Source organism: Sphaeramia orbicularis, chromosome 11, assembly GCF_902148855.1.
Source record: "Sphaeramia orbicularis chromosome 11, fSphaOr1.1, whole genome shotgun sequence".
Lineage (NCBI taxonomy): Eukaryota > Metazoa > Chordata > Actinopteri > Kurtiformes > Apogonidae > Sphaeramia > Sphaeramia orbicularis.
In genome coordinates, this window is record NC_043967.1 from 36331063 (window position 1) to 36619420 (window position 288358).

Below are 288358 nucleotides of genomic sequence, written 5' to 3' on the forward strand. Positions count from 1 at the left end.
GTTGGCTGATATGGAACTAAAACAACAAAACCCATGAATATACAAGGAAACAGCTATGAATATGTCCACTGTAGTGACCACTATGCATGAAAGGATTAAAAGCACTTAATATTTAATATATAAAACTGTAAAACACATCAGCATGTATCGATGACTTAGAACAAAGTTAAGGTAAAAGAGTCAAAGCTTTTGTGAATCTGTTGATTTGATGTGCAAAATAAAACTCTAAGACAGGGGTGTCAAACACACGGTCCACCAAAACTGGCCCTCCAAAGGGTCCAGTCTGTGAGCCTGGGGGATCAATTTACAAAGTGCAAAAATTACACTGAAAATATTAAGAATCAAGGATGTCAAACTCTATTATAAACTATATTTATTGCTTTTTATTGCTGCACTTTGGTAAGGGCATTCCTGAACCAAGTTTGTTGTAACATGGAGTACGATGACAATAAAGCCTGTTCTTCTAAACTCATTTTAGGATTTCAAATAAAATAATAGCATAATTACCTTTTAACAATAAAATGTGAACAACCTGAAACTTAAGTGCAATTTTAACAATATTCTGCCTGTTACTAAATGTTTTGTGTATTTAAAGATCCACTGTGATCTGTAGGTTGTGTTAATAATAATAATAATAATAATAATAATAATAATAATAATAATAATAATAATGAGCCGACACATAACATTGTACAAATTATTCTTATTTTACTTCCAAATTCCAAACTTCAAAACATTTTTCAATATTCTGCCTGTTAACAAATGTTTGTGTAACATTGTGTGTAATGCACATATATAAACAATAACTTCATAATATTGTTAAAATTGCAGGTTTTTTTCTTGTTATCCACAGCTTTTTTTGTGTGTAGATAGTTTGTAAATACAAATATTTTCATTTTATTTTCATTTAATGTTTTTTATTGCACTAAACAGAGAGGAAAAACTTGAGTTGTCATAATTTACAGATTATTATGTTATTATTTTAATGGTTTGTCGCATTTGAGATTAAAATCGGCTGAATGTGACCCCTGAACTAAAATGAGTTTGACACCCTTGCTCCAAAATATGCAGATTATCATAAAATTCTCATAATTTCTCACTTAATTGTATAAGTATAGCTGATTTAGACAAACTGTTAATGTAATCTGAGGTTTAAAGAGAAATGTGGTAAGCAGCGTGTCACTGTTTCCCTTTTTTTAATGTGTCATAACACTTATTAATCATTTATAAAGTATAATTAATGGCCTAATTGTAAACCATTTATAAATCCTTTATGAGGGAGGTCTTATTGTAAAGTGAGCCCCACATTCATATCTCTTTTTGTCATGTTTGTTCTGCCTGGAGGCTGTCCTACCTTTGTTTTCACGCCAGCTCTGTGTTTGCACCACCTGCATCATTGTTCACTGTGTCCCAACACTCTGCCAAAAGCTGTCACACTGAGAACGCAGGTCCATTTCAGCTGCTGTAAAACAACATTTGTAATCTTGTATATGTGATTATTGTTGTACCTGAAACTGCTGTTTAAATTATTTGTACAGATAAATAATAAACATGGATTGTTGTTGTTTGTATTTGTCCTTTTGGCTGATTTGGAGGTTAAACAGTGGAAGCAAAAAAGGAAAAAAATACTCAGACTCTATAAGTAAATGTGGATACAACACAACGACAAAGTAATAGTATGTTGGACCAATATGGAGGCTGTTCCCACAGTTTTTCAGCTTAAAAATGGCCATTATGTCGGCTAAAATTTACTTCAAATGAGTGGCCATTTTTGTAAAAAAAAAAAAAAAAAAAAAAGTTGTAAGAAATGCATAGAACTGTGTTGAAATAATGCTAATACATTTGTGCACAGACTACTGATATTATTTGACAGTGGAAGCTCTATTTTCAGAAATATTGGATTTTGAATAGCACGTGTATGTGAAAACTTTTGCTGGTGGACGGACGTGACATTACCCATGATGCTCTGGTCAGTACCAGTACTTTATTAGTAATAAACTTATATACTTACTATTGCTAATTCTCCCCTTATTCATAAATGTTAGTATTGTGGATCTAAAACAATAACAGCTGACACAAAAACACAAAATGTGGCAGTGGACGGATGTGACATGGTTGTTACAGATCCCATCATACTGATGCTCGGCAGCCATGTCACCGTTTACACTAATGATCCCTGTGCAAAAACTAGGATCAGAATTATTTATTGTATAGTTTATCATCATACTAAAGAGTAAATAACAATATAGAATTGTTATTTCTTTACAAAAATGCTTATTATTAGAAAACTGTTGATTTCAAAAGTGACATGTGACATTCTTAATGTATGTATTGGCGTAACGTAAGCAGGATGGATCAGCACCATACTCCATATTGAACCTGTAAAAATAAAACATGTGATATGTAGGATAGAATCTGGTAAGAAAAACTGGGGAATCTATAAGAATAGAATATTTGTTTTTCAGGTAAATTCAGTTCAAATATAACTTGGCCATTTGTGACATGAAAATATAGCATTAATTGTGATGAAATTGGACATTTTTGAGCTGAAAACATAGTTCATATGACCATCAACATGTTGAACAGAGCTGAAATCCTGTCAGTTTGCGTAACTTGCATTTACCAACACAAAGTTCCTTTGGGGATTCACTTATATTGATTTCTTATGCACAAAGACAGAAATAAGACCTCTCAGCAAATTTTAGCCGATGTCTGCATTTTGGACATTGTCTTGACCCTTCCGATGCTAAAGTAATGCTGAATTACACAGCAAGATAATGCAACACAGAGTACAACACAGTGACACCAACTAAGAACACAGAACATAACTGATTGAACCACTGATTGATTGATCGATCAGCCATACTGTTATGATCACTGACAGGCTGGGATATGATAGGCAGCAAGTGAACATTTAGTCCTTAAAGGTAATGTGTTACAAACAGAAAAATGGGCACGAGTAAGGATCTGAGCAACTCTGACAAAAGAGAAATTGTGATGGAAAATCACCAGTTTAGAGCATCTCCAGATCTAATTGTTCATTCCCAGAGTAAAGTGGTTAATACTAACCAAAAGTGGTTTAAAGAACAACAGTCGAGCATCTGTGGGAGTTTAACATTATCACCCCCTGTTTAGTATAGAGGGTATGGACGTACATCACTTCCCCCCTGGGCCACGCCCCTCTAAGTCAGACTGTGTGGCAAAAACCAACCTGTTCAACATGACGGCGTATAGCAGTAAACACAGCCAGACCAGAAAAATGTGAAATATGAAATTAAATGAAGGACAATTGGACTGGACATGGATCTGTACGAGCTACCAAAGAACAAGTGGTCCACGAACTTTGTCATGTGACCTGAAATCACGTATCCTGACATCCAGGGTGGAGGGGATCATCGCTATTTTGACCTGAAACAAATATACATGGTTTCATCATTACTGACAACCAGGGTCCAAAACTAGGGCCCAGAACCAGCTGATCCAAAGTGCATTTACAGTAGACCGTGTACTGACCCCAGTGAATATATGCATGATCTACTGGGACTGAGGAGATTTACTGAGTCTAGTTCAGATCAAGTACTTTATACAACACTTTAAATCCTAAAGTACTTTATATGTTTTGCTAGTGCATATATGTTAAATTTCGTTGCATGTTGGGAATAAATCACTAAATCACTAAGTCACAAAGGTCTCATTTGCAAAGCAGCTGAGAAAACAATGGAAAAAAGAACAAAATATTGGTTATGCAAACAAAAACATATACAAACAAATACTATCAGAAAGTTATTTCAGAAATAATCAGTAGTGTTTAAAGGAAAACAAACAAGAAAATGATTCAATATAACATTAAACCCAAGAAAAATATAAATAATCAAATTAGCTGAAACGAGAACAATTATTAGTTTTTGTAGAGTTACATTTTTTACATCTTCCTCTGTCTTTTACATCATATTCTTCTTGTTTTGTCTTGTCACATTCTATTTAACTGAAGGACAAGCATTGTCTCAAACCTCATCTGATTGCAAACATTTGAAACCATTTGGAGATTTTCATGGTTTTCATTAAAAAGGAAAGAGATAAAAAAAACTGTAGCTAAAGTGGTCAGACAAATGTTATGTAGTAAATAGAACAATATTTGCCCCTGAGATGTACTTGAGTATACATGGAAGTACCACAAATACAGTTATTGACAAAATACTAAGGAAAGAAAGGCCTGTAAAGATGGTGAAAAGGTATTAAATCAAATCACTGGCTTTAGTTTCTTGGCTCCAACATGGCTCAAATGTCAGCACAGCAGAGGAGGTGTATGTGCATGTATGTGTCCAGGCTTGTGTGTATGTGTGTGTGTGTGTGTGTGTGTGTGTGCGTGTGTGTGTGTGAGTGTGTGTGTAGGTGGGTCACTTATTGATGCATAAACTGCCCTTTTCCAAAAGAAGACTGTGTTTAATCTGAAGCCTTCTCATACATTACCAGCGATCATCCATCAGTCCTGATGCTGCAGTGGAGATGACAACGCAGCGAGGATCTGCAGGACGATGCAAACAGGCGCAGCGTGGCCGACCCGGGGGATGCTGGGATTGTGTGATGGAGGAGAGACACGTGCAGCGTGAGGCCAAGTAAAACGATCTCAGAGACGCTGGCTCTCATCGGGAGGCTAAATGGCCATCTGTGATCATGCACACACAGACTGGCTCAGCTCCCACTTTTATTTTCTCCCTCAAACCTCTTATCCATTGGCCTTAGTCTGTACTTCACCTTTTCACACATATAAATTCAAGGGTTTTATTTGATGTAAAAGGCGTAGGAGTTGCAAAAAGTAGGGGGGGGGAATATATATATATACATATATGTGAGAATAGAGACCTAAGAACATTTAACCCTTTCATGCATCAATTATAAGAACCTTAGTTGAGACTTTTTTCCTGAGTGTTTTTATTCCTGTTTAGGCATAAAAAAAATAATGCAATTGATTTTTTTTTTTTTTTAATGAACTGGTTTTTCATGGAGTTACAAAAACATCCACTCAGCTGGACACCACGCATTTCATTTTTGAAGCAAAGAAACATGTGTTTAAAACCCATTGTCAGAAAGTCATATACTGTGTGAAAACCATTCATTCATTCATTCATTGAATGAATTTGTCGTTGTTTTTATGACGGTTGTATTCTGTTGTTCTTAGCCTGCTTTACACCCTGTGTTATCACTAGTTTTACTTATTTACTTATTTAATCCATGGTTTTATGTTTGGTGTACAGCACTTTGGCCAGCTGTAAAGTTCTTAAAGTGCATTATAAATAAAGTTGGTATGGTTGGTATGGTAAAATTGTGCTTAATTTTCTTTAGACGTTTCAGGTTGTTCGTATTAGTTCAGGTTATTCACATTTTATTGTTACAGGATAGTTTGTAAACGTAATATATTTTCATAATTTAATGTTATTTTTTGCACTAAAACAAAGAAAAAAAATTGAAGTTGTCATTATTTATAGACATAATGTAATATTTTTTTCACATCAAACCAAGAAGAAAATATGGAGTCATTATTTTTTGTAGGTTATTATGTTGTTATTTTACGTGAGATCGTATTGGTTTGTATGTGGTTTTTCATGGAGTTACAAAAACATCCACTCAGCTGGACACCACACATTTCATTTTTGAAGCAAAGGAACATGTATTTAAAACCCATCATCAGAAAGTCATATACTGTGTGAAAACCATCCATTCATTCATTCATTCATTAATTTTTTGCTTATTTCGAGCATTTACAGAATACATGCAAATTCAAAGTTCCAAAATCATTCATCTACACTCAAAAAGGAGTTGGAAAAAGAAAAACTATGAAACAAAAACATTTTTCATGCAGATAATCTGATGTTTTCTCACATTTTAACATACCCTAATACTAGTTATTACTAACTTCATGGGGATAATATGCAAAACATAACCTATTTTGATTAACAAAACTGTTAATTACAGTCTAATAACAATTAGCAATGGATTTAAAACATACTAGTGCAGATCAGGTTTATCAAGAACAGCAAAATTACAGTAACAGTATGAATTGCAGTGGATGGGATGATGCATAAGTGTCCACTGTGTCGGCTGATATAATAATAATAATAACAATAATAATAATAATAATAATAAAGTTGCATTTATAAAGCACTTTTCATTCAGCAGAATCTCAAAGTGCTACAGAGAGAAGATACAGAACCAAAATAACAAAACCTATAAATATACAAGAGAACAGCTGTAGAATAACTGTCCACTGTAGTGACCACTATGCATGAAAGGGTTAAAGAAGTAAGTAAAAGTGACAAAAAAACAGGAAAGACATGGAACTGAAATGTTTTGCTTTAAAATGTCCAGTTCCGTGTACAGATATGCTGCGAGATGCTGAAATGTGGGTTTTGAAATCATGAACTGCCAAGATGAGAAGGAATATTTTTGTGATATAACTGCAGGGGAGGAAGTTAGACTGAGTCAGTGTCCTCTTTTAAGTCTCTCTTGAAGAAACATATCTTATCAGAAAACATATCCTGATAAAATATGAGCTGCCTGCTTATTTTAGTGGGTTTTACATTCTTGTAACTTTCATTTTTGGGTTTAATTCATCACTTTGTTTTGAAATGTGGTTTTGATGGTCAATAGTAATTTCACGAAAATGGAACAACTGGTTTTATTCACTTCCACCTCGATCAGAACTGCTGTCGAATTCTAAAGGTTCGATGTGTGAAATATAGTGTTATCTGTTGGTAAAGCTGCAGAATGAAACCCACTGATTACCCATCTCACTCTAACCTCCAGTGGTGACAAAAAACATCAAAGGCATTGATTAGAAACTCTACACACTGAGCCTTTAACAGCATTTTAATGAGTGAAACCAATGTTAGTTTAGAGCAGGGGTGTCAAACTCATTTTAGTTCAGGGGCCACATACAGCCTAATATAAAATAAAGTGGGCCGGACCAGTAAAATACTATAAATAATAGGGCAAGAAATGATAAATAATGTCAACTCCAAAGTTTTCTGTATGTTTTTGAGTGGAAAAAAAGGAAAATTCTGTAATGAAAATGTTTACATCTATGAACATAACATGAACAAATATGAACAACCTGAAAATTCTTTAGAAAATAAGTGCAATTTTAACAATATTACGCCTTAGTTTATCATTTATAGACGTGAGTTACAACTTACAGATCACAGTGGATCTACAAATACACATAACATTTAGGAACAGGCAGAATATTTATAAAATTCCACATACTTCTCTTACGACATTTCAGGTTGTTCATATTTGTTCAGGTAATTTCCATTTTTTGTAAAAGGCTAGTCTGTAAATTTTAACATTTTTGTGTAAGTTTCCTTTTTTTTCACTGATATTAAGAAAAAATTGCGATTTTCATTATTTATAGTTTATTATGATAATATTTTACTGGTCTGTTCCACTTTACATTGACTTGACCAAAATGATTTTAACAGCCTTGATTGTTAATATCTTAAGTGTAATTTTTGCATTTCACAAATTCATCCCAGGGGCCAGACTGAAAATATGGAGTCATTATTTTTTGTAGGTTATTATGCTGTTATTTTACTTGAGATCATATTGGTCTGTATGTGGAACCTGAACGAAAATGAATTCGACAGCCTTGACTGTGGAATTTTTAGGGCCTCCCTAATCCGAATGACAAAGGGCATGGAATAACGAATGACCTAACCCTAACCCTAACCCTAGTGGTCATTCGTTATTCCATGCCATTTGTCATTTGGATTAGGGAAGCCCGAATTTTTGCACCTTGCAAATTCATTCCACGGGCCACATTGGAACCTTTGGCGAGCCGCATTTGTCCCCCGGGCCACATGTTTGACACCCCTGATCAAGAGTGTTATCTTATGTAAAAGCCAACTTGGAAAAATAATATTTTTATTTTTTTTAGCAGTGCTGAACTGTCTTTTTTACAGGATTCCCCATCAAAAAGCTGCGGTCTTTCAGCATTCCCTTCATTCCTGTATTACAAATTGCTGCACATTATTGTAAATTGTGGGTGTCACATGATGAAGTTGTAATAGTTCATACATAAGGCAGTGTTTCTACGTCAGGGGTCTCAAACTCATCTTCGTTCAGGGGCCACATTCATATGTTCATCTGTATTAATCTCAAGTGGGCCGGACCAGTAAAATAATAGCATAATAACCTGTAAATAATGACAACTCCAAATTTTTGTCTTTGTTTTAGTGCAAAAAAACCCATTAAATTATGAAAATACTTACTTTTAGAAACTATCCAAACAAAAAAATAACCTGTGAATAACCTGAAAAAACTGAAATTTCTTGAGAAAAATAAGAGCAATTTTAACAATATTATTCCTCAACTTATCATTTTTACATGTGCATTATGGAACCAAACTACAAAGACATTAAACACTTAGTAACAGGCAGAAATTTTATTTTATTATTTTTTTTTATGCTGTTTTATCAGATTTTAATTTGTCGTTGTTTTTATGACGGTTGTATTTTGTTGTTCTTAGCCTGCTTTACACCCTGTGTTATCACTAGTTTTACTTATTTACTTATTTAATCCATGGTTTTATGTTTGGTGTGCAGCACTTTGGCCAGCTGTAAAGTTCTTAAAGTGCATTATAAATAAAGTTGGTATGGTTGGTATGGTAAAATTGTGCTTAATTTTCTTTAGACATTACAGGTTGTTCATATTAGTTGAGGTTATTTACATTTTATTGTTACAGGATTGTTTGTAAATGTTATATATTTTCATAATTTAATGTTATTTTTTGCACTAAAACAAAGGAAAAAAATTGAAGTTGTCATTATTTATAGACATAATGTAATATTTTTTTTCACATCAAACCAAGAAGAAAATATGGAGTCATTATTTTTTGTCGGTTATTATGTTGTTATTTTAAGTGAGATCATTTTGGTTTGTATGTGGAACCTGAATGGAAATGAATTCGACAGCCTTGACTGTGGAATTTTTGCACTTAGCAAATTCATCCCTTGGGCTGCTGAATTGTCTTTTTTTTTTACAGGATTCCCCATCAAAAAGCTGCAGTCCTTCAGAATTCCCTTCATTCCTGTATTACAAATTGCTGCACATTATTGTAAATTGTGGGTGTCACATGATGAAGTTGTAATAGTTCATACATAAGGCAGTGTTTCTACGTCAGGGGTCTCAAACTCATCTTCGTTCAGGGGCCACATTCATATGTTCATCTGTATTAATCTCAAGTGGGCCGGACCAGTAAAATAATAGCATAATAACCTGTAAATAATGACAACTCCAAATTTTTGTCTTTGTTTTAGTGCAAAAAAACCCATTAAATTATGAAAATACTTACTTTTAGAAACTATCCAAACAAAAAAATAACCTGTGAATAACCTGAAAAAACTGAAATTTCTTGAGAAAAATAAGAGCAATTTTAACAATATTATTCCTCAACTTATCATTTTTACATGTGCATTATGGAACCAAACTACAAAGACATTAAACACTTAGTAACAGGCAGAAATTTTATTTTATTATTTTTTTTTATGCTGTTTTATCAGATTTTAATTTGTCGTTGTTTTTATGACGGTTGTATTTTGTTGTTCTTAGCCTGCTTTACACCCTGTGTTATCACTAGTTTTACTTATTTACTTATTTAATCCATGGTTTTATGTTTGGTGTGCAGCACTTTGGCCAGCTGTAAAGTTCTTAAAGTGCATTATAAATAAAGTTGGTATGGTTGGTATGGTAAAATTGTGCTTAATTTTCTTTAGACATTACAGGTTGTTCATATTAGTTGAGGTTATTTACATTTTATTGTTACAGGATTGTTTGTAAATGTTATATATTTTCATAATTTAATGTTATTTTTTGCACTAAAACAAAGGAAAAAAATTGAAGTTGTCATTATTTATAGACATAATGTAATATTTTTTTTCACATCAAACCAAGAAGAAAATATGGAGTCATTATTTTTTGTCGGTTATTATGTTGTTATTTTAAGTGAGATCATTTTGGTTTGTATGTGGAACCTGAATGGAAATGAATTCGACAGCCTTGACTGTGGAATTTTTGCACTTAGCAAATTCATCCCTTGGGCTGCTGAATTGTCTTTTTTTTTTACAGGATTCCCCATCAAAAAGCTGCAGTCCTTCAGAATTCCCTTCATTCCTGTATTACAAATTGCTGCACATTATTGTAAATTGTGGGTGTCACATGATGAAGTTGTAATAGTTCATACATAAGGCAGTGTTTCTACATCAGAGCTCTCAAACTCATTTTCTTTCAGGGGCCACATTCAGCCCGATTTAATCTCAAGTGGGCCACACCAGTAAAATAAAAGCATAATAACCTGTAAATAATGACAACTCCAAATTTTTGTCTTTGTTTTAGCGCAAAAAAACCCATTCAATTATGAAAATACTTACTTTTATATACTATCCAAACAAAAAAATAACAATAAGAGCAATTTTAACAATATTATTCCTCAACTTATCATTTTTACATGTGCATTATGGAACCAAACTACAAAGACATTAAACACTTAGTAACAGGCAGAAATTTTATTTTTATTTTTATTTTTTTTACGCCATTTTTATCAGATTTTGATTTGTCGTTTTCATGATGGTTGTATTTTGTTGTTCTTAGCCTGCTTTACACCCTGTGTTATCACTAGTTTTACTTATTTACTTATTTAATCCATGGTTTTATGTTTGGTGTACAGCACTTTGGCCAGCTGTAAAGTTCTTAAAGTGCATTATAAATAAAGTTGGTATGATTGGTATGGTAAAATTGTGCTTAATTTTCTTTAGACATTTCAGGTTGTTCGTATTAGTTGAGGTTATTTACATTTTATTGTTACAGGATAGTTTGTAAACGTAATATATTTTCATAATTTAATGTTATTTTTTGCACTAAAACAAAGAAAAAAAATTGAAGTTGTCGTTATTTATAGACATAATGTAATATTTTTTTCACATCAAACCAAGAAGAAAATATGGAGTCATTATTTTTTGTAGGTTATTATGTTGTTATTTTAAGTGAGATCATTTTGGTTTGTATGTGGAACCTGAACGGAAATGAATTCGACAGCCTTGACTGTGGAATTTTTGCACTTAGCAAATTCATCCCTTGGGCTGCTGAATTGTCTTTGTTTTTTTTACAGGATTCCCCATCAAAAAGCTGCAGTCCTTCAGCATTCCCTTCATTCCTGTATTACAAATTGCTGCACATTATTGTAAATTGTGGGTGTCACATGATAAAGTCATAACAGTTCACACATAAGACAGTGTTTCTACATAATGCACAATGCAGAAAAATGATCAGCTGCAAAAACCCACCGTGCGATTAAACATAAGATTGTGAGAGATAGTGTTGTTCATGTTCTGACAGAGAGAGGAAACAGAGACGGAGAGGGAGAAAATCGGGGCAACTATAAATAGCAGCTCAGTGATGACGGGAGAGGAAAGGCCACAGAGAGACTGAGAGGAGAGGATGGAGGTGGAAAAAAAGAAAAAAATAAAAAAAAAACAGACCCGAATGAGAAGAACGAGACTTTGCCTCCATCAGTGTCATTCACAACCCAGTTTTTTTTTTTTTTGTTTTTTTTTTTCTTTTATTCAAACAACTGAAGTCAGAAACAACCAATGCATGTGCAACACATCCATGAACAGAATAGTAATAATATTAATAATAATCCCCAAGAGTACCACATGTACACAGGTAATTTTTGGCAGCCACCTCTTAGAACAAGCAACCCGCTGCATTTACAAGCTCAGAAAGCAAAACAAATAAATAGATAATTAAAAAATAAATAAATAAATAAAATAAATGAAAAAAAGAAGAAAAAAAAAAGAGGAACACATGTCCTAACTGTATAGTAAACAGCTACAGTCCATGTTGTGGAGCACAGGAGAGTCCTATCAGAAAGCACACAGGGAGATGCAGCCTAGCGTTAAAAGAAACTAGATATGCTAGGAGTGGCTGTATTCAGCAGCCTTCACAGAGCCTTCTGTACGACGACAAACAGCACTTCATTTACTCTTTAACACTACGAGAATACCGCGCCTTGGAGAGGACAGAAGTGTTCACCGTACTCGATACTCAAAATCAAATCAGTCGCCAATAATCAGAATAATTACATAAACTACAGAATAAACTGCAAGTATACTCTCTCTATTTGTGACATAAATTTCATATATATATATTTTTTTAATATCTCTGTATAATTCTTTTAAAAATAGCGATCCATCAGAGGAAAAGGAGAAGGAGAGATATGTTAATAGGTCCAATAACTCATGTGGTGTGAGGAGAAAAATACAGAGGGGGAACAGGAGAGGAAAGTGCTACACTACTATCAGGACAAGGATACTCAACTTGTTCTGCCTGGAGGTGAATTTGACCGAGTGACACACCAGAAGACTAGATTTATCAGGTAAAATATTGATATTAGTATATAACTAAAAAGTATAACAAGTCTCCATGGTTGTTACTGTTTATATTGTTGATACTTTCTTGTGAGGATCTTCGCCACCTTCTTCTCTCTTGTTCTCTCCCCTTCTTCTACCCCCCCACCCCCCCACCCCCTATGTCAGGTCCGGCATCGAAATGTGGTTCAACAAAACTCATAATAAACAGTAGAATTTCAAAGGGGGCTTCATATACTTTATGAAGTTACCCTTGGCAAAGCACATTTGTTCAGCACCAAAAGGAACCAGACTACCATTCTGCTGTTAGGACGCTGGACAAGACAAGTACTGTAGGAAAAAAAAAAAAAAAAAAGTAGTGTGAGATACTCCCTGGTAAAATGTCCAAATAAAAGAGGATACACAAGCAAAGGTGTTAGAAAAATGGGCAATGATGACTGGGAGTACAGTTGGTGTCGGCTGTTGCCTTATCGGTACAGACAGCTGAGCCCATGAAAAAAAAAAAAAAAAAAAAAAAAGAAGTATAACAAGGAAAACAACAAAATATTCAAATAAATTTGAAATAACCCAGGTTTCTTACATTAAATTTTTAGGTGTTATTGTAGATGAAAAATTGAGTTGGAAATCCCATATTGATGTTGTCCGTAAAAAAAATCATGAAGTCAATCTGCATTTTGAACATTGATAAATCATTCCTGTTTCTTGACTTTTTATTATTGCTTAATTTATCCTTATATTATTTACTGCAATACTGTCCCACGTATCTCAATAAGATTCTCCTAATTCAAAAGAAATTTTTAAGAATGATCAGCTTTTCTAAGAGACTCGACTCATCTGCTCTTCTTTTCAAAAAATTCAAACTTCTTTCAGTTTTTAATGTGAACGTTTACCAGACCTGTGTCTTCATGTACAAATATGGTCACTTAACTCATATTCTTCCCAAAGTTTTTCAGAATTTCTTTATGTTGTCTTCTGTTATTCACAATTATTCTACACGATATTCAAGCAAATTTTATCTTCCGTACTGCCGAACTTCTGTCAGTCAGTACTCTCTGAAATATCATGGACCAAATCTGTGGAATAATCTACGACCTGAACTTCAATCAACATCTACTTTATCATTGTTTAAAAAGCATCTGAAAAGGACTTTAATTCATGAAAAAATGTAAGGCTGTATATCATTTAATTTGTATTTGATGATTTGTACATTTCTATTGTTTTTACTTTAGTTTATTAATTCAGTTATATTGTATTTTTATTTCTTTTTTTTTTTCTTTTGTATTGTTCATTTCTGGCTTCTAACCTCTCCTGCACAATAATGTTACTTGTTTGAATGTTGTTTTTTTCTGTCTTGCTGTTTTATGATGTGCAAATAAATAGATTAAATAAATATTAACGGACCCATTACTCTTCTTTAGTTTCCAATTACCTGACTCAAGACCCATTCAGAAGATTTGGAAATTAAAACGCATATCTGTGTTTCATGTGTCGTATTCCTTTGGCATTAGTAAAGTGTGCTTTTTACTCGTAATTTAACATTATTCCCCAGTTCCACTTACAAATGACTGTAGAAAGATAGAAAAATGTTCATGCATGTCAGTTCGAGATATCACTTTTCTAACAAATTTAAGTTTGCTCTTTGACTTCATATCCAAGTTATCATGACATGACCTTCCTGAATTTGCACCTAAATCGCTTTGAAAACTTTCATCTATTACCAGGAAATACGCTGACTAAATGTTTTACCAATCACAGAAACGTCGATTCTGATTACAGTACTGAAAAAGGGGAGGTAATATGGGGTGAATTTATTACTTCACGAATAGCACATTTTATAGAGGATTAAAATCAGAGATGATCTTCACAGAGGTCACCAGGTTATATTAGTTAGGTGCGAATAATTGAGCTTTATTAGAAATTCAATGTGTAATATTTAGTGACATCTAGTGGTGACGTTGCAGATTGCACCCTGTTCTGGAAAACGCTGGATGTCACTTGGCATAAAATGGAAAATGACAAGAAGGAGGAGGAAGTCTGATCTGGGCAAATGTATAATTTAAGCCTGTGTCATTGTATTTTTGCCTCATGCGCCTGATGTGTTGATACTGTCTAAATTCTATTCTGTCTGTATTTATGGAATTACCTTAGGTTGTTTTAGAGCACAGGTGTCAAACATGAGGCCCGGGGGTCAAATCCGGCCTGCCAAAGGGTTCAATCCGGCCCCCAGGATGAATTTGTGAAATACAAAAATTACACTGAAGATATTAACAATCAATGATGTCAAAATCATTTTAGGTTATTTCAGTCTAAAGTGGATCAGACCAGTAAGATACTATCACAATAACCTATAAATAATGAAAACTGTAAATTTGTCTCTTTGTTTTAGTGTAAAAAAAGAAGTAAAATTACACAAAAATGTTGACATTTACAGACTAGCCTTTTACAAAAAACGTGAACATCTGAAATGTCTTAAGAGAAGTATGGGAAATTTTAATAATATTCTCCCTGTTATTTAATATTTTGTGTATTTGTAGATCCACTGTGATCTCTAAGTTGTGATTCACTTGTATAAATAATAAGCTAAAACGTAATATTGTTAACATTGTATTTATTGTACTAAAGAATTTCCAGGTTGTTCATATTTGTTCATGTTATGTTCGAGTACAATTCGTAGATGTAAACATTTTCATTACTGAATTTACTTTTTTCACTCAAACGTTCTCATCCTATTATTTATATTATTTATTACTATTTATGATTACTTTATATTGTATTAGGCTGTATGTGGCCCCTGAACTAAAATGAGTTTGACACCCCTGTTTTAGAGCAAGAGTTAGGTTTTATCTTAGGTAGAAATAGGGATTGTCTTCATAATCAATTGTACTGTTTGCTTAATGTCCTGGGCCCCCGTTTATAAGCTATGGATAGGTTCTGGGGTTACCCTTTTATCAGAATCATATCTTGCTGTAAATTATGAATACAAGTTGCATATGTATTTTTAAATGATTGGTAAATAAATGTGAATTGATGTGAAACAAGACCCATTCTGTCTTGATTGATCAGTTACTCGTCACAATTAAATTAATCACCAATTAACTGAGTTGACTATTTTTTAAGCATAAAATAAAAGCCAACTTGGAGACAGATTCATCGACAATGAAAATAATTGTTCATCGCAGCCAAAATTGATATAAATCGGCTTGAAATTGATGATTCAAGTGATTAGACATTTCATTTCAGCCCCCCGCCTCTGGGATGTCCTCCTGGAACACATAAAACCTCTGACTCTATTACCACCTTCAAATCTCAGTTTAAGACTTACTCATTCAGACAGGCCTACTCAATTCCATAATGTTCACTTTGATCTACTGCCATTTTATGTACCTATGTGTTTTATATATGTATATGTGTAATTTTAATTGTGTTTTATTTATTTTTAACAACTTTGTACGGTGACCTTGAGTGTCCTGAAAGGCGCCTGTATGTAAAATATATTATTATTACTATTTATATAAAATCCTGTATTGCCTTTATGTTATTTTGACCATTTAACCCAGTGTCCTACTTTTACTTGTTTATTCAAGGTTTTGTTTTCTGGGTTCATTCACCACTCTTTTCTGTGTTTTTTTAGCTTTCTGGCTGACAGGCCGTAAGCTATTGTCATCATGCGGCATCGTCATCTGTCGTCTGTCGTCGTCTGTCGTCCGTTAAAAAACTTTCAATCGTCTTCTTCTCCGAAACTACAATTCTGATTGACTTCAAACTTGGTATACAGCTTCTTTATGATGATGTCAAAAAAAGTTAGTGAAATTATTTGGATCCGGATCTGATTCTGGATTTGGTGCCACTTTGAAAAATTTCCCCATTATAAGAGATAGGAAGTGGATCGATGCAATAACTCAGTAAATATAAATGATATCCAGTATAAATTTCTACAGTCCAGCCCTGATGGGGAGTTGACCAGAACATAATGTCCACATGCTGATCAGGATCTTCTTCTGGATCTGGGAACTTACGGAAAATTTAACATGGGCTCTAATGGGGAAAAAATTTGAACCGTCTTTTTCTCCCAAACTACAGTTCTGATTGACTTCAAACTTGGTATACAGCTTCTGTATGATGATGTCAACACAAGGTATTGAAATTATTTCCATCTGGATATGATTCTGGATTTGGTGCGACTTTGAAAAATTTCCCCATTATAAGAGATAGGAAGTGGATTGATCCAATAAATCAGTATCAATGATATCAAGTTGGAATTTGAATTTTTTACAGATCTGATTGGAATATGACCAAAACATGGGCTATTTCTGTAATATAATAAATACACATACCTGGGTGATAATAAATGGCATCTGGATACATTTCCCAAAGCTTTTAATTTGGCCGGTAAGCTACAGGGCCATTGATCCTATTTTCTTTTATATATTCTGGGATTTAATAAAAGTTGAAAACGTGAACACTGAACCTTCCTAGTGTGAATCAAACCAACTCAGAGCAGCGAGTCCCTGGTGCATGTCATTCTCTTACTTCCTTTCCACACACATCCTGTCTCTCTCCACTTCTGTTATGTAATATAAAGATGTAGCGTGCAAAAAAAAAAAAAAAGTCTGAAAAAAAAAAAGATACCCTCTGGGCCAGCTGGCACCGTATCACAGGTCTGATTTAGCCTGCAGGCTTTAAGTTGAGTATCCCTGTTACAGGCATTAATATGTTCTCTCTCCTATTAAAGACATTCATTTTCAATTCTCCTGTAACCTCACATTTTTCTTTCATACTGTCACGTTACAGCCGTGTCGTCTCCTGCAAACAGCGGCACAGCTGCTGCTCGGTGCTACAAAACATCGGGGGGAAACCGAACGAGGAGGGACCCTGTGAAATAACGTTACAGCCGCACATGTAGCTTTAATATTTAAGACAAATGGAAACGAACTGAGGATGACATGCAGGGTTATGTTGCCTCGTAAGTCTAACTTTGCACTAAAGTAGTTATCTTTTACATACAGTGACTGAGAGGTTAAATAGCAAGAGATGTGCAACACAAAAATAGGCCGATACACTTCTAAAATACTTGAGAAAGCAATAGTTCCAAGTCGACCCTAGATTTGTTAATACTTATCGTCTAAATGTTCTCCTGTTGCTTTGACAGTAGCTTTGATCAACAATTGGAAAAAGATCACACACTTCTAGAAATATGAACATTTCAGATCCAGAAACACAGCTGGGAGACAAGCTTTTCTCTGCACTAAAGCCCATTAGCATCAAAAATGAATCGAATATTAACCATGCACTATAATATCTAGAAATGTAAGCAGCTGTGTTGTCTCATCTGATTACTACAAAGTGCAATATCATCACATAAGATATCAAATTTAAGCCAATTTTAAAGTGTCAGATAGATGTGATAAACTAGTGATGCTCAGCAGAAAAATCCAATGCATGAGTAGATATTTAATAAATAATAAATAATAGGTTTGCAATAAATAAAATTAAAAAAAAAAAAAAAAAGAGTAAAATCTCATCCAACAGTAACATAGAAACAACTGGTTTTTAAATAAATACTTCATGTTTGGTTATGTTAGACAGTCACTTTGTCAGTCCAGATTTCATTTGGTGTGTTGGATGTATATTGATCGACCCCTCCAACACTAAATCAGACAGTCTCTTATGCAAGTGTATCAGTGGGAATACTGCTCTGGAAAATCAATAGCAGCACACTGTTTCACATGGCATGGCACATTTGTTATTTTTTTTTGTTTTGTTTTTATAGCAAAGAAAACATGTACATTGTATGACTAAAAAGTGTGTTGAACTACTTTATATCTAACTATCTTTGAGGGTGATTTCACTATAATTTCATCTCCATTTAATCGATTTTACTGTTAAAACTGAAACACACAGTGACCTATGCTTTCATCTTCCAGTGAAGGCCTCTATGAATTATTCAAATTGATGCCAAATGAATTGTAGATACCTCTTGCAGTTCATGTGTGAGTGTAAATATTAAGCGGTTCTCCGTGTTAACAGACCTCATTTGACAGCTGCTTGTATTTGGGGGTTTGTGATTGGCTGTGTTTTGGTCGTTAGTGAGTGTTTGATTGTAGTGTTTTAGGTCAGAGCGGTGTTAACTGTACACAAAGTGCCTGCGTTTTAGACCCAGTGTGTAGCAGAGAGTTGTACCGGTTTGAGTGCTTCTATTTGCTCCACTTTGAGAGTAGTTAGCTAGCTAATATATGCCATAGTTTTCCATCTGCCTGACGCTGCGTGCGGTTACGGCTCCCAGTCGTCATCGTGGTGCTGCGAGGCGATGATGACTACGACGGTGAGGATGGTGCACAGCACAATGGAGGCGATGCCGACGGCCAGGCTGATGAAGGAGAAGTTGCGTGCTTCACGGGAGGCTATTTCTGCTGTAACCATGTCTCCTCGGGCTATCGCCGTCCGCACCTAAGACATGAAAAAGGATGGGATGTTAGAATCATGGACATGGATTGTATGCATTTGTCCCCTCAATTAACATGAAGAGGATGTTTTTCTGTAGCCCTGTTTATTTTATTGCTACAATAGCTCATACAAACACTTAACCAGTGATATCAAATATAATTGTCCATTAGAGTACTTGACAAGCTCTCATTCTCTAAACTCTATTTTTAGTTTTGAGTCAGCTTCAATATTCTCAAAATCATCCAATTTTTTTTTGGTCAAAAAGTGGATTTCCTGCTTTTTCCACAATAATACAGATTTTTTAAAATCTTTATTTAACCAGGTATGTACGGAAGCCCATTGAGGACATGCCTTCAAACATTTTTTTCTATCGTTTTCTTGAGATAACGAGATAATTTTTATGAGATCACAAGAAAACAACTATTGTTTTACTGAGATAACAAGATAATTTAATAAGCTCATGAGAAAACAACTATTGTTTTCTCAAGATAATGAGATAATCTTAATGAGATCTCAAGAAAACAACTATTGTTTTACTGCGATAACAAGATAATTTAATGAGATCACGAGAAAACAACTATTGTTTTACTGAGATAACAAGATAATTTAATGAGATCACGAGAAAACTACTATTGTTTTACTGCGATAACAAGATAATTTAATGAGATCACGAGAAAACTACTATTGTTTTACTGCGATAACAAGATAATTTAATGAGATCACGAGAAAACAACTATTGTTTTACTGAGATAACAAGATAATTTAATGAGATCCCAAGAAGACAACTATTGTTTTACTGCGATAACAAGATAATTTAATGAGATCACGAGAAAACTACTATTGTTTTACTGAGATAACAAGATAATTTAATGAGATCACGAGAAAACTACTATTGTTTTACTGAGATAACAAGATAATTTAATGAGATCACGAGAAAACAACTATTGTTTTACTGAGATAACAAGATAATTTAATGAGATCCCAAGAAGACAACTATTGTTTTACTGAGATAACAAGATAATTTTTATGAGATCACAAGAAAACAACTATTGTTTTACTGAGATAACAAGATAATTTAATGAGATCACGAGAAAACAGCTATTGTTTTCTCAAGATAACGAGATAATCTTAATGAGATCACAAGAAAACAACTATTGTTTTACTGAGGTAACGATATAATCTTAATGATCTCATTAACATTATCTCATTATCTCAAGAAAACAATAGAAAAAATGTTTGAAGGCATGTCCTCAATGGGCTTCCGTAGTTATGTCATTAAGAAAACATTCTTATTTACAATAATGACCTGGCAAAAGGTAAAGCCTCTTGAGGGGGAGGGGCGCCTGTCAATCAAAGCTTGCTGCGTTGTGCTTTGATTGACAGGTCTGTATAACAGGTTGCTCACCTGCCAGACTGGACTTTGGGAGTTTCAGTTTACTTAATTAAAGTCAGTTTCTTTTATACAAATCAAATGTAGCTGTGGTTCTTAGGTTCTAACAAGAATCTGAAATGACTTTGTTACACAAAGCTTGATGAAGTTTACCGTTTTACTGAATTAGTAAGCTCACTTTTAGCATGGACTCTCCACTGACCCCTCACACTGCCGCAGCCCTTCCCCTTTTGTCCAAATATGTTCATGTCTATCCTCATAAAGAAAATGTCCAAATTACTGGATACTTGCACTTGAAACACTGCTGATCAACTGGTCATCTTTGCCCTTTTTTTCAGGAGGGATAATCAGTTTATTTCACAGTAGTACATGAATTATATCATTAAAAAGGCAAAGTATATTTATAATCACCTTAATTTAAGACCAAAAAAAAGTTAAGATCAAAGATTAAAAGTCATTTAAATAGAAGGGATATATGGTGTCTGACTATTACATTTTCTGTAGCCCTGTTTATTTTATTGCTAAAATAGTTCATACAAACACTTCACCAGTTATGTAAAATATAATTGTCTACTAGAGTACTTGACAACCTCTCATTCTCTAAACTCTATTTTTAGTTTTGATTCAGCTTCAATATTCTCAAAATCCTCCAAAAACACTGGTAGTTGCAATACGCTTTGAACAGGAACAGAAAGTTTGCTCTGGATTTTTTCTGTTAAAAAGAGGATTTCCGGCTCCGTTCACAATAATACAGATTTTTTTAACCTTTATGTAACCATGTATGTCATTAAGAAAACATTCTTATATACAATAATGACCTGGCAAAAAGTAAAGCCTCTTGAGGGGGAGGGGGACCGATATAAGCACAGATATAATGGTTTTACTCATCATTAATAAGCTCATCTACATTGTGCTTAATGATTGTATTTTCATACTTTATAAATTACGGATTCAGCATTTAAAAATTTTGTATTGCATCACTTCCAAACCAGTTTTGATGTGCATTTATGCTCGCACATACACTATTCAGACATGTACTAATGGTTAGTGAATATGTTAGTGTGTATTTTAAACTAACTCACACATTTATTTTCTGATTGATGTCTTATAAACAGTTACTAATACAGGAATTCATTATTTCAGGTAGTTATAAAGCACTTACTACTCATTAATTAAGTCTATGGTGTGAGCTCATCTAAAGTGTGCACTATCTATGACATATAAAGCATTTACAAATGAGATTTAAATGGATTTATGGATTTTTGTTGGATTTAAATGTTTTTTTTGTTGGATTTAAAGGTTGGAAATGCCTAAAGACTCACAAAAGTTTCAGTTATTCTAACAAAGGAAAGACACAACATATGGGATTATTAAAACAAACTGCACGATTGAATGATTAATGATTATGAACGATTAGTAAAACATTTATAACTGTGCTTATAAACCATATATTAATGAGTATTCATGTCATAAATATGCTTTATAAATGATGAATTCAGTATTTATTAATGCTTAACTAATGCTTCATAGCATGTACTTATTATAAAGTGTTACCAATTTCAGTTTGTTCATGTTATTCACATTGTATTAAAGGATAGATGGCAGATGTGAACATTTTCATCGCATAATTTTACTTTTTTCGCTCTAAAACACAGAGGAAAGTTTGGAGTTGACTTTATTTATATATTACACTGGTCAACAACAAATTTATTGTTTAAGTTTTTTGAGCTGATTTAGGATAATTTTGGTGTGCTGAATCCAAAAATCACATTAATTTTGCTCAATCAGGTCAACTTTCTGAACTATGCTACATATTGGCTTTTGAACATTTTTGCTTACATTTATGGGCATTTTCACATCATATGATACAAAATTCTTTCATATTTCTGGCAATAAACCAGTTCTGAAGATTTTACTTTTGCCAATTCATGATTAATGTTTTTTTTAATATTACAGGTGAATGAAACAGCTTCAACTAGAAGATCTTGCAAAAATAAGCCTGACGTATTCTGCTACATCTGCGGTGAATACACCATTGTACCTAACAGGAATCAAGTCACAAGTTTCATAAAGTGTGCTTACCAATCTTATTTTGGTATTAACCCTTTCATGCACAGTGGTCACTCCAGTGGACAGCTCTTCTACAGCTGTTCTCTTGTATGTTCATGGGTTTTGTTGTTCTTTTCATTGTTTTGTTTTGTATTTTTTTTTACACATATCTTTGTTAAAGTTTTAAGACACTACATATCTTTTCTAACATGAATTGGTAACATTATGTAGATCTCTCCTGAGCAAAAATCCCCCAGAATCACAAGCCCTCTCCATAGTTTTCTCACAGTTTATCAGAAAATACATGTTTCTGTGCATCAAAAACGTGTGGTGTCCAGCTAAGTGGACATTTTTGCAACTTCATGAAAAATAAGTTCATAAGAATTTTTTTTTTTCATTATTGTTTTTTGTATGTATTTGTATGTATTTTTTTTTTAATTTTTCAAATAATTTTTATTTATTTATTAGTTATTTTTCAGAAGAAAATTTTCAATTGCATTGTTTTTTTTCATGCCTAAAGAGGAATAAAAACACTCAGGAAAAATTTTGATTAAAGTTCTCATAATTCGTGCATGAAAGGGTTAATTATTATATTTTGTGAGAAGATCAAATTTTTCAAAATCAAATTAGCAAAAAAAAAACCTGACCTGATTGAGAAAAACAGATGTCATTTTTGGATTTAACGGTGCAAAATGGTCCTAATTCAGTTGAAAAAACCTAGACAACTTGCAAAAAACATTTTTTTGTAACCCAGTGTTATTATGTTATTTTTTCACTGGTCCGGCCCACTTCAGATCAAATTTGGCTTAATGTGGCCCCTGAACTAAAATGAGTTTGACACCCCTGCACTAGAAGATGCCATCTTGTCTTGAAGTCTGAAAAAAACTGCATTTATAAATAGTAAAACCACTGATCTCAGAGCTGTATGTTTTATTATAACAAGATGCATGAGTGGGAACAGGAGAGAGTCTGGCTGAAAACTAAAACGCCATGAAGGGATCGATTTCACTGCAGCGCATCCTGAATGTGCAGAAAGAGGCCACTGCGCTCAACATTAACAGGCCATAACAACATATACAGCTCAGACCGGTGGCTCTATGCTATGTCAGCTCCACTCAACTCAAAGCCATCTGAGCTGGCCCAGAGGAAAAATCCATTCAATCCCATTCCACTGACAATGGTGCAGTTACATAATGTGGTCTGTTGTGCACATGTTGGTCAGCACCGTCTGCCATTACACAGGCAAGAACACAGCGGTGTGAGAACCACCAGACTGAGACTTCATATTTCTCACATCGCGCTTAAACGAAACTGTACATGAAATAGAATCAGTAAAAGACTTGTAAAGGAGCAAACATAGTAGAGATGATACTGAATATAGAGCACACTGCTCAGATGGGAGCGTGAGCCTCAAATGTAATGAGAGAGCAGCTGGACTATACACATCCTCTTCTTTTTTTCAGTTTTTTCATTGGTTAAATCTAACATTTTGGCTCTGGAGTGGATATATTTCATGTTTTTTTTTTTTTCAGTGCATTCTGTCTTGCACTTGACACACTGCTGATCAACTGGTCATCTTCGCCCTTTTTTCAGGAGTGATAATCAGCTTATGTCACAGTAGTACGTGAATTATATCATTAAAAAGGCAAATTATATATATAATCACCATGATTTAATACAAAAAAAAGTTAAGATTAAAGATTAAAAGTCATTTAAGTAGGAGGGATATATGGTGTCGGACTATTACATGTATATGAATTAGTACATGAATTATATCATTAAAAAAAGCAAAGCATATTCATAATCACTAGGGTGTTAGAAAATATCGGTTCTGCAATATATCACGATATTTCATTTCACAATACTGTATCGATATTAAAAAGTACTGTATCAATATTTTTAGGTATTTATTCAAATGCAGATATGGTGAAGGTTCATCTTTGTTTTTTATTTTTCTTTATTGTTTATATCTTATTTATTATTATTTAACCCTCTTTTATGAAGTAATGTTATTTCCTTTGTTGCGACTGCACAAAAATAATGTTCTGATGTTAGTTCTGAACTAATAGAATATGAACATCTGAACAGGATCTTAAACTATAATGTCTGTAAAACAGAATTTCAGTTTGAACACAGGAACATTTTGTGATATAGCATTAGATCCTATTGTGATCAAATAAAAATGTGTTTAGTATTTGAGCAGATTTCTGGTGTAAATCAGTTCTTTCAGGAAATAATAATTTTTAAAAAAGAAACAAACAAAAAATTGCCTTTTTAACAGTATTATGATATATCGTGATATATCGTATCGTGATCTCAGTATTGTGATTTGTATTGTATCGCCCGATTCTTGCCAATACACAGCCCTAATAATCACCAAAATTTAATAATAATAGAATTTAAGATTAAAGATTAAAAGTCATTTAAGTAGGAGGGATATACAGTGTCTGACTATTACATGTACATGAATTAGTACATGAATTATATCATTAAAAAAGCAAAGTATATTTATAATCACCATAATTTAATAAAAAAAGGGCTGGATCTATCAAAGGTTTGCATGTATTAAAACATGTACAAACTCATTGCACATGCAAAAAAATGTACAAACTGATTTACTAACAGTGCGCAATAAGGGTTGTGTCTTTCAAAGGTGCAAAATAGCACGTCTGCATCCAATTAGTACGTTTGGCACAATGAATATGCAATATGGGGCGTTTACATGCAGTTGTGCGTGTGCTGGGAGGAGAAAACGTAAATATATTAATTTAGCACACGCAAAGTGATTTATCAAACGTTTATCGATTTATCAAACATTTAACGATTTATCAAAGTAATTTTGCTGACAGAAACTGTGTCTGTATTTAACACGTCTCAAAAGGAGGCGCAAATGGTTTGGATGCGTAATTGCACACACATGGCTGTGGTTAGGAGACAAAGAAGTGATGAAACGAGATGCAGAGAATGCATTTTTCACCCTCGTGTGAACATTTTTGGAGTGAGGGAAGAAAAAACAAGAAAAGCACTCAGAGAGTGCAGACCTCCGCCAAGACAGATCTGCCCCCCGTGCCTGTTTGTTTGTTTGTTAGCAAGATAACTCAAACAGTTATGGAGGGATTTTCAGGAAATTTTCAGGAAATGTTGATACTGGCACAAGGAAGAAATGAGTACATTTTGGTAGTGATCGGGGCGCGGGGGGGGGGGGGGGGGGTTAACAGATCTGTCTTGGTGGAGGTCTGCGATCTCCAAGTGCTTTTCTTGTTACTTCTTGCATTTTTTTATTTATTTATTTTTTTTTGCCACTTACAGGTAAGGAACCACATATGGTAACGTCACTGACATTGATTTTCTGCATAACAATGAACAATTTTGAAAACATTCACAAAAGTAATAACGTCTTGTTATGTCTTCCAATAGCACATTCAGATTTAACCTTTTATCACCACTGAAATTTTATCATTTCTTCCTTGTGCCAGTATCAACATTTCCTGAAAATTTCATGAACCCACACACACACACACACACAGCTCCTGATGATCATGATTAAAAATACACACTGACATTCGGCTACAGTTCAATCCAACTACCCCCCCCCCCCACACACACACACACACACACACACACATACACCTTTAAAATGAAAAATAAATGAATGCATGAATGACTTATGCAATACCTTCTATGACAAAACTCCACCAACATTACATTTCCTTGTGTCTGGATCATTCAGTCACTGTTCCCATTAATGCTAGTTTATCCCAGAGCAGTTTATACAGTGTGTTTTCTCCAGTAGTGCATGCAAAACCCTCATTTAAATAGGGCGGTCTGCAAGACTTTGCACCTGTTGTAATTTGCACAAGCAATCTGGTAAATCACCCGCAAACCGTGGTCACACCCCACACGCAAAATTCTAGATCGCACAAGCAAATTACCACACACAAACTGGGATCTTAGTAGATCTGGGCCTAAAAGTCATTTAAATAGGAGGGATATATGGTGTCTGACTATTACATGTACATGAATTAGTACATGAATTATATCATTAAAAAAGTAAGGTATATTTATAATCCCCAAATTTAATTAAAAAAAGGTTAAGATTAAAGATGAAAAGTCATTTAAATAAGAGGGATATATGGTGTCTAACTATTACAACACTAAAAGGTTAGTTCTAAGCGTATTTTGCCAATAAACTGGTGGATAAAATGACTTCATGGTAGATTTATAGTCAACATCCACTGTAAGGGTAATAATGTTATGTTAATAAAATCCACACATCAAACAGACGGTAAGAAGTGGTATTAACCTGCACTGCTTTGATGATGGCGATGATGCCTGTGGGCCAGAAGCAGCAGACGGTGGTGAGAACGGCGATGGGCAGATAATCATGCGGCGGTCGGCGGTCCATTAGGGTGATGCTGGGTGGCATTTGCATGGGATGAATCTGTCCCGGTGGGATCCCTGGGTGGCCTGCACCGCCCGGCATATAGGGCTGACCCTGAACGGAAGGAGAAAGACAAGACAGAGATTAAGTCCATGTGGCTTTTAGGAGTAAAGATGTTTTAGAGCAGCTTACAAAGCACTTTCCACTCAAGAGACGCTGGAACAAGGGTGACATGAGCAGAGCAGAGGACGGCAGAGAAAGTAAGACAAAGAGGGATGAGTGGAGTCTGAGGCAGGGATCCAGATGTTCTCAGCCAAAACAGTGAGGAAACTGAACTTGACTATACAGCTGATCTGGAGAATTCACTGTTTCCTATTAGTCTAATGCCACCTTTATGCAGTACAGTTTATTACCCCCTGAAGGGAGGGCAGGGGCTATTGTTTATGGCAGTGGTTCCAACCTTTTTTTGGCTCATGACCCCATTTTAACATCACAAATTTCTGGAAACCCCAGACATTCAAAATGGAGATTTTTTTTTTTTTTGGCTAAAATTAATTTGTTTCTGATCATGTAATCGTTTGCTATACTATGTTGCAAATAAACGTTAATTTTAGATGACATTTATTCTATATAATGTATATAGGCAGAAAAAGCCAGGTGTAGATTACTGCACAAAGTGAGAATTTGATTTTCCTTGGTCAGGATATGTACAGTCAGTCCAGCTTGGATTTACAAGGCTGACAATTAATACTGAACAAACAAGAACTCAAACTATGAATTATGAAAGAGCTGCAGCATCTGAAACTGACCACAATGAACATTTGACAGATAAACAGAACCACAGTGCTGCAGTTTCAGCTTCACAGTTTGTTATGTTTGTTATGGATTGGGTTTGTCTGTCAACTCACCATATATTTTTTAATAGTAAGTTTTGTTTTGTTTTTTTTTTTTTTTTTTTTTTTTTTTAATCAATTACTAGAAATTTCAGGTGACCCCATTTGAATTCCAGGCCCCAAGGTTGAAAAATACTGGTTTATGGTTTGATTTGTTTCTTTGTTTGTTAACACATTAGCAGCAAAACTATTGGTTGAATTCATACCAAATGGATTTATATTTAATTAGAATGACACTTCATGCCTCTGCTGATAAATTCTCTTCTGTTTCAACCAGTTAAAAAAAAACTAAATTCCCCTTTGTTCCAGATTGACCTTTATGTAAATTTTTCCGACTGGTCCTCTTCTCTTTTCTGTTTGGCAATTTACCTTGTATAACATATAATGCATCATTATTCTAAATGTGAACCTTCCAAGCCATTTTTTGTGGTAATGGAGAAGGTTGCTATAGTTGTTTTAGGGTTTGTTTGTTTTGTTTTGTTTTTGTATACACGTAAAAAAAAAAAAAAGGAAATTGTGCAATAATTCATTTTCAATTGTTTTGTCCCATATGATACAGTGTTTGTATTGCCCAATTTCTGCACTACTCCAAATAAACAAAGGCTGGAAAAAAACAAACAAACAAACAAATTGGGTTTATAGGTTGCCACTGACCCAGAATATATGTGAATACATTTTGGGACAAGTAGGTCAAAGTTCAAATTTTTTATAAATTTTTTAAATCTTTTTTTTTTCCCCATTTACTTATAATGGCCAAAATGTGTCTATGCTGTCTATGTCTATGCTAACATCAGCACACACATAGACATAATGACATCAGCTGGATCAATGACCAAATAAGCTACAATATGTTTGAGGGGCAGGGTTTGTTGTGTCTGGCACCATTTGTTTTAGTTGAATCTGAGGTTGTTTTACTTTGATGCTTCTTCTCTCAGCCTAAAAAAACAACTCCTTGAACATGGAAGAGGAAGATTTTACTTAAGTCAAAGTAACAGTGCAGCAATGAAACAATACCCTGTTACATGTAGGGGTGTGAGAAAATATCATTTTTGCAATATATCATGATATTTCATTTCACAATACTGTATCGATATTAAAAAGTACTGTATCGATATTTTTAGGTTTTTATTCAAATGGAGATATTGAGGAAATTCATGTTTGTTTTTTTGTTCGTCTTTTTTGTTTATATTTCATTAATTTTTATTTAACACTCTTTTATTAAATAATGTTAGTTCCTTTGTTGGGACTGCACAAAAATAATGTTACGATGTTAGTTATGAACTAATAGAATATGAACATTTGAACAGGATCTTCAACTGTAATCCTACTACAATGGACGTTGCTGTGTCAGATGCATGTTTTTCTGACGCGTGTTTGTCCGACGCGTGTTTATCTGATGCGTATTTGTCCGACGCGTGTCCCGATGTTGCACCACGGGAGGGCGTACAGGTGCAATGCCACTGTTGCACCACGGGAGGGCGCTATCGTACAATGGCACCACGGGTACAATGCCACTAGTGTCTGTAAAACATAATTTAAGTTTTAAAACAGGAAAATCTAGCGTAATTCAATTCTTCAAGGAAATAATCATTGTTTAAAAAGAAACAATCAAAAAAATTGCATTTTTTAACAGTATCATGATATATCGTGATATATCGTATCGTGGTCCTAGTATTGTGATTTATATCGTATTGCCAGATTCTTGCCAATACACACCCTTAGTTACATGTAAAAGTGCTAGATATATACAACTTATTGATACTGAGTAGAAGTACTGGTTTGGTCTCAGTATCCAGAATGAAAGTAATTCAAGAACCAAAAAAAAATGTTTGTGTAGCAGGCCAGAGCTTCAAAATACAGAGAAAATACAGAGAAACACCTCCCTTTCTTTTTCTGAAGCCTGTATCTGCTATTTAGATGAAGATATCCTCTGAGAAACTGTTTATCTATTTTTATTCGACTCATAATTTAGAAGACTATGAGGGCTGAACTTCTATCAATGTGGAGCTTGAACTTTATTCTTCGCCTTTTGCCTCATGAATGCAAATTGATTAGTTCTACAATAAATTCTGTGCTGAAGTCTCTTAAAACAGAAATTTCTACAACAGCAGCAGTCTGTCAAATTGATTTACATGTCTGGTACCAAGTCAGGCGAGACTGAGGCGACTTAATCAGAGCCTAGGATGATGATTTTTTTTTTGTTGTTGTCAGGTTTTTCCTTTTACACAGCACCAGCAAAGTTTAAGGCCTGTCTTGGATTTGTATCAATTGTACACTCACATTTTTTTGTCTATAATTACATCATAGTGTGCATTAATAATCTTTTTTTTTCAGTTAGCTACAATAATTAATTTTGTTATAGAAAACTGATCCTGTCAGTTAGGGGTCTCAAACATGTGGCCCGGGGACCAAATGCGGCCCGCCAAAGGTTCCAATCTGGCCTGTGGGATGAATTTAAGTGCAAAAATTCCACAGTCTTGAATTGAATTAAGAAAAAAAAAAAATTAGCTTGAATTAAGGGAAAACATGGTGAATTAGGAAAAAAAAAAAAAAAATTCAATTAAGTAAAAAAAATCTTGAATTAAGCCAAAAAAAATTCTCAAATTTAGCAAAAAATCTTGAATTAACAACTTCAATTTTTTTCTGTAAGTGCAAAAAATAACATTAAATTATGAAAATATTTACATTTACAAACTATCCTGTATCAATAAACAAAACTGCTAATAAACATAAACTGAACAAATATGACAACGTGAAATATCTAAAGAAAATTAAGCACAATTTAAACAATTTTCTGCCTGTTCCTCAGTGTCTAGTGTCTTTGTAGATCTGATCCATAATGCACATGTAGAAATGATAAGTTGAGGCAGAATATTGTTCAAATTGTACTTATTTTTCTTAAGAAATTTCACTTTTTTCAGGTTATTCACATAGTTTATAAAAGTAAGTATTTTCATAATTTAATGGTGTGTTTTTTTGCACTAAAACAAAGACAAAAATTTGCAGTTGTCATTATTTATAGGTTATTATGTTATTATTTTACTGGTCCGGCCCACTGGAGATCAAATTGAGCTGAATGTGGCCCCCGAAAGAAAATGAGTTTGAGAGCCCTGCTATAAGTCCTTCTAGAGTCACAGTAAAAATATTGTGTGTTGATGAATGTATCACACCAAAGAAAATTAACAACCCAGCCAAATGTAAATGGCTAAAGCCGAGTATATTACAGAACTGTGATATAATAAGCAGCTGTTCTCTGTTCTAAAATGCTGGACCTGAGCCACTGAAGGAGCTAAAATCACATCCAATTTCAGGAAAAGTGCAGCCTCTCTAAATACATCCATAACCAGAAACACAGATGCTGCATCTTACAGCTCTGTTAGAACTGCAAAGCCATACATGTTTGAGAAACAAGGAACATATTTGCCAGAAAAAATGTAGACATTGTATGGTTCTGCAAATAGATTTCATGTCCATATTTATAGATATAGGACTTTTTTCACCAGCAGTATATTATGTAGGTTTAGGCGTTTATGGTTAGTGTTTGGATTAGATGTGAATGTTGTCAATGGCAAAATTTTATTTATTTATTTGGTAACACTTTACTTGAAGGTCTAGTTTATAATGCATTAAGTGCACATTCATGAGACATTATAATGCATTTATAATGCATTATAAAAGTCATTAGAACAGTTTATGATCATGTACAACAACTTATACCAAGGTTAATAAAGTATTATAAGTGTAGGCATACTGCATTATAAATTCTGCTTTCATTATGTTTTATACATCCATACCAAAGCAGTGTGAAGGAATTTATTTTTTTAGGTGGGGAACTTTTTTAAGGTTTTGTCACTGGTCTCTATACCCATCTATTTTAGGGATTTCATATTTATTAAAAAAAAAAAAAAAGTATGTGATTGAATTAACAAAGATTTGGAGCTGCCACATTATTTTTTTTATTTATGTACAAAGCAACATGTAACACTTCTATTTTTACTGTCTGTGTTCTTTTAATATTTTGTTTTTGCAAAATAAAGAGTTATTAAGACCATTTTGATGTATAATTTTTGACTTAGACTTTACCTAGAGCCAGCAGATACTGCTCGTAAGTCATCATACTTGTGTTATAATATCATCAGTCATCCTGTAACTTATTATTGATCTTTATAAGGCATTATTCAGTTTCAGAAACTACATGTCAGAGCAGTTCTCTGTGTCTTTATAACTGGCAGGCATTATGATGGTTAGAATGTGTTACGTAACCCAGGACTTGACATTCTTCCTATGAACACTTATCACTTTGGTATGGATGTCTAAAACATTATGAAAGCTGAATTTATAATACATTATGCCTACACTTATAATACTTTATTAACCTTGGTATAAGTTGTTGTACATGATCATAAACTGTTGTAATGACTTTTATAATGCATTATAAATGCATTATAATGTCTTATGAATGTGCGCTTAATGCATTATAAACTAGACCTTCAAGTAAAGTGTTACCCGTTATTTTTCTAATTACATTGAGATAAGGCATATTTGTAACTTGCAGAAGTGCTAAAAGAGCAAGACTTTTCTGTGGTGAATGGTTTGGAGCCAGATGACACTGACACACCTCAGATTCAACTTTAGTCTGCATTATAACGGTCACATTTTTTTCTCATTTTTTAGTTTCTCAAAGGCATCATTTGTTGTGCCTTATAGGTAGTATTAACCCTTTCATGCATAAATTATGAGAACCTTAAGCACAATTTTTTCTCCTTAGTGATTTTATTCCTCTTTAGGCATAAAAAAAAAACAATCTGACTGAATTTTTTTTTTTTTTTTTATGAACCTAACCCAAAAATGTCCACTCAGCTGGACACCATGTGTTTAACCCTTTCATGCATGAACTATGAGAACCTTAGTCAAGATATTTTTCCTGAGTGTTTTTATTCTTCTTTAGGCATGAATAAAAAAAACAATGTGATTGAGTTTTTTTTTTTTTGTTTGTTTTTTTTTTTCGTTTTTGTTTTTTAAGGAGTTACAAATATGTTGGCTTGGTTGGCGCCACTGTATCCCAAAAGGTCCTTGACCCACATTACTCACTACATGGTGTTATGTAGATTAGATTGTATGCAGAGCTCACAGCTTGTATGAACTTTATACTGAGTATAAGTGTGTCCAAAGGTCACATGTAATAATATGGCTAAATAATGACATAATAAAAGTATAGATCCACATTTACCCACATTTACATTTATATCTGTTTTTGCACTTTAGTTTTAATAACTGTTTTTTTTTTACTTGTTTTGGGAGACTGGCAAAGTAAGAATTTCAGTATATGGTGCAACCATTGCATTTTTACTGTGCATATAACAATAAGTATGTTGAATCTTGATGACAGAATAATAAGATGATCTTTTCGCTAAACAACTTAGCTATTATCACTCCTACTATACACTGACAGAAAGCTGTGCTGATGTCGTGCTACTGTACATTTATGCACAAGCATCAGATACACAGTTTTTGTCACAGTGTCGCATCTAAACACACATTTATAATGTACCTACACAAGCCTTTGTATTAACATGCTTCTTACATATACCAGTGTTTTTCAACCTTGGGGTCGGGACCCCACGTGGGGTCACCTGGAATTCAAATGGAGTCGCCTGAAATATGTAGTAATTGATAAAAATTTTTTTAAAAAATGTAAAAAGTACAAATACATAATATATGTTGAGTTGACAGAGAAAATTCCAGTCCATAACAGACATAACAAACTGTGAAGCTGAAACTGAAGCACTGTGGTTCTGTTTATCTGTCAAATGTTCATTGTGGTCAGTTTCAGATGCTGCAGCTCTTTCATAATTCATAGTTTGAGTTCTTGTTTGTTCAGTATTAATTGTCAGCCTTGTAAATCCAAGCTGGACTGACTGTACATATCCTGACCAAGGAAAATCAAATTCTCCCTTTGTGCAGTAATCTACACCTGGCTTTTCTGCCTCCGTCCATAATAATATACATTATATAGACTAAATGTCATCTAAAATTAATGTTTATTTGCAACATAGTAGAGCAAACTATTACATGATCAAAAACAAATTAATTTTAGCAAAAAAAAAAAAAAAAAATCGCAATTTTGAATGTCTAAGATCGCCAGAAATTTGTGATGTTAAAATGGGGTCACGAGCCAAAAAAGGTTAGGAACCACTGATATATACAGTCCCATGTGGATCGCTATAACTGTGTCTGTTCACACCTGACATTAAAAATGTATCTCCAAATGTGTCTTGAATGATTTAAGCTCAACAAGCACGTTTGTAGACTAAAAACATAGTGTAAGATTTCATTTCAAGATGAAGATACTGGCTTTGAAATGTTTGCTTGAAGGCTGAGCAACTTTTTATTGTTACTTACTCCATGATATAATGCTGTGGATTAATCAAAACATATTAAAAACCTATATGACAACTTTGTTCATTGTACTCTTTTACATGACGTATCCTTCAGTCATGACTGAATGTGTATATTTTTTACCTGATTTCTTAAGGACTGAGTGAAATGTAGATGTAATATTTTCTTATTTGGAAAAATGTGTTCGAGCATCATTCCAGATTACAATGTGACTTTCACTTATATATGTGAATATGCAGACCTTCATCACCTCTGAATGCCGTTTGCCTGGTTGGACCTCAACGTAAAAACCCAAATTTGTCAAGATGGATGTAAATAGCAGATCTAACCAGGCCAGACAGTCTAAGTTTTATACTGTCCTCAACTAATCCATACTAACTATTTATTGTATGTTATGTATGTAATATAAGTGCAAATATAATGTTAAATAATTTTATTCTGGAAATTATAAGGTTTATGTATAATTTAAGGGATGCTCACACAACAATGATGGGTAAAAACATTGTTCATTTTGTCAAAAGTTGAATATGAAAATCTATTTTGGAGCTAGAAGACATTGTGGTTCATTAAAAAGAGCTTCTTGGCTTTTCATGTTTTCAGTTACATGTATGATGTTCAAATCCATTAAATCCAGCATATTAAGAAACTATGAAACAGGAAATTAACTTGGTGGTTTGGAGACGCTGTTGAATATAATGATGTCTTGAATGATGTGAATTATAAATGATGAATTACAGCAGTAAGTGATGCTGTATTAAGAGATTATGTTTTCTGTTGGAAATTACTAATGGAAACACACAAGTATTTTGAGAGGCAGAAAATATACGATTGGTCTTTCTGCTCCATTTAGATTAGGTTAGATTGAATAGAACTTTATTGATCCCTGGGGCAGAGCCATCAGGAAATTAAACTTCCAGTAGCAGCACAACACCAAATGTACACATATAAAAAGAATTACAATAAAAAGATGAAAATAATTGTAAAAACAGCAATTAAACACAGGCAGTAGCACATTACAAGTACTAGTAGTAATAAATAATAATAATAATAATAATAATAATAATAATAATAATAATAATAATAATAATAATAATAATAATAATATGAACCATCCAGACCACTCAGGTGGTCTGGTGCAGGTCTGCTCTGTGTTCCAAAAGTCAGAACTAAATATGGAGAATCAGCGTTCAGTTTCTATGCTCCGTATATCTGGAACAAATTACCAGAAAATATCAGGTCTGCTGAGAGTCTGAGTTCTTTTAAGTCCAGGTTAAAGACTCACCTGTTCACTGCTGCCTTTGACTAAAAGGCTTTTGACTTTTTACATTCTATATTCTCTTTCGAAACTCTGCACTGCAACTCTTACTTTAATATGTGTGTGTTTTTATATTTTTGGGTTTTATGTGTTGTTTTCTTACTTGCTGTTTTTAATCACCTTTTACATCAGGGGTGTCAAACTCATTTTAGTTTAGTTCCACATTCAGCCAAATTTGATCTGAAGTAGGCCGGACCAGTGAAATAGTAACATAATAATATATAAATAATGTCAACTCCAAATTTTCTTCTATGTTTTAGAGCGAAAAAAGTAAAATTATGCAATGACAATGTTTGCATCTACCAACTATCCTTTAAAACAATGTGAATAACATGAACAAACTGAAATTCTTAAGAAAACTAAGTGCAATTTCAACAATATTATGTCTCAGTTTATCATTTACACATGTAAATTACAACTTACAGATCACAGTGGATGAACAAACACACAAAACATTTAATAAAGAGGCAGAACATTGGTAAACTTACACTTCAGATATTTCAGATATTTCAAATTTTTCATATTTGTTGAGGTTATTCCTGTTTTTTTTGTGAAATAATTGTTTGTTTTAGTGTAAATACAGTAAAATGACAAAAAAAATTTGTACATTTAGAAGAGAAACATTTGGAGTTGTGAGTATTTATAGGTTATTATGATAGTATTTTACTGATCCAACCCACTTGAAATTAAATTGGTCTGTATGTGGAACCTGAACTTAAATGATTAATGTCTTCAGTGCAATTTTTACATTTCACAAATTAATCCCACAGGCCAGACTGGACCCTTTGACGGGCTGCATGTTTGACACCTGTGCTTTACATGTTTCTTTTATAATGTTTTAAATGTGTTTCTTTTTCCCTTGTCGTTGTATTTCAATGTCCTGTGTGAAGCACCCTGAATTGCCTTATTGCTGAGATGTGCTATACAAATAAACTTGCCTTGCCTATAAAATGAATATATTTAAATTTTGTCATTTTTACCCAAAAAAATTCATTCATAATGTGGACATTTTTGTAAAAGCAGATTTTCTTTTTTCTGTGTCTTTCTTTGATTTCATGAATTCGATAAAATAAATATAATAAACTAAACTAAAACTATAATGTGTTCTTTAATAAATCTCTGAATTCCCCTTAAGTGTAATTGAGTATTTATTGCATTAACCCTTTCATGCATAGTGGTCATTACAGTGGACAGCTGTTCAAAGGGTCTTATGGGTTTGGTTGTTTTAGTTCCATATCAGCCAACACTGTGGACACTTATGCACCATCACATAATAATACACTGATGTTCAGACCATTACTGTAACTTTAGTGTTCTAGATAAACCTGATCTGCACTAACATGTTTGAGTTTAAAAAATTGGTAATTTTTATTAGATTCTAAAGGGTTTTTTTTTTTTGGATATTATCTCCATGCAGGTATGTTAAAATGTGAGAAAACATCAGATTAGCAGCATTAAACATGTTTTTATTTCCTAGTTTTGACGCAGTATGTCAGTAAATACATGTTTCTTTGCTTCTTGAATTAAACGCATGGTGTCTAGCTGTGTGGACATTTTTGGAACTCCATGAAAAATGGGTTCATAAAAATTTTTCAATTGTTTTCATGCCTAAAGAGGAATAGAAACACTCAGGAAAAAGAAACCCTCTTCATTAAGGTTCTCATAATTCATGCATGAACGAGTTAAAGAGGCTGAACATACCATTTGTGTCATGTTTTTAGTGCTATCCTTTAGTAACACAGGACTATTGTGGTGTAATGTGGTGTAACTCTGTCGCAGCCTGATGTCAGACGTGTGAAATCTCGTCTGTGACTCACCGACGCCATGGGGTAGACAGGTACGTAAGCTGTGCAGGGCTGCAGCTGGAGGGGGTAGCCCGGATGAAGGTATCCTACAGGGGGGTGCGGAATGGTGCCTCCGGGACCCTGGGTCTGGACTGTGTAGCCTTGTGGAGCCCCTGGGGGTCCCAGTGGGGTGCAGTGGAACTGTGTCTCTTGGAGATAGCCCTCTGATCCTGGAGGTGGAGGCGGAGGGGGGTAGTTGGGCTGGGTGCCGGGTGCAGGCGGGATGTTGGGGTGAGGGGGGGCGTTAGGGTCCTGCGGCCCAGGGAGGTAAGGAGGGGGCTGCATGGTCTGACGTCCAGAGTCGTCAAGACCTGAGAAGTGGAGGTGAGGTGGATGGAGAGACAAAGACAAAGAGAATGAACCCAATTATTAAATGAGAAATTCTCCTTTTAATGAACACTGTCCTGGCAGAGACAGGATGAATATCCTTGAATATTACAACATTATCAAAACAAGTTGTGCGTGTTACAAACAGGAGTTATTTAAGACAGACTTTCTATTCTTCTTCTTCTTTTTTTTTTTTTTTTACTTTATTTATAGAACTTTTCAACATTTATAGAACTTTTCATTTAACAAGTATAACATTTATAATTTCAAGCAATGTATTCATGATACAGAGATTGGCACAGGACATGATAAAGAAACAGAACCCAAGGGGGAAAAAAAGAAGGCAATACAAACAAGACACACAAAAACAGTCAAGACAGTGCATTCTGGTACCGTTAAAGGAAGAAAGAAAATAAATAAATTAAAAAGACAGGTCAATAACAATATAAACACCTAAAATGTATTTAAAGTTACAAGACTTTAGTGATTTATCACCATTTATTTATAATATTCTCCTCTGTATTTTGTATTTTATCAGTATAGATAGATAGATAGATAGATAGATAGATAGATAGATAGATAGATAGATAGATAGATAGATAGATAGATAGATAGATAGATAGATAGATAGATAGATAGATAGATAGATAGATAGATAGATACCCCAACAGACAACCAACATTGGAGACACAAGGTAAGAAGTAATAAAAAAAAAAAAAAAAAGAAGAAATAAGAAGAAATATATAGTATGTACAGTAAAATCCGTAACATCTCAGCTACATTTCTATTGTATATAAGCCAAGCACTGTCCTTTTTTGGCATACATTTGCTTCATATTTCTATGTTTTGATATATACAGTACACATACATACATTTTTTTCATCTCATTAATTTTCATTAGATTTGGAGACATTTTAAGAAAATTCAAGGAAACTTTTGCCAAGGGTGCATTGAACATTAACTGACAATAAATGAAAATAACGCACCACACAACTAAGATAGATAGATAGATAGATAGATAGATAGATAGATAGATAGATAGATAGATAGATAGATAGATAGATAGATAGATAGATAGATAGATAGATAGATAGATAGATAGATAGATAGATAGATAGATAGATAGGCTTTATTACAGACTCATGGTCCACATTAAAAAGCAAACAGATAAATACAAACACAATAAAAAAAAAAACATAAAAAACCTCCATACTTTCCAGAGGCAGTCATACCAGTGTTTCCAGAACAGAGCTGTGTAACATACAGCACTATATGCAGGATTTGTCAGCAATAAAATTACAGTATTTTCCGAGTGATTCAGGCGACACGTAAATTTAAACATCAGATTTCTGAGCACCGCACGCAATGAATGTACATGATTAGACATTAACAGTTCACTGGCACTGGTCCATCTGGGCTTTTTCAATAAAAGTCTTAGAGCATCACTGTATGCCAGTGTCAGTCTGTGGAAGCTGGCCTTTTTATAGTTCACCCACAGATGTGCTGTGTACAGAGGAGTGCAGTACGCTCTAAACAGAGTCAGTTTCACCTGGACAGAACAAGACGAGAATTTCCGTGACAGTACGTTTGCTTGTGAATACAACATCCGACACCGACGATATATGTCCTCATCATCTGACAGCTGATCTGTAATGATGTGACCCAGGTACTTGACAGCATAAATCACATATTTCCCTGTTTTTAATTTACTGAACATGAATATGTTCATAAAAGCTCAGATTAAAGTTGAAGCTTATTATATCAAAAACATAAAACTGCAGAAAAAAAAAATGTTTTTCAGTCAAATCTCTCAACAACTGAACATAAACCCAGTGTGTCCATCCACTGTCATCGATCCAACTCCATGGGTTTTACTGGTGAATCAATGTTGTAGAAGATGACAGTGTTTCCATGGTAACTACAGAGCCTCTGAATGTCCAAATGGGTCATATCTGATGACCATGAAAAGATGACAAACTGTATTTTACACCAATTATTTACATGTATTGATAGGATTAATGGATCAACAGTTATTGAACAGTTTAGATCAATAGATTTTGGTCAGTGATGGATGTTTGGATTTTTATGGTTAAAATAAGATCCTGCTGCAAAAATAAGGGAAAAAAATCTTGTTCCTCTGTTGCTATATTCCAAAAGTTATCGTTCTACTGGTTAAACCTAAACTCAGTAATAGCTACACTTTTATTTTACCAGAAATAAGACTTTATTTAACTTGTTAATATTTCTTTTTTCAGTGTATCTGGAACATTTGACTAATCAAGTCCAACAGGCTTCATTTATTTGTGGCCAAAGACTATGAATAGAAAACTGGCAGAGGGAAGTGTGTTTTTACTGTCAGAGACCCAAAACAGAGACGGATCTTGACCAAATACAGACTCAGTTCAGTTCACAGTCTATCCAAAGAGAAAGACGACACAAGTAGTCCTATCTACAGACACAGGGACTGGTCCGTTCACATATATGACAGCAGAGGAACAGACACACATGCATTTCCCCTTAAAATGTACAGAAATATGAAGCTAACAGAGCAGAATAGTGCATGTCATTAGTCAGAAAAGCCAACGACTGTAGCTGCACAATATGCAACAAACTGAGGAACACATACAGTGAATATGACAAATGTCTTCACTCATACATGTTTTGCGCTTTTTTTTTTTTTTTTTTTTGGCATTTTCTTGCTCCTTTAACAATGTTTCTATTTCATTTCATAGCTGAAGACATTATGGTTTTATAGCAAGTAAAACATACAATTTATAATTAAAATGAATGGTTGTTTGCATCAGCAGGGTTTGACATTAAATATAAATGGGTCCAATTAATCGAAAGTGAACATCAACATGAAAAGGTAAATTTGCACACATCATTTATCACCGGGGCTCATTTTTTAGTTAAAGATCTACATTTTATGGAAATGTCATCCTTTTTAAAATACCACTTTAAAAAAAAGTTACAACCAATTTTATTGATTGTACTTTTTACATCATAGCCATAGCTGAAATTTGATGCCAAAAATTATATCTAAATCATTTGATAATGTATTCAATCTGTTGATTATATAGATCAGGGGTGTCAAACATGCGGCCCGGGGGCCAAATGCGGTCCCCCCCCAAAGGGTCCAGTTTTGCCCCTGGGATGTTTTTGCAGAGTGCAAAAATTCCACAGTCTTGAATTGAATTTAAGCAAAAAAAAAAATATTTAGCTTGATTTAAGGAAAAAAATCTTGAATTAAGCCAAAACAAATCTTCAGTTAAGTAAAAAAAAATCTTCAATTAAGAAAAAAAAATCTTCAATTAAGTAAAAAAATCTAGAATTAACAACTTAATTTTTTTTTTTTTTGTTTTAGTGCAAAAAATAACATTAAATTATTAAAATATTTACATTTACAAACTATCCTGTAACAATAAAATGTGAATAACCTGAACAAATATGAACAACTTGAAATGTCTAAAGAAAATTAAGCACAATTTGAACAACTTTTCTGCCTGTTCCTCAGTGTTTAGTGTCTTTGTAGATCTGATCCATAATGCACATGGACAAATGATAAGTTGAGGAATAATATTGTTAAAATTGCACTAAATTTTCTTATGTTTTTTAATTTAAATTTCAGTTTTGTCAGGGTTTTTTTTTTTTCTTTGGATAGTTTATAAAAGTAAGTATTTTCATAATTTAATGGGGGTTTTTTACACTAAAACAAAGACAAAAATTTGGAGTTGTCATTATTTATAGGTTATTCTGTTATTATTTTTCTGGTCTGGCCCACTTCAGATCAAATTTAGCTGAATATGGCCCCTGAACTAGAATGAGTTTGAAACCCCTGATATAGATGATTAAGTTTCAAGTATTAGATTTTCATTATTTTGTGGATATTATTAATATTTATGAGTTTGAACATTTGTGAGTTGCTTAAAAGGCCCTGTCCACGTGTTCCCACAAAAATACCAATTTTTAATTTTCGAGTTACTTATAATTCAGTTATTTGAGTTAAACTTTCAGAAAGTAATGATCTTTTAATACATTTGAATGCGTTTCCCTTTAAAATGTGGAAAAATATTTAAAAAAAAAAACAAACATTTTTTTTGGAGCATTTTCTTGCTCCTTTAACAATGTGTCTATTTCATTTCATTTAACCCTTTCATGCATAGTGGTCACTACAGTGGACAGCTATTCTATAATGTAATTTAACCTGAACTTCTATAACAGTACCTGCATAATATCTGCATAAGTGAATATAAAGGCTAGGAAAAAAAAAAGTTATTAATATTTAACCCATAAAGACCCAGCGCTTCTTTGATGGCAGTTCCCAAATGATTTTTTCTCTCTATTTAACCTTTCTTAAGTGATTTATCACCATTTATTATTATATTATCCTCTGTATTTAGTGTTTTTTCAGTGTAAAGTAGGTATTTTATTATATTTAATCTGCTGATCATGTTGCTGTTCATTAAAACTCAAAGGTAAATTCAAAGGTTATTAAATCAGAAACAGGGAGAAAAGAAAAAAGTGACTTTTTCAGCAAATCTATCATTAATTAAGTGTGTCCATCCACTGTCATTGATCCAACTCCATGGGTTTTACTGGTGAATCAATGTTGTAGAACAGGGGTGTCAAACTCATTTAAGTTCAGGGGCCACATTAAGCCCAAATTGATCTTAAGTGGGCCAGACCAGGAAAACAATAGCATTATAACCTGGAAATAATGACGACTCCAAATTTTTCCTCTTTGTTTTAGAGCAATCAAAATTAAATTATATTAATTATTATATTAAAAAAAAATATGTACATTTACATCCAAACAAAAATGATGTGATTAACCTGAAAAAAACTGAAATTTCTTGAGAAAAATAAGTGCAATTTTAACAGTATTACATCTCAACTTAGCATTTATACATGCATATATATTATGGATTGGATCTACAAAGACACAAAATATTTAATAACAGGAAGAATAATGTTAAAATTTCACTTTCAAAATTTCAGGTTTTTCGCATTTTGTTGTTAAAGGATAGTTTGTAAATGTTAATATTTTCATCATTTAATGAAAGTTTTTACACTAAAACAAAGAGGAAAATTTTGAGTTGTAATTACTTATATATAGATGTAATGTAATATTCTGTTTTTCACATTAAACTAAGAAAATTTGGAGTCATTATTTTTCAGTTATTATGCTACTATTTTAGTTGAGATCACATTGGTTTGTATGTGGAACCTGAACTAAAACGTCTTTGACATCCTTGATTGATAATTTGTTACGTGTAATTTTTGCACTTTACAAATTCATTCCGCAGGCCAAACTGGAACCTTTGGCGGGCCGATTTTTGGCCCCCGGGCCACATGTTTGATACCTGAGTTGTAGATGATGACAGTGTTTCCATGGTAACTACGGAGCCTCTGAATGTCCAAATGGGTCATATCTGATGACCATGAAAAGATGATGAACTGTATTTTACACTAGTTATTTACATTTTCATGGCGTTAAAAAATGTCCAGCTGAGTGGACATTTTTTAACTCCATGAAAAATAGATTCATAAAATTTTTTTTAATTGCATTGTGTTTTTCATGCCTAAAGAGGAATAAAAACACTCCAGAAAAAAATATTGACTAAGGTTCTTACAATTCATGCATGAAAGGGTTAAACACACAGCATGCAATGTCTCCCATTAGTTGTCTCACAATCAAAACACTGGAAAAATATATTAGATGATGTCAGTGAACCTCAATGCTAGATACTACATGCCACAGAATGATGAAAAGAGATGAAAACGTTATTAATGTAGTCTAGTGAATGGACTCTCCAACTGTCGAAGCTTGATCTAGTGATTATAGATTAATGAAACATAACTATGAGCAGTATATTTAATTTTGGAAGTTACATCCCCTTAAATCTTGCACATACAGTTGTATAATCATCAACACTTGGGCTGTTTTTTTCTCTTAATATTCATGCCAATAAGGGCTGTTTGTTTATGGATAATGTTGAATTGATATATATGCTGTAATTATTGAAGAAAACTGTTGGATTGTTGAGTCTGTTTGTATGACTGTATTGCCATTAGGGGTGTGTATTGGCAAGAATCTGGTGATATGATACAAATCACAATACTAGGATCACGATACGATATATCACGATATATTGATATACAGTTAAACGACAGTTTTTTAATTGTTTTTTTTTATTTTTTAAAAGATTATTTCCTGGAAGAACTGAATTACACCAGAAATCTGCACAAAAACTAAACACATTTTTATTTGGCCACAACAGGATCTAATGCTATATCACAAAATTTTCCTCTGTTAAAACTTAAATTATGTTTTACAGACATTACAGTTTAAGATCCTGTTCAAATGTTCATATTCTATTTGTTCATAAGTAACATCCTAACATTATTTTTGTGCAATCTCAACAAAGGAACTACCATTATTTAATAAAAGAGTGTTAAATAATAATAAATAAAATATAAACAAAAAAGAAAAACAAAAAAAAAGTAAAATGAACCTCCACAATATCTGCATTTGAATAAATACCCAAAAAATATCGATACAGTACTTTTTAAAATCGATAACTATTGCGAAATGAAATATCGCAATATATTGCAGAACCGATATTTTCTTACACCCCTAACTGCCATGAACATATTGTTGTGTGTGGTTCAATTACTGCATTGTGTATTTGTTGTGGTTGAGTGTTAAAATTGGGAAAAATGTGTTGTTTGATTGTTGTACTAGGTTAGTGATGACGCTGTAAAAGCACTTGAGGGGTAGGATTAAATAAGTTTATACTTCTTCCTACTCCTTTTCGACCAAGCAAAATTCAGACTTGCACGTACTTGAAGATAGATTCTGTCCATTTAATTGTTATTTTGTTTTTGTTTTAGTTTGCTTCATTTTGCTTCATTTTGTTTCTTTGCATGTTTGAAATAAATAAGTAAATAAATAAAGCAAACCAAACTGATATACGGCTAAAATTTACTTAGGGGGTCAAATAAGTGGCCATTTTTGTCAAAAAAAAAAAAAAAGTTGTAAGAAATACATAGAACTGTGTTGAAATAATGCTAATACATTTGTGCACAGACTACTGATATTATTTGACAGTGGAAGCTATATTTTCAGAAATATTGGATTTGGAATAGTACATGTATGTGAAAACTTTTGCTGGTGGACAGACGTGACATTACCCACGATGCTCTGGTCAGTACCAGTACTTTATTACTAATAAACTTATAGACTTACTATTGCTAACTCTCCTCTTATTCATAAATGTTAGTATTGTGGATCTAAAACAATAACAGCTGACACAAAAACACAAAATGTGTCAGTGGACGGATGTGACATGGTTGTTACAGATCCCATCATACTGATGCTCGGCAGCCATGTCACCGTTTACACTAATGATCCCTGTGCAAAAACTAGGATCAGAATTATTTATTGTATAGTTTATCATCATACTAAAGAGGAAATAACAATATAGAATTGTTATTTCTTTATAAAAATGCTTATTATTAGAAAACTGTTGATTTCAAAAGTGACGTGGGACATTCTTCATGTATGTATTGGCGTAACATAAGCAGGATGGATCAGCACCATACTCCATATTGAACCTGTAAAAATAAAACGTGATATGTAGGAGAGAATCTTGTAAGAAAAACTGGGGAATCTAAAAGAATAGAATATTTGTTTTTCAGGTAAATTCAGTTCAAATATAACTTGGCCATTTGTGACATGAAAATCTAGCATTAATTGTGATGAAATTGGACATTTTTGAGCTGAAAACATAGTTCATATGACCATCAACATGTTGAACAGAACTGAAATCCTGTCAATTTGCAGAACTGTCATTTACCAACACAAAGTTCCTTTGGTGATTCACTTATATTGATTTCTTATGCACAAAGACATAAATAAGACCTCTAAGCAAATTTTAGCCGAAATAAATAAAGCAAACCAAACTGATATTGTGAAATAGACGGAGAAATGAACAAGAAGGAAAGAGAAAAAGGAGAAGTAGGTGGAACGGCATCACAAGTAGAAATAGAACAATAAAAGAAAGAGATATAAAGGCGAGGGCATGTTATCTAACTCTAGCACGGTCACACGTTTATCCGCATGTTGAATGCAGTATGTTTTATCTCAGCTCTTGAGAAGCGGAAGCAATTACACAGACCACAGCTCCTCAGCCAGACTTCACAGAGCGTTCACAAAGGAGAGGCCTGACTCTGACCTGTGTGGTCTGTGATAGAACGCCGACAGTGATCGACATTAATGCACTCAAAGAACAAAGACCTTTTTTTTCCCTTAATGAAATTATGTTCATTAGTGGCTGGAAATGTGTGGTTTGTGCCATGGAGAGCTCCATGTGATGCGTCAATCTGCTTTGGATTATCTGAATATTTCATCCCCACACCTCTGTTCCCTTTGTGTTTCTGTAACATTGAAAATGACTGATAGGGTGTCGTGTTTTCACAGCGGGGAGGCGGCTGCAGGAACAGTAATCCATTTAGACAGGGACATGAAGAGGAGAAAGAAAAATGGAGAGGAGAGGGAGGTCAGGATGACATGAGAGAGAAAGAGGAAGGAGGGAGGAGTGAAGGAAGAAGCAGATCAGGAGGCATTCACAGAGCGAGAGGAAGCTGAGTGATGAGGGCTGACGACTTGTGCTCGGGGACCGCCGGCTTTACATAACGTCCCCAACTCTGTCACAAGCAGGAAGTGGACCAGAAACTGACGGAGCACAAGGGAACGAGCACGAGGGAAGGGACACCTTTAAAAAGGTCAGGACGTGACAAGCAGCTTGGCAAACAAAAACACAATATACTGTACGTGTTGATATTTATTTGAGCTGGCCTGTAGAGTCTGTTGGAGATGATTTCCCATTTAAAGACCACATAAGACTGGAGACAAACCAAGGAGTGGTTCATTCTGAGCTCAACTTCAGTTCCAGACAGTAAAATATCCCAAAAATTGGCTTTATAGAATATGTTCTTTGCAACAGAGCTAACATTCCCTTAAAATATGGATAACAATCTGCAGAAAAGAGCCAAAAGTACAGGCTGTACTGCAACGATAGTGGAGTTAATACAAAATAATCTGCTTTTTGAAAATCATGACTTAAAACAAACATTCAGAGCAGAAGTTTCATGGTATTAACCCTTTCATGCATGAATTATGACAACCTTGGTCAATATTTTTTTCTTGAGTGTTTTTATTCCTCTTTAGGCATGAAAAAAACAAAGCAATTGAATTTTTTTTATAAACCTATTTTTCGTGGTGTTACAAAAATGTCCACTCAGCTGGATATCATGTGTTTAATTTTAGAAGCAAAGAAACATATATTTAAAAACTCATCATCAGAAAGTGATATACAATGTGAAAACTATGAAATAAAAACATTTTTAATGCAGTTAATCTGATGTTTTCTCACATTTTATCATACTCTAATATTAGTTATTACTCATTTCATGGAGATAATATCCTCCTGAGACCATGGAATTTGACAGTTTTAGCTTTTTTACATTAAAAATTGTCTTGATTGGAAACTGCATAATGCAACAGTTTTTTCACATGCATTTTAAAAATTATTTTTATTTATTGATTTATTTTTTAAATGAAATGTCCTTTGCAATGGACTATTTTTTTTAAGTAAAACTGTCAAACTTTAGTCCCCTTCAGAGGACAAAATGCATTGCTGGATCTCAGGAGGATATGCAAAAAAACAAAACAACTTTTTGTTTCAGAAAACTGTTAATTACAGTCTAATAAGAATTAGCAATTAATTTACACTAAACCATGTTACTACAGATCAGGCTTATCAAGAACAGCAAAGTTACAATAATTGTATGAATGTCAGTGTATTATGGGATGGTGCATAAGTGTCCACTGTATTGGCTGATATGGAACCAAAACAACAAAATCCATGAATATACAAGAGAACAGCTGGAGAAGAACTGTCCACTGGAGTGACCACTATGCATGAAAGGGTTAAAGACCACATAAGACTGGAGAAAAACCAAGGAGTGGTTCATTCTGAGTTCAACTTCAGTTCCAGAAAGTAAAATATCCCAAAAAATTGGCTTTATAAAATATGTTCTTTGCAACAGAGCTAACATTCCCTTAAAATATGGATAACAATCTGCAGAAAAGAGCCAAAAGTACAGGCTGTATTGCAACGATAGTGGAGTTAATACAAAATAATCTGTTTTTTGAAAATCCTAACTTAAAACAGACATTCAGAGCAGACATTTCATGCTATTAAATCATGAAAATATGAGTATAATTAAACAATGATACAGTATTTTATTTGGTGTATTAAATATCACCTCTCGTATTATTCTATATTCCATTTTTTTACTTTGTACAATGTAAAAGAAAGAAAAAAACTAAGATTAAAATAAGACAAACTGTATGACAAAAAACTCCTTAAAGCTTTGAAAATTATTTCATTTAAATAAGTATACTCAGTAAAATAAATAATCCCATAAAATATAAAATAAGCCTCAGTAATTTAACAACATAAAAGCCTGCAATAAGTGGAGTAAGTTTCTGTTATATACTGTGTGAATTTATGTACATGTGAAAAATGACTTTATGTTGGAATAATACGGTTGATATAAAATATCTCCTTAACGTTTAAGTACTTTATGGCGTCTGTTTTTGGTATGAAGTAATTAAAGAGACAACCACTGCACTTGTATGTTCACACTCATTTAGATATTACAAAGTCTGAAAATGTAAATTTTTGTCTAACACAGATTTTTATCTCCCATAATCCCACACTACTTCACAACATCATCAAATTACATCTTTTTATTGTTTTGACTCAAAGTCCCCTGACAGAAATGACATACAGCGCAATTAAATGTCGTTAATCCTTCAAATTTAAAATGATTTACGAATATAAGGTTAATTTGTGTAAGTAAAATGGTCATATTTTACACCGTGCATGTGGATGGATCATATCTAAAGTTATGATTGAATTAGAGGAAAGGTCCTATAAGAGATCTGTGCATGTCTTTGATACCAAACAGAAAATGCTGACCGTTATCAAAGGGTAAAACTAACATTTATGCTGTTCAGTATCAAAAATTAACCTTTAGTTGAAGACATTATGGTGTTAGAGCAAGTAAAATACATACAATTTATAATTAAAATGAATGGCTGTTTGCATCAGCAGGGTTTGACATCAAATATAAATGGGTCCGATTAAGTGAAAGTGAACATCAACATGAAAAGGTAAATTTGCACACATCATTTATCAACGGGGCTCATTTTTTAGCAAAAGAGTTCTAATTTATGGAACTGTCATCCTTTTTAAAATACCACTTTAAAAAAAAGTTACAACTGATTTTATTGACTGTACTTTTTACACCATAGCCACTACTGAAATTTGACGCCAAAAATTATATGTGAAAAATTTGCAAATGTATTCAATTTGTTGATTATATAGATCACAGGTGTCAAACATGTGACCCGGAGGCTAAATCCGGCCCGCCAAAAGGTCCAATCCGGCCTGTAGGATAAATTGCTGAAATGCAAAAATTACACTAAAGATATTAACAATAAATGGTGTAAAAATCCTTTTAATTCAGGTTCCACATACAGACCAATTAGATCTCAACTGGGTCAGAACCAGTAAAATAGTATCATAATAACTTATAAATAATAACAACTGCAGATTTTATCTTTGTTTTAGTGGAAAAAAAGTAAAATTATATGAAAATGTGTACATTAGCAAACTATCCTTTTACAAAAAATGTGAATAACCTGAACAAATATGAACAACCTGAAATGTCTTAACAGAAGTAAATGCAATTTTACCAATATTTTACCTGGTACTATATGTTTTGTGTATTTGTAAGTGTAATGTAAGTTGTAACGCACATGTGTAAATGATAAACTGAGGAAGAATATGGTTAAAATTGCACTTGTTTTTTTTAAGACATTTCAAGTTGTTCATGTTATTCAGATTTTTAAGGAAACGTTATAGATGATGATGATGATGTTTTGTTCGACCGGAAAAAGGTGGTCTGCCCTCTCCGGGTCGGTGGGGAGTCTTTGCCCCAAGTGGAGGAGTTTAAGTATCTTGGAGTCTTGTTCACAAGTGAGGGAAGGATGGAGCGTGAGATTGACAGACGGCTCAGTGCAGCGTCTGCAGTGATGCAGTCGCTGTACCGGTCGGTTGTGGTGAAGAAGGAGCTGAGCCGAGAGGCGAAGCTCTCGATTTACCGGTCAATCTACGTTCCTACCCTCACCTATGGTCATGAGCTTTGGGTCATGACCGAAAGGACAAGATCCCGGATACAAGCGGTCGAAATGAGTTTCCTCCGCAGGGTGGCTGGGCGCACCCTTAGGGATAGGGTGAGGAGCTCAGTCACCAGGGAGGAGCTCGGAGTAGAGCCGCTGCTCCTCCGCGTCGAGAGGGGCCAGCTGAGGTGGCTCAGGCATCTGTTTGGGATGCCTCCTGGACACCTCCCTGGGGAGGTGTTCCGGGCATGTCCCACCGGGAGGAGACCTCGGGGAAGACCCAGGACACGTTGGAGAGACTATGTCTCTCGGCTGGCCTGGGAATGCCTCGGGGTCCCCCCGGAAGAGCTGGAGGAGGAGTCTGGGGAGAGGGAAGTCTGGGCATCCCTGCTTAGACTGTTACCCCCGCGACCCGGCCCCGGATAAGCGGAAGAGAATGGATGGATGGACATTGTAGATGTAAACCTTATCATAATGTCATTTTACTTTTTTCACTGTTTTTCTACTGGTCCAGCCCACTTGAGATCATACTGAGGTGAATGTGGCCCCTGAACTAAAATGAGTTTGACACCCCTGATATAGATGATTAAGTTTCAAGTATTGGATTTTCATTATTTTGTGAATATTGTTAATATTTATGAGTTTGAACATTTGTGAGTTGCTTAAAAGGCCCTGTCCATGTGTTCCCACAAAAATACCAATTTTTAATTTTCAAGTTACTTATAATTCAAATATTTGAGTGAAACTTTCAGAAAATAATCTTTAATACATTTTGGGTGATGCATATAATGAATGAAAGAGTCATCCATGTGTTACTATGGCAACCTGTAAACGTGTTACCACATTCTCATATCAATAAAACAGAGACTTTTCAATATTTTACTCCAAAATGTATTTTCAGCAGAGTTGAACATAATATCTAAAAGGTTTTGCCCTACTTAATATCAGTGTCTGTCGAAAACTGCACGTTTTGAATGTTTGTGTAAAGCTTAAAAAATTGATGTCTGTTTCAAGTCCATGTGTTACCAGTAGTAATCTGATATTTTTCACTTAAAAATTTTATCTCCCCAAATTTAGTTCTACATAATGTTAAAGTGCTTATAAATACCTACTCAAATATATATAATACATGCATATAAGTTACTCTGATTACATGACAGAGACTGTTGAACACAGAATGTGTCCACGTGTTACCGCTTGATCAGACCCACATGTTTAAACCTGTGTATCTGTGTGATCTGTTTAGGCATCAACAGCTGGATATATTAACTTTAACCCTGCACTTAAGTAATAAAACCAATGCATGGCCTTAACTTTAGATATGTAGTAAACATAAAGTGCTCAGATTATTAAGATATTTAAGATCAGTTGCTATTATAAGATGTTTCTATGGGTTCATGGGCAAAAATAAATTCAGCGTTAAATGGCAGCGCAAGTGTTGGAGTCTCAAGGATGGAAAGATTGAATTATTTAACATGAATGTGTATGGATCACAGCGCTCTATACAGCAGTAATACAGTATGCAGTGTACAAAAGACTAACTTGCCAAAGGAACATATCAGTTTTACATATTTAGAAAGAATAAGGGTATGATGAAATTTGATAAATTCAAGAGAACACTGTAAAAAAAAAATCCTGTTTTTTTAACGGAAAAAACTGGCAGCTGTGGTTACCAGAACAATATTGTAAAAAAACACATCAAACCGTGAACATGTTTACGGTTTATTTAACATTTTAACTGGTAAATGGACTGCACTTATATAGCCCATTTTCTCCACCTTCATGGTGTCCAGAGCGCTTTACAAAGTCACCAGAACCTACTGGAAGCAATTTAGGGTTCAGCATCTTGCAAGGACACTTTGACATGTGGACAGTTGGAGCCAGGATTTGAACCACCAACCCTTTGGTCATTGAGCGACCCACTCTACCAATTGAGCCAAAAATATTCAAAATGTTATATTGTTAAATGTTTACTCTTTTTTTTTTTAATTACATTTTTATTTGACAAAAAAAAGCAAATAGGCTGTTATTTCAACATTGTGGTCTTGCAATTTAAATGGCACCACACTGTAAAAAATAAATAAATAAATAAATCTGTAATTTTAACAGAATTTTCACTGTTTATTTTACAGATTTTTCCTGTATTTTTAAGATACAGGAAAATATCAATGAAATGACAAAAACAGACTGTCATTTTACACGTCAAATGTAAAATAACACGGAAAAACTGTAACTGTGAATAACCATAAAATTTCCATTTTTTAATAGAAAATTTTTCTTTTTCCACAGAAAAATACAGTTAAAATACATTTGCAAATGTATTGTAATTTCACAATTTTTTTTTTCTATTCATGAGATTAAACTGTTAATTTAAAGTTTAATACAGTAAAAAAAAAATAATAATAATAATAATAAAATGAGATAAAATTACTGATAAATAACCATAACAGAAGTATTTGTTCTGTAAGTTTAACAAGACTTGTTTGTTAATTGATAAATATCTTGTGTAATTACGGGAGGTTTCACAACAAAAATGTTGAATAAATGTATTTTTGTGAATGTATAACATGTATAAGCACTGATAAACTGTCCAAATACAGTTTTTACCAGTGGATTGTACAACTGAGTCTCATTGAAAATTATTTATATATACATTCATAGGTAATTTGATTGTTTTAATGTGTGTAAATATTCTTTATTAAACATTAAAAAGTAAAAAAAAAAAAAAAGCAAAATCTCATGTAAAGTTAGGGCAAAAAACTGTATTTTAGTTACGGAAAATTACCGTATTTTTATGAGATGGTTATTTTCTGTTATTTTCCAGTATTTTTTTGGTGCCCCAGCTGCCGGAATAATACAGTTTTTTTTTTTTTACAGGTTCTTTTTTTACAGTGCACATCGTTTTACAATTTACAGTTTAATTTTCTCAAAACAATACAAATACATCATTTCTACATGTAAATCTGGTTTTGTTAACATACTCTTCCTGTAAAAACTACAGCTATATTTGATTTAATTGTTCACACAAAACTCTTTTTAAATAAAAAATTTTGCACTGTATTTTACTATAATTTGGCCAGGTCTCCCTTGAAATTAAAATTACAAAGAAAGAGTATCCATTCAAAGCTTCTATCTATCTATCTATCTATCTATCTATCTATCTATCTATCTATCTATCTATCTATCTATCTATCTATCTATCTATCTATCTATCTATCTATTTTCACTTACAGTTTTTTTTACAACTTTTTTTTTAATGGGAATTTTTGACTGCAGCTGGTTCTTGCTGTAGATTTACTGCTAAACCGTTGGAGAAATTTCCTCGATTTATAGTTTCATTCAGTTTTATCCATCTTATTATACATGAAAATGTGCACTACTGTCATTTACCAGCCTTTGAGCCTCTTGCTTGTTTTTCACACCATACAAACTAGGAGGCTAAGTCTGAGCAGAGTGTGGCTAGCCCTCACACATAGGTTTCTCCGTCATTACCTTATATAACTGAGATCTCTTCACTGTGAGGGAGAGGAGGCTTAGCTGAACATGCAGGTATGAATTTCACATAGGTTTAGTGGAAACTGGGAAAGACAGCGATGTAAAAAAGTGATTTATTGCATTTGGACAGAAATGTCTACTCTGATTTTGGGTTTAATTAGATGGAGCTCCCGTCACTTCAAGCCTCAGGTAAGTCACCAGGCTTTGGTCGTCACATTGTCTGGAAGAGGATCAATCTGGACACATTACAGGCAAATATTATATAATGATATTAACCCATAAAGATCCAGTGGTACTTTAGTGACAGTTCCCAAATGAATTTTTTCTCTGTATTACCATAAATTTTAGTATTATCCTTTTTATTTTAAGTTTTCTCAGTGTAAATTATGTATTTTCCTATATTTGATTCACTGATCATGTAGATGTTCATAAAAGCTCAGGGTCAATTCAAAGGTTATTAGATCAAACCAGAAAAAAAAAAAAAATCAGGAAAAAGTGACTTTTTCCAACTAAACATAAAATCAAAAGTCTCCATCCACTGTCATTGATCCAACTCCATGGGTTTTACTGGTGAATCAAAGTTGTAGAAGATGACGGTGTTTCCATGGGAATTATGGAGCCTCCGAATGTCCAAATGGATCATATCTGGTGACCATAAAAAGATAACAAACTGTATTTTATGCCAATTATTTCAACATATTGATAGGTTTAGTGGATCAGAAGTTATTAACCTTTTAATCCCTAAGCCTAAAATGTAAAATTGGACTTTTTTTTTCTTATTTTCACTAGCTAAAAGGTTAGAAAATGCAGTGTGAGAGTATCTATTTGCCCATTTTCCCAGAGCACAGAACTTTCAAAATCTGGCAGTCATTTATAATTTACCACATGTTATAATTCTGCTAAAACTGCTTCTTCTCCAGCCTCCAGTAAAGGCATGAGGGAAATTATCATAATGAAGCAATAAAACTAATAAAGCACACAATCCGTGTATCATTCGTTCATTTGTTTTTCAATTTAAAAACAAAAAACAACTCATTTTTTTGTTTTTCATTTTCAAAACCAGAATGAAAAATGGGTAACGGTTCGTTTTTCCATGTCCCGATTTTGTGCTCAAATGAAAAATGGAAAAAACGGATAATGACCGTTTCATCTGATTTTGCTATTTTCAATATAGTTAAGTTGTCTGACCCGGAAGTAGTCGTTACTAGGGAAAAAATAAACAAACGGAATCATGGCCGGACTGGAGGAATATTTTGCTATAATGAAGCAGCTGTTTGATAGGTCCAGAGGCATATTGCATTCACACACAAAAAGAAATTTGGCTCTGTTTTCTCCATTAACGAGAAAATTATCTTGTTAATTCAGAAAAACAGTGCCAAATTTTTATTTATTTTTTTTTTTCAGAAAAACAAAGAAACGAGTTGTTTTTCATTGTTTGATTTTTGGTTTTAAATTGAAAAACGAATGAATGAATGATACACAGATTCACAACGTCTCAGGTTTCAGAAATCGTTGGAATTTTTCCAAATGCACAAACAGTGAAAGAGTTAAAGCCATCTAAAGTGCATATATGTAAGGTGTGTCAGCGATGATACGGCAGGTTTTAAAGTGTTAAACATTTTAGATCAGTAGATGGTTTTGGTCAATAGTGAATGTTTGGGTCTTTATGGGTTAAGAAATAAGTGTTGCATTTTTCCATGAGTCTTACACCACTCTAATTCTCAACTTTCTATGTATGATCAAATAAAAACATGGTGTTTAAACTGTGGTTTTGTTCACATTAGGGATGTAACGATATGAAAATTTCACATCACGGTTATTGTGACCAAAATTATCACGATTATCATTATTATCACGGTGTTGTTGAAATTGTGCTCAAAATGTATGAACACACACTGAAATAATTTAACCACGTTGTATTTTGAAAACAACAACAAAAAAAGCAAATAAAATAATTGGCACAATGCACCCTCTGTTGCAGAAACATTCAAATATTAACCCTTAGTGGTCTGAGTCTATTTTGTGCATTTTTCAGTCCTTTTGATATTGCCTTTATATACTATATAAACAAATGTTTACTATACCCAAGTTTGGGATCTGTTTTTTCAGCACAACTTCATCTATATCATCTGCCTATTATTTTTTCACTTCAACCTACTATAAAAACATAATAGGCCAAAAAACACACACGCAAAAAAAAAATAAAATCTGATTTGAAAAATATCTATAATTTATTGCATAAATAACACACAGATGTTTAACGAATCTTTTCAAAGACTTTGAAAGTGAATATTGGTTCCAAACATTAGGTATAGAAAATCAAAATTGTAATAAATTCAAACTATACTCAAATATTTGACATAAAATCAGATCTTTACATAGGCGTTTTTTCACCTAAAAGTGCGGTAATCAAACACGGTTATCATGATAATTAGAATTTAAACGATAATACTAACCGTCTGGAATTTTACTGCGGTTTATCGTTATACCAGTAATCATTCCATCCCTAGTTCACATCTATACTGTATATTGAGAAACCGACTCAGCCCAATATAGTCTAAAGTCATGAGGCTTGTTAAAAGTTCCAATCATGTTTCTATGTTAAAACATGATAAAGTAACTCTAAGAAAGATGTCGATTCGATCAAACTCACAATGTCTTCCCACTAGAAATGAATCGGAAGTTTTTTGCAGCTTTTGTGATTTCTGTCATATAGCAGATCAAAGCATTTCCGTATATTATTTGTGTGAGCCCTTAAAACTAGCGGATGAATCACACGATGAAATTCATACGGTAAGTGAGGAATAAGAGGCAGGATAATAAATGTGTTGAATATTAATATGCGTCTAGTTATGTTTGTGCACAAAGGGATGATAACAAGATGCACCTGAGAGAGAGGCAGTTGGTGTGCATGAGCAAAAACGATAACACTTTTTGTGCATCACTGGATTTTGACTCAATGAGACAAATATTACAAATAAAAATCATTAAGAATATGGAATGTGCAGCCTTTAATCTTTATGTGTGGCTAAAAAATGATGGGTGTGATGCATGTTTGCTCCAATTTGTCTGTTTTTGGAAAAGATGAAGACTATGACTATGAGACTATGAGACTAAGCTATCATTACACTGGTCAACAACAAATTTATTGTTTAAGTTTTTTGAGCTGATTTAGGATAATTTTGGTGTGCTGAATCCAAAAATCACATTAATTTTGCTCAATCAGGTCAACTTTCTGAACTATGCTACATATTGGCTTTTTAACATTTTTGCTTACATTTATGGGCATTTTCACATCATATGATACAAAATTCTTTCATATTTCCTCCAATAAACGAGTTCTGAAGATTTTACTTTTGCCAATTTATGATTAATGGTTTTTTTTTAATATTACAGGTGAATGAAATGGCTTCAACTAGAAGATCTTGCAAAAATAAGCCTGACGTATTCTGCTACATCTGCGGTGAATACACCATTGTACCTAACAGGAATCCTGTTAGAAAATGATTTTTCTCTTAAAACCTATTTTGGGTGAGAACTATATAAAAAAAAAATCAACTGATAAAGTCATAAAAATGTCATCAATTTTGTGAGAAGATCAAATTTTTCAAAATCAAATTAGCAAAAAAACCTGACCTGATTGAGAAAAACAGATGTCATTTTTGGATTTAGCGGTGCAAAATGCTCCTAATTCAGTTGAAAAAACCTAGACAACTTGCAAAAAACATTTTTTTGTAACCCAGTGTTATCATCATCATTATCATGTGAATATTTGTGTTAAATTAAATAAATCTATTAAGAATATGGAATGAGCTGCCTTTAATCATTATGTGTGGCAAAAATGATGGGTGTCAAACTTGATATTTTGAGGAGTGAATAATATTTTCCTTTTTTAACACTCAGATTATCATAAAAATTTACAAGCAGCAGCACATACAGAGGAAAATCTTAAATACTGATGTATGTAGTTGTAATGTGATGCTAAATACGTTCATGTTTGCTCCAATTTGTCTGTTTTTGGATGAGAAATAAGACGAATACTAAGATTATGAGACTAAGAGACTAAGCTATCATCATCATCATTATCATGTGAATATTTGTGTTAAATTAAATAAATTTATGGAGAATATGGAATGTGCAGCCTTTAATCTTTATGTGTGGCTAAAAAAGATGGGTGTCAAACTTGACATTTTGAGAAATTAATAATATTTTCCTTTTTTAACACTCAGATTATCATAAAAATGTACAAAGCAACACATACAAAGGAAAATCTTACTGATGTGCTTAATCTTACTGTGATGCTAAATACATTCATGTTTTCTCCAATTTGTCTGTTTCTGGATACGAAAAAAGATAAAGACTATGATTATAAGACTCGGAGACTAAGCTATCATCATCATCATCATCATCATCATTATATGAATATTGGTGTTAAATTTTTAAAAATCATTAAGAATATGGAATGTGCAGCCTTTAATCTTTATGTGTGGCAAAAAATGATGGGTGTCAAACTTGATACTTTGAGAAATGAACAACATTTTCCTTTTATAACACTCAGATTATCATAAAAATTTACAAACAGCAGCTCATACAAAGGAAAATCTTAAATACTGATGTATGTAGTTGTAATGTGATGCTAAATATGTTCATGTTTGCTCTAATTTGTCTGTTTTTGGATGAGAAATAAGACTGACTGATGATTATGAACCTAAGATATCATCAGCATCAGCATGTGAATATTGGTGTTTAATTTTTAAAAAATATCATTACGAATATGGAATGTGCAACCTTTAGTCTTTATGTGTGGCAAAAAAGATGGGTGTCAAACTTAATATTTTGAGGAGTGAATAATATTTTCCTTTTTTAACACTCAGATGATCATAAAAATTTACAAGCAGCAGCTCATACAAAGGAAAATCTTAAATACTGATGTATGTAGTTGTAATGTGATGCTAAATATGTTCATGTTTGCTCTAATTTGTCTGTTTTTGGATGAGAAATAAGACTGACTGATGATTATGAACCTAAGATATCATTAGCATCAGCATGTGAATATTGGTGTTTAATTAAAAAAATACATCATTAAGAATATGGAATGTGCAGCCTTTAATCTTTATGTGTGGCTAAAAATGATGGGTGTCAAACTTGATATTTTGAGGAGTGAATAATATTTTCCTTTTTTAACACTCAGATTATCATAAAAATTTACAAGCAGCAGCACATAAAAAGGAAAATCTTAAATACTGATGCATGTAGTTATAATGTGATGCATGTTTGCTCCAGTTTGTCTGTTTTTGGAAAAGATGAAGACTGTGATTATGAGACTAAGAGACTAAGCTATCATCATCATCATCATCATCATCATCATCATGTGAATATTTGTGTTAAATTAAATAAACTTATTAAGAATATGGAATGTGCAACCTTTAATCTTTATGTGTGGCTAAAAATGATGGGTGTCAAACTTGATATTTTGAGGAGTGAATAATATTTTCCTTTTTTAACACTCAGATGATCATAAAAATTTACAAACAGCAGCTCATACAAAGGAAAATCTTAAATACTGATGTATGTAGTTGTAATGTGATGCTAAATACATTCATGTTTGCTCTAATTTGTCTGTTTTTGGATGAGAAATAAGACTGATTGATGATTATGAACTTAAGATATCATCATCACCATTATCATGTCAATATTTGAGTCACATTAAATAAACTTATTAAGAATATGGAATGTGCAGCCTTTAATCTTTTTGTGTGGCTAAAAATGATGGGTGTCAAACTTGATATTTTGAGGAGTGAAAAATATTTTCCTTTTATAACACTCAGATGATCATAAAAATTTACAAGCAGCACTACATACAAAGGAAAATCTTAAATACTGATGCATGTAGTTATAAAGTGATGCATGTTTGCTCCAATTTGTCTGTTTTTGGAAAAGATGAAGACTGTGATTATGAGACTAAGCTATCATTATCATCATTATCATGTGAATATTGGTGTTAAATTAACCCCACGGAGGTGATCCACGCACCAAACTGCAGTCTGCTGCAGTCTACTGTACCACATGCCCCCTTCAGGGTCAGTGGGAACTTTGTAGGCTTCATTATCAGCTTCATCTTTTTGTTTTTTTTTCCACTGTGGATCTCCATCAACTGGCTTTTTGACAAGTTAAACGCATTAAGCAAAGGACGGGGGAGAAAACTGGAGATATGAAGCTAAACTGTTCCCTGGGCACCCGCCGTTTACGCATTATTATTCAAAAAAAAAAAAAAAAGACGCGCAAGTGGAGGCAAGAGCGCGCAAAGGACACCCACACTAATGACTATAGTCAGAATAGATATATGCAGGCCTGTGCATAAAGATGACAATGAGGACTAAAGAATAATCAAGTATCAGCCTTATTTATAAATGTATACACAATATGAATAAATCCAGATAAAATAGCTGTGGAATGATTAAAAACACGCACATAAAGCTTCCAAATGGCACTAAAAACTCTCTGTGGATGTCATCTAATGTTATTTTCTCCCCAAAAAACTGCACCCACACAAAGATAGAAACATCAATGTCCATAGAATAAACGGATGGAGATGTTGACATAAAGGAGGAGGAAGAGGAGGAGGAGGAGGGGAGATGCAGATGAAACAGCAGATTGATATCAAACAGACGCTGCTGATAGAAAAAAAAAAAAAAAAAAAAAAAAACTAGATAAGGCTTTATTAGACTGGGAGTGAGAATTAAAGCGTCTCACCGTGTTTTTCCGACGACATGCCTTCCGATCTTCTGTCCTCCTCCTTCTTTAATCGGACGTGGATGTATTTTTACTCCAGCTGGTGACGAACCGCTGCAAAAAAAAAATAACCTTTTTTTTTTTTTTTTTTTTTTTTTTCCGTGCGCGTCGGTGCTGAGTTTTATCCCAAACGCGTGCAGCCCATCCTCAAGATGTCTTCATGTTAGAAACAGCCACGGTTTAATGCAAACTTCAGCTTCTGTTTGATTATTTTTTTATTTATTTATTTTTTTAGTAAACCTTTTGCAGCCCTGTCTTTCTGCTCGGTGTATCCCCCTCTCTCTCTCTCTCTCTCTGTGTCTGTGCGTGGGGCTGGTCCGTCTAATAAGGTTTCTCCACTAACGCGTCGCTGTACATTGAATTAATCAGACTCTGGGTTATCATTGTCTTAAAGCGACAGCCCGAACCAGGAGAACGAACGGCCACTGGGCTGGAACATCCCATTACACATCCACAAAGCCTGCAAATGAGAGGGATTTCACTCCTTGCGTGACATTTCACCACCTCCGATTTCCTTCACTCATCCTGTCCTAAAATGCTCGCTCTCTCTCTCTCTCTCTCTCTCTCTCTCTCTCTCTCTCTCTCTCTCTCTCTCTCTCTCTCTCTCTCTCTCTCATTTTAACAGATTCCCTCCCTTTGCAAGATTGAATAACAGTATGGAAATTCAGATAAACCTTTTATTTCTGTCTCCTAATTTTAATTTCCTGGTAACACTTATTATGCATACATATATTCACAGTTAACCTGCAACTTATTTGCATACACTGTAAAAAATAAATAAATAAATAAATAAATAAATAAAAATCTGTAATTTAACAAAACTTTCACTGTTTATATTTTACAGATTTTTCCTGTATTTTCAAGATACAGGAAAATATCAATGAAATGACAAAAATAGACTGTGATTTTTACATGTCAAAAGTAAAATAACTTGAAAAAACTGTAACTGAATAACCAAAAAAATGTAAATTTTTTAAAAGATTTTTTTTTCTTTTTTCACAGAAAAATACAGTTAAAATACATTTGCAAATGTATCATAATTTCACAAATATTTCTTTTCTATTCATGAGATTAAACTGTTAATTTAAAGTTTAATACTGTAAAAAAAAAAAAAAAAAAAAAAAAAATATATATATATATATATATATATATATATACATATATATATATATATATATATATATATATATATATATATATATATATATATATATATATATATGTATATAAAATAAGATAAAACTAGAAGCACTCGGAGAGCGCAGACCTCCGCCAAGGCTGATCAGTGGCCCCCCCCGTGGGCCCCCCCACCCCCGATCACCACCAAAATTTAATCATTTCTTCCTTATCCCATTTCCAACAAACCCTGAAAATTTCATCCAAATCTGTCCATAACTTTTTGAGTTATGTTGCACACTAACGGACAGACAAACAAACAAACAAACAAACAGACAAACAAACAAACAAACAAACAAACCCTGGCAAAAACATAACCTCCTTGGTGGAGGTAATTACTGACAACCATAAAAGAAGTATTTGTTCTGCAAGTTTAACCAGACTTGTTTGTTAATCGACAAATATCTTGTGTAATTACAGGAGGTTTCACAACAAAAATGTTGAATAAATGTATTTTTGTGAATGTAGAACATGTATAAGCACTGAAAAACTGTCCAAATACAGTTTTAATCAGTGGATTGTACAACTGAGTCTCATTGAAAATTATTTATATATGTATTTATAGGTAATTTGATTGTTTTAATGCATGTAAATATTCTTTATTAAACATTAAAAAGCACAAAAAAAAGCAACATCTCATGTGAAGTTAGGGCCAAAAAAACTGTATTTAAATTATGGAAAATTACCGTATTTTTATGAGATGGTTATTTTCTGTTATTTTACAGTATTTTTCGGCACCCCTGGTGCCAGAATATTACAGTTTTTTTTTATGTTTGTTAGTTGTTTTTTTTACAGTGTATTAGTCATTATTAATGCAGGGGTGTCAAACTCATTTAAGTTCAGGGTCCACATATGTACAGCCTAGTTGGATCTCAGGTGGGCCACACCAGTAAAATAATAGCATAATAGCATATGAATAATGCAAACTTCAATTTTTTTCTCTTAGTTTTAGTGCAAAAAAGTTAAATTACATCACGAAAATGTTTATATTTCGGCTAAAATTTGCTTAGAGGTCTTATTTCTGTCTTTGTGCATAAGAAATCAATGTAAGTGAATCCCCAAAGGAACTTTGTGTTGGTAAATGCAAGTTCTGCAAATTGACAGGATTTCAGTTCTGTTCAACATGTTGATGGTCATATGAACTATGTTTTCAGCTCAAAAATGTCCAATTTCATCACAATTAATGCTAGATTTTCATGTCACAAATGGCCAAGTTATATTTGAACTGAATTTACCTGAAAAACAAATATTCTATTCTTTTAGATTCCCCAGTTTTTCTTACCAGATTCTCTCCTACATATCACGTTTTATTTTTACAGGTTCAATATGGAGTATGGTGCTGATCCATCCTGCTTATGTTACGCCAATACATACATGAAGAATGTCCCACGTCACTTTTGAAATCAACAGTTTTCTAATAATAAGCATTTTTATAAAGAAATAACAATTCTATGTTGTTATTTCCTCTTTAGTATGATGATAAACTATACAATAAATAATTCTGATCCTAGTTTTTGCACAGGGATCATTAGTGTAAACGGTGACATGACTGCCGAGCATCAGTATGATGGGATCTGTAACAACCATGTCACATCCGTCCACTGCCACATTTTGTGTTTTTGTGTCAGCTGTTATTGTTTTATATCCATAATACTAACATTTATGAATAACAGGAGAATTATCAATAGTAAGTATATAAGTTTATTCCTAATAAAGTACTGGTACTGACCAGAGCATCATGGGTAATGTCACGTCCGTCCACCAGCAAAAGTTTTCACATACACGTGCTATTCCAAATCCAATATTTCTGAAAATAGAGCTTCCACTGTCAAACAATATCAGTAGTCTGTGCACAAATGGATTAGCATTATTTCAACACAGTTCTATGCATTTCTTACAATGGTTTTTTTTTTTTTTTTGACAAAAATGGCCACTCATTTGACCCCCTAAGTAAAATTTAGCTGATATAGTCACAGCTGACCTGCTACTTATTTGCATATTAGTCATTATAAGCACCTATTAATGCAGGGGTGTCACACTCATTAAAGTTCAGGGTCCACATATGTGCAGCCCAGTTGGCTCTCAAGTGGGCCAGACCAGTAAAATAATAGCATAATAGCATATGAATAACGCAAACTTCACATTTTTTTCTCTCAGTTTTAGTGCAAAAAAGTTAAATTACATCACGAAAATGTTTATTTTTCCGCCTATCCTTAAACAAAACTGTGAATAATATCTTATTTACATGTGTGCATCACAATTTACAAATCCCAGTGGATATACAAAGGTGCATAAAATTTAAAGGGGTCATATTTAGCTAAACCCACTTTTATTAGTCTGGTACATTTATTTGTGTATTTAGACCCTAACAGTTCAAAAAGTTTGCATTAACACTTATTATGCATAGATGTATTCACAGTTGACCTACTACTTATTTGCATATTAGTGATTATAAGCACCTATTTATGCAGGGGTGTCAAACTCATTTAAGTTCAGGGTCCACATATGTGCAGCCCAGTTGGATCTCAAGGTGGCCAGACCAGTAAAATAATAGCATATGAATAATGCAAGCTTCACATTTTTTTCTCTAACAGTTCAAAAAGTTTGAATTTGAACCCTCCAGGTGCTGCAAAGCTATCTGTATATTCATTTTGGCAAAAATCGAATGGATTTCTACAACCTGTTTTAATTCCTGCTTAATTTTTTATGTTTTACAACTAATTACGTCATGACATTTGCACATATAAGGTCAAGACTTCCGACAAACATTTCTCAGAGTGCGACATAATTGTTTGTCAGCAGCAGCGGTTGTAGTCCATACTGAAAATATGTCCAAACTTTGAGCCGATTACCTAAAATGTTCAGTTGTTGGTTGAATGGGACAGAGCAGCACAGCCAACAACCTGGAGGGGGTGGGGCCTGAAGTGGCTCATTTGCATTTAAAGGGCCAGCGCTCCAAACAACCTTTCTGGTGTCATTACTCAGAAATAGTGTTGAAAATGGACCTGTGGAGTTGAATTAATGAAGAATTCAGACCCAAGCAGAGCATTCAGTTGATGTAGGCCACAGGGAAATGTTTTAAAATGCATAATTCCATTTAAAAAAGCAAAATATCACTCCTTTAAACATGCACATATTTTTCTAAAAAAAAATTTCACCTTGATGGTTTTTAGGTTATTCACAGTGTTTGCAAAAGGATAGTTTGTAAATCCAAATGTTTTCATGCAGTAATTTTATTAATTTTTTGCACTAAAACAAAGAGAAAATTTTGGATTATCATTATTCGAGGGTTTCTGTGCTGTTATTTTACTGGTCTGGTCCAGTTGACACCAAATTGGGCTGTACATTTCCCCCGAAATTGACATTTAAAAACCCTATATGGAAGTAAATCTGTGTCATTAGATTCTGAATCATAAAAGCCATTGAATTTGTAGCACTGATTTTTTTTTTGCGTTGAAATTAAGTATCTGAATTTTTTGCACCTCAATTTTTTAAATTCTAAATTTATGAACATAGACAAACAATTCAGATACTTAATTTCAGTGCAAAAAAATTCAGATACTTAATTTCAGTGAAAAAAAATTCAGATACTTTATTTCAGTGAAAAAAAAAATTCAGATACTAAATTTCAGTGCAAAAAAAAAATTCAGATACTTAATTTTGGTGCAAAAAAAAAAAAAAAATCCAAATACTTAATTTCAGTGCAAAAAAACAAAATCCAAATATTTAATTTCAGTGCAAAAAAAATTCAGATACTTAATTTCAGTGCAAAAAAAAATTCAGATACTAAATTTCAGTGCAAAAAAAAAGTTCAGATACTTAATTTCAGTGCAAAAAAAAATTCAGATACTAAATTTCAGTGCAAAAAAAAAGTTCAGATACTTAATTTCAGTGCAAAACAAATCCAAATACTGAATCTCAGTGCAAAAAAAAAAAAAAAAATCCAAATACTTAAATTTCAGTGCAAAAAAAAAAAAAATTCAGATACTTAATTTCAGTCCAAAAAAAAAGAGTTCACATACTTAATTTCATTGCAAAAAAAAATGTTCAGATATTTAATTTCAGTGAAAAAAAAAAAAAAAGTTCAGATACTTAATTTCAGTGCAAAAAAATCAGTGCTAGAAATTCAATGTCTTTTATAATTCAAAATCTGATGACACAGATTTACTTCCATACCTTCACTCTATAAATTCATCCTGAAGGCCGGATTGCAAAAACCAAAAAAAAAGAAAATGAAAATGTTTCTGTCTACAAACTGTCCTTTCACAAAAAACTGGGAATAATCAATACAACCATGAACAGCGTCCAATTTAATAAGTGCAATTTTACCAGTGTTATGTCTGTTAACTACAGGGTAACCACATTTGTGTTCTAGCACTGGAACAAAAACTGTAGGTCATCAGAACCCTCAATAACAGAGCAGAGGAAATCCCCACAGAGTCTGAAGGGAAGAAGACAGAACAACAGATAAGAGAAGCACTGAAGACTTGTGGTTACCTTCAAAGCCAAAATAAAAAAAAAAGAACCAAGAACCCAGAGGCACAGAGAGGAAAAGCCGGAAAGAGGAAAAGGCTTCATCATTCTGTCCACAGCTGGAATCTCAGAAATTTCAAAGGATTATCAACCAACACAATATCCTGGTCTACTTCAAACCCACCAACACCCTGAGTCAGGCTCTGATACACACCGAGCATAAAGTGCCTGGGGAGAAGCAAAGTACCACTGCATATGCTGCTGACTGGAGTGAGGAATGCACCGACCTATACATAGAAGAAACCATCCATCCAACCAACCAGCCCCTCCATAAACACATGACTCAACACAGAAGAGTCTGCACCTCAGGCCAGGACTGTGCACATCGCCCCCACTTGGAAGGAAAAGGACACTCCTTTGAAGACGGTAAAGTCACAATATTAGCCAGAGAAGACAAGTGGTTTGAGAGAAGAGTCACAGAAGTAGAAAACCCTTCTCTGAACAAAAGTGATGGTCTGAGACACATTTGACAGATGGGTACTTCTATGAAACTGGTCCTAAAAACAGGACATGGGGGCTAAAAATTCAAACCAGATGTAGACTAATGTTATGAAGCAAGTTTGGAAGCACTTTGGGTCTGTTTTAAAAATAAATACTTACTTAGATAAAAGAGAAACTATTTTTCAGATAAAACACATTTTAGATTATTTTACATTATATTTAATACAAAAATCTGCATGTAACACGGACAAAAGGACACGAAAATCACACACTACTATGTTTTTGAATATCTTTGTATTCTCTCACAAGTACATTTTAGGAATTGAACTAACTAGCAGCATTGTACCCATGGTGCCATTGCACGATAGCGCCCTCCTGTGGTGCAACAGCGGCATTACACCCGAACGCACTCCCGGGCTGCAACATCGGGACACGCGTTGGACACAGAACGTCCATTATTGTAGGATTATGCAAGGCAAAAGAGAAACTATTTTTCAGATAAAACACATTTTTATATATTTTTTTTAGATTATTTTGTAGACAAAAATCTGCATGTAACATGGTAAAAAGGACACGAAAATTATGTGCCACTATTTTTGTTAAATATCTTTTTATTCTTTCACAGGTATATTTTGGAAATCAAACTAATTATGCAAGGCAGAGTGTTTCACAAAAATCATTTGCGATTTATCTGTTTAAATGGGCAGGTTCTGTATGTAATGTAAGTGGACATGATGGGTTACATGCAAAACCTGGAATGAGACAGATTCATGAAAAACCCACGTCTGGATTAGAAAAACCACTAGGATCAACAAATTTAACACAGTGTCTTTATTTATAGTGGTATGTAAGACCATTTCAAGCAATGTTTTTTTAAATAAAATGCACTGACACCTTGGTAGTTTTTCATGTCCCAATTTTGGTCCTATTTTTGGCTTCAATATTTTATTAAAAATGCAGTAATTGTGGGACGGCTCAGAGTAAAAATATCATTTTTTAGCATTTATCTGAGGTCATCATTAGGTACATCCTGGGGGGAAATATGTCTATATTTCTCGTTTATCATGGGGTCTAAAAAGCTGGTAAAGTGCCAAAATGGTACCAAAATAAACCCAGTTTCATAGAAGCACCCAGTTCTCAACTAGAAACCTTCACACCTGGACTCACCTGAGAACAGTCAAACCCCCCTGAAGGACCTGGACTAGGACCCACCCCCTCTTCGGTATCCTGCATGTTTTAGAGCAGGGGTGTCCAATCCTGGTCCTCGAGAACTACTATCCTGCATGTTTTAGATGTTTCCCTCTTCCAGCACACCTGACAGTCGTTATCAGGCTTCTGCAGAGCTTGATGATAGACTTATCATTTGAATCAGGTGTGTTGGAAGAGGGATACATCTAAAACATGCAGGATAGTAGCTCTTGAGGACCAGGGTTGGTGACCCCTGTTTTAGATGTATCCTCTTCCAACACACCTGATTCAAATGGTAAGCCTATCATCACGCTCTGCAGAAGCCTGATAATGACCATCAGGTGTGCTGGAAGAGGGAAACATCTAAAACATGCAGGATAGTAGCTCCTGAGGTCCAGGTTTGGACACCCCTGTTTTAGATATATTTCCCTCTTCCACCACACCTGGTTTAATTAATGATCAGCTCATCATGAAGCTCTGCAGAAGCCTGATAACGTTGTAATGGCTTCCAGGTGTGCTGCAGTGAATATCTTTGGTGAAAAAGTCACTTTTTCCTCAGTTTTCTCTGTTTGTGATATAATAATTCTCAACTTTAATCTGAGTTATAATGAACATCTACATGATCAGTGAATTAAATATTGGAAAATACCTGATATACACTTAAAAAACACAAAATACAGAAGATAACATGATAATAAATGTGATAAATCACTCAAGAAAGGCTAAGTAGAGATTGGGGGTCTTTTATGGGTTAAGGGTCATTTTCTAATTTTTCCAGATTAGCAGATTATGGCTAAGGTAAAATACATGTCTACAGGAATACATATACTCATGATTATTTTTTTTCACTTTTTATCACAATGATGTACATTGTATTATGCTATAAACATCTAAAATTATGTTTCATCATAGCAAAAAGTTTGGAAATTAAAGGTGAACACAAAGTTTTATCCAAAAAAAGGGAAGCCACTTGGTGTTCTTCAGACACACTCACACTGAGCCAAAGGTTAAGATAAAAATGTATCTGGAGTCGACCTGAGAGCACTCTCTAATTTTCGTTTTTGACATGTTTTAACTATGAACGTGTCTGTCTCTTGACATCACTGAGGCTTAAATAAGCGAATACATGACAGAGTTCATGGTGATATTGGATTTTATTACTGTACAATAAATTACAATCCAGATGTCATGATTATTTCCAGAGTACATACTTTTGGTCTGTTGGTTAAAATCATTCCCTTCTTTACCGACTGGAATTTCATGTAAACATCGTTATGTTTTGTAGGCACATGCAGCATTTGCTAACAGAAACATCTCCATACCGCCCCCACGTATCTCGAGTCTCTCTCACACGTTCCACACGAACAAACACTCGGCTGCTGTCTCACATTGTCTGTCTCAGTGGGTGTAGAGGGAGGCGGTGAAGACGATGTCCCTGCGGATCGCCAGGGAGGCCTTCTCCATCTTGCTCCCCAGGACGGAGTCTCCTACGATGCGGGCGGCCTGACGCACCTCCTTCAGCACCTCGTCCAGGCGTTGGATGCAGCGCACCACCGTTCCCTCCTGGACGTCGGTCAGCTGGGCGATCTCTGCGAACGGCTGGAGAGCGAAAGGTGAAAAAGTGAAACGTGACAAGATGAGATGATGCGCACAAGGTTTGAGGAGCTATAGGTGGAAAGAGGAGGAGCAGCATGAAAACAGGAATGATGTTTGCATGGGAGTAGTATTTACTGTATTTATGTGCATGATGTTACTTGGTGTTAATGTGCCATGTGTTTTATGTGTAATAAATATTTGCAACCTTCTATTACACATTTATTTAACATAATTCAAGATTCTCCTGATAAGTAAGAAAATTGGATGATTTTAGAGAGGTAAGATTTTATCAGACAAGAAGATTTATATTTTAGGGAGGTTAAGGGTTTATGTCGATGCCATTGTCGAAAATTCACAAGAGCTGGAGAGTACATAATGAAACATGATGTGATTTTTGGGTGCAGCATTTAAATTTCATATCAATGAGCCACAATATAAGCAATGTTGGTAAAAATCTAATATCAGTGATCATCTTATGTAACTGTGTTTTATACATATTTGTTTTTTAGTTCAACATGTCTGGTACATTGCATTTTTGTTTGTAATTTTCTGTAGAGCTGGAACTGATTAATCGACTAGTTGCTTGAAGTCAATGCAAAAAGTCCTGATTCGATTAATCGACTCGAATTGATTGAAGGGAGATGTTCTATTGCAGTTTTCCTGAACTGAAGCTTCTTTGTACGTCACAATAAGTGTCCGTGTGAAACACAACAGTGGAACCAATGTTTAACAGCAGAGAAATGAAGGAAACAAAGCTTTGATTCAGGAGAATTGTGGTTGAATGATGTTTTTGGATCACTTTGAGTCGATTAATCGGTTGCAGCTCTAATTTTTTGGTACAACCCAAGTTATTTCTACTGTTTATACATGATTTATAAATGATCCTGTATTAAAAAATAGTAATAAGGTAAAAATTATGGTTATTGTCCTGCTCCAACAGAAATTTGCTTTTCCCGAGTAGGTGGAGAAGTATTTAGTCTAGAGACAGACAGACTAATACGAAATTAAATGAACAGTATCAACACAGTTCGACTCCAATAGTGGTTAATAGCTAATATAAGCCTTCTTATTCCTGACTTTAATATCAACTACAGTGTTGATCCGTGGGGAACCACAGGTTTTAGATGTGGTAGTTTTTATGCTGGGGAGAGCTGACTTTTGGGAAAAGATGTTAGTCTATATTTTCTAAGTGCTGACATAAAAATTGTTTGGTAAATTATTCTTTAAAATTTAAACAATTAATATTTTAATATCGATATCTAGGGACTGAAGTTTGTAAATGCACCGTTCCTGTTTTTAACTTCATTTCCCGTCATGCAGCGTGGTACTGCGCTTCCTGTCAACCGTCATGGGCATAGCAACGAGATTTTAAGGTTACTGTATTCCAAAATTACTAATATGTCCCAAAATATTGGTCATATCAACTTGTCATTTTTGCTAGTCTCTTCCTTGACTAAAAATACACAAGTATGCCAAACTGCAGCAGTCAGCTCTGTATGGATTGTGTGTGATGCCCGAAACACACACACAAACACACATACAGAGTCCACTTCCCTTTTATAGTATAGATATTAATCATTAATCATTATTACCCCTAGAATGTTCTATGTGTTCAGTTATAATATTAATTTAGGCACATGAGGATTTCAGTAGATTAATCAGTTATAGCCTTTTCCCTGTTCAAGACTAATATTATTACCATATATTAGTCTTTCCCCCAGTGGTATACCCTTCTTGGTCAACTTGCTGCATTTGAAAGATTATCATACAGACTGTTAAATAGAGTAAATGATTCCAATGACAAAAGGGCCCGCTAATTTTCCTACACAGGTCAATGACGTGTCCAGCTCAAGAATTTGACTCAGTGATCAGTAATAACTGCTGTAACCGTGTATATGTGTATTGTTGGCATTGTCTTTATTGGGTTTTTTAATGTTTTGTTTTGTTTGATATTGTCCAAATATTTTCAGTGTACTTGCATTAACAACTGGCTTAAAGTGTGGAATTGTATATTTTGTATGGCCTATTTTTTTCTTAAAAATAAATAAATTAATTAATTAATAAAGTTGAAGTCGTAAAAAAATATTGTAAATTAGTCTTTCAATTTCCACAATCAGCTGACTTCCACTTTGGTCAAATGAACATTATTGTCTGAGCTTCATTTCACTGAAACCTGATGATTCGACAACCTGAGAACGTACTGTAGTCTTCATTCATAAGGCATAAAAACAGTGAATTTATTTTGTTGAATCTTGTGATATTTCAGAGCCTCACCATGCCTCTGGCCCAGCAGTAAACCACCTCCGTCAGGCCAAACTTGAACTGGCCCACAAACTCCTCTGCTGTCTGCGGTATCCCACAATCCCTCTGGAGCTCTCCGATCCTTTGGGCCACAGAGAGCACCCGGTCGATGCCCTGAAAGGAGAAAAGCTGTTACTGTATCTCTAAATGATGCACAGAACATAGTTTCACAGGAGGCGTTAAATGCTGTCGTGACAGAAGCCACGGTCCGGGAAGCCCACTCTGAACCCGTCCACTGCAGCGTCCACTGGATGGCAGGTCTTACAAATCGCTACTTGGGTCATCACTAATTTAGGTCCTTAAAGCACTTTCATGTATCAGAGGTGGCTAACAACACACCCTGACACACAGGGGCATATCTGACAGAGATGGACCACTAGTGAATTTATAAGTGAACAGGGGCTCGGGTGAGTCATGTGACCTGGACTTCATGTCCTTTCTGTTCGGCAAAATGTTCTACAACAGGATAAGACCATGTGAGTGTGAAGCAGCGAAGGAGGAGGCAGTATATGTACAGTTCAGGACATCAGAAGACACACACTCTAATAATGTAATAATTGTCATTTCAGTTCAGTTTTAGTCAGTTTTATGACTGTATAAATTTGCCAGTTTAGTTTAACCTTAACTTGGTCATTTTGAAGCTGCAGAGACATCCTCAATGACTCTGAGCAAGTTGTAAAGCGAGACAACCATGACATCACTTTCCTGGGACGTTTGGATGTGTAGTCTTTCTATTAGCGTATTTCCACAATCTGATTCAGCGTTGTCCTAATTCCGTCGTGCATGCATCAGTTTTAGTTTGTCTTTGGATGTTAAATATGTCCAGACAACAGAGACTCTATGGGATGTTTGTTCTAAAACCTATTTCTGTTCTATTCCATTTAATTTTGCTTAATGTTGCATAACTTTTAGACCATTTTTAAATTGTTTTTATCATTATAACCCTTTTTTTTTCTTTTCTTTGAAAGTCCTTTCCTGTAGTCTTTTGTAACTGTGTCTAGTGGTGTAGTCCTGACGGAGTGGATAACATTATTACACTGAATACTCTGGTGTGTCTGAGTCAACATCACATCTGTTCAGTTCTTTTCTTACCTCTTGCAGTGTGTTGGTAATGTGTGGTTCCACCTGGGTATTCTGCGTAAACACCAAACAGGACAGCAGGGCGGCGCTCTCCTCCGGTGCCAGGGGGCTCAGGGCATTCTCGAACAGCAGCTCAGTGAGCAGCAGCTCGTGGCTGCTGATCTGACAGGCCACGCGGCCTTTGAGCTGCACAGCGCCGCTGCTGTCGATGTACTGGAGCGACTGCAGGACCTGTGGTGAAGCACCGGGAAGATGAACCCCAGAGTCTGACTGAGCAGCTAAGCTCATCATCATGCAAACATTTCATCAGCTGTTTGACACTCCAAATGTTACTAATAGCATGACTAATGGTACGTTACTGGACCTAAAACGGTTTAATAAATAAAGATGTAGAATCACATTAAATTGACTGAATCACACACCTCCTGTCAGGACAACATATTTATTCAATACAGACAAAAAAAGACATTTACTTCTAGCTGTGATCAAGTAACTAATACAAGGTTACCCAATATTTTGAGACAATGTCTAACAAATAAGTATATAATATTATAATATGGGAATAATGCAGTATGATGCAGAAGATCTTAGCTGTGTTGTTTTTAGACAACTCTAATGAGTATGATATACAGTACTATGTCAGGCCTAGACCAACACTAGGTTTGTTGGTTTAGCAAAGTTCTAATGTCCACACATACGTATTTCTCAGTCTCTGTATTCAGATCCAATCTGGATATATGCGAAGTATGTACAGCAGTAAAAATAAAAGTTTCAGGGAGAAAACAGCTTCTATAAACCACAGGGGTTGTATTTTGTGTGTCCTCCCTTTGCACTTAATACGTCTTTAACCATTTTGTTCAGACAATATGAGATTTACTGCATTAATTTTCTGATGTTTTACACCAGGTTTCATTCAACACACATCAGATGTTGTCAGATGTTTCTAATTGTTTGTGCTACTTCTTGTCATGGGGTCAGAGGTCACACCAAATAGTGACTTTAACCTTTACAACCATCTAGTTCAGTGTTTTGTGTGTCTTTTTAAGGCTGTGCACATATTCCCTGTATTTTCTTGTTGTATGTGAAGAAAAGAGAGTGAGAAATAAATGAATGCTCATTTCAAGCCAGTAACAACGCTAAAAGTGGCCTCAGACTTCTACAAAAATACTGCGTTTTTCTCCCATGGAATTGTATTATTCTTGAGTTTGTGACATTATTGAACTAAAATCAAGTATATAGCCTCTGTTCTATATTATTTGTTTTGGCTGCATGCATTCTACAGTGTGGTTTTAGATCATTTCCATGTTCACTTTGAGAAAGTAGTGAGTGGTGTAATGTCTTCCTTGAACTATTGCAAAGTAATTTTGTCAATAAAAAAACAAGATACATAATAAAAACAGGAATACAGTATTGATTTTTTAATATGCATCAGCCTGACTAATTAATTCTGTTTTGTGAAGCAGATGGATATTGAATTTCCCACTTGGGATTAATTAGGTTTATCTGTATCTGTCATACTCATCAAATTAACCAACTAAAAAGAACTATAGTTGTGGTCACAATCCAAAGTTGACAAAGTATGAAAGCAATAATATGTTTTCTGTTGTTGGAGTGTTCATTAATGTTACGATATTAAGATAAATGATGAAAAAAAAATAAGTTGATGTTTTAACCTATTTTTTTGGTCATTTTGCCAAACTTTAGAAAGAGAGCTCAATATTTTGCCATGAAGTGATAAAATAATCCGTAATCTTGAAATGAAAAACTCTACTGATGGAACTATACTTTTCTATGAGTTGTCAACATGGTTTAAATTCACAAATAAACTCATGTTAGAAGATGAGAAAGTGAGTTTATTCAGACAAACAAAGAGGCTGTGACAGAAACAGGTCATGACTGTCAAACGTCTGATCCAAACCTTTATCCTCTGGTGGTATTCAGGCAGCAGAGACAGAGACTGGTCAGACACCAAGAACAGCAGCATGTCCAGCTCCTCCTGAAGGCTCATCCTCTCCTTCACCCGCGCAAACTGAAACATAAACATGCAAATATGTATACTTGTAATATACATACTTAGCTTCATTTTATAGAGACTTACCATAACCTCAACCAAAAACACACACCTCAGTCTAACCTATACCCAAATCTTAACATAACCTAAAACAAGTCAAGTAATTTCAAGTAATTTTTGTAACCATTCTCTCTATTAAGTAGTAGTAGTTGATGCTGTGAAGTTTGTGGGATCAACATTTAGTCACGTTACATTTAGTGACATATAATCACATTTTATATAATTTTATTCAACTGAAATAACTAGTATCTGTGTTTCAAAAGTCAGAACCTAACATGGAGAATCAGCGTCAGTTTCTATGCTCTGTATATCTGGAACAAACTACCAGAAAATATCAAGTCTGCTGAGAGTCTGAGTTCTTTTAAGTCAAGGTTAAAGACTCACTACTGTCTTTGATTAAAAGGCTTTTGACTTTTTAACTTTTATATTCTCTTTCGAAACTCTGCACTACAACTCTTACTTTAATATTTTTGGGTTTTATGTTGTTTTCTTACTTGCTGTTTTTAATCACCTTTTACATGTTTCTTTTATAATGTTTTAAATGTGTTTCTTTTACCTTTGTCATTGCATTTCAATGTCCTGTGTGAAGCACCTTGAATTGTTTTGTTGCTGAAATGTGCTATACAAATAAACTTGCCTTGCCTAGTACTGCAAGTAATATTCAATACTGATGCCACTGATGAGTGAACAAATAATACAGCCATCATATGTAACACAATTATGGACTCAAACATTAGGATTTGAAACATCTGATATGATGTATGATAACAAGTCAACAAAACCTTTAACATAGACCTATAATTTTACTGCAGAAATGCTACATATTGTATTTTGATTTCCAATGTGGAGATATGCTTTATGTCTCCTCAATGCGAGTGTGTCGTCAGGTTTGCATCACCTTAACAGACACACAGACAGGTTACCTAACTTAACTATGCAAGAGCAGCACTGCAGCACTTGACCTGAATTCAATGCAACATTAAAAGCAGAGCCACATTGTAGTGCAGAGAAGAATGTTGCCTATTATGCTCTTGTTGACAATACACAGGAATGTACTAGTGAAAATATTACATAAACTCACCGAGGCCAGTTACTGTATACAAACTGCACGCACAGAAAAGTGTACTGCATTAACCGACCGTCACAGTGCTGCATAAAGTGCGTATAAAGGAAGCACGAATGAGAAGGGACAGTGATACTGCAAGCAAGAACTTGTTATCTTGCAAAGAGATGAGCAGGAGTCTTGGGCGCATGTGTGCGTATGAGATGGCTCAAACGACACGCTGTGCCTGTGAGACAGCGACGAGCTGCAGCTATGAGCCTATATGGGTAATTATAGAACAGCCAACTCCATTTTCACATCTTATCTCCTCAACAAGGCTGCCAGGAAGACAGGAGACACAACACAAAACCAGAAATCTTGAGATAGAGTTTCATAATATAAATGTGAAACTAGATGCAAGAAGAGAAATGATGGAGGGTTAAAAGGAAGAGAGAAAGCATCCAAAAGGGGGGCAGCTGCATGTGTCTTATGTAAGGGTGTCATGTTAATTAGTGTGCATAAATATTCAACTGCTGCACAAAAGACTTGATGTCTTTATAATCCAAACCCTGAAGTGAAACACTGCTCATCAATTCTTTAAAGCACATCTAAAAAAATAAAAATAACTTCAACCAGAAATTCATAAAGAGCTCTGTCTTCGAAGGCTGCCTCAGTGATCAAACCTGCTACAAATACACACCTGTTCTGCGAAAGTTGGTGAGTGGATGCAGTTGAATTCTCGGAGGCTGTCCTGCAACACGCGGAGCCTCATGGAGCCCTCGACCACATCCACACTCTTCAGCTGGAGGTCGTTGACAGGGTCGAGGGTCGCGATCCCGCTTGGGTTTGCCTCGGCCAGTCGGAGGAGCTCCTGGGTTGCCGTGGAGATGGCTTGGCCAGGAGGATCATGTCTGAAACAGAAAATGGGATAAAGACAGTAAGAAAAACATGTGAAAGTGGAATGTAAAGAAAAACTTTGAGTCAAGTGCTGCGGTAAATACTTGAGCTACTTCTATTCTGCTTTATACTTCCACTATAGTTCAGCAGCAGATATTATGTTTTCACTCCTAAAGTCAATTTTCTGATTACTTTCATTTGCTTTTTGTCACGCAAAAACCAAATATCTCTTAATGTGTTCATATTGAATGCTTACACCACTTTCAGAAATGTACTAATATATATTATATATCAATTTATTCAAGGAATCAAATGGTTACCTTAGTTATTATTATATTTTGACCAAGTTAGCTACAACTAAAACTGCATTTGGGGTGTTGTGTAAAATGTAAATAAAAACAGAATGCAGTGATTTGCAAACCCCATATTTTTTCACAATAGAACACAGAAAACATACCAAATTTTTAAACTGAGAAAATGAACTATTTAAAAAAAAAAAAAAAAATCAGGTAATGTGGAATTTGATGGCAGCCACATGTGCATAAAAATTTAGAACAGAGGCAGCAGAAGGCTAGAGAAGTGATAATAAAAAGAAACATGGAGGAACCTTTTGCAATTAATTAGGTTTATTGGCAAGAGGTTTCTGCATTTGCATTTTACAGAATGTCCCTGCATTTTTGGAGCTAACTTTAATCTTGTAATCTTTAAACCAAAACCATTACATTTTGGGTTGGTTTCAATCTAAGAATACCTAATTTATGACATTTTGAAATGTGGTAGGTTAAGGATTACTACAATCCCAATTCTCAAAAAGACTGTGTAAAGTGAAAATACATCACATACCTGAATCTCGGTTGTTGCCTTTTGTTGTAATTATCGATGATTCTGTCAGGAATCACTTTAAGGGTTTTCACTGTGATGGCTGTTATGTCCTGTAGCTTCAACTTCTGCACAGTGTGGCTACAAGGGCCTGATAAAAATGCAAATACAAATAACAGCAGAGAGGAATATTACATACTTGTGTGTGACTCATTCTCCTGCTCAAGTCATTGCAAAGTGCTCTGTAAAAGCATCATTAAAATGTAAATGTGTGGGTAGAATTACTGACTGTAAGAAGTCAAATGGTAGAAAAAGTCTCAGAGGTAATGAGAGTGTGTGTCCGTGAACCAACCTTCAGGTATGAAGAGAGCCGTGTTGTACAGGTGTGGGAAGCCAGCGCTGTCGTTGCCTTTCCCTTCTCCTTCCTCGTTGCCTTTCTCACAGATGATGAGAGCAGTGAATGTGCGATTCACAGAGTCGTTGGACACCTGGCAATGAGACACCACAAGGCAGGAGAGGAGGCAATGATAAAAGACAGATGTGTTAGTAAATGACAACACGGTGGCTCAGTGATTAGTGCGGCTACAAGAAACCAAGAAACAAGGTTTAGTGTTTCTGTGTGAGGAAAAAATCATGACAAAAACGACATATCGATTTGGATTTGGTGATTGGGAATTACAGCCCTAATCACAACATGATTTACAATCACAGATTAAATGTGCTAAATCTAACAGCCCAGTCACACCTTGACGATTTAGGCAGCATACGCCGATATATCAAAATTCTCTAAACTGCTATCATAAGCTGAACTATCAATGTCTTTTTTTTTTTTTTTAATTTTGGGCATATACGTAGCTTACATTGATAACTTTGATAATTTAGACCAGGGTTGTCAAACTCATTTTAGTTCAGGGGCCACATACAGCCTAATATGATATATAGTGGGCCAGACCAGTAAAATAAATTGGATAAGAACTTATAAATAATATTGATTCCAAAGTTTTCTCTATGTTTTTGAGTGAAAAAAGTACAATTCCTTAATGAAAATTTTTACATCTACGAACTATACTTGAACATAACATAAAAATATGTGAACAACCTGAAAATTCTGAAGACAAATAAGTGCAATTTTAACAATATTGCACCATAGTCTATCATTTATACATGTGCATCACAACATACAGATGACAGTGGATCTACAAATGCACAAAACATTTAGTAACAGGCAAAATATTGGTAAAATTCTACATACTTCTCTTAAGACGTTTCAGGCTGTTCTTATTTGTTCAAGTTATTCACATTTTTTGTAAAAGGCTAGTCTGTAAATGTAAACATTTTTGTGTAATTTTACTTTGTTTACACTGAAACAGAGAAAAAATAGCCTTTTTTATTATTTATAGGTTATTATGATAGTATTTTACTGGTCTTATTCACTTAAGATTGAACTGACCTAAAACAATTTTAGCATCCTTGATTGTTAATATCTTCAGTGTAATTTTTGCATTTCACAAATTTATCCCATGGGCCAAATTGGACCCTTTGGCGGGCCGGATTTCGCCCCCGGGCCACATGTTTGACACCTGTGACTTAAACCAACAAAAGCTCAGCGTGTTGTCTGTGTTGTAGCCAATAAAAAGGCTGCTGTGAGGATTCAAATCATACCCACACTAGACATCACTGTATAACAGGCAGTCAGAAAAGGCACCTGGAGATCAGCAAAGAGCGTTTATTCAAATACAGATAAACGCCCAAGTTGGCTCTGCAGAGCAACTGAAACTTCACCCTCGGGACACCACTTTTATACCATAAAATGTAAGCATGTATGAGACATAAATAGCTACACACCATGCCTCTTTTCCTTTTCCTTCCATATTTCGAACATTGTTTTTAATCTTGTCAAAACATACCTCCCTCTGGCTCTTTCATAGATGAGGCAAGTTTTTACTGCTGACTATCTGGATTGGATAGATTCCAATGGTACGTTACCATATGCAGGGCTACAGAATACTCAAAGTTCTCAATTACTTAATACATGTTTTCTGGGCCTACTATTTTTACTGGAGTCTAGCGATTAAATACTTTTAGTAATATCAAAAATACTTTTAGCAATCCCTTGTGGTTGGCCACCATCTAAAAAATGCTTTCATACAAAGGCGTGTTATATACATGTAACCTGTGACTGAAAAAATCTCAATAAAATAAGTTGGGAAAAAAAAAGCTTTCAGTGGCCCCTTGTTGACAGTTCTCAGGTAATCCGTCTTTGACAGTTGGAATTACCCCCAGACAGTTGTTCTGGTACAATCTTCAAATTACTCTAAAAATAACTTCTAACATGCAGGGATAGAAACAAAAATTAAATACTTGTTTTCCAGGACACCACACCAGAACACGTCAAATACGTCTATAAACATCAATATGTGTTGGAGATTAGTTTGATATAAGTCACTCAGAGTTTAGAAATAAGTTTTGGATACGCTGGACCAGGGGTGTCAAACTCATTTTAGTTCAGGGGCCACATTCAGCCCAATTCGATCTCAAGCGGGCCGAACCATTAAAATTATACCATAAAAACCTATAAATAATGACAACTCCAAGTTTTTCTCTTCATTTTAGTGCAATAAAAAATATTACATTATGAAAATATTTACATTTACAAACTATCTTTTCACAAAAAAGATGTGAATAACCAGAAAAAAAAAATTTTCTTAAGAAAAATAAGCTAAATTTTAACAACATTATGGCTCAACTTATCACTTGTACATGTGTATTACACACAATGTTACACAAACATAATACTGCTGAAATTTTGAAGTTTGGAATGTGTAACTAAAATAAAAATGTCTACAATATTATGTGTCAACTTATTAACACAACTTACAAATCGGATCCAGAAATCCAAGAAACATTTAGTAACAGACAGAATACAGGGTGGGGAAGCAAAATTTACAATGAACATTTAGTTGTTTTTTCTCAGCAGGCACTATGTCAATTGTTTTGAAACCAAACATATATTGATGTCATAATCATACCTAACACTATTATCCATACCTTTTCAGAAACTTTTGCCCATATGAGTAATCAGGAAAGCAAACGTCAAAGAGTGTGTGATTTGCTGAATGCACTCGTCACACCAAAGGAGATTTCAAAAATAGTTGGAGTGTCCATAAAGACTGTTTATAATGGAAAGAAGAGAATGACTATGAGCAAAACTATTACGAGAAAGTCTGGAAGATACTATTAAAGAAGAATGGGAGAAGTTGTCACCCGAATATTTGAGGAACACTTGCGCAAGTTTCAGGAAGCGTGTGAAGGCAGTTATTGAGAAAGAAGGAGGACACAGAATAAAAACATTTTCTATTATGTACATTTTCTTGTGGCAAATAAATTCTCATGACTTTCAATAAACTAACTGGTCATACACTGTCTTTCAATCCCTGTCTCAAAATATTGTAAATTTTGCTTCCCCACCCTGTATTGTTAAAATTGTACTTAATTTTCAAGTTGTTCACATTTTATTGTAAGGGTTATTAGTCTGTTATTTTACTTTAGATCACATTGGGCTAAAACCAGTTCAACACCTCTGACTGTTCATATCTTCAGTGAAATTTTTGCACTCCATAAAATCAGGCTGCGGGTTGGATAGGAAACTTTGGAGGGCCGGTTTTGGTCCACAAGCCGCATGTTTGACACCTTTGCGCTAGATATTATCTTGACGTATTTCAGCTTATGAGTAACATACAAGTAAAGTGTGTGAATGTGTGTCCCGATCGCATAATTTATCAAAAACTTAGGGCCTGTGTACGAGACCTACGCTGGCAGACCTCACCGTTACTATGACATATACCAACTTGCTTTAGCGTGCTCTTAACTGGCTTTGTGACTCAGAGACAAACATTCCTTTTGAGTAAAATCCATTCTTTCATTAATTCTCATAGTTTTATATTTTGACCAAAGACTGTACCTTGGAAACTACAAACCAGCATTTTTGACTTAATTTGTATTTATTAGCATCTCAAACTACACATTTTACTTGTCGACCAGTGGAATCTATTACAAATTTCTAACTTCAGAGACTATTTGAGTCATTTCCTGGAATACCACACTGCTTTCCCAACTATTTCTTTTCCCTGCAGAAGAGAAAAGTATGCGCTTGCAGGTGCTACTGCTCAATTAAAAGTAGATAATGTGCCTACCTGTAGGATGACACCCAGGGCGTTGAGATGCTGTTTGTTGTTAACCACCACTACTCGACCCACAGACAGAGCTTTCAGCCCATTGACAGACTCCAGAATGGCGCGCTAAAACATAGACGGGTAGGAGATCAATAGTGAGCAGATTAAAACAGTGTGAAACTGCTTTGTTGTGTCTGCTTCTGTACCTGCAGGGACTCAGTGGTGGTTCGCAGCTCCGTCACAGTGTGGTAGTAAGGCAACAGGTCTGACAGCTGGCCTTCTGTGTCCAGAGGAGGCAGAGAGGACAACGCCTGCTTCAGATGACTGATTCTCTTCTCATGGGCCTGAAGCAGGAGGAAGAGGAGGAAGATGAGGAAGAGGAGCGAGACGGCAGTGCTTTTATAACACATTCATCATGACTCAGGGAAGATCAAGCGCAAGGAGGAGGAGGAGGAAGAAGAGGAGGAGGACAGCAGGAAGAAACAACAAGGCTTTATCTGTAAAAGAATCATGGAGTGAGGAACTACATCTCACAGTATCTACTTATTTTGTTTCTAACTGATCATCTGGATGCACTTTTGAAGGATGCTGAATGTTTATAATCAAATCTACCTGATCAGCGGCCGCTTAAAAAGTTTTCAAGAATTAAAACAGGAGTTTGACTTGGCAAATCAAGATCTCTTCTGGTACCTACAACTAAGGGACTTTTATAACAAAAAAATAAAGCACAATATTGATTCTAATTACAATGAGCTTGTACAAATGATAATTGGAATATATCATTCTAAAAAATACAAAATTATATCATCTCTTTGCAAACATTTAATGGGGAAGAGAGGTTGGAACACTTTGGATGTGAAACAAAAATGGGAAAAAGAACTAGGAATATGTGTCTCAGAGGAGGAATGGATCAATATGTCGAGAACTCAACAGTCAACCACTTCTTCAAGAACATGGAGGGAACATTGCTGGAAAAATATAATTCGATTTTTCATAAGTCCTAAAATTACAGCTAAATATATGTCCAGAGTTCAACCTTGTTGGAGAGAATGTGGAGATATCAATGTAAATCATGCACATGTCTTTTGGTCATGTCCAAAATTTGCATCATTCTGGGATCATGTATATTCAACAATTGTTAAGATATGGGGTTATGCAATTCCTACAACATGTTTGGATGTATTATTGGTAATAATGTAAGAAAAAATGATAGATATTTGTTTAAAATACTATCAGCAGCCTGTAAAAAGGTTATTACCAAAAAATGGTGCAGATTAGAACCACCTACAACTAACGACTGGATACAAACTATGAATGGAATATTTGAGATGGAGATTCTGACCTATAGACTGAGGACTCAAGAAGAACAGTGTCATGATAAATGGAAGAAATGGAGGATTTTCACTTCAACGTCGCACTACTAAAAACAATTGTTAGTCACAAGGTTTATTATAGTCGATGTATCCCATATGTCCCCCTTGTTTGTCTTGTTTTGTAATGTACATAAAAGAAACAATAAAAATAAAGTTAAAAAAAAAAAAATCTACCTGATCAGTGTCTATAGATATCCAATACGGAAATTTAATGCATCCAAAGATCTTTCCAGGATTGTTTGAACCCTTGCATTTGGCCCATTTGACTCTATTAAACTTCCTGTTGCTATTTATAATGAGATACAAGGAAGCTTGAAAAAGTTTGCGGAAAAAGAACATAGTTTAAATCGCATGGCCCTCAGTTTTACACACTTGAACTTAAAGGCAGGTAGTAACGCTTGCAGAAATGTATATATTGAAAAATAGACATCATAACTTGAACTGTTTTTTCCAACTGTCCTTTTTCCACAAACTTTTTGAACCCCCCTCGTATACAAATGTAGCTGTTAACTTCAATCACATTTATTTACTCCATCATATCAGGTCTTTAGGTACAAATAAATATATTTTTACTGATTTTTTTTACCTCTGTGATTTACAGTGCTACAATATTGTAATACTATCACTAGATGAAACCTACCCAAGGAAGGTTGGCCAACCTATTGAAAAATGGAGTCTACCGTATATTAACTTTAGCAACAATATCAGCTCTCACAAAAGCCCGATGGCGATGGATCCCAGTGGTAAACATGTCTCTATCCAACATTAATACAAGTTGGTCAGTGAAAACACTAAAACTCTTTTCTTTGCACATCTGACACTATGGGTTTTATTTAGAAATATTATTATAACAAAAAAACCATCCATCTTGTACAAAAATGTTTGTTTTAGTTCAGATAGACATAGCTATGCCACCAGGCAGGCGACCAGAGGTAATTTTACACGACTCGAATTAAGAACAAACGCAATGAAACAAATGGTAATATACAGAACTATGCAAGAATGGAACAAACTATCGGAACACATTACGCAAGAAAACTGTTAAATGAAATTCAAGAAGTTGGTCAAGAAGCATCTATTGACCATAAATGATTGATACTTGGGCTAATTGAACATATGTACTATATATACTATACCACTGCTGACCTAAAGGAGCTGTCATGTCTGTATCTTGTCTGTTATTTATTTTCTTTTATGTTATGTTGTACTGTATATGAAAAATTGTTTTGTAAGATTATATTGTATGTTATTTGAATTGACTAGTTATAAAGATTATTGTAAAGACCCCAGGAAGAATAGCTGTAGCTATAGTTCAGCTAATGGGGATCCTAAATAAATAAAGAAAGAAATGACATTTAAATAAAGGTTTCAGTAAACTTATCAAATCACAGACATTGGTTTTAATTAAGAAAATGTTCCCACTTTTGTGTAAGTATCGAGCTTAATGCCAGATAAATGTATACATGAGATTGTATATAAAAATCGTACTAAAATGTATAAATGCACCTCAAATGTTGTATTCTGTGGCAACATTGTCATGTTAAATGAATGTAACTTTGTTTCTTTTGTGATGTTGCAAATAGAGCTATTGAGATTGAGCTGATGTGACAATAACAAAACAGTACAAGGTTGAATCAAAGACTTAAAGCTTCGTAACATCAGACGTGTAGACGTAAAACGCAAATAAATCAGTTCAGATCAAATGTTTGTATCAGTTAAGACCACAAATTCTAATTTAAGACAATTTAATTAGCGTTTAATATTCCTAAAATGGAATTTCAGATATATTTATACTTTTTAAGTAGCTGCAGATACCCTCCTTATTTTCTGTAAAGACTTTAATTAGTGCAGTGAAGAAATAAGACAAATCAATCAATCAATAATCACTGTGATACATCATATTTAGACACAGATAAGATGCCAACCACAGGATAAGCGCCTCAGAAACAAGCAGGAGCTGTAAACCAGCAGTGATTGTGCAACAGAAGCAATAAAAACAATGATGCAATGACAGAGTACAACACAGCAACATGCAGTGCAACAGCGATACATTAGTAATGATACAAATAAACCCAATAAAGGTAGTCTTATTCTCCTGGTGTGTAACATGTGTTTTACCTGAGTGTCTCGGTGGCTTTCAGAGAAGCTCCGTCTCATCATGTCGGTCACACGGAGGGCTTCGACTCGCAGCAGGTTGAGGATCATAGTGTAGGTGAGTCTGAACTGGGACTGGAGGATGGTGGGTTTACCCTAGGACCACACAGAGGATCAGGTCAATTAAAAGTGGGCTAAAAATGAAACCACTTTCCTTTTCCTAATCTAAGTTGTTTAGTGACTCAAAACACCACCTTCGTTACACCACTGTTTTCTTGCTTTGTCCGGTTTGTCTAAAATATTCATTAATTTCAACCCTACAAATTTTATTGGTTTTAACTCATGTGTAACATTCTCTTTTAATGATGCTCATTTAAGTTTTTTTCCAGATTAATTCAGTATTTTTTACTTACCTGGAGTGAATCTAGTAAATTTTCACTTAATTCTCTCTGTACAAACAGTTTTATTAGTATTTATCAAGTAACAGCAAAGACTAAAGGTAACTGCCATGTTTAAAACTCAATTTGTCTTTTCTGATCCCTTTAACCTCCTTTTAAATGTAAAGGATGCTGTTTTACACTAACTGACTTACACAGGATCGTATAATTGTATTCTTTAATGTCGAGGTACAGTTTGTTTGTTGTGGTTGTTTTATTTTGTTTTTATACATTGCTGTCACAAAGATTATTGACTTCATATCCTTTTAGATGCAAAGGTGTGTTGTATACAAGTAACCTGTGACTGAAAAAACTCAATAAAATAAGTTGGAAGGATGCTGGGGGTAGATTATATTCACGATTTAAAGTTTAAATCGTGAATATAATCTGCACTCATCAAGGTGGAGGTTTTGTCTTCCCAGAGGAACAATAAATATATATATATATAAGATGTTTTTCATAATTTCAGCTATTGGGTTTTTAAACAAATCTGATGTGGTCTGGAAATAATGATGACTTTTTTCTGCTGTTTACTGCTTTCTCTTATTGTTGGGTGACAAATGGACGATTTGACAATGATGGGTATTTCTAGTTTGCGTTTCGTTACACTTTTATTACTAAATGTGTTTCATTGTACAGGTTAATTCTCTACTTTCACTTTTATTGACTGTTGTCTACGAGACAAATTGCCCCTCAGGGATGTTCAAATTTTACTCTAATCTAAAAGTTTGGCTTTCAAAAGTAAATAAGTAAGTAAAATGTATTTATATAGCACTTTTTGAACACATAGTGCTTCACAAGGATAAATGTTAGATAGTACAACCCATCAATAAAAAATTCAAGTGGCATAAAATCAATACAAACAATGAAACATAAATCATAAGTACTCCATCCAAACTAAAAACTTCTTACAATAAAAAGGACTTGAGCTGAATCAGCACCGTGTAAAAGCAGATATAACTCACTCTCACAACTTCAATCCCTTTTTTATCACTTTTCTGATCAGGAAGTCCTCATTGTTGGGCTTTTATTTTACTTGATGTTACTTAACTCTCATTTTTAGCAGCTTTGATTCATGTCGTATCAAGTTTCACAGCTCATTTGCTGGTTATAAAAGTATTTAGTTAATATGGGCTACATAATTTCAGAATTAATATACGTGTTTCCTGCTATTATGTATGAATCAGAAGAAGTGGCTACATGCTAACATTGCCTACTAATGGTTTCAAATATGCTGATTTATCATGAAATATTGTCCAGTATCAATTCAGATTTTTAGTATCCAATGAAGTGAGAAAAATTTGATAGATTCTCTACACATGACATTATTCCTTTGGTAGCAACCTTAAAGGAGTGATATTTTGCTTTCTTAAATGGAATTCTGCATTTTAAAACATGTCCCTGTGGTCTACATAAACTGTAAATGCTCTGCTTGGGTCTGAATTCTTCATTAATTCAACTCCACAGGTCCATCTTCAACCCTATTTCTGACTAATGACACCAGAAAAGTCATTTTGAGTGCTGGCCCTTTAAATGTAAATGAGCCACTTCACACCCCACCCCCTCCAGGTTGTTGACTGTGCTCCTCTGTCCCACTCAGCCACTTGTGTTTGTTAATACAACCAGCAACTGAATATTTTAGGTAATCGGCTTGAAGTTTGGACATATTTTCAGTTTTTTCTACAAAATCTGCTGCTGACAAACAATTATGTCATACTCAGAGAAATGTTCGTTGGAAGTCTTGACCTCATATGTGCAAATGTCGTGACGTAACTAGTTATAGACTTAACAAATTAAGAAGGAATTGAAACTGGTTGTAGAAATCCACTTGATTTTTCCCAGAAGGAATATAATGATGGCTTTGCAGCACCTGAAGAGTTTCAAACTTTTTCAGCTATTAGGGTCCCCAAATATACAAATAAATGTACCAAAGACTAATAAAAGTGGGTTTAACAAAATATGATCCCTTTAAGCAGAGGAAAATGGCAATATAATGAATATGGTCTATTCCAACTAAATGAAAAGCAAAGAACTATATAGAAGCATAAAATAGCTTCACATAGATTTCTGCTGAAGAACCTGCAGCAACTGAGACATTTTTCTCCAAGTTATCACAGCAGGAAAGTGAGTAAAAATAGCCCACTCAGCTGTGTAATTAAATGTTAAATGAACAATCCAGCGTGCAACACCTTCCATGAAACTCAAATAATGATGCTGTACGCTGCTTGAAACATAATAAATCAAGAAATGTTAAACTTCAGTTGGTCTTATATACTAGATTAAAACCACACTGTGTTACATATAAACCAATAATGGTGAGTGGGAGTCTCACCAGCATCATGACGTGCAGATCTGCCATCTCGTGCACGCCGGCTTTACACAGAATGATGACGGTGCCGGTGGCGTCCAGGCCTCTCCTGCCCGCTCTGCCCGCCATCTGAATATACTCACCTGAAAGAGCAGTTGAAAACACACATGAGAAATGAAAATACTGCTGTTTTCTCCACTTCAATTCAGCCTGGGAGATAAAAGAGAATAGTAAATGGTGGTTAAGATGAAAGAGAAGGAAAGAGACAGCCAACCAGGCAGCAGATTCCTGAAGCCGGTCCCGTCGTGTTTCCTGATGCTGTCGAACACCACAGTCCTGGCAGGCATGTTCACTCCCATCGCAAATGTCTCAGTGGCAAACAGCACCTGGGAGACAAAGGAAGGAGACAGGAAAACTGTTTTAACGAGCCAAGTTTTAGCTGCAGATTATGCTTGAAGATGGATTTCAAGCCAGGAAATTCAGACATACACGCTTTTGTGACAGACACTATCTGCTCTTTGTTTATCTGGAGCTCTCAAAGTGTTAAGAGTACAGTATCTTCTGATGTTTAAGACAGTGTTTTTTTTCTGGGGATGCAACCTTTAAAACCTCACGACTCTTACAGCACGAGAGCTAAAAGATGCATTTTATTTCTCCTTGAGACCCAAAGTTGTAAAAATACATTTGAATCTAAACTTTTACTGACTCTTCAACTGTCAAAACAATATCAAATAAATGCTAGAAAGCTGGAAAATCAAGATAACGTCACCATTCACTTGAAACAGTGGTTAATAATGTCAGCGAGGCAGCAATGAGCTGTTTGCAGCCGAGACACATTCATATGCCAACAAACACAAACAAACACGACTGAATGGCTTTGAATGTCTCTTTTTTTTTTAGCATGTTTCTATCTTGTTGCCTCTTTTACATCATTTTTGCCTTATGTCAGTGTGACAATCCTGCTCTAACAGATGCGTCTGTCTGTGTACATATTTTTATCTTTTCCTCAGTTCGTCTTTCTCTGTACTTATATGCGGAAAAACCAACAACAGTATGCTCTGCATTTGCAGAAAAACATACTGATAGTGGTTCCTAGAGCCAGAACACAGCTGGGTAAGACTACATTTATGCTGCCCCCCCTCTACATGGAATACCCTGCAAAACAACCTACACTGAACAAAAATATAAATGCAACACTTTTGTTTTTGCTCCCATTTTTCATGAGCTGAACTCAACAATCTAAAACTTTTTCTATGTACACAAAAGGCCTATTTCTCTCAAATATTGTTCATAAATTTGTCTAAATCTGTGCTAGTGAGCACTTCTCCTTTGTCCTTTGCTGAGATAATCCATCCACCTCACAGGTGTGGCATATTAAGATGCTGATTAGACAGCAGGATTATTGCACAGGTGTGACTTAGGCTGGCCACAATAAAAGGCCACTCTAAAATGTGTACTTTTACTGTATTGGGTGGTCCAGGGGGGTCAGAAAACCAGTCAGTATTTGGTGTGACCACCATTTTCCTCACGCAGTCTTCTTCATGAATTCTCTGAAACACCTTTGGAGATGGCTTATGGTAGAGAAATGAACATTCAGTTCACAGGCTAAAGCTCTGGTGGACATTCCTGAAGTCAGCATGCCAACTGCATATTCCCTCAAAACTTGTGATATCTGTGGCATTGTGCTGTGTGATAAAACTGCACATTTTAGAGTGGCCTTTTATTGTGACCAGCCTAAGGCACACCTGTGCAATAATCATGCTCTCTAATCAGCATCTTGATATGCCACACCTGTGAGGTGGATGGATTATCTCAGCAAAGAAGAAGTGTTCACTAACACAAATTTAGACAGATTTGTGAACAACATTTGCGAGAAATAAACCTTGTGTGTACAAAGAAAAATTTTTAGATCTTTGAGTTCAGCTCATGAAAAATGGGAGCAAAAACGAAAGTGTTGCATTTATATTTTTGTACAGTGTAAATCTATCTGAACTTGTTACCATAGGTGAATATAAAGCTATTTTAAAGGAGCGTGAAATCAATGAACTTGGTCAATGTAACTGTTTTTAAACTTGCACAAATGATTGTTTGGTCAGTACCGATTGTAATTTTTTTGTATTATGCGTTGATTATGTCTTGTCTTGTCAGAAACTGTGTGTTATGCTGCTTTTCTTGGCCAGGTCATTGTTGAAAAAGTGATTTGCAATCTAAATGAGGCATTTTTTACCTGGTTAAATAAAGGATATATATATATATATATATATATATATATATATATACATATAAATATAGTCTTGCAGGTCCTGGTGGGTGCAGCACACCTGGTCAGGCACCTGAGTGTGCATAAAACCAGGCTGCCATTACCAGTCCCTCTCTCTCCATCAGTCTGTGACATTGTTCTTTGTTTTCTTTGGTTGGCTACAGCTGTGCTAGTTTTGGTTTGTCACCACTACAACACCTTTCATCCATCAGCAGACACACTGATAGTATTATCAGTGTGATTTACAACCGTCCCCTTGTTAGTTTTGGGTTATGCTTCATCAATAAATTTGTACATTTTTCATTTAAATGTGTTCTCTTTAACCCTTATTCCTCATTTCTGGTCCTCAAGAGCCACTATCCTGCATGTTTTAGATCAGGGGTGTCCAAACTTTTTTTAAAGAGGGCCAGATCTGATAATGTGGACATTGCCAGGGGCCAGTGGTCCCTTTGGAAATTTTTTAAACAGTAAAAATTACATATAAATGCGCTGTTCTACAACAATTTTATTTTCATTGTCACAATATCATTTTTTAAAATGGCAATATAACCAAATCTAAGCCACTCAGGTGTGAACAAATTTTAAAAAAATAAAATACATTTCTGCCTTCCTTTCACATCTGGAGTCACATAACATAGAACAAACTGTATGGAGTATCTTAAACATCCAAGCTGATAAAAATCTTAACCCCACATTCATTTTAAACATGACTTATATGAGTAATCATTACTCATATATTACTCAGTAATGCAAAGTCTGTTAACATTTAAGATGAAAACATATGACTCTTACTCTTGTCTTTCACAAAATCATTCAGAAAGTAATATTTTGTGTCACATCTACAAGTACATAACACCAGCAGTGACAGGCAACTAACCTGGCAACTTGGTAGCCTGCCCTGGTGGTGAATTCACTGAACTCAGAGGTTCAAATGAAGAGTCACTGTTGAGTTTAAAGCAGCTTGAATTTGCTTCATTTTTTCGGAACTCTCACTCCCTGCTAGCTTGTCGTATGCGTTAGCATGTTTTGTCTGCTAGTGTCTCTTTACATTGAATTCCTTAAACAAGGCAACAGTCTCTTGACAAATTAGGCAAACACAATCGCCTTGATTTTCAGTGAAAAAAAATTGTAATTCCCATCTCTCCTGGAAGCAGCGGCCCTCACTGTCAACTTTCGTTTTTTTATTTACAGGCGCCATGGTTAGAAATTAGCAAAAAGGGTTCACGGCAAAGTCACAGAGCCAGATAGAGTAAGAGTGGTGCTGCCACCATGAGGTGAAAGGAGAAACTGCATTTGGAACCTTTTATGATTCATGTACTCTGTTCAACGGTCCAAGCGGGCCATAAATAATACATTCTAAAACCCAAGCTGTGGGCCGTATAAAATCTGACCGCGGGCCGTGATTGGCCCCCGGGCCGGACTTTGGACATGCCTGTTTTAGATGTATCCCACTTCCAACACACCTGATTCAAATGATAAGCCTAACATCAAGCTCTGCAGAAGCCTGATAATGACCGTCAGGTGTGCTGGAAGAGGGAAACACTGAAAACATGTAGGATAGTGGCTCTCGAGAACCAGGCATGCTGTGACAGTCACTTTCATCTCGACTAGCCTAAATTTTTGATGGTTAATTTGATGTTTAGTTCCAGACTTATTTATTTATTTAATAATGAAAGTAACCATCTGAAAGATTTTCATTTAAATAGATGATAAACAATGTCTGTTAAGTAAGTCATCAATTAAAACTATGGTGACTGAGCTTATGATTCACTTACAATAATGTATTAAAGTCCATGTATTTACAGTTCTATATTCTCTGTGGCTGTAGTGACATTTCCACAAAAATATCATCATCTGCCAACAGTAATGACGTATGTTTCATCACCATAGTGATCAGTGACTTGTCAATGTGTGTGTTAGAGTGCGGCATGAACACACACAGGGGAGGCAGGCAGTGTGTTCCAGTATTAACAGCGGTGAAAGTACAGTATATTTACTTAATAGTGAGTAAGTATAATATTTTTACCTCTGCTTAGGAGGTTATACAGGATAGCCTAGTCTAATTTACCTGGAAACAGATACGTAAAAGGTAAAAAAAAAAAAAAAAAAGTTAAATACTAAGTTGCTCTATTCATCTTAAATGAATTTCAATCTGCATTTTACCCATCCTAATCCAAACAGACAGTACCTAGCATTAGCATTAGCACATACAACACATTGGGAGCAGTGAGCAGCCACTGAAGGTCATCAGGAACCAACTCCAGGTCTTAATCAGCACCATGCTCAAGCACACTGACAGGAGAATGAACCTATATCTACCTATTTTTTCATAATAACATGAAAATACTGTGGCGGACAGTAACTGACTCAAACTGTAAAACAGGTGTCCTGATGTGAGCTCAGGAAGAAAACATGTCTTCTGCAAACAACATGTTCAATGACATTAGAGCACTGGCATCGCAGATCTTCATTTATTGATTTTTAGTTGTCTGTGACTGCATCTTCAGTCAGAATAGAGCTTTTCATGGCAGCACTGCCTACAGGCCATGTGCTACTGTATTCATTTTGAAATCCTCAAAAATAGGTCCCATAAGTCTGTCCCATCTGATTTAACTGGCAGAAGGAAAAGTCCAGGGCAGCACAAGTAGACTAAATAAAGACTGAAATGGAGGAAAAAGATATTTGCAGTCCACCTCACACTTCACACATGCTTTTACATTAATATAGTCTGTAAGTGTACCTACAGAAGATGATATTCTATTAATGTAAAATGGAGTTATCATCGACTTACACCCACAAAAAATACACTTCAATGTAAAGTTAACTCTGTTCTCCATTAAGGTGGTACTGAAGGTGAATAAGAGACAAAGGGAGACCGCACAACGGAGAGCAGTCACTGATCATCACTATCTAGTTTGATTATTAGTTTGTAAAAAGGGGGTGGGAGTCAATAAGTTATACTTCTTCCGACTCCTTTTTGAGCGCAGAAAAATTTTGTTTGACCATGTTGTATGGTTCTTTGTTATCTGATGATTCTTTGTGCTCAAAATAAAACTACTACTACTACTACTACTACTACTACTACTACTACTACTACATAATCTCACCTATAATATCTAATTCTGGGTGAGATTATGTAGTAGTACCCCATTTGAATTCCAGGCGACCCCGCGTGGGGTCCCGACCCCAAGGTTGAAAAACACTGCAATAAATACTTTATAAACACATTCATGCACCTTTTTTTCAGTGAAACGCAATATACACTCACCTTAAAGTACAATTAGCACAACAATACAAACATTTAGTTCTATCAAAAACATACTTCTTCAAAGGTTTTTAAGTACTTGAGATGCAGCCCAGTGTCGTGGAATGAGAGATCTTAAAGAATAAATCTGACTCACCTTTACTAGACCTCTTGAAAAAAGCATTTCGATGACCTCCTTCAGAATTGGCAGGATCCCACTGTGATGTACTGCTATTCCTCTCTTCAACAGGTCCCTCATGAGCAGGATCTAAAACACAGCACCATTAACAGCTCATGAAACTGGAGCATCGTGTTCTGAACAACATCTGGATCTTCCAGTATGTAAGCATTAATCTTCTCCAGTCCTGCTGACAATAATTACTTCTATTCAAGAAAGGTTTGAATGCACAACTTTTACATGTAATAGATTTTCACAGTGTGGTGTTAGTCCTTCTAATTATATAAGCATCTGAAAACTTCTTCCACCAAAGGCACTAGGAAAAGCCATTACAGTTTTTAATGCAGTCACTTCTCTTCCTCTTTGCTGATGTTTTCGTACTTTTCAGTTTTAATTTGTAGCCAAAAGCACAGACGTTGGTGCTGGTGCATCAAAATGAGTTCCCAAATTAGAAACTGTTTTTCATTTTGCTCCCTAGTGATCATTAAGGAGCTGTCTACGCCAAATAAATATATTTAAAAAACCTTATTAATGCAGAGTGAATCTTCTCTTTAGAACACTGCTTTTCTCTAGTAGGAAAAACTGTGGAGTCTCCACTGACTGAGCTGTACCTGAGGCAGTAGTCTGTCTCCTCCTCGGAGACGACTCAGGCTTTTCTGGAAAAAGGAGTGAATCTCTGCTTTTTCTATGGAAGTCGTCAGGTCCATTGACTCCAAAGAGCGAGCGTTTTCATCACAACGTGTCCGAGAGAAGGTGAAGGCGACCACCGGGGTCTGCTGCCGCTGGGACAGGAAGTGCAGGAGAGTGAGCCATACCGCTCGATCCTAAACGGCAAAAGAAGAGGAAGAATCAGAAATGGAACCTCAAAATAATGATATATAAAGTAATTTACAGAAGAAAGGCCTCACTGCTTTCTCAACAGACTATATTCAACGTGGTGATGATGTAGTAGTTTTACATTTTCAGCATGATTTTTCAAGAATTGTCAAGAATAAATATATGCAGAAATAAATAATTAACAATAAGGTCTTAATTATCATGGAAATAAAATGATACTGAACATCTCTGGTTTATTACACCCACCCTTTTTACACAACATGTTAAACTGGGAGTGAATTCAAGATTTGTGATACTTTGGAGGCAATTTTCAGAGTAATCTACCAAACACTTTTTTTAACAATTAAAAAATCTTGCACCTGAAGATATTTTACCAAATTATTTCTATTAAAATAACAGGTTTAATATTGAACACTCACCATTTTGTAGATTTTATGAGTGGGAAAACTGTCTGCACTTGGCTTTTTATTGTCCATATGATGTAAGTTTATGGACCAGTGTTTAAAACTGACTTAAGATTGATTTTAAACCTTTCAATATGAATATCCATTTTTAATGCAGAACTAATCTCATTTTAAATTTTCTAAAATAATAAAAACAAAAATTAAGTGCCACAAACCCATATCATTTTAGTTTTAATTATGAATATGTGGTATTTATTTATTTATTTATTCATTCATTCATTCATTCATTCATTTATATAGCTTTTAACATCTTGGGACCATGTTCATACTTTAGTGAGTTAATGGGTTCTAAAGGTTAAAATCGCTCTTTAGTTTGATCCCTGACCCCATGAAAAGAAGCAGCACAGTTTGGTGCTTCTATGACACAGCACAGAGGGGCTAAAAATTCAAACCAGATGTAGACTAATGTTATGAAGCAAGTTTGGAAGCACACTGGATCTATTTTAAAAATAAATACTTACTGCGTTAAAAGAGAAACTATTTTTCAGATATAACACATTTTTATATTTCTTTTAGATTATTTTTAGACAAAAATCTGCATGTAACATGCTAAAAAGGACAAGAAAATTATGTACTACTATTTTTTTGAATATCTCTTTATTTTCTCACAGCTACATTTTGGGAATCAAACTAATTATGCAAGGCAGAGCGTTTCACAAAAATGACCACTGTTGCAAAATTACTCACGCTTTATTTGTGTTTAAATGGGCAGGTTCCGCATGTAATGCAATTGGACATGATGGGTTATATGCGAAACCTGGAATGAGACTGCTGATTCATGAAAAACCCACGTCTGGATTAGAAAAACCACTAGGATCATCAGATTTAACACAGTGTCTTTATTTATAGTGGTATATAAGACCATTTCAAGCAGTGTTTTCCAGATCAAATGCACTGACACCTAGGTAGCTTTTCATGTCCCAATTTTGGTCCCATTTTTTGCCCAAACCTTTTATTAAAAATTCATTCATTTTGGGATGGCTCAGAGCAAGAATATAATTTTTTTTGCATTTATCTGAGGTCATCATTAGGTACATCCCGGGTGGAAATATATTGGGTCTAAAAAGCTGGTAAAGTGCCAAAATGAACCCAGTTTCATGGAAGCACCCAGTTATAAACATCTGACATTTGTTGAGTGAAACCTGATATAAAACCTCAGAAAATGAATAAAATAAATCTCATGTCTGAACAAAAGGGTTAAAGACATGTTCAGTGCAAACATAGGTCACATTAAAAGGTACCACTTTGGTTTGAAGAAGCAGTTTTTTCCCTGAAAGTTTTGTTTTTACTGCTATATATACTTCACATATATCCACATTAGATCCATATGTGTGGTCATTAGAACTTTACTGAACCAACAAACCTAATGCTGGCCTGAGACTTTAGCACAGTACGGTATACTAGTTTCTACATGTACTGGTACTGAAGTGATCCTATCATTTGTCATTTTTAATTTTATTTTATGCATGTATATACTCGTTTTAGTCTCTGTTGTGATTTTATTTTGTCATGTCATCATATAACTGCATGCTAAATGTATTATTCACTTGTATTAAATGAATTCTGAATATATAAAAAGCTAAATAAGGAGAAAATAAGGTAAGTTGACAGTAAAGAGTTAAGTCAAACTGTGTCAAAATGGAAAGAGGGAATAAGTACCTGACTGGCTGAAGTATTGTGAGAGGTGTTTTTCGTTCCAAAAGACTGGGCATGTTTGCTGGTGCGTTCCTTCTTTGCATCAACAGCTGCGTAGTATCTGAACAACAAACACAACTTTCTTTATGAAACACAACTTTAAAGCCTTTACTTGAGACAGAAAGCAAGCAAAATCTACTCTATTTTCAGATAGCTGCTTCTAATTTTTAATTTAGAAGTTTTACCCTTTGGTGAGGAAGTTGCCCACAGCATCCAGAAGCAGGAACATCTCTTTCTGAGTCTTGGTGCTGTTTCCGGTGTATAGATAATGCTCCAGAGGCACAGGTCTCTTCAATGTGCTGATCACGTAAATATGCCTTTTCTTAATGCGCCTAAAGGATTAAGAAAGATGAGTAGGAATAAAAAGAATACAAAAACAAATGTTAGAGGTTTATGGGTGTAGTCTTTTGGTAACTGTGCATGTCTATTTCACATAAAAACACACAAATGTACACACAAACAGTAACCAGTACAGAATAAATGACAAAAAAAAACTATTAGAGTTAAAGGTAGGAAAGGAAAGATCTTTATTTTTCAAAAACATATTATCTCCACTAGTTTTGCTATCTTGCAACCAAATTCTAATTCTGTGTAAGTAGAGCTGGTCAACATATTAAAGAGGTCATATATTGCTAAACCCATTTTTATTAGTCTTTTATCAGAATTTGTGTATTCAGGAACCCTAATAGTTGAAACCACATGAGATGTTTGAATGTATTAGTTTTATTCAGTTCTTTTTTTTGGGTATTGGTTTATTGTTCCTATTTGTTGTTTTTAATTGTACAGCTTTTCATATGTTTTTAATCTATTCTTGTATTTTATTCTTTTATTTAGGTTTTATCTAGTTTTCTGTATTTTTATTTATTTATTTTTTTACAGTTGTTCTAAGTCTTTTAATCTATTCTTGTATTTTATTCTGTTATTTTGGTTTTTATTTATTTTTCTGTACAGCACTTTGATCCACTGTGGTTGTTTTAAAGTGCTTTACAAATAAAGTTGGATTGGATTGGAATAGTTCAAAAAGTTTGAATTTGAACCCTCCAGGTGCTGCAAAGCTATCTTTATATTCATTTTGGCAAAAATCACGTGGATTTCTACAACCTGTTTTAATTCCTTCTTAATTTGTTACATCTATAACTAGTTATGTCACAACATTTATACATATAAGGTCAAGACTTCTGAAGAACATTTTTCCGAGTACGACATAATTGTTTGTCAGCAGCAGCGGTTGTAGTAAAAACTGAAAATATGTCCAAACTTTGAGCCGATTACCTAAAATGTTCAGTTGTTGGTTGAATGGGCCAGAGCAGCACAGCCAACAACCTGGAGGAGGTGGGGCGTGAAGTGGCTCATTTGCATTTAAAGGGCCAGCGCTCAGAAACGACCTTTCTGGGGTCATTACTCAGAAATAGGGTTGAAGATGGACCTGTAGAATTCAGACCCAAGCAGAGCATTTACAGTTTATGTAGACCACAGGGAAATGTTTTAAAATGCATAATTCCATTTAAAATAAGAAAAATATCACTCCTTCAAATTAACTGAACTTTGCTTTTTGAGAACTGTGAAAAAAGCCTAAATCGCAATATTGAGATTATTCCCCTGTAGACTTATGTTCCTCAACAAAATATTCCGTTAGCTTCCTGAAATATATTCATTGTGGATATAACTAATTACTTCTGCAACCTCTGCTGCTGCATTTCAAATGGTCTGACACTATCACATGAGTCTGCGTCGGTGTTAACACCTACCCGATCCACTCACTGAACTCCAGAGCGTTTGGCACTGTGGCGCTAAGGAGGATGATGCTGACGTGATCTGGAAGCATAATCAAAACTTCCTCCCACACAACACCTCTCTGAGGGGAGCAAAAAAAAAAAAAGGAAATGAAAAAGTTCTCAGCTTCAACAGTAAATCAGATGAGTAAAGGAAGCAGAGATCGACCAGGGCGTTTCCTGACCTCGGCATCATTAATGTAGTGAACCTCGTCGAAGATCACCCACTCCAGGTCTCTGATGACCTCTGAGCCATTGTAAAGCATGGACCTGAGAGGAAAGACCAGAAGAAAGTCATTTAGAGAATGATCAATTAAGTTGGAAAACTTCTGGATCCTTTCACACCAACTGACTTAAACCTCCCAGCTCATGGATGTTCTTGAAACCTTGTAAAATCTCAAAGCTATGTTAAAAACTTTTGATTTTTTTAAGTTTGGAGCAAAATTTCATTTCATTCATTGAATTGGGTTGGGTTGAAGCATGTACTGGACACCTACACACCCTAAAGATAAAGATAATTTTTCATTACATCATTTAGTAAATACACAAGTATGTTGAATTATGTGCAATAAGTATAACCCTGCAATAATCTTCTGTCCTACAATAACAATAACTATTTATTTAATATCTATCAAAAATAAATGCACTATTTTTATATAGACATGTTTCATAGGTATATATACTGTTTTTATAGGAAATACATACTGTTAATAGAGATACATACGGTTTCATAGGTAAACATACTGTTATTCATGGTAATACATAGTGTTAATATTGTTCATAGATATATATACTATCACATACTGTTGCGCCTATTCATATTTTATCCAGTTTTATTTTTTATTCTACTAAGTTCTATTCTTATGTTACTTTGTGAAATTGTCACTTTTTTTTTTTACTAGCGACATTGTACCCATGGCTAAAACGCCCTCCTTTGGTGCAACAGCGGCATTGCACCCAAACGCCCTCCCATGTCCCGTGTTGCAACATCGATGGGACGGAAGGACATCGATGGGACGGACACGGGGTGGGGCCGAAACGTGCATATAAAATAGAATATTTTCTTATCTTATTTTTTACTTTTTGTAGTTTTAAATTCGCTCTATTATGGAGCACTGATGTTTAAATAAATAACTTTACCAAAGCCAAATATCTGTCACTTTAAAAAATGACTTTGGTGCAACCAAATTATGATTTTGTGACGTATTAATATGGTTATTGGGTTAAACACCGAATACCAGAGACAGTGTCAAAGCTGAAACACAACATTTTGAACTGTTTTCCCAAGAATTAGATGCATTTCTATGGGGAAGTGTTTGTACAGTACAATAACCACCTTCCCATAGAAATTCAAACATCACTTTCTGTGATAATAAATTCAGTAGTTTCAGTTTTTGTACTATGTTGAGTTCACTACATACTCTGCTTGTTTTTTATTGGTTTCACTAAATTTGCAACTTACAAGTTCTATTGGCTTGTTTTGTTGTTTAATCTCAGATAGTCATCTTGTGTGAGAACTTCCTTTGTTAGCTGCTGATATAAGAAACTAGTGCAAAAAAACTTGAAATTGTTAAATAATATAATAAACAATTCTATTTTGAGTTAGGAAGAGTAAGATTTCTTTGTCTTGAAAATCCATGACATGAGCTGAGAGGATGGGGTGACCTGGTTTGAAACGACCCTTTTAACAAGCAGACGAGGTACCGGAGGATCTCAGTGGTCATAATGAGACAGGAAGATTCAGGACTGAGCTGGACGTCGCCTGTCAGCAATCCCACATCTCCAAAAGTGTTCTTGAAATCTCTGAACTTCTGATTGGACAGGGCTTTAATGGGAGACGTGTAGATCGTCCTAGCAGAGGAAACAAACACAATCACATGGTCCATTAAGTAAGAAACCAAGAAAGTTTGACGATACCAAGATTTTAAAAGCATATATATAATAATGCAGCCACTTTAAGTCACTGTGTACAGTATGTTTGAGACATTCTGACTATGATGCCCCCTAGTGATAAGATTAATAAAGACATTAAGGCCTGTAGTGAAAGCAAAAGATGTGGAGGAAATGTTAAGAAGTAAACGTACTAATAACACCCTGTGAAATTACTCCATTACAAATAAACAGTATCTATCTATCTATCTATCTATCTATCTATCTATCTATCTATCTATCTATCTATCTATCTATCTATCTATCTATCTATCTATCTATCTATCTATCTATCTATCTATCTATCTATCTATCTATCTATCTATCTATGTGTTGCATTTTCCCAAGTTTATTTAGTTTAAGAAGGGGGAGAACTTTAAACATAACCCATACATAAATACTTAAAATTATAACCTGAAAAGTAGATAAAGATAACAGAAAGAATTGCCTCTGACATGCAATGGAGTAAAAGTATCAAGTTGCAAAAAAATGACACAGTACTAGGGTAAAGGAACATAGCTACAATCCTCTGTTGATGAGATAGATGTATTTTCATTGGGGTTATCATTCTAAATTCAGTTTTTCTGCATTTATAAACCTCACCAGGATAAGAAATCACGTCCACACTGTGCCCTCAGCGGCTATAATTTAATCGTGATATCAAATATGCACCTTGTCATGTGTTTCTGGGAGAGCGCGATGGCGTACTCGGCCACCACTGTTTTGCCAGCTGATGTGTGTGCAGCTACAAACACCGAGTCGTGAGCCTCCAGCCTCAGCACAGCTTGTTTCTGGAAAACATCCAGCTCAAACGGCCACTGGAGCCGAGCCGGGCAGAGAAACACATCAGTTATGGCGGGGTGCTCAGCCGCTCGGCAAATTGATTTTTAATCGTCATGATTCATCACAGACACAAAGGGAATGAAAGAGACAACAAGTAAACAAACGGGGGAAAGAGGGAGCTTTTGAAGATATGGAGGTTTTAACCAGCTTTTTTAATTAATTTGTGGAAAACAGAAGCTCATTTCCATATTTCAGGCTAATTGGAGGATTAAAAGAGAACCCACCTTAAAGGCTGGGTTGGGGATTCGCTTATAGAAATCATCACAGGGTGAAGTAATGTCAACAGGGATGGCCCATTTCTTGTTTTCCTCTGGGTTCTCATTTGGTTTGGATTTCTCCACTTTTCCCTTCTCTGCCGAAGCAGAAGACGACACAGCATCCTGAAAGAAACCAGTTTAAACTAGTTTATGTGTGACCAAAGACAATAGCATACTAACAATTAAGGTTTACATATATATAGGAGGCCAGAATACTGTAATTTAACATAGTATGAAGAATAAAGCGTACTATAAATGAATCACATTATTGTATATAATATCTACTTGGCTGCATTATGCAATAATCCAACTGCACACATTTACTGATAAACTACACAGATGGCTTATTCAGTCTGTATAATTAACCACCTAAATGATTTAATTATTACATTCTCCAGGCAATTCCGCACAGTTTTCCCAAAGTGTTAAATGTTTTTTTAGCTTGCATGGATTTAATATTAATGAAATTTCAATCAACTGTCATCACCTAATGAACTATCCTTAAAGGGGTCATATTTTGCTAAACCCACTTTTATTAGTCTTTGGTTCAATTATTTGTGTATTTGGACCCTAATAGTTCATAAAGTTTGAATTTGAACCCTCCAGGTGCTGCAAAGCTATCTTTATATTCATTTTGGCAAAAAATCAAGTGGATTTCTACAACCTGTTTTAATTCCTGCTTAGTTTGTTATGTCTATAACTAGTTATGTCATGACATTTCCACATATAAGGTCAAGACTTCTGACAAACATTTCTCCAAGTACGACATAATAGTTTGTCAGCAGCAGCGGTTGTAGTCCATACTGAAAATATGTCCAAACTTCAAGCCGATCACCTAAAATGTTCAGCTGTTGGTTGTATTAACAAACTCAATTGGCTGAACGGGATAAAGCAGCACAGTCAACAACCTGGAGGGGGCGGGGCATGAAGTGGCTCATTTGCATTTAAAGAGCCAGCGCTAAAACAGCCTTTCTAGTGTCATTACTCAGAAATAGGGTTGAAGATGGACCTGTGGAGTTTATTTATTTATTTATTTTAATCCGCCGGCCTGTGGAGTTGAATTAATGAAGAATTCAGACCCAAGCATAGAATTTACAGTTTATGTAGACCACAGGGAAATGTTTTAAAATGCATAATTCCATTTAAAAAAGCAAAATATTACTGCTTTAAATCTTCCATTTTACATGTTTTTCTACAATCAACATATTTGCATGGAACCAGTTTCTTTGCCACGTTCATGCATTTCCTGTGTGTGACTTTGTTGCAGTTTGTTGAAATATTGTTGCATTACTAAATGTTGTGTTTTCTGTTAATTGAAATTGTTAGCCTTTCCTGTTCTGTAATGGATTTAGGATTAGATTTATGTACGATGAAATCTGATATAAATGTTTAGCATCACTGTTTTTCTGTTTCTGTATATGACCTAGCCTTCTCCTCGCCCTTAATTCTTTATTTTGCAGCTCGTGCTTTGCATTTAACAAACTACACTTATTGGTTTCATGTGAACATCAAGCATGTTTTGTTATGTTATATGATTCTGATGTCAGATTTGTAATCAGCACGCCTGGCATAGTCAGGATCAGATCATTTCCCTACACGTTAAAAGGTTTTTTTTGTTGTTGTCCAGTGTTGCATATTAACATAACATTGTAAAAGTGTATATGTACTCTATATTTTGTTTTGAGAGCTTTTTGCTGTATTTCTGCACTGATATCATGATGGTATACCACATTCAAAAAGAATAAAACCTTATCACAGTTCACCGCTTATCACTTCATCCTTGATTGAAAAATAACTATATATTACCTTGATGCCAAGATCTTCAAGGCTGTTCGTTCTGGGTAATTTAGGAGCTTTGTCTGTTTCTTTTCCTTCCTCCTTCTCTTCTACCTCGCGATGCAAGTCAGTGAGTCCGTCAAATGTGGACAGAAGTGACATGAGGTTGACCTCTGGTTTCGCTATTTTGGCATCTTAAAGACACAATAAAAAGACAGGGATTAAATTATGATGGTATCTTAAATTAACCTTTGTTAAAATAGTACAATACGATAATCAATCCAACCTTTATCAGTAAAATCCATCCCATTCTTTAGTCCAGGGGGAACTCTAAGTAAATCTGTGGGGAAAATAAATCATTCACCCAGTAGGATCTAAAATCACAACAGAGAACTTTTTTTCACAAACAAAATGAGGAGACTCACCTTTCTCAAAGTCTATGTCCTCTTCTAGATCAGATTTCTTCTTAATTTGGTCCAGAGTAAGTTCCTCCATACCTCCTGTGAATGAACAACACACGATCATTATTGCAACATCATTATAGTTACCAGGGAAACTGTTCTGTTTACGTTTCATCAAAAGAGAATGTGTGTAAAACGTATGTCTGAGGGAAAAAAAAAAAAAAGAAATGAAACAAACCAGGGAGGAAAGGGTAGCTGGTGTTGCTTCCTCGAAGGCTCTCTGAAGGAGGACCTGGTTGTCGTTGTAATGACAGTGAGTTCTTTGCTGAGAGGCCAGTGTTTTCAAGTAAGACCTAAATGTCGATTAAAGAGGAACAAAACCACATCATTAATTCACCTCAATTTTGCTTAACTGGCCCACTTTGAGAGTTGCTTAAAGCAAACATTTAGAGTTATAACATCTTTATCCTGGTTAAAAATATCTAATTTCTTAGTAATAAAAAAGCTAAAATAATGCACTTTGTAAAGAAGTAGACTAATAAGAGTGTAATTGTTAGGGTGGTGCAGTTTTGTGAATTACCTCTGTGAAGTCGAGCAGCATCCCTGTGGTTGGATCTCTCACAACAGAGAGACCAGAGTGAAGCGGAGATGGAGCACAGTTTAGCAGAGAGTCGACATTAACGTCTCTCTTAGTCACTCTGGTGAAGGTGAAAAAAGACCATTACATCCTTCCCTGATATACGGGAGTATGCAAAAATATTTACACACTTATGATTAAAAGAACTTAATTTATTACTAGGAATTCATGTTAGTTGAGATGTAAAACCAGCGGTCAATGATGCATTTTAAATTACAGTATAAACACACTAACATACAGGACGTGTGTTAAATAAACATAGTGTGAATACTGTAGATAACACTTTATTCACTGTTTTAAAAGTCAAATTACAGATATGCCACCATACTTCAGAAACTTCTGGAAGGATAAGTCAGTGTCATGGATAGGAAGCCAAGATGGATCCTGTAAAAATTGTTTCTCTACTTCTGTTTCCAGGCTGAGGCTGGTGGGAGGCAGCCCATGTGGGAGCTGAAGAGAGAAAAACAGGTTTAAACATTTCATATTTTAAAAGAACCACAATTAAACATTGGCTTAGGATCATAAAATGGTAAATGTATGTGTATGTTTTGTTAAACATTGATTAATATGTTAATATGTATAGTGTAAGCAAAAGGATAATCCAACAAAATCGCATTTTAGAATTTATAAAATACATTAAAAAAGAAAAAAGAAAGAAACAGACTATGATGCTTTGAGGTAAGGCTGAGGTCTTTGCCTGGTGACTATGATGAATTTAATGAAACTGGATGCATTTATTTTAACTCTTCCATGTGAGGTTGTAATGGAATATTTTATAAGTTAGTGGTGGCTGATGTTTGTAAAATGGACAAAGCAGACCGAGTCCCCACTGACCGTGCTCTGTGGAGGTAAAGGCTGTCCAGGCAGGGGGTGTGTGATGAGCTCAAACCTGCCCGAGCAGCCCATCTCCAGCAAGGACAAAGGCAGGTCCATGGGGCCCACAGGGGGCACGTCTGCAAAAAATAGCACCAAGTATGAAAGGACTTTCAGTCAATGGTTCACAACCTTCTTTGTCTGGTGTATCCACACACCACAATCAGATAACATCAAGCACCAGACCTAATAAGATATTTCATTTGGACTATAACTTAAATAACAATTACAATTCTTATTTAAATTTCTATTCAAATTAACTACTACCATTAGTATCATCCTATTTCACATTTTGCCCATACATTTAGCTGGCAATTCTATTATTTTTGTTAGCCTACTTTGAGCTATTTATTGAAATCTTTTTGGCATTAAATTGCTACATTTATGTGCATAAAATCAATTAAAAATTACAAATTACGATTTAGGGCATTATTTCAATTTCTCTGTTTGATAGCTAGCTAGTTGTAAGGAAGGCCAGCTGGTTATTTCAGTTATATTAAAATCAGTATTTTTAATCACATCTAGTTGCTTTTTCTTCTATACAAACACATTTGGTTGTACACTATATTTTTTTTAACAAATCCAATTGTGGAAGGAGCATTTGTATCCCTTAACATAAGGGCCTGGCCAAGCGAGTAACAGAGTGAGAAAGCACTGTGCAGCAAAACTAATCATTCCATATCTGTTTTTAAAAATTAATTTAGCAGCAACCACAATAGCTCAAATTGTAGGTCTAAGCAAGTATTTTAACATGCCATTAAGGAATAATAACCAAATATTTAATAAAAACATGAATTTATCATCATTGACAAAGTAACAGAGTGGGGAAAAATATACAGCCGTTATTAAAGGTTGGGAAAAAATACCAAAAAGTGCTGTTCCTCAAGGAAAGTGCAAATATTTAGCATACCACACTTTTCTTAATATATTAGAGTACATTATATCAAAAAAATTAAACTGATATAATTTTTATTTTAGTTTTAAAAGACATTAACTCAGGGTAACAGAGTGATAATCCAAAAAAAACAATGGAGTGAGGTGTTTGTTCAGTGTGATGCACCATAATAATAATCAATGATTTTATTAAGATACTGATAAAATTATCATGCTTTGGCGACATGTTTCATTACTTTATTTAATACACATCTGTCTGCTGTTTTTTGTAATAAATAACATTCAAAATCATTATAGTATTTGACTATTATGAAATATCAGATTAGACAAAGGCATATATTTGGAACATATTTATTTACACATTGCTATTTACATTCTGTGTATGCTGTATAGGTCTACATTAATTTACAACCTTTACTGTTCTTAATTTACACTGTATTCTCATATATTTTTTCTTATGCATCCAGTTGTAATTCAGGTACAAATTTAAAAAAAAAAAACACAGTTTTAGAAACTAGAGATATATCAGCTAAAATTTACTTAGGGGGTCAAATGAGTGGCCACTTTTGTCGAAAAAAAAAAAAAAAGAAAGTTGTCATAAATGCATAGAACTGTGTTGAAATAATGCTAATACATTTGTGCACAGACTACTGATATTATTTGACAGTGGAAGCTCTATTTTCAGAAATATTGGATTTGGAATAGCATGTGTATGTGAAAACTTTTGCTGGTGGACGGACATGGCATTACTCATGATGCTCTGGTCAGTACCAGTACTTTATTAGGAATAAACTTATATACTTACAATTGCTAACTCTCCTCTTATTCATAAATGTTAGTATTATGGATCTAAAACAATAACAGCTTAATAAAAACACAAAATGTGGCAGTGGATGGATGTGACATGGTTGTTACTGATCCCATCATACTGATGCTCGGCAGCCATGTCACCGTTTCCACAAATGATCCCTGTGCAAAAACTAGGATCAGAATTATTTATTGTATAGTTTATTGTCATACTAAAGAGGAAATAACAATATAGAATTGTTATTTCTTTATAAAAATGCTTATTATTAGAAAACTGTTGATTTCAAAAGTGACGTGTGACATTCTTAATGTATGTATTGGCGTAACATAAGCAGGATGGATCAGCACCATACTCCATATTGAACCTTTAAAAATAAAACATGTGATATGTAGGATAGAATCTTGTAAGAAAATTTGGGAATCTAAAATAATAGAATATTTGTTTTTCAGGTCAATTCAGTTCAAATATAACTTGGCCATTTGTGACATGAAAATATAGCATTAATTGTGATGAAATTGGACATTTTTGAGCTGAAAACATAGTTCATATGACCATCAACATGTTGAACAGAGCTGAAATCCTGTCAATTTGCATAACTTGCATTTACCAACACAAAGTTCCTTTGGGGATTCACTTAGATTCATTTCTTATGCACAAAGACATAAATAAGACCTCTAAGCAAATTTTTACCGACATGTCTTTAATGCTGAGTAATCAAAAATATCTTTTTAGAGAAAACAGAAATTGACCCTAATGTTCACTTTCGCTTGACCAGGCCCATGAGTGAAAGTACTACAACACAAATACTAGTATAATACACTGTGTATCATAGTTGATTATTATACATTTATGTTACAATTGCAACATAAATACTCAAGTAGAGCACAATTACGTCAAATATGTAGTGAAGTACAGTACTTGGATAAAAGTGCTAAGTTAAATACCACCTCTAGCATCTCCTTTACTGCCACCCCATTGTTATAAACAAACACAACAGTGCTAGCTCATATCCAGACAGGAAGCAGAAGCAGGTTATAGTTGTATGCTGATGTCAAAAACTGGGAGTACGTTAAAAAAAAGCTTAGATAGAATAAATCCATTTTCAGATCAATAGAAACCAAATATAAACTGTATTTGTCACGACTGGGTTGAATGGAGCACTGATTGACAGCTACTCTCTTTCAGCCACATCACCATTATGAAGCTAGCCATGAAAACAATGTATATTGACATTGTCCAGTGCATTTAAAGTGGTTACTTTTAAACAGTTGATTAAGCATTCAAAATCCACCACTTACTTATTCTCTCCATGTTCCCACCCGTAAATGAAAGCTAGAAGTTACAGCCAACTACTGCTGTCGCCTCGGAAGTTGCCAAATTTTACAAGCGGAAGAAGCTAGGCTAGCTAGCTGCGATAAAAAGAGGAAACAAATAATGGTACATTTTTGTTTTATTACAATAGTATGTCTTTAGTGAGATTGCTAAATATTAGTTGAAACAAATATTTTGATGTCAAAAGTAAAAATTAAAATAAAATAAGTAAACGCACGTTACGTCATATTTACGCGACGGTGTTTGTGTTAAACTCGGGGTAAGATCTGCTTGAGTTTGAGACGGGAAATAATCATTATAAATGTTCTTAGACGTGACAGTAAGGTTTCGCTTCAGTTGCTGATATATTATCAATTAATAGGCTCACTTTATGAAACGCATGAATATGTAGTTACATGTATATTGTGTTAAAAGTAGCAGTATTGGTTACTGTTTGCTCCTCAGGTTAGCTTACCTGAGCTAACAGCGCTCAGTGGGCAAGAGGTTTTCATTTTATTTTCAGTTCTTTACTGTCGGCATTTGTGTTTCTGTAATTTTTTTTGATCAAGTCGTCTGTTTCGCAGCAGTAGCCGTCATGGTTGTGTTCCCAAGTTCACTCACGGAGGAAGAGGAGGCTTTGCAGAAGAAATATGCTAAACTCAAGAAAAAGGTAAGGTGTAATGTTTAAATAATTATCATCTCTCCCCAGAGCTAAGACGGTTATTAATTTACTTTCCTTTGATTTATTGTTGTATATGTCTTTAATCAGAAAAAGGCACTGCTTGCCTTGAAGAAGCAGAGTTCAACTAACCAGACGAACCAAAGCGGACTGAAACGAAGTAGGTGTCACTGACTAAACTGATAACTTTTTGGTACTGTTATCGGTTGAAGTGTTTATACAGCAAACTCCTTTATGTGTACGTATCTTTACTTTTATCATATTTTTCTTCCATTCATCATATTTTAGTTGAGTAGTTCGGGCAATGTTACTTATTCAGTTATTGTTATGGGTGCAATGGAAGCTCGTCATTATTATTTTTATTTTTTCTTGTTGTGATTCAGCTCAGTTGTAAATGAGTTGTTGATATTAATATTCAAAAATGAAAAATGGAAAAGGTGGTCATGATTTGTCTGAATATCTGTATACATACGACAAGGTTTGAGTTGCATTTTAGTGACATCAAGGGCAAAAATTAAAGTTCTTGGTTATGGACTGAAAATATATCAGTTTAGGGTCAAATTTTCTCAGGAATCTGAATCTGAAATCATTTATGCAAAATCCTTTTTTTTTTAAATTTTGTTTTCAAATCACTGAGCCTTTATTGACACAAGGTTGAAACAAAAAAACATGAGGCAGATCCTTTTGCCTCAGCTGCTTCGCCTCTATGGATTTGAGTAGCCTGAGTGTGATATACTTTCTTCTCTTCATCTGTGAACTTTGAATACTCCCCAGGAGGCCTTCCTTCCTCCACCCCTGGATGGCTTTCGTCTTGGCATCTTAGCCCTATTCAGTCAGTCTGAAATTAAAAAATATATATATATCAATTAGGCATTACTCCATAACATGTGTAAGAGTTGTTTTATTAGTTGAACTGTAAATTGATATATAGAAGCCTTCCTAAGGTGATTCTGGCTGGTTAAATTGGCTTCATCATTGACAGAGCAAGTCAGAATCCAACAAATTGGTGGGCAGTTTCAAAAACGAATGTGAAAATTTGGCTGTAAAAAAAAACTTGATCTCACTTTAGGAAAGTAAATAGGCCTAAATAATATAAACAAATTGTAGCCCATGTAGGTGGGCATAACTGAATAAATTTTAGAGGCTAGAGATTGAAAACTGAGTGAATGCAAGTTTTTTTTTTACAATGGTATGTATTTTTTTCACAAACTAAAAACTGATGGGGGTAGGGTTGGCAAAAATAATGATTTGACTGATCTAATATTAGAATATACTTAATTGTTGGGTAATGCTTTATTCACACCAGAAAAAGAAAGAGAATGGTGTATAATACATACAGATTTATGATAATATTAACTCTACATAAAAAATTATAAGTCAGATTCTTACCTAGAAGCCAAAAAATCCAAACCAAATTGTCCCAGGACGTCTTTTGAGGAACTGGCGGATATGACGTCTTTGACTTTGAACTGAAATTACTGAAACTGATACTCATTCAAAAGGGCAGACCATAAGCTCTGCTTTTAAGGTTAAAAGTAAGCAAGTTCAGTGAAAATTTGCAAGCAGCAACAGGATTAATATGGGTTTTCAAATTGTTTGTCACTGAAAAAGGGAAATTTTGCCCACTTTTCAACAAACATCATGCAAAAAGTCACACAAGGACAAGTGATACACATTTTTTGATGTTATATTCTGAAACTACATAATTTTTCCAATAAATTCAACACAAGACACTGCATGAAAGGTATACATTTATTCCACAATGTTTTTTTTCACAATAATGTCACAATAATGATACTCAAAGTTTCAACCTTGTCATACCCAAGCTAACATCTTTGTGTAAAATACAAATATTCAGGTTTTTGACACTCACAAAGATCTGAACATTGTTGTGCTAAAACAGCACTGATTTTCTTATTTGCTTATAATACTGCCTCACTCTGCTCTCCTTCAAAGCTTTGTCAGACCAGCCGGTTGTTGACACTGCTACAGCTACAGAGCAAGCAAAGATGCTGATCAAGTCTGGTGCCATTAGTGCAATTAAATCAGAGAACAAGAACTCTGGCTTCAAACGGTCCCGAATGTTGGAGATAAAACTTAAGGTGAGATGTGAATCTTCTGTGATTATTTTGTTGCAAGAAATTTGGTGGCATTTGGTATATTATTATCATCTAAGAGTAGGGTGTTTTAATGTGGTTTTAATGTATTTATTGTTCTTCTCTTTGGTTTGTTTTTTTCACAGGACCCTGAAAAAGGCCCAGTTCCTGCTTTCTTACCATTCCAAAGAAGTGTCTCTACAGATGAAGAACAGCCTGAGGTACAGTAGACATTAAACATGATAATAACTGTGTTGCAAGTGATGTTCCTTCTGTTACATTTTTTGTTGCATCATTTCCTCACAAACGTATAAAGAAGACATGCTACAAACTGGTAGATGTCCTCCTGATTTGTACTCCTGAGTGAAAATTGAAAATGCCAGATTGTAGGTTTAGTTTATTTATGGTGATATTCAATCATTGGAAAAATATCAAACCATAATTGAATATTTTCATATTCATACTGATTAAAATTGTATTGTAATAATTATTTAATTTTTCATTGCACAGCCCCAGGAAAAAAGTAGTAGGTAATCTGATGTTATTGTATCTTTTACACTTTTTCTAGTCTGGAAAGAGAGCTCACAGGAAATCACTGTATGAAAGGTAACGTCTCAAAGCTGAAATGACTAAAATAAATGCCCTAATTTTTAATAAATGTACTTAACGTGCAGTTATTATTCCTGCAGCTTCGTCAGTTCAAGTGACCGATACCGGGATGATGATGATGGAGGTGGAATGTCATCAAGCCGTGATATGGATAGAGACAGAGACAGAGATAGAGAGAGAGACAGAGAGCGAGAGAGAGACAGAGACCGAGAACTGGAAAGAGAAAGGGACCGCGACCGGGACAGAGACAGAGACCGAGACAGGGATAGGGATAGGGATAGAGATCGAGGGAGGGACAGAGACAGAGACAGGGAACGTGACAGAGACCGAGATCGAAGCCGAGACAGGGACAGAGACCGGGACAGAGACCGGGACCGGGACAGAGATGGACCCTTCAGACGTGAGTAACAAGTTTTTGATGATCAGTATGTTTCATGGCATCCTTCACATTGCAGTTTCCACGGAAAATGGCTGGCAATACTGGTACATGTTTTCTGTCATTTGTTTATACTCAGGATCAGACTCATACCCAGAGCGGAGAGGGGTGCGTAAAGGGAATACAGTTTATGTTTATGGCTCTGGCCTGGTTGAGGACAGCCTGCGTTCTGCCTTTTCCCAACATGGAAATATCATCGACCTCTCTATGGACAACCCACGCAAGTATGGAATCATTTTAACAAAGCTATATGCAAATACTGCGTATTTAATGACAGCAATAATCATCCACTTCATTAACCACAATGTTTATTCAGATTCTTATTTGCATGATGCTACTCTTATTTATCTTAACTGATTCTCTTTCCAGCTGTGCATTCATCACATTTGAGAAGATGGAGTCTGCAGACCAGGCTGTAGCAGAGGTTAGAACCAAGCCAAACAATTTACACTCTGTAATATAAATATTAGGTCTTAAATGCAAGATCAACATTAATATATGTACATGAATATACAGGGTGGGGAAGCAAAATTTACAATGAACATTTAGTTGTTTTTTTCTCAGCAGGCACTACGTCAATTGTTTTGAAACCAAACATATATTGATGTCATAATCATACCTAACACTATTATCCATACCTTTTCAGAAACTTTTGCCCATATGAGTAATCAGGAAAGCAAACGTCAAAGAGTGTGTGATTTGCTGAATGCACTCGTCACACCAAAGGAGATTTCAAAAATAGTTGGAGTGTCCATAAAGACTGTTTATAATGTAAAGAAGAGAATGACTATGAGCAAAACTATTACGAGAAAGTCTGGAAAATACTATTAAAGAAGAATGGGAGAAGTTGTCACCCGAATATTTGAGGAACACTTGCACAAGTTTCAGGAAGCGTGTGAAGGCAGTTATTGAGAAAGAAGGAGGACACATAGAATAAAAACATTTTCTATGATTTAAATTTTCTTGTGGCAAATAAATTCTCATGACTTTCAATAAACTAATTGGTCATACACTGTCTTTCAATCCCTGCCTCAAAATATTGTAAATTTTGCTTCCCCACCCAGTACATGCCAACCATTTCAAGTAGAATAATTCAAAAAGATGAAGAGAAATCTATTATCTGTGATACCTTGTTGAAAGTAGTTGAAAAATCTCATATTTTAATGCCCAAGGGAAAATATGATACACAGTAAATATAACATAATTTATTTCAGTTTTGGTCCAAAACTCAGTAGATATTTATGTCACTCCTCAACAACTTTCAGGGGGTTAATAGACAAATAGAAATAGTAGACCATACTAGTAAGCCTTCATTTTACTAACTTATTGCAATGAGGCTCAATATACTTGACTATGTCACTGTGACTGTATTGTGATTAAAAAAAAAAAGAGACTCCTAGATTTCATTATGCTATCAACATAATAAAGTATTTGTTGTCTATTCCCATGGTTAAATTTCTTAGTTTTGAAAAGCCCAGTGAAATGCAGGTTTTCTTCATTGACTGTCTGGGGATGCCCTGCTCTCACACTGCACAGCTTTTCAGACTCATCTTGGTATTTTTGTCTCACAGTTGAATGGAAGCACAGTGGGAGACATTCACATCAAAGTCAGCATCGCCAGGAAGCAGCCCATGCTGGATGCAGCCACCGGCAAATCTGTCTGGGCTTCTCTCGGTAAACACCAGACTCCTAATGCTTTTCAGACATTGATCTGACGGTGTGTGTGTGTGTGTGCGTGTGTGTGTGTGTCTGTGCAGCGAGCATTGACGTTCACCTCTGTTTTCTTTCACAGCTGTGCAGAACAGCACTAAAGGCTCCTACAGGGACAAGAGGAACCAAGTTGTCTACAGTGAAGACTTTCTGTGATGTTTTTTTTAGACATACTCTGTTTTGGTTTTTCCTTTAGGACCTGTAGCTTTTTATGTTTTTGCTCAAACATTCTGTCTTAGATGAAGAATTGAAAATATTCAAAAATATTTTTGGTTTAATCACTGTTGTTGAGATGGAACTGTTTGTGACAACTTTGCTTATGAAACTAGACAAATATATCATGGAATTCAATAAATCCATACATTTACAACTTGACTGAGATTGTCATGAGTCACAGAAGAATAAGAGCCTAGAACATGATGATTTAATACACAGGTGTCAAACATGCGGCCCGAGGGCCAAAACCGGCCCGTCAAAGGTTCCAATCTGGCCCGCAGGATGAATTTACAAAGTGCAAAATGCAAAAATTACCCTGAAGATATTAACAGTCAAGGGCATCAAACTTAAAAATAACAGCATAATAACCTAGAAATGATGACTCCAAATTGTCTTCTTGGTTTAATGTGAAAAAAATAATATGACATTATGCTTATAAATAATGGCAACACCAATTGTTTTCTCTTTGATTTATTGCAAAGAACATTAAATTCTGATATCCTTTAACAAGAAAATGTCAATAACCTGAACAACTAGAAGCACTCGGAGAGCGCAGACCTCCGCCAAGGCTGATCAGTGGCCCCACGCCAAGGAGGTTATGTTTTTGCCAGGGTTTGTTTGTCTGTCTGTTTGTTTGTCTGTCCGTTAGTGTGCAACATAACTCAAAAAGTTATGGACAGATTTTGATGAAATTTTCTGGTCTGCGCCCCCCCACCCCCGATCACCACCAAAATTTAACCATTTCTTCCTTATCCCATTTCCAACAAACCCTGAAAATTTCATCAAAATCTGTCCATAACTTTTTGAGTTATGTTGCACACTAACAGACAGACAAACAAACAGACAAACAAATCCTGGCAAAAACATAACCTCCTTGGTGGAGGTAAACATGAACAACCTGGAATGTCTAAAGAAAAATAAGTGTAATTTTAACAATATTCTGCCTGTTTTGTGTCTTGGTAGATGTGATCTGTAATGCACATGTATAAATCATAAGTTCATAATATTGATGAAATTGTACTTGTTTTTCTTCAGAAATTTCAGTTTTTTCCAGTTATTCACATCTTTTTTGTTTTGGATAGAAATAGTTTCATCATCTAATGTTATTTTTTGCACTAAAAAATTTGGAGTTGTCATTATTTATAGGCTATTCTGCTATTATTTTACTGGTCTGGCCTGCTGGAGATCAAATTGGGCTGAATGTGGCCCCTGAAAGAACATGAGTTTGACACCCCTGATTTATATAGAGAGAAAAGAGCTGCAGGAGGCATTATAAAATAATGTGTGTAGCAATCCAGCATTAAAAAAGTACAGACTGACACCACTGAAGAAATAGTTGGTCAGAAATCTTGGATAAAAAATTATATTAGCTACAGGTCAAGAACTCCAACAGCGCTTACAGTATAGTATAGAAGAGCTTTATTTGATTTTAAATGTAGACCAGTGCATTTTGGCCTGTGGCCTTAATCAAGGTCTTCCATGATGCAAAGTGCTGCTGAAGATCTTGACTTTTAGCTAGTTTAACTTCTTCATACACCTTGGAAGTAGGTGAAGTTATGCCTTCTGTTTAGATTTAAAAAGTTGTACTAAAAATACTAAATGATTCAGCGTTAGTTAGCAAAATCTAAAACCAGCAGTAAACAAATCATTACATGAAAAGGTGAAATCAAATTTTCCAACTATTCAAGTAAAACGCAGGGATCAAACATGCGGCCCGGGGGCCAAATCTGGCCCGCCAAAGGTTCCATTCCGGCCCGTGGGACGAAAGTGCAAAAATTAACCTGAACAGTCAAGGTTGTCAAAATCCTCAATTTCGTTATACTTGTACAATGACAATAAATAGATTCTGATCATTTTGGTTCAGGTTCCACATACAGACCAATGTGATCTACAGTAAAAATAACACAATAACCCATAAATAATGACAACTACAAATTTTCTTTGTGAAAAATTATGTGGAAAAAATTTAAGTGAAAAAAACATTACACTGTGAAAGTATTTATTTACAAAACTATTCTTTTACAATAAAATGCAAATAAATACATAAATAAAAACAAATAAGAACAATCTGTGAGCAATTTTAACAATATTCAGCCTGTTACTAAATGTTTGGTGCATTTATGGATCCACTGTGATCTGGAGTTGTGTTAATAATAAGAGATGGAATATTGTAGAAATTGTTCAAATTTTAGTTCCAAACTCCAAAATTTTAACAATATTCTGCCTGTTACCAAATGTTTATGTAACATTGTGTGTAATGTACATATATAAATAATAAGTCGAGGCATAATATTGTTAAAATTGCGCTAATTTTTCAAATGAAATTTCTGTTTTATCAGGTTATTCACATCTTTTTTGTAAAATGTAGATATTTTCATAATTTTTTTTTTTTTTGTACGAACACAAAAATAAAAACTTGGATTTGTCATTATTTATAGGTTATTGAGTCATTATTTTACTGGTCTGCCCCACTTGACATCAAATTGGGCTAAATATGGCCCCTGAACCAAAATGAGTTTGACACCCCTGAAGTAAAACTACAAAGAACAATGCAACATGAACTAAAACAAAATTCAAACTGCAAGTAAGATCTGCTTTATTTTCTTATGTTTGACTGCATGGTGTACATTAGTATGGGGTTGTTTTGATACAATTGCATCCAATTTTTTTGTGTGTGTGTGGGGGGTCAACTATTCACAGCAAACAAATCTTAAAACACACTGGATCTTCACACTGTTTTATTCAACTTTTCATTAAAAAAACACGTGCTCCGTGATGTAGTGAATTACATCCGTCCACATCAAGATATTATACATTTGATTTTGTATATGTAACATAGAGGACACTTACACTCGGTACATCAATTTAATGCCAGTCATCTCATTGAACACACACTGAACCACAGTTTTCTAGTTTAAGGTTATATATCGAAGTTGAACTACCCAAGCTGATTACCATTAGAAGGGTGGTGCAGCTTTAGCATATTTGGTGCAAATCCAGAAAAGGTACTTATTGTGAAAGGCTTTTGACATTAAGACAACCGTTTTCTGCACCAGTCTTACATAATCGTAGATAGTTAGTCTTCAAAATGCAGCATCAGAATCCAGGGAGAAATGCTTCCATCGGACAGCTCTTACACACATTCACCTGCATTGAACAGGCCTTTTCTGCTCGTGCTGAACTGATATTTTTAATGCTCAGGCTGATGTTGCTGATGTTCAGTGACAAAGCACTCCTGTTCTTGTCGTATTCTCTCTGCAACCTCTCCGCCCTGTGCTCTCTCCCTCTCCTCCTGCTCGTGTAGTGAATTCTGCCCTGTCGTTTTCCCGTGCTGTTCCTTCAGGTGGCGTCGTAAAGCTGGCTTATGAGCGAAACGTGCGTGGCAGTATGCGCAGCGGTGTGGCCGTTCGCCACTGTGGAGGTTCATGTGGTCTATTAGAGTAGACTTCTGTGTGAAAGTCTTATAGCATAGAGGGCACTGGTGGGATTTGCTCGTCCCCCGGTGCACAGCCATGTGCCGGCTGAGGTTGGCAGAATGGTGGAAGTGTTTACCACAGCAGGGGCAAACAAACAGGAGGTGTGTGGTGCGGCAGTGGATGGCTAGAGACTGGGGTGATGGGAAAGTCATGCCACAGTGCTCACAGATTACAGGCCCGACAACACTCGACGTAGACTCCACCACGGCAACCGATTCATCCCCGCCCTCACTGGATGGAACTGTTGTCAGCCCAGAACTTCCCTCGCCCGCAGTGGACTCCTCCAGTCCAAACTGGGCCATGCTGTTTGTCACCAGCGGTGAGACTTTTTCTCCCTGAGCGTCACCAACATTGAAGTCCAACTGTGGGACTTCAACTGAAACATAATTTCCTGTTTTAAGTCCCTCTTGACTGAAGTCCAGCCCAAAGGCCCCTCCCATCCCCGAATTTGCTATGTACCACAAATCCTGATGATTTCCTATCCCTGGAGATCTTTTCTCCACCTTCTCCCACCTTCTCCTCTTGAGCCCCCTCCCCCTGCCCTTCCCTCTGCCACGGCCTATTTTATAGTTAGTTATCTTGCGTCTGAAAGCATGGAAACCCTCCACTGAAATCCCCTGCCTGAAAATGTTTTCAGCACTCAGTCCATCTTCTGTTGGGTTCAGGTCGTATTCGCCCCCTTCACCAATCATAATCCCCTCTGTTTCAGGGTAACAAACATCTTGAGGCTGGTCTGAAGGAGCTTCTCTCTCCTCTTTGTCTTTGTTCATTTGTTCTCCAGAAACATAAACTCTGAAGATATCATAGTCGTCTTGTCTGACCCCTTCCTCCTCATCAGATGCATTAACCTGTAACACAGTTTTAATTATTTTCATCTCTTTATCTGCCAGTCTAGGCCACAAACACAGTGTCAACAGTCTCAAACAAATGACCATCCTCTCCTGAGTTTCACAGATTTCAAGTAATTGATATTCTGCTCTGACTGAATATTTAGCATTTCAGTATACATGTATGGTGGTTCTGATTAAACTGAAGACAAGAGAGCTCCTCCTCTTAACTACTCCTACTTCAGACCAGTTTGACTTGTCTGAAAACAGGTTTGGCACAAAATACATTGTCATATACAACGCCTGTTACCAGAAATATTATGGTATGTTTTAAAGATCAGCGGAAACGCTCACACTTGTCACTTGTTAACCTTTGTTGTTATCCATTATTTATGTTATCTTCGCACTTTATTAAACACTTTCACACACCTCGATACATGGTTCATCCAGTGAAGGACTGTCACTTTGGTGTTGACTGCTACCCTGGGCAGACACATTGCCTTGGTTTTCCTCCACTGATCGTCCCGCAGGACTCTGTGGAGGCGCAGGGGAGGTTCGGCTGGCAGGAGGGGATGCTGAAGCAACAGAATAAATGCTGCCACTGACAATCATTGGACTAGCCTGGTTCTCCTCCGCAATCATCTACAAGAAAAAAATGAAACGGTCCAAGAAGAGCACAACAGAAGACAGCACATCATGTTGTGGAAGACTGAGACTGTGATGTAAATGTAAAAATACAGAATACAATATATATATCCTAGTGTTATCTGAATGATATGTCAATAGTCTTTGAGAATAGGTTACTTTGTGATATTCAGGAGATCAGGAGCAAAATGTTTTAGTGTGTGGTCTGGTGATAAGTGGTACAAAAAAACCCACACACATTGTTTCATAACAAAAACGAAGTTGAAACTAATGTTTACCTAGAGATCAAGCTGAACCAGAAGAGGACAGTGAGGCTAATTTTCTGCTACCAAGAGACCGTTTGTGGGTTTTGGTTTTTTTTTTGGTTGACAAGTAATTATAAAGACAATAAAGATAAACTTGAGTTGTGCTTCAGAGGTGATTTTTTTTGTATCAGACTTTGATTCAAGCTTGACAGAAAAGACAGAATATTTTGTTAATTATTGAGCTGTAAGCAGTGAAATTGCCTCACAGTACACCAAATTTATTAACTACACACAATGTCATCACAGTTACCAATACAATATTTGTCTCCGGAAGACTAACCTTTGGTGGACTGGGTTGCTTCAGCTGCACATACTTCTTCAGCGCTCCTCTGCAACGCTCTACTATGTGCTCCATTTGCAAGTAACTAGCAGCAGTCAAGTAGTTGACAATCTCCTCTGGGTTGAACTGAAGCACACCGGTGTAACAGGACTGAAGCAGGTCACAAACCACTGTAGAGCTGTACAACATGGACACCTGGATACGAAGAGATGTATTCACTAAAAATTAACATTCCACTATAATTCCAGTTTATGAGCAGATGTGAGTACTCTGGTAAAAAAAATAAAAGGTTTCTTTTCAGAGTTTGCCAGACATCTTACTGTGTGAACTCAGCCTCCTTCTTTCATTACATGAAACACCTTGAAAATGTTGGCTTTTCCATATAGGCTCATATCAAAAACAAAGTATTCTTATGAATTGTGAATGGGTAAGGTGAATGTTGACATAGTAGGTTTGAGAAAAGCGATAAATGACCAAAGTATGTGTGTTCAGCCCAGATATATGGTCTTTTCTGTGAGGCATCCATGTCAAAAGGAGGTTATTGTCTTAACTTCAGCTAAATGTAAACTGAGGCCATTTGTCACAACCTGTGGTAAAACGTCCACATTAACTACATTATGTAATAGTAACAATGTCCAAAAAATCCTCATAAACCCATAATAATAATGGCACGTCCCACATGACTTAACTACAAAAAGCTCCATTGGCGAAAAAGGCTCAATTCAGAATATCCAAACAGAATGACAGAATATTGTCATATTCAGAATAATTGGGTAATATTAGTGTGCATATAAAGATACTGAATGACAGCATCTCTGACAGTTTCATCATCTTCATCGTGTGTACAGGTGTACGTATGAGTATCTACCCTTTCCAATCTGTGGCATGATCCGTATGTGCACAGCTGTAAATAGTATTTATAGCTTTTTTGGAATTGTCTTTATTTTGATTTTGCTCTTTTTTGTTCTAGGGTGCTTTGTTGCTGAAAATCTGAAAATTCCCTTTGTGGGACTAATAAAGGAATATCTTATCTTTAGAGCTGAAATGATTAATCAATTAGGTGCTTGAAGTGAATGCAAAAATTCATGATTTGATTAATCGACTCAAATTGATTGAAGGGAAATATTCTACAGCAGTTTTCCTGAATTGAAGCTTCTTTGTGCGTCACAATAAGCGTCAGTGTGAAACACAACAGTGGAACCAATGTTTAACAGCAGAGAAATGAAGGAAACAAAGCTTTGATTCAGGAGAATTGTGGTTGAATGATTTTTTTTTTTGATGGCTTTGAGTCGATTAATCGTTTCAGCTCTACTTATCTTATCTTCCCACCTGAAGTTTAGAGGATGGGTTGAGAAGGAACTGGTCCCTCAGGTAGGGTGAACAGGCAGCCAACACAACTTTATGTCCCCTGAAAGTCTGGTTGTCACTGGCCACAATGGTGATGTCACAGAAGTGCTGACGGAACCTCAGTGAGTTCATGTGCTTCAGGGTTATGTCCCCGTGGCCCGGTAATCGGAAACACAGCATCTCCATCTGATTTGAGTAGACAAAGACAAAAAAATGTTTCAGAATGAGAAAAAAAAAGGAAATGGTATAATGGCATGACATGAACCACTTTAGCTATGTAGTGTCAACATTAGTCATAAATGTAATTTTTAAAGCCATCAAGTATCATATAAATGACATGGTGATCCTGTGACTGAAATTCAGGGCAAATATTGATGTTTATATCATTTATAGCAGGCAACTGAAAGGAAAAAAATGTTTGTCAGTTTAAGTCAGAGTTATTGTGGCTTTTTTGAACTAAATAAGGATAAATTACACAAAAAATGTTTATATTTACATTTTACACTGATCGCATAGATTTATGCTGGCTAGTTTTTCAACATCATATGGTGCATAATGGGAGTTAAAAACTTGCTTTGCACCTAAAAAACGGATTCTTGGATTTGAGAATTTGTGCTAATTTTCAACCCTGTAAACAGATCGGTAATAAGTAGTAGCTATGCTAAGTAGAAGTAGTAAAGTAACGATACTCCAGGGCATTATTATACAAGCGTTGAATGAGGGGCGCAAAAAAAGTTAGATTAATAGTTGTTACACGTGTTAAATATTTAGGATCAAGCGAGAAAGTAACAATAAACGGCTATTATTATCAGACAAGAGTGGCTTTAAAATGAATTCAGTTAAATGTTGGTCAAAGTGAACTGCTGTTAAATTATGACAGACTTTTGCAGATCACATCTGTTTTTCTCGGTTGCTTGTGGCCTAGCTTGTCTGACCGCTAGCAGCCATTAGCTTCCTGAAATCTGCCTTTAACCATCTACAGCCAGAACCCCTCTGGTATATTCGACTAAGTTTACAGGTACTTACCATCCCTTTCCTTTCGTTGATTAAAACGTTCCCTAAGTTTATTTCAAATTATTTTTTTCCAATAAGACCAACGTGAACTTCGGTGTGGTTAGATGCAGCCGCTGCTCATCTTCGCTCCCACCTCGATTTCTGTTTACTTTTTTGGCCTCTTTTAGAGCAACAGAGGAAGCACATCCCGTGACAACAAGCCCATAACCTTTCAGGACTAAACTGACTTTGAATCGGTTTTCGCAGATCGCCTCTCCTTTTGGATTATCGGTAAATCGGACGTCGCACACTGACTTCTGATCAGTGTTCTTCAAATCAATGACCTGGGGGCGGGGCTTAGGCCGTGACGCAGCACGTTCATGTACGTCTGTGGTAATTTGGAAACATGTCGGCATCTGAGACGACGACAAAGGTAGCAAACTCACATCAACATCATTCCGTATTATGTGGAAATAAATGACTATTTAACATTTTAAAAACCTCTTAGCCTAACGAGCGAAAGTATGACACCTAATATGCAGTCTGTTACACTACAAACAATCGTTTTCTATCGTTTTAGTAGCTTTTTTGCATGCAAGCCGAGGTGTACTGCTAGCAACGTTAGCCTGTAACAGTTTTAACAAAAACAGTGTGGCAGTGTTATTGGTATTTTTTTTTTTTGCTAATTTTAACAATTCGTTCCTTCGCGTTGACAGTACTGTATAGCTCCCACCCTACAGAACGGTTGTGCCATTTTATTCTAAACCATTCGTTCAATCCTGATTAATTTTCACCGCTAATATTTTGAAATCAAATATTATACATATGACATTACGAAAGAACTACCAACAAAAAGGGAGTCTTTCAGCAGTAACCGCATGAAAAACAGCCCCATATTAAGTCATTCATTAGGGCCCAATGTTGGCTGAAGGATCTACTCAGATTCGACCAAAGGCATGAATGAGTTGATTGACCGATGGCGGCACCTGACGTAAGTCCAGAGGAGGTCTGCCATTGGTTGAAAGGTTTATTTTGGAGACGAAAGGCGGAAATTGTACACGTAGATACAACAAATGTATCCTTGAATACGACAGTTATCAACAACGGCTATAAGCATGTAGTAGCTTGTTTGTAACATTAAACTTCCAGCTGTGTATGTGGTCCGCGGTGGAAGACACATTCAGATCTTTTTCAGATACTTTTTTGTTGATCAAACCTTACTTAATTAAAAGTATGTGAGTATTATCAGTCATAATTATCGGCTAAAATTTGCTTAGAGGTCTTATTTCTGTCTTTGTGCATAAGAAATCAATATAAGTGAATCCCCAAAGGAACTTTGTATTGGTAAATGCAAGTTATGCAAATTTACAGGATTTCATTTCTGTTGAAACATGTTGATGGTCATATGAACTATGTTTTCAGCTTAAAAATGTCCAATTTCATCACAATTAATGCTATATTTTCATGTCACAAATGGCCAAGTTATGTTTTCACTGAATTTACCTGAAAAACAAATATTCTATTCTTTTAGACTCTTTTAGACTTAAACTTTTCCCCAGTTTTTCTTACCAGATTCTATCCTACATATCACATGTTTTATTTTTACAGGTTACAATATGGAGTATGGTGCTGATCCATCCTGCTTATGTTACACCAATACATACATTAAGAATGTCACACGTCACTTTTTAAATCAACAGTTTTCTAATAAGCCTTTTTATAAAGAAATAACAATTCTATATTGTTATTTACTCTTTAGTATGATGGTAAACTATACAATAAATAATTCTGATCGTAGTTTTTGCACAGGGATCATTAGTGTAAACGGTGACATGGCTGCTGAGCATCAGTATGATGGGATCCGTAACAACCATGTCACATCCGTCCACTGCCACATTTTGTGTTTTTGTGTCAGCTGTTATTGTTTTAGATCCACAATACTAACATTTATGAATAAGCGGAGACTTAGCAATAGTAAGTCTAATAACTAGACTATTATTATTATTATTAGTTTATTACTAATAAAGTACTGGTTCTGACCAGAGCATCATGGGTAATGTCACGTCCGTCCACCATCAAAAGTTTTCACATACACGTGCTATTCAAAATCCAATATTTCTGAAAATATAGCTTCCACTGTCAAATAATATCAGTAGTCTGTGCACAAATGTATTAGCATTATTTCAACACACTTCTATGCATTTCTTACAATTTTTTTTTTTTTTGACAAAAACAGCCACTCATTTGACACCCTAAGTAAATTTTAGCTATTATGGAAAGTAAAAGTAGTCATTGTCATGCATTGTGTTTCCCTATAGTGTTATGTTACATGTTTTTTAAATTCATTTTACAGCTGCATTAATGTGTGTTTTATTTCACTGTTGTGTTTTATCAAGGTTGAGCTCATTTTAACTGCTTTGTATACAAGCAATAGAGCTGTAAAATTAAATGAAGCACACTTTCAGGTTGTGCAATTACAGTCATGGAAAACAGACAGAAAAGAAAACACGGAATGCCTAAAAGCACTGTTTTTGGCAGTACAATGCCATAGATATTGATATAAGAACTGAAGTGATTTTGGTTATTATCAAAAAAAAAAAACATGGAAAATGGATAGATATCAGCTCTGAAATTAAACTCTTTTGAGCTATTTTTGTTGTCATCATTATATTTGTCCAAAGAAATGAACCTTTAGTTGTACCAGGTAATAAAATGAACAAGAAACTGAAGAAAACAAGGGGTGGTCTAATAATTTATTCTGCAACTATATAATTGCAAAACTCAGCAATTTATAGGTCCAGTATATGTAAAGAGAAATACTGTGAAAAACATTCAAAACTGAAGTTCCACCATTTCTGTGTGTTGGAAAAAGTCCACATTTGACAGTGACCTGTTACCAATTTTTCATAATAATCACAATATTAATTTTTCACCTTATCTTACAGTCTTGACTGTTAGGTTGTCCACTCAGCAGTCCATCATACTCAATAAAATCATTTGTCTCTAGGGTAGTGAGCCTTAATGGGCTCAGAGAAACAGGCCTGTTTCCAACTATGTGACAGTGTATTTTCCTGATTAAAATGTCATGTGAAAAGAAACTAAAGCTAATAGACAAATGAGGTGGGAAACAGTAACAGAACTAAATTCTGAACTTAAATGCTGAGTGGGTACATTCTTCCACTGTATGTGATGACTGGATGTTAAAATAGCAATGGATTTCCTCTCATGAATTACAAATCCCTACTGTTTCTGTGACATGTTTAGTGACTAACTGTTTTGGTTAGTGGTTGTGACATCCTAAACTAAAACATGAAACCTTCAAAGTAGTATTTTAGTTTGTGACGCAACCACAAAACTGTGACAACCCTAGTATTTCCCCATCCCTGTGGTTGCTTTAAATGCAATGTGTAACTAGATTTAACACCCTGTTGAATAGTCTATTCTTTTATGATATGTAATTATATGTGTTGTCTTTTTTTTTTTTTTTTTCATTTAATTTATCTGCCAGGACCTTCTTGAAGGAAATGACTCACAAACACAAAGGGATTCGATTGCTGGACCAAGTCATGTTGAGGAAGGTAAGTTTGCAGTTAGTCTGTCATTTGAGTTCAGATCATTGATAATAATAGACAAGATTTGAAATATGCCACTGCTTAACTTCTGTGAATTTCAGGTATTCAGGGTGTTTGATATTTCACTTTATCTCAGTGTTATTTTATAGAACTCAGTGAGATCTCTTCATTTTTCCTAGATAAAACTTCCACTACAGTTGCTTCTGTGAAGAAGACAGATTCCATGGGTAGTATGTTCGTGTCCCAGCAGCCTGTGAAAGATAGTAATAGAGCAAGGGAAGAGAGTGAGAAATGGTCGCCCACCTCATCCCCACCACACCGACCTGCGGGAGGTAAGTTTCTTTAGTTTTTATTTCTCTTTGCTTTTTACATCCAATCCTTTTTCTTTCAGAGCTCTTTACACATAATACTTTTGTTCCTAACTTGAAAACCTTTCACGGATTTTATTTAAAATCTTTGACCACTCTTACAGGACATGCAGCTAAGTCCCTTTCATCAACATCTTCGTCTCCATCTACATCTTCATCCCCTGGCCGAGCAAAGATGACTGTTTCTGGGCCCAGCAGCAGTAAATCGGTCCTGCCACCCGCACCTTCATCTTCCTCCTCTGCCATGGCTTCCTATTCTCCTTCTGTGTCTCCGTCTCCTCCAAAGATCCACAGGGCTCGAAAAACCATGAACAGACCCTTTCCAATGCAGGTGAGCGTAAGATTTAGGATTCTCATTTAGCATTGAATGGCGTAACAACATATTAATTTTGAATCCATTTTGCAGCAAATACGCAGTTTGTTTTCCAATGGTTTTTGGTTTGTTTTTACATAGATGAGCCACATTGAGTTACCTTTGACTCCTTCAGAAGCCTCCGACTCTGAAACTGGTTAGTGACTGTTCACTTCTGTAAATGAATGTACAGTACTTATTTATGTTATCTAAAAATAAAACATAAAGCACATAAAACACCAATAACCAATGCACTATAGTGGAATCATGGATGCTAAGAATAAATGTAACTGTAAATTGTTAAGGGAAATTATTTGTGCTTGATGCTTATTTCTTGTTCAATTCTGTAAGTTTGTATTTCTTTAATATCTTGTAGCATATAAAGGTATAAGAGCAACTTTCAACCAGCACATTTTCTATCTGTGTGGTGCTTGCAAATATATCTGGTAGACTCCAGTTCATTTCTAGCACCTGTATTTCATTATATTTATGCCTAATTCATCAAAGAAATGCCATTATCAAAATCATGATTTTGGCCCCAACAAAGGGAAATTACATGGGCATATGATGTGTATGGATTCTATGTTTGCTAAAGAAAACAAGGATAAGAAGAACAAAAAAGGCTTGAAACCATATGTGCCATAGAAAATACAAAGTCCGTGGCTGAGAGCAAGTGACATTTTGTGAAACAACAAAGGCACAGTGTTTTTTATGTAGATGTTTTTTGTATACATGCATAAAGAAGCTGAGAGGGATTTATTTTTCTTTGAGAATTTGATCAAGATAATAATTTCAGACTAATAAATTGCCAAATTAGACAGATATCTACTTTTTTTGGGGTATCGATATAGTAATACAAGTCAAAATGCTCCACCTGTTTGGAATATTAATGTTTCAGCCTTTCTTTTGGAGTTGTTTTTCCATCGCTTTATCATTATGAAAGTATACACTTTTCTTAACAGCTGCTAAAAGAAGAAAACTTGGACATCCATCAGACAGTCTTCTTGAGAAATTTGAGAATGTTCCAGACAACTGTCAAACTGTGGTAAAACTGAAAAATAGAGTAACACGATGCACGTCATTGTCCTCACTGATGGATTACTCCTGCATATTGGCCTCAATACATGTATTTAGATACTAGGACTGATGGTTTCTTCAACTTCTTGTATCTTTATTCCATATAAAGGCAAATAAGATTTCTACACCTTCACCAGTGAAAAGCAGCAACTGTGAGGAGGAAGTGGCCAAGAAAATTTCAATTTCCAGTCCATCCATACACAATTCAGATAAGGTGGGGGAACATGTTTTACAAGATCAACACTATACTTTTGTAAATGACGTATTATTGTCTGATATGTTTGTTTTTATCTCTTTTGCTCATTCATAGTTTGAAAATGGGGGAGAACTGAAGAAGAATACTAAGGAAAAAGAGGGGTCAGCGAATATGCCAGATTATGTGAGTGATTCGATTTTAATGGCTTACTTCTTTCACATTATAGTTTTAGCTGTGTCTTACCTGTTATTTTGTCTTGTAACTCTTCACTCACATTGTATATGTGCTTGTAAGAAACTCTAAAACTTCTATCATTAAAATACTGAAGTAGATACAATGCACAAGTTCTGTGTCTTAAAGGAGTGATATTTTAGTGTTTTTAAATGGAATTATTCATTTTAAAACATTTTCCTGTGGTCTATATATAGTGTAAATGCTATGTTTGGGTCTGAATTCTTCATTATTTAAACTCTACAGGCCCATCTTCAACCCTATTTCTGAGTAATGACACCAGAAAGGTCATTTTGAGCGCTGGCCCTTTAAATGCAGATGAGGCACTTCACAACCTACCTCCTCCAGGTTGTCAGCTGTGCTGCTCTGGCCCATTCAACCAACAACTGAACATTTTGGGGAAATGGCTCAAAGTTTCAACATATTTTCAGTTTTTACTACAACTGCTGCTGCTGACAGTTAATTATGTCGTACTCTGAGAAATGTTCGTCGGAAGTCTTGACCTTATATTTGCAAATGTTGTGGCATAACTAGTTATAGACATAACAAACTAAGCAGGAATTAAAACTGGTTGTAGAAATCCACTGGATTTTTGTCAAAATGAATATAAAGATAGCTTAGCAGCATCTGGAGGGTTCAAATTCAAACTTTATGAACTATTAGGGTCCCCAAATACACAAATAAATGAACCAAAGACTAATAAAAGTGGGTTTAGCAAAATATGACCCTTTTAAAAGAGTTACTTTACAACAGTAGTGATTTCTCAGTTCAGTTAATACACACATAGTTAAAAAAAGGACAGTATCGAATTAAACATTTTGACATTCATGCAAGTTTGTCCCTTTCAGAGTTCAGAGTCTGAAATGCAGCGGGCCATCCAGAGTAAAAATGAAAATGAGGAATTGTCGTGGACGCCGTCAGACCCGGACAAAGAACGAGACACAGTTGATGTGGTGGAGACAGCAGCAGGTGGATTACAATGCTTCCATAAGCACTATGTTCCACATTATTCATTCTCATTCTCATTATTCATTCTCATTCTCATTATTCATTCTCTTTTTTTTGTATAACCCATAAAGACCCAGTACTACTTTTGCAGCAGTTCCCAAATGAATTTTTCTCTCTATTTAACCTTTCTTAAGTGATTTATCACCATTTGTTACAATATTATTCTCTGTATTTAGCATTTCTTCAATAAAAATCAGGTATTTTCCCATATTTAATTTACAGATCATGCAGATGTTCATAAAAGCTCAGATTAAAGTTAATTGTCATAATATCAGAAACAGACAAAAAGGAAGACAAAGTAACTGTTTCAGCAAATATATCATTAACTGAACGTAAAACAAATGTCTCCATCCACTGTTATTGATCCAACTCCATGAGTTTTACTTGTGAATCAATGTTGGAGGAGATGACGGTGTTTCCATGGTAACTACGGAGCCTCCAAACGTCCAAATGGGTCATATCTGATGACCATGAAAAATGACAAACTGTATTTTACACCAATTATTTACATGGATTGATAGGATTAGTGGATCAGAAGTTATTAAACGTTGTATATTGGTAGATGATTTTGGTTGCTAGTGGTTGTTTGGGTCTTTATGGGATAATTAGACAAACTAATAGATGACTACACACCTCAACACCACATTTTTATATATTAGATGTGTTTTGCCTGTGATCAGTCAATTTGAACTGAATGTATTTTTCCCTCCTAAGTGTCAAGGAGATATTTATTCAAATCACTAGAAGCTAATTTTCAATATTTTCTTGCTTGTTTTTATCCTGTTTTATCCTTTTAAATTGTCACTGGTTCTGTCCTCAGGAGGAGGATCTAGCGAGTACACAGAGGTTCCCTTGGGTGCTCTAGACATCGCTGCTGCAGACAGTCTGACACTGTCTCCTCATCACGGTAGGTTGATGACAGATACATGTGGCCACAGTCAGAAATCTAATGCCAGGATGTGACTACAGGATTTGGTTTAGTTTAACCCATACTGGCTATGCACACTTGTGGAGTTTTATAGGTTTGCACATGAGCAGTTTGTGCCATCAATAACTTGAAAAACAATGTTCTGTAGAAGGAAGCGATGCCGGCGACACAGAGCGGCTGGAGGAGCTGCCTCTGTGCAGCTGCAGGATGGAGGCTCCCCGTGTCGACAGCACCAGCCACCGCATCAACAGACAATGCATGGCCACTGAAAGCATCAATGGAGAGGTTTGTCCATATTGGATTTTTAATAAAAATGTAATCTTTGCAGGTTAATTAATGTGTTTCAACTTTAAAGTGTTTTGAGATTGAACACGGCATAAATTCTTGATGCCCCTGTTTATATTAAAATCATTTGCTCTTAGTCGTAGTATTCCATCACCACATATGTAGTATTAACATGTCTGCTCCCTCTACCTTGTTTGTTTTATTTTGTGTGTGTATGTGTGTGTGTGCTGGTTATATTTTTAAGTGTGAATCTTTCCAAATGAACAGAACAAGATGCATCTGGCATTGGTATCCATGAGAGTCTGATAACAACTTACTTGACACTGTGAAATTAAAGGTCAGGTTCGGGCATTAAACTCTTGATTGAACTAAACAATTGGGGTTCAGTTAAAGACAAAATTCATCAAATTACACTCAGGGCTTTCCACTCAATCTCGCTCACTGACTGCTGCTTGTTTACTTGCACTCAATTTCCCTAAATCCACGAGGGTACGTCCCTTCTAGCCAGCAGTGACTACTCCCCATAGGTTCTGCCCCTACCCATAATACTTAATAAAAAGATCCAGTGTGGTGTATTGGTCTTTTTTTTTTTTTACTGACTTTGCACCTGCAAATTGTATATAAGTAATATAGCAAGCACAATTAATGTCGTAAGCTAGTACAGATATACTTTAAAGCAATTTCAACAGGTCTTAAATATTGATTGATATTAGTGCGTAGTTCAAGGTAGGTGATGAATTTGAAACCATTTGCACTTTATTTAAAAAATATGCAAACTTAAGGTACAAATAGGTTAGAGTCACATGGGAAAACTTAAGCTGTTTTAAAAGAAACAAGTGTTCAGAGAACACAAACCTCTGCCAAGCACCATGAACGGTGTGCATGTGTGGATCGACTATTTCTTTTTAAATTAAACAGTTTCAAGGTTGTTCCATACAGCAGAAAAAGTTGAAGCTTGGTACCAGTCATGTGTATGTCAAATTATATTAAACTCCAATCAATATTTGTTGAGTTATAATGAAAAATGTGTGGTAAATGGGATTTTCAATGTTAAATGTAAATGTCCACAGAGTCCACATTCCACAGTGGATGTGGATAATTTTGTGCCAGATACAAGATATTGTTATAAGCTACGGGTGGATCAAATTGGAGGCTAATCGGAGTCGTTTTGAATTTTTTATGAATTTTCGAAAATTGCTCATTGATGAAAGATAGGAAAATTGTAGATTTTGTGATCTTGCTGTGACCTTGAACTTTGGCCTACTTGGCCCAAAATTTAATGGGTTCGTCCCAGGGCCTAGGCTTATCTGTGGGTAAAATTTGGTAAAGATGGTTGTAATAGTTTTCCCGTAAAGTTGCTAACAAACAAACAAACAAACAAAGCAAAGTGATCACAATACCTCCTGGCAGAGGTAAAAAGAAAAAAAACACCAAATGCCTGCTTTCATCCAAGATTGTTCTGTATTCAAATCAGGACCATGACCATAGCAAGGCCCCAGTGTATTAAGATGTGAAATAGCTCTTAAATTATATTCATATTGCTTTTCAAGTCTTATATTTAACTTGTTGAAACCTGCAACAATCCTTACAGTTCCATAATAAAACATAAAAGTTGTGCCTTCCCTTTCCCATCCAGCTGAGGGCCTGTACCAATCGGACCCTAAAGGCAGAGACGATGCGTCCCTCCAGCCGGGTTCCCCTCATGGTCCTTTGTGACATCCATCGGTCACACATGGTCAAACACCACTGCTGCCCTGGATGTGGATACTTCTGCTTAGCGGTGAGGGTTCAGACTAGTACAATCATTCATGTATTTTTCATATATCAATCTACTTTTTTGCTTCATAATGGTTCTTTCTTCTCTTTCAGGGCACATTTTTAGAGTGCTGCCCCGACCAGCGTATCGCTCACAGATTCCACCGCGGTTGTGTGACGGTGCTCGGCAGTGGGCGGAGCAGGGCAAACGGGGGAGGTATGCTTTTCTGCCCCCACTGCGGTGAAGACGCCTCAGAGGCCCAGGAGGTCACCATCCCGTCTTTCAGCTCAGTTACAGCCTCCGCGACCACCGTTGTCACCATGTCGGCATCCTCCACCACCACTCCATCCCTGCCTCCATCTGCGCCCTCCGCACCCTCGCTCACAGCCTCCACAGGTGGGACGAAGGACGGGAAGATGCCTGAAAGACCTGTCAGGTGAGACTAAACGGAAACATCTGCCAAATACAACATACTTTTATCAGTTGTCCTTTCCTGGTTTTAATTGAGTTTTAATGTATTAGAATCGTCTTTTATCTCCTGTTGCTGAGTTTTATGCACTGAACAGTTATCTCAAAACCTGATGATTTTGGGGCTTTTCTGTTTTGTTTTTGTGAAGAAATTGACAAGCAATTTACACAGGCTGCATTATTACCGTAATTCCCAGACTATTGAGCGCACCTCAATATAAGCTGCACACTGCAATCTCCAACGTTTCACCATCGATTCATTGATGCCAAGCTTACATGCAGCAGCTCTATTTCCTTCTTCAACAGCCAGATCGATCGCCTTTAAAGCTGCCTCATATGCAGCTCTTCACGTGTTTTCCATGATGAGGGTGTGTGCATGACACGCAAAATGATTGATCTGGAGAATTTAGTGTGAGTGAGTTTGATTTAAGGTGGATTAGCTGCATCATTGTTTCAGCCGCAGGGTTCAAAGCGTGTGAAAACAGTAGCGGCTTATAGTCCGGAAATTACGGTAAATCACTGAGCCCGTTTACATGACCATACAAATCTGACAAATGGGAGTAATCAGATAACTGTAATAATCAGATCTGATGCGTTTACAAGCACTTCAGAAATGCGATAATTGAAAAACCCTGGTTTGGACATTTCAGTCCATTATCAGATTTCTTTCGGAGTACGTACATAGTGATAGTAAACTCAATCATCCTATTATTGTCTTCAGCTCATGTTTGACTATGTCACTTCCGTTTACTACAAATATATTTTTTTAGTGAGCATCATAAAGAGAAGTTAATACTATTATTTATTTGTTTTGTTGTTGTTGTTTTTTGTATGATTTTGCCTTGTTTTCTTTTGTTTAATAGGTTTGTTGGTTTGTTGTGTAATTTTGGTTTTTGTATTGTGTTTGTGTGGGTTTTTTATGTCAAAGTATAATTTATGTAAATGTATAAATAAAGAATATTAATTAATTAATTAATTAATTAAAACTGACACAAAATTCTGTTCTTATAGCCCACACATATGAGAAGAAGTGATAAAAAAAAAATGCATTTTTTTTTTTACACATGCACAGGTGACAAAGAACAAAATAAATCAGATTAACAGGTGTACTTGGAAGACAACATTGCAGTATTGGGAGAAATGTGGTTCTCTGTGATTTCTCTTAATCAGATTACTGCTGTCATCTGATAAAGCATATCATATTGTGCTGTTGACATGACCACTTGAATAATGTGATAACTCCAGAAATCGTATAATGATTGGAGTATTAGTGTGCATGTAAATGGACTCACTGACTGTAAAAAATCATACCATCCTCTTCCAGCGCTCGGATGCGGAGTCACGGTTTGATAACGTTGGCGGTGGAGCAGCAGCAGCCCCCACAGTCGGTCGCCTCAGCTGCCACTGCGGCCGCTGTCCCACCAGCAGAAGAGGGAGTGGACAGTGTCGGGCCGTCTCTGTGTATGCCCAATGGAAAACCCATCAGCCCCAGTGCACTTCCTCCTGGGCCCAGCAGGGCAGCGCTTCAGAAGGCCATTCTGACACAGGACACAGAGAGGTGGGTTTTTGGATTAAGATGTTTTTGTATTTTCAGACAACACCAGTTAAAATGAGTGAATCAGGGTCTTAAACGTTGAGACATGTGAGAGTGTATTTTAAAGCTTCATTAGGCAGAAATCAAGGGGTTAAACAGCAGACTTTGTGGTTTTGGTAAATGAAAAAAATGAAAAGCATGTTGTTATTAACTGTGTATTGGCAAGCTTCTCTGCCCCTCTCCCATATGCACTTGTAATATACCACTAGCAATATTTCAGTGAACTAGATCTAGTTTAGTGAGCTTTAGTTTATTCTTTAGTATTATTTTCCCCATGAAGTTTTTGTTTACACAGTCTTAAACGCCAACAAAATCATCATTTCCATTTATGTCACAGTGTCAAGTTTGAATAACTGGGTGTTCTTCCTTATATGGTTTACATGTACTGTTGAACAGTTTTTTAGCCTTATAACATTAGTGGCAAAAAGTAATTGTAATTTCTTTCATTCTTGCACACTTATTATGTATATTTCTTTAATTATGATATTGATAATATATTGTCTTGTACATACTGTAAAAATTGCTGTTCTAATTTTGTGTCTTAATAGGGTTTTTTACATGTACATATGTTTTTCTTTTTCTCTATTGTATTGATAATATCTCTCGTGCTACTTTTTATTACACTTGAATGGAGCAACTGTAAGACCCAATAATTTCCCCCTTGGATTAATAAAGTATTCTAATTGTGATAAAATGACAAAAGAACAATATTACACTGACTGTAATTATATCTATGATGCTTAGTCTTCTTAGAATTTCATGATCATGACAACATATTATAATATTTGATTGCATATTGTTGTGTTGGTATATATTTATTTTCTTATTTTCAGGAGGAAAAAACTGCGTTTCCACCCCCGCCAGCTGTACCCCGCTGCCAAACAAGGTGAAGTGCAGAGAGTTCTTCTAATGCTCAGTGAGTATCCATTATAACTAAATCATATAATGAAGTATATCGTTTCCACATTGGGTTTAACCACATCTTAAAAACTGTGTAGAGGGAATGTTTTTTTGAGAAGGGTTGATCCTTTGCACATTTCTCTTCACCACTAACCTCAGGATTATAGCTTGGTTGTTTACTGAAACAGTGTTTTCTTTGTATTTGTGTCCCAGTGGAGGGTATAGATCCCACATACCAGCCTGACTCTCAGAACCGACGTTCTGCTCTCCACGCTGCAGCTCAGAGAGGTCTACTGGAAGTTTGCTACATGTTGGTGCAGGTACTGAGATTAAGAATATCACTAGAATCCTTTTCTCTCTTATGACCAGGTTAAATAGATTGAGTAATGTTGTAGGTAGCAAAAAATAAAATGGGTTTCTTTCCCTACCATGCTTCATATGTGTACTTATCTTTGGCTTTTACCATAATTCTTCGTCTTTTTCTTGCTTTTTAAGAATACATTTCATTTCATACTTACAGGCTGGAGCTCAACTCGACGCCCAGGACAAAGAAATGAGAACCCCTCTTTTAGAAGCCATTATCAATAATCACTTGGAAGTGGCTCGATATCTGGTGCAGAGTGGAGCCTGTGTCTATCATGTTGTGAGTGTACCTAACGTAATAATGTAAGGGTTTTTTTGTAATGAGGGTTCCAGTTCACTTCAGTCTCTTTCTGCCTTTTTTTTTCTCAGGAGGAGGATGGATACACTGGCCTCCATCATGCAGCGAAACTGGGAAACCTGGAAATAGTGACCTTGCTCCTGGAGACTGGGCAGGTTGATGTAAACGCACAGGTAAAAAAAAGAACTGTCAACAAAGAAACTTTTTGTACATAATTACCATAATTTACTTTTGCTTGTTTTTCTCATTTGTTGTTTTATTGCTGCAAAAAGTCTCTTCTTTCAAGTAATTCTGTCTTCATTGTAACACAATAGAAAATAATGAGTACAGTATAGTACAGACTTACATATATTACACAAATGAATAAAACTAAATGCAAGTATACATTAAATGACAACAAAAAGCTTAAATTTTGATTCTTCTTCTTGGTTTATCTCAGGACAGCGGTGGCTGGACGCCGATCATCTGGGCTGCAGAGCACAAACATGTTGATGTGATCAAAGCTTTGCTGAACAGAGGAGCCAATGTCACTGTTAAAGACAAGGTAAGTGTTTTTTAAGCAAGAAATTAAAGCTGCAGTATGTAGGATTGTGGCCAAAACTGGTACTGCAATTACATTCAAAATACTGTAGAACGTGGTATCCTCTCCTCCTCCCCCCAGGCTAGGGGTTGCCAGATCCCGCATGAGCATCCACTACTAGCGTTTCCTCTAATCCTTGCCACCACACCATAAATTTCATACAAAAAAATCATCACCAGACTTACTCTACATAAGTCTAATATATAACAGGCCAGAACAAACGTCCTGCACAGTCAAATGAAAATTTGCGAAGATTCAGGAGCTCTAACCCCCCCACCACCACCACCGAACCACGGACGCCGAACTACCGACACCCCCCCCCACACACACACACACACACACACTTTCCGGACTACTGATCCCCCCCACACACACCGAACCACAGACGCCAAACTACCAACCGAACCCCCCGACCGAACCACAGACACCAAGCTACCGACCCCCCCCCCCCCCCCCGCTAAATGAACAGGTCACTTCCACAGAAAACACTGAACTGCAAGGAGCTACCATGGCAAGAGACAAGTCCTACACTGGTACCTGGTCTGTTCACCAGTCCCGGACCGGCAGTCTCTTCACCGGGGCCAGAAGAAGAGACTGCTGCCCGGCCCCAGAAGAAGAGACTGCTGCCCGGCCCCGGAAGAAGGGACCAGGTGAAGAGGCCGCGACCCCGGCTCTGAGTGGCTCTTACTGGTGGTCAGACTAAGGCAGAGCCGGCGTCGCTCTTCAAATCCTTCTTCTCTTTCAGCCGTCTCCATGTTTCTAAATCATCTCCTATACATCTCCTTGTTTTATTTCTCACTTTGTCACGATGTATTTGGGAATAATAAGAGTCCTTTTAGGTTTAATAACGTCAGACATTTGTGATCAGAAATGTTCCAGCTGCAGCCCACGGGGATCTGGCAACCTGGATGCTGAAAGGCTTCTGACTCTGTGATTAGCAGACAGGTGATGGGCAGGGCATCAGACCAAAACACACAATGTCAACATAAACATCATTTCAGGGCTGACACTGAGCTTTTCAACTGCACATATTCTGGCTGGACTACTACTGTCAGTGAGATCAGAATTTGAAATGAACATGATTCCTTAATGTCTGGTGACAGTCAAGGCAATTTTACAATTACTTAGAACATAATTCCTACATACTGCAGCTTTAACAGGGAATTGCTCAAAATATTGTCAACAAGAGATATCTAAGTTGATCCAAAGGTCTGGAACTAATTAGGGGTCTGGCTTTGTGTGGAAAAAACACAAAGCTTCTGTTTGTATATTTTTGTTTTAGTTCATTCAGTTAAATGTTACAGGGTCAAGGAATATTAATATGAACATTTCTGTGAATGTGCCAGTTTATCCAAATGGCCAGTTTTCAACTACAGTCATTTGGCAGGTGGAAACGTAAAAACAGGAACACCAATACTGTACATATAAAAGTGCACTCTTCATGAGAACACATAAAATACTTGGAAACGAGGTTAACAATACAGGAAACATAAGCCAGTTTCAGCTTTTCTCTTGTAAGATGATGACTGGAAACACAAAAAACAAATGTTTGGCTTTTAAAATTAGAAATTGGTAGAATCTTAGTTTGTCTTGTCGTCCGTATTGACAGACACATATTGGTAAATGGTTGATTCATGTAGTTAAACACTGTGCCTTTGTGTTCGTACAGGAGCTGAATGTGTGTCTCCACTGGGCGGCATATGCAGGGAATGTGGACATAGCGGAGTTGGTGTTGAACGCCGGCTGCTCCCTCTCATCAGTGAACATGCATGGAGACACCCCACTTCACATCGCTGCCAGAGAGGGCTACTTAGAATGTGTTGTGTGAGTCGGACTCAGGCTTTATCCTCCTTTCATCCAGAAGTAACACATTTGCTGTGGTTTAAACTGAAGCAGTGTTTGTAATACTTTATGTGGACTTACTCCTGCAGGTTGTTCCTCTCCAGAGGTGCAGATATCGACATTATGAACAGAGAAGGCGACACTCCCCTCTCCCTCGCACGAGCCGACACACCGGTGTGGGTCTCACTCCAGATCAACAGGAAGCTACGAAGAGGGATTACTAATCGAATGCTTCGGACCGAGAGAATCATCTGCAGGTACGGACTTCTTCTTGGCCCATGTATCGTTGGCTTTTCCTCTCAAAACTGGGCATTAAAAAAAAAAACAAAGAGGAATGGTGATTTCATTCAATGTAAAAAATTGTATTTCTTTATTGGATTTTTTTGGTACAGAGAACAGTTCTCATTCCAGTGATTACATTTTAACAGGAGTTAAACATTCAGCAGGCTGTGGCCTGATGGAAGGGCACACAATTCTTTTGTGACTGTTCAAAATTATTGAAATACTGACAGGACACTTAAAATGAAATAAAACAATGTTTAGATATAGAATTACACCTTGAGCCACCCACCATATATATACTTTGAATATTACCAAAAGGATTTAAGTGTAACAATCAGACAATACTATAGAGAGTCCTGTTTTAATCACAGTGAAGATGATCAGTTTGCTGTCTGAGGCCACGGTCCCCACACTGAGTCAATGGAAGGGGAAGGTTAAGGAGGTTTACTGCATGGAAAGTGTAACTGCAAGCTAGCAACTTAAAACAGATGTGTACATAACAAAATGGGCCCCAATTAACTTATATATTATACTCGATGATATTTATGAGACAGAATTTATTCAATGTTTTTCTTTGTCTTTGAAAGAGACAGAAATAACTTGCTGTTGTGTAAATAAGATCAGCAACATAAGGCCATTTAGTTTGTTCAATAAACGGACAAGGTAAAACATGTTCTGTAGGAAAGGTATCTTACAATGACTTCTGTTGGGGATCTGGCACAACATATGAAATTAAATTAAAGTAATTGAACTTAATTCATGGGGGGGGGTGTACACCCCAAATATAGTGGTAGAGCAAACACTGAAGTTGAAGTTGTATGTAGACACATTAGGGTTGTAAACACCCATGGACTTATCATGAGCTTCTGCACACCTGTGCTGTGTGTCTGGACTGAAACAAATGATTGTTTCATTGTATGACTATATGAAATGATTTTTATTTGATTTTTTTGTTAAAACAAAAAGTAGGTATTCATTTCTGAAAAGGAAATCCAGAACCAAAACATTCTCCACACAGACCTAATTTCCTTCTTGTTGTTTTCAGTTTCTTCTGATCTTTAATTTATTGATTTACCCTCTGAATATGTTTTCTCTCTACAGTGACATTGCACAGGGCTATGAGAATGTGCCCATCCCTTGTGTGAATTCAGTGGACGATGAAGGTTGTCCTTCTGACTACAAATATGTCTCAGAGAACTGTGAAACATCAGCAATGAACATAGACCGCAACATTACACATTTACAGGTAAAATATAAACTGTCCCTTTATAGCAACTTTTTGTAACACAGACACACAGTTACACAGTTTTATCCACCATGAAAAATATGTCTCATTGTTTTCAATTTTCTTTTCCTCAGCACTGTAGCTGCACAGACGACTGCTCATCTAGTAACTGCCTCTGTGGACAGCTCAGTATCCGTTGCTGGTATGACAAGGTAACTTTGTTAGAAGCCACATCCTTTAACTTATCAGTTCAGCTCATCTGTATGATGCAGGGTTTCAGCAGACCAGCTTGGAAGTGTTCAAGTGTTTAAAAGAGTCAGAATGCACCCTGCTATTGTGTCACATCGTGGTTTATGGCATTTCCAGTCATGACAAAAAAAAACAAACGTTAAAATTTTTTCCGTTCCTTTTACTTTGATCACACATGGGTACATAGTAGCTCAACAACATTTGGGTTAAGAACATAACATGTACTTGGTTGGAAACCTGCTGAATATGAAGTTTAATGTAGTGTCATTTGAAGGCAGTGCAGTCACATGGACAGTCAGAAAAACACAAAGTTAACAGAAAACACCAGATACCATTTACCAAATGCCATTCAGTTTCTTAAAAAGCATGAACTCCTGCAACTCTGTTTATTTTCATGCCATCAACAAAAAGGGATTTTTTTCTCCATCATATCCTTTATTATTTTATGCCAGTATGGATGTGGAATGGATCTTGAATTGCTTTCATCATAGTCTTAAATTGAACTTCCCGAGCCCCTCAATCACACTCTTGTTGAAGAAATAAACATTTACAGTACAGGCCAAAAGTTTGGACACACCTTCTCATTCTTCGCATTTTCTTTATTTTCATGACTATTTACATTGTAGATTCTCACTGAAGGCATCAAAACTATGAATGAACACATGTGGAATTATGTACTTAACAAAAAAGTGTGAAATAACTGAAAACATCTCTTATATTTTAGTTTCTTCAAAGTAGCCACCCTTAGCTCTGATGACTGTTTTGCACACTCTTGGCATTCTCTTGATGAGCATCAAGAGGTAGTCACCTGAAATGGTTTTCACTTCATAGCTGTGCCTTGTCAGGGTTACTTAGTGGAATTTCTTGCCTTATTGATGGGGTTGGGACCATCAGTTGTGTTGTGCAGAAGTCAGGTTGATGCACAGCTGACAGCCCTATTGGACAACTGTTAGAATACATATTATGGCGAGAACCAATCAGCTAAGTAAAGACAAACGAGTGGCCGTCATTACTTTAAGAAATGAAGGTCAGTCAGTCTAGAAAATTTCAAAAACTTTGAATGTGTCCCCAAGTGCAGTCGCAAAAACCATCAAGCGCTCCAACGAAACTGGCTCACATGAGGACCGCCCCAGGAAAGGAAGACCAAGAGTCACCTCTGATGCTGAAGATAAGTTCATCTGAGTCACCAGCCTCAGAAATCGCAAATTAACAGCAGCTCAGATTAGAGACCAGATGAAACCACACAGAGCTCTAGCAGCAGACACATCTCTACAACAACTGTTAAGAGGAGACTGCGTGAATCAGGCCTTCATGGTCAAATAGCTGCTAGGAAACCACTGCTCAGGAGAGGCAACAAACACAAGAGATTTATTTGGGCCAAGAAACCCAAGGAATGGACATTAGACCAGTGGAAATCTGTGCTTTGGTCTGATGAGTCCAAATTTGAGATCTTTGGATCCAACCGCCGTGTCTTTGTGCGACGCAGAAAAGGTGAACGGATGGATGCTACATGCCTGGTTCCCACCGTGAAGCATGGAGGGGGAGGTGTGATGGTGTGGGGGTGCTTTGCTGGTGACGCTGTTGGGGATTTATTCCAGATTGAAGGCAACCTGAATCAGCATGGCTACCACAGCATCCTGAAGTGACATGCCATCCCATCCGGTTTGCGTTTAGTTGGACCATCATTTATGTTTCAACAGGACAATGACCCCAAACACACCTCCAGGCTGTGTGAGGGATATTTGACCAAGAAGGAGAGTGATGGAGTGCTGCGCCAGATGACCTGGCCTCCACAGTCACCGGACCTGAACCCGATCGAGATGGTTTGGGGTGAGCTGGACCGCAGAGTGAAGGCAAAAGGGCCAACAAGTGCTAAGCATCTCTGGGAACTTCTTCAAGACTGTTAGGAAACCATTTCAGGTGACTACCTCTGGAAGCTCATCAAGAGAATGCCAAGAGTGTGCAAAACAGTCATCAGAGCTAAGGGTGGCTACTTTGAAGAGACTAGAATATAAGAGATGTTTTCAGTTATTTCACACTTTTTTGTTAAGTACATAATTCCACATGTGTTCATTCATAGTTTTGATGCCTTCAGTGAGAATCTACAATGAAAATAGTCATGAAAATAAAGAAAATGCGAAGAATGAGAAGGTGTGTCCAAACTTTTGGCCTGTACTGTATATAACAAAAAAACAATGTACTTTTTTATGTTACCAGGACCAGCGGCTGCTGCAGGAGTTCAATAAAATTGAACCTCCACTTATATTTGAATGCAACATGGCATGTTCCTGCTACAGAACGTGTAAGAACCGGGTCGTGCAGGCAGGAATCAAGTAAGAGCCAACTCATGTATATTTAACAAATGCATGTATCTGCAACTAAAGGAACCTGTCTGTGTAACTTTGCTTTTTTCATCTTCATATAGGTTGTAACTTTTGCTAGAAATCAAAATACCTGCTTTGTTTATTGATAATATTTCTTCACTTTTTCTCATCAATACAACATGCCTCATTCTGTCTCGTTATCAGGGTTCGTCTTCAGCTCTACAGGACAGAGAAGATGGGTTGGGGTGTTCGAGCTTTGCAGGACATTCCCCAGGGAAGCTTTATCTGCGAGTAAGACCGGCCTGTCCAAAGTTCACAAAACACCTTTTGTTCTATGCATGTGTCAGAGATTTAATAGTGAAGTTTAACGTCTGTTTGTGCACAGATATGTGGGAGAGCTGATCTCTGATGCAGAAGCAGATGTTAGAGAAGACGACTCATATCTGTTTGACCTGGACAACAAGGTAAAATTTTTAAAATAAGTTAGGCAGCTAGTAATTACAGAAAATAAATATAACATAAAAGCACCAGAAAATGTGAACAAATCTTATGTTAAACATAAAACATGAAACAATACATTCTCTACACAGGCTGTACACAGTGATATGCATGCACGCTTAAATATTAAATAATAAAAATCTACTTTGAGATACAAACCAACACCATTCATGGTTTTGCACTTGGTGGATTTGTCAAGAGATTATGGAAATTGAAAATGAAAAAAAAAAAAGCAATTTGGGATCAATTATTTTGTGCTTTTTACATTACCTGTTTCATTTTCTAATTGATTTACAGTTCTTATAGCATGAAAATTTGATCAAGTTGTTTTTATGTGTCCCCTCTTCTACACACAGTAGGTCAGTGTTTTTCAACCTTGGGGTCGCCTGGAATTCAAAGGGGGTCGCCTGAAATTTCTAGTAATTGATAAAAAAAAAAAAATAATAACTTACCAATAATAAAAAGTATATGGTGAGTTGAGAGAGACAATCACAATACATAAAAGACATGACAAACTCTGAACCTGAAACTGCAGCACTGTGGTTCTGTTTATCTGTCAAATCTTCATTGTGGTCAGTTTCAGATGCTGCAGCTCTTTCATAATTCATAGTTTGAGTTATTGTTTGTTCAGTATTAATTGTCAGCCTTGTAAATCCAAGCTGGACTGACTGTACATATCCTGACCAAGGAAAATCAAATTCTCACTTTGTGCAGTAATCTACACCTGGCTTTTCTGCCTCCGTCCATAATAATATACATGATATAGATTAAATGCCATCTAAAATTAATGTTTATTTACGACATAGTATAGCAAACTATTACATGATCAAAAACTAATTAATTTTAGCAAAAAAAGTGTCCGTTTTGAATGTCTGGGGTCGCCAGAAATTTGTGACATTAAAATGGCATCACGAGCCAAAAAAGGTTGGGAACCACTGCAGTAGGTATTGTATGAACCGATGGGAGAACAATACAGTATATAGCAGTTTGACTTTACACAATGTTAAGACAAAGTAACATGTCTGATGTGTGCATTCAGCAATATGTACTTTGTCAGGGCAGCATAAGCTGTAAAGACAAATTATGTGAGTTTCAGCATTAGTCATAGCTGAAGCTGTGGAACCCTGATCTAATCATTTGACCCCTATCTTTTTTCCTTCTCAGGATGGGGAGGTGTATTGCATCGATGCTCGTTACTATGGCAACATCAGCCGCTTTATCAATCACCTGTGCGACCCCAACCTCATCCCAGTGCGTGTCTTCATGTTGCACCAGGACCTGAGGTTTCCCCGCATTGCCTTCTTCAGCTCCAGAGACATCCTGAGTGGACAAGAGCTGGGGTCAGACTTCACTCCATCTTCTTTATTTCTCATTAAATTCCAGGTTCACCTCAACATTGAAGCTTTTTCCAGAGTCATTTCACACCACTTCAAGCATATGAAAAACTAAGTTCACTAGACCTAAAGTTCTACTTAGAATGGTTTTCGTTTGGCCCTTGAAGCTAAATTTCATCATCAGTATGTTTAATGTCGTAAATCTTGAATTTGAAACCTGAAGATTAATTTGCAGGATGTATTCATGAAAATAATTGTTGCTGAAATCAAATTAGAAAAACAGATTTTTTTCAAGTGAAGAGTCTTGATTTTCAGCAAGACAGTGAAAACTAGTGGAGATCATGTCTGGAAGTTATTTGGTAAAACATAAAAGATGAAATCTCATAATCATTTTTACAGTAAATTTTCCACAAGATGGATTATTAGAATTTATTTGTGTCGTTTTTGTAATAAAGTGAAAGAAATAATTGAAGATTTAAAAAAAAAAAAAATTAAAGTGCTGTATCACACCATCATCATTACTGATTTTATTCTGTCAGTAAAATTACCTTCTGTTCCTTTATTCCATATGTAGATGTTTGTGCCACATTGACTTGCAGGTTTTCTATCTGTGTGTGATGTATATTCAGCCTGTTTGTCACTGACTTCAGGAAATTTGCAAAACACAGCTTGTAACAGCTCGGTTTATTGCACATTAGATGTTGTCATCTTGCTCCATGTGTCGTGCAACTTAAATGCAGAAGTAAAATAGTGGAGTAGATCTTTAAGATTTTGCAAGGTCATATCAGGGTTTGTTTTTTTTTTTTTTCCAAGGAAGCCCATGAAATGAACAAGGAAATTAAACTGTGCATTAGTGTGCACCTAATTTGGTCTGTTTTGCAGTGATATTGCAGTTTACCCATCCGAATACACACAGCATTTAGAATTAGTATTTAGTACATTAGGAGTGGTGAGTTTGCATTCAGTGTGTTGATCAGCTCCAGATCATCATCAGTACTTTAGTCAAGGTCTCTGATGGAGAATTAACCTGTATGTACCTGGTTTTAATGACAGATGACCTGGAGGAAACCCATGTGGCACAGAAAGAACAGGCAAACTCAACACAGAAGGGCTCTAGACTAGGGGTGTCTAACATACGGTCTGCAGGCCAAAACCGGTCCCCCGAAGTGTCCACTCCGGCCCTTGGGATGAATTTGTGAAAAGCAAAAATTACACTGAAAATATTAACTGTGGAGGGTGTCAAAGTCATTTTAGGTCAGGGGACACACTTAGCCCAATTCAATCTCAAGTGGGTTGAACTAGTAAATAATAACATAATAGCCTTTAAAAAATAATGACAACTCCATTTTTTTCTGTTTGTTTTAGTTAAAAAAAAGTATGCTTACATGAAAATGTTTACATTTACAAACTATCCTTTTTAAAATATGTGAGTAACCTGAATAACCTAAGAAATTATGAGGAATTTTGATAATATTATGCTTGTAGCTAAATGTTTTGTTCCTTTGTAGATGTATGTACATGTGTAAATGATAAGCTGATGCATAATATTGTTAAAATTGCACTTATTTTTCCTAATAAATCTCAAGTTGTTTATGTTATTCACATTTTTTTAAAGGATAGCTTGTAGAAACATTTTCATTATGTAATTTTACTTTTTTCGCTCTAAAACAGAAAAGTTTGGACGTTATTTATAGGTTATTACGTTATTATTTTACTGGTTCAGCCCACCTGAGATCATATTGGTTTGTACAGTTGCGGAAAAAATTATTAGACCATCAAAAGTCTTGAAACCCTCTAGAAATAAAAAGAAAATGCATTGTTACAAAGCGGAAACTAGGGCTGAAAAGTTGGCCTTTTTTTAAATCTTGTCACGTGGTTCTAATATAATGATCTTATGATTATGATGCATTGCTGTACCTACCTAAAACATGCACAGAAGTAAAATGCAATATACACATTAATGCAACTGTAATATTAATCAAGATCATTATATGCAGTCATGGAAAAAATTATTAGACCATTGAAAACAATGGTTATGCAATCAAGTACTAACTCCTGTGTGTGTCATGTGACTAAAACAGACAGAAAAGAAAACATGGAATGCCTAAAACAGTGGTTCTCAAACTGTGGGGCGGGCCCCCTAGGGGAGGCGCAAAGGCTTGCCGGGGGGGCATGGGATCACTCTTGGGTGTTTTTTTTTTTCTTCAGGTTAGAACACGGGTGTCAAACATGTGGCCCGGGGGCCAAATCTGGCCCGCCAAAGGGTCCAGTCCGGCTCATGGGATGAATTTGTGAAATGCAAAAATTACACTAAGATATTAACAGTCCTTTTAGTTCAGGTTCCACATTCAGACCAATTCAATCTCAAGTGGGCAGGACCAGTAAAATACTATCATAATAACATAAAAATAATGACAACTCCAAATGTTTCTCTTTGTAAATGTAAATATTTTCATGTATTTACACTAAAACAAAGTATAATTTTGCAAAAAAATGTGAATAACCTGAAATGTCTTAAGAGAAGCAAGTACAATTTTAACAATATACTGCCTGTTATTCAATGTTTTTGTGTATTTTTAGATCCACTGTGATCTGTAAGTTATAATGTACATGTGTAAATGATAAGCTGAGACAAAATATTGTTAAAATTACACTTATTTTTTCAGTTTGTTCATGTTATTCACATCTTTTGAAAGGATAGTTTGTAGATGTAAACCTGTTCATAATGTAAATTAACTTTTTTTTGCTCTAAAACATAGAGAAAAGTTTGGAGTTGACATTATTTATATATTATTATGTTATTATTTTACTGGTTCGGCCCATTTCAGATCAAATTTAGCTGAATGTGGCCCGTGAGCTAAAATGAGTTTGACACCCCTGGGTTAGAACATGTATCAGGTGGAACTAATGTTTTAGCGTTGGAGCACCCTGGACTCATTTTAGGGAGGTACAACAACAAATCTACTGCCATGGTGATCTGTCACTGGACTAGACAAAGAGTTTAGGTTTGGAGAGCAGACAAAGACTGGACTGGAAAAGACAAATGTGCAATGTTTCTGTTTTTGCACAGTTTGTACAGTTTGTGTTTTAATGTTCTGAGATGTGCAACGGAAACAGGCTCATTGCAGCCACTGATATTGTTAAAATGTTCATCTTTGTTACCAAAATTTGTTTGTTCTAAAAAAAAAAAGTAACTTTATTGTCATAGTTGTAAGATAATTACAAATTTACTTTTTTGTTTTTTTTTTTAACATTGTGTCAGGGAGCAGTCTGGTTGTGTTTATTTATATTGTTCAAGCAAAAATCTAAGTTATTTTTAATTTGAACACAAAAATATTCAAGGAAAAGCAAAAAGTATTGTTACAATATTGATGTTTCTTTCAATAAAAGTTATAATTGCACCACTGTTACAATGGTGTTAGTGTTGAGGGGGGCCTGGAGATTTTTTATCCTCCAAAGGGGGGCCTGACAGAAGAAGACTGAGAACCACTGGCCTAAAAGCACTGTTTTTGTCAGTACAATGCCATAGATATTGATGTAAGAACTGAAGTGATTTTGGTTATTATCAAAAAAACATGGAAAATGGATAGATATCAGCTCTTAAGCTAAACTCTGAGCTATTTTTGTTATTATCATTATATTTGTCCAAATAAAAATACCTTTAGTTATACCAGGCATTAAAATGAACAAGAAATTGAAGAAAACAAGGGTGGTCTAATAATTTTTTCTGCAATTGTATGTGGCCCCAGTACTATAATGAGTTTGACACCACTGTTCTAGACCGACAGACCGGAGCCTCTTTTTGTCTTGTTTTAGTTTGTCTTCACTCTAATGATAACAAAACTTCCTCATTTTATCTTTATCTGTATCCCTTTAAATAAGGACCGTTCAAAACCTCATATTTGCTCTTGTGTGTTTGTTTAGGTTCGACTACGGAGACCGCTTTTGGGACATTAAGAGCAAGTATTTCACCTGTCAGTGCGGATCAGAAAAATGCAAACACTCGGCTGAGGCCATCGCTTTGGAGCAGAGCCGACTGGCCCGACTGGAGGCCTGCCCCGAGTCGGCCATTGACTGCGGGATGACCATGATAGGAAACTCTTAGAACACTTCATACATCAGTTTTACACGCACAATAGTAAAAGAGACAAAACCGTGAGGATTAACTGCATTTCACTCTGTGTTTTTTGACGTATGGTGCTGTTTTTTTTGTTCTTTTTTTTTTTTTACATCAAAACTTGATTTCCTGCCACTCAACACTCACTATAAAGGATCAGGCCTTAATATACTTTTAATCTGTGTGGTATTACAGAAAGTAGCAGGTGTTGGAACTCATACAGTTACTGTATTCAACATATATGGTTGCTTTGCCAGATGAAATTAGTGCATCGGATCCTTTATCATGATGCATTTTAACACATAATGGGTCGACCTCAACCCATATAGGACTCACTAAGGACCTGTGGGATAGCATTTGATGATTGTGTTAGTTTTATTTTGTTATTTTTTTATACATATTGTTTTCCTTTATTATGTATAGTGTAATAAATTAGCTCATGAGTTGATCTTTGGGCTCTTGTATCAGTTGTGTTCTGATTTGATTTGGGGGTTTTTTATGTTGTAGTATCAAAGAAATGGAGAATCATGAGCCAATCACAGACAAGGTTATTGTCGTTAATGAAAACTAACGAAATGACGAAAACTAGAATTGAAAAAACATTTTCATTAACTGAAATAAAAACTATAATTAAAAGAAAAAAACGATAACTAACTGAAACTGTATTGTGTGCTTATAAAACTAACAAGGATAAAAATTATGGATAAAATTCCCTTCGTTGTCATCTTTGTCACTGTCGGATTGATACAAAATCGATTTATTTCACTCTAGCAATTTTAGCTAGCGGCACCATACGGTACTTCACAGTCCGTCACTTCTCATCACTTGTCGTTTAGAGTCGTCTTCTCATCCCCACTCTACCTGGAAACAGAGAGACTAAAGTTGGGAGAAAGCAGCAGAGTCTTGTCTGGGATTTATTTGAATACGACGGAAAAGAAGAGAAAAGATACAACAAAACTAAAATTAATACTAAAACTAAGCATTTACAAGAATACAAAAACTAATAAAAACTAGCAAACCTGCTCTAAAAACTAATTAAAACTAACTGAATTAGAGAAAAAAAAGTCAAAACTAAATAAAACTAAACTATAATGAAAAATCCAAAACTATTGTAACCTTGATCACAGAAGAGTGGTAGAAAAATAGTGAGTATGTCTGCATAGGCTTTACTTTTCACAGTGCAGGAATATATGAATACACTGTCTCTACCTTTTTTCATCATGGACTGAGCTTTAGTATTTTTATTTCGTGTATCGTCTTGCTCCAGTTCTCAGAGGTAAATATAGTTTGTACTTCACTACTATGCAATTGTCTGACAGGTTTAGTTACTTTTTATCTTGCAATTTTTTACAGTGATATACTACTGATGATGATACACTACTTTTACAGTAGAACACCTGTCATTTCCAGCCTTTTTGCTTTTAACATTGAAAGAGCAGTGTGTATTCAGGCTCCTATTCCAGATGTGTATGAGTTACGGATGTCACGATATGAAATTTTCATATCACGGTTATCATTATTATCGCGATATTATTGAAATGTACTCAAAATGTTCAAAAAGTACTTATACACACACTGTGTGTATAAGGCTGTTGAAATAATTTAACTAAGTATTATTTTGAAAAAAAAAAAAAAAAATGAAATAACACACACAATCTACTTTCTGTTGGTAGAAATATTGAAATATAAACATGTAAACAAACGTGCATTAAAGATGGCACCTTATGGATAGAAGAGATATCTGCACTAGGGGTGGGAATTAATAGGATTTTATCAATATCAATGCCATTGTCTATTCTGCTTACCAATCCAATTCCTGATCAGTTATCCTGTTTATTCCTGAGTGGTTTTTTGAGTGGGAAAAAAAGTATTTGGACAGGTCAGAGTGGAGCGTGTTTGACCATTTTCATATCAAATCCTTCACAATGTCACACATATACAGTTGTACACACACAAACAGAAAGTGAAACACAGTCCTATTTTCCTGAACTGTTTAATGAACAAATGTAAATATTCTAAAAGAATGAGGATTTTAAAACATGTTAGGGTGATCTGCTTCTCCAGAAAATAATTGAGTGATTTTCAAAGTGCAGTAATCAAATCTACGGTGGCCCAGAGGTGCAACAGCCCAAAAAATTATCCACCACAAGAAAAAAGAGAACAGCCCAAAAAATTATCCACTATAAGAAAATAAAAACATCATCCACCTTTGCAATTACGGGGGCACTGTTTACCCAAAAGGTCTCGTGCTTTAAAATGAAGGCCACTACAAAAAATAAAAGCAAAGGCTGAAAATTTTTAAGGCCCTCAGCTAATGTGGCTAATGCTGCTAATGCTAACGAAGTAACCCACCGGAAGTGGAGGTCATTGCGCTAAAAATAAAGTTATTCTAAAAATATATAGTGGATCATTTTTTGGGCTGCTCTCTTTTTTCTTATAGTGGATAATTTTTTAGGCTGTTGTCTTTTTTTTCTTATAGTGGATAATTTTTTGGGCTCTTGCACCTCTGGGCCACCACATCAAACAGTTATGATGATAATTAGAATTTAAATGGTAATACTAAATGTCGGAAATTTTACCATGGTTTATCACTATACCGGTAATCATTGCATCCCTAGTATGAGTCAATGTCTTTACCAAATTTTTTTTTTTTTTTTTTTCCTGTCTGATCTTAGATATTTCACCAAAAATCAATGATAAAATCCAATCCCGTATAATAAATAGTTGGAACAATATGAAAAATGTACATCTAAACAAATTCAGTAATAGTGAAACTGACTATTTCATTGTAAACAGTATGAAATATAACATGTTGAATGGTCAATTTCAATTCATTTGTAAATGTGTACCTGTTGCTCATATTCAGGCTGTAGCACATTGAAGAAAAAGTTAGAACAGTTTATAACTAAAAACGAGTTAAAATAAATAATGTGATTTGAGTCTGCAACATTCAGGAAAGGTTTAGTCTTTCAGGAGGAGAGACGTGTTGAGAAACAAATGAGGTTCCTCAAAGATATATAGGAACTGGTTTGGCTATTTTGCCATCTACGATGAAGAAATAATTAAATGGTAAATGGACAGAACTCATATAGCACATTTTATACAGCTTCATGGTGCCCAAAGTGCTTTACAAGGCCTCACATTCATCCATATACACCACTGCTGCCACACCCTACTGGGAACAATTTAGGGTTCAGTGTCTTGCCTAAGGACACTCGACATGTGGACAGTTGGAGACAGGATTCAAACCACTGACCCACTGGACAACCTGCTCTACCAACTGAGCCACAGCTGCCAAGAATTAAAGAACAAATCCAAAGCCTCCAAATGTATTCCAGTGTGTAAAGGACAAGGGTGGATCCCTCAGGCAGCACTGCATGAAGAACCATCATTCATCTACAGCTGATCGAACCACATTACTGTGGTCAATATTTGTCAGAAACTACATTAAAGCTGGGGTTTTTTATATATATATATACAGGGTGGGGAAGCAAAATTTACAATGAACATTTAGTTGTTTTTTCTCAGCAGACACTACGTCAATTGTTTTGAAACCAAACATATATTGATGTCATAATCATACCTAACACTATTATCCATACCTTTTCAGAAACTTTTGCCCATATGAGTAATCAGGAAAGCAAACGTCAAAGAGTGTGTGATTTGCTGAATGCACTCGTCACACCAAAGGAGATTTCAAAAATAGTTGGAGTGTCCATAAAGACTGTTTATAATGGAAAGAAGAGAATGACTATGAGCAAAACTATTACCAGAAAGTCTGGAAGATACTATTAAAGAAGAATGGGAGAAGTTGTCACCTGAATATTTGAGGAGCACTTGCACAAGTTTCAGGAAGTGTGTGAAGGCAGTTATTGAGAAAGAAGGAGGACACATAGAATAAAAACATTTTACTATTATGTACATTTTCTTGTGGCAAATAAATTCTCATGACTTTCAATAAACTAATTGGTCATACACTGTCTTTCAATCCCTGCCTCAAAATATTGTAAATTTTGCTTCCCCACCCTGTATATATAATCAGTGACACATTTTAATGCTATAAATAGATATGTTGTTTGTCAAAAACATAAATGTGTGTTTTTGGTTGATAGTGTTACTTGTTTGTGTCACCATATCTTTTTCTTCTTCGTGTTTTACAGTGGTTGGTATCCAGTTTAATGGTGCATTACTGCTGCCTTTTGCTCTGGAGTGTGGGTCAGACAATCCGGGGTGTATCAAAAAAAGACTATACATTTTGAAAAATTACCCCCAGTTCTGCATTTGATAATTTTAGGAATTTTCTTTTACGGACGTCGGTAGGTAGGGGATTGGTGAATATTTGTCCATATTTACAGACCCAGGTTTTCATGCATGAGTGAGCAGGGGCAAATTGCGCAATCCAAGTTAAAACTGGTTTGCACGAAGTAGCGGTGGGATTTAAATCCAATCAAAGGTCATGGGAGGGGACAATGGGCATCCATGTTGTTTTCCCCAAAATTGCCAGGTTACAGCATTAACACTTTTGCCACCAGAATTCTGACATTAATCTCAGAATTCTGACTTTTTCCTCAGAATTCTGACTTTCATCTCAGAATTCTGACTTTAAACTCAGAATTCTGACGTTAATCTCAGAATTCTAACTTTTTTCTCTGAATTCTGACTTTCTTTTCTTATAATAATAATAATAAGAAGAAGAAGAAATACATATTGGACCTTAGTTTATTGTATTTTTTTTCCAGTGGCCCAAATCCTCTTCTGTACTTTCAGATATTGGGTTTTAAACACACTTTTCTTTACTTCAAAAATTAAATGCATGGACATTTTTGTAACTCCATGGAAAAAAAAAATCAATCGCATTGTTTTTTTCATGCCTAAGGGGGAATAAAAACACTTAAGAAAAAAACCTTTACTAAGGTTCTCATAAGTCATGCATGAAAGGGTTAATCCTCCCTTCAGTGTAAATTCATTCACTCTATTAGCTCTTCTCATCTCCTCTGTCTGTGTCTCATATTTACTTCACCTAAATACAACGTGCTCCACAGAATCCTCCTCCTGTCATCCCTCTATAGCAGGGGTGTCAAACTCATTTTAGTTCAGGGGCCACATTCACCCCAATATGATCTGAAGTGGGCCGGACCAGTAAAATAATACCAGTGAAAAAAATAAAATAACATTATGATGGTGTTTATATCGACATCGTTTCCTTAAAAATCTGAATAACGTGAACAACTCGAAATGTCTTAAAATCAAGTGCAGTTTTAACAATATTCTGCATCAGTTTATCATTTACAATGTGTGCATTACAACTTAAATTACAATTACAAATACACATAACATTGATAAAACTGCATTTACTTTTCTAAAGACATTTCACCTTGCTCATATTTCTTCAGATTATTCACGTTTTTTTTTTTGTTTGTTTGTTTGTTTTTTGGAAAAGGATAGTTTGTTAATGTAAACATTTTCATGTAATTTAACTTTTTTTTTTTTTTTTTTACTTACTTTTTTACTATCTGCAGTTGTCATTATTTATAGCTTATTTTAACAGTATTTTTCTGGTCTGACCCAATTGAGATCTAATTAGTTTATATGTGTTTGTATGGAACCTGAAATAAAATGATTTTTACACGATTGATTAATACCTTCAGTGTAATTTTTGCATTTCACAAGTTCAACCTACGGGCCAGACTGGACCCTTTGGCGGGCCGGATTAGGCCCTCGGGCCGCATGTTTGACACCTGTGCTCTATAGTGTCACCATATTATCAGCAGGGGGCATTTAATAGCCACAGTAATGACACAGAGGGGCGGAACCTTCCACAGGTGAAATGACAGGATGTCTCACTCCTCTGTTTCTAGGAATCCATGTGACTTTTGTGAGCAACAACTTGAAGAAAATGTTTCATGTATTAACACAGGCAAATAACATGCTTAAACTTAAATACTAATCATTTACTACAGATTAATAGGTGAAATTATTGAATATTTTTTTGTAGCTTCTTTATTAACTCTTGCATCTGAAATCTTTGGGAAGAATAAACATGCACTTTTTTATGAAGTAGTGTGAAATGATGCACCACTTTTTATTTTTGAGCTACAATTTACAGCAACAGTCTAAAGTTACACCTCTAACCATGACAATGAATCAGCAACATTTGTGAAGTGGTGAATTCACAGGGTGTTCTACTTCCTCATAGTAGTGTCTGCAACGTAGACAGTACAACATATAAACAATAGTTCTACAGTTTTTCCTTTAATACATTTTTTTTCTGTTTCTTTTCACATCACAGTTTCCAATATTCTACCTATCCAATCAAAACCATTTATCTCTATATATGCTAACTTTGGGTGTTTGTGATAAAATGAAGGATGAAGTGTTCCTTTAAGATTTAGGCTCAAACCTCCTTCATCTAAAGCTCCATAAACACATGAAACCCTTTTGAAATAAAAGGAAAATGCATTGTTACAAAGCTGAAACTAGGGCAGAAAAGTTGACTTTTTTTTTTTTTTTAATCTTATCCATACATGTGGTTCTAATATGAAGATCTTATGATTATGATGCATTGTTGTACCGACCTAAAACATGCACAGAAGTAAAATGTAATACACACATTAATGCAACTGTAATATTTATCAAGATCATCATATACAGTCATGGAAAAAATGATTACACCATCAAAAGTCATCAAAAACATTGTGCAATATGCATTCCAGTACTAACTCCTGTGTGTATCATGTGACTAAAACAGACAGAAAAAGAAAACATGGAATGCCTAAAAGCACTGTTTTTGTCAGTACAATGCCATAGATATGGATGGAAGAACTGAAGTGATTTTGGTTATTATCAAGAAAACATGGAAAATGGATAGATATCAGCTCTGAAATTAAACTCTTTTGAGCTATTTTTGTTGTTATCATTATATTTGTCCAAATAAATATACCTTTAGTTGTGCCAGGCATTAAAATGAACAGGAAATTGAAGAAAACAAGGGTGGTCTAATAATTTTTTCCACAACTGTATAGTTATAGAACCACCGACGGAGACCATCTCTCTGCATAATGTCTGTTTTACTACATTTAAATGATATTAGATACTTTATTTTCTCGTAGTGTAACTTTTTCACTGTCACTACATTTCCCAAACTGGGCTGCAGGCATGTTTTTATTGGGCCCCAGTCGACAGAGTCAAAAGTAAAATGTTATGGCAGTTGTATTTACCAACGAAAATAGAGGAAGAATGTTCTTTTTGTTACTATGCTGATCTGTTCCATCTTTCTCTCCCTTTTTCCTCAGTTTGCTCAGTGTTTAATATAATAACAATCAACTTTATTCTGAGGTTTTATGAACATCTGCATCAGGGGTGGCCAACCCTGGTCCCGGAGAACCATTATCCTGCATGTTTTAGACGAATCCCTCTGGCTCTCCAGGACCAGGGTTGGTGACCCCTGATCTACATGATCCGTACTCAAATGTAGGTAAATGCCTGATTTGCACTGAAAAAACACAAAATACAAAAGATAATATGACAGTAAATGGTGCTAAAACACTTTAGGAACATTACTTTTTTTTTTATTGAACAATGAACAATTGAACAGTACGTATACACAATATTACATCAAAGTAGGATAAAAAAATAATTATAATCATATTTCACAAAATATTTTAGATTTTCAATGTATAGATACAAATAGAAGTAAAAAAAAAAACTAAAAATAATAATAAAATAATAATAATAATAATAATAATAATAATAATAATAATAATAACAACAACAATAATAAATCAAAATAAAAAAGCTTGAGGTCTAAAAATAGAAATCATATAAATTAAAAAAATATATATACTAGACACAGTTTTTTTTCTATTTTGCTTGCTTTTGAGTTTTTTGAGGTTTTTTTTTTTTTAAATTGATTTATTTCTAATATGGATATGATACAAGCTTCCTGATTACTACTATTTGACTTCTTTGCACAACACAATATAGAAATGAAAATTCAAGGAAGCATAAAATAATGATACACGCAAAAAGAAAAGAAAAAAAAAGTCATATTCGAAAAGGAGTGAGAAGAAGCACAGCTTATTAGCTCTCACCTCTTGGTCTAAACCAACAATATGTACATATATACATACATATATCACACATCTATCTATCTATACATATATATCCATATATATGCACATACATATATACATACACACACACGTGCACATGCATACATATATCATATACATATATATATATATATATACATACACAAACATCTACATATACATACATACACATATATGCATATACGCACATATACATACCCATGTGCATACACTTACCTACACATTACAAATTCATATATACACTGTTCCATACATACACATATACATTCCCATAGGCTTCTCTGCCTCTAATCCCTATGCCATATCAATGAGTAAAGGACAACAGTCAGTAATGATAATTATCAATTATAACTGCTAACCAAAATGTTTTTGTACATTTTCTTAAACTGGTTCCTGCTAGAGTGCTTTAAAAACTATAATATTCGGACGCTGGTGTGCAGATGTAGTGCGACAGTCCATGTGAGTGAGCCCTCTTCCTCATACACGATCTTGGAGCCAACGTGAAGGTGCGCATCCCTCAGCAGGTGCCCGTGTGACGTCACTCCTTAGTTACAACTGCCAGGAAGAAAAAGATTTCTCAACTTGACAACCACCATGTACGCCCGGTTACCAGACGGCTGGTCTTCATAAGGGGTTTAGCCGATGTTTGGGAAGTTTTAGACACATTTTAAGCAAGTTTTAGAAGGAAAGCAGAGGTGAAGGCGGAACATGGGCAAAAAACAGGACACCAATGAAGAGTCCGAGTATGGTGAGTGGACATGTTCTGTTAGCAGGTTGGAGGAGTACAGACAAAACCAACCAACTCAACATTAATAATTGTAATTTAATACAAGTGTTGACTGACTCTTGCATTGACTGTATTAACTACAAAGAGACTTTCCCCGGCTTTGTCTGGTGCTGTGTTTGTGTTACCTAACACATACTAACAACAGGATGCATGGTTTCTATACTAACATACAGGAAAAGTTATTTATAATCTGTTTTGCGAATTTACCATTAACAATTTACCTGAATTGGGTCAGAGATGTGTTTTTATTGGGTCGAGGAAAATGCACGAAATAAGATAATAGGCAAATTAATTTAAAATATAAAGTAGAAGATAATGCAGAAGAGGATTAGGGCCACCTGAATAAAAATGTAAAAAGGTCTAATATATATATATATATATATATATATATATATATATATATATATATACATGTGTGTGTGTGTGTGATAAAATAATACATAAAAAGTCAGAATTCTGAGATTAAAGTTAGAATTCTGAGGAAAAAAAAGAATTCTAAGATTAAAGTAAGAATTCTGAGGAAACGAGGTCAGAATTCTGCTGAAAAAAGTCAGAATTCTGAGATTAAAGTCCGAATTCTGAGAAATAAAGTCTGAATTCTGACTTTTCTCTCAGAATAATAATAATAGTAAAAAAATATTGAACCTTAATTTAAAATTTTCTTTGTCCAGTGGCCCTAATCCTGTTCCTTAAAAATAAACTAATACTTCCTTTTGAAGTATTTATAAATGTGAAGTGAAATATAAAAGACAAAGCAAACATTTTGATGTGAAATGATGTAAAAGAAAACTACATAAAATATACAACAAGATGAAAGTTGTGTTAAAGATGTGAGATGAAAATGGTTTTAACCCTCAGATGCCAAGAACCATGTTTGTGGTACCTGACCTGTAGTAGTTTATTTCTTTTTTTCTAAAGTATTTCTGTAGTTTCTGTCCGAATCAGGTGTCAAACATAATCTAATTCACTTCAGTGTTTCATTTTACTTTGTAACTCACACAAAACCTATAGCAAGTTCTCTTTTTCTTATTTAGAAAATTGAATGTAGATGTTTTATACTTCCATATAATTACCATCTGCTCTAATTTGCTACATGTGTACAGCCATTCATTGAAGTGGGAAATTATGTGGTGAACAGTGTAAAAATCTAAATGCATTCATTATACACTTATACATGTACAAATTAGAGATACGTAAAATCACTGAAAAGCTTTGGAACTCCACTTTACCTTTTTAAGCATATTTGTGGATTAGTGGATCAAAAAGCATTGAACATTTATGAAAAACAGCCATTTAAACCACAGATGATGGTGTTGGTCAGAGAGTTAAAAGCCAGTGTTTAATGGAAAGCTTTTTCTTTCCAGTTTGTGTATGTCCTTAGTTTATCAATTTATGCCCTGATTAGGCATAAAATAGTTTTTTGTGTTGGTCTTTTGTGTGTGTTTTTTTGTTTTTAGATGAAAAAGCTTGGGGACCACTGTGTTATTGCTATACCACAGATCTACAGACACCTCACCTAGAAGGAAACACACTCAAATGCATCAGATAATAATGTTCATTGTGCAGTGGCATTTGCTTATAATGTTTGTTTTGTATTTGCAACAGAGCACAAAGAGATTCAACACTCAAAAATATTTAGTGGCCTTCAGTTCAAAAACATAAAAGCAAGTTATTCAAGTTGTAAAAACTGACTATAACGTGACAATAGTGCCTTAATTCCAAGATTATATTGAGTGTACAGTAGGTTTACTTGCTACATCTTTGTTTACTCCTTGTGATACTTGATGCATTGATGTAGTCACAAGTCTATTGACAGTCCGGGTGGTTTGGTAAGACTCCAATCAACAACACCACCCTGGTTTTCATGTCTCCTCAAATAACTTAAAAAAACAATTGCGAATAAGAAAACAGGTTGTGGGAGCAGATGGTATTACTGTGTATTTAAATAAGGCTTTGTGTGCTTCCTACTGTCGTGTTGGCTGTCACAAGGAAGTTAAAATGTGTTTCAAACATTGTTATTTCCTGATTCCTTGAGAGGTTTAGACTGCTTGTTGACCAATAAATGTAGGTAATTTAGTTGTAAAATATTTCTAAGTTTTTGTAACTTTTTTTCCTGTTGAGAATGGCAGTTGCAAATCATTGAACATAAACAGTGGTTTAGACAACAAAAACCACAGGAGAGACTGAGAGTATGCAGTATATTTATACATTAACTTGCTTAATCGACTTGCTTGTGCACAAGTTAATATAGCTAATTTTTAAAGGCTTCAGAGCAGGAACACAGTGTTAACACACTGTCAATGTTTGTATGTAGTTGGGCTTGTAAGTATAGTATATATATATATATTTTTTTTTTTTTTGGGTATAAGGGTTAGATTCGTATAGAAGGGTTTGTAAGTAGGACTTATGTGTTGTTGTTTTATTCTGTACAGTTTTATAAGGATGCCTCTTTCTCTTTTTACTGCAAGTTACTAATTAGCCATATTGTCATCTCTTTTTACAGAGGGGTGAGGGTTGTCCATTAGACCTTAAAGCCTATGTTGTAGTTGTGTAACTTGCATATGGCAACCTTTAGGTGAAACATCTGTGTCTTTGATAAATATCCTCAGTTGTTTTCCACAAATGTCTGATAATGAATGCTTTGCCTGATTGTGTTACTCCATAGCGTTTATCATAAGCCAAGGTCAAGTGATGACCCTGTGAACTCTAGTTTCTATTTTTGTGTTTCTGTTTGGGAATCCAAGCTATAAAAAAACACCATCAAGCATCCAGACTGTCCCAGATACAGGTTTTAAAGCTTTACTTACTTTTTACAAGGACATTAAAAACTGAGGAGTGTTTTATGTGTGCTGTGTAAGCCACAGGTCGTCATTTCCTATAAACAGTAATATCCTGGCACGGCTGAAATCTGACACTAACAACATTGCAAAGAGCTGATGAACAGGTTTCTTTGTGGAGGACATTTCATGGGACTTTGTAACCCATTTTCAATTGCACAAAAGGTATACAATAACTAAGCTAATAAACATACTGACACCGACACCCTTTTAACGTATATCTTCTACATATCATACTCTATAGCAGGGGTATCCAAATCCGGTCCTCAGGGGCCGGTGTCCTGCATGTTTTAGATATTTCTCTCCTCCAGCACACTTGGAAGCCAATACATCATAATCAGGCTTCTGCAGAGCTTGATGATGAGCTGATCATTAATTGAACCAGGTGTGCTGGATTTGCATACCCCTGATCTAGCCCACAGGTGTCAAACTTGCGGCCTGGGGGCCAAATCCGGCCTGCCAAAGGGTCCAGTCTGGCACTTGGGATGAATTTTTGAAATGCAAAAATAAGATATTAACAATCCTTTTAGTTCAGGTTCTACATTCAGACCAATTCAATCTCAAGTGGGTCAGACCAGTAAAATACTATCATAATAACATAGAAATAATGTCAACTTCAAATAGTTCTTTTTGTAAATGTAAATATTTTCATGTATTTACACTCAAAGTATAATTTTGCAAAAAATGTAAATGACCTGATATGTGTTAAGAGAAGGAAGTACAATTTTAACAATATTCTGCCTGTTACTAAATGTTTTGTGTATTTGTAGATCCACTGTGATCTGTAAGTTATAATGTACATGTGTAAATGATAAACTGAGGCAGAATATTATTAAAATTACACTTATTTTTTTCAGTTTGTTCATGTTATTCACATCTTTTGAAAGGATAGCTTGTTGATATAAACCTTTTCATAATGTGATTTTACTTTTTTTGCTCTAAAACAAAGGGAAAAGTTTGGAGTTGACATTATTTATATATTATTCTGTTACTATTTTACTGGTTCGGCCCACTGCAGATCAAATTTAGCTGAATGTGGAACTGAACTAAAATGAGTTTGACTCCCCTGATCTAGAGTATTAAAGGTCCTGAAAATGCCAGTCAACTAAAATAAAATTAAAAAAAAAATCTATGCTTGAAAAAACTTTAACAATTGCAGTACACAGTAGCCTCTAAGAGAACACCCTAACCCTAATCTGAATCCCAATTTCTTTTTTCTTTTTCTTCTATAAAACAATGTTGAATATATGGAATTTCCTGCCCAGCCCTACTTAGTGTTTTTAGATACATTTATAGACTTTGTCAGCAGGTCTGTCAGTGTTTCTGGCAGCCTCTACTACAGTGGTTCCTGTTCATTCATTTGAAGACAATACCTCAGGAACATCTTGAGGGAGTCTCTTGGAATTTGAGACAAACCTTCACTTGAACTCTAGAGTGAACTTGTTACATTTTGGTGGCCAAATACCTAGGTCACTGTGACTTTACATGACACATTTGTGGTTGTAACTGCTAATAATTGAAAGAGCTGCAAGACGATTATGATGAAGCAGAGATAGTGGATGCATCTGTTTCAACTTTATCATTTGTGTTTTGTTAAAGTAAAGGAGGGAGTGGAACATGAACAGAAGGGCTTATTGGCATTTATACTCATCTTTTGTATTGTCCTCTATATGATGAACTGAGAGCCTCTTTGTTTGATGACATGCTTATCCGAAATCCTGATATGTTCTGGAGCACTGATGATGACAAGATGAAATGGTTGTTTAGTTCAAATGTATATAAATTAGCATTATTTGTTTGGAAAGCCTGGAAAAAGCAACAGATATGTTTGTTTAAATAGGTCAATACTTTGTTTTGTTCATTGCGCTTCTTGTCTGGTATTTGATTTTTGGTTTGTATTTTTTGGTGTCTTATAAGCCCATGTAAGGGCTGAGCTTTTTTTTTTTTTTTTCATGCAAGACACAGTAATAAAAAACAATCATTCATTCATTCATATACTCATGTCAGTTCTGTGAGAGATAAAATAACCAGTTTTTGCACATTCTGTCTTTTAATGTACATGACAAAATTAAACCGGGTCTGGTCCAGCTTTCAGAACTGACAACCTCGTGTATAATTTGCATCCAATGTCTGTTGTTGATGTTGACACAGTGTCGCTTTATTCAAATTAGTCAGTGTTAAGCACGATATTTTTGCACTGCAAGAAATGAGTGTCATTGTTCAGCTGGTTGGCAAAATGTTTACCCCAGGATTCCAATCAACTAACCAAAGCCTGGGTTGGATTTGCATTTATCAGATTTGAATAGGACACGTCAGATACAGACAGAGAGGACACACACTATCCTCCAGGTTCATCAGCACAACCATTAGTTGTTTTGTGCCATTTTGTAATAGAAAGCCTAATATGTGCACAGTTTGTTGCATTGTTTTTAGTGCTTTAATTTTCTGTTACTGTTTAATCTTCTGCGGGGTTGCATGGAGCCATCCCAGCTTTTTTTTTTTTTTTTTTTTTTTGTTATTTTTTGCCTCATTTTTTGCCTTGTATTTTTTGCCTAAGGTACGGTGGCCCAGAGGTGCAACAGCCCAAAAAAATTTCCTCTATAAGAAAAAAAAGAGAACAGCCCAAAAGAGTATCCACTATAAGAAAAAAAAGAGAGCAGCCCAAAAATTATCCACTAGCCCAAAAAATTATCCACTATAAGAAAAAAAGAGAACAGCCCAAAAAATATCCACTATAAGAAAAAAAGAGAACAGCCCAAAAATTATCCACTTGCCCAAAAAAATTATTCACTATAAGGAAAAAAAAAAAGAAAACAGCCAAAAAAATATCCGTTAGCCCAAAAAATTGTTAAAAATTTTCAGCCTATGCTTTTATTTTTTGTGGTAGCCTCAGTTTTAAAGCAAGACACCTTTCGGGTAAACAGCGCCTCCTTAATTGGAAAGGTGGATGATGTTTTATTTTATTTTCTTATAGTGGATAATGTTTTTGGGCTGTTCTGTTTTTTTTTTTTTTTTTCTTATAGTGGATAATTTTTTGGGCTAGTGGATACATTTTTGGTCTGTTCTTTTTTTTCTTATAGTGGATAATTTTTTGGTCTGTTCTCTTTTTTTCTTATAGTGGATAATTTTTTTTTTTATCTATTCTTTATTTTTTTTTTCTTATAGTGGATAATTTTTTGGGCTAGTGGATAATTTTTGGTCTGTTCTCTTTTTTTTCTTATAGTGGATAATTTTTTGGTCTGTTCTCTTTTGTTCTTATAGTGGATAATTTTTTGGGCCAGTGGATAAATTTTTGGTCTGTTCTTTTTTTTCTTATAGTGGATAATTTTTTGGTCTGTTCTCTTTTTTTTCTTATAGTGGATAATTTTTTGGCCAGTTCTCTTTTTTTTCTTATATGGATAATTCTTTGGGCTGTTGCACCTCTGGGCCACTGCACTCAAGTGCCTGATGTGCTGATGTGTTGCTACTGACTAAATTCTATACTGTCTGTATTTACTGGAATTACCTTAGGTCGTTTTTAGAGCAAGGGTTAGGTTTTAGCTTAGTGAGAAATAGGGATTGTTTTTCATAATAAATTGTGCTGTTTTGCTTAATGTCTTGGGCCCCCATTTATAAGCTACGGGTATCTTCTGGGGTTACCCTTTCAAATCATATCTTGCTGGAAATTATGAATACAACTTGTATACGTATTTTAAATGATTTGTAAATAAATGTGAATTGAACTGAACTGAGCTGACATCCATCAAAGGCTGGGTACACGTTGACAGTGTGATCCGTTCAATAGAGCTGGTTTTGTACTTGCTGCTGTCACACCCACTTGATGATGTCTGCAGGTACCTCTTCTGAACACAAGTGAATTTGACTTGAAACCCAACCACTATTTCATTAAATCTACTTTACTGTCAGTTATAAATCATACAGTGAAAGGAAACAGCTACAAGCAGTCTGTTCAGTTTTTCCTGCCATACAGGATAATGCAGTGGCGCTTAGAAGAGGCTGGCATGTCTGACTTTAACGACTGGTATGTTTTCAACTGGATTAACCACAAACAAGTTTTTCCATATTGTCTTCATTTTTGTTAAATGATCACACGTGGATGACTCTCCTATTTCCAAAGGGCCTATTGCCTGTCAAATTTCATTCAAATAACACTGTGCTGTGTGAATCAGTGCTGGGCCTCCGCTCCCATCATGTCATCTGGACTCTCATTTCTGTGTGAATGAATAAAAATATAACTTTTGGTTACACTTGATCAGACTTTGCCAGATGACAGTCACTGGATTCTTTGTGTGCGCCTCTAGGCAGTCCTCCTTTCTTTTCCAGGAAACAAACTCAACACTTGTTTCCTGAAACTCTGTCATTCTGTTACTTATGATGTGGCAATGAACTTATAAAGCACATGTTCTGTAGGAAAGAAAAGTTGTGAAGTTTCCATGCATTTCAACTGTAGTTCATTAAGTTTGTGTCGAAATTCAACCTTTAATAAAACATATTAAAGGTATCATAGCACAAAATAGACTGCTTCCATAGTTTGATTAATCATTCATTGCTAAGGAAAACTCGTGTGATATGACAACTAAGAAAAAGACATGAAAACCAAAAATAAACAAAAATATATAAATAACCCATTGAAACTGTACTCTGTTTCCATAACTAAAAGAACCTAAAATTATTAAGAAAATATCTGTTTTATTTGATTTATTTTCACACAAGCACACACCAATCCCAGATATAGTCCTTGTAAATGAATTGAACGCTAATTGCTAAAGAACATCAAGATAAAGTAACGTGACCTTGTTGAGAACCACAAACAAGGAACTTGCTGATTGTAGTAATATGACGCCCCACCGCTACGTCACCACCAGTCAGTAAAGTTTATTATATGGGTGGGAATCACTGACTCACTTTGTTCCAGTAAGCCTGTAGGAGGCTCAGTGCACTAATTTCTGTTTTTATCTTTTCCCAGGAGAAGCTGCTCAGTATGACCCGACGTTTAGAGGACCCATAAAGGACAGGTGAATCTGTCTAAGTCATGTCTAAATGCCCGCTTTAGTCCTGAATCCCCAGTGTGGATGTAAGGCGTCTGATGTACTGTGAAGGTGTTTGTGTTTGCATAGAGGGCATGTGTCGACAGAACTGTTGATTGATGGATTCACATTTGTATCCTGCTCATTTACACCTGTCGTCTCTTTCTTATTTTCATCAGAGGTTGCACAGATATAATCTGCTGTATCCTGTTTATGGCAGTCATCCTCGGGTACATAGTGGTGGGCATATTAGGTGAGAGTGATGCGACACGCAGACCCACAGGCTTGTGAATCTGCCTCACTTTTTGTTTTCTATTCTCTTTTTCATCCCACCGGTACTTCTGTAACTCAACTCTATGTTTATTCCACTCTCTCTGCAGATACTACAAAGAACTTCACATTTAAGAAATCGATTTTAGCAAAACAAAATACCAGTAAAATAGAATAAAATTTAGAATAAAATCAATGATAAGCAAAAGAAATAAAAAAAATACAAATTATGATTGCCCCTAAAATGATAAAACAATATGTAAAGGCTGGCTCAAACAGATAGATTTATAGTTCATGTTTAAAATAATCAATATTTTCAGCTCAGAACAATTATATAATGACGTAAGAGGTGTCATGACAGTTACCTGATCCCTTATTGATCTTATTGAAACCCTTTGTTTAAAGACCTTTTCACACCTTTTTACGTGGACTCTTGACATTTTGCCGGAGGTGGTATTTATGAACATGTTCAGGTGGGAGTTGACGTTACCCTGCCAGCCCCCTACTACAATGTCTGGACATTATAGTAAGAATAAAACACTCCAACTCTTGTTCCTGCTGCAACAAAAGCTGTTTGTTGTTTCTTAGTTTTAGTCTTCGTCTGTAAGTTTTCTAAGCTAAGAGTAGCTTATTTACCATGTGATTCTGTATTGCCCTGTCCAACACACAGATCCATCTCTCTTATCTAGAGTCAACACAGAGGTCTGATATGTAATCGCATTATGCAGTCACCTAATGTGTGTCAATGACTTAAAGTGTACTGGAATTGTCAGCTGTTTCCCTTAATAGAGACAGAAGAAAAGCACTATATTTGGTGGTTAAGTGAAGAAACTTGGTGTAATGCTTTTATTTCTCTACTTGCTCAATAGTTTTGTTTTTTTTTTCCAAATGTTTTGGCACATGAATCTGGTACAAATTGAGTCCAGTACAACTCCTGCTGTTTATTTAATGTCTGAATTTGTTTGAAACCGCAAACTTGCTTACTTTACATACTCAGAGGCTAACATAAAAACAAGTTCTCTCGTCTCCACTCCTGTCTATTCTTTGAGGTTGTTGAGTTTTTATGTTTTGGTGTGAAACTGCATGTACTGTGTGCTTATGCAGTGGTACATACTAGTGCCAGACTTGCCATTAGCATTTACTTCATGTTCTTTCATTCTGTGCGTCTTATCACTATTTTAAATGTGTTTTGTTTGGTTTATCAGCTTGGCTCTATGGAGATCCCAGGCATGTTCTGTATCCGAGAAACTCAACTGGGTGGTTCTGTGGCATTGGACCAAATAAGTAATCTAAACTTTCTTCATTTGCTTTTATACAACTTTCACATACAGACGGGTGACAAATTAAATGGAAAAAAACAAAATAAAGAGTCTTAGTGTAGCCAGAACAGCTGTAATGCACAACTGCATTAATTCTACAGTCTGTGAACTCAGCTGAAGGGATGAACACTAATTAACAAACCAAATGTATTTCTTCCATTTGATGTATTGGTGATGGACATGGAGATACATGAACATGTCAGTACAATGTCTCCTACGTTTGATTGTGTTGAGATCAGGTTGAAGGCAGTAGCAGATGGCTCACATAACTTACAAATCTAAATCACTGTGACCTCTATCCTAAAAATGTGCCTTATCTCAGAGTCACTTTGAACATTTCCTCTTCTGCATTTGTTTCTCAGACAGTTTTTTTCCATTAATAAACTTGTCACCAATCTGTATATTAGATCAAATGTGCTTTTTACAGTTGACACTAAACCATAGTAATGTTTTCTGTTTGTCATTCATCTTTTAGAGGCCGATCTAACCTTTTATACTTTGACATTCTCCAATGTGCCACATCTTTAAATATTATGGCCACTGCCCTTAAAGGCTTTCAGTGCCCAACCACACAGGTCAGGAGAAGCTTCCTTAACCTTGAACTGTTTTCATGACAGCTGGATATTTACGGTATTCTCCCAGTGACTCACAGATAATTACGCTTTTATATAGGTGTGCGTGGAAACATGTCCTGATGATTTCTTCGCTGTGGGAATAGACAAATACTTACCTGGTGTTAAACCAAAAGATGTTTTCAATCAGAGTCTCTGTGTTCCATCCATAAACCTGGAAAATACAGCACTGGTGAGTCCAAATCTGATGTCAAGTGCATTTACGATCTGAGTGTGACTGGGATTGTTTTTTTTTTTCATCATTATAATGCAATGTGTTTTTCTTTCAGTCTGTGAAACAAATCGTGGACCGGGAACTATGCCCTTTTTTCTACACACCGACAACTTCTGGTATGGGGAAATGTTAATGCAGACAATAGCACTAACACTGTAGTAAAGGTTAACTTTGAGTTTTATGCAGTGACTGTTTTCATTTAGTGTAAATTTAACTGCTATTTTAGGTTGAATAATGTAGTTAGATCGCACGTGAAATATTTACACTCACAGTCAATGAAAACTTTGAGACCATATTTTTCAACATAATTTTTATTTTGAAACCCTAAACTGGAATTTTTTCATATGAATCATTTGTTCAGGATATTGGCATACAGAAACAAAAATCTGAAGTTTCAAGAATAATTTCAAAACAAAAAACTTAACAAAAGAAAATGGCACCTGCCAAACACAAAGTCACAACAGTAGCGGTCCTGGTCGGGAGTTGTCACTCTCTCTGGCCCTGGATGTGGTCTATGGTCAACAGAGCCTGTGGTGTTGTGGCGTTCAACCAGGTTTCTGGTTGTGGGTTGGGAACAGCCCATACATACACCTGGCTATATCACTGGAGCTCAAACCGGCCTCCACCATACCCAGTGCCCGGAGACGTTGTTCGTGTGATAGACGTGGCATGATGCCGTTCACTGGACTAACAATGGTGGGCTTTTTTGGGCCTTTATATAGGCCTTCAAAACCAATCCTCAAATTGTGCAGATACCCACTGAGTATTGCTGAATGTGTATTTGGTCCACTTTTGCAAAGAGACCATCCCATGTGCAATGAACCGTGACAACATGACAACTCATCATTATCTCAACTATCCGAGCACTAAGTCATCAATAAAGCCACAATAATTACAACCCCCCTACAAATAGAAATATGCAGACATTTCTACCTCACAGTTTCTATTGACTGTCAGTATACTTGTGTGTTCATAGCTTTTGATGTTCTATGAGTACATTTTTATTGTCTATTTCAAGCCCATGTAATTGATTTTTTTGGTCCATTTTCAGTGCTGGGGAGGTGTTTACCAGATGTCCAAGAACTCGCCAACATTCCTTCATATTTCAGTCAGATTCCAGGTTTACCTTCCTCCGTCAATGACACAGCCAACCTCATCAAGAACGGCACTGGGTAAGACCTCGTATGCTGAACAACAAACAAAACAACTATTCATATTTGCACCTTTATTCATTTCTGTACCTTTATAATAGTTCACTGCACATATACACATTTTAATAACACTCTTTTTTCCTCCTCGTCACCAGCGCAGGGTCAGTGGCTTCGTGAGTTTTTGATCCTTAGTGTAGAAGCTGCTTGTAGTTACTCTTAAAGCTGTCTTCATATAGCAGCCTTAGATGTGTAAAATGCTGGGATTTTAGGAGGTAGAGCATAATTGTGTTCATTTCTTTTCTCTTCTTTCCCTTTTTTATCATTGTCATCTCTTAGAGTTTAGCGGTGTCTCGTCTGTTTTACTCGCTTTCAGTTTATGTGTTTGCCATTAGAGATTTAGTGGAAAGAAAAACATTGAAATGAAGTTGACCACTGTGTTTGGATTTGCAAGAATTTGTTATGCACCTAATATTAAACAGTGGTGGAAGAAGTATTCAGGTACTTTATTTAAATAAATGTACCTAACTACAAGTAAAATGGAGCTTTTGAAACTTTACTTAAGTATTAGCATTCCAATATTTTTAGTAAAATGTACCTAAGATAAGAGTCATTGCCGTGCATTATGTTGCATATGTTGTATTTTGTTTTTATAGATTTTAAAGGTTGAGCTAATATAAACTACTTTATTTACTGCTGGGTGTTTGTAGTGTTGCTGTCCTGTGAGCACTACCAAGCTCTAAACAGTCAACTTTCCATGACCTCAGAAGGACAAGCCTGTTTTCAGCTTTGTCACAATTACTGAATCAAATACAAGTACTTCAGCTTTGTATTTGAGTAAAAGTACTGGGATATATTCCATCACTGATAGCGACTGATTAAATTTGAGTACTGGGTCGTACAATCTCAAAAGGAGGAGTAAAACATCAGGTAAAAGAAGGTAGTTTTTCTACTTACTGAAAGATTTGACTCCTGTTTTCTTTACCACTACATCACCTTTAGTAGATTTTGTAGACTTGATAAAATGTATTAAAGGCATGATCTTGTTCTCTAACCACTATTTAGTTTTAAGACACTCAGCAGTCACAAACACAACTTCTCCTTGTTTGTCTTCATTAGAGATCTGGTGAATGGCTTTAATGCGAAGGAGGTCGGAGTCCGGATCTTTGAGGACTTTGCGTCGGCATGGCCATGGATCCTCATGTGAGTTGTCTAGTTCACCTACTGCCCTCTGCTGTCAGAATCAGATATTACAATCAACTCGTGGTCAAAATATGCATAAGTAGCCACTCTGTATTTCTGAGGCATATGAATTACGGTATATTTTATACTTTTATACTGTTATTAAAATTGTAATTTAACGGTCAAGACATAATATAAATATTGGTCTTCACTAGAAATATGACATTTGTTAAGTGAACAAGTAGTGACAGTTGAGGGTCACTGAGTCAGACATAAACCTCAGCTTGCAATTTTATACGGTTAATTCAATTATTATGTCGATTGGATTTTACAGTTATTAAGCAACTTATTTAAACAAAAATAACACATTTTAGAACTGACTGTACATTCCAAACAATACAGGGTGGGGAAGCAAAATTTACAATGAACATTTAGTTGTTTTTTCTCAGCAGGCACTACGTCAGTTGTTTTGAAACCAAACATATATTGATGTCATAATCATACCTAACACTATTATCCATACCTTTTCAGAAACTTTTGCCCATATGAGTAATCAGGAAAGCAAACATCAAAGAGTGTGTGATTTGCTGAATGCACTCGTCACACCAAAGGAGATTTCAAAAATAGTTGGAGTGTCCATAAAGACTGTTTATAATGTAAAGAAGAGAATGACTATGAGCAAAACTATTACCAGAAAGTCTGGAAGATACTATTAAAGAAGAATGGGAGAAGTTGTCACCCCAATATTTGAGGAACACTTGCGCAAGTTTCAGGAAGCGTGTGAAGGCAGTTATTGAGAAAGAAGGAGGACACATAGAATAAAAACATTTTCTATTATGTCCATTTTCTTGTGGCAAATAAATTCTCATGACTTTCAATAAACTAATTGGTCATACACTGTCTTTCAATCCCTGCCTCAAAATATTGTAAATTTTGCTTCCCCACCCTGTATATTGTTTCTTTATTACACAGCTCTGCTATATACTCCATTCTGCTTCGACAGTTTTTAGTTTTCTCTATAATTTGTCCCTCGTCTCCCCTCTCAGCGGTCTGTTAATAGCCATGCTGGTCAGTATGCTGTTCCTGTTGCTGCTGAGATTCACTGCTCCAGTCATGGTTTGGGTGCTCATCGTCGGAGTCCTGGGCGCTGGAGCATACGGTAAACAATTGTATTTTTAAAAATAAAGAAAGAGTTGTATAATATTTACGAATTTCATCATTAGGAGTTCTAAATGCAGTGCGCACTTTCACATTCATCCGTATTCACTCATGAATGAATGCCACTGTGCTGTGTGGGATCTACATCACTAAAACAGGAAAAGCAGATATGGATTTTTTGGTGGTCGGTTGTTGAAAATGTGTTCAATGCAGCTCATCCTGCCTTAAGCATGTAGTAGTTGAGATGCCTGCCAGCATGGTTATTACATGAAAAAGAAGGATATTACTGAAGGGGAAAACTCACTGCTACCTACAATCGCTGAAAAAATTATTAGACCATCCTCGTTTTCTTCAATTTCTAGTTCATTTTAATGCCTGGTACAACTAAAGGTGCAATTGTTTGGACAAATATAATAACAAAAGTAGCTCATAGGAGTGTAATTTCAGAGCTGATATCTATCCATTTTCCATGTTTTCTTGATAATAATCAAAATCACTTCAGTTCTTCCATCAATATCTATGGCATTGTACTGACGAAAACAGTGCTTTTAGGCATTCCATGTTTTCTTTTCTGTCTGTTTTAGTCACATGATACACACAGGAGTTAGTACTTGATTGCATAACCATTGTTTTTGATGACTTTTGATGATCTAATAATTTTTTCCACAACTGTATTTATAGATACTGCATGAAAAAGGTTATGTATTAGAAAATGGGGAAACAGGGTGGGGTTAGGTCAGTTTGGACATTTCTGCTTGGCAGTATTCATACTACTATACTTAGACCAGTGGTTCCCAACCTTTTTTGGCTCGTGACCCCATTTTAACATCACAAATTTCTGGTGACCTCAGACATTCAAAACTGAGACTTTTTTTTTTTTTGCTTAAATTAATTAGTTTTGGGTCATGTAATAGTTTGCTAAACTATGTTGCAAATACAAAATTAATTTTAGACAACATTTAATCTATATAATGTATATTATTATGGATGGAGGCAGAAAAGCCAGGTGTAGATTACTGCACAAAGTGAGAATTTGATTTTCCTTGGTCAGGATATGTACAGTCAGTCCAGCTTGGATTTACAAGGCTGACAATTAATACTGAACAAACAAGAACTCAAACTATGAATTATGAAAGAGCTGCAGCATCTGAAACTGATCACAATGAACATTTGAAAGATAAACAGAACCACAGTGCTTCAGTTTCAGCTTCACAGTTTGTCATGTCTGTTATGGATTGTGATTGTCTCGCTCATATCACCATATTTTTTTTTTTTTGGTAAGTCTTTATATTTGTTTTTATCAATTACTAGAAATTTCAGGCGACCCAATTTGAATTCCAGGCAACCCCACCTGGAGTACTGACCCCAAGGTTGAAAAACACTGACTTAGACAGTATGAATGTAAATAAATTGAGGAGATTATTATCATTATTCTGCTTGCTATAATAATAATAATAATAATTATAAAAATCTTATACAACATGGCTTATCACTGGGCAAGTATGTCACCCAGAATTCATAGATTTATGTGTTTTACCTTAATTTGCTACAAGGCAGCATTCCTGAGAATAATTTTCTTGTTTTCTTTCAGGAATATGGCACTGCTATTGGGAGTACGATCGCTATAAGAACGACGCTGCTTCCATCACTGACATTGGATTTACTACCAACTTCAATGTTTACCTACAAGTTCAAGAGACTTGGCTGGCCTTCTGTGAGTCAGAATCATTTTTTTCTTCCTTTCCTTGGCTTAACTAACATTTATGTACTTTCCCACTCTCACATCCAAAAAATATGGTAATAGTTTGACGAGATTAATGTTTAATTGAATAGTTTCCTGCAGTGTTTTATACTCCTGGAAATACAGCATAAATGCAAGTTTAGTTTTAACTGAGATAAACTGGCCAGTGGTGGAGGAAGTACTGAGATTTTTTTTTTTTTTTTTTTTTAAGCAAAAATCATCTGGCACTAGTAAAAGTTTCAAAACTGTTTAGTGAAGGTACAGAAGTATAACATTAAAATTTACTCAAAACAACAATAGTAAAAAAAGAAAAGAATGACCCATTTCAGAATTGCATACAGCAGTAGATTTCAGTAGTGATCTCTTAAGGTGATTGGGGCCATTTTAATTAGTGTACATTAGGGCTGAAAGATATGTCGTTATCATATCGATATCTAGATATGAACATTCAAGATATTAATATCGAAAAAGCAACGATATAAACAATATAGATTTTCCCCCCGCTCGCCCTGCATGTACAGCTCTGGAAGTCACAACAAATTTTATTTATTCGTACTTTATGTTAATGTTGATGACTGGCAGTGAGTTCTTATAAATAAAACTGCACTTTCCACATTATTTTGTATTATGATGTTTGTATTTTTCTGAAAAATGCTTGGTTTTCACCGAACCCATGGTCATATCGTATCGAATCGATATCTAGATATCTGGCGTGAATATCGAGATATGAAATTTTGTCCATGTCGTTCAGCCCTTGTGTACATAGTGTTTAGTTGCTAAATCTACAGTAATACATTAGCAGTAACTATTAACTCTGGTACAAAGTACAATATTCCCCCCTGATTTTGAAGTAGAAGTAAAAATGGAATTATTGAAGTAAACTATAAGTATCTTAGATCAATTCAGTTATTTTGTCATTTGAAATTGTTATTTTTCCTCCTTCTGGTCACACTCTTGTCTTTCCTGTTCTCATTTTTAGTGATTATCATATCTGTAGTGGAGGCAATCCTCCTCTTAACCCTGATCTTCCTCCGGACCAGAATCCTCATCGCCATCTCACTCATCCAGGAGTCCAGCAAGTGAGTCATGATGTTAAACAATAAAAAGCTACAACTAAACTAAAACTTATTTGTCTTACATTTAATGTTACCAGTGTATATCAGTTTAAATTAAGAGAGAAGTTGACAGACTCCTCATTACTGTAAGATGGTTTATTAGTTCTGGTAACATTTACATTAAGACTTCAGTGTGATTTAAGATGATAGTGTGTGTTGTTTTTCTACAGGGCCATCGGTTACATGATGTCCTCTCTGCTGTACCCTCTGGTCACCTTTGTCCTTGTGTTGGTGTGTGTTGCTTATTGGGGAGCCACTGCCTTGTATCCTTTAAATTGTGAATTATGTTTGTGTGAAAGTTGTCAAATATTCAACATTATTATTTTTGAATGTGAAGGCTGTCTTCCTAGTTTGAGTGTAGTTTGACAAATGCAAATAGCAAGTGTGCATTTTTGTGTTGATAATCCATCCATATCATACACCATGGCAGGAAACTTTAGAAATATCCCAAATTACAAAACACAGTAAAACCAACACTGACTTTAGTAAAAACATGTGAATAAATAAATGAATAAATACATGAGTAAAGAAACAAACTAAGCTGGTAAACAGCTTGAAAAAATGTAAATAATTAAAATGAAATTCAAAATGAAAGCAGTGTCCTTCCTCAGGCCCTTTTCTGGTCCAGTATTAGGCTTTTTTTCTTAAACAAATGTGCTCAGATATTTGGCCACTTCAGGGAATCCCATCTACAGAGTTGTGGCTCTCAACTCCACCATGAACGATGCATGTAGGAATATCAGCGGGACAGAGGACTGTGATCCTCAGGTAAGAACCAAGAGCTTAAATCATAGCCATAGTATGAAATTATCCAAAACTAGATGATTCACACAGACTTTTCACACTTTGTCATCCATTTTTCATATTCATTTCTTCTTCTTGTTCTTTCTGTCCTCAGAACTTCACCTCATCCAGTTACCCTGGTTGTCCCTCAGCGAGCTGCATCTTCATCAAATACAACGATGAGGGTCTTTTCCAGAGGAACCTCTTCAACCTTCAGATCTACAACGCTGTGGCCTTCCTCTGGTGTGTGAACTTTGTCATTGCCCTGGGGCAGTGCACACTGGCTGGAGCCTTTGCCTCCTACTACTGGGCCTTCACCAAACCTGATGATATTCCCATGTTCCCTGTGACTGGTTCTTTTATTCGCACACTGAGGTAAGCCTCATGAACTGTGAATGTGATATTTGGTTTCTCTTTGGTTGATTTATTTCTGCATATTGGAGAGTCTTTTTGGATCTGGAATTTCTTTTGCCTACTTATGTTTGAAGTGAAGTCTATTTATATGAGTAATATGGCTATGAAATGGAGAGAGTTTATTTTGATATGTATAATATTTTTTGCATTTTGTGCAGGATTGCTTATTTTGATGAGTAAGATTTGTTAAGGTACTTCGATGAACTGACATGGAACTGACATGGTAGAGTATGTATGATGATATTTGACAGATGCTCATTGTAATGTTTCTGTAACCTTCCCAGAGGTTGAGACAAGCTGGGTCAAAGTCTTGATCCTTTTAGTGAAGACAAGATCACAGGATGGACTTACTAACTGCAGTTCTTATTCTCGCCACTAGATGGCAATTCAGTACATGGAATAGGAGACCTAGAAGCTAAGGATTAAGACAGTATCTGCTGTAGTATTTCACTTTGGAACTGAATCCAGGTTTATAGATTTGGTAATTTGGAAAAAAAAAAATTATAAAGTAACTGAAAATCTAAAAATTTTAAATGAAATCTTTAATTTAAAAGACTCGAATTACACTAAAAAATTGAGTAAGATTCGTAATTATTCTTCACCTTTTCCTTGACAAGTTGCTCTGAGAACAGATGAGGGTAATTCTAGACCATCTTGTTGAATGTTTTTGTTACTTCATCATTGTTACAAATACAACTCTAGTATGTAACTCACCTTCACTGTTCTCAGTCATAGCTTTAGATGCCACAGATTCTTTGAATACTGTAGAATAGTGCACTGTAAATAGGTGCAAGTTTTCAGCAGAGGCTTTAGACTTGACTTCTCTCATTCTTTCACTTTTTGACCTAACTGGTGATATTTTCTTTTTTTTTTTTTAATTTCAGGTACCATGTGGGCTCCTTGGCATTTGGTTCCCTAATCCTGACCCTGGTGCAGATAGTTAGAATCATTCTGGAGTACATCGACCACAAAACAAAAGGTGAAACTGATGTTCTATTTGCAGCATGCATCTTGGGAATGGATCCAAGTGCACTTTATTATCACTCCCATTAGTCTTAAAGGTACCAGGACATGTCAGTGATAGCAGTGTGAATCCAGACACAGGTTTTTCTAAAGGCTACAGTTTAATGAATACTGAACTTTTGTACTATTTAGAAATAAGGTTAGTTTGAAGTCAGTGGTGTTAAATAAATGACTGACCACTGGTATGTGTTCCGTTTCTTCATTTCCAGACGCACAGAATGCTGTCGCCCGTTTCATTTTGTGCTGCTTGAAGTGCTGCTTCTGGTGCCTGGAGAAGTTCATCAAGTTTCTCAACAGGAACGCTTACATCATGGTGAGAACATACTGTTGTTATTATTCTTCCCTTTGATCCTTTCATTATAAATTATTTTCATCACTACCCAGATAGTAACACGGACTCCATTAAAAACCACACGACCAGACCAATACAACTGCAAAATTGAGAATGCACAGTCATGGAATAAATTATGAGACCACCCCTTGTTTTCTTCAATTTCTTGTTCATTTTAGTGCCTGGTACAACTAAAGGTACATTTGTGTGGACAAATGTAATGATAAAAACAAAAATAGCTCATAGTAGTTTAATTTCAGAGCTGATATCTATCCATTTTCCATGTTTTCTTGATAATAACCAAAATCACTTAAGTTTTTACATCAATATCTATGTCATTGTACTGACAAAAACAGTGCTTTTAGGGATTCCATGTTTTCTTTTCTGTTTGTTTTAGTCACATGATACACACAGGAGTTAGTACTGGATTGCATAACCATTGTTTTTGATGACTTTTAATGGTCTAATATTTTTTCCGCAACTGTATATAACCAGGTAACATGTATATTCAGACTGTATTTTCGTAAAACTGCTTATTTTGTTTGTTTTGTTGTTTTTTTGAATGTATGTTTTATTATTCTTATTTTTTTGCTGTTTTTTTTTCTTTTTTTTTTTTTTTTTTTTTTTTTTACATTTGATTTTCATATTTTTAATTGATATATTTTCTTATAGTTCTGTCTTGTTGTATCACTGTAAAATATTTAATCAGTGAACAGAAATAAAAACCAGTAAAAAGTGAGCTACAAAAAAACTGCTTATTTTGATATCTTTCGTATTGCGTTCTCTTGCCAGATCGCCATCTATGGGAAAAACTTCTGCGTCTCAGCCAAAAATGCTTTCAGCCTGCTCATGAGAAATGTCATAAGGTTCGTATTAAAGTCCCGTCACCTGTACAACAAGAGTTTCAGTCAGTTTATCCAACAGCTCCAGACGGCCTGCACATAACATGAATACATTTGCATGCATTTGAGTGTCTGAGGCTGATACTCAGCGAGCGGTGTCATGTTTCTGTGTCCCTTCAGGGTCGTGGTTCTCGATAAAGTGACAGACCTGCTTTTGTTCTTCGGGAAGCTGCTGGTGGTTGGAGGAGTGGGTAAGGATCCCGCCAGGGTCTGGAGCTACAGATCCACATTTCAGCCAGTGTTTTATGACATACTATGGAGTTGTCAACTTAAGTGTTACCTGTCAAAGTTGAAGTGGAGTGAAAATTAGCAAACTGTCAGATGCCAGAACATTTTTTTTTTTACAACTTTATCATTTTTCTATATCAACAACATTGACATCGTTATCCTCCTGAGACCCAGCAATGCATTTTTGTCCTCTGTAGGGGACAAAAGTTTGACAGTTTTACTTCAAAAATGCTGTCCATTGCAAAGTACATTCCATTAAAAAATAAATAAATACATGAAAACAATTTAAAAAATGACTCTGAAAAAAACTGTTGGATTATGCAGTTTCTAATCCAGACAACTGTTTAAAATAAAAAAGATAACATTCTCACTTTCCTGGGTGTCAGGAGGTTAAAGGTGTGGGAGACTTTCATGACCAATTTTTCATCAAATCTGTCAAACCTCACCCATATCCTCAGTATCACAAATCTGTAAGTCTTTCTGTGATTACTCACCTGAATCTCTTGCATCACGGTGAACAATTTCAAAGTGCCACCCACCGTAAACAAACCATGTGTTTACAAACACAGCTGGGAGGGAACTCGGGCATCTTCAGAATTTTGTCGTGACATGCATTGTGGGAAACGCAGGTTCACACGCCACTTCGCAGCGGTAGCTGCATCGTGCTACAGACACGATGCAGAAATGGCAAGAGCTCCCTTCCCTCTGTACCAGGGGTGTCAAACTCATGTTAGTTCAGGGGCCACATACAGCCTAATATGTTACAAAGTGTGCTGGACTATAAAATAATATAAATAATAGGATAAGAACTTTTGAGTGAAAAAAGCAAATTCCGTAATGAAAATGTTTACATCTACAAATTGTACTTGAATATAACATGAACAAATGTGAATCACCTGAAAATTCTTTTGTAAAATAAGTGCCATGTTAACAATATTACGCCTTAGTTTATCATTTATACATGTGAATCACAACTTAGAGATCACAGTGGATCTACAAAAACCCAAAACATTAAATAAGAGGGAGAATATTATTAAAGCTCCACATACTTCTCTTAAGACATTTCAGATATTCACATTTTTTGTAAAAGGCCAGTCTGTAAATGTCAACATTTTTGTGTAATTTTACTTTTTCTACACTAAAACAAAGAGACAAATTTACAGTTTTCATTATTTATAGGTTATTATGATAGTATTTTACTGGTCTGACCCACTTTGGACTGAAATAACCTCCAATGATTTTAACATCCTTGATTGTTAATATCTTCAGTGTAATTTTTGCATTTCACAAATTCATCCCGGGGGCCAAATTAAAGCCTTTGGCGGGCCGGATTTGGCCCCCGGGCCGCATGTTTGACACCTGTGCTCTATACATATTCCTCCAGCCGTTTCCGCGATTCAGCCGTTTCTGCGTCGTGTTTGTTTCATCCGTATAATACCATATAGTCACGCTGCCACTGCTAGGTGGCTCCGCAAACCTGCATTTCCCGCAATGCACGTCACGACAAAATTCCGAAGATGCCTGAGTTCCCTCTTGCTGTGTTCGTAAACACACAGTCTGTTTATGGTGGATGACATTTCGAAATTTTTCACCGTAATGCAAGAGATTCAGGTGAGTAATGACAGAAAGACTTACAGATTCATGATACTGAGGATATGACTGAGGTTTGACAGATTTGATGAATAATTGGTCATGAAAGTCTCCTGCACCTTTAAAGCATTTCTTACAAAAGTTGTGAACTTGCCCCCCCGCCCCATCCAGGTGGCATCCATATAAACACACACATATCAAATGGGCAAACAGAACACCAAAAGAAAAACAGAAATATACACAAGTACAGAAAACAGACATACCAAAACAAAAAAAGACTCAAACCAATCTGTGCTGATCATTGAGGTCATACCACCAACATTCTGGACCTCTGAAGATGCCAGAACATTTTTTTTAATGATGTAACAGTTTATATTCTTTTCTTTTTCCAGGTGTGCTGTCCTTCTTTTTCTTCTCCGGCCGAATTCTGCTACCAGGCAGCACCTTCCACTCTGAAACCCTCAACTATTACTGGATGCCCATTATTGTAAGCCACACATCCTGTCTGAGCAGACGCAGGAGCTCATGTAGATGATGTGACACATGCCCAGTTGATCTTTTATTCCAGATGTCAGGTTTTCCTCCTGGTTAATTCTTGTTCTCTGTGCTGTTGTGTTTAGACTGTGGTGTTTGGTAGTTACCTCATCGCTCATGGGTTCTTCAGTGTGTACAACATGTGTGTCGACACACTCTTCCTCTGCTTCTGTGAGTATCGTTTGACTCTTCCACACTGAGTTTACTTTATTTGGAGTTGAATAAGGTTATAGTGGTTTTGTGTTGTCATTAGTTTCTATTTCTACTTTTTACATTTTGATTTCAGTTTTACATTTTAAGGTGGGTTTGCTAGTTTTATGCAGTTTTTTTTTTCTAAATATTTGGTAGCTGTCCTGAATTTCATTATCATAATTCCACGACAAGTGACAGACAGATTACCGGTATAACCATAAAATTGCCGATGGTTAGTATTACCGTTTAACTTCTAATTATCATGATAACCGTGTTTGATTACCGCACTTTTCTGGAGAAAACACCCATGTAAAGATATGTTTTTATGTCAAATATTTGAGTATAGTTTTAATTTATTACAATTTTAATTATATATACTTAATATTTGGAACCAATATTCACTTTTAAAGTTTTTGAAAAGGTTCGTTAAGCATCTGTGTGTTAGTTATGCAATAAGTTATATACATTTTTCAAATCAGATTTTATATATTTTTTTTGTGTTTTCTAGCCTTTTGTGTTTTTACAGTAGGTTAAAATGAAAAAATAATAGACAGATGAGATAGATGAAGTTGTACTGAAAAAACAGATCCCAAACATGGGTATAGTAAACATTTGTTTATATAGTATATAAAGGCAAAATCAAAAGGACTGAAAAACGGACAAAATAGGCTCAGACCACTAAGGGTTAATATTTGAATGTTTCTGCAACAAAAGGTACATTGTGCCAATTAATTTATTTGGCTATTTTGTTGAGGTTTTTTTTTTTTCTTCAAAATACAACTTTATTAACTTATTTCAGTGTGTGTATCAGTACTTTTTGAACATTTTGAGCACAATTTCAACAATACCGCGATAATAATGATAACTGTGATAATTTTGGTCACAATAACCGTGATATGAAATTTTCATATCGTTACATCCCCAGTTCAATATCTGTTCATTTATTCATTCATTCAAGCTTTATTAAGGACACAAAAACCAGGTCCATAGGATAAGACAGAAAACTTACACAATAAAAAGAAAAGAAATAGATAAATCCATATGTGACTCACACATAAAGGGTCGATCGCCAGTGAGACCATATTTTAGATGTAAACTTGACCTTATTGAATTAGTTATTGCTGTTATTTTTGTTGAAGTTAATGAACATTTTAGTTTTGTAATTTTCTTAAAGGTAAAATGCTAGTATTTACTGCAAACTAGGTGTCACAGGCTGATAGAAATCCCACCAGTCCAAGTGCTCATATACTGCCTACATAGAATATACACAACCTCAAACACAGAGCAGACGTGGTTTGATGAATGCATCATTCTGCTTCTTCCAGTGGAGGACTTGGAGCGTAATGATGGATCTCTGCAGAAGCCCTACTTTATGTCCAAAAACCTCATGAAAATCCTCAACAAATCCAACAAGGCACCAAAAGGCGGTAAAAAATAAAGACTAGAGATTTTAAATGAATCAGATTTTATGGTTCCACATCCACACTGTCACATATTTTTTAGGATTATTCATTCATCTTTTAAACACTCCATCTTCTCTCTTCTTCCAAATATGTTTACCAAAAAAAATATTTGCTGATTTTGCACTTTCTAGACTATTTTTGTACATGTGTATATGTATAATATTAACTACTGATTGTATTTGACAGTCCTGAATATGTGAAATCCTCCAAGCTGTTCTACTTACATACTACATTATACCGAACATGATTTTACATTTATCAAGAGATGATATGTTTTAGGGTAAAAAGTAAAAGGCCAAAAGCATCTTTCTTTTAATATTTTCCTTGTACCACAGCATGTGGGCAATATACATTTGCTGTGAACGCCACTGAATCTATTTTATCTGCTTTGACGGAATGTTTCGTCTTTTCTGTTTATTAAAATGTTTTAAAGCCGACTCTTAAAAAGTGAAGAAAAAGAAAAAACTATTCAAAATGTGTGTAAAAAGAATTGTTATATACATGTTTTATTAGCACTATATTTTGATTTAAAAATGTTGAAATAAACTTGTAAATATGATAAATGGCACATTTTTATTGACTCTGTTAAGCTTCTGGTTCATTTTACATCAACATTTTGTTCAATCAGTGGACTGCTCTTACCTTTACAAACAGAGGATTTTAATTTAACTCATTAAAAGTGACTCTAAACACAATTCAGCTTGTGTTAAGAGTCTAAAGGAGCCACCGTGCAGTGACTACATACATCTAACATTTAGATTTAATGTTGGAATTTATTTATAAGAGTGAGTTTGGTTCATCTACATTGAACCAGCAGTTAAGTATAAGGTAATAAACCTGCATTGTGTTGTAATGCCTTTAAAAACATGTCAGAAATACAGACTTAAAGGCAGCAGAGTCTGAATTAAATTTGATGTTTTGTTGCCACAGAAACTCGCATTTAAGATTATTTAGTAACTTCTGAGACCTAATATTAATATATCTGAATTCCAGATACCCTGCTTGTTATGATGGTACATAATAAATAGCAGTAATCACATGCAAGTTACATTACTTTGAAGATACTATTAAATACGTGATTTATTTAATTTTCAATGCTTGCCATCATGTGATTTTTTTTTTTTTTTTTTTTTAAGTTTGTCGCTCATTGTAATAAATATTTTCAGTCTCAATTACTGGATTCCTGTTTAGGTTGTGAAATGTCCTGTTCAGGTGACAACTCAAAGATATTCACTTTGTCATAGAAAAGTTACACAGCAAGACATTACACTTTTAGAGGCTGGAATCAGAGAATTTACGAAAAAAAAAAAAAAGTCAAATTATCAGAATATTTGCTGGTTAATTTAATATTTGATGTTAAAGCTCTAATCTCATTTTTTATTATCATATCCAATAATACACAGATGTCAAACATGCGGCCCGGGGGCCAAAACCGGCCCGCCAAAGGGTCCAATCTGGCCCGTAGGATGAATTTGTGAAATGCAAAAATTACACTTAAGATATTAATCAAAAGTGTAAAAATCATTTTATTTCAGGTTCCATACAAACACATATAAACTAATTAGATCTCAATTGGGTCAGACCAGAAAAATACTGTCATAATAAGCTATAAATAATGACAACTGCAGATAGCAAAAAAGTTAAAAAAAAAAAAAAAAAAAAGTTAAATTATGTGAAAATATTTACATTAACAAACTATCCTTTTCCAAAAAAAACGTGAATAATCTGAAGAAATATGAGCAAGGTGAAATGTCTTTAGAAAAGTAAATGCAGTTTTATCAATGTTATGTGTATTTGTAATTGTAATGTAAGTTGTAATGCACACGTGTAAATGTGTGCATTACAACTGCACTTGATTTTAAGACATTTCAAGTTGTTCACGTTATTCAGATTTTTAAGGAAACGATGTACAGGGTGGGGAAGCAAAATTTACAATATTTTGAGGCAGGGATTGAAAGACAGTGTATGACCAATTAGTTTATTGAAAGTCATGAGAATTTATTTGCCACAAGAAAATGTACATAATAGAAAATGTTTTTTATTCTATGTGTCCTCCTTCTTTCTCAATAACTGCCTTCACACGCTTCCTGAAACTTGCGCAAGTGTTCCTCAAATATTCAGGTGACAACTTCTCCCATTCTTCTTTAATAGTATCTTCCAGACTTTGTCGTAATAGTTTTGCTCATAGTCATTCTCTTCTTTCCATTATAAACAGTCTTTATGGACACTCCAACTATTTTTGAAATCTCCTTTGGTGTGACGAGTGCATTCAGCAAATCACACACTCTTTGACGTTTGCTTTCCTGATTACTCATATGGGCAAAAGTTTCTGAAAAGGTATGGATAATAGTGTTAGGTATGATTATGACATCAATATATGTCGAGGCCCAAAACGGAATCTGGCCCGATTCAGAATTGGGCCGGCCCAGAATGGAATTCTATTCTAGGCCGGCCTAGAATGGAATCCTGCTGCTATGTTATTTTTATACCATGTTTAATGCAAATGATCTAAATTATTACAAAAATCAATACATGGAATTTGCAAATATGTGAAAAAAAAATGAAACAAACAACATTTTAATTGTAAACTATAATACACTTTATTTACAAATAGAACCTAGTGGTACTCCCCACCAATATATGGTACAGTGAAATCGACTGAAATTGACAATAGTTACTCAAGGTATGTAAGACTGAAAATGTAAAATTATGACAAATTATGGAATTATGGATCATTTGCATTAAACATGGTATAAAAATAACATTATAGCAGCAGGATTCCATTCTAGGCCGGCCTAGAATAGAATTCCATTCTGGGCCGGCCCGATTCTGAATCGGGCCAGATTCCGTTTTGGGCCTCGACATATGTTTGGTTTCAAAACAATTGACGTAGTGCCTGCTGAGAAAAAACTAAATGTTCATTGTAAATTTGGCTTCCCCACCCTGTAGATATAAACATCATCATAATGTTATTTTACTTTTTTCACTGGTATTATTTTACTGGTCCGGCCCACTTCCGACCATATTGGTGTGAACATGGCCCCTGAACTAAAATGAGTGTGACACCCCTGCAATAATTTATATTTTAATATTCTAAAGTAAATCTGGATTTCACATGTTCTCACCGGGTGGACTTTACAATAATAGTGACAATAACGACCAAAACCAGGCAGAGTGTTTTCATCAAGTTTTAATCCTCATCCATTTGGTTTTGAACAATGTCTCCAGGTTTAGTCTGTCAAAAGACTTGCAATAGTGACCTCCATCACTTATTTCACTGTCACATGAGTCTCATAATACAAAGTGTAGCTTAAACAGACGAGTATGCGAGAAATGACAAGCCCCAGCATCCGTAAACGTCCACTGGCTCCACAGAGGACCCACTCTCCTCTGACCCTGGTGTGAATGTTAAAGTGCTAAAAACCTGCTGTGTTAGTTCAGACGAGCACAGACAAAGGCCTTTTTTTTTTTTTTAGCATTTACTTTGGATTAAAACGGTGACACTTTTGTTTTTTAAAACAGATGTGAAGCGTAAAGGGAGATCCTAAATGTGCACAGTGAATCACATTAAGTCACATTAGTAGGGAAAGAAACTTTTACTATTAACTTCATAGGAGAGTTGACAGATTGGTTTTAGGCTGCAGGCCTTTTATTAAATCAACAAAGAAGTTCAGCACAATTTGTGAAAACCAGGAATCAGATCATTTTACTCTTGACAAAGCGTCTGGAGGCCACGTAGGTACATCTGGTCCTCCTGCGCTCTCTGGCTGGTCGTCCATTCGGTAACACGTACAAACTGCATTTACAATATTCATATATACAAATATATAATGTTTATACACTCACTCAGACACATACAATCAGGGGGGGAAAAAACAAAAACAGAAAAACAACTGGTTTATATTTTATCCCATTGGGACGCAATTCATCAAACTGCTGCTCGTCATTCTTGGTAAATTCTTGGCATGCTCACCTTTACAATTCCTCCCAAATTAGGCTAAATCAGTTGTGTAGCATTCCAATGTAGCTACTTTTACAAGAGCACGACTCTCCTCTCTAGTTAACTGTATGTCACATGGGTTTTTATTGTCAAACAGAGGAACTGGCCCTTAAAATTAAAAACAAAAAAAAAAAAGTACCCACTTGAGGTTTTCTCATTACGGAGAGAACTGAGTAGGGAAAGAAATTAAAAAAAAAAAAAGCAACAAGTGTGCCAACACACACTGCAATCACATCAGGACCATTAGGACAGGTGTGTATACAAATGACTTCACAGTGCAATGGCAGTTGTTGTTAAGACATGTATATAAAAAAAAATGCATCCATCTGTGCTATTTCTGTCCATTTCCATCCCAGTTTTGTTTTGAAGTATCAGATTCTAGATTTTTTTTTTTTTTTTTTTTCATCTGTAAACAGGAATATAATTACATTTCTCGCCCCCTGACGTCATGTACGTGTATTGACTTGATCTGCTACTCTTTGGCCTTCTGGAGAAAGGAAGGGTTACCATAGCAACACCTATGTCATCTCCTCCCCTCCCTCCCTCTCCTTTTCCTCCTCCCAGTTTTGTCACCCTCTGTCATCACGGCTCCTGTTTTAAGAATAAACCTTCAGAAAACAGAATTAGTCACTTCCCCCGTTTATCCTCCGCCCACGTCTCGTCTTCTTCGCTCACTTACGATTTAGCGACGCTCCGGCCCTAAACAAACTAATTTGACATAATACTGTGTCCTCCGCCTCCCCGCCAGCCCCTCAAACTGTCTTGTTCTGTGCGTTTTATCTACAGGTGCAGGTAGAGAGGGAGGGCTAACTGTTCTTGGGATTCACACAACACTTACTTCAGAAAGTGTATCTTGCATAAAACGAAAAAGGAAGCAGTTGGGTAGGGCTGAAGGTGAATCTGCCTTTCTGGGAGGACAGCCAAAATTCCTGCTTTTTTTTTGTTTTCTCCTTTTTTTTTTTTTTTAAATCCAACATCTTACAATGCACCGCTCTCCCAAGTTAGTAGTACCTGCTAAGAAATGTAACATGAGTGTGTGTCTGTGGCTTGAGCTAAGTGTGTGTGGTTTTTTTATTTATTTATTTTTGCACTCCTCCCTCCTGGTCGTCAATTCGCTTGTCTGTTATCTCTCCGTCGCGCCCCGTCCTCTTCTTCATCACACGCTCAGCAGCCAGAAGAAGAAGAAGATGGCCACGAAGAGGAAGAGGGAGTCTTGCCAGTTGTTATTGCCGTTGTTGAGGTTACCGTTGCCTTGGTAATCACCTGCATATTGATCTGTTGGAAAAAGACAGAGTAAGACGTAACTACTCCAGTGTCTGTCACAATACCACAATACTTTATTAACCCTTTCATGCATGAATTACGAGAACCTTAGTAAAGGTTTTTTTCTTAAGTGTTTTTATTCCTCCTTATACATGAAAAAAAAAAAAAAAAAATGCGATCCTTTTTTTTTTTTCACGGAGTTACAAAAATGTCCATACATTTAATTTTTGAAGTAAAGAAATGTGTTTAAAACCCAATATCAGAAAGGACGGAAGAGGATTAGGGCCACTGGAAAAAAATACAATAAACTAAGGTCCAATATGTATTTCTTCTTATTATTATTATTATGAGAAAAAAAGTCAGAATTCGGAGAAAAAAGTTAGAATTCTAAGATTAACGTCAAAATTCTGAGTTTAAAGTCAGAATTCTGAGGGAAAAAAAGCAGAATTGTAAGAAAAAAGTCAGAATTCTGAGTTAAAGTCAGAACTCTGAGTTTAAAGTCAGAATTCTGAGTTAAAGTTAGAATTCAGAGAAAAAAGTTAGAATTCTGAGATTAACGTCAAAATTCTGTTTAAAGTCAGAATTCTGAGGGAAACAAAGCAGAATTGTGAGAAAAAAGTCAGAATTCTGAGTCTAAAGTCAGAATTCTGAGAAAAAAAGTCAGAATTCGGAGAAAAAAGTTAGAATTCGGACAAAAAAAGTCAGAATTCGGAGAAAAAAGTCAGAATTCGGAGAAAAAAGTCAGAATTCTGAGTCTAAAGTCAGAATTCTGAGGGGAAAAAAGCAGAATTCTGAGAAAAAAGTCAGAATTCTGAGAAAAAAAGTCAGAATTTGGAGAAAAAAGTTAGAATTCTGAGATTAATGTCAAAATTCTGAGTTTAAAGTCAGAATTTTGAGGGAAAAAAAGCAGAATTGTAAGAAAAAAGTCAGAATTCTAAGTTTAAAGTCAGAATTCTGAGGGGAAAAAAGCAGAATTCTGAGAAAAAAGTCGGAATTCTGAGAAAAAAAGTCAGAATTTGGAGAAAAAAGTTAGAATTCTGAGATTAACGTCAAAATTCTGAGTTTAAAGTCAGAATTCTGAGGGAAAAAAGGCAGAATTGTAAGAAAAAAGTCAGAATTCTGAGTTTAAAGTCAGAATTCTGTGGGGAAAAAAGCAGAATTCTGAGAAAAAAGTCTGAATTTGGAAAAAAAAGTTAGAATTCTGAGATTAACGTCAAAATTCTGAGTTTAAAGTCAGAATTCTGAGATTAAAGTCCAGTGGCCTTAATCCTATTCCGTAAAAAAGTAATATGAAAACAATGAAATAAAACATTTTTAATGCTTCAAATCGGATGTTTTCTCACATTTTAACATATTCTAGTCCTAGTTATTACTCATGTCATGGAAATAACATGCAAAAAAAAACAAAAACAAAAACCTTTGTGTCTAACAAAAAACTGGTGATTTCCACTCAAACATGATAGTGCAGATCAGGTTTATGAAGACGAGCAAAGCACAAAGCACATTTTAAAGAAACAACAGCATCTTTTCCACCACAGGAACTTTAATTTACCCCGAACTTGAAAAGCTGGTTCTACTTCATTTCCGTCGTTCCAGTATATTTATGAAGTCAATCATTCATTCATCATCTCTTTTAGATTCATGTGAAATCAGGGTGTTGTATTTGCGGGTTTACCTGCTCTGTGAAACGGGTCGTTGGTGTTGAAGACTGTGGTGAAGAAGCCGAAGGGGAAAGCACCGATGCCGAAGGACATGTGAAAGCCAGTGTCGCCGAAGCCCTGGAACATCTGCAGCCACAGATGAACAGTCAGACAGTGAAACGCACATGAAGCACCGTCTGCACAAGTACAGATAGACTCACCCCGCCTCGACTCTCTGGCTCTGTTCTCTGTCCCTGAGGCCGAGGTGGAGTTTTCAACCTGGGGAACGGAAACAAGTCGACTGTGAGGTAAACACACACACACTGATGACTCCTCACTCAGTGTTTTTATTTTTATTTATTTATTTATTTATTTTTTTACCTGGGGTCCTCCTGGCTGGAGCTCCCTCTGCCGTACAGTGGGATGACTTTCTCTCTGCTGATGCCGGCTTTGCACACAGGACACTGCTGCCTGCTGGGCCGGGTCTCCAGCCACTGAGGAGAAAACCACTGAATAAGTCCAAAACAGGACAAACACTGTTCCTGATGAGTGTTCATCTAAAACCAGGGGTGTCAAACATACAGCCCGCTAGCCAAAACTGGCATATGAGATGAAATTATAATTAACCCATAAGGACCCAGTGTAACTTCTGTGGCAATTCCCAAATACATTTTTCTCTCTATTTAACCATCCCTATGTGATTTATCACCCTTTATTAGAATATTATCCTCTGAATTTTCCATTTTTCCAGTGAAAACCATCTATTTTCCTATGTTTAATTGACTGATCATTTAGATGTTCATAAAAGCTCAGAGTAAAGTCAAAAGTTATTATATCGAAATAGAAAAAAACTGAAGAAAAAGTGACTTTTTTTTTTAAGTACAATCTATCATTAACTGAACATAAACCAAGTGTCTCCATCCACTGTCATTGATCCAACTCCATGGGTTTTACTGGTGAATCAATGTTGTAGAAGATGACAGTGTTTCCACGGTAACTACGGAGCCTCTGAATGTCCAAATGGGTCATATCTGATGACCATGAAAAGATGACAAACTGTATTCTACACCAATTATTTACATGTATTAATAGAATTAGTGGGTGAACAGTTTAGATCAGGGGTCTCAAACTCGCAGCCCGCGGGATGATATTTTGTGGCCCCCTACTTGGCATCAAAGTTCAGCGTTAGTGTGGCCCTCACATAGTTCTCAAACGCTAAGTCTTGCCACGCTTTTATTTGTATTTATTTGTATTGTTTATGGGCTACCGTAGATAGTCTTGTGACAACTTTCAGCGGCATTTATTGTCAACGGTTTTCAAGCTAAAGTACCTGGGGAAGTATGAACGTTAGTCACTTTGTTGAAACATATTCCGGAGTGACACCAAGTGGATGGAAAATATCTGCCATCCCCCAGTTCCAGCCATGTCTCTAAAATGTGCCGCTGTCTGACGTCATTACTTAACTAGACATGCTGAGAAGTTTGCAAAATACCAGGGAGAGGAGAGAAAGAACCAGGTCGCCAATGTTAAAAAATGTCTATTGAGACAACATGATTTATTCAAGAAAGCAAGTAAAGAGAATAAAGCAGCAGTTGTAGCAGCTACGTGGTGGGTGAGATGATTGTTAGGGCCGGAAAGCCAGTCAAAGAAGGCAAGTTCATCAAAAAGTGCATGTTACTAGCTGTGAGGAAAGTAAAGAAGCCCTTATTTTTGTGGAATACTTGCAGGGTGGGGAAGCAAAATTTACAATATTTTGAGGCAGGGATTGAAAGACAGTGTATGACCAATTAGTTTATTGAAAGTCATGAGAATTTATTTGCCACAAGAAAATTTACATAATAGAAAATGTTTTTATTCTACGTGTCCTCCTTCTTTCTCAATAACTGCCTTCACACACTTCCTGAAACTTGCGCAAAGTGTTCCTCAAATATTCGGGTGACAACTTCTCACATTCTTCTTTAATAGTATCTTCCAGACTTTGTCGTAATAGTTTTGCTCATAGTCATTCTCTTCTTTCCATTATAAACAGTCTTTATGGACACTCCAACTATTTTTGAAATCTCCTTTGGTTTGACGAGTGCATTCAGCAAATCACACACTCTTTGACGTTTGCTTTCCTGATTACTCATATGGGCAAAAGTTTCTGAAAAGGTATGAATAATAGTGTTAGGTATGATTATGACATCAATATATGTTTGGTTTCAAAACAATTGACGTAGTGCCTGCTGAGAAAAAAACAACTAAATGTTAATTGTAAATTTTGCTTCCCCACCCTGTAATGCAGCCCAGCCGGACCCAGACTATACCTCCAGCGGCCCCCATGTACGTTCAGTTTGAGACCCCTGGTTTAGATCATTAGATGCTTTTGGTCAACGGGGGATGTTTGGGTCTTTATGGGTTAAGATGTTAACAATCAAGGGTGTCAAACTCATGTTAGTTCAGGGGCCACATGCGCCCGATTCAATCTCAAGTGGGTCACACCAGTAAAATACAATAATAATCATATAAACTGTATATGATAACTCCACATTTTTCTCTTTTTTTTTTTTTAGAGTAAATACAGTAAAATTACATGAAAACATGTTGACATTTACAACCTATCCTTTTCACCAAAAATAGGACCAGTAACCCTGTACCTCACCCGCATGTTCTATCAAGAATCAATAATAACTTAAATTTGTGAGTTTAAGTTCTGTCTCTATGTTAGAGTCCTGTGGTCTCGATGCAGGAGATCACTCTCCCAATAGAAGTGGGTGGAACTTTCACTGGAGGAGAACGCAACTAATTAAATTAAAGTCCATATGACTTCCTGTCAGGGCTCAATAGTAAGAATACTGATGTCTCTGACTATTTCCTTTTCATAATCCATTAAAATATGGACTATTCTGACTAAAGGCACATTTTTAATGTTTAAAAATGCCTCAAAAATGCAAAAATTTTAGGGAGGTCCCAGTAGCATTTCTTACATGCATACTTGAAAGTAAACTCTAATATGAGTCTCATTATGTAGTGACATAAAAAAAGATGTTTCTATAACAGAGCTGCAGCAACATGTTCTAAACACATTTATCAGATGAGAAAATAACAATACTGTCATGAATCCGCTGACCAATAACCAGTCGATCTTTAGTTCAGTACAAACAGTAAACTCTATATTTTCTCAGATCTGGGTGTGTGTTTATATGTTGATTTTTAGGTAGAACATTTGAAAAATAACCAAAGATGCAGTGTTTTTATTTTTTAGTCATGCAATGAAAACAAGTTATCCACACTACTACTACAACTACAATTACTACTACTACTACCACCACCACTACTACTACTACTACTACTGCCACTACTGCTACTACTACCACTACTACTACTACCACCACCACTACTACTACCACTACTACTACCACCACTACTACTACTACTACTACTACTGCCACTACCACTACTACTACTACTGCCACTACTACTACTACTGCCACTACTACTACTACTACCACTACCACTACTGCCACTACTACTACTACTACTACTACTGCCACTACCACTACTACTACCACTACTACTACTACTGCCACTACTACTACTACTACTACCACTACTACTACTGCCACTACTACTACTACTACTACTACCACTACTACTACTACTACCACTACTACTACTACTACTGCCACTACCACTACTACTACTACTACCACTACTACTACTACTACTACTGCTACTACCGCTACTACTACTACTGCCACTACTACTACTACTGCCACTACTACTACCACCACTACTACTGCTACTACTACTACCACTACTACTACTACTACTACCACCACTGCTACTACTGCTACTACTACCACTACTACTACCGCCACTACTACTACTACCACCACTACTACTACCGCCTCTACTACTACCACTACTACTACTACTGCTACTACTACTACTACTACCGCCACTACTACTACTACCACTACTACTACTGCCTCTACTACTACTACAACTACCACTACTACTACCGCCTCTACTACTACTACTACTACTACTACTACTACTACTACTACTACCACCACCACTACTGCTACTACCACCACTACTACTACTACTACTACTACTACTACTACTGTTTTAGATCTGTTTTAAGTGGTCTTGCCACATTCCAGAGGTTTCCAGTGGGGTTCGGATTTGGAAATTTGTAGTTGTCCAGAGTTGTTATGCCTTTAGTAGATTACCTAACCGTAATATTATTCAAGTAATTGCCGCATATAAATATAGTGTTTTTTTTCCCACAACTGCTGTTTTCACTAGAGTATTTCTTTTGTGACTACACAGTGAGCAGCTTTACTTTGCAAACGTGTGGAGTCTCAGGGAAAGAGGTGGTCAACAGAGGCATTAAGTGCATTAGCATGTTTAAGCTCTACTTAGTCAACTGACGGGAGTAGTTTCCATGCTGAGGTTACATCACCACCACCACCACGCGGTATGCTAATAGGTTAATGTAATAATGTGTTAAACCAAGGTGAGTTTTGGAACAGTGCTACCACATCCAGATCCAGTACAGATCTCCTCTGTAGTCCTGTTAGCTTTGTTTTTCATATTAAAGTGAAGCGATTAAAAGAATTCCTTCTGTTCTGTAAATAATCAGACGAAACAGAATAAAAGGAACACAATGTCCATATCAATCATTTGAAGCATCGGTCTGGGACGGCAGGCCATAGGTGTGAGCTGTCAATCATGTATTAAACCCCTCCTACCAGTCTGAAAACACCTGTGATAGGCTAAAATCGGGGCATCATAGGGTAGAGACTCTACAGCCTGAAAACAACAAGACAGGAGTAGATGCAGAAGCCTCATTTCCTCTCAGACTACTTGATTTATGGGTTTGACCATGGGTTTTCATGGAGCTTTAATTGAGGTTTAGGTTTAGATTGGAAAATTTGACGAATGAGTGGTTCCTCTAAAGACTTTTCTTGGTCCACAAAACTCAAACTATCCTGTAACATATTCATTGTTAAAGTCTCTTGTATTTACTTTTTTTAAACCATTGCAAGCGGTACTTTTTTCTTGTTTTCATTGATATTCATTATATGTGTTGTATAATTTTGTCAAAGAAAATATTCACTATATGTGGTGTACAATTTTGGCAAAGAATATATTTTCAATCCAATCCACTTTATTTATATAACGTATTTAAACAACATTTCCAAAATGCTGTACATCATAAAAATCATAAAACAATTAAAATAAATACACTAAAAACAATAAATAAGTACATAAAACTACAACAATACCATAAATAAAACAATAAAATCAAATAGTTAAATGTAATACAATAAATAAAAACAAAAATATTTTAAACCACAATCCTGAGTTCATGTACAGATAAAAAAAATTGAATTGGAGTGAACTGAAATTGTATGTATTTGTCTGTATCTTCCAGCCCTACTTCACAATCATACTTCATTATGTTATTTATTGGTAAAACCACAGAAGGTCTAATTGGCGAAAATACTAAAAAATACCCACATAAGTGTCAAAAGCTTTTAACAATGAGCAAATACAGAAAAAGTACTGACCTGATGCAGACAGGGCCAGCTGTAAAGACAGAACAAAACAAAGAGTTAATTTACATTCTCACACTTTAACAACACTGATTATTTCTATGAATCGACTTAATCTGAGTGGGTAGACTGAACTGGTCCTGGCTAAATTAATGTCCCAGTTTCCTGTTACCTGTCAGTATCCGGCCCACCGAAGCCCACCCACCTACAGACACCTGCTCCTAACAAGATGGCTGATTAAAGTAGCCCCTGCTCCCCATCGGTCGTATTAATTGACTCCATCTGTTGTCCACAGTTAGCAGCGCTCTGCCCCAGAAGCTGTCGCAGAGGCTGACCTGCTGCTGCATTGTGGGATAGCAGGATGAAGGTTTTGGGTTGGAGCCAAAAACAGAAGGAAGAAGAAGACATAGTCGCCAATATCTTGTCACTCGGATCGTTGTAACGGCACATAACGGCACCTAGAGAAGATTTTTGTTGTGTCTTAAGTGGCTCTGGTCAATACAGACTCCTTTATGGCAGTTTATTTTTCTGTTTCTTTTATTTCTTACTTTCTGTCTGTTCAAAGTCTAACAGAGAACCTTTACCATCCCCCATCAAAAAACATGTAATGTATGCGAAAACAGGGTAAACAATGTGTATGTTTAGTGCTAAATCCTTTAACCCCTGAGACATTATTCCAGGTAAACGTGCTGCTGTGAATTTGTAGAAGTAGAAGTGTCATAAAAGTGTTCAGTGGTTTTGTTTTACTGAGTGTTTCAGGGTCAAAAAATGATAAAATAACAGAAAAAGACAAAGAGGAATTGAAATTTGACAGGTTTTTACTAAATAAAGCACTTAGAATGTACATCAATAAAAGATTTAGGATGTTAAACATGAACTGTGAACTGGAACACACTGAACAACAACTATTTGAATTTTGGCCCAGTAGTTTTTATTTTGTGGTTCTGTTTTTTCTAAATCAGTCCAGCTGCTTTTTGACACCTGGTTGAACTCCAAAAAGCAGTTACACAGTCAAGACTCGGTAAAAACCAAGAAAAAAAACAAAGAAAGGAAAATCACCACAACACTGCAAACAACACTAAAAACAAACAAACAAAAAAAAAAAACACAAGGAAAACGGTGTAAAAAAAAAAAAAAAGTCCAAATTCACTCACTGCTCTGTGGTTTACCCCCCCCCCATTCCACAGGTGGTGGGGGTGCACTGAGCATGCTCAGATATCTATGAAAAGTCCAAGGTCTATTCTATCAGCACGTTTTGAAATTTTCCTATTGAACAAAGGGTTGAATTTTTACTAATATTGAAAATAAATCATACATTCAGAACAAGGTTACAATCATTAATGAAAACTAGCGAAATGACGAAAACTAGAATTGAAAAAACCTTTTCGTTAACTGAAATAAATAAAAACGACAATTAAAAGAAAAAAACGATAACTAACTGAAACTGTATTTTGTGCTTACAAAACTAACTGAAACGTATAAAAATTATGGATAAAATTCCCTTCGTTTTTGTCTTTGTCAACGTCAGATTGATATGAAATCAATTTATTTCCCTCCAGCAGTTTTAGCTAGCGGCACCATACGATATTTAACGGTCCGTCACTTCTCGTCACATGTGGTTTAGAGTCGTCTTCTCGTCCCCACTCTACCTAGAAACATGGAGACTAAAGTTGGGAGAAAGTAGCAGAGTTCTGTAAGGGATTTATTTGAATACGATGGAGAAGAAGATAAAAGATATAAAAAAAACTAAAACTAAGCATTTAGAAAAAAACAAAAACTAATAAAAACTAACTGAATTAGAGAAAAAAAACTCAAACTAAATAAAACTAAACTATAATGAAAAATCCAGAATTATTATAACCTTGATTCAGAACGCTCACCACAGACACGTCAGGGGCTGAAGAGTTAATAAAAGTATGATATGGCATTTCTATCTTAAAAAGTATCAAATTAGTGTATATGTCATTGTACAGAATAAGACCTGCTATTTTTTTTTTTTCTTTCACAAATTACTTGAAACATTGAAGTCAGGTGAACTTTTTGCATCTTTTTCATCAGCATACACACAAACAAAATTCTGGACTTTAGCCACACAGTGTGTTTATTAATTTACTACAACAGACTCCACCTGCTGTTTTATTATGGCTGAAGCTCTTCGTTCACGTAGCATGTATCACTATGTTCCATATTCTCTTGGTTTGTACATGGTGAACTCTGAGTATTTGATATGACTCATTCTGTTCCAACTCACCCAGGCCATAAGAACATGATGGAAACAGCTCAGTATCTCATTGGCTTGGAGCCTAGGTCAGGGATCGTGTTGAGAACGTCCATGTGAAAATTTCTATTAAATTCATGGGACTGTGCAAAAATCATACAGCTCTAACTCTACTGCTTTTTTTTTTTAGTTCTGAATTTTTGAAGTTTGGGCCTTTTCATCATTTTGTGATTCTCTGTATGTGTGGGTTTTTTTTTTCTAACTTGGTGCAATGGTGCATTTAGGTGGATTTTTGCAGATTTTTTCCATGCATTTATATTTGAATACTTAAAGCAGGGATGTCAAACTCATTTTAGTTCAGGGGCCACATTCAGCCAAATTTGATCTGCAGTGGGCCGAACCAGTGAAATAACAACATAATTACCTATAAATAATGACAACTCCAAACTTTCCTCTATGTTTTAGAGCGAAAAAAGTAAAATTACATACAAACTATCCTTTAAAACAGGGGTCTCAAACTCATTTTCTTTCAGGTTCCACATTCAGCCCAATTTGATCTCCAGTGGGCCGAACCAGTAAAATAATAACAGAAAAACCTATAAATAAGGACAATTCCAAATTTTTTTAGTGCAAAAAATAACATTAAATGATGAAACTATTTCAATCCAAAACAAAAAAGATGTGAATAACTGGAAAAAACTGAAATTTCTGAAGAAAAACTAGTACAATTTGATCAATATTTTGCCTCAACTTATCATTCCTACATGTCTATTATGGATCAGATCTACAAAGACACAAAATAGGCAGAATATTGTTAAAATTGCAGGTTTTTTTCTTTAGACATTTCAGGTTGTTCATATTTGTTGAGGTTATTGACATTTTCTTGTTAAAGGATATCAGAATTTAATGTTCTTTGCAATAAATCAAAGAGAAAAAATTGGTGTTGCCATTATTTAGAGGCATAATGTCATATTATTTTCACATTAAACCAAGAAGAAATTTTGGAGTCATTATTTCTAGGTTATTATGCTGTTATTTTTGAGTTTGATGCCCTTGACTATTCACATCTTCAGGGTAATTTTTGCATTTTGCACTTTGTAAATTCATCCCGCAGGCCAGATTGGACCCTTTGGCGGGCCGGATTTGGCCCCTGGGCCGCATGTTTGACACCTGTGACTCAAAGTGTCACAACCTCACCTAATGAGCAGTGTTTTTTTTTTTTCTTTAAAATATCAAACTACAGACGTCTCTCTTCACACTTAAACACTATTGCATAATATATATATATGCTTCTAAGTGTATATAATGTAAATATCAGTGTTTTATTTTGCTGTTTCATTTCATTTTAATGTAAAAACTTGCATACATGTGAACACCCTCTGTATAATTTCATCCCTCATCATACCTACTAAACCATTTTAATTAGAGCACAATGCAGAGAAACTTTACTTCTGCTCAGTGATAAAAAGTTAATTTCTAAAGGTCAAAACAGGCGGCATAATGTGCAACCCCAAGATAAGCACGTCCCTGCGATAAAAGCTTTTCACCAGAGAAACTAATAATAATGACAGACTTAATGCTATGCTGCATGTGTGACTTTTCTTCATACTCGTAACAGCATTAATGTGCTTCTGCAAAGTTCCGGATATTATGCAGAGGAACAGGCAGGACTTGTTTTTGTATCTTTGAATCATGAAAAAATGCCTCAGGTAGACTGAACCAAGTGACTCAATAATGAGTGAAGAAAATACCCCGCTGGTCCAAACACACCGACAACCATACATGTCCCGGTGTCAGTGCCCAGGTTTTGAGAGTTCACAGCTCGGCTCGATGTGGACCGTAACAGAGTAACAGCAGCTATCAGATTTCTGCAGAGAACGGCATTCCTCTGGATGCAAACAACTGAACAAAGCATAAGGCCTGAGTTAACATAATAAAGCATTGAGCTGTGATTCAACATGTGGCCGCATGCACAGTCGATCTGCTGTGACCTGAAAGTACCCGCATTATTTTTCAGAAGTAGACAGCCTTTCAGTGTGTCCTGATCACACAGTGTTTGCTCGCTCAGTCACACCAGATCTGTTAAAGCAGTGATATTTTGCTTTTTTAAATGGAATTATGCATTTTAAAACATTTCCCTGTGGCCTACATAAACTGTAAATGCTATGCTTGGGTCTGAATTCTTCATTAATTCAACTCCACAGGTCCATCTTCAACCCTATTTCTGAGTAATGACACCAGAAAGGTCGTTTTAAGTGCTGGCCCTTTAAATGCAAATGACCCACTTCATGCCCCGCCCCCTCCAGGTTGTTGGTTGTGCTGCTCTGTCCCGCTCAACCACTTGTGTTCGATAATACAACCAACAACTGAACATTTTAAGAAATCGGCTTGAAGTTTGGACATATTTTCAGTTTTCATTACAACCGCTGCTGCTGATAAACAATTATGTCGTACTCGGAGAAATGTTCATCAGAAGTCTTGACCTTATATGTGCAAATGTCGTGATGTAACTAGTTATAGATGTAACAAATTAAGAATGAATTGAAACAGGTTGTAGAAATCCATTCAGTTTTTGCCAAATGAATATAAAGATAGCTTTGCAGCACCTGGAGGGTTCAAATTCAAATTTTATGAACTATTAGGGTCCAAGTACACAAATAAATGAACCAAAGACTAATAAAAGTGGGTTTAGCAAAATATGACCATTTTAAACAGAGGCAGACGCTCATTTTCATAACAGTAAGTCCAAATCAGAAGGTAAAGACAGACCGGAACCTCAGCAACACCAGCCATTACTAATGTGGTCATTTCTTCTCCCAGCTCCTCGCTAATTGGGTTTGTCACTGAATGGGCAACGCAAAGCTCTTCTTTTTTTTTTTTTTTTTTTTTGCAAAAGAGAAGAAAAAGGGTAATGCTTCAGACTGACAAGCCACAAACATTGACCTGAAAGAAGAGGAACTAGATCAGGGGCGTCCAAATCCTGGTCCTCAAGAGCTGCTATCCTGCATGTTTTAGATGTATTCCTCTTCCAACACACCTGATTCAAATGATAAGCCTATCATCAAGATCGGCAGAAGCGTGATGATGACCATGAGGTGTGCTGGAAGAGGGAAACATCTAAAACATGCAGGACAGTAGCTCTCGAGGACTAGGACTGGACACCCCTTAAGTAGAGAATAATACCTCCTGGTGAGGTAAGGTGCGTCACCTTTACCTCTGGATGTCTGAACCATGGTGCATGTTTTTATTTAGTCTGGTTAGGTTTGTTGAGAATGATCTCATGAAATGGTGTTGTATGCTAGTTGTTACGGCATTTGGCGTGTTATACGTGCGCATTTTCGACCTCTTTGCATGTAATTTGACGCCATTTGATCGCGTGTGAATTGACGCCAAGATCTCCGGTTCACATAACGCTAACTGCTAACTGTCAGCGCACGGTATTTGATGCATTGATTCAGGTTGGACGGGTGCTAATACCTGCGTGAACATAAAAGCGTGAAAGCTTATAATGCCTACAAATAACACGCCAATTAAAAGTGGCGTTTATATTTATACGTGAGTCCTGATATCACATTCGTTTTGTTTTAACACTGCAATTTTTTATTTGTTCAACACTCAAATATGTTTTAAGCGTCTGCTGAGTGGTAGATTTTAAGAATATGCCCAAATGCACATAAATTGTCTAAATTGTTAGTGTACAGAGTGAATCTCCGCCAAATTCAGTGAAAAAGAAGCCATTACTGAGGCTTAGAATACACACAAGGAGGACATTTATCTCTGAAGGCCACACTTTCAAAAATATGCAAGTATTTGGCTTTTCTGCAACATCCCATGAGCTTAGATGTTCTCATGTCAATTATATTCAGAAAATCCATGACATAAACTGGAAAGATGACTAAATTCTGGTTGATTCAGCCTGGACCGAGCCTGTAAAAAGCCTCGCTCTACTTGTGTTGATCTGTTTAATATCTGATGTGTCTGTTTCTAATGCAATGAGGTCTCATTCTGCGGAGGGGAAGTGTTTTCTGCGCAGTCGGAGTGGACTTAAACTAAGACGTCTGCTCCTGCGGGTCATAAAGATGCCACCTGCTCATTAACCTCAAAATATTAAAGCGACGTAAATTTCTCCTTCACACAAATCATCCCTCTGGACTCTCCACAGTCGGGTTATTTATGGCAGGGCAGCTATCAACTATTGGTACTTTAATATTCACTCTAACACCCAATGGAATATGGAAAAGGGGGGGGGGGGGTGTCAGGGGGGCAATCTATCATAAAGAAGAGCTTGCTCAGCAGGAATGGAGGCTGTTTCTTGGATATTTGTCAGCCACAATTCAACGCCATCAAGAATATCCAACACCAAAAGTAAACAGCTACAGCCTCTGGTGCAAGACAGGAAGCTGTGCGAGTGACCGATGTTTGTTTTTTGTGGTCATTTTGGCAGCGGGCGTTGTGTTTTGCTGCAGCTGAACCCCTGGGGAAATGCCAGATGAGCTACACAAAGCAATAAACTGTGTCAGAGAAAAAAGCCACTTCAGTTGAATAGATGCAAACAAGAAAAATGTTTATTTAGGATTTATATTTAAGGGAAATGAGACGTAATCTTTCTTTGAAATAGTACTATTAAATGCAATAACTTTGGGAACACACTACAATATATGACTCTGCATATGCCTGACTTAAAATATATTCAGTAATATTGTGTATAATAAATGTTTTGGTTAAAATACATTTATTCTAGTTAAATAAGACATAAGCATTTTAACATAATACTGAGAAAACTAGCTAAAAGTGTACTATAATCAGATTTATTAGTACTATTTGTGTTTCATTGTAAATAGTTATTTTGCTTCCAAACCAATCTTCGTCATATTGCATCAACTATATCGCCTTCATGTCACTTCATTGTCCTGGCGGATCATTTCTTGCAGCGCAGATGAAATTTTGATGTAAAGTTGCAGCAGTGAAGCTGACGTCAGCACCTTTCCTGCTTGCGGAGCTTTACATCACTGTTACATCACGTTGCACTGAACTTTAGGGAGAGGAGGGCAAGGAGGGGAAACACCAGTAACACGGCAACTGGGTTACATCAGACCACAACAAAGCAGCTTCAGTTCACCTGCAAGAGATTTTTTCTACACAAAGCAACCTCTAACTGGACCAACAATTAAAGTGTTAATCTCACCTACGCATGGACAAACTTAAACTACATATACAGGTTTATTTTATTGTACAAACTTTGGAAATATCTGTAATTCTATGTTGTTTTGAGGAAATTTTCCTTAAGCTAATATAAGTTTAATATAAGTCTAATATAAGTTACATTGCTACAAGGCGAGTCTTCTAATCTAACAGTAGATTAAAAAACTATAATGGAAAGTTGAGAAGACTAACTGTTCTGAGCATGTCAAAGAGTCAAAGCATCTTTCTGGAGAAGTAGAAGAGGATGGTGATGAAGTAAGATGCCATAGGAAAACTATGGAAAAAGAGCTTGTTTTGTGGCTTGTACAGATAAGGAAAAAATATAATAAACTAACAAATAAACTTGCTTGATGGAGGCAGCGGTAGGATATAAGAGGTAAAATAAATGCTTTTGTCATTGGAGTCTGGGGGCTTTAAAAACTATAGACCACCGTCAGAAAGAACATCTGAATTCTAACAGTGGCATATTCATGTTTTCCATTGATTTGATACTGTGTAGAGTGTGTTACGACTCACAACATTAGTATTAGTCAGAGCCCAAGATCCTTCATTTACTACAGCAACAAGCCTTTTGCTCAAAGCGAATGAGCATAAATCAATACAATCTATGAGGAAGACATAAGAGGGGAAAAAACAACAATGGCACAGCTGGCTGCTTATAAGAGGGTGACGTACTGTCGACTAAATAAACCTCTTTAGTACATGTTTTCATGGGGCTCGTGGCATTCTACTACTTAAAGGTCAACTATGGGATGTAGTATTAGAAATAAGGCTGTGGTATTTCATCATTTGGAGGAAGTGTCAATGTAATGGTGATTATTATAATTATTATTATGCTACTGTTTCAATAGGCATTATATATTTGAACAAACGGTAAAGAGGAACGCTTCATGGACCTCCAGGCAGTAATGAAAAACAGTAAAAGAGGTAGTCAGTGGTGAAGTGACCGTCACGGCTTCACATACTGTTGGTGGATTCTTGGTTGTCTTATTACTTGTGTAAAAAAAAAAGAAGTCAATAAAATGTTAATTGCAAAAAGAAAGGACTGTTTGGCTGCAAAGTAAAGAGATGAAAATACTGTAAATAGAAGGAAATAAAAAAAATGCCAGATTTTTTTTAGGTGGCTGAAGTGTAACTGAACTGAAATAAATAAAGATGCCCTAACTTGATACGAGACAGCTGTTTATTATTCAATATCTTGGGCTCAGTGCCTGTACTATAGGTCGATCCATAGTGTGTTGTAAATGAGAATAAGGGTAATATGGCCAAAATATTAAATTCTGAAAAAAAAAAAAAAAAAACATTGGTAGTGAACACTTCAGTCAGTCAAAAAGACAAAAAGATGTATATAAAGAAATAGGGTACTCATCGAGGACAAGGACAACCATCAATAATCATCCTACAGAAACGAGCCTTAAATCTTGATTTTTTTTTTTTTTTTTCAAAATTATGAATTATTTACATGATTTCTCAATTGTCTTTCTTTACTAAAGCTGAATGCTACATATGACTGAAGAAGCGCATTCACAATTAAAATATAAAAGAAGCAAACAGGTGTCATTGTGAATTTGTGTTGAGTAACAAAGGTATTCTGAGGATTCATCTCAATTTTCTGATTGCATTTTTCTTCATTCTCAGAACGCAAAACCTGGATTAACAGAATTATTTTTATGTCATTCAAATCAGGAAAAGAAATGACCACACACTAATCATCTGATACAAAACCCCTTCCAGGAAAATTTGGTCAAATGACTATTAAACTAACTGTAAAAAAGTGAGTAACCTGGATAAAACAGCTGACAGTGACATGTCACATTAACATCATGCGACCCCTCTAAGGAAGGCTACAGGTTGTAGCCAAAAAAAAAAATCTACTTTTTTTCCACCTGTCTGACAAAAAAGAAAAAGAAATCTTTAAAAGTGAGTAACTATTATTTTTAGAGCTCTCGTTTTCCCCTAAATTCAGTGATTCCAGCTGAGAATCTTTGACAACATCAGCCACTTTCAGAGCCATGATCAGCAAATACAGATTTTTTTCCGTGCCACTTCTAACTCTAACTAAAACATCCATTCTCTTGGCTTCTGTTGCATTAAAAGGTGCTACTTTCCAGGTCAAACCCACTGATGACGAGAAAAAACATCCACAAAGACCAATGTTTATGTTCTTTCCTTCCTATAGGCACCAAAATGCGTTGCCTTGACCTTTTTCTGCACTCGACCTGCTTCTGTTTCCAGTACATACTCCACAATCTCTAAAAACTATATGCTGTTATCATAAAGATAGAGAGGAGTTACCATTTTCCAGTGACTCATGCAGACTTTTACAACTGAATAATTAGCATAGCTCCAGGTTTGACCCTGATGCTGGCCCTAATCTCACATCAGCCTCACCGTTGTTAGTCAACACTCATAACTCATGAATGAGACGCACACGTGACTCAACATGTGTACATTTTCAACACAAAGCAGTTTGAAGATTAAAACAAAGATACGGCAAAGCAGTAGAACCACAATGGAAACGTGAAAGTTAAGCCGCCGCTAACAACCGATGTCATTTTGTTGAGGCTGATGGTTCTGGTAATATGCCTTAAAACTATGAAATATAGCCTAGCAGGTAAGTTCGGGAAAAAAAAGTGATGTCAGTTTAGCCAAAAGAAAGAGGTAAAAATCCTCACATCAAAGCAGCATTTGAGTATCACCTGTCACTGTTGCATGTGCAGAAGACTGACAAAACATTTGTCTATACGGCAAACTGACTGAGTAAACACAGAGTGAATAATTAGACTGTTTCTGACTGAAAGAGTGAAGTTAATATGTGACTCAAGATGGTGACCCCGGCCTGACCTTCTCCCAAACAAACTATACATCATCAGCTGAGGCCATAGTATTTTTACTGCTGATGTACCTGTACTTTGATTCCTATTAATGCATCTTCATTCGTCTGTTCCACTCCATTTCAGAGGGAGATATTGTACCTTTTACTCCACTTCTTTGTCTGCCAGGTTAAGTTATTTCACATTACAGCTTTTAAACTACATATCTCCAAACAGGCACACCCCAGACAGTTCAGACTCAACCCAGAAAGCAAGATTTCATCCTTCAGTTTATCACTAATGCTCAAAATTGCCACATCTGACTGTATTTTTGACTAAAAATGTGAGCTGGCACATCCAAATATTAAAGATTACCTCTATTTTCTTGTATTATTCTAATAAAATAATAACAATTCTTGTAGATGTGCTTTGAGTTCATAGTAATTTAACATCATATGAGTCAAGTGGCCATGTATTTAGTATCTTTAAACTTGATTTTAAATTTCAAATGAAAAACAATCGCACACATATTCACCATGTAGTGACTTCAGCTTAATATTTAATATTTCACCTGACAATTATAAGCTTCCCCACCTGGCAACATGAGTAATAACACAAAATGAGGACTAAAGTTTTACAGTTTTAAATGATCCTCCTTCCCTTATTTATCTGCACTCATGAAAACTTTCTGTGCTTCTCACATGCACTGTTGTACATTAAACAACCTGGTAACAGTAGTAAAATGCAACACACACATTAACACAGCAGTAATATGCATCCAAAATATCTCTGACAGGCAATTTTGCTGCACAGTGACTACTTTGACCTTTCATAGTCTAAATACTACTGCTGATATGCTGATGATATTACTCTTTTTTATTTAATTTCTAATTTTTTATTTTTATTTTTTACCGTTTACTTTGTTACTGTCTTTCATATACCCAAACCCTATCTTTATGCTGAGCTCTTGCAACTCATTTCCAAAACAGTTTTTATGCAAATGGCAAATAAACTGATTCTGAATACTTGGTCATTTTGCTGCACACTGATTACTTTTCCCTTTCATATTCTGCATACTAATGGTGATGATACTCATATAGTGGTAGTTAATACCTTTTAGTTGTAGTGGGGTGTTTTTACAGTCTTTAATAAGTAGTTTTACTTCACTACCAGCTTTGAATAATTGGCCATTTTGCTGCACAGTGACTACATTTCCCTTTCATATTCTACATAGTTGTAGTTAATACCTTTTACTTGTAATGGAATGTTCATATTCAAAATACTAATGCTGATATGCTGATAATATACTCTTATTTATCTAATTTCTCACTGTTTTTTTTGTTTGTTTGTTTGTTTGTTTTTTTACCTTGTTATGGTCTGTCAAGTATCTTTATGCTGAGCTCTCGCAACTCCTTTCCAATACAGTTTTTCTGCAAATGTCAAATAAACTGATTCTGATTGTCAATACTTGGTCTTTTTGCTGCACAGGTACTACTTTTCCCTTTCATATTTTACATACTAATGCTGATAATGTTCATATAGGTTCTACTTGGAGTGGAGTGTTTTTACAGTCTTTACTCAGTAGTTTTTCTTCTCTAACAGCTCTGAATTAGGGATGTAACGATTACCGGTATAATGATAAACCGCGGTAAAATTCCAGACGGTTAGTATTACCGTTTGAATTCTAATTATCATGATAACCGTGTTTGATTACAGCACTTTTAGGGGAAAAAAACATATGTAAAGCTATGCTTTTATGTCAAATATTTGAGTATAGTTTTAATTTATTACAGTTTTAATTGTATATACCTAATATTTGGAACCAATATTCACTTTTAAAGTCTTTGAAAAGGTTCGTTAAGCATCTTTGTGTTATTTATGTAATAAATTATACACATTTTCAAATCGGATTTTATATATTTTTTGTGTGTTTTTTGTCCTTTTGTGTTGATATAGTAGGTGAAAGTGAAAAAAATAATAAGCAGATGATATAGATGAAGTTGTGCTGGAAAAAAAGATCCCAAACATGGATATAGTAAACATTTGCTTATATAGTATATAAAGGCAAAATACAAAAGAACTGAAAAACTGACAAAATAGACTCAGACCACTAAGGGTTAATATTTGAATGTTTCTGCAACAGAAGGTACATTGTACATGTTATTTTATGTTTTGTTTTGTTTTGTTTTTTTTAAATATAACTTGGTTAAATTCTTTCAGTGTGTGTTTAAGTACTTTTTGAACATTTTGAGAACAATTTCAATAATACCGTGATAATAATGATAACCGTGATAATTTTCGTCACAGTAACCGTGATATGAAATTTTCATATCGTTACATCCCTACTCTGAATACTTGGTCATTTTGCTGCACAGGTACTACTTTTCCCTTTCATATTCTACATACTAAAGCTGATAATGTTCATATAGGTTCTACTTGGAGTGGAGTGTTTTTATAGTCTTTAATAAGTAGTTTTTCTTCACTAACAGCTCTCAGTACTTGGTCATTTTGCCCCACAGGTACTACTTTTCCCTTTCATATTCTACATACTAATGCTGATAATGCTCATATAGATTCTACATGGAGTGGAGTGTTTTTATAGTCTTTAATAAGTAGTTTTTCTTCACTAACAGCTCTCAATACTTGGTCATTTTGCTGCACAGGTACTACTTTTCCCTTTCATATTCTACATACTAATGTTGATAATGCTCATATAGATTCTACATGGAGTGGAGTGTTTTTATAGTCTTTAGTAAGTAGTTTTTCTTCACTAACAGCTCTCAATACTTGGTCATTTTGCTGCACAGGTACTACATTTCCCTTTCATATTCTACATACTAATGCTGATAATGCTCATATAGATTCTACATGGAGTGGAGTGTTTTTATAGTCTTTAGTAAGTAGTTTTTCTTCACTAACAGCTCTCAATACTTGGTCATTTTGCTGCACAGGTACTACATTTCCCTTTCATATTCTACATACTAATGCTGATAATGCTCATATAGATTCTACATGGAGTGGAGTGTTTTTATAGTCTTTAATAAGCAGTTTTTCTTCACCAACAGCTCTCAATACTTGGTCATTTTGCTGCACAGGTACTACTTTTCCCTTTCATATTCTACATACTAATGTTGATAATGCTCATATAGATTCTACATGGAGTGGAGTGTTTTTATAGTCTTTAGTAAGTAGTTTTTCTTCACTAACAGCTCTCAATACTTGGTCATTTTGCTGCACAGGTACTACATTTCCCTTTCATATTCTACATACTAATGCTGATAATGCTCATATAGATTCTACATGGAGTGGAGTGTTTTTATAGTCTTTAGTAAGTAGTTTTTCTTCACTAACAGCTCTCAATACTTGGTCATTTTGCTGCACAGGTACTACTTTTCCCTTTCATATTCTACATACTAATGCTGATAATGCTCATATAGATTCTACATGGAGTGGAGTGTTTTTATAGTCTTTAATAAGCAGTTTTTCTTCACCAACAGCTCTCAATACTTGGTCATTTTGCTGCACAGGTACTACATTTCCCTTTCATATTCTACATACTAATGCTGATAATGCTCATATAGATTCTACATGGAGTGGAGTGTTTTTATAGTCTTTAATAAGTAGTTTTTCTTCACTAACAGCTCTCAATACTTGGTCATTTTGCTGCACAGGTACTACTTTTCCCTTTCATATTCTACATACTAATGCTGATAATGTTCATATAGGTTCTACTTGGAGTGGAGTGTTTCTATAGTCTTTAATAAGCAGTTTTTCTTCACCAACAGCTCTCAATACTTGGTCATTTTGCTGCACAGGTACTACTTTTCCCTTTCATATTCTACATACTAATGTTGATAATGCTCATATAGATTCTACATGGAGTGGAGTGTTTCTATAGTCTTTAATAAGTAGTTTTTCTTCACCAACAGCTCTCAATACTTGGTCATTTTGCTGCACAGGTACTACATTTCCCTTTCATATTCTACATACTAATGTTGATAATGCTCATACAGGTTCTACTTGTAGTGGGGTGTTTTCACAGTATAAAATGAATGAATGCTGTGAGTACTTCCACCACCACTGAGCCTGAACCACTTAATTCCTCCCCAGATCAGAGTAGATCACATGTGCAGAGACAGAACACATTTATACAGAGGGCTGAAGTTCACATTACATCCAACAAACAAACAAACAAACAAACAAACAAACAAACAAACACTACAGTATTATTATCAGGACAGCACCACCCTGTCTCGAGCCCACTTCGGCCGCTGTGATCTCCTCCACTACTGCGGGCACGAGCTCCAGACTACACCGCGCGGAGCTATAGGCGTGACCCGGCGCGTGGAGGAGCTCACAGTGACGGTTAAAGGAGGCCGAAACAGTCCGGTATAAACAAACACAACAACACCACCCACCTCCCGCTACCAGCCCCAACCCCCAACCCCCCCTACCCCCCTCGGCTCGTACCAGAACAAGTGGCCGCACATACTGATGACAGCGTCCCGGGCAGTGTCCAGACAAATGTTGCACTCGAAGGTGGCCCGGTCCCGCTCCCGTTCGCCCTCCCCGCTGCCGCTGCTGCTGCCTCCCGGTCCGTCGCGGTCGTTGCTGCTCTCCCCGGCCGGGAATCCTCCCCAGCTGGCCGGCCCGCCGTCACTCGAGGACCAGGGATCCGCGGCCGCCATAATGTTTACGGTACCAAGTAAAGAGATAAGGCTCCAACCCTAACCCACACGGGCCCGACCCGAGCTAACGTTAGCCGTGAGTCCGACTCAACTACAACTGTCACCGGACCGAGACAGGCTCCTGCTGGATGGAGCTGTACCTGCGACGGCACTTCCGGTTCCGGGAAAACAAAGGCGGAGAAGGGTGGAGCGAAAAGTAACACCGCCCTTTTTAAAAACCACCAAAACAATCACTGTAATTCAGGGGTGTTAAACTCATTTTAGTTCAGGGGCTACATTTAGCTACATTTGATCAGTAAGATAATATCATAATAATATATAAATAAATAATGTCAACTCCAAACTTTTCTCTATGTTTTAGTGTGAAAAAAGTAAGATGACATAATGAAAATGTTTACATCTACAAACTATCCTTCAAAGCCATGTAAATAACACAAACAAAGTGAATAAATAAGTGCAATTTTAACAATATTATGCTTCAGTTTATCATTTACAGACATGTTTATGTTTATGCATTTGGCAGACGCTTTTTTCCAAAGCGACTTACAGGGGAAAACCAATTAAATCAATCAATCAATCAATCAAATTTTATTTATACAGGGTGGGGAAGCAAAATTTACAATGAACATGTAGTTGTTTTTTCTCAGCAGGCACTACGTCAATTGTTTTGAAACCAAACATATATTGATGTCATAATCATACCTAACACTATTATCCATACCTTTTCACAAACTTTTGCCCATATGAGTAATCAGGAAAGCAAACGTCAAAGAGTGTGTGATTTGCTGAATGCACTCGTCACACCAAAGGAGATTTCAAAAATACTTGGAGTGTCCATAAAGACTGTTTATAATGGAAAGAAGAGAATGACTATGAGCAAAACTATTACGAGAAAGTCTGGAAGATACTATTAAAGAAGAATGGGAGAAGTTGTCACCTGAATATTTGAGGAACACTTGTGCAAGTTTCAGGAAGCGTGTGAAGGCAGTTATTGAGAAAGAAGGAGGACACATAGAATAAAAAACATTTTCTATTATGTCAGTTTTCTTGTGGCAAATAAATTCTCATGACTTTCAATAACATAATTGGTCATACACTGTCTTTCAATCCCTGCCTCAAAATATTGTAAATTTTGCTTCCCCACCCTGTATAGCGCCAGATCACAACAAAAAAATTATCTCATGACACTTTTTAGAGTTGGTCAAAACCAGACTCTAAGCCAATTTACAGAAACCCAACAGAATCCTCCAGGAGCAAACACTTGTGACTGGAGACAGTGGAAGGAAAAACTTCCCTTTAACAACAGAAACCTGGAGCAGACCCAGACTCCTGGAGGATGGACGTCTGCCTTGACCAGTTGGGGTTAAAGAGAGAGGGGGGGAGTAGGGGGAGACACATGGAGGCAGTTGAGGATGAGTGAGTGATGATGATGAAGGCAAGAGAGAGGCAGGACCACCGCAGCAGGTCCAGAGATGATCCTGGGAAAATCTGTGATAATCCTGGGAAAAACCTTATTAAAATATTTAAAATGGAATGTCTGACAGTGCTAGGACAGGAGGTGCTCTCGGAAGAGCTGGGTCTTCAGGAGCTTCTTGAAAATAGGCAGGGACGCCTCTGTTCTCGTAGTGCTCTGTAGAATGTTCCACCAACATGGACATATTATTAAAATTGCTCTTACTTTTCTTAACCTCCTCAGACCCAGCTATGGGTTTTCTGTCCACAATCGTAGAGAAGAGTTTCACAACTTTATACAAAAAAAAAAAAAGAAAAGAAAACTGTCCACAACAAAGGACATTCCATAACAATTTTTAAAACTGCATCTGAAAAAACTGTTGCATCATGATGTTTCCAATATAGGCAATTATTTAATAAAAAACAAAACAAATGCTTTTACTTTGCTGACATTTCCTGGGTCTTGGGAAGTTAAGACATTTCAGGTTGTTCATATTTGTTCAGGTGATTCACAGTTTTTGCGAAATTATACTTTGTTTAAGTGTAAATACATGAAAATGCTTACATGTACAAAGAGAAAAATTTGGAGTTGTGAGTATTTATAGGTTATTACCATAGTGTTTTACTGATCTGACCCACTTTAGATCATATCGGTTTGAATGTGGAAACTGAACTAAAATGATAGTTAATATTTTAGTGTAATTTTTGCATTTCACACATTCATCCAAAGGGCCAGACTAAACCCTTTGGTGGGCCGGATTTGGCCCCTGGGCCACATGTTTGACACCTGTGCTGTAATTATTGATATCATTGTTAGGAGTACTATTACTATTATTACTTTTATTACTTTAATTAAAACTTCTATTATCTTTATTATTATTTCTATTTTCTTCTTCATTCAGGCCTATTTTGGTGTTGCACAAGCCCTAGTTTATATGGGATTTGTTATTATGTTATGTTATGTTATGTTATGTTATGTTATGTTACGTTGCTAAACTATACTTAAAAAGTGATTTTTGGTCAGTAATGTCTTTATTTAGTTTGCAAATTAACCCTTTCATACATAGTGGTAACTATAGTGGACAGATATTCTCCAGCTGTTCTCTTGCATATTCATGGATGTAGTTGTTTTAATTCCATGTCCTCCTGAGACCCAGCAATGTATTTTTGTCCTCTGTAGGGGACTAAAGTTTGACAGTTTTAATTAAAAAAAAAAAAAAATGCTGTTCATTGCAAAGGATTTTAGCATTAAAAAATAAATAAATGAAAATAATTTTAAAAATGTAGCAGAAAAGACTTGCATTTTGCAGTTTCCAATCAAGATGACTGTTTAATGTGAAAAAGCTAAAGATTTTCACTTTTACCGGATCTCAAGAGGATATCAACCAACACAGTGGACGCTCATGCATCATTTACACTGATATTCAGACCATTACTTTAACTGCTAATTTTCTCAAACAAAAAGTTTTTTTGGTTTTTCTTATGTATTATCTCCATGAAATGAGTAAATACTAGTATTAGAGTATGATAAAAATGTGAGAAAACATCAGATTAGCTGCATTAAAAAAAAATTGTATTTCATAGTTTTCACATAGTATATCAGTTTATGATGATGGGTTTTAAATATATGTGTCTTTGCTTCAATAATTTAACACATGGTGTCCAGCTGAGTGGACATTTTTGTAACTCCATGAAAAATAGATTCATAAAAAAATTCAATTGCATTGTTTTTTTTCCCATGCCTAAACAGGTATAAAAACACTCAGGAAAAAAATCGTGATTCAGGTTCTCATAATTCATGCATGAAAGGTTTTAAGAAACATATCAGAATAGAATAGAATAGAATAGAATAGAATAGAATAGAATAGAATAGAATAGAATAGAATAGAATAGATCTTTATCGTCACTATAATAGGAACAATGAAAATCAGTTTAGTAGCTCAGTAAAATTTTGCAGCAAAAGGGACTGTTTAAGAAAAATATTCTGTAGAGTATTAACAAACAGTAGGAATTTGCAAAGGCTTCAGAATAAAATATTAATATACATATGCTACTAAAGCACTACTAGAACTTCTGAAATGAACAAAATATACAAAAGAAATCTACAAAAGCTAACTCTATACTACAATAAGAGGTATGTACGACAAATAGGATATATACAGGTAGTATGATAGAATATACAGAGTATAAACAAAGAGTTATTAAAACAGCAAGACTGTGCTGTTATTTTTAAATAATTTATGTGAGACATTAACATGACATTTTCATTTTTAAAATTTTATTTCATTTACTCCAGCTTGTGCTATTATTATTATTTATTTATTTTTAATTATTAATTATTATATTTTTTTATGACACTGATTTATAATTTTTTACAATTTCTCATTAATTCTCAGAATTGTATCATAGTAGCCTATCATAGACATTTCAGCCAACCAGCATTTTTGACTTAATTTTCTTTAATAGTCGCTCAAACTGGATAAAGTTACTTGTACATTGGAAGTATTTCTCTTCTAGACCAGTGTTATTTATATGTATACTTGGCCATTTAAATAAATACTTTAAATCGGAGATGGTTGAATTCTGCTGATTCGATTTGATTCAATTCGATAGAACTGTACTGATCTCTTGGGTAGAGCCCTCAGGAAATTGATGATACATGGCCGGATACCGGACAGACGTTAGTTGGTAACTTGGCCAAACTCTCATCTGTTCAGACTAACATATTACTCCTTGAACCTTAAACATGCAGTAACCAAACTAACAGAACTTGTAGTTACTGTAACTTATCGGTAACTTGTTGTTGAATGTGTGTTCTGCTCTGTACAGCACATGTCAGCAACAGCTGTTGAAGGCAGCATTGTGGAGGAAGTGGTACCTGTAAGCATCTTCTACTATGAAATAACGAAATAAATTAATTCGTTATCACGAGATAAAGTTTGTTATCTCGTGATAACGACTTCATTAATTCGTTATCTCGAGAAAACGAACTTTGTTATCACGTGATAACGAATTAATTAAGTCGTTATCACGAGATAACGACCAAAAAATTATGTGTAAAACCATGGCCGTTCTCGGCTTCCGTAAAATGGTGAGACAGTCGCTGACTTGTTAAATACAAGGAACGATTCGCACATGATGTCTTTCTACCCGGACGAAAAAGAGTAGGGACCGAGAGCGTGTCTTGTATTAAAGTACGCATGCTGAAGATGGTGGTCATTTACTGTTGGTAAATCATAGATATTGCTGTAAATTGTTTGCCGGATTGAACCGATTTATCTTTTACACTTTTTTATAGGTTTTTTGATGCATTTAACGATCGGAGGTAGCTTTTATATTTGCGTTTTTTGAGGAGGTAAAGTAACCAACCCACCAATAACATGAAAATCAAACGACAGAAAATAGCGAAAAAAACCATAAGTTTCTACAAATACAACTTTAGCTTCAGGGAACCTTTTCAAATCCTCATCGACGGGACTTTTTGTCAGGCAGCTTTGAAAAACAAGATTCAGATCAAGGAGCAACTGCCGAAGTACCTGATGGGGGAAGTGCAGCTGTGCACCACAAAGTGAGCACATTTACAGTCCCGGGCTCATTATATTACACTAGTCTACATTTGCTAGGGATCAGGACTATAACTTCGCTATATTCGGGGGTGTAATTCTGGAAACTTGAAAATTGACTTTCCCAGTGGAGTACAGCCTGCGGATGCGGATGGTGGCCACACACATTATTGACATCACACCGTATGTGTTTCAGAACATTCTGAGTGGTTTCAGTGAAAACAAAATTGGAAGAGTAATTGTTGTGAACTCTAATTTCTAGGGTTGTATCACCCTTTTGCCTGAAAGTGCAATAAAAAATTATGTTTTTTTTACCTTTTGGTCCATTTTTCTTTACATGACTAGCCAAAGCACACGCATAATATATGAAGTCACCCAAAATATTATACAACATCAATTATTGTGCAAATATAAAACTAATCCCTAGCAAATGTTGACTAGTATATATCTGCCATACATGACCCCCTACCCTGTTATTTAACTGTCCTGTTGTATGTTTTGGCTTAGCTGTGCATTGAAAGAGCTGGAAACCCTGGGCAAGGAGCTATATGGAGCCAAAATCATCCTGCAGAGGTTTCAGGTCAGGAAATGTCCCCACTTCAAGAGTCCAGTTCCTGCCTCTGAATGTCTGCTGTCCATGCTGGGGGACACAAACCCACACCACTACTTTGTTGCCACACAGGTAAAAAAAACAAAACAAAACTATGAGATCCTATTAGATGGACTCAGGGTATTAAATTCTTGCTGTTTAATTCTTTCTCAAACAAACAATCCACACTTACATAGACAATTTTTTAAAAATTATTTATTTGTAAAGCGTTTTCAGTCAAAGTGCTGTACAGATATAAAATCAATCACAATAAAATATAAAAACTAAAAGCATTAACACAGTAAAAACAAATCAAGACATATAACACAGAGTAAACAAGTGGGTCTTGAGCTTTGCTTTAAAAACATCCACAAAGCATGCCTGCCTTTGTCCAGAGGAAGACTGTTCCAAAGTGTTGGCGCACAGAAAGGAAAGGCTTGCTCACCAACAGTCTTTTTCTGACTTTAGGCACAGTCAGGAGGCCAGATCCTTGTGAGCGAAGGGCACGAGAAGGTGCATACAGTCTAACCAGCTCCGTCAAGTAAGAAGGTGCCGCTCCATTTAAAATTTTATAAGTCAATAAAAGCACCTTAAAATCAGCACAAACCTGACATGGAAGCCAGTGAAGAGATGCCAACACTGGGGTAAAGTGATCATATTTCCCAGCTCCAGTCAGAACCCGAGCTGCAGCATTTTGCACCATCTGCAGGACTCGGAAACTTTTTTTGGGTAATCCTGAGAGAAGAGCATTACAATAGTCCAAACGAGATGTTATGAAAGCGTGAATGAGGACTTCAGCATCTTTGTCACTCAGGATTGGCCTGATCTTAGCAATCCTTCGAAGATGAAAAAATGATATTCGAGTCACCTCCTTGATATGCTTATCAAAAGCAAGTGTCTGGTCTAATATGACATCAAGGTTTTTCATCTTGTCTCTGCCAAGAACAACACAGTCATCAAGAGACAAAGAAACATTATTGAATCAATTTTGCAACTTCTGGGGTGCAGTGATCATCATTTCAGTCTTTGCAGAGTTAAGGAAAAGGAAATTTTCAGAGAGCCAATTCCTGACAGCTGAAAGACAACCCTCGAGGAACAGACAATGAACAGGATTCCCGCAGAAAGTCTTGAATTTACAAATCTGCATTTAATACCTTGAAAAAGTCTTTAAACGGTATTGAATATGATATGGTAGGTCTTGCCATAAACTTGTTCGCTGTATTGTGTTTAAATGTCCAAGCTGCGAAGAAAGTAGGGCTGCATGATTTTGGAAAAAAAAAAAAATCCCGATTTTTTCCTCTAAAAACTCGATTTTCGATTTTGATTTCGATTTTTGGGTATAACTAGAAAAGGCAACAGCAGTCAGCATGTCGTTTTCATGAGCAGCCCACAATGCAAGCCACTGCTCTGACCTCAAAGCTGTGATGAGATCACGTGATGAACCCACAGTTTTGTTTTGTTTTTTCTCTTCATTAAATCTTTGAAATGAAGTAGAGTATACAAACAATGTATACAACAAGAAAATAACATAAGTTTGTCAGGGGGAATATGCTATAAGAAAATGTCCAAATCAGAGCAAATACTGATAGTTGTTACAGCCTTTTGTTTCCACATTTATCCAACAGCTTTAAATAAATTTCAACATCTTACAAAACATAAATAATATTTGGTTTTGTGTTACAGAATTTACATTTGTGAATGAAAAATTTAGCAAGTAAGAGGACTAAATTAATTATTTAAAAAAAAAAAGTTTTTTTTTTTTCTCTTTTCTGGGTATCTGGCCCACAGCAGTGATACCAGTGTCAGTCAGTGACAGGCATCAGTCGTGTGTGCGTGGACCAGGTTAATATGAGTGATCCCCAAGTGGTTCTATTTAAACTGGAGGATCTGTGCGTGGAACAGACCGACCCAGGACACACTGGAGGGATTCTATGTGTGGAGCTGGTGGATGTGTGTGGGCACAGGGCTGTGTGGGCTCCTCTGCTGAGGCTGATGACCCCGAGACCCGGACCCGGTTCGGAAGAAGACAGTACGGTACGGATCCAGGACAACGGAAGATGAGTGATCCGCATGCAGTTATATTTCAATTGCGGGATCCGTGCGTGAAGCCACGGCTTATATTGCTATAAGTACTGCGGGTTCATTAACAGATTTAACGTCCGGTCATTACACAGACTTCTGTGACAGACCGCTGTCACAGGAAGAGCCTACGGGAGCCCGCGGAGGCGCGCGGCCCGGAGGCACGAGAGAGATGAAATCGATTTTACGATTTCCCTTTTTTAAAAATTGTCCTAATTAAAAAATCCGATTTCGATTTAAAATCGATTAATCGTGCAGCCCTAGAAGAAAGTAACGTTAGTCGACTCAGCTCCATCAGTTCCGTCGCTAACTTTGCAGCCCCAGGTGAGAAAATGATCACCGAACATTCACTTCAACACAAGTGCAGCCGGTAGTCACATAGAGAAAGCTGACTTTGGGAACTTTAAGGGACGGCTCAAAAGCAAAAGCATGGGGAACTGCAAATTTAATACTGCCTGAATGGAGAAAAGATCATTCTCGAACTGGTTGACATGAATGTAGGGGAACTGTTGTGAAATGGGCATTAAATTCTATCCTAAGTAATCTTTAAAAGTCTTAAATTTAACTTGTAGAAACCTGTTGGAACCCTAAATGAATTAAATAATATAAATGAAAACATTCTCCCAGTACAGGTTCTGTGTATTGTTACATAAGATGAATTAAAAAGGTGCCATGTTCAACTTCATGCCACCACCTCCTCTCACCATCTGTTAGTGCCATTTCTACTTTGTCTATTGTGTGTCAATACGTATTATACGAGTCTCCAGTTCTTTCCATGATGTCATATGCCTAGAAGGTTCCGGCCTTTTCTCATGGGTTTTGGGTATTTCACTGCAATTTTTCCAGTCATTAACCCCATCATTAATGCATTTGAATGTTTATTTGAGAGAAGAGCTTGCAACAGAATCAGTGTAAACTATTTCTCTTCTTAGAATAAACCCCACAGCTTCTTTTGATCTTCTCTCCAATCACTAATTGTTTGTAGAAGTGATGGCGATGGCAACCTCTCCCATCTTCTCTTTTTGGGAAAAGTGATGGGTAGCCCTGAGGTTGCTCAATAGTACCAGTGCATTTTCTGCTGGTTTCTTCACCTGCTGCAATCAAATCAAACAAAGATCCATATAGAAATATAGATATCGATCTTTAAGTAAGGACACATATTAACAACCATAACATCAATAATTAAAATAACAACATAGCAGTGTATCAGAGACCACTAATAATTGTATAAACGTATATTCTTCAGAGTGGTGGAGATGTGGGAGCAGAAGTCCCCTCCAGTAGCTCTTTAGGGCCGCTGCAAATATTTTCTCAGAGCATCTGGACAAAGGTAGAGTAGATTTACCTGTAACTGTACAGTACGAGCTAAACGTGTAGCTACAGCAGACAAACTATTAGCTGTACCAGAGATTGTTCAACATAACATCAAATATCTAGTTGTGGTTATGCATTACTAAAAAGAAAAGAAGTTGCACTACAATTACAGTTACACATGCTCTACAATATGCAACAATAATTATTATTTCAGTATTATTTGTCCTTGCTGGTAATCAAAGTTCAGCAGCACAAGAACTGATGTGTTACGTGAGAGGAGATGCATGAAGCAGCTGGCAGTTAACCAGTTAGGAACATATATAAACCAGTTCAGCAGCAGTAAACCAGATAGAAACAGTAAACCAGAGAGAAATATACCAGCTTAACAGCAGTAAACCAGACATATAGACACCAGCTCGGCAGCAGTTAACCCCCCCCCATCCCCGCCAAAGTTTAATCATTTGTTCCTTGTGTTAGTATCAACATTTCCTGAAAATTTCATCAAAATCCTTCCATTACTGTTTGAGTTATCTTGCTAACAGACAGACGAACAAATACCCCCCACCCCCATCACCACCAAAATTTAATCATTTGTTCCTTGTGTTAGTATCAACATTTCCTGAAAATTTCATCAAAATCCGTCCATACATTTTTTGAGTTATCTTGCTAACAGACAGACAGACAGACAGACAAACAAACAAACAAGAAGTGGCTCAACAGCAGTTAACCAGATAGAAACATATGTAAACCAGTTCAGCAGTAGTAAACCAGAGAGAAACATATATAAACTAGAAGCACTTGGAGACCTCCGCTAAGGCAGATCAGTGGCCCCCCGTGCCCCCCCTCGATCACCACCAAAATATAATCATTTCTTCCTTGTGCCAGTATCAACATTTCCTGAAATTTTCATCCAAATCTGTCCATAACTTTTTGAGTTATCTTGCACACAGACAGACAAACAAACAGACAAACCAACGCAGGCAAAAACATCACCTCCTTGGTGGAGGTAACCAGATAGAAGTATATATAAACCAGATAGAAACATATATAAACAAGAAAAGCACTTGGAAAGCACAGACCTCCGCCAAGACAGACCCCCCCCCACCCCCGATCACCACCAAAATTTAATCATTTCTTCCTTGTGCCAGTATCAAAATTTCATGAAAATTTCATGAAAATCCATCCATAACATTTTGAGTTATCCTGCTAACAAACAAACACGCAAATAAACACACAAAACAAAGCGATCACAATACCTCCTGGCGGTAGGTAACTAGTTCAGCAGCAGTAAACCACACACCTTAGCAGATATCTCACATCATAATCATCTACAGTAGCATTATTAGCTAACTTTGCTTCGTTTCAAGCTGTAGCTATTAACATCATCCGTTTTTTAACATTATAAAGGTTCCATACCTCTGTAATTGGGTTTCTTTTCCGCCTCCTCTTTTCTCCACTTCAGTACTGCGCAGCTGAGGGTTTGGACAGCCTTTTCATGGTGATAAATTCTACAACCTGTACCTGGATGCTTTGCATAACACCTGACACTGGCTTTCAGCTCCTGCTCTGTCTGTTTCACTCACGCACACACGTCACATGACTGAGCAGTGAGCACCTGGTCAGTTAGAGCTCACCTGAGAAATTACAGGCGGAGTAGTTGTTTTTTTTTTTTTTTACCTCATTTCTTTATTTTTAAGACAGTTCATGAGAAATTATCACGTTATCAGTACTAGTATTTCTTTTATTATTATTATTATTATTATTATTATTATTATTATTATTATTATTATTATTATTATCAATTTTCATGTGTCGTTAGTTTTTATGTTGTTTTGCTCTTTTGTTTTTAATTTTAAAATGCTCAGTTTTGGTGTTAGTTTTAGTTTCATTTGTAATATGGAGTATATCTCAAGGGCAAGATTCAGAAACATCATATTGATCAGGGGTGTCAAACTCATTTTAGTTCAGGGGCCACATTCAGCTAAATTTGATCTGAAGTGGGTCGGACCAGTAAAATAATAACATAATAATATATAAGTAAAGTCAACTCCAAACTTTTCTCTATTTTTAGAGCGAAAAAAGTAAACTTACATTATGAAAAGGTTTACATCTACAAACTATCCTTTCAAAAGATGTGAATAACATGAACAAACTGAAAAAAAATAAGTGTAATTTTTACAATGTTCTGCCTCAATTTATCATTTTACACATGTACATTATAACTTACAGATCATAGTGAATCTACAAATACACAAAACATTTAATAACAGACAGAATATTGTTAAAATTGTACTTCTCTTAAGAAATTTCAGGTTGTTCATATTTGTTCAGATTATTCACATTTTTTGCAACATTATACTTTGTTTTAGTGTAAATACATGAAAATATTTACATTTACAAAGAGAAAAATTTGGAGTTGTCATTATTTATATGTTATTATGATAGTATTTTACTGGTCTGACCCACTTGAGATTGAATTGTTCTGAATGTGGAACCTGAACTAAAAGGATTGTTAATATCTTAGTGTAATTTTTGCATTTCACAAATTCATCCCAAGGGCCGGACTGGACCCTTTGGCAGGCCAGATTTGGCCCCCGGGCCGCATGTTGGACACCTGTGACTTAGAGGATTGTGTATTACCAAAATTTCAAAGAATTTTAATAACAACATCATCATAAAAATATTTTTTCACACTGACTTTCTTTTTTTTTTTCTTTTTTTTTTAAACATTTATTTATTTGAATTTTGAATCCCAATCACTGTGCATATACACAAAGTGAACACGGACATACAATATGAACTATAGTAACCCCAGTCTCAACCCCCCCACCCCACATCTCATCTATCAAGGTTTACAAAAAGGATGAAGTAAATGCATAAATAAGTAAAAACAAAGAACATAAATATACAGAAAGTTACAAAATTAAATACATAGTGCAATACCATTAAAATGTGTCCAGACATGAGATGAATGCTACTTAAGGGATTCTAGAGCCAGTGTAGAGCATGACATACAAGTGTTATTACAATAAACCCAATGGCAAATACGTTTATAGCACAAAAAGTACTGAGTTATTCAAATTGACACTGAGTGACCTTATAGCACAGGTGTCAAACATGTGGCCCGGGGGCCAAATCCGGCCTGCCAAACGTTCCAATCTGGCCCATAGGATGAATTTGTGAAATATAAAATTTACACTGAAGATATTAACAATCGAGGATGTCAAAATCATTTTAATTCAGATTCCACATACAGACTAATTAGATATCAAGTGGGTCAGACCAGTAAAATACTATCATATTAAACCTATAAATAATGAAAACTGCACATTTTCTCTTGGTTTTAGTGTAAAAAAGTAAAATTACATGAAAATGTTTATATTAAAAAAACTCTTGTTTTACAAAAAATGTGAATAACCTGAAATGTCTTAAGATAAGTTAATGCAATTTTACCAATATTCTGCCTGTTATTCAATGTTTTGTGTATTTGTGATTATAATTTAAGTTGTAATGCACATGTGTAAATAATAAACTGATAATCTGAGGCATAATATTGTTAAAATTGCAGTTGTTTTTCTTAAGACGTTTCCAGTTGTTCATGTTATTCAGATTTTTATAGATGTTAACGTTATCATAATTTAATTTTACTTTTTTCATTGTTATTATTTTACTGGTCCAGCCCACTTGAGATCATATTGGGCTGACTTTGGCCCCTGAACTAAAATGAGTTTGACACCCCTGCCTTACAGGGTTCACACCGACTTTCTATTTTTTTTTTCATTCATAACACTTTTGGACTGTGTCATTATTTCCCAGGACTACGCAGTGACTACAGGCCTTAAGAAGATCCCGGGGGTCCCTCTGCTCTACATCATCCTCAACACCATAGTGCTGGACAAGCCCAGTCAGTCGTCCCTCGACCACGTCCAGGCCGTCCAGCTGGGAGGGCTGGTGAGTCCGGCTCAGCAGCAGAACATCCGCACCATGAAGGGGGAGCAAGGCATCGAAGTGAAGGACACAGAGAGGCGGGGCAAGAAGAGGAAAAGGAAACAGAGCAACCCCAACCCTCTGAGCTGTTTGAAGAAGAAGAAGAAGAAAGGAGTTCCCACACCGCCGCTGAAAAAAACAGAGGACAGGGCGAAGAGGAAAAGGAGCCGACACAAGAAACACAAGCCGGAGGGAGGAGATAAGGCGACTCTGCCGGTTATTAATGCATAGAATAAGACGAAACAAGAGACTTTATTAAAGCTAAAGTATTATTGGAAGATACAGATATAAATAGAAATTACACAGGTAGAACAGAGCCAGGACTGGACCACAGAACACCTCAATACAACCTTTATTGTCCTTAAAAGTGAAAGCAACACTTTTGATGTTTTATCACAAGTGTTGGTTCAGTGGCAGAATGTTTAATTTACCAAAAGTGTCAGAGCTGTGTGATCAAGATACTTTAATAAATCGACCAAAAATCAAGAATGAATTTTAGTTTCATATTTTTCCACATACACTTCATTCTCCAGTGGTGAACTGTCAACATCTGGGCAGATTTAAAGAGGTCATATTTTGCTAAACCCACTTTTATTAGTCTTTGGTACATTTGTGTATTTGGACCCTAATAGTTCCATAAGTTTGAATTTGAACCCTCCAGGTGCTGCAAAACTATCTGTATATTCATTTTGGCAAAAATCAAGTGGATTTTAACCCATTTTAACCCTTTCATGTATAGTGGTCACTACAGTGGACAGCTATTCTCCAGCTGTTCTCTTGTTTATTCATGTGTTTTGTTGTTTTAGTTCCATATCAGCCAACACAGTGGAGCTTATGCATCCTCCCAAACACTGCAGTTCATACAGTTACTGTAACTTTGCTGCTCTTGATAAACCTGATCTGCAGTAACATGTTTTAGTGTAAATCAATTGCTAATTGTTGTTAAACTGTAATTAACAGTTTTCTGGAACAAAAAGTTTTTTTTTTTTTTTTTCCATATCCACCTGAAATCCAGCAATGCATTTTGTCCTCTGTAGGGGACAAAAGTTTGACTTTTTTTTTAAATGCTATGCATTGCAAACGACATTCCATGAAAAAATCAATCAATAAATAAAAATAATTTTAAAAATGTATCTGAAAAAACTGTTGCATTATGCAGTTTCCAATCAAGACAATTTTTTTTAATGTAAAACAGCTAAAACTGTCAAATTCCTGGGTCTCAGGAGGATTTTATCTCCATGAAATGAGTAATAACTAATATTAGAGTATGATAAAATGTGAGAAAACATTAGCGATTTAGCAATTAGTGGCATTAAAAATATTTTTATTTCATAGTTTTCACACAGTTTATCACTTTCTGATGATGAGTTTTAAATACATGTTTCTTTGCTTCAAAAATTAAACGTATGGTGTCCAGCTGAGTGGACATTTTTCATAAAAAAAAATTTCAATTGCATTGTTTTTTTCATGCCTAAAGAGGAATAAAAACACTCAAGAAAAAAATTTTGACTAAGGTTCTCATAATTCATGCATGAAAGGGTTAATTCCTGTTTAATTTGTTACGTCTATAACTAGTTACATCACAACATTTGCACATATAAGGTCAAGACTTTCGACGAACATTTCTCAGAGTACAATTGTTTGTCAGCAGCAGCAGTTGTTGTAAAAACTGAAAATATGTCCAAACTTTGAGCCGATTACCTAAAATGTTCAGTTGCTGGTTGAACAGGACAGAGCAGCACAGCCAACAACCTGGAGGGGGCGGGGCATGAAGTGGCTCATTTGCATTTAAAGGGCCAGCTCTCAAAACCACCTTTCTAGTGTCATTCCTCAGAAATAGGGTTGAAGATGGACCTGTGGAGTTGAATTAATGAAGAATTCAGACCCAAGTATAGCATTTACAGTTTATGTAGACCACAGGGAAATGTTTTAAAATGCATAATTCCATTTAAAAAAAAAGCAAAATATCTCTCCTTTGAAGTGGATTGCTTCCTGTATTACATTTTTTTCTTTCTAACTTCAGTGTCCAGAAAAGTTACACATATCAGCTGTAAAAAAACAATAAGTGTTTTCTAACATAAAGTTGTTCTGAGCTGCTAAGTGCCAGATTGTTGTGTGGTCTTTATCATTTAGATCTCTATGGTTTCATGTTTCAGTTCCCTTTTCCAATCTTCAGTGTGGCCTACAAATGTTCCATTCATGTGGAATAAATCAGTGTCTACAACACAACACACACACCACTTTAAAATATCGGTCATGGTATTTTATTTTGAAAAATTCTGCAACTGTGTCTGAGACTCAAGACTACAGGCAAGACTGTAACAGTTTTAACACAAAGCAGTACATTATTATTATTAATTTTTTTTTTTTTTTTTTTTGGGTGCACCTCAAGATTTGTCTCTGCATTTTTACAAAATAAAAAAAAAGCAGGCACATAGTTTAAAATGTAAGGATGCACTGAAAATTACTTGGTGTACAGTTTACATGGAAGTTAATTTTAAAAACAATCAGTTGTCTTTGCAGAAGCACAAGCAAGACATGAGGACTGGGTCATCTCCTGTGATTTGTATGTTTAATCCTGTTGTATTTTGTTGCAGAACATGTCAGACATGTCCATTAAGATTTGTTAAGTCATTAGTTTCAAAATCTTTTAAGCTCTTAAATAATATACTGTATACAATTATGGCATGGATTCGTATTCTCTGTAACTGTACTGTTATATATTACTGCAAACAATGAATAGAGAAGTAAGTACGTACTGGGTTTACACTGTTCAAAGTTACTGTGGAAGTGACACTGTTAGACAGCTGAGTAGTTGTATTTACTAAGACAAAACATTTCATTAAGTTGGAACTAAATAATATCCATAAAGAACACGTTTACTGGATAAGATGCGAGTCACACTCACATTAAGTCTTTTTTTAAATAAACAAATCCTAGCAGCAAGATGCAATAAAAAGATAAGTTTTCTAGAACATTTCACCTCTAATAAAATATTCCAGGACAGAGCATGCATCTACGTCGAGTCACTGATGGAGCATATTCATAGTTTTTCCGTGGTGTAAAAGGCCGATGTGGGCGATGCATTTGCTCAAACAACAACAGTAGATAATACATGAAGTGCTACACTACAGGTGTAGAATGATTAACTGCTGGTCAGGTCTGTAAATCTCTACCTTATTAACTGTTTAAATGTGGATATAGTGCATGCTCACGCTGGATATGGTCCATCTATATGACTAATTTTTTTTTTTATCTGGACTCCAGTCAAGATGAGAAAATACTCCACAGTTGTGGGACAAATAAGTCACTGATTTGAGTTATTATGACGTAAACATACAGTCCTCTCCTACTTTCAGTATACCTCCAACACACACTTCAGTTCACTTTGGTGCAAAGGTCTCCTGCAGGGCTCCTACCCAGTACAGAAGAGTATATGGTAGCAGTCCAGGTCTATAGAAGTTTTGGGAAAATTACATATGGAAACATATGAATTAGATTTATCTAGCACTTTTCTATGAACGCATACTCAAAGCGCCTACAGTGGATCCATTATTCATTCACGTACACATTCACACTCTGGTGGTGGTAAACTACAGTACATTTTTTTCACAGTTGCCCTGGGGTGGGCTGACAGAAGCATGGCTGACAATTTGCGCCTATGGCCCCTCCGACCACCACCATTCATACACGTTCATACACCAGTGTGAGTAGTGGCACTGGAGGCAAGGAGGGTGAAGTGTCTTGCCCAAGGACACAACAGCACATGACTAGAACTACCAACCCTTCGGTTATTGGACAACCTGCTCTACCTCCTGAGCCATTTTATTTCCAGATAATTGTCCCTTTTATGTTTTCTAACATAGAAAAGTCAAAATTTTTACAAGTCAGAGCTGCAACAACTAAATTATGAGAGCATCTGTGACAGTAACCTGACTATCTTAAGGTGTTGGACTGAACAACACATTTGAAGATGTCATCTTGGGTTGTTTTCTGACACTTTATGAACCAAACAACTAATCAATTAAATGAAAACATCAGATTAGTCGATGATGAAAATAATCATTAGTTGCAAGTCTACTATAAATAAACTGGTGTCGCGCAGAGAGTGTGTTTTATTGGCTCAGACAGGCAGGGTAGCTAAAAGTTTTATGAAGTGCGAGTGTGTGGGCCACAATGAACCTGATGTTGTAGAAGCAAAGTAAGTATCATGTGTGACTGAACATACACTCCTACACAGAGCTGCATCTACCTGGAACATTGTTTATCTGTATATATAAGTCAAAACTCTATATGTTTTCTGAAGGCTGGTTAGAAAATCCAATTGTAAAGCCTGGTCGGATAAGGATTCCAAATGGACTACATGCAAACTTTGTGGGCATATAAACATATAAAAGCATTGTCATGTCAAGTACTTAAAGTGCAAATCTCTGTTATGAAAAATGGTCTGAAAAATCTAGCGTAACATCGGGAAAGTCACAAATGGAAGTTGTGTAGGAGCCCTGCTTATGAGCAAACAAGTGTTCTTCAATGCCACTTTAAGACAGATACTTCTATGGAAAAATTCCAATACAATCTAAAAAAACACAATTCTTACCCTGTTGAACTCAACAATTTACCTATTAAATCAGCTATGATATAATAAATTATTTAAATTTAATAAAGATGATGCTCCTTCTCAGGTGAATCTTTACAGAGGGAAATCTTTTGTTTTTAACTCCTCCTACCACTACTTAGTATTATTATTAGAACATATGAGATAGAACTGCACGTGTGACTGGACGGTAACATAAAAGCCATTAAAACCAAGTACAAATATCATAAATAAATAATAAATATGTTTTTTTTTTCCCCTAATTAAACCTTTTAGTTGATGTCACAGAAGCCTCTGTGCAGCTTTGTATACTGTCGAGCTGTGTTTTTAGATGATGTGGAAGCGTGGTCCAGGTGTAGCCACGATGTCGCTGTAGGGCTCCTCCTGGACCAGCTCCACCGCCTGCTGCTTCTTCAGAACCAGGAAGCTGTAGAACTTGGCAGCTGCCTGCTTCCTGTTGTTGTTCCTGCACAGGTCGAGCAGGCTGACGGACTGGGCACCTGTTTTGGTCATCACCCTCTGTGACACGAGAAACAAAGCTGTGACTTCTGCACTGCTGTATTAGCGGCATGTATTGCTGTGGACGTCTTGGTGATAATGATCTGAATAACTAGGTTTACTAAAGTGACACTAACAAAAATACTAGTTTCATTACAACCACAAGATGCAGTCCTATTGTTTTGGTTTTTCTCTTCATGTGTGACCACTGACTCACCTGGAGGCCATGAAGCATCTGCTGCGTCCTTTTGTTCCACCTTCTCTCCTCCTGGTCCTGGTCTCCTCCCTGCGCCTCCTCCTCCTGTTACGACATGTATCAACACACTGACGTTCACTGTAACTAGAGCTCTCATCGTTTGCCTTGAAGGGGTAATCTCTAAAATAACTTCAACAGACGCAAATTCCAAATTCAAATATAAAAATACAATTCTAAATTCAAATTCATATTACTCATATACTTTCCAACTTCAAATTTCAAATTCAAATCTAACTAGAAGCACTCGGAGAGCGCAGACCTCTGCCAAGGCTGATCAGTGGCCCCCCCCCGTGGGCCCCCCCACCCCCGATCACCACCAAAATTTAATCATTTCTTCCTTATCCCATTTCCAACAAACCCTGAAAATTTCATCAAAATCTGTCCATAACTTTTTGAGTTATGTTGCACACTAACGGACAGACAAACAAACAGACAGACAGACAAACAAACCCTGGCAAAAACATAACCTCCTTGGCGGAGGTAATAAATGTCTAAGTTCAGATCTATATTCCGTTCCAACTATCCAAATTCAAATTTCAAATGTAAAACTCAAATTTCAAAATCAAACTTCAAATTTAGAAGTCTACATTCAAATCCATATTCAGTTGCAACATTCCAAATTTCACTCTTCAAATCTTAAATTCAAATTCTTATTCCAATGCAAAATTCCAAATTCAAATATAACAATAAAAGTCTAAGTTCAAATCCATATTGTGTTTGCAACATTCCAAATTCAAATTTCAAAATATATGTCTGCACTAAAAATCCATTTTAAAATGTCCAAACAATGTTGGTATGCATAGTTACATGAAACTGGATGGATGGATGGATGGATGGATGGACGGATGAGTGGACGGATGAGTGGATGGATGGATGGATGGATCTATCAGTGTTTGCTCCTGGAGGATTCTGCTGGGTTTCTGTAAATTGGCTTAGAGTCTGGTTTTGACCAACTCTGTATGTAAAGTGTCATGAGATAACTTTTGTTATGATTTGGCACTGTATAAATAAAATTTGATTTGATTTGATCTGTGGATGAATGGATGGATGCATGAGTCGGTGGATGGATGGATGGATGGATGGATGGATGATGGATGGCTCTATAGTTGAATGGATGGATGGATGATGGCTCTATAGTTGAATGGATGAGTGGATAGATGCATGAGTGGGTGGATGGATGGATGGACAAAAATAACACATATAAGTGCACTGTACTCTTCTTTTATGAATGTCTGCTTCACCTCTTCATCTGAGTCATCATCATTCTTCTTCTTGTCCTTGTCTCCCAGAAGGTCTAACTCTATGAGCTGGCTGATGTTGGTGGTGGTTGTGGTATCCTCGGGGGGTAAATCCACACTGGCTGTTTCCAGCTGCTGGGACGTTCTGGACTCCTGCTGCTGCTGGTCCAAGGCTCCCATCTGCAGGGTTTGACTGACTGGTTAGTTTATGTCCATCCACTAACACTACATACAGACTACCGATGTTCAAACTCACGGGGAGGGCCGGCTCTGTGTCCTGGGCTTTCCGTTTTAGGCCGTGTTGGGCCGACGGTGGGGGCATGACGGATTCATCCAGCATCGTCCTACTGCCTTCAACAGCTGAAGTCTGCAGAACACTGGCCTCTTCCATGATAGTTTGGTCTGAAGGGGAAATAATACAGTTTTTTATCTGCATAAATACTGAATACTTTTGTGACAACACACACATGCAGCCTTTCTTCACTTCAACATTTTCCACATTTTCTCATCCCAAATAATTCCTTTACCAATTAAAGGAAACAAGGAAATGTTGCTTTCTTCTGGGAAAAGTGCACTACATGATTTATTTTTCCATCTTTTAACCACGAGTTCATTATTCATTCATCACTATATAGTTGTATTTCACCACATGCAAAGAAACCCATTATAAAATTATCCATTGGGATCCATCCAGCTCTGTCTATAATTGCCATCGTCACTGAAAGCCCCTTCAGTCAACCACTAATGATGCCTAATTGTTTTTAATGTGATAAAGCATGAACAGACTCACTCCCTTAGTTCTTACCCATGATGTCTCTCTGCTGATGGCCTGTGGTCTCCTCTCTCGGAACCTCAGAGTTTTCCAGATCCTTCAGGAACTCATCCAAACTGTCGGCCTCTCCTCCTTTTCTCCTCTTCCTCAGCTCGTCTGGCACCAGTGGTGTCAGACACCTTGTAAACATCTACAGCGAGAAGAAAAAGGAAAGAGGCGAGTGAAATAACAAAGCTATGCTATGTTTGTAACTGAATATTTTATTTGTGTATTAGAAGACACTGATGAGTAGGGGCGTGTATTGGCAAGAATCTGACGATACGATACAAATCACAATACTAGGATCACGAAACGATATATCACGATACATCACAATATATCGATATACTGTTAAACAGCAATTTTTTAATTGGTTTTGTTTCTTTTTTAAAAGATTATTTCCTGGAAGAATTGAATTACACCAGAAATATGCACAAAAACTAAACACATTTTTATTTGATCAGAACAGGATCTATATCACAAAATGTTACTGTGTTAAAACTTAAATTATGTTTTACACACATTAGAGTTCAAGATCCTTTTCAAATGTTCATATTTTATTTGTTCATAACTAACATCATAATATTATTTTTGTGCAATCCCAACGAAGGAACTAACATTATTAAATATAAGTGTTGAATAATAATAAATAAAATATAAACAAAAAAGAAAAACAAAAAAAGTAAAATGAACCTCCGCAATACCTGCATTTGAATAAATACCTAAAAAATGTTGATATAGTACTTTTTAAAATCAATACAATATCGCGAAATGAAATATCGTGATATATTGCAAAACTGGTATTTTCTTACTGATGAGGGGTTAATTTTGACTGACTTAAACTTCATCCTGCTCCTTTTCGAATGTTTTCCTTTCTTTTTATATAAATCTTTTTGTTGTTTGGTTTTAATGTCATTTTCGAAGTAAATAAACAAAAATAAACAAACAAAGTGACTTATTCCTGTTTTGATGTTTCTCTTACCTTCAGGAGCCTTGCATTCCAAAGGGGCTGAGCTGGGAGAGAGAAGAGCTTCTCAACTCCACCTGTTTCCTTCCACATCATTAGTTTTTTCGTAGGAGGTGCCAGGTCCAGGGTGGTGACGATGTCTGAGTAATCAGACAGCTGTGCACGGATCGTTTTACTGTCCAACTCCTTCACACTGTCCACAATCAGCTTCCTCTTGCGCTTGGCTTTTGTCTCCTTCACTGAAGATCACGCAAAACAAAAAGAGTCAATGCCTTCTGCAACATGACATCTTGACTTCAAAAAAGATATTCCGGCTGCATTACCTGTGATATCAATAGGCTCTAGGGCGAAGGTTTCCTCCTCATTGTGAACCAAAGCCGTCTGTTCGGTCTGGTCGGCCATGGCTGGCAGCGGCTCAGTTGGACCAGAGTCTGGACTGTCTGGGGCTCCAGCTTTAACACACAAAACATCAACACTCATTACCATGAACATTTGTGATTTTGTTAAGCTGCCAGAAGAAAGACATACCAAAATGATCTGTGACTGGGATTGGGCACACAAGAGGTTGCTAAAATATTTGTCTTTTCCAGATTAAATTTAATTTTAGGAGAAATCTGCAGTGTCATGCGTTATGTATGTATCTACAAGAAATTACATTAGGACATCGGTGGAATCAAAGGTTGGAAACATTATATTTAAAGATGACCACTCATCAGAATTAAATTAAATAAACAGAGGATGCAAAGGTCCCTGTGTACTGAAGAGCAATGTTTGTGTGTTCTTTGTGATCTCTTGCAAAGGATTATTAAAATTTTTATTGTCCTTAGTACAATGACTTATACAGTTGCGGAAAAAAATATTAGACCACCCTTTGTTTTCTTCAATTTCTTGTTCATTTTAATGCCTGGTACAACTAAAGGTACAGTTGTTTGAACAAATATAATGATAACAACAAAAATAGCTCATAGTAGTTTAATTTCAGAGCTGATATCTACCCATTTTCCCATGTTTTCTTGATAATAACCAAAATCACTTCAGTTCTTACATCAATATCTATGGCATTGTACGACAAAAACAGTGCTTTTAGGCATTCCATGTTTTCTTTCACGTCTGTTTTAGTCACATGACACACACAGGAGTTAGTACTGGATTGCATAGCCATTGTTTTTGATGACTGTTGGTCTAATAATTTTTTCCGCAACTATATGTTACAAAGATGTAATTTAACAAGGCTTTTATGTTTAGTAAATTTAATGTTCTTTGGAATTTGTGGAACTACACATTCTTTGTTGCATGGTCATCCAGGTAAAATGCCTCTTAAGCTTTTAATTTTGTAGGACGTTCAAATAAACAATTAATCAATACAATAATTACGACTGTATATAACACTGCTGTAAATAGGCTGTTCTTGATCTGGTGCTGAAATATCATGCGGCGCTGACCTGAAAGGGCGTCAAAGTCGTCATCATCATCTCCGTGGTCCTGAGGCATCATCACACTCTCTGCGATGGCAGGAGGATCGTCGAAGATACCGCCACCGTCCTCATTACTCAGCAGCTTGTCCACTACACAGAGAAAACCAGGACATTTACTGGTCGACTCAAGATTTCAAATGTTGAGATGTCTTCAATTACAATCTGTTTTTTTAACTATTACAATATGATGGCTAAATTCTCAAACAATATCAAATCACTGTAATAAAGCGTCATTGCCTAAAATTTACCAAGCATGCCTCCCTCGTTGCTCTCCATTGGGTTGTCTCCAAAGTCGTCCTTGTACTGGTCATCATACTCCAGGTGGTTGGATTTGTCAGTCATCTGATTAGCTCCGCCCTCAGCTTCAAGCAGCAGGTTGGAAGCCGACGCCCCCATGATGTCCACCTCGAACGCACTCTCCTCCCGCATCATCTCCCGGTCATCCATGCCAAAGTCCGCTGCGCAACAACAATAAGTCTTTACACTTTTTGCGTGGAATGAGAAGGCAAGTTGAGAAAAAAAAATCCTAATTTAAACAAAACATACGTACCGAAATCATTGTCCTGCAGCAGATTGAGGTTGCCCACTTCCTCCCTCATTGTGATCTCCTCCACTCTGCTCTGGTTTAAGTTGAACTGCTGAGCCACATCGATGTCACTGCACAAAAACAGAGTCCATATTTAGTAAAAGGATGTTCATACAAATGACTTAAAATAGTCCGTTCAAACACATTCACTTATGTTTGAAGGCTGCAGCAGATATTTTGGAATACTCATTTTCATCCTGCTTATTTCTGTTAATGCTGTCTCAGCTAGCGTCAGATGATTGTTCTCACTTAAAGGAAGTGTTGTTTTGTTTCCATGTTTCCATGCTTTAAATGATTCTTTGGTGTCTCTTTCTTAATGTGATACACACATACCAAGCGTAACTTAAGGAGCAGCATTTTGCGGAAAAAGACCTGCTTATAATGTAAAACCAAAACACTTCTTGTTGAGTGAAGTGAGTGGGTGAGTTGAGTGATTTATTGTTGAGTTTGAGAAGTTGTAGTGGTCTGATCAACATGACTGAAGCAATCACTTTTTATTTAGCCAACAACATAGTACTGTTTAAAAGCTAAAGAATATGGCTTTAGAATCAGAGGTGTGATTCTAAAGCTAAAGTAATTCCAAGCTGCACATATTTGTCCAATTCTGTTAGTCATTGCTTTCGTTGTCAGAAGTCTGAAAAGAGCATGGTGAGATATCCATTTATAAAAGAATACTTAATTTCTTAATGTTATTTCATTGTTATTTTAAGTTATATTTCATTATCAATGGTACCTTTTTTTTTTTTATAAGTCTTCATTTAAATTGTCCAGTAAACCCAGCCATGAGTTACTATTTTAATACAAAAATAAAATGAAATGGAAATAGTAGTGGTCCTGTGGTTATGCATTAAAGAAATACTTAAATTCTAAATTACATGAGATTAAGAAATGCTAGTAATCTTGATTGGATAAAAGTTTTACTGAGCAAATAGATAAGTGCATCTTCTGTTTCTAGTCTGCCTGTAACTGAGATATATTCTAATAATGAGTTTAAAACACTGTTTTTTAAAGACCACCCAGCCTAAAGTGAAGGACTCACTCTAGATCTGGGAGCGGCTGGTCAAAATCATGAAACTCCTCAGGTAGAGTGATAGCATTGTAGGCTGCTTCTCTGTTTTCTTCTGGAAGATCTACCACACCTGAAACACCAGAACATTGGTGATGAGTTACATCATGAGGCATAGATAGTGGAGTCAAAGAACACATATTTTTTTAACTTAGCAAAGCCCATAAACAGAACTATCTAATTTCTCAACATAACAAAATACTATATTTCAACATGAGTGCTCAATGTTGTGAAAAGTCCATCGTAATCAATAATTAACAATCTCTAACCTGGTCTAAATGCCATCTTGATCTTAATGAAGGCCTCGTTACAGTCTGCTAGCAGGTACTTGGCCTTTCTGTGGTAGATCCTCACCACCCCTAGAAGCAGGTGACCAGATGTCCGTAAAGCCATTTTCACCTGTGGAATAATAACAAAAGGTACCGTCAGCAAACATGCCAAAGTACAGACATTCATTAATCAAGAACAAATATGGATATTTGGGTACTGTTACTGACTGTTTCTGTGCTAATTAACTGTACCTCATGACATATTAATATAGCTATGGCTGTTACATCAATTTAACTTTCCACTGAAAATAACATTAACTTCAACTGAATATGCAAATCAGTTTTCAACATCAGAAACAGAACTGGAAAGATGACAATGATGATGCCTTTCTTCTCCAATTCAGTCTTCTATAAATGTCTGCTTTGAAGGTTCAGTCCCTGGGAACTTACCTTGGGTGAAATAATGCTCTCTACGCTGCTCTCCAGATTGCACTCAAACACATGTGCCTTGGTCAGCTTCTTGTCCCAGTGGGCAGCCAGCCAGATTTTGGCCAGCGGCCCACGTTTGCTGAGAACGAAGTGGGCATAGAACATTGTCTCGGCTCCTTTTCACCACAGGGGGAAGGGGAAAGGGGATGGCGTCACACCTACAGGGAGGAAACAACACACATGACTGAGTAACATTCATGAACAAGTAAACAAAACATGACAGCATAAAGAACTCATTCACCGTGGCTCTTTGAAGCTAAATGTGACTAATGACATGAGCTCATAGTCGGAATTAATCAACACTTTTACAAAATGGTTTCACTGTCAGGGAGACATGGCCATAGCATCGATCAGGAGTAAAAAAAAAAACTCTGCAGAAAGGAGTGTGATGGACTGCTGAGTGCAAGATTAGTTCAGCACACTATTGGATTTGGACAGTACCCAGCACGGAGCTGCTGCAAACCAGATTATTAATGACTGTCTCAACATCACAGAGAAGCCTGTTGCTATCATTTACTCTTCAAACAATATTAGCTGTTCAAAACCATAGTGAGAAAACATCTCATAATCTATAAATTTCCTATATTCCAAAGTGATATCTTCATGTATTTTTTTTGTTTGTTTGACTTTTTACCAGGTTCAACAGGCTAAAAGCAAAAGACGTTAAAGTTTTATTGTCTGTCATAGAAAAATGGGCAAGAAAATGTTTGCAGCTCTAACCTTGAGGTGACATTTCCATCTGTGCCCACAATAATACTTACTGCAAACTGACTTAAGAGCTAAGTCACTCCATCTAGTGGCCAAAACCACTAGATAAAAAAAAAAAAAAAATCTTAAAAATTGTTCAAACCAGAAAGTGGACTTTGAACTGATACTGCTTTGGTATCTGTATCATGTATTAGCCTATAATTTACTTTTAATAATAGTTTAACAATACAACAACAATACTAAATGTGTTTTTATATTAATTACTTTCATTACGGCACAGTGCATTTTATGTTCAACTTCATCGCAAATGTAGGTTAATGTATGGTCTATTGTGACTCTCTTATTCTTGCTTCTAAATTTGAAGCCTGGTGTCACTGGGTTTGAGATCTATATTGTGACCCAGTGTGGGTTTACAAATTTATTAAGTTAAGGGATAAAAGATGAAGTTGTGTATCTGCATTATGGTGATGTTTCAGTGTTTTGGATATTAAGTAACTTACGGTCTCAAATTTGACCATGGCCTTTTAAATATTACATATCAGTTCATTGAAAAATTAGATGATTACCACTAACTAATGGCTTTTTTTCTATTTGGGACACATTAATGAACATTTATGAATGTCAGTGAGAACATAGAATACCAATAACTGCTAAATTGCATCTGTATTATGCTGAGATATGTACTGTTGTATTGTAACCTGTCAAGGGACTACAGACCAAGGTTTTGGATTTGGATTTTTCATTATAGTTTAGTTTTATTAAGTTTGACTTTTTTTTCTCTAATTCAGTTAGTTTTAATTAGTTTTTAGTGCAGGTTTGCTAGTTCTTATTAGTTTTAGTTTTTTTTCTAAATGCTTAGTTTTAGCTTATTTCTAGTTTTTTCATATTTTTATCTTCCTTGCCGTCGAATTCATAGAAATCCCCTACAGGGCTCTGCTGCTTTCTCCCAATTTAGTCTCCATGTTGCCGGGTAGAGTGGGGACAAGAGGCCAACTCTAAACCACAAGTGACCAGAAGTGACAGACCGTGAAGTGCCGTCAGCTAAAGTTGCTTGAGTGAAATAAATCAATTTCATATCAAACCGACATTGACAAAGACAAAAACAAAGGGAATTTTATTCATAATTTTTATGTTTTAGTTAGTTTTGCAAGCACACAATACAGTTTCTGTTAGTTATTGGTTTTTCTTTTAATTATAGTTTTGATTTATTTCAGGGAATGTTTTTTCAATTCTAGTTTTTGTCATTTCGTTAATTTTTGTTAACGATAATACAGACATGATTTAGCAGATATTGGACCCTATTGTAGATCCTTCTGTCTAAAATGTAGATCTCTTTACATATTAGAAATCTGTTGTGTATTAATGGGCACAGGAACTAACATGCCAGGGCAAATCTTTTGGTTATGGCTTGCCTTAACAGGCAGCAAACAGTAGAACAATGCATATTTCAACACAATCCTGTCCAGTCACAATAAATATGATGTAAAGTGCATGCTGTCAAATGCAAGAATGAACCATTTAATATGTATGTATATAATATAAAGAGCGATACACAGAATACTCAATCAGACTTACCATTCAATCCCTCAACTGACAAGTCATCAAATAACTGTACACATCGTACACAAACCAAAATTACAATGCAAATTGTTGTACATCTGTCAAAACTGTCCATCATGCTAACTGGCAAATCATGTATTACATTTAATACCACTGTAATATGCTATTAGTATCTATGATGCAAATATGTGACGAGTAAAAGTCACAGAAACTCAGTAAAATGCCTGTTAAGGGTTCTGTACAGATGTCAGACAGGTAAATATTACACCTGCAGCCCTATAATTCACACTGTCAACAACAGGGCAGATACTATTAATGATATACGTTGGATAGAAAATGCTAATCGTTGCTAATCGTTGCTAGCATTAGAACCGCAGTAAACGCGTATCATAACAACAGGTGATGATGCAGGTAAGCTAGCATTAGCATCTGTCGTTCACAACCTCAACATCTGCTTATTAAATGTTGACACCGGAAGTATAGTGTTTCTTATGTTAGAATAAACCGTTATCGACTCACCGGTTAGTGCGTTTCCCGTTTTGCCCACCGCAGTGTCGCTGCACCCGGCGGCTGTTCCATCCCTCCTCTCCTCTCTCCTCCGACTAAAACAAACAAGATGGCGGCGCTGCCCTCCGCCTCCGCCGGCTCGAGCTGTGACTGAAGGAGGAGGAGGAGGAGGAGGAGGAGGAGGAGGAGGAGGGATGCGGAGAGTGGTGCTGATGAGAGAGGAGGAGGAGGAGGAGGAGGAGGAGGAGGAGGGAGGGATGCTCATCCGTCCTTTATTGAGTGATAAAGCCACTAACCAATGTATTAGAGAAATTATTCAAAGCGATATTGTTTCCAAACCTGTAACTGCATTTTATTGGAATAATATTTACAATGACATATACTGGAAAAACACTTGGATCCGGTCAAAGAAATGTATTATTACGAATAAGGTACGAGAAGTTACTTTTAAATTGATCCATAAATGTTATCCGGTAAATACCTATCTGGTAAAATACAAGAAAATTATTGATACTCTTATTTTTTTTTTGCAGCAACGCAGAGGAAACAATATGTCATTTATTTTGGGATTGCACCTACACACATATTTTTTGGATTGATTTAAATAATTTAATAAACACCAAAATTGACCCTTCATGTAAATTGAACTTTCAACACATTTTATTTGGCCTTTCACAAATTAATAAAATCAGTGGCGGCACCAAGGGGGGGGCAAATGCCCACCTATTAATTACAAATAGTTTTGTTAACTGTTCTGGTCTGTTTTATCACTCAATTTAAATTTCTGCTAGAAGATTGTAGCGGTTGGTAAGAAAGTGTACCTAAGCCTACAGATGCTGTCAGTGATTATATACATGTGCATGTCGTGGAAGCCATTGTATACATACGTTTTGTTTGATTAGTTGGTTAGGCTATTAGTTTTATTTTGTTTTCAACATTTATTAACTTGCATACATTGGCATTGCTGTTTGTTTGCTGCATGTTTTTCTGATGTGTTTACAGAAATATGTGACAGTAGATTGATAAAAGTCTTTAAAAAACATTAAAATCACCAGTCTAAAGGTGTTTTTCAGGAGCCTGTTTTTTTTTTTTTTTTTTTACAGGGACAACACATACAGGCATTTTTAAATGTAAAAGCATGCAACTAATGTAATATAAATGGGATATATGGCAATATTAGCTAATTTAGTGACTTTATTACAAGTTAGGCTTTTAAGAAACAACACTAAAACTAACAGCATGTGAAACTAATACTAACAAAAATGACAAAATACATACATGTTAACACAGACCAGAGAACAGTCAAACAATAGTTTAGGTTAAGAAAATAAAAATAAGTATCCAATCCAGCTTTATGTATAAAAATGTCTACTTTTACAGATAAAACACTGTAAAACAGGGGTGTCAAACTCATGTTCTTCCGGGGGCCACATTCAGCCCAATTTAATCTGAAGTGGACCGGATCAGTACAATAAAAGCATGATAGCCAATAAATAATGACAACTCCAAATTGTTTTACTGCAAAAAATAACATTGAGTTATGACAATATTTACATTTAAAAACTATCCAAACAAAAAGGGTGTGAATAACCTGAAAAAAATGGAATTTGTTAAAAAATAGAAGTACAATTTTGTCAATATTATGCCTTGACTTATCATTTATACATATGCCTTATAGGTCAGATCTACAAAGGCACAAAACATTTAGTAACAGGCAGAAAATTGCTAAAATTGCAATTAATTTTCTTCAGACATTTCAGGTTGGTCATATTTGTTGAGGTTATTCACATCTTATTGTTAAAGGATAGTTTCTTAATGTAAATATTTTCATAATTTAATGTTTTTTGCACTAAATCAAGAGAAAAATTGGTGTTGTCATTATTTATAGGTTATTATGATATTATTTTTGAGTTTGATGCCCTAACTTGCACTTTGCAAATTAATCCCGCAGGATTAGAACTTTTGGTGGGTCAGTTTTGGCCCCCGGGCCGCATGTTTGACACCTGTGCTGTAAAACTTGTCTTCATGCCCCTAACTTTCCTTCAGAACACCACTAGGGGACAGCAGAACTGTCTGTAAAGGAGGAAGATGTTGGTGGTCAGTGACAGCACTGAAATGTTATTTAAGTCGAGTGCTAGGGGAAAAAAAATTCCTTTTAAGTGTCAAACTTGTCACTCCAACTTGACCTCCACCAGAGAAATCCAACTTTAATTTCATTTTGTGTTAATAGATAAAATCCTATTATATCCTAGCAAATTATGTTCCAGCATAACAATGATCAGAACCTATAAATGAATCAAATATGACACTTGACTCAAAAATAATGTTTTTCTCCCACCACTGTTAAGAAATAAGGGGGATAGCCTAATGCTGTAATATTTGAAAAAGTTTAAGATAACTCTAGATTATTTGACTATTTCCTTACAATCCAACTTTCTATTTGTACTCTGCCATGTCTGAGAAATGAACATAAGATTTTACTTAACTACATTTGATCACTTTTCATACAACAGTTATTGAATTACTTAATTACTGATTACTGATTATTTTGATTACTGATTTTATTTCAGTTTCGTATATATGCAGGACAGAACAAAGATATTTCCATATATATGCAGTACTGTGCAAAAGTCTCAGGCCACCTTAAGCTATATTGTTTTTGCAAAGCTGCAATGAGCATAACATCTACTTCTCAGTCTCTCTATTAAGATACATCAGGAAAATACAGAAATAAATGTATGGACAGTCCTAAAAACTACAAAAAAAAGAATGACTTCTAGGTAACAATGGGTATTTGCTATAACCTCTGTTTCCATAAAAATTTGATATATTGAATGAAAACAGGTGTAAAACACAAAAATTTTGTGCATTAAATCACACATTATTTACTCAGAAGAGTTCAAGACATGTTAAGTACACAGTGAGAACACTTTCGTAGTTTTTTTTTTTTTTTTTTTTTTTTTTTTTATTGAGAAAACTTAACTTGGGAACTGAAACAAAAGCAGTACTGGGTCTTCATGGTTTAAATAGAAATAAAAACAGTAATATGTCTGAAAACAAAATCATTTCAATTTTATGGGCAACAGTGTATAATGTTAAAACACTGACAGGAACTTCTCATGCCTTGACTTAAGGCTTTGAATGCAGAACTTTTACTCATATAAGGAGATTTAGAACTTTTATATGATGGCTAAAATTTGCTTAGAGGTCTTATTTATGTCTTTGTGCATAAGAAATCAATATAAGTGAATCCCCAAAGGAACTTTGTGTTGGTAAATGACAGTTCTGCAAATTGACAGGATTTCAGTTCTGTTGCAACATTTTGATGGTCATATGAACTATGTTTTCAGCTCAAAAATGTCCATTTTCATCACAATTAATGCTATATTTTCATGTCACAAATGGCCAAATTATATTTGAACTGAATTTACCTGAAAAACAAATATTCTATTCTTTTAGATTCCCCAGTTTTTCTTACCAGATTCTATCCTACATATCACATGTTTTATTTTTACAGGTTCAATATGGAGTATGGTGCTGATCCATCCTGCTTATGTTACGCCAATACATACATTAAGAATGTCACACGTCACTTTTGAAATCAACAGTTTTCTAATAATAAACATTTTTATAAAGAAATAACAATTCTATATTGTTATTTCCTCTTTAGTATGATGATAAACTATACAATAAATAATTCTGATCCTAGTTTTTGCACAGGGATCATTAGTGGAAACGGTGACATGGCTGCCGAGCATCAGTATGATGGGATCTGTAACAACCATGTCACATCCGTCCACTGCCACATTTTGTGTTTTTGTGTCAGCTGTTATTGTTTTAGATCCACAATACTAACATTTATGAATAAGAGGAGAATTAGCAATAGTGAGTATGTAAGTTTATTCCTAATAAAGTACTGGTACTGACCAGAGCATCATGGGTAATGTCACGTCCGTCCACCAGCAAAAGTTTTCACATACATGTGCTATTCCAAATCCAATATTTCTGAAAATAGAGCTTCCACTGTCAAATAATATCAGTAGTCTGTGCACAAATGTATTAGCATTATTTCAACACAGTTCTATGCATTTCTTACAACTTTTTTTTTTTTGACAAAAACAGCCACTCATTTGACCCCCTAAGTAAATTTTAGCCGATGAACAAAGCATCTAAAACTGGAAATAGGGGACATTTGACACAAGATGTGAATAAACTTGCATGTAAATTTGGTAAAAGCCGGAACCAAGACTTGAAATCATGAAAGACCTAGTTGTGAGCTGCAAATAGTGCCTTTTTTTGCTTAGAGCTAAACAACACAAAAGCATGAGCATACATTTTGCCTTATGTTAGTCTAGACTAGTCTAATATTAGTGTTTGGGTGACACGGTGGTGCAGTGGTCAGCACTCGTGCCTCACAGCAAGAAGGTCCTGGGTTCGATTCCAACACCAGTCGACAGGGGGTGGGACCTTTCTGTGTGGAGTTTGCATGTTCTCCTCGTGTCTGCGTGGGTTCTCTCCGAGTACTCCGGCTTCCTCCCACCATCCAAACACATGCACTAATAGGTTAATTGGTTAATCTAAATTGCCCATAGGTGTGAATGTGAGAGTGATTGTTTGTCTCTATATGTTCAGCCCTGCGATGAACTGGTGACTTGTCCAGGGTGTACCCCGCCTTCGCCCCTATGTAGCTGGGATAGGCTCCAATCGACCCCCGTGACCCTAGTGAAGATAAAGCGGGTTCAGAAAATGAATGAATAGTGTAGACCACAGGTGTCCAACATGCAAAAAATGTGAATAACCTGAACAAATATGAACAACCTGAAATGTCTTAAAGAGAAGTAAGAACAATTTTAACAATATTCTGCCTGTTATTAAATGTTTTGTGTGTTTGTAGATCCACTGTGATCTGTAAGTTATAATGAACATGTGTAAATGATAAACTGAAGCAGAATATTGTTAAAATTACACTTATTTTTTCAGTTTGTTCATGTTATTCATACTGTTTGAAAGGATAGTTTGTAGATGTAAACCTTCTCATAATGTAAATTTACTTTTTTTGCTCTAAAACACAGGTGTCCAACATGCGGCCCGTGGGCCAAAACCAGCCCTCCAAATGTTCCAATCCGGCCCACAGCATGATTTTACGGAGTGTAAAAATGACACTGAAGATATGAACAGTCAAAGGTGTTGAACTGGTTTGAGCCCAATGTGATCTAAAGTCAAATAATAGTCTAATAACCCTTACAATAAAATGTGAACAACCTGAAAGTTAAGTACAATTTAAACAATATTCTGTCTGTTACTTAACGTTTTGTGGATTTATAGATCCGATTTGTAAGTTGTGTTAATAAGTTGACACATAATATTGTCGACATTCTTATTTTAGTTACATATTCCAAACTTCAACATTTCAACAATATTATGTTTGTGTAACATTGTGTGTAATGCACATGTACAAGTGATTAAATGAGGCATAATATTGTTAAAATTTTGCTTATTTTTCTCAAGAAATTACTTTTTTTTCTGGTTATTCACATGTTTTTGGTGAAAAGATAGATTGTAAATGTAAATATTTTCATAATTTAATGTTTTTATTGCACTGAAATGAAGAGAATAACTTGTAGTTGTCATTTTTATAGGTTTTTGTGCAACTATTTTAATTTTTTTTGGGCCGCTTGAGATTGAATTAGGCTGAATGTGGCCCCTGATCTAAAATGAGTTTGACACCCCTGGTCTAGACTTCCTGGGTGTGCACATTCATCTATAGCTCCACAGTTTGGTGTTTTATGACAGTGGCTCTGCTCTCAGTTTCCCTGAAGCCCTAATCCAACCTCCACAGCCTCAGTCTGTGCATTGACAGCCTGTTTGTCCCTGTCATTACTATTGTCTTGCTTGCTTGACCTTCAGCTCTCTCCAAACTCCCCTCACACTCTGCAGACCTTTGCACAAATGAAGTCATAGCTCACATCTTACGAGCTCTGACAAGTGCACTGTTTAGCCCCCCACCCCCCACCCAACCCTCTAACTCAGCTCATCCATCCGTCTTTACAGATTACTGTATGACAGAAGTGTAAATGAAAGCCATTTATTTAATGGTCAATATGTGGAGGAGGGCTTGTCCGAGGGTTTTTTTTAATGGGGCGTTGGTCATCACAAGGTCTTGCTGTTCACTCTGTCACATACAACAGAGTGGTTTTCTGTCAGTGTTTATCCCCTTGTGGACTACTATTACAATTTCACCTCAATATTCCACTGTTTTTGTAATGATTTGCTGTTCAACACTCTCTGAATTTACATCCGTTGCCTGTTTCTACACAGTCGATGATCCTAGTGGTTGTTCTAATCCAGACATGTGAGTTTTTCATGAATCTCAGTCTCATTCCAGGTTTTGTGTGCAACCCATCGTGTCCGCTTGCGTTACATACAGAACCTGCCCATTTAAACACAAATAAATCACAAACGATTTTGCAACAGTTGTCATTTTTATGAAACACTCTGCCTTGCATAATTACTTCAATTCCCAAAATGTACCTGTGAGAGAATAAAAAGATAGTCTTAAAAATATTTGCGCATAATTTTCGTGTCCTTTTGCCTGTGTTACATGCAGATTTTTGTATTAAATATAATGTAAAATAATATAAAAATGTGTTTTATCTGAAAAATTGTTTCTCTTTTATCTCAGTAAGTATTTTTAAAATAGACCCAAAGTGCTTCCAAACTTGCTTCATAACATTAGTCTACATATGGTTTGAATTTTTAGCCCCCCTGTCCTGTTTTTAGGAACCAGTTTCATTGAAGCACCCATATACAGTACAGGCCAAAAGTTTGGACACACCTTCTCATTCTTTGCATTTTCTTTATTTTCATGACTATTTACATTGTAGATTCTCACTGAAGGCATCAAAACTATGAATGAACACATGTGGAATTATGTACTTAACAAAAAAGTGTGAAATAACTGAAAACATCTCTTATATTCTAGTTTCTTCAAAGTAGCCACCCTTAGCTCTGATGACTGCCTTGCACACTCTTGGCATTCTCTTGATGAGCTTCCAGAGGTAGTCACCTGAAATGGTTTCCTAACAGTCTTGAAGAAGTTCCCAGAGATGCTTAGCACTTGTTGGCCCTTTTGCCTTCACTCTGCGGTCCAGCTCACCCCAAACCATCTCGATTGGGTTCAGGTCCGGTGACTGTGGAGGCCAGGTCATCTGGCGCAGCACTCCATCACTCTCCTTCTTGGTCAAATATCCCTCACACAGCCTGGAGGTGTGTTTGGGGTCATTGTCCTGTTGAAACATAAATGATGGTCCAACTAAACGCAAACCGGATGGAATGGCATGTCACTTCAGGATGCTGTGGTAGCCATGCTGATTCAGGTTGCCTTCAATCTTGAATAAATCCCCAACAGCGTCACCAGCAAAGCACCCCCACACCATCACACCTCCCCCTCCATGCTTCACGGTGGGAACCAGGCATGTAGCATCCATCCGTTCACCTTTTCTGCGTCGCACAAAGACACGGCGGTTGGATCCAAAGATCTCAAATTTGGACTCATCAGACCAAAGCACAGATTTCCACTGGTCTAATGTCCATTCCTTGGGTTTCTTGGCCCAAATAAATCTCTTGTGTTTGTTGCCTCTCCTGAGCAGTGGTTTCCTAGCAGCTATTTGACCATGAAGGCCTGATTCACGCAGTCTCCTCTTAACAGTTGTTGTAGAGATGTGTCTGCTGCTAGAGCTCTGTGTGGTATTCATCTGGTCTCTAATCTGAGCTGCTGTTAATTTGCGATTTCTGAGGCTGGTGACTCAGATGAACTTATCTTCAGCATCAGAGGTGACTCTTGGTCTTCCTTTCCTGGGGCGGTCCTCATGTGAGCCAGTTTTGTTGGAGCGCTTGATGGTTTTTGCGACTGCACTTGGGGACACGTTCAAAGTTTTTGAAATTTTCTAGACTGACTGACCTTCATTTCTTAAAGTAATGACGGCCACTCGTTTGTCTTTACTTAGCTGATTGGTTCTCGCCATAATATGCATTCTAACAGTTGTCCAATAGGGCTGTCAGCTGTGCATCAACCTGACTTCTGCACAACACAACTGATGGTCCCAACCCCATCAATAAGGCAAGAAATTCCACTAAGTAACCCTGACAAGGCACAGCTATGAAGTGAAAACCATTTCAGGTGACTACCTCTGGAAGCTCATCAAGAGAATGCCAAGGGTGTGCAAGGCAGTCATCAGAGCTAAGGGTGGCTACTTTGAAGAAACTAGAATATAAGAGATGTTTTCAGTTATTTCACACTTTTTTGTTAAGTACATAATTCCACATGTGTTCATTCATAGTTTTGATGCCTTCAGTGAGAATCTACAATGTAAATAGTCATGAAAATAAAGAAAATGCGAAGAATGAGAAGGTGTGTCCAAACTTTTGGCCTGTACTGTACACACACAATACAATATAACAACCTGACAATCCAAGTACAATCACACCCTTCCTTGAGCAATATATTGTGACAAAACCATTTCTTGGTACATTATTTTAACCCATTCATGCATAGTGGTCACTACAGTGGACAGTTATTCTACAGCTGTTCTCTTGTATATTCATGGGTTTTGTTGTTTTAGTTCCATATCAGCCAACACAGTGGACACTAATGCACCATCCCATACACTGCAATTCATACCATTACTGTCTTTTTGCATCTTATCTGCATGAAGTTCGTAATGACTAGTATTAGAGTATGTTAAAATATGAGAAAACATCAGATTAGCTGCATGAAAAATGTTTTTATTTCATAGTTTTCACACAGTATCTCATTTTCTGATGATGGGTTGAAATACATGTTTTTTTTTTCTTCAAAAATTAAACGCTTGGTGTCCTGCTGAGTGGACATTTTTGTGAATCCAAGAAAAAAAAGTTCATAAAAAAATTTCAGTCATATTGTTTTTTTTTTTTTTTTTTTTATGCCTAAAGAGGAATTAAAAACACTCGGGAAAAAAATCTCGACTAAGGTTCTCATAATTCATGCATGAAAGGGTTAAATTTTTGAATGTTTGGACACCACCTGTTAGGGTTAAATTTTGTTTTGCACAATATAGTATTGGAAAAAAAACTACAAAACGCTTCCTCAAAGTAAAAAACAATCGCCTTGGGAAAAAGTTGAAAGCATACACTGTAAGACTTTGTATTTACTAAAATACTTTAATTACAATGTACTTAAATGATTTAAGTTATATTACATTACTCTAACATGTTAAGTATATTCTACTGATTTGTAGACATAATCAAAAGTACAAAAACAGTTGAAGTTGAATGAATTTAAATCACTAAGTGTTAGTCATGACCACACCTTTTTTTTTTTTTTTTTTTTTTTTTTAACTCCGCATTGCATTGTGGGTATTGGGCATGTTGTTGAAAATGTGTTATTTTTCTGTGCAGGGGTTCAGCGGGGTTGTGGTGTTAGTGTTCATTTTGACTTAATATGTGTATGTCGGTGTTTATTGGCCTTTTTGATTTTGTTTTTGTATTTTTGTAGAGCTGCACCATGAGTGAGAGCCATAGGAAGAAAAATAGCTTTCCTGTTCATCTAAAGATACACCTCTGTAGTGTAAATCTGTATGCTTTGCCAAATTAAAAGCACATCCTGTACTAGTAAATTATAATAAGATAACTGCCTGCCTAATATCTTAAGCTTAATAGTTATGCAAAGCAATTTATATTCCAAAAGATTTTAATTTAAACCAACTTGGAACTGAGTCCAATGAACTGATGATATTAAATCTAATGATTAGTGATGGGACTGTTGGCTCTTTGAAGGGAGTCGTTAACTGAAAAGAGTTGTTCAAAAGACTGGCTCTTTTATGTTTTTTGCATTATTTTGAAACACCAGAGTGTTAATAACTGAATAGGCTACATGTGATGATTGACATTCCATTTTAAAGGTGTTTAATTGGCGTGGCAGTAAATATTATCTTACCGTAAAAAAGAATAGTTAGTTCAAATGTGTGGACTAAATACATGACATGAGAGTTGACATTAGGCAAATGATGGAGTTTGACCAAAAACATCCCGATACATTATGTGGACTAGTCTGTAGCCTAAAAATGAAGAAGAAAATAAAACATTTTCTTAGGAAATAACATTTTATTCTCCTCAAAAAGAGAACAGTAAATGTGAGTTTTCAAATGGCGGTGCAAATTATTCGTTGACCCAGAATTGAAAGATACATATTTTTTGCAAATATTGCAAGTTGCATGCCCATCTTTTCTTTCTGAAAGGTGCATCCAAATACTCCTCCTTTTTCTTTGGCTCATTACACACAGGTGGTCACTCACTCACTCACTCACTCTCAAACTTTTCTCCGGTTTCGACCAGTCTTCCAGCTCCGCCTCCTCCAGTATGCTCACCTCACGCTTCAAACTGGTGTTTTTTTGCTAACTTCTTGCCATGAGGCATGTGCAGTGCTCAAACACTCTTTTTTTCTGCTGGAACATTCTCCTCCTGCCCAATGCCTCCCCAGTGATGCGAAATTGACAGGCAATCAGACACTCCCACCTTAAAAAAAAAAAAAAAATCAACGGCTCTTTACAAAGACTCGGTTCCCATCGTTCATTTCAAAGAGCCGTTCAAAAGATTCGATTCATTCATGAACATCACATCACTACTAATGATTTTACAAAGCAATTGACATTGGAACAAATTTTAAGTTAAATTAACTTGGGATTTTGTGTGTTGGACTTAAAATAGCAATTCCATTCAAATCAAACATCTAAGTTTAATACACTCAAGTTTTCATTACTCATTACTTAAATTCTTTTAAGGCAACGAGTTTAGAGTTACATTACTTAAAAATTTCGATGTAATCAGTTTCAACTATGTTTTTTTTTTTTTAGTTAAATGAACTTATTGGGGTTTACAGTGATGTTTAAGTGTGATGCTCCATCCAAACTCAGCCTCTTGGTTCTCACAGCCAGACCCATAAGTCAGACTAGAAAATACACTAGACCCCTGTCTCATCTCTATACAGAAGTCAAGAAAAAATGCTCCTAGCTGCCAAAACCGTCCCACAAAGCCCACAGGGAATGGACTTAACTTGGGCACAAAGGACCTGGTTATATTTCACCGTAGGATGGCCTTTGTGCCTGTGAATCGGCAAACACTGAGGCTGTGTCTCCATCCTCACCCAACCTGTCTGTCTCCTAAGCTGACAAGCAGGTCTTATTTAGGGTGAAGCACTGAAAAGTCCACTGGGGGTTGGATGGATTTTGTATGCACTGTACAGGCCGCTGCGCACACACACACACACACACACACACACACACACACACACACGCTAAGGTTATAATAGTTTTGGATTTTTCATTATAGTTTAGTTTTATTTAGTTTTGACTTTTTTTCTCTAATTCAGTTAGTTGTAATTCATGTTTAAAGCAGGTTTGTTAGTTTTTATTCATTTTTGTTTTTTTCTAAATGCTTAGTTTTTGTTTAGTTTTAGGTTTTTTTTTATATCTTTTATCTTCTTCTCCGTCGTATTCAAATAAATCCCAGACAGGACTTTGCTGCTTTCTCCCAACTTTAGTCTCCATGTTTCCAGGCAGAGTGGGAACGAGAAGACGACTCTAAATGACAAGTGATGAGAAGTGACGGACCGTTAAATATCACATGGTGCCGCTAGCTAAAATTGCTAGAGCGAAATAAATCAATTTCATATGAATCCGACATTGACAAAGATGAAAACGAAGCGAATTTTATCCAAATTTTTATACGTTTTAGTTAGTTTTGTAAGCACACAATACAGTTTCAGCTAGTTATCGTTTTTTTTCGTTTTAATTATACTTTTTATTTATTTCAGTTAACGAAAATGTTTTTTCAATTCTAGTTTTCGTCATTTTGTTAGTTTTCGTTAATGATAATAACCTTGACACACACACACACACACACATACAGGGTGGGGAAGCAAAATTTACAATGAACATTTAGTTGTTTTTTCTCAGCAGGCACTACGTCAATTGTTTTGAAACCAAACATATACTGATGTCATAATCATACCTAACACTATTATCCATACCTTTTCAGAAACTTTTGCCCATATGAGTAATCAAGAAAGCAAACGTCAAAGAGTGTGTGATTTGCTGAATGCACTCGTCACACCAAAGGAGATTTCAAAAATAGTTGGAGTGTCCATAAAGACTGTTTATAATGGAAAGAAGAGAATGACTATGAGCAAAACTATTACGAGAAAGTCTGGAAGATACTATTAAAGAAGAATGGGAGAAGTTGTCACCCCAATATTTGAGGAACACTTGCACAAGTTTCAGGAAGCGTGTGAAGGCAGTTATTGAGAAAGAAGGAGGACACATAGAATAAAAACATTTTCTATTATGTACATTTTCTTGTGGCAAATAAATTCTCATGACTTTCAATAAACTAATTGGTCATACACTGTCTTTCAATCCCTGCCTCAAAATATTGTAAATTTTGCTTCCCCACCCCATATATATATATATATATATATATATATATATATATATATATATATATATATATATGTATATATATATATATATATATATATATATATATATATATATATATATATATATATATACAGGTTTGCACATTTGTCCAAATGAGAGCTGGCTCACTGCACATTTCTCACAGTAGAATTGTATGGGGGGCAGGATTGAGTAAGAAAAAGAAGAGAGAAAGGAGAAAAAAGGGGGAGGGTGTGGTGGCAGAGGTTGGAGGGGGGTTCTTTTCACTTCCTTTTAGAGGCAACAATGGTCTTTGTCCGAGATCTTCCACCATTCTTATTGGGGTTACTGAACAGAGAGAGAGGTGGAGGGGGGGGGGGGGGGGGGCTGCAGGCGGTGGGTGTTTCTCCATAGTAACAATGACAAAACAAGCCACACCAGGCAGGCAAAAGGGATGAGTGCAGCTGCTGAAAGGAAGCACACAAAGTTGCACAACGGACTCCTGTTCAGATTCAGAGAGGAGGAAGATCATTTTAGCAGGATCCATGAGGTGGAGAAGCAGCAACGTGAAAAGAACAGAGGGAAAGTGAGTTGAAGGAGAAACTCTGAACCATCCTGTCAAACAAAGTCCAGGGAGGCAACACGTGAGAAGGCATTTGCAACCTCCCGGCATGGACCGAGACAGCCACAGCGAGGACACTTTATCCACCATGGTTCTGGAGAACATTAAGAACAAACTCATTCATGCCTTCAGAGCAACAGGAGAGTCCAAAGAGGATGCTCAGAAGTCTGGCAGCGCTGTCCGTCCTGTCAGCATCGGCAGGAGTTTCCAAGCCAATGAAGAACTGAGGAGGGCGCAGATAGATGGAGCAATAACCTGGCTGAGGTCTGAGCTGGTAAGACCTGATGTCTTCAGAGATTATTCTGCGGTTTTACCATCTTGTCGTGTTCAAAAATGCTCCTGATTTGGACAAAAATCCGTGGTGGAAAGTACATTTACTCATTTACTGTAAATATAAGAACATTTATTTGAGTATTTTAAAGTTTCTGCAACTTTATACTCATACTCTACTGCAGGGGTGTCAAACTCATTTTAGTTCAGGGGCCACATGCAGCTTAATGTGATATAAAGTGGGCTGGACCAATAAAATAATATAAATAATAGGGTAAGAGCTGATAAATAATGTGAACGCCAAAGTTTTTCCATGTTTTTGAGTGGAAAAAGAGGGCCGGACCAATAAAATAATATAAATTATAGGTTAAGAACTGATAAATAATGTGAACTCCAAAGTTTTTTCTGTGTCTTTGAGTGGAAAAAGTGGGCCGGACCAATAAAATAATATAAATTATAGGATAAGAACTGATAAATCATGTAAATTCCAAAGTTTTTTTTCGATGTTTTTGAGTGGAAAAAGTGGGCTGGACCAATAAAATAATATAAATTATAGGATAAGAACTGATAAATAATGTAAATTCCAAAGTTTTTTCCATGTTATTGAGTGGAAAAAGTAAAATTCTCTAATGAAAATGTTTACATCTATGAACTGTACTTGAACATAACATGAACAAATATGAACCTGAAAATTCTTAAGAAAAATAAGTACAATTTCAATAATATTGGAGTAGTTTATCATTTATACATATGCATCACAACTTACACATCACAATGGATCTACAAATAAACCAAACATTTAGTAACAGGCAGAATATTGTTAAAATTCCACTTACTTCTCATAAGACATTTCGGGCTCATATTTGTTCAGGTTTTTCACATTTTTTTGTAAAAGGCTAGTCTGTAAATGCCAACATTTTTGTGTAATTTAACTTTTTATACACTAAAACCAAGAAAAAAGTTTGTGGTTTTCATTATTTATAGTTTATTGTGACAGTATTTTACTGGTCTGACCTAAAATGATTTGAATGTCCTTGATTATTAATATGTTCAGTGTAATTTTTGTATTTCACTAATTCATCCCAGGGGCCAGATTGAAGCCTTTGGCGGGCTGGTTTTGGCCCCTGGGCCACATGTTTGACACCTGTGCCCTACTGCATCACAGGGACAAATACTGTACTTTTTAGTCCACTATATTTGTTTGATGGTATAAGTTGCTTTCCATCTGTAGATTTTACATTTTAAAATACCAGACACGATTAAAGATTAAACCAGTAGTTTCCAACATTTTTAGCTTCTGACTCTCAAAACTCCAGCAGTGCTTGCATTATATTAGTTTGATGACAGATAGAATGATCATTACCTGTATAATTTTAGTTTAGTTGAGCTGGAAACTCAAATTTTCTTCTCTAAACACACAAAACTGATCTGTATCTGTATTTGTGTTTTATAAAATGTAGTGTAATAACCAGAATTTTGAGTTAACAGTGTCCTTCCTTTCAAAACATCAAGGATTACAGAAACACTCATAAATCATATGATGTTAACACAGGTTTTCAGTGGTTCAAACATCCACTTCCAGCAGCTAAAACAGTGAAATACTGCAAAAACATTAATGCATCAGTCAGACAGAACCAAACCAGTACTTTTCCTTCAACACTTTGCTGCTCATACTTAAGTGCTTTTTACAGAAATAAAAGATCTGAGAGCTTCTCCCACCGCTGATGTCAATGCAAATGTGGAGAAAATCCCCGTGTAAACACTATATAACCTCTGACTTGCTTCTCTGATCACTATGGTGCAGCTGGAGATGCGTTCACAGGACCTGCAGCTGGCTCAGACGTTACTTGGACTCAACACAGAGATACAAAGACTGCGGAGGGAGAGTTTTGGAGGAGTGGACACCGAAGGAGAAGATCAGCAGTAGACCACCAGAGAACAAAGCCTCTTTTCTGGCAAAGACTTAAAAGTGACTAACTGAAGACGAGGATGAAACAAACTCGAGATGGACAAGAAAAAAACCACTGATGGAACAGCAAACTCAGATAGTCTAATCCAGGGGTGTCAAACTCATTTTAGTTCAGTTCCACATTCAGCTAAATTTGATCTGAAGTAGGCCAAACCAGTAAAATAATAACATAAAAATATATAAATAATGTCAACTCCAAACTTTTCTCTATATTTTACAGTGAAAAAAATAAAATTAAACAATGAAAATGTTTACATCTACAAACTGTCCTTTCAAACAATGTGAATAACTTCAACAAACTGAAAGAATAAGTGTAATTTTAACAATATTCTGCCTCAGTTTTTTATTTACACATGTACATTATAACTTACAGATCACACTGAATAGAATAGAATAGAATAGAATAGAATAGAATAGAATAGAATAGAATAGAACAGAATAGAAGCTTTATTGTTAATGCATAGTGAATACAACAAAGTTGCACATGCCCCCCACATAACAAAACACAAATAACATTCAAACTACACTCTTCCCACTCATAAATACATTCAACAAGCACAACAAACACATCAGTATTAAAATAGTTCCGTATAAAAGTGCAAGTGTATAAAAAAATAAAAAAAAAGTGCATCTGTATAAACGTGCAACTATATAAATTAAAATACTTCTATAAAAGTGCATCTGTATAAAAGTCCCCTGGCTGGATCTACAAATACACAAAACATTTAGTATTGGGCAGAATATTGTTAAAATTGTACTTACTTCTCTTAAGACATTTCAGGTTATTCACATTTTTTGTAAAATTATACTTTGTTTTAGTGTAAATATATGAAAATATTTACATTTACAAAGAGAAAAATTTGGAGTTGTGAGTATTTATAGGTTATGATGATAGAAATTTACTGGTCTGACCCACTGGAGATTGAATTGGTCTGCATGTGGAACCTGAACTAAAATGATTGTTAATTTCTTAATATCTATTTTTTCATTTCACAAATTCATCCCAAGGGCCAGACTAGACCCTTTGGCGGGACAGATTTGGCCCCCGGGCCTCATGTTTGACACCTGTGATCTAATCTGAAAGCAAAATTAAATCATGTTTAACATTGTATTGTGTAAAAACACAGCATTATGTAATAACTTCATTGGAGTTAACACATTTTCACAGCGTGAACTGCATTTCCTCCTGCTCTGTAGTTAATTATAACATTACTGCATTAGTTATGACGAAAGGTGAATGTTACATTTTTTATGATGAAAAACTGAAAATGCAGTGCAGTGTGGAATAAGAAACCAAAATGAATGACTTCATTATTTTATTAATATTTTATTGCACTAGCTTTTAATTGACTCAGACTCTACTATAAATACCCACACAAGCAGGAACAAGATCAGCTGTTTACTATTGTTATCCTCTATATCTTCCTGAGACCTAGGAAAGTAAATGTTTTTTTTTAATGTTAAATACATGTCTTGGTTGGAAAAAGCATAATGCAACAGTTTTTCTGATAGTTTTTTTAATTGTATTTTTATGGAATGTCCTTTGCAGTGGACAGGATTTTTTTTTTTTTTTTCCAAAGTAAAGCTGTGAAACTCTTGTTCCCTACAGAGGACAAAAATGCATTGCTGGGTCTAAGGAGGATGTACAGCAGGGGTCTAAAACATGCGGCCAAATGCGGCCCGCCAAAGGTTCCAATGTGGCCCGTGGGATGAATTTGCAAAGTGCAAAAATTCCACAGTCAAGGCTGTGGAACTAATTTTAGTTCAGGTTCCACATACAGACCAATATGATCTACAGTCAAATAACCTAAAAAAAAATAATGACTCCTCATTTTCTTCTAGGTTTGATTTGAAAAAAATATGACATTATGTCTGTAAATAATGACAACTTCAAATTTTTGTCTTTGTTTTAGTGCAAAAAATAACATTAAATTATGAAAATATTTACATTTACAAACTATCCTGAAACAATAAAATGTGAATAACCTGAACAAATATGAACAACCTGAAATGTCTAAAGAAAATTAAGCACAATTTTAATAATTTTCTGCCTGTTACTCAGTGTTTAGTGTCTTTGTAGATCCGATCCATAATGCACATGTAGAAATGACAAATTGAGGCAGAATATTGTTAAAATTGTACTTAGTTTTCTTAAGAAATTTCATTTTTTTCAGGTTATTCACATCTTTTTTGTTTGGATAGTTTAATTTAATGAGGTTTTTTTACACTAAAACAAAGGCAAAAATTCGGAGTTGTCATTGTTTATAGGTTATTACAGGGTGTCAAACTCATTTTAGTTCAGGGGCCATATTCAGCTAAATTTGATCCGAAGTGGGCCGAACCAGAAAAATAATAACATAATAATCTATAAATAATGACAACTCCAAAGTTTTGTCTTTGTTTTAGTGCAAAAAACCCCCCATTAAATTATGAAAATACTTACTTTTATAAACTATCAAAAAAAAAAAACTGAAAAAACCTGAAATTTAAATAAAAAAACGTAAGAAAATTTAGTGTAATTTTAACAATATTATTCCTCATCTTATCATTTCTACATGTGCATTATGGATCAGATCTACAAAGACACTAAACATTGAGGAACAGGCAGAAAAACTGTTAAAATTGTGCTTAATTTTCTTTAGACATTTTAGGTTGTTCATATTTGTTCAGGTTATTCACATTTTAGTGTTACAGGATTGTTTGTAAATGTAAATATTTTCATAATTTAATGTTATTTTTTGCACTAAAAGAAAAAAAAAAGTTGTTAATTCTATATTTTTTTATTTTTATTTTTTTTTGCTTAATTGAAGATTTTTTTTTACGTAATGGAAGATTTTTTTTGGCTTAATTCAAGATTTTTTTTAAACTTAATTGAAGACTTTTTTTTGGGGCTTAATTCAAGATTTTTTTTTTTTTTTAACTTAATTGAAGATCTTTTTTTTTTTTTTTTTGCTTAATTCAAGCTTTTTTGCTAAATTTAAGATTTTTTTTTTTTTTTTTGCTTAACTTAAGATTTTTTTTTTACTTAATTGAAGATTTTTTTTGGCTTAATTGAATTTTTTTTTACTTAATTGAAGATTTTTTTTTTTTTTTTTGGCTTGATTCAAGATTTCTTTAAACTGAACTGAATATTTTTTTTTTTCTTAATTCAAGATTTTTTTTTACTTAATTGAAGATTTTTTTTGACTTAATTCAAGATTCTTTGTTAAATTTGAGATTTTTTTTTTTTTTTGCTTAATTGAAGAGTTTTTTTTTATTTAATTGAAGATATTTTTTTTGCTTAATTCAATTTTTTTTTCCTTAATTCAAGCTAAAAATTTTTTTTTTTTGCTTAATTCAATTCAAGACTGTGGAATTTTTGCACTTGGCAAAAACATCCCAGGGGCCAAACTGGGCCCTTTGGTGGGCCGCATTTGGCCCCTGGGCCGCATGTTTGACACCCCTGGGTTATTATGTTATTATTTTACTGGTCCGACCCACTGGAGATCAAATCAGGCTTAACGTGGCCCCTGAAAGAACATGAGTTTGAGAGCCCTGATGTACAGCCAAACTCTGGGACTTTATGTCAGTGGCTGATGAGGAAAAACTCACTCAGGCTTCTCTGTCCAGCAGGGTTTGATCGTTGAACTGGTTCTGTGACAGAACTCCTCAAAATCATCACCAAAATCCTTAATCTTCATCAAAATTCATTTGCTGAAAGTGCAGCCAAAAGTGCTCCTGTCTTTATTGATAACTGCAATAAATGAAGGGAAACATAATGTGTTCAGACTGTTTATTATTACACAATGACGGAGGTTTCACCAAATGAAGTGAAAAGTTAATACATTTTGTTGAATTATTCCATAATATGGGGTCTTTTTACAAACTGTGTTGTCAAAACATGACTTTATGCTTGTAATGTGATAAAATGTGTCACTGGATGGTATGTAATATAACATGCATGAAAAGGAGAAGACAATGTCTCTGCTTTATGTGATGCTGTTTTAACCCAAACAGACCCAGTACTACTCCAAATGATTTTTGTTTCTATTTCTACCTTTCTTAACTGATTTATCACCATTTTTTTCTTTTTAATAATATTAGCCTCTTTATTTAGCATTTTTTTGGTGTAAATCATGCATTTTCCGATACAGTTGCAGAAAAAATTATTAGACCGCCCTTGTTTTCTTCAATTTCTTGTTCATTTTAATGCCTGGTACAACTAAAGGTACATTTGTTTGGACAAATATAATGATAACAACAAAAATAGCTCATAGTAGTTTAATTTCAGAGCTGATATCTATCCATTTAACATGTTTTCTTGATAATAACCAAAATCACTTCAGTTCTTACATTAATATTTATGACATTGTACTGATAAAAACAGTGCTTTTAGGCATTCCATGTTTTCTTTTCTGGCTGTTTTAGTCACATGATACACACAGGAGTTAATACTTATTGCATAACCAATGTTTTTGATGACTTTTGATGGTCTAATAATTTTTTCCGCGACTGTATTTAATTTACTGATCAGGGGTGTTTTGACAAGTGCAAAAATTCCACAGTCTTCAATTGAATTAAGAAAAAAAAAAGCTTGAATTAAAGAAAAAATATTGAATTAAGCCAAAAAATAAATCTTCAATTAAGTAAAAAAAAAAAAAATCTTGAATTAAGCAAAAAAAAAAAAAAAAAAAAAATCTTCAATTAAGTAAAAAAAAAATCTTCAATTAAGCCAAAAAACAAAACAAAACAAAAAAAATTCTAGAATTAACAATTTAAAATTTTTATCTTTGTTTTAAAAAATAACATTAAATTATGAAAATATTTACATTTACAAGCTATCCTGAAACACTTAAATGTGAATAACCTGAACAAATATGAACAACCTGAAATGTCTAAAGAAAATTAAGCACAATTTTAACATTTTTCTCCCTGTTACTAAGTATTTATTGTCTTTGTAGATCTGATCCATAATGCACATGTAGAAATGATAAGTTGAGGCAGAATGTTGTTAAAATTGCACTAAATTTTCTTACATTTTTTAAATTTAAATGTCAGTTGTTTTGTTTTTTTGGATTGTTTATAAAAGTAAGTATGTTCATAATTTAATGGGGGTTTTTTTACACTTAAAGAAAGACAAAAATTTGGAGTTGTCATTATTTATAGGTTATTCTGTTATTATTTTACTGGTCCAGCCCACTGGAGATCAAATCGGGCTGAATGTGGCCCCTGAAAGAACATGAGTTTGACACCCCTGATGTAGATGTTCATGAAAACAAAGTAAATTCAAAGTTAATTACATCAAAACAGAGAAAAAATGAAGAAAAAGTTTTTTTTTCAGCAACGATGATGCTAACTGAATGTAAAAACACAAGTGTCCATCCACTATCACTGATCCAACTCTATATGTTTTACTGGTGAATCAGTGTTGTAGAAGATGACAGTGTTTCCATGGTAACTACGGAGGCTCTGAATGTCCAAATGGGTCATATCTGATGACCATGAAAAGACGAATAACTGTATTTTACATCAATTATTTACATGTATTGATGGGATTAACAGGTATTAAGCATTTTATATCTGTCACAGGTCGCTGTTCTGGTCTTTATGGGTTAATACAAGGTGTGGAAACAAACTATTACAATTGTAAAAGATGAACTGCTTCCAAATAAAGTGGCAATGTCACTAGTTCAGTTTCAGCATTTTTATTTTTATTGCAAACCGTAACGCCACAATCCAGTACCTGTTTTTTATATGACTAAAAGGTCAGGGATTGCTATAAAATACACCAATGTCTCACTCCCAAACAGGTTTAGTTAATTCACAAATACTTTCTATCTACTCCTGTTTGTTTGGATTGATTTTCATGGTGTTTTCTAACTTAGTTGCTCTAATAAACTTGATCTAATGTTACAAGTTTTCAACAGTAACAGTCAACAGCGGCTTCATTACTGCACATGGACTACAGGCTGTTTGTCCTGTTGCTCCATTAAATCTGTTTTATATACAGTTGTAAAAGGTCAGTGAGCTTTCAGGGTGTTCAAACTGCAGCAAGCAATTTTAGAACGGAAGAATAAATCCACATAATTAAATTTTAACAAATTAACAGGGACAGAAACAACCCAACATTTTGATGTTGTTTGATAATCAACTCATCATGAATCATGTAATGAGAATGTACATGTTAAAGGCATAATTCTTCACATCAGTGGTTTATTTTAATTCACTTTAACCCTTTCATGCGTGGATTATGAGAACCACAGTCTAGATTTTTTTCCTTTTTGATTAAGAAAACTGTCAATTATAGTCTAATAACAATTAGCAATTGATTTAAATCATATATATATATATATATATATATATATATATATATATATATATATACAAGAGAACAGCTGGAGAATAACTGTCCACTGTAGTGACCAGTATGCATGAAAGGGTTAATGTTGTCATAATTCATGCATGAAAGAGTTAAGTTTGTTTTTTTTAATTATTTTATTGGTCTGACCCTCTTCAGATCATACTGGGCTGAATATGAAACAGCTTCTTTTTCTCTTTTTGTTAGTCACTTATAGCATAATACAGGATATACACTATCCTTTGTCACACAGTCTATCAAAACAGTTTATCAGAAGAGATTGTAATTTAATTTGGAGTAATTTGTTGCCATAATAATAGGAACTGTACGGATAAATCACAAGGTGATGAAGGCATTGGAGTGACAAACTGTGTCAAAATGACTTCTGTGATACCGTAAACCCATAATACGTCACATGATATGACTCTTCATATGACTCTGCTCATAAGTCTTTTCATAAATTTCCATATTTATCCTGAAAGTAGAGCTTTAATGAAGCAGCAGACGTCGAGGAGCGGCTTAAGTTTCATTTGACGTGTTCAGGGTACGGAGCTCCTCCTGATCAGAGCCCTCTTAGTGGAGTAAAAGACTGGGGGCCTCTTCAGGACAGACATGGAGAAGCCCCCCTCCCCTGAGCTGGAGTACACGCTGCCACTTCCCCGTTCGCTCTCAGAGTCCCAGTAGCTTCCCTCCTCGTCATCTTCTTCATCCTCCTCCTCCTCCTCTTCGTCTTCTGTTTCCTCCTCCTCTGACAGCTCCTGCTTGAGTTCCTGGATGCCGGAGTGAAGCTCCATCAGCTGTCGGATCAGAGCCTGGTCCTGGGAACGCATTTCCATCTGCACACACAGGAGAGGCTTTAAGTAGAGAGAGAGAGAGAGAGAGAGAGAGAGAGAGAGAGAGAGAGAGAGACAGAGAGAGAGAGAGACAGAGAGAGAGAGAGAGACAGAGAGAGAGAGAGAGAGAGAGAGAGAGACATAGATAGATAGATAGATAGATAGATAGATAGATAGATAGATAGATAGATAGATAGATAGATAGATAGATAGATAGATAGATAGATAGATAGATAGATAGATAGATAGATAGATAGACTTTGAGCTTATGCTTAAATTTTTATACTTTTAAGAATGTTTATTTCTACCTGCCTTTTCTTTTGCACTGGTGAGATGCACATTACTACTCTAAACTGTTAAATTTTCCCATGGAGGGATCAATAAAGTCTTATCTTATCTTATCTTATCTTATCTTATCTTATCTTATCTTATCTTATCTTATCGTTTTACCTCTAAACTGAGACGGCATTGATGCAATAGCTTGAATATTTTATGATGTGCTTAATTTTTTTCCTTTTTTTTATCTCCCTTTTATTCTTTTTTATTCTTTTTATTCTATTTATTCTGTATGTTGTGTGCTTGTGGTTTATGGACCTGTGTCTGCAATAAAGTTTATTATCATCTCATCTCATCTCATCTCATCTCATCTCATCTCATCTCATCTTATCTTATCTTATCTTATCTTACTTTATCTTATCTTATCTCATCTCATCTCATCTCATCTTATCTTATCTTATCTTATCTTATCTTATCTTATCTTATCTTATCTTATCTTATCTTATCTTATCTTATCTCATCTTATCTTATCTTATCTTATCTTACTTTTTCTTATCTTATGTTATCTTACTTTATCTCATCTCATCTCATCTCATCTCATCTCATCTTATCTTATCTTATCTTATCTTATCTTATCTTATCTCATCTCATCTCATCTCATCTCATCTCATCTCATCTCATCTCATCTCATCTCATCTCATCTCATCTTATCTTATCTTATCATTTTCATTTGTTACATCACTTACTTCTTCTGGTTTGGTGCCATTAACAAACTTACATTTCCTCTATATTAAAGCACTAAATGAATTCACATTCATTATTACCCAGGAGGTATTGTGATCACTTTGCCTTGTTTGCATGTTTGTTTGTTTATTATCAACTCTACGGGAAAACTATTCCAACCATCTTTACCAAATTGTACCCACAGATAGGCCTAGGCCCTGGAACCAGCCCATCATATTTTGTGCCAACTAGGCCAAAGTTCAAGGTCACAGCAAGGTCACAAAATCTACAATTTTCCTATCTCTCAACATTTAGCAATTTTCGAAAAGTTCATAAAAATTCAAAACAACTCCGATTAGCCTCTAATTTGATCCACCCGTAGCTTATAACAATATCTTGTATCTGGCACAAAATTGTCCACATCCACTGTGGAATGTGGACTCTGTGGACATTTACATTTAACACTGAAAATCCCATTTACGACACATTTTTCATTATAACTCAACAAATATTGATTGGAATTGAATATAATTTGACATACACATGACTGATACCAAGCTTCAACTTTTTCTGCTGTATGGAACAACCTGGAAACTGTTGAATTTAAACAGAAATAGTCGATCCACACATGCACACCGTTCAGGGTGCTTGGTGGAGGTTTGCGTTCTCTGAACACTTGTTTGTAATGTGTTTTACATTTGGTTACACATTAAAAACAGCTCTATTCTGAGTTTGGGAAATGCAGCTTTCAATTTTGTATTAAAACAAAGGGAGTTAAAACACATGAAGTGGTGATAGCTTTTAATAATAAATGAATCAAAAACATCGCTGTGGAAACAGAGTTCATTTTGCAAGCTGAGCAGGTTCAAGCTCAGTGTGAAACCACATAAGCTCTGCTAACTAAAGGCTGCCCTTCTTTCAAATGCAAATATATTTCTGCTGTTTTTTTTTCTGCCTGTTTTTTATGAGAGGCTGTCTAATTGCCACCATTGTAAAATAAGATATTCAGAATTCCTCCGACTTCAGAGTCCAAGTTTGTCCTAAGGAGTGAGGAATGTCTCACACAAAAAAACCTTCAGAACTGATCTGCATTTCTTTTCTCCGTTAATTACAGCACCGGGCTGAGACTGGGCTCAGCCTCAAAGACGCAGGTTTTATCGCCTTTGTCAGCACTCGGAGGAATGAGAAAAGAAACGTGAACTTTTCTTTGAGGGAGTTTCTGATGTGGGCTGGTTAGACTCCATCTTTCAAGGCAAAACCACTGTGATTTTCAAATAAGCAGAGAAAAATACAGCATTTTAAAGTGTTTTGACATTTTTGGGGTTTACATTTAACATTAATTGTCACAAAAAATACTGAAATCTAATCTTTGAAGAGCTGAATGTCTCACAAGCTCATTTATTTACCTACAGTTTTACCTAAAATAAACCCACAAAAGCAATGAAACATGTTGGTGCCCACAAAATATATTATATAGATTCAGATTTAACCTTTCTAAAGTCATTTGTCACCATTTATTGGAGCATTACCCTCTGTATTTTGCATTTTTTTCCTGTGAAAATCGTGTTTTTTCCTGTATTTAATTCACTGATCATGTAGATGTTCATGAAAGCTCAGATTCAAGTTGAGGGGTATTATATCAAAAACAGAGAAAACTGAAGAAAAAGTTATTTTTTCGGCAAAGATACCAATAACTAAACTAGAAACAAGTGTCTCCATCCACCGTCACTGATCCAACTCCATGGGTTTTACTGGTGAATTAATGTTGTAGAAGATGACGGTGTTTCCACATTCACTACGGAGCCTCTCATTTAGCATTTTTTTTTTTTTTTTTGGTTTACATCATGTATTTCCCTATATTTCATTCACTAATCATGTAGATGTTCATGAAAACAGATTAAATTCAAAGTTGATTATAGAGAAAAATGAAGAAAAAGTTATTTTTTCAGCAAAGATATTGCTAACTGAAGGTAAAAACAGAAGTGTCCATCCACTGTCATTGATCCAACTCCATGGGTTTTACTGGAGAATCAATGTTGTAGAAGATGGCAGTGTTTCCATGGTAACTACGGAGCCTCTGAACATCCAAATGGGTCATATCTGATGACCACGAAAAGATGACAAATTGTATTTTACACCAATTATTTACTATTTTTCAGAAGTTATTAAACATTTTACATCAGTCAATTATTTTGGTTGATGGTGGATGTTTGAGTCTTTATGGGTTAAGAAAGGTAGAAATAGAGAAAAAAATCATTTGGGAAGTGACACAAAAGTAGCACTGGGTCTTTATGGGTTAAATATAGAAACATATTGATTTGGAAAAAAAAAAAGCTGAATGCAGTATATAATAATATGATTAGTGGTGACACATCACTAAAGAAAGGTTAACAGTATTAGGTCTTTAACCCATAAAGACCCAAACATCCACCATCCACCAAAACCATCTGCTGATGTAAACTGTTTAATACCTGTTGATCCACTAATTCTATCAATACATGTAAATAATTGGTGTAAAATACAGTTTGTCATCTTTTCACGGTCATCAGATATGACCCATTTGGATGTTCAGAGGACGTTCAAAACAGATAAAACTGCAGAAAAAGTGACTTTTACAGTCAAATCTATCATTAACTGAACATAAACCAAGTGTGTCCATCCACTGTCATTGATCCAACTCTATGGGTTTTACTGATGAATCAATGTTGTAGAAGATGATGGTGTTTCCATGGTAACTACGGAGCCTCTGAACGTCCAAATGGATCATATCTGATGACCATGAAAAGACAACAAACTGTATTTTACAATTATTTACATGTATTGATAGGATTAGTGGATCAGCAGGATTTAAACATTTAGCTCAGTAGATGGTTTTGATCTCTTCTTTAAGCAGAAATGTTGAATTTCTTGAAAACTAGACCTGAGAAGTGGGTGGGAGGAGTTTAAATAAAGCTGTTGACTACTTGTCCTCTCTGGGATGTTATTAAAGCAGCCAGGAGGCCTGTGCTGTGCTTTTTGTGCGCAGACACGTGGTTTGTCGTTGTCTTGTGTGCTCAGGACGCTCGGTTACCATGACGAGCCGTCTGCGTGAATGCACTAAATGCCAAGTGATATATTAGGCCTTGACAATGAGCCTCACACAGGGGCTTCAGGAGGTGCAAACAGACTCACTCATACACCCAAACCAAACTCTTTAACAGCAGGACGGCTCCAAAAGAAGCTGACATTGTAACAACATAGCCTACATGCACCTGGGGAACAAAGAGGCAATAACCGGAGCCTCTTCCACAGAAACAGTCCTAGTGCCCCAGGAGGTCACCTCACAGGGGTGACAAATGACTTGATCTTTGGCATAATGAACAACAACCACTGGAATCTTACATGGAGGACCACACAGAGGGGCTTGAACCTCCTGTACATCGTTGGGTTATACCAGGGGTCACAAACTCATGTTCTTTCAGGGGCCACATTCAGTCCGATTTGATCTCCAGTGGGTCAGACCAGTAAAATAATAACAGAATAATCTATAAATAATGACAACTCCAAATTTTTGGCTTTGTTTTAGTATAAAAAAAACCCTGAAATTATGAAAATACTTACTTTTATAAACTATTTAAAAAAAAGATGTATAACCTGAAAAAAATGGAAATTTCTTAAGAAAAATAAGTGCAATTTTAACAATATTCTGCCTCAATTTCTACATGTGCATTATGGATCGGATCTACAAAGACACTAAACACTTAGTAACAGGCAGAAAACTGTTAAAATTGTGCTTAATTTTCTTTAGACATTTCAGGTTGTTCATATTTGATCAGGTTATTCACATTTGATTGTTACAGGATAGTTTGTAAATGTAAATATTTTCATAATTTAATGTTATTTTTTGCACTAAAACAAAGACAAAAAATTGAAGTTTTCATTATTTATAGGCATAATGTAATATTTTTTTCACATCAAACCAAGAAAATATGAGGTCATTATTTTTTGTAGGTTATTATGTTATTATTTGACTGTAGATCATATTGGTCTGTAAGTGGAACCTGAAATAAAATGAGTTCCACAGCCTTGACTGTGGAATTTTTGCACTTTGCAAATTCATCCCAGGGGCCGGACTGGAACCTTTGGCAGGCCGCATTTGGCCCCCAGGTTATACTGTTGTTACCGTGAAAAGTACAGCAATCTAAATGTACCGTATATTTATTTCCTGTGTCCTGTAGAACTCGTGCTGGATGTTGGAGTGATTTAACCCATAAAGACCCAAACAGCAACTGGTGACCAACTGATCTAAAGTGTTTAATAACTTTGAATCTACTAATGCAGGGGTGTCAAACTCATATTAGTTCAGGGGCCATATTCAGCTAAATTTGATCTGAAGTGGGCTGGACCAGAAAAATAATAACATAATAATATATAAATAATGTCAACTACAAACTTTTCTCTATGTTTTAGAGCAAAAAAACTAAATTTACATTAGGAAAAGGTTTACATCTACAAACTATCCTTTCAAAAGATGTGAATAACATGAACAAACTGAAAAAATAAGTATAATTTTAAAAATATTCTGCCTCATTTTATCATTTACACATGTACATTACATATAACTTACAGATCACACTGGATCTACAAACACACAAAACATTTAGTAACAGGCAGAATATTGTTAAAATTGCACTTGCTTCTCTTAAGACATTTCAGGTTGTTCACTTTTTGAGAAATTATACTTTGTTTTAGTGTAAATACATGAAAATATTTACATTTATAAAGAGAAATGTTTGAAGTTGTCAATATTTTTATGTTATTATGATAGTATTTTACTGGTCTGACCCACTTGAGATTGATTTGGTCTGAATGTGGAACCTGAACTAAAAGGATTGTTAATATTTTAGAGTAATTTTTGCTTTTCACAAATTCATCCCAAGGCCCAACTGGACCCTTTGGTGGGCTGGATTTGGCCCCCAGGCCGTATGTTTGACACCTGTGTACTAATGCATTCAAAGCATGTAAATAATTGTTGTAAAATACAGTTATTCATCTTTTCATGGTCATTAGATATGACCCATTTGGATGTTCAGAGGCTCTGTAGTTACCATGGAAACACTGTCATCTTCTACAACATTGATTCACCAGTAAAACCCATGGAGTTGGATCAATGACAGTCGTTGCAGATGCTTATTAGTCCAACAGCCCAAAAGGTCTGATGGCCTATTAGTATTAGTTGTCGTCTGTCCATCGTCCATCTGTCCATTCGTTCATCCATCATCCATCCATTGTCCATAAACATTTTTTCAAGAATCATCTTCTCCAAAAACTTCATTTAGAATGCCTTGATATTTGTTGTTGAACATCTTTGAGGTAAGGTCTACCAAGTTTGTTCAAAGAATTGGGAAATAATGATTTTAGAATTTTTTTATTTTATTTTTTTTAGACAATAGATCTGGAAAATCTTATCTTAAGAAATCTTAACAGGATAATTTTCATATCTTCTATTGGCAGATTTTTTTTTTTTGCTTGAATTAAGCAAAAAAATAATAATAATAATTAAGCAAAGAAATCTGCCAATGGAGCAAGTGAAAATTATCCTGGAAAGATTTCTTAAAATAAGATTTTCCAGATCTATTGTCTAAAAATAAGTTCTTACATCTCACTGAAAAATTACTCTTTAGGTGATTATGTCTTATTTTAAGTGTGATGAGATATTTGGACAAGAAATGAGAAAAATACACTTGGTAAGATTTGGATTTTTTGTAGTGAAGGTGATACTTTTAGATGTTTTGATCCACTACCTCTAACAGAACTTGCTCCAGATGCAGGTAAAGTTCCCATGGCGTAACTGAACCGCAAGTTTCTGTAATTCACCAACCACTTTAACCCATTTTATGATAGTCATCTGTTTATTTCCACATTAGAAAATAAGATGAATTGTAAAAAATAATAAAAAGAAGTTCTTATATCTCACTGAAAAGTTACTCTTTAGGTGATTCTGTCTTATTTTAGGGGGGATCAGATATTTTGACTAGAAATGAGAAAAATACTCTTGGTAAGGCTTTGATTTTCACAGTGTGACACTCCTGATGGGTCTTGCAGCACTGTAAACCACCTTTACTTGGTTATTAATTGTATAAAGAATGTCCAACACTTAATTGTTCTGGTACAGATATAATATTTTTTCATATTAGCATACTTTGAAGACATTTCATTTCAAATTTTAATGTGGTTAAACTTTAAACTTTAACCCTTTCATGCATGAATTATAAGAACCTTAGTCAATATTTTTTTTCTTGAGTGTTTTTATTCCTCTTTAGGCATGAAAAAAAAAAAACAGTGCAAATGATTTTTTTTATGAACCTATTTTTCATGGAGTCACAAAAATGTCCACTCAGCTGGACACCATGTGTTTAATTTTTGAAGCAAAGAAACATGTGTTTAAAACTCATCATCAGAAAATGATAGACTGTGTGAAAACTATGAAATAAAAACATTTTTAATGCCACTAATTGCTAAATTGCTAATGATTTCTCACATTTTATCATACTCTAATATTAGTTATTACTCATTTCATGGAGATAAAATCCTCCTGAGATCCAGGAAATTGACAGTTTTAGCTGTTTTACTTAAAAAAAAAAAACTGTCTTGATTGGAAACTGCATAATGCAACAGTTTTTTCAGATACATTTTTAAAATTATTTTTATTGATTGATTGATTTTTAATGGAATGTCCTTTGTAATGCACAGCATTTTTTAATTAAAACTGTCAAACTTTTGTCCCCTACGAGGACAAAATGAATTACTGGGTCTCAGGAGGACATGCAAAAAAAAAAAAAAAAAAAACTTTTTGTTTCAGAAAACTTAATTACAGTCTAATAAGAATTAGCAACTGATTTACACTAAAACATGTTACTGCAGATCAGGTTTATCAAGAACAGCAAAGTAACTGTATGAATGTCAGTGTTTTGGATGATGCATAAGTGTCCACTGTGTTGGCTGATATGGAACTAAAACAACAAAACCCATGAATATACAAGAGAACAGCTGGAGAAGAACTGTCCACTGGAGTGACCACTATGCATGAAAGGGTTAAATGAAATTCTATTTAAAGTAACTTTTCTTTCATTCTCTCCAAGTTGTGAGTCATGTTCTAAAATCCAGATCCCTGCTGACAAACTGTGAAAGTGTCATTTTTAGAGTTTGGGAGGACAGAATGAGTCTCACCAGTTCCCTCCGGAGCCAGGCCAGTGCGCTCTGGATGTCCAGTTTGCAGGGGCTGCCGTCTCCAGCTGTGCATCCTTCCCTCAGGCACTCGGCCCTGGTCTGAAGGTCTCTGCAGGTGCTCTGTCCTGCTGCTTTACACTCATCAAAGGTAGAAGTCTTGCAGGAGAAATCCCGCAGTCTGTTTAGTACCACTTCCATCATGTTAGACAGATAGAGATGTCCCAAATCTTTTTTTGGTTTGTTTGTTTTTTTCTTCTTCAAATGTCCCACAGTGGAGTTTCAGCTGTAATGCAGGTACAGCCTCGTCTGAGATCTGTCTCCTCTGATCTGGTGAGTTCTCTGACTGTTCTGCTCTGAGCTCCAAGAACTTATGAGGAACTCTCTCTCTCTTTTCTTTCCGTCTCCACCTCTGCTTTTCTTTTCTTTGCTGTCTGTGTCTCAAACATCACCCCCCCACCCCAACTGTTTGGCAAACCGAACAGACGTGAATGTGACGGCGCAGGCCTGACGTCAGTGCATTGTCCAGATGCCTGACCTGGAGTTGTTTACCACTTTTGTACACTTTTATCACACACACACACACATACACACACACACACACACACACACACACACACACTTACTCACACAGTGATCATTAAGATGGAGAGGAGGGGAGGAGGCAGGAGGTTGCCATGGTGATGGGAGTTGTGTATCTTCAAAAAAACACTTCGCCAATGGCCTGTTTTCACAAAAGGATGGAGGCGGGAGAGAGAGTGTAGGGATGCAAATGCACACACTTAAACATATCCAAACATGCTCCCACTATAGTCCTATAGTGTAATAGAGCTCTTGTGGTTCTGATGAGTGGCCCGTTGCAGGGTCACGGTCCACAGAACAGTGTGAACAGCCATGTGTAACTAACCCTTCTCGTGCCATTTTCCCCTCACTCCGCAGCCCCTAGCAACCCACCGCACCATCTATTCACCCAGGCTTTGGCAAACCAAACACAGGCCCAGTTATCTGCGGTCCACAGACGGCACCAACCAAAATAGACCTGACATATTAGAGGCTATTTTTAGCGTCATACTGACTCCACTTTTGGAACTGTTCAAGAAAACCAACGTCACTACTCTGCAAAAGGAACAAAAAGCCAGTCCTTAGGTTTCATTGTGTGATTGTCTCATTTTCTTAATACTGCTTTCAATGGGACTGAAAAGCTATTGCGTAACTGGTATTAGCTGATGTACGCCACACACAGAGTCACAGAGTGTGTAGATGTAGCAGCATTATGCAAATACACTAAGAAGTAACTGAAATCTGTCACAGATACTGAGAAACAAAATTAAATGAAACATTAATCTGAATAGTCCAACATCCAACACAAGCAACGCCTAAATATCCACCGATTTGAACTGTTATATAAAAATATGGTCTGGTCCCAGTAATAAACATGGAGGGTCTTAAAACTGGTGTTCCATCAATACTCTGTCTTAAATGTTAATGTGTGCTTGTTGTTCTTCATCTAGTTGGTCTGTGTTGTCCACTACTATCTGGTATTATTCTTACCATCGCTGGTATGTGCTGCCCTTTACCATTAGTGCTGTTGTAGTTTTTTGTTTTTTTTCTTACCATTGTTGGTCTGTAATTATTGCTGTTCTTTACCACTTGTGGTATTGTAGTTTTTTGTATTTACCATTGTTGGTATGTGATTATTATCATGTAAATTGACTATTAACTGTTACCATGGTAACACCACCAGGAATGTACTTTGTTTCTATTTTTTACACACATTTTGGTTATACAATGTAAATATCAATACGACATTGACAAAGACAAAAACGAAGGGAATTTTATCCATAATTTTTTAAATGTTTTAGTTAGTTTTGTAAACACACAATACAATTTCAGTTAGTCATCTTTTTTTTTTTCTTTTAATTATAGTTTTTATTCATTTCAGTTAACGAAAATGTTTTTACAATTCTAGTTTTCGTCATTTCGTTAGTTTTTGTGAACGATAATAACTTTGGTCTGGATCAGCACTTATGTTGGTCTAATGTTCTAAAAGTGATGTTTTTTCACCTTACATGGGGTTTTCTTACATTTTTTTTTTAAATATTTACTTGTAATTTTTTTTTTTTTTTTTTTTTTTTAAATCTATTTATTTATTTTTTGCCATTTAAGGGTAAGGAACCAAATATGGTAATTTCACTGACCTTGATTTTCTACATAACAATAAGAAATTTTTAACCCTTTCATGCACAGTGGTCACTCCAGTGCACAGTTATTCTCCAGCTGTTCTCTTATATATTCATGGATTTTCTTGTTTTAGTTCCATATCAGCCAACACAGTGGACACTTATGCATCATCCCAAACACTGCAGTTCATACAATTACTGTAACGTTGTTGCTCTTGATAAACCTGATCTGCAGTAACATGTTTTAGTGTAAATCAATTGCTAATTGTTATTAGACTGTAATTAACAGTTTTCTGAAACAAAAAGTTGTTGTTGTTTTTTTTTTTTTTTTTTTTGCATATCCTCCTGAGACCCAGTAATGCATTTTGTCCTCTATAGGGGACAAAAGTTTGACAGTTTAACTTAAAAAATGCTGTCCATTACAAGGGACATTCCATTAAAAAATCAACAGATCAATAAAAATAGTTTTTAAAATGTATCTGAAAAAAACTGTTGCATTATGCAGTTTCCAATCAAGACAATTTTTTAATGTAAAAAAAGCTAAAACTGTCAATTTCCTGGGTCTCAGGAGGATTTTATCTCCATGAAATGAGTAATAACTAATATTAAAGTATGATAAAAATGGGAGAAAACAGTAGCAATTTAGCAGTTAGTGGCATTAAAAATGTTTTATTTCATAGTTTTCACACAGTGTGTGATGTGTCTGATGATGAGTTTTAAATACATGTTTCTTTGCTTCAAAAACTAAATGCATGGTGTCCAGCTGAGTGGACATTTTTGTAACTCCATAAAAAATAGGTTCATAAAAAAAAAAAACAAAAAAAAAACAAAAAACTATTGCATTGTTTTTTTTTGTTTGTTTTTTTCATGCCTAAAGAGGAATAAAAACACTCCAGAAAAAAATTTGACTAAGGTTCTCATAATTCATGAATGAAAGGGTTAAAATTTCAGAAAAGTAAAAGATTCTTGTAAGGTTGAAATGTTGAATTTCAGAGCATTTCTATGAGTGTCCTATAAAAGGTTAAGGTTAAAGATTCATATTTCACTCCATATGCAGGACATATAGACAACTGAGACATTGTTTTATCCTCATCTTGCTATTTTTCTGCCACACAATTAAAAAAAATAAATAAATACATAAATAAATAAATAAAACTAGGTCAAAATAGAAAAGGTTTAAAAAAAATATACACTATTGTAGAATATAAATCAAGCCTATTTACAGTGACAGTGGTAGTGTAATACAGTAAAGGTGATGAAAGGTGAAGGGGTGCATAATGGAACACTGACAAACACGAACAAAGACTATTATTTTCTATTTCAAATAGACTTCAATACCCTCAAAATAACATGTTATGACAGTTTCAGGTGCTTATGTAAATCATTCAACAGAGAAGAGCCTGTTCTGTAACTGTTCCCACTACAATCAGCTTTGTGTGATTTCTTAGGACTGTTCATCTTCTACCTCACTTCCAGAGGTTTCTAGTTCATATTTTCCAGAGCGGCATATTTAGATCTTAGACACTGTTAACCCTCTGCTATCCGGGTCCGCCTTTTAGGCACACTTTGCACTTTGTGTTAAAAAACTTCATATTATTTTTCACAATTTAAATAAGGTTAGAACTCAAAAGTTGTTCATTTTTGCATGATCTTTAAAATTCTGGCCACCAACTAAAATGTGCACATTGTAAACAAAAGAAAATTACAAGACTAGCATCTGTCTGCCAAGTGTGCCTAAAACGCACTATTTCTTCCATTTGATATGTATGATTAGGGCTGAGCTTGATTTACAAAAATAAAATCAAATTAGAGCAGAAAAATAAATCAATATATAATATTTAATAGTTTGATTTATAGGTGTGCATTTTACGCACATTTGGTGACAGATGCTAGTATTTTTGAACATTTGACCTAGCGGCAAAAATAATAATGCAAATTAACCAATGTTGGAGTTAATTATTGACATATGCCAGGATGAAAAAGTCAAATAATATGTGATCCACTTTTTATGTAGAATATTGAAAAAAAATTCTTTTTTGTGTTTTTTTGCATCCTAAAAAATGTTTTTTTTTTTTTTTTACATTATAAACACTGCATTTAAAGAGTTAAAAATATGTGACAATTATTGAGTATTTGGTATTTTTATTTACGGCTCAAGTTGATGAAATAGAGAAAAGTGTAAAAGAATTAGAAACAAACTGTATGAAAAATTTTTGGCATTATTCCACAAGTGTGCCAAAAAGGCACACTTGGTGCTTAGTGAGGGCCTTGCTGGACGAGATACCGGAGGGTTAATATGTGGGGGAAAAACTTAAATACCACGCTATCAGTGATCCAGAACAAACAGGAAACTCCCCTATGCATCTGTGTATCATTTACATCTCCTACAAGCAAATAAAAACAGATGTAGAGCATGTAAATGACACTGTTTTTAAGTTTACTGTGTGACACTGACGTACAACAAGTACATTAGAGTCAGCAAGAGTCATTTTTTAGAACTTTCTTTTCATTGAAGTTTTAAAATTGAAATAACAACAACAAAAAACAAGAAACAAAACAAATTAAAACAAAAAAAGGGACGAGGAAGGGCAATAGAGAACTAAAGTTACCAAAGGTCATACATTGGGGTAAAGGATAACTCAGGAGACTTTTTTCAGACTTAGACTCAGACTTATAGGTCCCAGAAGGGATATTTGTTTCCACATGACTGTACATAGAATTTGTCATAAAAACACACACACTGACATCAAAACACACACATCGATACTGGATAGAAAAGAAAAGCACACAAACAAGGCAGACATATCACACAAACACTTCTCTTCAAGTCTTAAAGTTGTATTGTCTCCACCTGGTGGTAGAGTTTATGCACACAGTTCATACTCCACTGCTGGCCCATTTGTGCAGAGCTGCACAGATTATCATTCTGTATGAGCACCATTCATTCTCTTATCGGATTTCTATGCAGCTGATGTTTGGAGGCATTACTCAGCAGGATTTTTTGGCAAGTACAACACTATTTTGTAAACTTTAACACCATTAAGCCAAACTATATGAACTTTATTTTTGTTGAATTTTTAATTTTGTGTAAAATAAAGAGAAAAAGAATGTTTCAGGTGTACATTGGGTTACTTTTCATAAGCACTTATAGAAATTAAGTTATGTTGTATATAGTCCATTTCTTCCAGTGCATTTGTTCCAGTATAGAGGTCAAGTTGGTCTCAGTATGTTAATAGTTACTAGTGATGGGACTTTTGGCTCTTTGAAGGGAGCTGTTCAATCAGGAGCCGTTCACTGAAAAGAGTCTTTCCAAAGACTGGCTCTTTTATGTTTTTTGCATTATTTTGAAACTCCAATGTTTTACTGACTAAATAGGCTACATGTGATGATTGACATTCCATTTTAACCCATAAGGACCCAGTGTGACTTTTGTGACTGTTCCCAAATGAATTTTTCTCTTTTATTGAACCTTTCCTAAGTGATTTGTCACCATTTATCATAATATTATCCTCTGAATTTTGCATTTTTTCCAGTGAAAATCATCTATTTCCTATATTTAATTTACTGATCATGAAGTTGTTCAAAAAACCTAAGAGTTAAGTCAAAAGTTAATGTATCAAAACAAAAAAAAATGAAGAAAAGGTGACTTTTTCAGTAAAATACATCATTAAATGAACATAAACCCAGTGTGTCCCTCCACTGTCATTGATCCAACTCCATAGTTTTTTCTGTTGAATCAATGTTGTGGAAGATGACAGTGTTTCCATGGTAACTACAGAGTCTCTGAACGTCCAAATGGGTAATATCTGATGACCATGAACAGATGACAAGCTACGTTTTACACCAATTATTTACATGTATTGATAGGATTAGTGGATCAGAAGTTTAGATCAGTAGAAGTTTTTTGTCGACGGTGGATGTTTGGGTCTTTATGGGTTAAAGATGTTTAATTGGCACGGCAGTAAATATTATCTTACGGTAAAAAAGAATAGTTAGTTCAAATGTGTGGACTAAATCCATGACATGAGAGGTGACATTAGGCAAATGCTGGAATTGGACCAAAAACATCACGGTACATTATGTGGACTAGTCTGTAGCCTAAAAATGAAGAAGAAAATAAAACATTTTCTTATGAAATAATATTTTATTCTCCTCAAAACAAGAACAATAAATGTGTGTAAACATACGGAAAAAATTGCACAAAACACAACAGTGATTAATCACTGCAATTTCTTAAATACCTGATCTGTAGTGCAATTCTCAGAACAAGAACAGTATGTTGGTAAATTGACAGGCAATTGGACACTCCCTCCTTAAAATAAACAAAAAATGAATGGCTCTGTACAAAGACTCGGTTCCCATCGTTCATTTCAAAGAACTGTTCAAAAGATTCGATTTGTTCATGAACGTCACATCACTAATGGTTACCTCCACCAAGGAGGTTATGATTTTGCCAGGGTTTGTTTGTTTGTTTGTTGGTTGGTTAGTTAGTAAGATAACTCAAAAAGTTATGGACAGATTTGGATGAAAATTTCAGGAAATGTTGATACTGGCACAAGGAACAAATTAATGGCCAGAATACACAACCTCCTATCTGAAAAAAAAAACACTTTTTTCAAGAAACAAACACAAAAAAAAGTTTAGTTTTATTATAGTATGGTCTTTGTTAAACATATCCAAGCATATTCTACTGTTCTCAGACTCTCTTTCTATATTATGTGTTAACAATATCATCCTTGTTCTCACCATTTATTGTGAAAACTCAAAATCTAAAAATTTGCAAATAAGAGGTTTTGTTTTTTGGCCATCGAAATGATTACATTTTGGTAGTGATCGGGGGTGGGGGAGGTGTGGTGTGTGTGTGTGTGTGTGTGTGTGTGTGCGTGGTGTGTGTGTGTGTGGTGTGTGTGTGTGTGTGTGTGTGTGTGTGTGTATGTGTGGGGTGGGGCGGGCACACGGGGCCCACTGATCTGCCCTGGCGGAGGTCTGCTCCAGTATCAAAATTTCCCGAAAAGTTCATCCAAATCCGTCCAGAACTTTTTGAGTTATCTTGCACACACAGAGACAGACAGACAGACAGACAGACAGACAGACAGACAGACAGACAGACAAACCAATGCCGACAAAAACAGAACCTCCTTGGCGGAGGTAATAAACACACACAGCAAAGTGATCACAATACTTCCTGGCGGAGGTAATTCCACCAAAAACCAGTTAGATGAGCAGGAGGAGGAGGAGGAGGAGGAGGAGCAGTGCCTGGCCTGCACACGTCTGGATCAGAAGTGAGATAATCCGGGGCAGAGCGCACGGCACCACGCACAGACACTGTGGAACCCCGTGGACCCGCGTGGACAGGTTCTCAATCAAGTGATCAATAAGTTCATGTGGTGAAATGATGCGCATTATCCACCAGAGCAGACAGGTGTTAGAAGGAGCAGCTGTTCTGCTTTGACATTCTATTAACAGTGTGTTTAGAGAATTTTGTGGACCTTATAAATGTGTGTGTGTGTGTGTGTGTGTGTGTGTCATTTTGCTCACATCTGAACTGTTGCAGTCGGCCGTGCATTTGCACACGGTGCGCACTGTGGTAGTCACAAGGCTGTATCAGATCTTCAGCTGTCTGCAGGCTGGAAACCAGTGAGAGGATGTGTGTGGAACTGAAAGTATGAAGAGGACACGATAAGAGCTGAAGAAGAAGAAGAAAAGAAAAGCTAAACAGCAGGTGAAACAGACTTAGAGTCACTTTAAAGTCAGTTTAGGAGTTTAGATTTTGACGCATCTGCTCAGTTTGGGTTCATTTGTGAACTCTCCAAAGTCATGGTGAAAAATCCAGAAAGAGTTCCACTGGTGACAGACAGGAGGATCAGCTACACCTCTGTGGGAAGGTAAGCTTTATCCCCTTATATTTACTCACAATATTAAGTCAAATTATATCAGTCACTGTCAATGTAAGGATTTGAATTATGTAGAAAAATGAAGACATTTACGCACATGTTACAATGAAGCAACTTGTTGAATATTTTTGCACAAAATGACAGAAATCTAAAGGGTGTGAGTATTTTTTTGGTGCTGTCTGCTTTTGCTCACGCTCCTTTGTTTGTTAACTCTTGGTTTTCCACACGGGGCTGATTTGGGGCTGATGGGATTAGCAGTGCGCAAACCTGGAGGTTTGACTGTTCATTCATGAATGGGAACAGACACTACTGGGATTAGTGGGGCAACAATAAAATGATCTGTCTAGCTTTTAAACATAAAAACTTTGGGGACTTTAACACTGTTACTGTACGAAACATAGAAACCACCCTGAGGGAAAAATGTTTTTCTTTTAATCTTTGGTGTCCTGTTGCTCCCAGAGTTAAAAAAAAAAAACTCATTTCAAAATTGCATGTTCAGTTTACCCTGTTAATGATTTTTTGCATAAAAGATTTAATTTTGGTGTGGATCCCTGTGTTTTCTGTTCATCTGAAGCTGAAACCATTGATCATTTTTTTAATTGTTCACACAGTATTTCTTTTTGGGCTGATATTCACGATTGGTTGTCCTTAAAAATTGAAAATATTCCATCTTTTTCTTTATGTGATATTATTTATTTTATGGATTCATTAGAAATTAACGTCAACGATATAGTTAACCTTATTATTATTTTGGGTAAATATCATATTCATTCTTGTAAGTGGAAAAATAAGAACCCCTCCTTTAACTTGTTTTTATATGATTTTATTAAGTATTGGAAATCTCTTAAGTATATTGAAAATATGTAAAAAAAAAAAAAAAAAAAAAAAAAAGCCAGAAAACTGTATTTTAGTTTATCTAAATCCTTGCTGTTTTAATTCTATCTTGCCTAGTCCTTTGTGCTCTGTTGTCCAGTGTGATTTTTTTTTTTTTTTTTTCTGATTCAGTATTTTCGTTACACCTCAAATGTCTAAAAATTATTATTATTTTTTTTGTTTGTTTGTTTTTTGTTTGTTTTTTGTTTCTGATAGTTGTAATAGTTGCATTTAATCATTCCACCATGTCTCAAATGTATTTCTGTATTTCTCTTTTGTAATGTTTATCCCATTCTTGTTCTGTAAATTTGCTTCGTGCCAATAAAAAAAACAAAACAAAACAACAAAAAAAACTAGGATTAGTGGGAGTACACTGTCATTTATGAAGATTTTCTCTCAAGGAAAACAGTCAAAGCTGCCAACTGAGTTTCTCCTGCATTTTACCAGATATCATGTCTATTAACCCTTTCATGCATGAATGATGAGAACCTTAATCTAATTTTTTGTCCCTTAGTGTTTTTAATCCTCTTTAGGCATGAAAATAAAACGTCAATGACATTTTTTTATGAACTTATTTTTCATGGAGTTACAAAAAAGTCCACTCAGCTGGACACCATGCGTTTAAATTTTTTATTTTTTTTAAAATTTAACATGTATTTAACCAGGTACGTTAGTTGAGAATTGATTCTCATTCACAATAACGACCTGGCCAAGAGGGAGCACCCAAACAGAATGAGTAGCAGCACAGGTTGCATGTACAAACAACAGAACAGATTAAAAATGACATTTTTGAAGCATACACAGCCTACTATGATATCAATTGGGCCGGACCAGTAAAATAATATAAATAATAGGATAAGAACTTATAAATAATGTCAACTCCACAGTTTTTTTCTTTTTTTTGAGTGAAAAAAGTCAAATTCCATAATGAAAATGTTTACATCTACAAACCGTACTTGAACGCAAGATGAACAAATCTGATCAACCTGAAAATTCTTAAGAAAACTAAGCACAATTTTAACAATATTATGCCTTAGTTTATCGTTTATACATGTGCATCACAACTTACAGATCACAGTGAATCTACAAATACACAAAACATTTAATAACAGGCAGAATATTGTTAAAATTCCATATACTTCTCTTAGGACATTTCAGGTTATTCACATTTTTTGTAAAAGGCTAGTCTGTAAATGTAAATATTTTTGTGTAATATAATTTTTTTACACTAAACCAAAGAGAAAAATTTGCTTTTTTCATTATTTATAGTTTATTATGATAGTATTTTATTGGTCTGACCTGCTGGAGATTAAACTGACCCAATATGATTTTAACATCCTTGATTGTTAATATCTTAAGTGTAATTTCTGTTTTTCACAAATTCATCCCAGGGGCCAGACTGGACCCTTTGGAGGGCCGATTTTGGCCCCCGGGCCGCATGTTTGACACCTGTGATGTAGAAGATTAGTTCTTGCATATTCACTACTCTGAATATCCAGAAAAGACTCTTATGATGCTGCTGTGGAACTGTGTTTTACCCGAATTCTTGACATATTGATTGAATCAGTGGTTGAAAACATATTAAACATTTTAGATCAGTGGATGCTTTGGGTCACCGGTGGCTTTTTAGGTCATTGAAGGTTATGAAATCACTGAAAATGTAACTGCTGATTAATTTTTGCTGGAAACTTGTCACAGACTCAAATTTTGGAGTTTTGCGTCTTTCTAATAACATGCCTTTTTTACCCAGTGAGCATAATGAACAGGTGATGGAGAGAAATGGCTCTGTGTCTGTCAAACATTGCCATGACAACAGCCACGCACAGGAGGATCGTGAAAAAGAGAAGAAAGTGGCCAGGAAGAGGCTGTACGTGGTGTCCGTCATCTGCCTGATTTTCATGATTGGTGAAATCCTCGGTAAGTACCTGGTTTCTCTTATTTCCCTGTCATTTTAGTCCTTTATTTCACTCTTCACTTGACATATTTTTCATTTCCACTTGGCTGCAGTAGAGGTCTGTAAATCAGATGCATGTGGCGGAATGTAACCAAGTACTTTTACTTAAGTACATTATATAAATACACAGTTGAGGTTTATACTTCGGCTCCACTACATCTCATATTGTATCATTTACTCCTTCCTGTCCAGTAAAACCCACACATCTCCAACTAGGTTAATATGTCTGTTTATGACAAACTGATGGATTTTACTTTTGAGGTTGAGTTCGTCCCCTTCTTAACCCTTTAGAGTTCACTCGTAGAAATACTCTGAAATTCTAAATTACAACCTTAGTGTGTTATTGGAGGACATCAGAAGAGTTTAGTACTTTTGTGTAGAAAATCAAGGTCGGTGAAGTTACAATATTTGGTTCCTTACCTATGACTGGGGTTTTCAAGAAGTATATATTAAAAACAAATACTGGTGTCATCTTACAAATACTTAGACATTATTATTACTATTATTATTATTATTATTATTATTATTGATGAAAATCTGTCCTTTAAGCAGCACATTGAACATCTAGTACATAAACCAGGGGTGTCAAACTCATTTTAGTTCAGGGGCCACATTCAGCTAAATTTGATCTGAAGTGGGCCGAACCAGTAAAATAATTATATACAGTGTGTGTATATATATATATATATATATATATATATATATATATATATATATATATATATATATATATATGTATGTATATGTGTATATGTATATGTATGTATATATATATATGTATGTGTGTGTGTATATAATATGTGTGTGTGTGTGTGTGTGTGTCACAGTAGAGATTGAAATCCAGTAGGATTTCCTAATCCTACTAGGACAGATTGAAATTTTAGTTTGTCCTAGGACAAACTGAAATCCTACAAGAAATTAGGATCTGAAGATTGGAATTCCAATCTGTCCTAGGAGAATTTACAATCCTACTAGGACAGATTGTAATTCTATTTGGAAGTGGGATCTGAAGATTGGAATTTTGGAATTTCAGTCTGTCCTACGATTTCGCCATCACCATTCCAGCTGAATTATTTTCATATCTTAGATGCAGTATATGGCCCTTAGGTCAATACACATTGTAACCAGGATGCCAGCTGTCCTATCTGGTCCAACCTTATTCAATGGCCGTTTGTCCTAGGACAAACTGAAATCCTACAAGACATTAGGATCTGAAGATTGGAATTCCAATCTGTCCTAGGGGAATTTGCAATCCTACTAGGACAGATTGTAATTCTATTTGGAAGTGGGATCTGAAGATTGGAATTTCAGTCTGTCCTACAGCAAAAAATTTAAGAATTCTATAGACTATTAGATTCAAAGTCTGTGTAAATTCTGAATAAAATCATGGTTTGTAAGAATATTGTTGTTTCTTTTACTTTTAACCCTACCATCTAGACCAGGGGGCAGCAAAATGCTAACGCCAACTTTAACATCGTACATTTTCTGAATGGCTTGGCAACAATTAGATAATAATAAAATTGTATGTTGCCATGGCAACAGGTTGTTTACAGGTACGTTTTTCAAATTCTACCGATTTCTGAATACAAATGTGTCTCATTTACATACCAATGACAGTTACAAACGGCCATTGAATAAGGTTGGACCAGATAGGACAGCTGGCATCCTGGTTACAATGTGTATTGACCTAAGGGCCATATACTGTATTTAAGATATGAAAATAATTCAGCTGAAGGGCCATATACTGTATTTAAGATATGAAAATAATTCAGCTGAAGGGCCATATACTGTATTTAAGATATGAAAATAATTCAGCTGAAGGGCCATATACTGTATTTAAGATATGAAAATAATTCAGCTGAAGGGCCATATACTGTATTTAAGATATGAAAATAATTCAGCTGGAATGGTGATGGCGAAATTGTGGGACAGACTGAAATTCCAAAATTCCAATCTTCAGATCCCACTTCCAAATAGAATTACAATCTGTCCTAGTAGGATTGTAAATTCTCCTAGGACAGATTGGAATTCCAATCTTCAGATCCTAATTTCTTGTAGGATTTCAGTTTGTCCTAGGACAAACTAAAATTCCTATCTGTCCTAGTAGGATTAGGAATCCTACTGGATTTCAATCTCTACTGTGACATATATATATATGTGTGTATATATATATATATATATATATATATATATATATATATATATATATAATGTCAACTCAAAACTTTTCTCTGTTTTAGAGTGAAAAAAGTACATTTACATTATGAAAAGGTTTACATCTACAAACTATCCTTTCAAAAGATGTGAAAAACATGAACAAACTGAAAAAAATAAGTGTAATTTTAACAATATTCTGCTTCAGTTAATCATTTACACATGTACATTATAATTTACAGATCACAGTGGATCTACAAACACACAAAACATTTAGTAACAGGCAGAATCTTGTTAAAATTACATTTAATTCCCTTAAAACATTTCAGGTTGTTCATATTTGTTCAGGTTATTCACTTTCTTTTTTTTTTGTGAAATTATACTTCGTTTTAGTGTAAATACATGAAAATATTTACATATACACGAGAAAAATTTGGAGTTATGATTGTTTATATGTTATTATGATAGTATTTTACTGGTCTGACCCACTTGAGATTGAATTAGTCTGAATGTGGAACCTGAACTAAAAGGATTGTTAATATCTATGCTATTTTTATGGTTATTCTGAAGATATATTTGCTAAGTGAGGGATAAATAACAACAAAATCTAAGTAAAGAAACACAAAATAACATTATCAGTACCAGCTTTCAGCAGAAATGTCTAATTAGAGTTTATCAGTCTGTGAATCTCTATTTTATGAGTTAAACATCTTCAGTCCTCTCCCCTCATTGATCTCTATCACACTTCTTGTGTTATCAGCCTTTTCCTCCAGTTTTTGACCTCTATCTTTCTTCTGTCTTCATCATCTTTCATTTCCTTGTCATTGTCCTTCTTCCTCATGTTTCTTTTTGTTTTGCCTGTCTTTGTCTTCACTCACCCCATCAGAGTCAAGTAGGGAAGTTGAATAATCACTCCAATTTAACCCTCAAAGACCCAAACAACTGCCTGTGACCGAAAGTATGTGTTGATCTAAAAAGTTGAATAAGTCTTGAACCACTAGTTCTATCAATGCATGTAAATCATTTCGGTAAAATGCAGTTTTTCAGCTTTTCATTGTTGTTAAATATGACCCATTTAGATGTGCAGATACTCGGTAGTGAAAGTGAAAACACTGTCATCTTCTGAAACATTAATTCACCAAAAAAACCAATGTAGTTTGACACATGACAGCAGTTGGAGATGCTTGTGTTATGTTTAGTTAATGATATATTTTTCTGAAAAAGTCACTTCTTCTTAGGTTTTGATATAATAACCTTTGAATTAACTCAGAGCATTTATGAACATCTACATGATCAGTAAATTAAATATGATAAAACACCTGATTCTCACTGAAAAATGCAAAATGCTAAGGATAACATTATGATAAATGGTGATAAGTCACTTAGGAAAGGTTACATTTGGCCAAGACAGCACACCATTACAAAGTTACAAAAAATCTAAAATAAAACATGTTAAAAACAAAGGACAACAGACGCATACAACAAAATCCAGCTCAGGAAAAGCAGTTGCACTCTTCGGTAACAGTTTTTTTTGTTTGTTTGTTTTTTGTTTTTTATTAGAGCTTTGAACACTCCCAGGGAGACCAAATCAAAAATGTAAATCCAAATTAATCTTAAATTTGCTACAAACATAATTTCTGGGTCTTTAAGAGTTAAGTCATGATGTCACTGATACCATATGCCATTCACCTAAAAAAAACAAACAAAAAAAAACTAGAAGCACTCGGAGAGCGCAGACCTCTGCCAAGGCAGATCAGTGGGCCCCCGTGCCCCCCCCCCCCCCCCCCAATAACCACCAGTCCTTGTGCCAGTATCAACATTTCCTGAAATTTTCGTCCAAATCCGTTCATAACTTTTTGAGTTATCTTGCACACGGACAGTCAGACAGACAGACCAACCAACGGCGACAAAAACATAACCTCCTTGGCAGAGGTAATAATAACAATAATAATAATAATAATAATAATAATAATAATAATAATAATAATCACCATCATTATTAAAGGTCAAAGTTCAAGGACACAGGAACAAACCCCTATACAATCTAATGGTTATTTTCAAACCGTGATTCACTTCTTTTAGATTTTTTTCCCAGTGTGTTTCTGAGGTAACTGAAGTAGAAGAGCAATTTTAAGTAGATTAAATATTAATATTGAATATTTTATAAAACTTAGAAAATAAATCACATTTATGCAAAGAGTCACTGCCAAACCTTTTAGTCAAAACTGCATGTTGTTTTTTTTCTGTTACTGTGTTGCAGTGTAGTTACTTTAATATTTATAATATTTGTATATTTATTTGACTTCACTGCTCAAAAGTAAGTTCTTTTGTGGGTTTGTCTGATTTCTGTTGTCTAGCCTTATGGAAAGTTCTTGTATTTCACTATTTAAACCAAGAGCATATGAAAAATACAAATCTTGAACCTTGATTGTTTCAGACTCACATGCTCCTTTAAGAGTTTAGTGTGTGTTTCTGTTCATGAATATGCAGTATATCATGTCTCTTTAGAAAATAGAATTAAATTGAACAAAAATTCTCACAGAAACAACACAGTTCAGAAAATGGATGGATGGAAAAAGGGAAATTGGGTCTGATATTGTGACCAGGCCTTGGTTCACTGAGTGCATTTACTCCATCACCTGTTCTTTCAAACCTTCTTGTGGCTCATCCACGTCTGTCAGACTTGCTCCTCATGTCATTTCTTTTTCTGCAGGTGGGTATTTCGCGGGCAGCCTTGCGGTGATGACAGACGCTGCCCACCTGCTGGTGGACTTCACCAGCTTCATCATCAGCCTCTTATCCCTGTGGCTGTCCTCCAGACCTGCCACACACAGGCTCAGCTACGGTTGGCATCGGGCAGGTATGGGATGGAAACGCCATCTATGAGGAGCTGCACATGGTTTCTAAAGCTCCTCAGGAGGGGACGTTTCTATGGTTACTGTTTTGACTTTATGTTTGGGTGTAATTTGGGTTGAGGTTGATTATCTAAATCAGTCTGTGATGTGATGAGACAATACATGACGTAATTGTCTTGATTGGAAACAGCACGCAACAATTTTTTTCAAATACATTTTTATGGAATGTCCTTTGCAGTGGACATGATTTTATAAAATGTCTCTATCTATCTATCTATCTATCTATCTATCTCTCTCTCTCGCTCTCTCGCTCTCTCGCTCTCTCTCTCTCTCTCTCTCTCTCTCTCTCTCTCTCTCTCTCTCTCTCTCTCTCTCTGGCTCCATGTGGCTTTGTCAAGAAATATATTGTCTGTCTGTATCTATCTATCTATCTATCTGTCTGTCTGTCTCTTTGTCTGTCTGTCTGTCTGTCTCTTTGTCTGTCTGTCTGTCTCTTTGTCTGTCTGTCTGTCTGTCTATCTATCTATCTATCTATCTATCTATCTATCTATCTATCTATCTATCTATCTATCTATCTATCTGTCTGTCTGTCTGTCTGTCTGTCTGTCTGTCTGTCTGTCTGTCTGTCTGTCTGTCTGTCTGTCTGTCTCTCTGTCTCTCTGTCTCTCTATCTCTCTATCTCTCTATCTCTCTCTCTCTCTCTCTCTCTCTCTCTCTCTATCTATCTGTCTGTCTGTCTGTCTGTCTCTCGCTCTCTCTCTCTCTCTCTCTCTCTGGCTCCATGTGGCTTTGTCAAGAAATATATTGTCTGTCTGTCTGTCTCTATCTATCTATCTATCTATCTATCTATCTATCTATCTATCTATCTATACACATATACATTTTTATGGAATGTCCTTTGCAGTGGACATGATTTTATAAAATGTCTCTCTCTCTCGCTCTCTCTCTCTCTCTCTCTCTCTCTCTCTCTCTCTCTCTCTCTCTCTATACACATATACATTTTTATGGAATGTCCTTTGCAGTGGACATGATTTTAGATTATTTTTTTGTTTTTCTTTTTTTTTTAAGTAGAGCTGTGAAACTCAAAATGCATTGCTGGTTCTCAAGAGTACGCTATATATGACCTCATTATTATTAGTTTTTAAGATATAGTGGAAGTAGATCTACGATTAACACTAAAAGACTTAAATATATTCTATTCTTTTTATTTATTTATTTTTATTTATTGATTGACTTCAAACATGCAAAGAAACAAAATAAAACAAAACAAAGCAAAATAAGACAAACGACATAACATTTAAATGTACAGAATCTATCTTCAAGTACGTGCAAGTCTGAATTTTGCATGGTCGAAAAGGAGTAGGAGAAAGTATAAATTTTTAGTATAAAATTCTGTTATATTTTTCTAAGTAAGTATGTTTGACATTTTATATTAACCCATAAAGACCCAAACAGCCTCTGGCCTCTGAACGTCCAAATGGGTCATATCTGATGACCATGAAAAGATGACAAACTGTATCATACTGTATTTTACACCAATTATTTACATGTATTCATAGGTTTAGTGGATCAACAGGTATTAAACAGTTTAGATCAGTAGATGGTTTTGGTGGATGGTAGATGTTTGGGTTTTAATGGGTTAAAGATCTAATACTGTTGTGTTATTTAACCTTTCTTTAGTGATGTGTCACCACTAATCATATTATTATATACTGCATTTAGCTTCTTTTTTTTTTTTTTTTCAAATAAATATGTTTCTTTATTTAAGCCATAAAGACCCAGTGCTACTTTTGTGTCACTTCCCAAATGATTTTTTTCTCTATTTCTATCTTTCTTAACCAATAAAGACACAAACATCCACCATCAACCAAAATCATATACTGATGTAAAATGTTTAATAACTTCTGAAAAACTAAACCTATTAATCCATGTAAATAATTAGTGTAAAATACAGTTTGTTGTCTTTTCATAGTCATCACATATGACCCATTTGGACATTCAGAGGCTCCATAGTTACCGTGGAAACACCATCATCTTCTACAACATTGATTCACCAGTAAAACCCATGGAGTTGGATCAATGACAGTGGATGGACACATTTATTCTATGTTCAGTTAATGGTATAGTAGTTGAAAAAACAAAGTCACTTTATCTTCAGTTTTCTCTGTTTCTCATACAGTAACCCTTAACTTTAATCTGAGTTTTTATGAACATCTACATGAATAAATTAAATATAGGAAAATACCTAATTTTCACTGAAAAAAAAACACACAATACAGAGGATAATATTATAATAAATGGTGATAAACCACTTAAGAAAAGTTAAATACAGAGGAAAAAAAGCATTTTTTAACTGCCACATATCTGTTTATCTGTTTTATTCTATTATTATGTTTTATATTTTTGACTCTTATCTAATTTTAAATTAAGTATTTTACTCTGAAATAGTTCATACCAGTTCTGTCTTCTCTGCTTTTCTTAGTTCTCTGTAACTGTCTTTAAACTGCGCTAACCTCACTGAAAAAGGTGCTATATTTAATCCTTTTATTGAAACTAGGCTCATTGACATTGTGATCTCTTCTTCAAGACGGAGCTATGTATAAAAATAAACTTCTACAGTTAGATTAGACATTTTCATAGTTGAGAAGAACAATTACAAGTGTGATTGCACATCACTGGGTTCAGCCTTTTAAAAATGCTCAAGTGCAAGAAGAGAATGTAGTTTTACAGACTTGTGGAGGTCATTTCATTGTTATGCAACACAATATTTGAAGCCAGTCGAGTGTAAACAGGAGGTACAGCTAATTTTAACATGTCCTGTGACCTGATATTCAAGTATTATGTTTAATTGTAACCAGAGAATAGAGGTAACTGAGCTGATATGTACAGCACACTCTTATATATAAACAATAGACTGTGTAATGATGCTGTATGTTTAGGTATCATTGCATCATGTCATATAGTATGTGTGAGAAAGGGATCTGTAATTAAACACAGTCTGATAAAGAGGGTTTAAGGTTGAAGGACAGGCATGCACATAGACCAGGGCTAGGCAAACTGTGGCTGCAGGGCCACATTTGGCTCCTGGGCCCTGTTCAAGTGGCTCCATGTGGCTTTGTCAAGAAATATATTATCTATCTATCTATCTATCTATCTATCTATCTATCTATCTATCTATCTATCTATCTATCTATCTATCTATCTATCTATCTATCTATCTATCTCTCTATCTCTCTATCTCTCTATCTCTCTATCTCTCTATCTCTCTATCTACCTCTTTCTCTCTCTATCTTTCTCTCTCTCTACCTCTTTCTCTCTATGTCTCTCTCCACCTCTTTCTCTCTATGTCTCTATCTATCTCTATCTCTCTATGTCTCTATCTATCTCTATCTCTCTATGTCTCTATCTATCTGTCTCTGTCTCTCTATCTCTTGCTCTCTCTCTCTATCTCTACCTCTCTTTCTCTCTCTATGTCTCTATCTCTATCTATCCCTATCTCTATCTCTCTGTCTCTCTCTCTTTCTATCTCTCTCTCTCCATCTCTCTCTCTCTCTCTCTTTCTATCTCTCTCTCTCTCTTGCTCTCTCTCTCTATCTCTCTCTTTCTCTCTCTCATTCTCTCTCTCTCTCTATGTCTCTATCTCTATCTATCCCTATCTCTATCTCTCTGTCTCTCTCCATCTCTATCTCTATCTATATCTATCTCTCTCCATCTCTATCTATCTAGCTATCCATTGGCCATTTGTGACATGAAAATATAGCATTAGTTGTGATGAAATTGGACATTTTTGAGCTGAAAACATAGTTCATATGACCATCAACATGTTTCAACAGAACTGAAATCCTGTAAATTTGCAGAATTTGCATTTACCAACACAAAGTTCCTTTGGGGATTCACTTATATTGATTTCTTATCCACAAAGACATAAATTAGACCTCTAAGCAAATTTTAGCTGTTATGCATTTTGAAGAAACCTGTATATGTCTCATTAAAGTATGAGTAGACCAGTTATTGAGGCAGTTCTTATTACCTAAACTGAATTACCTAAATTAACAAAAGCAGAGGCCTCTGTAAGTAGGGACTGTGTGATATATTTTCATGTCACAAATGGCCAAGTTATATTTGAACTGAATTTACCTGAAAAACAAATATTCTATTCTTTTAGATTCCCCAGTTTTTCTTACAAGATTATATACTACATATCACGTTTTATTTTTACAGGTTGCAATATGGAGTATGGTGCTGATCCATTCTGCTCATGTTACACCAATACATACATTAAGAATGTCACACGTCACTTTTTAAATCAACAGTTTTCTAATAATAAGCATTTTTATAAGGAAATAACAATTCTATATTGTTATTTACTCTTTAGTATGATGATAAACTATACAATAAATAATTCTGATCCTAGTTTTTGCACAGGGATCATTAGTGTAAACGGTGACATGGCTGCTGAGCATCAGTATGATGGGATCTGTAACAACCATGTCACATCCGTCCACTGACACATTTTGTGTTTTTGTGTCAGCTGTTATTGTTTTAGATCCACAATACTAACATTTATGAATAAGAGGAGAATTAGCAATAGTAAGTATATAAGTTTATTACTAATAAAGTACTGGTACTGACCAGAGCATCATGGGTAATGTCACGTCCGTCCACCAGTTATTTATGCTCTTTCTAATGCTATTTTAAGAATTGTATTCTTATTTATTTTCTTCTATTCTGTGTTATTATTTTATATTCTTTGCTATATTCTATTCTGAATTTATTAATTTCAATGCCACCCAAAAAAGTTTCATTTTTATCGCTAGCATTAGCTTTTTTGGAAATGGATTTGATCAATAAATTTGTTGTTTTGAAGTTCATATATGACATTATGGTATTTAAATTAGTATTTTCTGTGTATATGAAGCATTTATTACACTTTATTCCAGTTCACTGAAAGATTATTCAATTTAAATACACATGCATTTCTCAAATGTCACGTCCGTCCACCGGCAAAAGTTTTCACATACACGTGCTGTTCCAAATCCAATATTTCTGAAAATATAGCTTCCACTGTCAAATAATATCAGTAGTCTGTGCACAAATGTATTAGCATTATTTCAACACAGTTCAATGCATTTCTTACAACTTCTTCTTTTTGACAAAAATGGCCACTCATTTGACCCCCTATCTAAATTTTAGCCGATAGAAATTTACATTTTTCAGTTGCCTTTTTTGTGTATTTGGAGTCGATTCAATACATTTTTTTGTGTTGAATAGCTTCCACTCCTGATCTCACCATAACTTACAATCTTATATCCTGCTGTAAAGTCTTATTGATCGTGTTTTACGAATAATTTACTAATGTGAGAGAATGTTAATCTGTTTTTCTTAAAGTTATTTCACATGCATTTATAATGTTTGTCCTCAGTTGCTGTCATCCCACAGTCTGTGTTTGTGTGATTCATCCTCCTTCCTCCTCTCGTCTGCAGAGATCCTGGGTGCTCTGCTGTCAGTTTTCACCATCTGGCTGGTAACAGGCGTGTTGGTTTACCTGGCGGTGGAGCGTCTCATCAGCGACGACTACACCATCGAGGGCACTCTCATGCTCATTACCTCTGGCTGTGCTGTGCTTGCCAATATTATGTGAGTAAAAGACACTGAAATAGTTTGTTTACAGCGTTCATCAACATGCAATTAGGGCGGCGTAATACGACTAAAATTCACATCCTGTCATTTTTTTACTCAGACTAATAGAGCAAAGGCCAGGAGTCCACTTAGCTTATCACTCCACAAACCACAAATTATGACGTTTTCCTCTTTTCTGTCATTTTGTGCCCCACTTGCAATTTACCTTATTTTCTAATGGGGAAATAAACAGTTGGCTGCATCATAAAATGGGTTGAAGTGGTTGGTGAAGTGGTTCAGTTACACCATGGGAACTTTATCTGCATCTGGAGAAAGTTCTGTTAGAGGTAGTGGATCAAAACATCTAAAAGTATCACCTTCACTGCAAAAAATCCAAATCTTACCAAGTGTATTTTTCTCATTTCTAGTCCAAATATCTCATCACACTTAAAATAAGCTATAATCACCTTAAGAGTAACTTTTCAGTGAGATAAAAGAACTTGTTTTTAGACAATAGATCTGGAAAACGTTATTTCGAGAAATCTGACCAAGATGATTTTCACT

At 35.5% G+C, this 288358-nt stretch overlaps 10 protein-coding genes and 1 long non-coding RNA gene across 14 annotated transcripts in view; 5 read left to right on the forward strand and 6 right to left on the reverse strand.

The window, feature by feature from the left end:
* Nucleotides 1-11557: 11557 nt before the first annotated feature.
* Nucleotides 11558-14468, reverse strand: LOC115428399 (uncharacterized). Its single transcript, XR_003936620.1, has 2 exons — nucleotides 13820-14468; nucleotides 11558-12455 (listed from the first exon to the last, which is right to left on the reverse strand). It is a non-coding gene; the product is annotated as an uncharacterized LOC115428399 (long non-coding RNA).
* Nucleotides 14469-17038: 2570 nt separating this feature from the next.
* On the reverse strand, nucleotides 17039-60540 carry prrt1 (proline-rich transmembrane protein 1). Its single transcript, XM_030147431.1, has 4 exons — nucleotides 59969-60540; nucleotides 37111-37448; nucleotides 26609-26800; nucleotides 17039-18869 (listed from the first exon to the last, which is right to left on the reverse strand). Exons 1-4 carry the CDS (start codon nucleotides 59985-59987, stop codon nucleotides 18693-18695), a joined length of 726 nt encoding a protein of 241 aa, XP_030003291.1. The 5' UTR covers nucleotides 59988-60540; the 3' UTR covers nucleotides 17039-18692.
* Nucleotides 60541-68480: 7940 nt separating this feature from the next.
* On the reverse strand, nucleotides 68481-107776 carry skic2 (SKI2 subunit of superkiller complex). The gene is made up of 29 exons (XM_030147869.1): nucleotides 107702-107776; nucleotides 104663-104781; nucleotides 104157-104278; nucleotides 103772-103889; nucleotides 103430-103544; nucleotides 103216-103290; nucleotides 103077-103130; nucleotides 102821-102984; nucleotides 100982-101137; nucleotides 100587-100732; nucleotides 99690-99836; nucleotides 98171-98255; nucleotides 97962-98068; nucleotides 96399-96545; nucleotides 96178-96274; nucleotides 93829-94041; nucleotides 93197-93307; nucleotides 87810-87921; nucleotides 87560-87678; nucleotides 84815-84946; nucleotides 81530-81667; nucleotides 81345-81449; nucleotides 77504-77639; nucleotides 77176-77302; nucleotides 76136-76346; nucleotides 74241-74351; nucleotides 72335-72553; nucleotides 71216-71356; nucleotides 68481-68944 (listed from the first exon to the last, which is right to left on the reverse strand). Exons 1-29 carry the CDS (start codon nucleotides 107712-107714, stop codon nucleotides 68744-68746), a joined length of 3741 nt encoding a protein of 1246 aa, XP_030003729.1. The 5' UTR covers nucleotides 107715-107776; the 3' UTR covers nucleotides 68481-68743.
* Nucleotides 107777-107906: 130 nt separating this feature from the next.
* Nucleotides 107907-113619, forward strand: nelfe (negative elongation factor complex member E). 2 transcript variants are annotated; one of them, XM_030148157.1, is made up of 11 exons: nucleotides 107907-107994; nucleotides 108302-108384; nucleotides 108484-108553; nucleotides 110350-110495; nucleotides 110636-110710; nucleotides 111058-111095; nucleotides 111179-111498; nucleotides 111614-111758; nucleotides 111904-111958; nucleotides 113106-113208; nucleotides 113327-113619. In XM_030148157.1, the coding sequence occupies exons 2-11, from the start codon at nucleotides 108310-108312 to the stop codon at nucleotides 113398-113400; spliced, it is 1101 nt and encodes a 366-aa protein (XP_030004017.1). In that variant the 5' UTR covers nucleotides 107907-107994; nucleotides 108302-108309; the 3' UTR covers nucleotides 113401-113619. The 2 variants fall into 2 exon arrangements, with proteins under 2 accessions (XP_030004017.1, XP_030004016.1); XM_030148156.1 differs by having other exon boundaries at nucleotides 107949-107994; nucleotides 108299-108384.
* Nucleotides 113620-116181: 2562 nt separating this feature from the next.
* Nucleotides 116182-121697, reverse strand: LOC115428447 (zinc finger and BTB domain-containing protein 12). Its single transcript, XM_030147497.1, has 5 exons — nucleotides 121367-121697; nucleotides 120323-120526; nucleotides 118994-119188; nucleotides 118193-118405; nucleotides 116182-117784 (listed from the first exon to the last, which is right to left on the reverse strand). Exons 1-5 carry the CDS (start codon nucleotides 121367-121369, stop codon nucleotides 116651-116653), a joined length of 1749 nt encoding a protein of 582 aa, XP_030003357.1. The 5' UTR covers nucleotides 121370-121697; the 3' UTR covers nucleotides 116182-116650.
* A 35-nt stretch (nucleotides 121698-121732) lies between these two features.
* ehmt2 (euchromatic histone-lysine N-methyltransferase 2) lies at nucleotides 121733-147644 on the forward strand. Its single transcript, XM_030147496.1, has 28 exons — nucleotides 121733-121766; nucleotides 124842-124911; nucleotides 125085-125237; nucleotides 125378-125604; nucleotides 125728-125782; nucleotides 126588-126670; nucleotides 126812-126916; nucleotides 127013-127081; nucleotides 127978-128098; nucleotides 128958-129044; nucleotides 129214-129350; nucleotides 130987-131130; nucleotides 131220-131542; nucleotides 132899-133132; nucleotides 134002-134084; nucleotides 134282-134388; nucleotides 134589-134711; nucleotides 134801-134902; nucleotides 135169-135273; nucleotides 136979-137133; nucleotides 137241-137408; nucleotides 138535-138679; nucleotides 138793-138870; nucleotides 141125-141240; nucleotides 141436-141522; nucleotides 141617-141695; nucleotides 142894-143069; nucleotides 146988-147644. Exons 1-28 carry the CDS (start codon nucleotides 121740-121742, stop codon nucleotides 147166-147168), a joined length of 3540 nt encoding a protein of 1179 aa, XP_030003356.1. The 5' UTR covers nucleotides 121733-121739; the 3' UTR covers nucleotides 147169-147644.
* An 8219-nt stretch (nucleotides 147645-155863) lies between these two features.
* Nucleotides 155864-180728, forward strand: slc44a4 (solute carrier family 44 member 4). The gene is made up of 22 exons (XM_030148265.1): nucleotides 155864-156039; nucleotides 163882-163930; nucleotides 164122-164195; nucleotides 165418-165496; nucleotides 166007-166106; nucleotides 166204-166335; nucleotides 166433-166493; nucleotides 167429-167549; nucleotides 168645-168728; nucleotides 169754-169866; nucleotides 171457-171579; nucleotides 172586-172685; nucleotides 172892-172984; nucleotides 173384-173489; nucleotides 173620-173879; nucleotides 174803-174897; nucleotides 175151-175254; nucleotides 176065-176138; nucleotides 176295-176365; nucleotides 178385-178479; nucleotides 178613-178697; nucleotides 180044-180728. Exons 1-22 carry the CDS (start codon nucleotides 156000-156002, stop codon nucleotides 180154-180156), a joined length of 2172 nt encoding a protein of 723 aa, XP_030004125.1. The 5' UTR covers nucleotides 155864-155999; the 3' UTR covers nucleotides 180157-180728.
* Nucleotides 180729-183617: 2889 nt separating this feature from the next.
* On the reverse strand, nucleotides 183618-207703 carry rnf5 (ring finger protein 5). The gene is made up of 6 exons (XM_030147529.1): nucleotides 207334-207703; nucleotides 192646-192664; nucleotides 187466-187578; nucleotides 187306-187363; nucleotides 187120-187231; nucleotides 183618-185456 (listed from the first exon to the last, which is right to left on the reverse strand). Exons 1-6 carry the CDS (start codon nucleotides 207549-207551, stop codon nucleotides 185338-185340), a joined length of 639 nt encoding a protein of 212 aa, XP_030003389.1. The 5' UTR covers nucleotides 207552-207703; the 3' UTR covers nucleotides 183618-185337.
* A 4464-nt stretch (nucleotides 207704-212167) lies between these two features.
* utp23 (UTP23 small subunit processome component) lies at nucleotides 212168-221130 on the forward strand. Of its 2 annotated transcripts, XR_003936550.1 has the most exons (4): nucleotides 212168-212571; nucleotides 213074-213248; nucleotides 220365-220844; nucleotides 220953-221129. XR_003936550.1 is itself a non-coding variant. In XM_030146489.1 (3 exons), exons 1-3 carry the CDS (start codon nucleotides 212384-212386, stop codon nucleotides 220764-220766), a joined length of 765 nt encoding a protein of 254 aa, XP_030002349.1. In that variant the 5' UTR covers nucleotides 212168-212383; the 3' UTR covers nucleotides 220767-221130. The 2 variants fall into 2 exon arrangements, 1 of the variants encoding a protein (XP_030002349.1); XM_030146489.1 differs by having other exon boundaries at nucleotides 220365-221130.
* Nucleotides 221131-225386: 4256 nt separating this feature from the next.
* On the reverse strand, nucleotides 225387-235704 carry rad21b (RAD21 cohesin complex component b). 2 transcript variants are annotated; one of them, XM_030147466.1, is made up of 14 exons: nucleotides 235572-235704; nucleotides 232746-232942; nucleotides 232296-232425; nucleotides 232000-232099; nucleotides 230925-231031; nucleotides 230623-230832; nucleotides 230342-230464; nucleotides 229223-229351; nucleotides 228915-229138; nucleotides 227927-228083; nucleotides 227378-227523; nucleotides 227125-227301; nucleotides 225845-225928; nucleotides 225457-225648 (listed from the first exon to the last, which is right to left on the reverse strand). In XM_030147466.1, the coding sequence occupies exons 2-14, from the start codon at nucleotides 232887-232889 to the stop codon at nucleotides 225457-225459; spliced, it is 1923 nt and encodes a 640-aa protein (XP_030003326.1). In that variant the 5' UTR covers nucleotides 232890-232942; nucleotides 235572-235704. The 2 variants fall into 2 exon arrangements, with proteins under 2 accessions (XP_030003327.1, XP_030003326.1); XM_030147467.1 differs by lacking the exon at nucleotides 235572-235704 and having other exon boundaries at nucleotides 225387-225648; nucleotides 232746-232889.
* Nucleotides 235705-274016: 38312 nt separating this feature from the next.
* slc30a8 (solute carrier family 30 member 8) overlaps nucleotides 274017-288358 on the forward strand; it is a 37394-nt gene continuing 23052 nt past the window's right edge. Inside the window, exons 1-4 of the mRNA XM_030146463.1 lie at nucleotides 274017-274330; nucleotides 276963-277129; nucleotides 282034-282180; nucleotides 287659-287812. Coding sequence (XP_030002323.1) covers nucleotides 274263-274330; nucleotides 276963-277129; nucleotides 282034-282180; nucleotides 287659-287812 — 536 coding nt within the window. The 5' untranslated portion in view covers nucleotides 274017-274262. The remainder of the gene's footprint in view (nucleotides 274331-276962; nucleotides 277130-282033; nucleotides 282181-287658; nucleotides 287813-288358) is intronic.

Excerpts from the sequence above, each read along its gene's own strand:
- ehmt2 (XM_030147496.1), top strand. The coding sequence starts at position 121,740 with ATGTCGGCATCTGAGACGACGACAAAG. Across the intron at positions 121,767-124,841 it reads CATCTGAGACGACGACAAAG|GACCTTCTTGAAGGAAATGA; the intron begins GTAGCAAACTCA and ends TTTATCTGCCAG. Across the intron at positions 124,912-125,084 it reads ACCAAGTCATGTTGAGGAAG|ATAAAACTTCCACTACAGTT; the intron begins GTAAGTTTGCAG and ends CATTTTTCCTAG.
- prrt1 (XM_030147431.1), bottom strand. Across the intron at positions 26,801-37,110 it reads CTGTCTACCCCATGGCGTCG|GGTCAGCCCTATATGCCGGG; the intron begins GTGAGTCACAGA and ends CCTTCCGTTCAG. Across the intron at positions 18,870-26,608 it reads CCATCATCAAAGCAGTGCAG|GTGCGGACGGCGATAGCCCG; the intron begins GTTAATACCACT and ends TTCATGTCTTAG.
- skic2 (XM_030147869.1), bottom strand. Across the intron at positions 94,042-96,177 it reads ACAATACTTCAGCCAGTCAG|GATCGAGCGGTATGGCTCAC; the intron begins GTACTTATTCCC and ends TTTGCCGTTTAG. Across the intron at positions 76,347-77,175 it reads AGGCAACAACCGAGATTCAG|ACATGATCCTCCTGGCCAAG; the intron begins GTATGTGATGTA and ends TTTCTGTTTCAG.
- rad21b (XM_030147467.1), bottom strand. The coding sequence starts at position 232,889 with ATGTTCTATGCCCACTTCGTTCTCAGCAAACGTGGGCCGCTGGCCAAA. Across the intron at positions 231,032-231,999 it reads CAGCCGCTCCCAGATCTAGA|TGACATCGATGTGGCTCAGC; the intron begins GTGAGTCCTTCA and ends GTTTTTGTGCAG. Across the intron at positions 228,084-228,914 it reads GGAATGCAAGGCTCCTGAAG|ATGTTTACAAGGTGTCTGAC; the intron begins GTAAGAGAAACA and ends TTCTCGCTGTAG.
- nelfe (XM_030148157.1), top strand. The coding sequence starts at position 108,310 with ATGGTTGTGTTCCCAAGTTCACTCACGGAGGAAGAGGAGGCTTTGCAG. Across the intron at positions 111,759-111,903 it reads TCTATGGACAACCCACGCAA|CTGTGCATTCATCACATTTG; the intron begins GTATGGAATCAT and ends TTCTCTTTCCAG. Across the intron at positions 111,959-113,105 it reads CAGACCAGGCTGTAGCAGAG|TTGAATGGAAGCACAGTGGG; the intron begins GTTAGAACCAAG and ends TTTGTCTCACAG.
- rnf5 (XM_030147529.1), bottom strand. The coding sequence starts at position 207,551 with ATGGCGGCCGCGGATCCCTGGTCCTCGAGTGACGGCGGGCCGGCCAGC. Across the intron at positions 187,232-187,305 it reads AGCCAGAGAGTCGAGGCGGG|ATGTTCCAGGGCTTCGGCGA; the intron begins GTGAGTCTATCT and ends CTGTGGCTGCAG. Across the intron at positions 185,457-187,119 it reads CGACCCGTTTCACAGAGCAG|ATCAATATGCAGGTGATTAC; the intron begins GTAAACCCGCAA and ends TTTTTCCAACAG.
- utp23 (XM_030146489.1), top strand. The coding sequence starts at position 212,384 with ATGAAAATCAAACGACAGAAAATAGCGAAAAAAACCATAAGTTTCTAC. Across the intron at positions 212,572-213,073 it reads GTGCAGCTGTGCACCACAAA|CTGTGCATTGAAAGAGCTGG; the intron begins GTGAGCACATTT and ends GTTTTGGCTTAG. Across the intron at positions 213,249-220,364 it reads ACTACTTTGTTGCCACACAG|GACTACGCAGTGACTACAGG; the intron begins GTAAAAAAAACA and ends ATTATTTCCCAG.
- LOC115428447 (XM_030147497.1), bottom strand. Across the intron at positions 119,189-120,322 it reads ACCCATCCTCTAAACTTCAG|GTGTCCATGTTGTACAGCTC; the intron begins GTGGGAAGATAA and ends CTTCGTATCCAG. Across the intron at positions 118,406-118,993 it reads AGCAACCCAGTCCACCAAAG|ATGATTGCGGAGGAGAACCA; the intron begins GTTAGTCTTCCG and ends TTTTTCTTGTAG.
- slc44a4 (XM_030148265.1), top strand. The coding sequence starts at position 156,000 with ATGGGCAAAAAACAGGACACCAATGAAGAGTCCGAGTATG. Across the intron at positions 173,880-174,802 it reads TCTTTTATTCGCACACTGAG|GTACCATGTGGGCTCCTTGG; the intron begins GTAAGCCTCATG and ends TTTTAATTTCAG. Across the intron at positions 176,139-176,294 it reads CTCATGAGAAATGTCATAAG|GGTCGTGGTTCTCGATAAAG; the intron begins GTTCGTATTAAA and ends GTGTCCCTTCAG.